This window comes from Vulpes lagopus, chromosome 4 (genome assembly GCF_018345385.1).
Source record: "Vulpes lagopus strain Blue_001 chromosome 4, ASM1834538v1, whole genome shotgun sequence".
Classification (NCBI taxonomy): Eukaryota; Metazoa; Chordata; class Mammalia; order Carnivora; family Canidae; genus Vulpes; species Vulpes lagopus.
Window position 1 is genome coordinate 28,801,499 of NC_054827.1, and position 288,358 is coordinate 29,089,856.

At 37.2% G+C, this 288,358-nt stretch overlaps 1 non-coding gene across 1 annotated transcript; it reads left to right on the top strand.

Moving 5' to 3' along the window:
- The first annotated feature begins 252,905 nt into the window (after positions 1-252,905).
- On the top strand, positions 252,906-253,012 carry LOC121490324. The gene has a single exon (XR_005987629.1). It is a non-coding gene; the product is annotated as a U6 spliceosomal RNA (small nuclear RNA).
- Positions 253,013-288,358: the final 35,346 nt, after the last annotated feature.

A 288,358-nucleotide genomic window follows, 5' to 3' on the forward strand; every position in this document is an offset into this window, starting at 1 on the left:
TGTGGAAACACAAAAGGTCTGAAGCAGACTAGAGCAGTAGTCTCTGCAGCAGTTGCTCCTGCTCATCGGCCTGCATACATGAATATATGAAGATTCTCCTTATAGTTAATTTTTAATTCGATTAAAATATATAAATATGAAAATATATACATATTGGTGGTATATACTCAAAAAAGGTAGTATGTCCCGGGATTTTATACAAATAATTTTCTCTCTCTCGGTCTCTCTCTCTTTTTTAAATATTTTATTTATTTATTCATAAGAGAGAGGGGGAGAGAGAGAACGAGAGAGGCAGAGGCACAGGCAGAGGGAGAAGCAGGCTCCATGCAGGGAGCCCAATGTGGGACTCGATTCCGGGTCTCCAGGATCACACCCTGGGCTGAAGGTGACGCTAAACTACTGAGCCACCCGGGCTGCCCTCTCTCTTTCTTTTAAAGATTTATTTGCTTTTTTTTAGAGAGAGCGCACAAGTGGGAAGAGCAGTGGGAGAGGTTGAGAAAATTCTCAAGAAGACTCCATGCTGAGTGTGGAGCCTGACGCTGGACTCAGTCTCACGACCCTGAGATCATGAACATAGCCAAAACCGAGAGTCAGAGGCTTAACTGTGCCACCTGGGTGCCTCCAAATCATTTTCTCTTAGGGTAGAAAAGGATTTCTAGTGATGTTCATCTTGTGCAATGCTGTCTAGCCCAGTTCTGGTTGGGTAGTTATGGTGGTGTTTCAAAACTCCCCAATACTCAGTGACTTAAAACAGTAAGTGTTTGCTGTTGTATGTGAATCTATGGGTCCGTTAGTTCTTCTGATCAAGGTAGAGCTCTGCTGATTTCAGTGAGTCTTTTTATACCCTGTGTTCAGCTGGCTGGCTGAGGATGACCTCACTGGCAAGTCTTAAGGTTGGATGACAATGAGCTGGTATGATGGGGGATGATTATCACTCATCATCCACCAGGATCATCCAAGTTTTTACTCATGATAGCTGGTGAGGGTGGTAAGAGAACAGGCTTCTTGAAGAATAGGCTCAGAACTGACACAGGTTACATCAACCATATCCTATTGGCCAAAGTAAGTCACAAAATCAGTCCAGATTCAAGGAGGCGGGAAGGGGGAAGACCACTTTTTGATGGGAATACATGTGAAGTTGTAGGGCAAAAGGCAAGACAAGGGGAATAGTTGAGACTATCTTTGTAATTAGCATAAAATAGATGTTGCTTCTGAATACATTTTTGCCAGATGAATTGGTGACCTTAAAGGACACCTAATTGTCCCCACTGTGCATTTCAGTGCTCTTTACTATGTCTTCACCAAATGGTTACCCACCCTTGACTTAAACACCAGCTGTGATAGGAAACTCTACCTTCAATTGTAGCTCTCTTCTTCTGAAGTCAGTAAACTGAATTAAACTGAATGAAAACTCAGGGCAGTTTGGGTGGTTCAGTTGGTTAAGCATCTGCCTTCAGTTTGGGCCCTGATCCCAGGGTCCTGGGATGGAGCCCTGCATCTTGTGCCCTGCTCAACAGGGAGTCTTCTTCTCCCTCTCCCTCCACCCCCTCCCTTGCTCATGCTCTCTCTCTTGTGTGTGTTTTCTATCTCTCTTACATAAACAAATAAAATCTTAACAAAAAATAAACTGAAAAAAATTTACCTGTTTGGAGCTCTGTTTCTCTGTGAAATATTGGGAAGATCTTCAAAATCCCTAATAGATTTAACAATGTAATTTTTTTTAGGACATTCTGTGTGGCTTGTGAAATAGGACCCCCTTTCCTCATCTCTCCACCTCTCCCTTCCATTTAGTATAAAGGAATCATGTATTTTTGAGGATAGGTACCCTATGAAAACATCTACTCAGTTTTTGTCAAAGACCCAGAGGTCAGAAATTGATGAGCTTCAGACAGTGTACTTTCTATATCACTTTCATGATGGTATCTGCTATAGAACACTTCTTGCTGCATAAAAAGAGGAAGTTCCAAAGAAGTCATTTGGCATTTCCAAAGGGCTTTGCAGACATTCTGAGTTTTCCCTGTGGCAATTCTGTGAGGTCAGTGAAGGGTTTTCATTCTTCTTAACTTATAGATAAAGGTTTAGATGCAGGTGGTATGGCCTAGTTCACAGGATATGTCAATGGTTGAACTTAGATAAAAGCTTGTGGCCTGGGGCTCTGTCAGGAAGCTGACCCGTATTTATATTGGTGGGTGAAAGCAGATTGAGTCCTTGGGCTTGAATTCAACCCTGCAGTTCTCACATAGCTGAGAGTCAGAGCCTTGGCCTGTATAGCAAAAAGGGATTTCAGAGGTCTTCTGCTCTAGGGCTAGGTTCTGATCTGGTTGTGAAATCAATTTAGTGGATTGTAGGTTAAAATTCTAAAAAGTGATATAAAAGATAATAAAAGAATAAAATAGAAAATAGATTGAATTCATATAGTAAATGTTAATAGAAATGTTTTTATTCTGTATAAATAAATATGTATCTGTGCGTATGCATCTATATGTATAGATATACAGAGTGTTGCCATTTAACGTATTATTTCTTGCTATGGTTCATGTTAAAAAAATTTAAAGCCATTGGTGTAGTCTAGCTTCCCTTAGTTTAGAACCCAGGCAACTGGAGCTCTCAGGAACCTGAAACCTGAAGTGACTTGACCCAGGTCACCCAGAAGGTTGGTGGCCAAAGATAGGTTTAAAATTTGGGTTTCTTTCTTTCTTTTTTTTTTTTTTAAAGATTTTATTTATTTATTTATTTATTTATTTATTTATTTAAGAGAGAGAGAGAGAGAGAGAGAGAAAGAGGGAAGGAGCAGAGGTGTGGAGGCCGAGAAAATTAAGGCCATTCCACTTTTAGTTCAGCATTAGCACAAGTACAGCCATCCCAGGCCCCTGGGAATAAGAGCTGAAGTTTACATTACTTCAGTTACAGAAAAAAAAGTTTACAGCTTAATGTCCTAGAAAGCCCCATATTAGAATAAAAACAGAGCCCAAGCCAAGGGCAGGAAGCCCCTATTAGAATGAGAACAGAGCCCAAGCCAGGGGCAGGAAGCCCCATATTAGAATAAGAACAGAGCTCAATGCCCTTGAAGGTCCCATATCCAAATGTAAACAGAACTTGAGGAATTGCTCCACCCCTTCTGGAGGTCCCCTAGACCAGCCCTTAAAACTAAGCTAAAACCCACCTGGGGTCCAAGTCCCTGCTCCGCTGTGTCTGGTATACTTGGACCCAAGCTGGAGCTTGTAAATAAACCCTCCTGTGTTTGCATCGGTGTTGGCTCCTCGGTGATTTCTCGGATTCTCGATCTTGGGCACAACAGAGGGAGAGGGAGAGAGAGAATCCCAATGAAGATCATGGCCTGAGCTGAAACCATGAGTCAGATGCTTAATCAACTGAGCCACCCAGGCATGCCTAGAATTTATATTCCCTCATTCCCTTTGGAGGCAGCATAACATAGTGGAAAGGGCAGCGGATTTTGGTTCAAATAGAAGTTGGTTCAAACCTTTGCCCCATTATATACTGATTGTATAACAATAGACAAATAGCTTATCTTTATTTTACAAATGAGAAATCTGAGACTGAGAGAGGTTAATACTTACACTTTAGGATTTAAGGTGGGGTTAAATTCAGTAGGTGGGGGTTAAATTTGATAAGATGATATGGATAAAATAATTAAGACCTGGGTCACTTGGTAAATAATTTTTCCTTCCAGGCATCCCAAAGACCATTATTACCCCACTTCTAAATGTAATTCATATATATATATGTAAATATATATATATATATATAAAAATGATTTTAATACTTATGCTAAGGTTTAATGATTTTTATATATAATTTTATATGTAAAATATAGATGATTATATATAAACACCTTGGCATAATTAGTGATATAAGCAAACACCTGAATAATTCTAAATTGAGTTTTATGCAACAAATATGTGCTAGGACTTCTTTTTGTTTGTTTTTAAAGATTTATTTATTTATTCATGAGAGACACAGACTGAGAGAGAGAGAGGCAGAGACATAGGCAGAAGGAGAAGCAAGCTCCTCGCAGGGAGCCTGATGCAGGACTTGATCCTGGATCCTGGGATCACGCCCGAGCTGAAGGCAGGCGCCCAACCGCTGAGCCACCCAGGGGTCTCTGTGCTAAGACTTCTAAAGATTTTAAGGAAATGTAGAGTTCATCTAGTAGACAAAAATGAATCATATACATATGAAAAGTTACTTTGCAAAACAAAACAGAACTTGATAATTATTATAATAGTATTCTATGAATGGCCCCTCAAATAAATGTTGTATCTCTGACGAGGGAGAAATCATTGTGAAGTAAAGGAATCAAGGAGGGCTGCCTGGAGGGTTTGCAGGATTGGTAGAATTTAGAAAGTCATGGGCAGAAGATAACATCATGGGAAAGAGGGAGGGTACAAATAAAAGGTACAGAAGTGGGAAATATAATGATGTAAGACAAATTCAGTCTGGGCAAATGAAGGGTACAGTTAAAGGAGCAGGAGTGAGGGAGCCTGAGATCAAATTCTAGAGGGCCTGGTTTGCCAGGCTCAGGACTTGACATCTTGTTCTGCAGGAAATGGGATCCTATAAGAGGTTTATCTGAGTAGTGGTATGAGAATAGAGTATTTAAACACAGTTAATTCCCAGTTTATTAGGAGGGCATAGTTTCTTGGAGATGAAATGTCTTGTTCAATTTTAATCATGGGAGGTTAAAAGATCACAGGTCACTGTAACCACACAGAACTTAAAAAAACAAAGAAAAGAAAAAAAAGACAAAGGTAATTGATTCAATTTGAATAATTTAAGTTTGAAGCCAGGCTGACTAACACCATACCTCATAGATCTTGGGTAAAGCAGGTTTGGAGAAATTTTTTGAAAGCATTAACAAGAAGTGGATAAGATGCTAAGTTCTGGAGATCAGTCAAGGAAGGAGGAGCAATCCAAGTCCTGACTAGGGGCAAGAAAAATGGCTGGGATGAAGGGATGCCCAGTACTCAAATTTCATGCAAATACTAAAGGAGGTTTGTAGAAATGGTCCCATCAGAAATGACTGATGTCACTTAGAAACCTAAGAAAATGATGATTTGGAGCCCAGCATGGGCATTGCAGTTGACAGTCCAGGAAGTAGATGACCTGAGGTTCTCACACTGAACCCAAGAACATAGATGTCACTTCCTGTGAACTCAGCGTGAAGCCAGTAATTTTTGTTTTCTTATTCTTGAGGTGATGGTCTTTTTGCTGTTCCCATATTCCAGACCAATCCTTTCTCCTTTGATATCCAAGTTTCAGCTCTTCTGCTCAAACTAGGAGTGTTGTAAAAACAAAACAAAACAAAAATATATATACAGGATATAAATATTCTTTGTACCCCTCATACACAATCTGTGTGCAAAACAATCATATTATTTAATTATTGTTGCTGCTATTCTTATTATTCGTGTTTTTCTTTTTATTACTTTACAATTTTTATCTTCTTTCTGGAAATATCAATATATGTTGTCAGAGGTAACTGATAGAAAGCAATAGTAAAAATTTTATTAGCATCTCTGAATGAGAAACACACTTTGTTGATAGTATTTGTACTTCTTCCAGCTCTATTCAGGAATAATTGGCAAATAAAAATTGTGTAAATTTAAGGTACACAATGTGATGTTTTGATAGATATATACGTGTGTGTACATATGTGTGTATGTGTATACATATATATCATATATATATGATGGCCATATTCAACCATCACCTCAAAGTGGAACTCATAAAAGCAGGGAGTAGAATGGTTGGTGGCTGCCAGGGGATGAAAGGTGGGAAATGGAGAGATGCTGGTCAAAGGATACAAAGTTTCAATTTTGATCCTATTTGTACTTAATTAGCCAGTCTTCAAATTCATATTTCCAGACTTCTCAGTTGGATTTCAAATGACCTTGCAATATAACAGTTAATAGAGAATTTAGGGATCACTAACTCCCCCTCCCTCCCCTTCCTCCTTCTTGGCACATAATCACAAGTTTCCCAGATTCTTCCTCGTTATGTTTATCTTTATCTTTTTATATTCTTGTCTGATGTTCCTTGTTCCCTTTATATTTAGGACAATAAGAACTGAATACAGTGCTTCATCTATGGTTTGACTTTAATGAGTCACAGAAGGATGATCATGGAATTTGTCCAGGACAAGAATTTCTACTGGTATGGATAAATATATTAGATTTGTGACATCAGGGGATTCCTGGGTGGCTCAGTGGTTTAGCGCCACCTTCAGCCCAGGGCGTGATCCTGGAGTCCCAGGATCGAGTCCTGCATCGGGCTCCCAGCATGGAGCTGGCTCCCTCTGCCTGTGTCTCTGTCCCCCCCCCCCCCCCCGCCCCGCTCTCTCTCTGTGTCTCTCATGAATAAATAAATACAATCTTAAAAAAAAAAGATTTGTGACATCAAGATAGCAGTACAAGTGGCATCATACCCGAGTTACACATCTTTCCAATTTCACTTGGCCCACTTGCTCCTTGGTTCCTCTGCCACTTGCTCTCTTGAGTCCTAATGTAACTGACTCCTCTCATGACATTTCTAGCTATCTCTGCTTCCCCAGTGTAGGCTGGTATCCAGCATTGCCTCTGTTGTTCCCATTATGGCAGAAGTCTCAGCCCAGTATTATCAGACTCAACCCATCTGGAGCAACAGAGACTTGGATGCAGTTCAGCTCACCTCTTCAGGACTCAGATGAAGTGCCATGGGCAAGAGATCTGGCTTCTCCAGTGGCTGCTTAGAGGGCCAGGAGGGACAGAGAGATAAATGAAGGTATTAGTGCCCCCCTAGACAAAGTTTGATCAATGATAAATGGGAGATAGAAGGGAGCCAGTAGATTTTTTTCCCCTTTCTCCTAATGCATCGTTCTTAGGTGTAATCAGTAAAAAATGCATAGTGACACTTGGGGTGAATAAAAAACCAGCTAAGTTTCCTTGTGAAGTTATGGACATCGTGATATGCACAAGCTTTCATTTGCTTTCTCCCTTCTTGCTGGCCTAGCATTGCTGTGAAAGGAACAGCACATATACCATGTCTGTAGCTCTGTCTTCTAGAAAACTTGAACTAAGCCACATGCTGATTCTGTAATCATTTGTTCTACAAACATTTACTAATGCTTTCCATGAATTCCAGATAATGTGCTGAAAGCTGTCTCCCTCGCTTGGAAGGTTGCTCACAGTGTAGTAGAGGGAGTCAATTATTTATGTGTTACTTATAAATCTTTGTCGAATCACAATTTTTCTCAATGTTATTGGTACAGTTGATGTTTGGTAGAGATTAATGTGAAATTTGGCCTAGGATTTAAATAACATTTTATCACAGCATTTTCTCATGTCATTTAACATATTTCGAAGCACTGGGTTTGGGGTCATAAAGTTCCACTAAACGTATGTCTAATAATTAATTAACCATTTTCCTAAATTTGAATGTTTGTTTTCTTCTTTCACATCATTCTCTCTCCCATCTCTCTCCCTGACCATGCTCTTCCTTTCTTCACTGTCTTCAGTCCCAGCTCCCTCCCCTTCCACACTGACCCCTTCTGTCTCCTCCTCCTCCTCCTTCTCTTGACTTACACATTTAATACTAGGATGAACACCTTAGCATGCAAATCTTAGCCATTATGAAAGATAAAGAACCTAGACATGTTATCTCACTTACCCCCTTTTCAGAAATACTATGATGTGTATTAATGAACAAGTAAAGCATGAAAGCAGAGGGCGCCTATGCTCTTTTCCAGGAATTATCATCCCTTTACATTATCCTTAGGAATGTTGATATCTTTAGGAAAGATTTCTAGAAGTGGATAATGTGTCAAAGGGTAAGAGTAGAGTGCCTCAAGGCAATGGAGGAGATAGCTAAATTTCTTTATGTTAAGTTTATCCCTAAAGTTAGACACCAAAATTCCTTTGAGATTTGTTATTTTAATTGATGGATATAGTATGTTATGGTTTTCAGATTTTGTTGGTGTGGTTGAACATATTTCTTTAAGAAGTTTAGCAACCTTGTTTTCTTTCCTTTTTTTTTTTTTATTTAAGATTTAAAAAAACTTATTCATAAGAGACAGAGAGAAAGAGGCAGAGACACAGGACAGAGGGAGAAGCAGGCTTCCTGCGAGAGATTGATGTGGGACTCGATCCCAGGTCCACAGGATCACGACCTGAGCCAAAGGCAGTTGCTCAACTGCTGAGCCACCCAGGGGCCCTCCCATTTTAAATAATTTTATTTATTTCAGAGAGAGAGTATGAGCAGGGGGAGGGGCAGAGAGGGAAGGAGAAGTAGACTTCCTGGTGAGCAGGGACCTCAATGCTGGGCATGATCCCAGGACCCCAGACCACGACCTGCGCCAAGGCAGATACTCAATGACTGAGCCACCCAGGTCCACAACCTTGTTTTCTTTTGTGGATTGCATGTTTACATCTATTGGAGTTGTAGGGTTTTTTGGTTTTTGGGTTGGGTTTTTTTGTTTTGTTTTGTTTTGTTTTTTTTGTGAGTAGCCTTTACAGATTAGGAATATCCTCTAGTGTCCTGTGGTATTTCTCATAAATATTTTTCTTAATAATGATTTTTTAATTCATGATTTTACTTTACAAACAGGGCAGACTTTTCAAATCTTGTTTTTCCATATTTTTTATTAGTTTGATTTTCAACCTTGTCTCATCTGCAAATCAGATGAAACAAACCGTTTTCAAAGTGATTGATTTTTTTAAAAAAATAGCATGAAAAACAAAAAACATTGAGCCCAATAAGACAAAGGTCAGAAGCAGGCCATATGGGCTGACATTTGTCTGCTAATAATTTTAACTTAGTGATTCATCATTCAGAGATGCCTTTCTCTCTTCTCCATGAAGTCACTGTGAGAGGCTCTGTCCTCTTAACCCCAGCATGGTGTTTGTGCCCGTGTGCAGCATCTTTACCACTACTTTTCAAGAGCTCCAGTACCACCATGCAAAAGGGAAGGCCAGACGTGGATGGTTGTGTTTATGAAACAGGTAATAATTCCTGGAAAATTGCAAAGCTCCCTCTGTTCTCAGACTTCACTTGCTCATTAATACAAACCATAGTATTTCTGGAATTGGGTTGGTAAATAACATCTCTAGGTTCTTAATTTTTCCTGCTGAGAACTGGGGCAAAACTTACGTGAGTAATCATGCAACATGGGACTATACAAAACTCATCATCGACAGTCAACCCACAGCATTTCTGTGACCCCATCTAAATCCTGGGAGCTTCCCCTGGACATACCAACTTACATCATGTTAGGAGGCATCATTCTAGCTTGGGGTATAATTCCTTCTCAGTTTTGTTTTCCTTCCACACCCTCTCTAGTTTTTAAACAATTAACCTTGATAGAGATGGTAGAAACCAATTAAGAGTAGTTCTGTCTTTTCTCTGTTGACATGCAATGGTGTGTTGAATCCCTGGTAATTATGGTTTCTGTTGCTCTTGTTACTCTGGTTTCTTTTTCATTTTTTTTTTAAAAAAGATTTGTTTATTTGAGAGAGAGGGAGTACATGAGCAAGGGATTGGTGGTAGGTAGAGAGAGAGAGAGAGAGAGGGAGGGGGGAACAGACTCCCTGCTGAGCACAGAGCCAGAGGTGGGGAGATTATGACTTGAGTCTAAACTAAGAGATGGATGCTTAAACTACCGAGTCACCCAGGAGCCCAAGTTTCTTCTTCATTCTTGTTCCCTCTTTAGACCTGTAAAAACAAAGCCAACTAGTGTGAAATCAGAATGCACTACATGTGGGGGTGACTACAGGGTGGAGCTGTCTGAGGCTTCCGACCACTGTCAGAGCTGAGCACACGCACATAACTCTACTGGCTTGGCTCCCTCCTGACCCTGCCCAAGGTCATCCTGTCAGGCACCTAGCGTTTTGAGCTGTGGGCCAACATTCCTATTCTGCAGGGGCAATCTGTGAACTCCAAACCCATATTTGTTTATGCAGCAGCGTAGATCTAGTTGTGTCTGATGTCTCCCAACTGATAAGTATTACCTTGCTTCTCAGTTTCTTCTTACAGAAAGAGAAGGAGACAATGAAAGTTGTAAGATCATGCTTCTATCTAGGGATCCCTTTCTTCTTTCTTCCTCCCCAGAGAACACCCTGGAAAGATACCTTCACCTTGCTTTGCACATGGTTTCCCTGGATGTCATCAGAAGTCTGAGTAAAGGAGACAGAAGAGTCCAGTTTGGACAAGAATGTCTCCGGTGCTATTTAACTTTCTGGACAATGAATGTTCCTGGAGCCCAGCTGCAGGGATGGATAACACATACGTTCAGCTTGAACTGCAAGCTGTTGAGGACAAAGAGCATAGGAAATTCAATTCCAAGCTCTAGTTGTTCCTGATCAGACTTGACGTGTGTGCCTGGACAATAAGATTTGTGACCTCAGCAGAATAAATGTAAACCTAATCCCAATTAGCATGTATAAATAGTCTTGTTCCAAGTACTCGGTCTCTACTTCAGACGCTCCAAATACAGGAGAGGGATGGGGTGCGGGCTGTGGAGCCTAGTAGATCTGGGTTTGAGTAGATCAGATTTTCTCCCATCTCCTGGCAGGTCCCTGTGGGCACATTACCTCCCCTTTGCAAAACTTCAGTTTCTCTATCTTAAAAATAAGGACAAAAATAGTACCTGTCTTGTAACCTTGTTGTGACTATTATAAAAGCGAGGCAGTCACTGAGTTGGGTACAGTTTTATTTTTGTGAGTTTTTTGAAATTTTTTAGTTTTTAATTCTTTAGATTTTAATGATAAAACTATAATAATTTTATGACTACAAGTAAATATTATATGGTAATACATTCTATCTCTACCCCTGGGCCTTTCATAATAAGAATATTAATAATAAATATTTTTATCATTATCATCAGTATCAAGAGCCAAGAAAAGAGATGTAATGCATCATTACCCATTTCCAAGGACCTAAAAGCAATGGACAGACATGAAATCCTTCTGACTCTATGTGATATTTTTCCTTTGTCTTTTCTCAGGACAAAGGCATACAGTGTATATCCTATCTTGTTTGTATGATAACATGAAATTTATTCTCCTTTTCACCCACATATGCCCCTAAACTAGATTATAAGCCACTCCAGCCCAGAGAGTGCCTAATGTATGGTTATATATGAAGTAGATATGGGAAAGGCACAAGCTAGGTTGAGCTCATTTTCAGAAATCAGAGTGAGTGTTCTTGTTGCTATTTTGAAAAGGAGTTCAGAGATTTCCTAGGGGAGGCAACTCTCTGAAAAATGACTCAAATTGTTTTTAGACTCAGAAATAAAACCTTAGGATTCCATTTAAAATCTTTATTCTTAGTCCTCTCATTCAACACACACACACACACACACACACACACACATACACACACACACACACAATTAAAAACAAAACAAAAAACAAAAAACCAGAAAATCATTTATTCTAATGGAAGGAAGGAGCTATGGATTTTCCCATAGGTAGGGACCTGCATGTGTTAGGGGTTAATCAGAGATCACAGAGCTTTCAGGTTAGTTCTAATTTGATATCAAACCTATAGCCACTTGTAAATAATCAATAACAGAAGTAGTAATTAGTGACAGTAGTAATACTAGTAAGGGAAACATAACTAGTGATAATATATAATTTCTTAAGGATTTGACATGCTAGATACTATACAAAACACTCATTCTTTATCATACTTAGGCTTTATAAGGAACTTATTATGTAGACAATTTTCATATTATTATTCTCATTTTATGTATGTAAAAAACAAAATTCAGAGATTAAGTAAATATTCAAGGTCATTTTAATTCTCAGAAGAATACTTGTGGAGTCCTAAATACTGCCCTGGGAATTGGGAATATCGCAGTGAACATAGTAGTCAAAAATTTCTGTTTCTTAGAGCTTCTGTTCCAGTAGGAGAGGCTACAGATAAACAAAATAAATAAAATGCATAGCATGATAGAGGTAATAAGTGTTGAGGAGAGAAATGATGCAGAGACAAGCATTAACAAGTGTCGGAGGGGGCAGCCTTGGTGGCTCAGCACTTTAGCGCTGCCTTCAGCCCAGGGCCTGATCCTGGAGACCCTGGATTAAGTCCCATGTCAGGCTCCCTGCATGGAGCCTGCTTCTCCCTCTGCCTGTGTCTCTGGCCCTCTCTCTCTCTCTCTCTCTCTCTCTCTCTCTGTGTGTGTGTCTTTCATGAATAAATAAATAAAATCTTTATTGAAAAAAGGAAGTGTCGGAGGGAGATATAAATTTTGGAGGGAGATGGTCAGGGGAAGCCCTAACAAAATGATATTGGAAAAGGGACCTAAAGAAATGGTGGGAACCAACCACACATCTGGAGAAAGGGCACCTCAGGAAGTGGAAAAAATAAATGCATAGACCCTAGATGAGGAGCATGTCATGTTGGAGGAATAATTAGGGGAGAGTGTGATGAGAATGAACTCCTGAGGTCGGAGAGGTGATCATGGGCCAGGTCATGCAGTCAGGAAGGTAAGAAGCCTTTCAGGAGTTTTGAGTAGAGGAATGAAATGATCTGACTGACTTCTCTCTCTCTTTTTTTCTTTTTTTTTTTTTTTGCTGGTTAATATATTTTTAAAATTTTGGAATTATTTTAAACTTAGAGAAAGATGGCAAAGATAGTGCACAGTGTTGTCATGTATCATTTACTTCATTTCCACTAATAGTAATATCTCAGCTAATGATGGTACATGTGTCTTAATTAATACATTAACATTGGTACATCACTGCTCCCTGAATTAAGAGGCTTTAGCCAGATTTCACCAGTTTGCCCACTAATGTTCTTTTTTTTCTGTTCCAGGATCCCAGGTTGCATTTAGTCATCCTGTTTCAGTCTTTCCCCAACTCTGACAATTTCTCAGTCTTGTCTTATACCTCCTGACTTTGAGACTTTGAAGAGTCCTGGGCATGTATTTTGTAGAATATCGCTCTACTTGGGGTTGTCCAGTGTTTTCTCAGTTTGACTAGGCTTATGGTTTTGGTGAAGAACGCCACAGAGATAAAGTGTTTTTCTCATCACAGTATATCAGAGGGTGGGTGACATCCACATGACTTATCATGGTGATGGGAGCATGGATACTTGGTTAAGGTGGCATTTACCTGGTTTCTCCACTTTGAAGTGATGGTTTGTCCCTTTCTCTTCCTTAATCTTTGGAAGTGAGTCATTCAGGCCAGCTCACACTCAGAAGGGGGTGAATGAATTTACAGCTCCCCGATCTTGATTTTAATGGTTTACTAGGTCTCTCTGGGAGAGAGATCGATTTGGAAACCACTGCACAAATCTAGCAAGAGATGCTGGTGGCTTGACCTAGGGTAACAGCTGTGGAGGTGGTGGGAGATAGTTGGGTTGGGTTCCGGGTATATTTTGTAGGTCAAATTCAATAGGATATACTAGCAGATTGGTCATGGGATGTAAAGAGAGGAGTCAAGGAGGGAAGAATAAGGTGCCGTTTGCTGAGATGAGGAAGAAGGCCAATCCAGAAGGTCATAATGCTAGCAAGTGTAGGGCAGGGAGGGTGTAAACTATTTCTATAGTTTGGTCTCCAAAGCCCAAACTCTTAACTATTGAGCTACTCAGATTCTATATATCACCTGCGTCATCTAGGAAATATCTACTGGCAGGAATTATAATAAAGGTTCAAAGTATTCTTATTACGAGTTTACTCCTATCTCTTTATAGCTGATCCTTTCTCTAGGTGTCCAGCAGAGGTGTGTTTCTTCTTGCTGAGCAGTTCCATGGCAGCCTGCCAACAGCAATACTCAGAATTGGAAGCACTTGGGGACAGCCATCTCCTGTTATGGTCATCAAGGACTTTTATTGGATTCCTTTATTATCTCCCTGCAAATGTTGGCTTCTTCCCTGCTAATTAAACAGCAACTTTTTAAAAATTATCATTGACAAAATTATCCAATAACATACCCCAAAGCCATCCAAATTGCTCTAGGTTAGGGGAATGCTCTATGATACTCAACACTGGAAAATGATGTTGTTTTAGGAACCTTTGGCCATGTTGGATGAGCCGATTGAATAGGGTAATTGGAAAATGATGCAGAAGCAGATGTTCATTCATCCCTCTCACCACCTCCCCCTTCTTTAAGCCTCTTGTTGATTTCAGCAGGAGTTCTGTGGCAGAGAAGAAGGCAGAACTATATGATGGGGGCTCCCCTGAGCCTGGCTATGCACACACGTATCTGAGTGTGTGCACACACATATCTTTTTTTTCTGTTCCAGGATCCCAGGTTGCATTTAGTGTGCAACTAATGGTGGGTGTGTGCTGGTGATTATGTACCTGCTAAAATATTTTCTCATTATTTTTAGAATATCATTCAAACTCCTTAGAATGGCAAACAAGCTCCTGCCTACCTCTCCATTGTCATGTTGTCCTGGTGAGAGAATCCTTCCTGCCTGGACACCCGAAGTCTTTTTAGTTCAGTCCATTTGTCCTTTGCATTTGTACCATTTGTCTAAAGTCTTCTTCCCCGGACCTTTGCATGGCTTATTAGTTTATATTTTCTATATCTTAGTTAAAAAGTTACCTTTCCAAGAGGTGCCTTCTTTTACTGCCAGATCTAAAATGGAAGCACTCTGTTATTCTCTCTTAAAGCAAATACTTCTTGTCAGTTGCTTTCTAGCATAGGACCCTGCTTACTTCAGTTCTGGCACTTCGAATAATTTGAAATTATTACTCTTGTCCTTGAGTATTTTCTAACTCCCTCTGCTAGAACACAAGCTCTTCACTAGTAAGGGTATTACTTGCTTTTTTTTCAAGGAACAACTGGACTAATGCCTCAATTATTAGTGATCTGCAAGTATTTGTTAAGTGAATGAGTTAAGTATCCTGAGGGTTTCCTGAAGACAGATTGCAAACAGTTCACTCCATCACTTTAAATGGGAACATGTGGGAAAAATGCAGTCTCAGAGAAGTAAACTTTTAGAAAACGTTTTGATTTGAGAATTCAAAATGCATATTTTGAACTGTGCTAGAATAAGCAGCTAGAATGGAGTACAGAAGAACATGGATGAGGGGAATCCAGCAGAAGAAGGTCAGAAGCGGGCTTTCGAGCAGAGCTAGTTAAATTCCTACCACCCTGAAGCAGCCCAGTAGCGGGACACCTCAATTCCTAAGAGATTCGTTTCCATGGACTGGCGCTCTGCCACACATCATCCACCCAAAGAATCCCAAGTTGTTTCACCATGCAATTCCCACAGGGGTTGTCAAAATATAGAAAAGGAGGAACAGGAGGGCATTTTGGAAGCCAATTATCTTTAAAAGTTCATTTATTAATTTCCATCCCAGTCTCTTGGGGACAATGGTAGAACTCTCTAATGGGTACTTGATGCTTAAAGATGGAAACTGGATGGAAATCCGGGCATCTCGAATTAGGTTTCGGAAGAATCTGTTGCAAGATGACTGTGTTCATCGTACAAAACAAGAAACTAAAACCGATATAATCTCGCCCACCTGCAGGCTGTGCCGTTTGCTATTAGAGGCTCTGGACAGTGTACTTTTCTAAGTGGCCCTCAGCCTGCCTTCGGTATATCAGATATATATGGGTGCCTGGGTCCCACTCAGTTTTTCTCAAATGCAAAGTGGTTTTAAGATTTGAGCATAAGCCAAAATACAGCATGATTTTTAGCAAGAAAACTGTTATCAAGGAGCAGAAGCAATTAAAAGGGGATCCTACACTAGATCATTTATCAGAAACCATTGCAGCTTTATTTTATCTACATTGGTTTGGCTTTTTTGTTTGTTTCATTCTCTTTAATGTTTTTCTTTCTTTCTTTCTTTCTTTCTTTCTTTCTTTCTTTCTTTCTTTCTTTCTTTTCCTTCCTTCCTTCCTTCCTTCCTTCCTTCCTTCCTTCCTTCCTTCCTTTCTTTCAATTCTGTTTGCCATTCAATCTTTTCTTAAGAAGATGTCTTATTTTCTTTATTTAAAATTTATTTCATAGGGGGCACCTGGGGAGCACAGTTGGCTAAGTGTCCAACTCTTTGTTTGGGCTCAAGTAGTGATCTCAACGTCCTGAGATCGAGCCCCGTATCAAGCTCTGTGCACAGTGAACTATCTGCTTAAGAATCTTTCTCCTCTGCCTCTCTTCCCCAAAATAAATAAATGTCTTAAAAATATTATATGTGACCAACTCCCCCACCCCTTCCCCACGGCAGAGCCTGACACAAGGTGAATGACCACAAAACTGGTCCTCTCTCTTCCTCTCCACTTTCCTTGGTACAAAGTGTCCCCTCCATTCCACATTCTGTTTTCCTTCCAATACCAAAAATATTTTTATGGCATCTCATACTAAGGTGTTAAGGACTACCAAAATATAATTATTCTTGCTGAATAAGGTAATAGTAATGGAGAGTGTGGAGGGACTTTTGGGATGCTCCTATGGACTAAGTATATTTACTTGCAAAACCCTTAAGCCAGTGGAATCTATGATGGTGGAATCAGGAGTCAGAGAAAACCAATGTAACATTCAGTTGAAGTCCTAATGTGCCCTGTCTAGCACATTCTGCCTCCCAAAGATACCCCACTGCCTTCCTCCTTGTGTTTGTTCCCTTCAAGGACATACAGGACTTATTATGAACGATATGGAAAGAGCTGACAAGCTCGCAGAGAGGGTCTGACCTGACTGAGAAATTGGCCTCCCCAGTCTGGGAGCCAATGCAATTCCCCCGTTCTGCTGAAGGCAGGAGGTTAGCTGTGGCCTGCTGCAGACTGTGTCAAGGGTTGGAACACATGGAGAAAATGAAATCTAATCTTCAGCTACAGTTGTTCTTTCTTCAATCTACCATATCTACCAGGGAAATCAGAAATGGCAGCTCAAGTGCCTGACACTGGTGCAACACCTTCTTTTGGCCTCTTTGTAAATTAGACTGTCAGAGAGTTGCAGAGGAATAAGGGGGCGGGGGGTGGGGGGGTGGGAAGAAGTTAAAAATAGAAGAGGAGAAAAGTCAAGGGGTGGTCTGGGACAAGGCACCAGATCGAATCTGAGCTTCCATCCCCTGCCCCAGCCTTGACTTTCTGTATAGTTCAGATATATGAACAATATTGTATCAACTGCTGAACTGGACTTGGAGTCTCCTTCAGAGGAGACCTGAATTTTTACAGCCTGCCTCCTCCCTTCTGAAATGAGGGAATTAACACAATTAGAGATGTGACTGTGCATGTATTATCAGATCCCCTTCTCTTAGCGGGGGGTTAGGGGCATAAGGGGTTGTTGAGTTTGTTAACATGTGCAGGTTTTGAAATAAGGTGTGCTTTCAAGTGATACTTTCAGTTCTCAATTTGCTGTCTCTGTGTGGGTAGAAGAGAAGGGCAGCGCTGGGGCAGGTTAATTTCTGTCACAGAAAGTGGACAGAGAATCGGACCACCACCCCCAGCTGAGGCTGGGACAAGGAACGAGCAGGAGGGAGCCCTGTGTCTGGCTGCACGTGGTCTGGGTTTAAACCCCCGTGGTCCTCAAGAGAGAGACCCATTGCTCTCAAAGGAAGACCTCCCATTACAACTTGGAGGGATGTCCCTGTTACCCTTGAGTCTGGAAGGTGATTATATTAATCAGGATTCTGCAGAGAAACGGAAGCAATCGGACATAAATAAATAAGTAAATAAATGAATAAATAACTGTATATATGAATAAATACACATATAATTTATATATAAAATCATATATAAGATAATATAAATTACACACACACATACACACACATATATATGATGATTTATTATGAGGAATGGGCTCACACAATTACGGAGGCTGAGAAGTTCGACGGTCTGCTGTCTACAAGCAGGACACCCAGGAGAACGGATGGTGTAAATCCAATCCAGTCCACGTGCCAAAGCCTGAGAACCAGGGAAGCCAATGCTGTAAATCCCAGTGTAAGGGCAGGAGAGGCCTGATGTCCCAGCTCCAGCAGGCAGGTGAAGATTTTTGTTCTATTCAGGCCCTCAACTGGGTGATGCCCATCCCCCTCAACCCTCCTCCACCCAGTACCCTCAACCTTCCCCAGGACAGCCTGCTTCACTGAGTATGCCTATTCAAATACTGATCTCACCCAGAAACACCCTCACAGGCAAACCCTGAAATAGTGCTTAACCTGGGAACCCTGTAGTGCTGTCAAGTTGACACACAAAATTAACCATCACAGTGACTGTGATGCCTGGGCAGGCAGGTACATGTGCCTGCCTTTGGTTACCCGTTTTCTCCTCTGAGGATGGGGATCCTAAGTCCGGACTGTGATGGAGTGGGGCAAGTGAGGCGTTCACAGGGGCTGCCAAAAAAATCCAGTCACTGAGACAAATACTGTTTTAACGCAATGGTTAAAAAAACAAAGTTAATGCAAAAAAGAAATCCACAGTGAACCAATTATCAAAATCTTCAATAACGACAGGCTCCGTGTAACTGTTTTTTCTTTTGCCTCCAGCCTCACTGTTGCACAGCTCAGCAATGACCTTGGCAGCAACAGTTCTGAGGACAGAGTCCCTTCTCCCCCAGTGTCTCTTCCTCACTAAGGAAGGAGAGGACTTAATAAAGTAGCAGCTGGGTCAAGGCTGGAGGCAAGAGCTTATGCCCCAAAAGATCGATTGCACTAGCAAAGCCTGTTGTTGACGCAATCTCTTAATTAATTGAGCATTCCCTACTCTAACTCACACCTGTGCGTGGTTCGTTGCTGGATGTAAAAGGACTGGCCGATCCACAAGGTTCTGATTCTATCAGGTGTAAGGTCATCATTTGAGGAGCTGTGTTGGGTGGCAATGCCATCTTCTCCATCAGGCTTCAAGAGAGGCCTTGAATAAGATCCTCTGTGTACTGTGGGTCTTTGCTATTCAGATCATCCTCTGGGACAGGAGTTTTGGGGTCTGATGAAGCCCTTTCACGGTGCCTGATAGAAACTTCCTTCTCATTGACACCTTAGGTGGGGCTCTGGTCCTTAATGCCCAATAGCACTTGTGTTAGTAGCCCTTCCTTCTGGTACAGTATCTGAAACCCTCTCAAGTGAAAGGATAAATGATTAATAATCTGTAAGCACCCCTGAGCAACAGCATTAGCTTAAAGCTCTGACCTTTGCTAATAGGAATAGTGAAACTTCAGGTATCAGGCAAAGAGGAAGGAAGGCAAATAATTATATTTTCCACTGGTATGAAAATAGCCATTCTGTTTAGTTGATTTTTCTTTTCTTTTCTTTTTTTTTAAAGTAGGTTATGGTGTCATTTGGGAGTTTGTTGACTTTCCTCAATGCTCTAAATCAAGAAATATCTTTGGCAGGGACTATATAGGAGATTTTCTGAAATGTTGTTAAGAACAATAAAGGAGTAGAAAGCACTTTGCAAATTATGAATTATTTCCCAAGTTCATCTCAGTCTTTGAAATAACTCTGTGAGGTTGGAAATGTCATTTCTATTCCATGGACAAGAAAGCTGATGTTCAGAAAGGATAAGTTATTTGCCCAAGGTCATACAGTTAACATCCAAGTGGTAGTAGAATCGAGACCCAAACTGAGGTCAGCCAACTTCACATTTCTGGTTCTTGTAAAAACTCTGGCTTCTTTAAAATCACTCTGATATATTCTGAGTTCGCTTATCCCACAATGCCCCAGCTCAATCCAGAAAGCTATTAGACATGACTCCTTCTCTAAATTGTGGCCCATTGAGACGGGAATGGTGAAAGAATACCTTGCATCAAATGAAGTTTGCTCCTGGGAGCCTTCAGCTTTCTTGAGCATATTGGAAATATTTGCATAGATTTCTTTTTTCTCGCAGTCCTGGAGAGTAGTATTTCTGCAGGGAAGATGGCATGTCAGACTCCGGAGAATGAGTCTGACGAGAATCTGCCCCTGGAGGTACTTTTCTGTATTCAACTTCCAAGTGTGGTGAGGCTGACCCTTGGGACCCTTATAAATTCCCACAAAGCTGGAATCATACTACTTTCCTGCCTGGACAGCAGCAGATGCATTGTATGTACTCAGCAAAAGACAGGGCTAAAAGAAACAGTCTTAGGGACTCTGGTTAGTGTATAAATTAGCAATCATATTTTGGGAGATGTGACTTGCCCTGCAGCATTTGTCTGACTATATGCCTTGAGAAGTTGGGTCATCCTGGGACTACACTACAGTAATTAGTGAGTCCAGCTCATGGTTGACCAAATATACTTTCTCCAAGACCTTATTTGCCAGGCTTGGTTTTCTTGTGATCTAAAGGGAACACATCTTTTATTATCTCCCCTTTGAGGAAATTATATGCTAAACCCAGGATCAGGCACCAGATCAAGGATTCTTCGTCCTCACCAGATTCTGATATTTGCCAGAGTCGTAGAACTGGGATCAAATTATGAGTTTCTGAAAAGTAAAATCAGAATTCAAAGAGAAGACCATTGAAATAAACAGAGTGCCTAGAAATGAACAGGCTGGTGGTGGTGCGTGAGCAGGGGGGGCAGGGAAACTAACCTCATCCTGGCTTCATTGATGATGTCTGTCCACAAATGAAAGAAAAGCCTGTGGCTTCCTGGCACCTTAAACAAGCATATTTTCCTCTGAAGCATGAGCTTGTAGAGCAGGAAAATTAAGATCAGAGAAAAAAAAAAACGCAAACAACGAGGCATGGAGGGTTTGAATCCTCCTGCTCTACAGTAGGTGGAGACACTGTACCTCTAACATACTTGATAATTTCTTCATTTTTTGTTATTATCTTTTGCATTTCTCCCTCATAACATAGTCCGTTTCTGTAGTTATGGATTTTGCCATCATTCTCAGCATGTATATGGGGTTAGTTATTGATGAATTATTTTTTTTATACGTTTCAAAAGAAAAAGCCTATTTGAAAAGGCACAGGGACATTCTTAGATCTACATTTCAGAATAATTAATAATAATAGCCGACTGTGCTTCTGCTACCTTTTCCCCATATTTAGTAGTTGTGCTAAGTTCTACTTAAATCCTAACAACACAGGAACTACTTGGGATGTTTTCTCTATTCATCATTTAAGGAAATGGAGAGTCTTCTCTTTCTATTATCCACAAGAAAAGAATATGAGGGCAGCCCTGGTGGCTCAGCGGTTTAGTGCCACCTTCAGCCCAGGGCATGATCCTGGAGTTCAGGGATGGAGTCCCACGTGGGGCTCCCTGCATGGAGCCTGCTTCTCCCTCTGCCTGGGTCTCTGCCTCTCTCTGTGTCTCTCATGAATAAATAAGTAAAATATTAAAAAAAAAAGAATATGAATTGTTCACTCTCAGCTGATGACTTGAATTACATTTTGAGTGTCTGTGTCCAGGTGTGCATGTGGGTGTAGGGTCCCAGGACAGGTCACCCAGAATATGCTGCAATGACAGAGCGATTATTATTATTCTTTTTTAGAGTGATTATTTTGAATTGAAACTACTTGGAAAACAGCTGGGGCAAGGACACTCAGACCCTCCTGTGTCCCCCTGGGAGCAGAAAACAAATCCCCCTTATGAAAAATATCTGCCTCTGCACTGGGAAGTAAAAAGCAAAAAGTAAAAAGATATTCTTATCACTTGGACTTTAAAGCCAAGAAAGCTGTCGAAACAAACCTTATTTTTTTTCTCATCTACCTCAGCCTAAATTCTTTTTTTTTCTTTAAAGATTTTATTTATTTATTCATGAGAGACACAGGAGAGAGGCAGAGACATAGGCAGAGGGAGGAGCAAGCTCTCTGCGGGGAGCCTGGTGCAGAACTGGATCCCAGGACCCTGGGATCATGACCTGAGCCAAAGGCAGAGGCTCACACTAAGCCACCCAGGTGTGTCTATTTCAGCCTAAATTCTATTTATAATTCTTTCCTAATTAAAGTTCCCAAACACGTGTATTCTTTCTCCTGTCAATTCCTCACAAATTTATTGTCTCTTTGTCTAAAATGTATAAAAAACTGCCCACCAAGTCGTTTCTCTGGTTATCCATTTTAATATTGGACCTCTGTGTGCATATAATAAAACTTGGGTTTTTTTTTTTCTGCTGTTAACCTGACTCATGCCAATGATATTCCTAAACCAGCTACAAGAACCCTTCACCGAGGAGTGGGGGAAAGGGGAATGTCTCCTACTCCTACCTTGGCATGTACACACACTACATTATAAGCAGTCATCTTGACCTAGTTCTAGAACACAATTTGTCTCCCATATCTTGCTCTTTCCTGTTCTTACCTATGTTTCAGATGTGTCTAGACCTTCAAACTTGACTCTACACATTTTCTGCTAATAATAAAAGGGAGTGCTCTGACTGAGCTTTAGAATCTTCTCCATCTTCCTTCCAGCTGCCTTGATGAGCAACCCTGCCAGGTTAATTTACTTTGAGATTTTTCTGTCCCCATCAACTAATGGGTGACATTTTTTCAAGACTTGAGAAAGTGGAATGTAAGAAAAATAAGTAAATTGACATTAACACTCAACACATACTCTTTGTCAAACACTTGCTTACAACATTTGTCATAGCTTTTGTCTTTTGTCTTAAATGCATATTCTATTACTTAAAAAAAATAAAATAAAATATTATCTTTGCCTGCCCAAGGAAAGACTTTCTCTGTTGGTATTAACAGTAAAAGAATGAAAGGAATCTCTTAAGTTGACTGAAGATCTATATCCCGTCTTTGGATCTTTGTTAATGCTTATTTCCTCCAGACAGAAAGGTGTTGCTTGGTTAAGATACAATTTTACTCTGAAGAATTTTCCTGGAAACCTGATTCCAATAATAGATTCCTTCCATTTAATAAACTTGATCAGATTTTAGTCTCAGGAACAAAACTAGATGAATCTCTCTCTCTCAGTCTCTCTTTCTGTCTCCAATCTTTTCTCCTCCTTTCTCCACTTCTTAGGTATTCTTTCTCATCACCAATTGTTTCTCTGATCTATTGTCTTCCTCCTTTTAATCTGCTAACCAATGTCTTCAATCCACCTGCCTGACAGAAGGAACTCCTGAAACCATTCTAGACATAACTGACACACATCAGTCACATGGATTTTAGGACACTCTTTGACCAGCCAGATGACCAGCTCATTTCCCTCCATTTCCCTCCTCATGGGGAGTCCAAAGGCATGGGATACATCAGTGAAAGGAATGTGGGCCACCATGATTGATTCTCCCCCCTAGACTCTTTTGTTGTAATTAATGCCATCACTATCACACTCTCTAGTCATGTCTGGAGCTCTTAGACTTCCTGCCATTACCTCTGACAAGATGGCAGGCATCAAGACTGAGCCACGGGGACAATGCAATTAACACCCAAATAATATCAGTTTCTGCAACATCCAGAGTTACTGATAAGGTTATTTGGGACTGCTAAATTGGAAAGATAGAAATAATAGCTTTAAATATGGTTTCCTTAAGATTTAAATAAAAATGTAGCATGAAAATTCTCAAAAGAGCCTTCTCTTTTAGCAGATGCAACCAGTGATTTGCTAGAGTTGGTCCATACAAGCTAGGAAAGGCTGGTTGTTACATTTCCAGGAGTTTTGAGAACAGGTTGCAAAATGTAGACATTGTTAAAAATTAAATTACTATAGAAAGTTAACTCAAAATGGGTTCCATGGAAACAGTGGTAATGAAAACTCAAGCTCATTACTTCCTAATTATTTTACTATATTTTACTATTATCTATGCTTTTCAGGCTATTTAAATCTATTATGTATGGTAGAAATATTATAAACTGTTGTTCTATGGTGCATCTCTTCCCAACTTTGTGTTTAATAGAGTTCTGTTGGTAGCTTGAAATTGGTCTTTTTGTGGTCTATTTACGACAAAAATGGCCAAATGTTACAAATCAGGGCTTCCTCCCCCCCCACACCTCCCCGAGAGTTGATTGTTAGACATCGAGGAGCACACCATTATATATATTATTCCTATTTTATAGAGGAGGAAGTGGAGGCTCACAAGGTGCAATATCTTGCAGAGGGTTCAAGGTTCTGCCAAACGGGTCACAGAATGCTAAAGCAGGGTGAACATTTGGTTTAGTTTGTTAACTGTTAAGCATTACTCAGGAATAAGAATCCCTTTAGTTACTTCCCAAACTCTCCTTTCTCCTCATCTATACCTCTTAAAATGCCGTCTCTATTTTCTCCTACCTTCCTTCCAGTTCATTCTGCAGCCAATGCAGTGTGTTTTGGGATCTTCAGCTTACAAATTCCACACTCTGCCAGAAACACCACAATATCTCAAGTTACATCACACCTAGAAGTTCACAAATTAACTTCCACTCAAGTGTGTGATCCCAGATGGAAAAGCCTCAGAACATGATGGAAAACCTGGGTATATTGGAGCTTATATGGGTATAGAATGGGGGAGAAAAAGGTGAAAAAGGGAAATAGAGCAGAACAGGAAGTGTGTTTGTTAAACCTGGGAACCTGCAAGTGCATGTGTGTTGAGGTGGTGTTTATAATGACAAATTTTACCCCTTTATTCCTGTTCAGAGTGGGTCCTGGCTTTGATATTTTTATTTAGTAACAATAACATCTACATACATTTTTCCAAAAGACATTTAGGGAGCTTGCTGAGATTCCTATGGAAGATTAACCAATAATTCCCAAATTATATCATTATTGTCATCAATTTTCACAACCATGGTCATAATCACCATTATCCTCTCTTCCATTTGTAGTGTACCTTATATTTTTTTTAAAAAAGCTTTCACAGAGATTAAAGAGGAGAGAAAATGAGTGGGAAATATCAGAGAGGGTGAGAGAACATGAGAGACTCCTAACTCTGGGAAACAAACAAGGGGTAGTGGAAGGGGAGTTGGGCAGGGGGACGGGGTGACTGGGTGATGGGCACTGAGGGGGGTACTTGATGGGATGAGCACTGGGTGTTATTCTATATGTTGGCAGATTGAACTGCAATACAAAATATACAAAAAAGTCCCAAAACAAAAAAAAAAAAAACAGTGTTTCTGGACTCCAGTGCCACATATTCAAGCACAAAGCTTACTGTAAATAAAGCATAGGCAGTCATTAAAAAAAAAAAAAAAGCTTTCACATAACTTTACATTGGAATTATATAATGGCTTTTAAAATCTTGTTTTGTTATTGGATACACTAAGGCATTGGATAATTTATCCAGGTGGCTAGATTGATGTGAAACTTGGTTGGTTTTAAATGTAAGCTCCAATGAGAAGTGAACAGTTGTTCTATGTGAGGTGAAACTAGATGCTTTTGCGTACTTCATCTTCTCTGGGTCCCTCAAGATAAGTATTATTGCTCATATTTTATAAATGAGGAAATGGGGCGTCAATAATTAGACAATTTGTCCAAAATCTTATAGTCTGTGAACGTTAGAGCCAGTGGTAGAACCCAGTGCTGTGGGATCTCAGAACAGGTGCTCTGTACCATCTTCTTCAAACTACTAGGTGCAAATCTAGATGACACATCCTCTTCTAAAGTTACATCCATTAGTGGGAAAATGCACAAAATCATAGCCTGCCTTGAAGGGTGTTTAATTAATATGTATCTGTCATTCTGGTGAAGTGCTTTCAGAAATTTGTTCCCTGGGATCCCTGGGTGGCGCAGCAGTTTAGCGCCTGCCTTTGGCCCAGGGCGCGATCCTGGAGACCCAGAATTGAATCCCACGTCGGGCTCCCGGTGCATGGAGCCTGCTTCTCCCTCTGCCTATGTCTCTGCCTCTCTCTCTCTCTCTCTCTCTGTGTGACTATTATAAATAAATAAAAATTAAAAAAAAGAAATTTGTTCCCTAGTGAAGGATTTGCGAATTTAGCACCATAAGAGAAGGCAGCAGTGAGAATATTGAATGACCTCTGTTCTTTTTCCTCAAGCTCTGACATTTACTCACCAATAGGAAATGGTAAAGCAATCTAAAAATATAAAGTCTCAAAACTTCCTTCAATTGGGTGAAGTTTAAAAAACATCAGTGTGTTTCTGCATGACATTTTGTTTCCTTTTCTACTCCATAGATCCTTGTATCCTGAGGAACTCTTTAGGGATGTTTCTTTGGAAATATAAGCCAATACTTGGAGGGTGTGAATTATAAAATTCTTTGCTGCGCTTCCACATGCATCTGTGGGCAACTGTGCTGACTTTGGTGTCTCCAGGACCTCAGTTTGGGCAGACCTGGCTCTGGTACCTGTGGATCACAGTTTTCCACAGGCTACCCTCAGCCTGTCCCTTCAGCGGAACAAAGGGCTGAGGGTATGGAAGCACAGACTCTTGAGTGACGTGCAAAATTGGTACATTATCACTTCTACTAGCCAAAGCAAGTGGTAAGGCCGGGTCAGATTCCAAGGATGGGGAAACAGAGTCCACCCATTCATGGAAGTTTTTGTGCTGTCACTCTAGAAGGAGCATCGGGATAGGAAGAGAGATCATTTCCGGCATTTAAAAAATAATCTATTATAATCACTGATCTCTTCAAGTGGCATTTACTTTGCATCAGAAAGTGTTCTACGTATTTTAGACATATGGTTCATTTGATATTCAAGACAACCCAAATGTAGTTACTATCATCATCCATATTTTGTAAATGAGAAAAGTAAATGTTTTAAAAGTAAAACATCAGTGATGTGCCCAAAGTCACACAGCTAGGATATGATTAAAATAACATTCACACCCGGGCAGTCTGTTTCCAGAGGTAGTAACGTAACTCTTACACTGTTCTGTTAAGAAAATTTCTTTTTATGGGGATGACATTGTGACAGCTAATCATGGAGGGCATATTTTCATATAGGAACAGAAGCATCAAATACTTATCAACATATTACTTTTTGCCTAGTGCTGGCTGTCTGGACCATAGAGCATGACCTTTTAAATTATTTTGTCACAGAAATGACATTCAAGTGAATTCAGCTTGTATCATTAAAGTGACAAGGAGATTTTATTACATGCTTGAAGAAGGTAACATAGAAGAGTGGTATAATCTAGGAGTTTGAAAATAGAGTTGAGTCTTGCTTTCTTCGTTTTCCTTCCTCATTTTTCAGGAAAAGGAGTTGAACTGAATAATCCCTGGATCCTCAACAATCCTGAACATAAGTCCCATTAGCATCATAGTTACATGTTGATCTGGATCTATTTAAGAGTTATCTACAGTGAGGATTACAAATGTCCTACTAATTGATGGCATTTCTAGGTTTTGACTTTTTGTATGTTCTTGACGTATGTCTTCAGCCACTGCCTTTTTTAGTACCTTGGTAAGACATATCCTGCTACTAACTGGAAATTTACCATTTTCTGACAAAATGCAGTGTTTGGGAAACAATGCATTCATAGGGCTTGTTAATGAATATTTAGATAGGCATTTCGATGATTGCTTTAGTAAAATAATAAGGATGATGATGATGATAATGATGATGGTGGTGGTGGTGGTGGAACCTGTGAAATGAAGAAGAAGGTGCAAAGGAAAAGAAGAGAAAGAGGAAAGGGTATGGTAGAAAATGAGAAAAAATAGAAATGGTTCAAAATTACATCTGTCTGGCTATATAAAAGCTTGGTGAAGCTGACTTGTAGAAACTTTCATTGGCATGGGGGCTGTTAGACAATTGTTAATGTCCTCTGGGGAAATGCAGAAAGATATTTGTCTTTTAGAAGCGATTTCTCGGGGGTGCCTGGGTGGCTCAGTTGGGTAGACAGCTGGCTTTTGATTTTGGCTCAGGTCATGATGTCAGGGTCCTGGGAATGAGCACTGTGTTGGGCTCTGTGCTCAGTGGGGGGGGTCTAAGGATCCTCTCCCACTGCCCCTCCCCTTACTTTCACACTCTCTTCCTCTCTCTCTCTCTCTAAAACAAATAAATCTTAAAAAAATGATTTACAGAAGTGGCTTCTCTGATTGCTCCAGCCGAGGTATCTCAAGGGAGCTACCAGGGCCTAGACAGCTCCTAATGATGCTTCCATTACCCTGCCACTTGGAAGAAAGAGGCTTAGCATCTTCAACCTTTTATTGGGACTTGTTTTAGAAGAAAAGTGGAGAAATAATCTTTTACATAAACAAGTACAGGCAGGACCACAGGAGAAACATTAGAAAGAGCAGTGGAGAAATAGAAAGTAAGGGAAAGCCCTTGTACAGACTCTTGCCATTTGATCTCTGAGCCTTCTTTTTCTCATCTTTGTAAGGGAGAGGGAGAGGGTGGAAGGATATTGCCCTGGATGAAAAGTAAAATAATTTTCGAAGTAGTTTCTGACTTGGTTAAATCAATGACAAAATCCTTTTTTCTTTTTAAAGATTTTATTATTTATTAGAGAAAGAGCACATGAATGGGGGGAGAGACAGAGAAGCAGACTTTCACCTGAGCAGGGAGCCCTACACGGGGCTCTGTCCCAGGACACTGAGATCATGACCTGAGCTGAAGGCAAAGGCTTAACTGACTGAACCACCCAGGTGCTTTTATCAATGACAAAATTCTGATCTTGGCATCATGGCTTTCTGAATTAACAGAAAACATCTAACATAAATATTTAGAAATGCATATTTTAACCAGCATGTTTATAATGATCAGTTTACAAATTGCTGAAAATGTAACCATTAACCCTTGCCAGCCTGCATGAGCTGGCATCAGCACACATTAACACAATCCCAGGGTGTGAGAAATAATTTATAGCTAGACAAATAAGAGATGTCAAACCGAACCAAAGATATACAAACAGATAGAAGACATAGTGGCTAGGTGCTAGGGTTTTAATGTCCATACAGGACAAGAGATGTGACCAAAGGCCCATGTGAGGTGAAAGCAGACACCAACACAAAGCTGAGAACCCTTTTGAGCTGCCCAGTTTGTCAGATAAGTGAGAAAACATCATAAGTCCCAGGAAATGACATAGAAGCCTACCTCCTTCATGTTTGGAGTAGGGGAAAAATGCCTAAATTAAGAACTGATATTCAGATACCACACCATGCCTAAGTATGGAATACTAATTCATTCTCCATGTATAGAAATGAATTTTAAACTGACATATTAAAAATGTAAATACTCATCCTGGACAAGTGAATTCTCAGAGGTGCCCAATAGCAGTGAAACAAAATTGCTTTTTTTTTGTTTGTTAATATTTTATTTATTCATTTGACACAGAGAAAGAGCACAAGCAGGGAAGGCACAGAGGGAGAGGGAGCAGACTTCTCACAAAGCAGGGAGCCTGATGTGGGGCTTAATCCCAGGACTCTGGGATCATGACCCAAGCTGAAGGCAGCTGCTTAACCGACTGAGCCACCCATGTGCCTCACAACATTGCTCTCTAGGGATTCTATAATATAAGAGGAAAGGGATTCACTCAGGAAAGAAAATAGTCAGGCTGAAGATAAACACTCATTCAAAACTTACAGACCACAGGAGGAAATGAACCAGAATGAAGGGAATTTGTAGATACAATGAATTGTAGGATTAGTATTCTAAGCACTTGAGTGAGAAAAATAATCTGAAAAGGTAAAAATGTAAAAGTAATCAAAAAGTTAAAATAGATAAAAATTCAAGTATGGTCATTAACAATGAAGGAAAGTCAGTAAGATGTTAAAAGTGAAAATGGTAACCGAAATTGAAATCTCAAGGGAGGCTTCCACTTCTGGGAACATGGAGTAAATATACTTTCCCTATTCTTCTCAATATAGCTACGAACCATAGAATGAAAATAAATACATGTCATATAAAATATAATACTGTATTATATCTTATTATAATATATGCCATAAAAATATATCAAGGTAACTCAGAAAGATGGAAAGTAGGCAGATGGGTTAGAATCCTTGGGCCCAAGAAATGACATGTTGATGAATTTCCTAGGGTCTCCTCACTTTTTGCCTTCTGTATCTTAGACTTGGGGTCGAAGGAATTAGAAACCTTGAAATGTCAATGACTGTAGACAAAAAAAGTTTCAACAAAAGCCTCCTGTCTGTAGTCAAAGGACCAAGAAAAGGGCCGGCTACAAGATAGAAAACTTTTAGACAGTAAAACTCTACCTCAGTCAAATACCACACACCCCCACCTACCTGCAAACCACCACCAGGAACTCTAATCATTCATCAGTGTGGTGTCAGAGAAGATTGAGTTGAGACTTTCATCCTCACTGGGTGATAATGAGTCCTCCATTTCCCTATGATATCAGGAGAGACCATATGAGGAATCTGGATTTGCCCTACTTCCAGCAATAATGAGATGTCCCTCCTCATCCTAGCTAGTAGTCTGTCAGAGGATACCTAGTGGAGAATCAAACCTCTTATCACTATCTAGTGGAAGCAGGGCCACCTTTCTCCTCCTCACAGATGGAGGCCATCTGGAGATCCAGAACTCTTTTCAAACAGTAATGAGTCCCCAGCTCAGACATCATTGAGAACTGAGTGGGGAACCAAGACTTCTACAAGTACTTGCTCGCCACTTTCCTTGTTTGAATTATGTCAAAGGAAGCCAGATAAAATCGATGGTAAATGAGATCCAGAGTGTCATAACAATACTCTAAGTCTCCAGGTTTCAATTAAAAAAAAAAAAAAAAAACCAAACTTGTCATGGCAAGAACCAGAAAAATTTCAAGTTACATGAAAACATCACCACCACTACCATCACAACCAAAGGATGCCAAGATAATGTTCATATTCTCTGACAAAGCTTTTAAAGTTCACCAGCATAAAAAATGCATCAGTGGGCAGTTATGGATGGATATATTTGAAACAAGTGAAAAATAGTATCAGCAAAGAAATAGAACACATGCATACATACATACGTACACACACAACACATGGAATATTTAGAATGGAAAAATATAATAATTGAAAAAAACAAAAAGGGGGATCCCTGGGTGGCGCAGCGGTTTGGCGCCTGCCTTTGGCCCAGGGCGCGATCCTGGAGACCCGGGATCGAATCCCACGTCGGGCTCCCGGTGCATGGAGCCTGCTTCTCCCTCTGCCTGTGTCTCTGCCTCTCTCTCTCTCTCTGTATGACTATCATAAATAAATAAAAAAAAATTAAAAAAAAAAGAAAAAAACAAAAAGCAAAACCTTCAATGGATGTGCTCAACAGCAGACTGCAGGTGACAGTGTAAAAAATCAAGGAACTATAAAATGCAAAAATCAAAATCATCTCATCTAGACAACAAACAGAAAACAGACTGAAAAAAAATAAACCAGCTTCAGATAGTTAGGAGAGTATAACAAGAGATATAACATTTATTTCATCAGAATGTTGGAGTTGAAAAAAGTGCTCAGAGAAATAATGCCTAAAGATGCAAATTTGGCAAAATGCATAAACCTACAGATTGAAAAAACTGGGCAAATCTTGAAAAAGGCATTGCCTAATTTCTTCTCTAAAGAAATCCCCAGCAAGACACAGGATAGACAAACTTCAGGAAAACAAAATAATAAAATGAAGTATTTAGGAAGGTCAGAAGACAGAACGAACAATGGGAGGAATAAATATACATACCTTTCCCTTGTCCTCTATGATTTTCTCAATTATGATTGGTAGTTGAAGTGAATGCCCCCTGATATGGGTTGGAAACTATGTGGAGGAAATATTTAAGACAAGTATTATTATAAATGTGGAGAATTAAGGGCCATAATTAGAATAAGCTCTCTGCATTTCATTCAAAATGGTAAAATGATGGCACTAGCGAGCTGTATTAGGTGATGTGTATATAACGTGACACCTAGAGCAACCAGTAGAAAGCTACAGAAAGAGATTCTCTCAAACGCTATTTTGGATTACAATATATACTTTCACCATCATGTTATTTCAGGAACTATTTAAAGGACATTGTGTTAAGAGCTGTCTTTTTTTTCCTTTGAAGTGTTCCTTTTTTTAATACCCTCTGCTTTGTAAATGAAGTATTTGATTTTTGAGAAGATTAATAACTGTTTTTGTGTATTTTTTAAAGATCTACTTTCTTAGAAACTTGCAAATATACAACACAGTATTTCTTTTTAAAGATTTATTTATTTATTTATTTATTTATTTATTTATTTATTTATTTATATTTTTATTTATGATAGACACACACACAGAGAGAGAGAGAGAGAGAGGCAGAGACACAGGAGGAGGGAGAAGCAGGCTCCATGCCAGGAGCCCAACGTAGGACTCAATCCTGGGATCCAGGATCACAACCTGAGCCAAAGTCTTAAAAAAGTTTTTTCTAATATTGGCATTCTATTTTCCTCAAGTTTTTTAAATTTGTGTTAATTTTTTCATGTTTTAGAATTAGTATCTGATGATCCTTGATTGTCTATTAGTATTTAGGAATGAGGCCCTAAAAATTATATTTGAAGTAGTATGTTCGCTGGCAGAGCTTATCAAAACTGTTAATAAGGAAGAATAAAAAGGTACAAATACAAGTTTCAGAAATGAAAAGGAACATAAGAAAAGGTAGATTATGATTTTTTTTTAAGCATTATTTGAGGGGAGGTGGGTGGGGAAACGGTGATGGGCATTAAGGAAGGCACTTGATGTTATATGCAACTGATGAATCACTAAATTCTACCACAAAAACTAATAATATACTCTATGTTAACTAAATTGAGTTTAAATAAAAATTTTAAAAAAGCATTATTGTTTCCAATGATTCTTCTCTTCTAATGATCATGTATCTTCCCAATTACATTTGACTTGCCTGTTTACTTGTGTTCATCTGCCTCTGCCTTAGTGGCTTTGAGCATGATCATTTGACACATTTTGGCAAATGGGATGTGAGATTTGTCACATCTGAGCTGAAGATTTAATTGTACTTGTGTGAGTTTACTATGTCTCTTTTACTGGTACTCTCTACCAAGAGAAAAGCCTTTTCGGGTTGTAGGTTCTCCTTCATTCTGAGTCCTGGGGTGAAAAGATTGATGGGGCCCAGTCAAACCCAGCCTAGCTCAGTAATGACCAGCAGAGCTGAGGTCAACCAAGCCCTAATTATAAGGTGAATGAGCAAGAAATAAGTGCCTTTTTATGTAAGTTACTGATATTAGGGTTATTTGTTATAATAAGAAAAGCTGACTGGTAAACCAATAATTTAATCTTAGGGTGTTTTTCTTCTCATTTTACACACTGACCTTGAACAATATTATCCGTACTCTTACCACTAAAACATTAAGGACAGTAAATGTCTATTTCAACCTTTTGTGTTTCTTCTGATTTTCAGATCCACACTCTCATCTGCCAACTTTGGCTCAAAGGTCATTCTATCTAAGGGAACTTTCCTAAATCCTTCCTCTCTGCACTTATTCAGCCAAAGTTATGTGTTCCCATTCTGCTTCAGCATCGCTTTTTCCATGCCCTTATTTAAAATATTTACCTCATTGCTATGCAATCGCTAATTTCTGTATCCTTTTTACCACTAGACCAGATCTCCTTGAGAGTAAGGACTTATCATTTCTAGCCTGTGATACAACATGGGCTACATAGTCATGTTCTTTAAATATTTGCTGAAATGATGTGATGGTAAAACTAATATTGGATTTAAACATAAATATTATCATAGTTCTAGAAAAATCTACATTTCCACACACTGGAAATCTCTATAAAACAACAAGTGTGGCTAAAAATAAGGGAAATAATTATAATTTTAAGGTATAATGGTTTTCTACTTAGACAAGCAGATTATTTTCAATTATAGGAGGTACAGCCCCAAATATTCAACACAAATCTATGAAATTCTATTGATTTTATACTTATTGTTTTAAAATCTACTTATTGTTTTAAAATCACCAATTTTATGTTAACTCTACAGAGTCTGTCCTGTGGGTTTTTTTTTTTTTAAAGATTTTATTTATTTATTTGAGAGAGAGAGACGTGAGGGGCGGGGCATAAGGCAGAAGGAGAAGCAGACTCCCGCCTTGCAGGGAGCCTCATGCAGGCTCCATCCTGGGACCTAGGGTGATGACCTGAGCTGAAGGCAGCTGCTTTACTGATGGAGCCCCCCAGGTACCCTACAGAATCTGTTTTGAAGAAGGGATGGAAAGAGGAAGGAAACCTTTTATTGATAATCTATATACTAGACTGTATGTTGGTATTTTTTTAATCATCTTATTACATTCCCTTTGAAATCCTTCTTGATATGTATCTGTAGACAGACCAGTTTTTAGAGAAGTTAAATAACTTGCCCCAGACCACTCATCTATAGCAAGTAGAGCCAGGATTTGACCCTTTATCTCCTGATTTCATATTTAGCAGCCTTTTGGTGATTTACTCTGACATCTCTTTTAAAGTTCTTGCTCCTGTGTATACCAAGAGGTCATCATCCTCGCTTACACATTCATCTGAGAGGAAGGAAGACAGAATGTTGTGCTATATAAAGCTAACCATCAGCATTCCAGAGAGGTCAATCCAGACCCACTGAAGATAACATGGATCTTTCTTCCTCAATGAATTTTTTCTTGATATGATGTTTCTTCATGTTTTCAGTGATTAGTCTGTGATTTATTATCCTGACATGAATATAGGTTTAAGTGTTTGAAGCAGGAGGAGAGTTGCCCCATATAGACCAAGTGAACTAATTTTCAGCCATTAATAACCTGTCATTTTCTATTTCCTTTCTGGCATATAAAGGACAATATGATAGGATCACAGTCCTGCTACATTTAATTTGAAAAAACAACAACAGCGGTTCTACTTTTGAAATTGTGAAGACCAAAAAGCATTGTTAGAAACAATAGAACTCTTATTTTCACCCTTGGAATGAAAAATAGTGGCTATGATTTGAAATGCTTTACAAAAAGAACACATTATTTGTGTAGAATTATTATTAGAAGAGAACTATTTTTGGGTTTTTGAAAGTATGTGTTGTTTGTATATATACTTTTTTGGAGCAGTGACCTGAAGTGCTTGACTATTTTAAAAACACATTTTATAATCTAATTACTGAATCCTGTTTCTCACTAACTTCTTTTGGTTATGAGCTGTCCAAAAGGAAGAGCTGAAGAAAGTGACAAAGGAAGTGAGCCGCTTGGCAAAGTGATGCAGTGGCCACTTCAGCTCTAAGCACAAGGCTCTGTGCTATTTAAAGGAGCCTCCCCCCTCCTTTTCAAAGACATTACTGCCCTGTGCCTACCCATTTCATATCTTGGAAATATCTGCTTGTCTAAACAAAATATTAAAACTATTTGTTACTGATGCATTGATTTCATATTAATGAGTACCCACCGTGTGCCTGATAATGGGGTCTGCGTGTGTATGTGTGCATGTGTGCGCTTGTGTGCCCGGGCACATCAAGTGCTATTAGGGACATGACACATGGAAATTGAAATAGAGATTAGAGACCTGAAGAAGAGGGCTGTTTCGGACAGGGTAATAAAAGAAAGCTCAAATCAAATTTGAGTTGAGTCCTGAATTCTGAGAGAAAGTTATGGGAAGTCGAAGTACCAAGTGCTTGGGGCCAGTAAGTGCTCTTCAAATATTTAAGCAAAAGAAAGAAAACCAGTGTGCCAGAGTATGGAAAATAAGGGAAGAGTTCAAGATGATGCAGACCATTTGTTCTATATCGATGATGAGGATTTTGCATTTTATTCTAATTGCGATCAGTGAGTTTTAACGAGAGGAGTCATATAATCTGATAAAAATAAAAAGTTAGAGTCTACCAAATGAAGATTTAAACTTTGCATGTATTGTTGTTTTTAAAGGACCAGCAATAATTAAGAAGGTGGCCCAACAATTGGTGTGTCTTTTCTCACACTTCCCTTTTTCCCTCCAGAAATTGCGTGATTTGGCTTCTGCTGCTGTTATGGCAAGAATCAAGCCTGTGTTAAACCCCTCTAGATGGGTGGTTTCCTTGCATATGTCAGTTGAGTCTGATGCCAGGTGGCGATTGAAATAAATACAGTGTGTAAGTTCGATCATTGCAGCCTTTTCTGACTGGGGATGGTAGATATCAAGTGAATTTGATGAGTTGTAGAGTTATTCACTTACTGGCAGCTGTGACTAGAATGGAAACCCAGGCATAGACTGAAAGGTGACAGCCCTTGGAGCAAGAGTCCCTGGAATAACAGCTCATGAGCTTCCCCTGCAGCCTCTATTCCTTGGCAGTAACATGTGTTCTCAGCCGTGCTGGCAGGGACCATGTGGCCATCTGTCCTAGAGCATCGGGTTTCGGTGGTGTCCTGTCATTCCGTTAAAACTGCTCACAGATCAGGCAAAAGGATGACACGGTGCAGTATGTCCCAGCTCTTCATCTACAGAAAGAATGAGATCTGGGTGACCTGAGGACAGAATAGAAGGTACCATCCTTCTGAGATTGCCTGGAAGCAGCAGTCTAGAAAATTAATGCAGATTTCAAGCTCTGAACATCTGATTTGTAGTTGCCACATTTCCACGGTTATTCTGTAACCCATTAGGCTACTGATAACGTCTATTTGAGGATATTTGCATATTCATCTTATCTGAAATGTGATTCTTTTAGTCACTAGGAGACTGAGAAATATTACTACTCCTTCTATATGTGTGAGATATTAAAAGTCTGCATCTAAAGGACCAGGCTTTCTTTTTTAACCTCTATGTATTATTATGGAATTTCTTACAGTTGCCTTCATATTGCAAGGCTATAAATAAATATTTTAGCCAGTATTCTTCCTTGTAAGATAGGTAGGAGGCAGATACAATTACCCAATCCTTTTCTGCAAGTATAGGACCTGATGCTTAAGAAGTTCGCTAAAAGAGTTGCATAGAAAGGCATTAGATGAATAGATAAGAGAACTAACTTTAGTTCAAAAATCTATTTTCTAATACCTATCATATATTCAAATGTGATAGATGAGATTTTTGGCCCTTCCCCTCACAGAGCATGTATTCTTCTTGGAGAGATATGGTATATAATTACATTTGCTAAAATTTAAACTGAAAATGCAATATCAGAGAAGTAATCTAACAAGTAGCCGGAAAATTTTTCAAGAAGAATATTATATTAAAAATTGAGACTTTATTCTATAATGTGTTGTGGAACTATTGGCAGTGTTTAAGCAGGAAAATAATTGTATTATTTTATTTGTCTTTTAGAAAAATCAGTCTTGCAGCATATATGTATAAATATATGAAAAGGGTGATACTGAAAGCAGAAATAAAACAACCTGATTAATCAATGAAGTCAGAGGGGTGCCTGGGTGGCTCAATTAGTTAAGCCTCTGACTCCTGGTTTTGGCTCAGGTAATGATCTCAGGGTCCTGGGATCAAGCCCTGTGTCACACTTTTTGTTTAAAGAGGAATCTGCTGAAGGTTCTCTCTCCCTTTATATCTGTTTCTGCTCCTCCTCACACTCACAGTCACTCTTTCTCCAAAATCAATAAATAAATCTTAAAAAAAAAAATCAATGAATTTAGAGATGAATCTAAGCTTAGCTACTGGGACTCAGGACTCTCAGCCAATTGCTTTCTCCACCATCCCGTATTTTTCATTTATCTCATATACACTTCCAGATTCAAACTATGTGTGTTAGTACTGAATGAGATATAATCCTTAGAATTTAGTTAATGATACTAAGTCAATTGAGTGGCCATTTGGAAAAATAAGCTGAAGTTGGATTCCAACTTCACAATTTAACACCAAAAAAGTTACACATGTATCATAGATTTAATATAAAAACTAAAATATAATTTTTAGAAGATATCATAGAATTAAATATAATTGTTACATATTCAGAATTTATATGTGAATAATATTGATCAACTCAACTAGATCATCATTATCATTATCACCATCATCATCACAACCATCTATGAACAAAGGTCAAAAGACAACAAACCAAACATATTTGAAAGGACGAATTTTTCTAAATTGATTTTCTAATGAAAAACTCTCCAATAACCCAATAGAGAAAAAGACCAAAGACAGTTCAGAGAAAAATAAATGGCTCAAATATGTGAAAAAATGCCCAGCCTCATTCAAGATATGAAAACTACAAATCAAAACTATACCGAGATACCAATTTGACATACCAGTTTGGCATATATAACAATGTTGATGAGGGATTGGGGGGCCAGACACTCTGAGATGTTTTGGATAGGAAAGCAAATTGTTATAATCTCTAGGGGGAACGGGAAATAGCTATCAAAATGACAAATGCAAAATAACAAAATGCTCTTTACACCAGCAATTCTACCTCTAAGAATTTATATCTAAAGATGTACTTTGTGTATGTGAAATGATATATCTGAGTTTATGCGGGGTAGTAATTTTTTTGAAATAGCTAAGTATTAGAAAACAACCTTAATATCCATCAATGGGGAGAAATTATGTAGTATCCCCAAAATGGAATACTATGGAACTATATAAAGGAATAAGAAGAGTTTTTAAATCCTGATATGGAAAGATCTCCACATTAACTATGAAAAAATCAAGATGCAAACAGGTGCATTGGTATCCTAATATTTATATAATATGGGGTAAAAAGATTAAATATATTTGCATGTATATTTTATATATATATATAAGTATATATATATATATAACTATATATATATATATATAAGTATATATATATATATATATATGATACCTTTGGCATAACATAAGGGAAATAATAAAAAAATTTTCGACCTAGAGAAGGAAGACTGGGTGTCTGGAGTTTAGGACCAGAGAGATAGTTTTTCCTGTGGGATCTTCCTTCTGCACCTTTCATATTTTATGCCATGTGAATGTATGACCTATGGAAAAATAATATTAAAGAGAAAAACGGAATCAACCATCGGAAGCCAAAGATAGCTCACCATGAGTGAATATAGAAGACTATAAACTACTCATTTTCCCTCCATCTAGTTTTTTCTTTTATCTGTTATCATTTCATTTTGTAGGAAAGAACATTGTAAAGATAATTAACTTGTCCAATGTCACACAGCTAAGAAGTGAAACTTGGAGATCTGGCTTTATCTGTTACTAATTTCGTCCTGTTTGCCTTTCAATTTCTGAGTCTCTGCTCATTTCAGTAAAGGTTTCTATTTGTCTGTCTGTCTTTTTTTTTTTTTTCATAACAGGCAATACTAAGATGTGCTGGTGACCAGTTCTATCCTGTACAGAGCATTACCACTGTTGTTTTTCCTGTTTAGTTTTAGGAAGTTTAGGGGTGGGGTTAGTCTGAAGAAAGCCTGAAGCACAAGGAAAAGAAACATTGTTAGTTTCTCCAAAGTTAGACTTCACTTTGCCAGTCAGCATTAGGTAACAACTGGCAACTCTACCTTATGACAACTTGAAAAATATAATAAATTATTCATCCTTGTTTGAGGGTCACTTTATTACCAGATGCATGGGGGTGGGAAGTGGCAGTGAAATACTCAGAGGGGAACCAGGAGAGTTGCTTTTGTCTGTGCACCCTATGGACATTATGTTTATTAAGTTCTTTACTTTCAAGGAGAAGATTGTGCCCTGTAATTATGTGTCTCTTACTTGTCAGTTTCTAAGAGATCCTCTGACAGATAGGGTGCCAATTATATTGACAGATCCTGTTCCTTGAATTCTACAGTGGCATGGCTTATCCTGGCCCTTGCCCACCTGCTAGGAGAAGATCATTAAAGTAGACGGAGAGACTGCACCAGGAAAGGTACACAGCCAACAAGATGGAGGGGCCGAGTTTGCTTTTAATCATAACTCTCCTTCCAACTGAGCAAGTTCCAAGGATGAGACTCATGTAAAACAAGAAGTCTCAGAAGCCCAAAGGTATAAGAACACGAGAAAGACAGAAAGAATCCATGCTGGTCTCATTGCAATGAGGTTGGCTGTGAGGCAAGACTCCAATTCATGGCTTAGTTTTTTTTTGTTGTTGTTATTTGATTAAAAAAAAATGGGTCTTTCTTAGAAGAGTTAATTAAAGTCTGGGTTGAAGTATGAAAATGCCACTTGGAAATCATTCCTGCTGTTTGGGAGCTGAAGGGTCTGATTTAGGTCTTATCCCTCATAATTAGAGGCACTTATGGTATTAATTTGGCTAAACAACTGTGCCTGAATTAAAACAGCTATGAGAGAATATTTTCTCCTTTTAGTAAGCACATGTTAAATTTAGAGTTGACATCTAGTGTTAGCAAGGAGCAAATGGGCAGTTTTATACCTCTTATAAAATTAAATCAGTGCAGTCTTTTGGAGAGCTTTAGCAATGTTTCATATATTATTACAATATTTATATATATTCAAGCAACAATTCACATCAAATTATTTTTCTTGAGGAGATATCTGGACAAATAACCAAAGATGCATGTAAAGGATGTTCATATTAGTGTTGTTTATTATATAGTTAAAAACAGCCTTTGAGGCATACAAAAAGAATTCATGAATATTCAGCCATTAAAATTATGGCAATCTATATTCATCAGTGTGAGAAAATATTCATGTGTTATGGGAGAAGAACAGTTTACAAAACTGTATTTGTAGTGTGATCTTAGTTTTTGATATACATAATAAATGTATAATGTAAGAATGTATAATAGGATGTGCCCAGCAATTCTCTTTGTGCAACAGGTGTAATAATGCCTTTCTTTTCTTGAACATTTTGTTTGTTCACATTTTCTAATTTTTTCCACTATAAATGTGGATTACTTGTAAGATGAATGGAATACTACCCAGCCTTAAAATAATGAAATTTTGCCATTTGCAATAGCATGGATGAAGCTAGAGAGTATAACACTAAGTGAAATAAGTCAGAAAATGACAAATACCATATGACTTTACGCACATGTGAAATTTAAGAAACAAAACAAAAGAGCAAAAGGAAAAGAAAGAGTGAGAGAGACAAACCAAGAAACAGACTCTGAACTATAACACACTGATGGCTACCAGAGGTGAGAGGAGGGGAAGATGGAGGATGGGTGAAATAGGTGAAGGGTATTAGGTGTACACTTATCACGATGAGCACTGAGTAATGTATAGAATTGTGGAATCACTCTATTGTACACCTGAAACTAATAAAACACTGCATATTAGCTATACTGGAATTAAAAAAATAAAAATTTTAAAAAAGATTTAAAAAACTATATGCTAAGGGATTTGCCACTCAAAACACTTTATCCGAATTTTAAACCATAATGACAATAGTAATAGATATCAAATATTGTAACTAAATAAAACTAGGGTGTTTATTGTATATTGACTGAGCATGTCACATATTAATATATACATGGCATGAAGACTGCCTAAGGTAAGACCCCACTAAACTTTAGATTATAGCCTTTTCCCCTGATTAATATGTTAGCCTTGAATTGCATTTTACTTTTTATTTACGTGAAGACTTACTTGTCTTTAGTTTGTATCCATGTGTTTTCTTAGTTCCACATTGGGAATTAATGGACAGTCATGAGTAATATTAATAGTTAATTTAAAATTAATAATTTTGGGATGCCCGGGGTGGCTCAGTGGTTGAGCGTCTGCCTTCAGCTCAGGGCGTGATCCTGGAGTCCTGGGATTGAGTCCTGCAGTAGGCTCCCTGCTTCTCTCTCTGCCTATGTCTCTGCCTCTCTGTGTGTCTCTCATGAATAAATAAATAAAATCTTTAATAAAAAATTAAATTAATAATTTTATCAAGGGAGGGATGATCACTGATATATATAAATAACATGAAGATGGTAAGAAATTTCTTTATTCTATATTCTTCACTTTTTATAGTTTCTAATACAGTATTTTTCATCAGATAAATGGAGATGACAATGATAGTGCATCCAAGTACACATATTTCATTAATTTCTTCACAGATATTCATAGAGAAAATATAAGGTAGTGAACTCGGGTGACAGGTTATAAAAAGTCACAATTTATGCTTCTGAAGATTTTATCTTTAGGTGGGTGATATGTACATGTCATCGTACTTTGTGTGATATGCAAATAGCATAAAGTAAGTGTGAACACAGGTCTGTGAGAGTTAGGAGGAAGGTGACTTTTCTGATTTCAGACACCTAATCAGGCTCATGAAATTTGGCTGTTGAAGAGCTGGAGGTATTTCTCCAAGTGGACATTGGAAGGAGATTATTTTGGGAAGAAGATCTGTCTTAAGCAATGGGGTAGAAATAGGAGACTGGAAAGCGTGTTTGGATTGCCAGTGGTGTGACTTATAAGTAAGTAATTAATGGAGAGGTGAGTTTGGGTCAATATATGGGGACCCTGAATCCTAAGAATCCTACAATCTGTTCAGTAGTCCTTCAATAAGTTAAAGACACTGTAGCATTTGAATACAGTACTGATATAATTAATTTGTGCCATAAGAGAATCAATCTAGCAATACCTCATGGGAATGAAAAAGACTTCTATTTTTATACATCTTGACTGATCATCAGAAATTTGCTAATAACAAATTACTTGTTTCATTCAGCGTTTATAATACTCCTTATTATCTTTTTAAAAAATCAAATTGGTATACATTCAGATTTCCACTGATTGGAGACATATGTTTACTTAAAGAAGGCAAAGTGAGAAAGATCATGAATGTAGACTTCAATAAGATTCTATTTTTGTCACTGTGGCTTTCTCATCATTGCAGTTGGATTAGGCCCAAAGAAATTATTTATATACTGGTTAAGCATTTATTCTGTAGAATAATAGAATCAGAATGTCTGGTTCTGAATCCTATCACTTACTAGAGGTGTGACTTGGAACAAGCTACTTATACTTTCTGTTTCTTAATTTACTTACTTTTAAATTGGAATAATTACTGAACCTGTTCCATTGGGCTGCTGTGAAGATTAAATTTAAAAATAGTAATAAAATGCTTAGGACAGTGTTTGACTCATAGTAAGCCTTCAGTGGATGTTGAAGATATTATTTTTTCTCCCTTGGTGAAAAAAACAAGACTTTATATTGTGCCTAGTTTTGAACTGGTTATAGTTTGCAATTCTGCAAGGAGAAAACCAGATCCAGACACTGGCTTCTATATGTGCCTGCTTGTTTGTTTTGACTAGCTAATGAATCCGCATAATATAAAGAGGAGAAGGTACACTAATACAAGGCTAGAGAATTTATTTGGCAGTATAAGTGAGAATATTTAATTCTCATAAAAACACATCTCATACTTTAAATGAAGAAACACAATTTCCAATTACAAAAACAGTTTACAGATTTCAGTGGGTTAATTATTTTATTTATAAATCTCACTTCTTGCTCTCAGGAAACATAGGGAAAGAAACTCATAACTGAGCTTAGAAAGTTGGTGTGGTTTCATCCCATAAAACTTGTTCCATATTTATATGGTACTGAGTACTGCTACAGACACTGAGATATAAATAGCAAATAATTATTTAATCTTTCCCCTTGAATTCATGGTTAGGAGTGCCCTTTGAATTCCATAAGTCTTATTATTAATACAATAATATGTCTTTACCTAAGGTCAAAGACATTAAAATGGGTGGTTTCTTATTTATACACCTCATTTATAAAATGACATGCGTGTCTGGTCAATATTTCCGGGTGGGTAAGAAGCTTGACAGAGTATCATACTCCTGAGGTGACATGATAAGTGTTTTGGTTTCATCTTGTGTGGGCATATAATTTCCTGATTCTGAGTAATTTTAAAGATCATTTATCCAGCGAACATCTGATGAGTACCCCCCTAATGCCAGATACTGTTCAAAGTAAAGGATTAAATAAGACAGACTTGGTGCCTGGTCTCATGGAACTTAGATTCTACTTCAGAAGACAGAAGGTACATGAGATAAGTTAACAGGACTACTTAGGTTGTGCTAAGTTCTAAGAAGAGAATAAAATGAAGAACTGTGGCAACGAGTAACATGGAGATTATGTTAGATCAAATCATTAGGGAAATTCCGAGATGACATTTGGGCTGTACTTGACCCCAGAGGGCCCCCTCCCCCTACCTGCCATCACCCCCATTTGATCCTTTTTGTCAAAAGGCCCAAGATATTCAACACTGATTTTGGAGAATTTTGTTTATTTTTTTAATAAACTTTGTATTTTAGAATAGTTTCAGGTTTGCAGAAAAAAACATGAAAATAGTAGAGAGTTCCCACATGCTTCACACCAATCTTCCATATTGTTTGTATCTTATGTTAATATGGGGTATTTGTCACAATTAATGAATGAATATTGACACATTAACTAAAGTCCATACTCTATTTCTTAGTTTTAACCTAATCTTCTTTCTTTTATTCCAAGATCCCATCCAAGATACCAAATTACATTTTGATGCCATGGCTCTTTGGGGCTACGAGGCTATGACAATTTCTAAGATTTCCTTGTTTTTGGTGATCTTAAGAATATTGTAGAGTATCAATCATGTATTTTGAGAATGGCCCCCAAATCAGTATTTGCCTGATGATTTTTATAACAAATAAACTGGACTTTTTTTTGGGAGGAGACCACAGAAGTAAAGTGTAATTCTCATTAGATCTTATGAACAACACACAAGCCACGGGGTTATCACTGTTGATGTAGCCTTGATCACCTGACTGAATTGGTATCCATCAGGTTTCCCCATGATAAAATTGCTCTTTTCCCTGCCCTCTTTTCTTGCACTGTTATTTGGAAGACAGCCCACAGTTCAAGAGTACGGAGGTAGGCTTTGCCAACTTGAGGGTGGAGTATGTACATAATTTATTTGGAAATATGCATGGGAGATTGTTCTCTTTATTTATTTTACTTAATCATTTATATAAGCATGAAGTCAAGAATACTTAGTTGATATTTCAATTATAATACATTATTACTTTATTTATTTTGTTACTTAAATTTTTTCAGCTTTGGCCAGTGGGAGATGTTACAGTTAGCTTTTTGAGTTCCCTTTGACATCATTGTGGTTTTTTCTTTTCTTCCGAGAATTTCTTTACTTTTGGCACTCTAAGGTGTTCCACACTCATCTTGTAAACTTTCTGCTATAGTCTTAAAATTAGCCATTTCTTTTTTTTTTTATTATTTTTTTTTTTTTATTTTTTATTTTTTATTTTTTTTTTTTAAATTTTATTTATTTATGATAGGCACACAGTGAGAGAGAGAGAAGCAGAGACACAGGCAGAGGGAGAAGCAGGCTCCATGCACCGGGAGCCCGACGTGGGACTCGATCCCGGGTCTCCAGGATCGCGCCCTGGGCCAAAGGCAGGCGCCAAACCGCTGCGCCACCCAGGGATCCCTAGCCATTTCTTTTAGAAGACCTGATTCTCTTATTAGAGATAGTATTAGAAACTAATACTTAATCTCTTAATAGGGATAGTATTAGAAACTAAGATCTGGGTGCTAGGTGTACTCATTGCTACTGGAGGGTCATTGTTTCTAATCCCTCTGGTTGACAGAGCAAGGAAATATATGTGTGTGCATGCTAATGCATATAAATATATATCCACATCTATAAATATCCCTATGTGTAACCATCTGTATGTATATTAAGTTATATGTGAGTTCATGCTGATGTCTCCAACTCTAGTTATCAATTATCTAATTATTCATTATCATATAAAGGGTTCAAGCTTCATGTCCTTGCTTATCTGAAAGCTTAACTTCAACATTGAAAAACCTGGATCCTCCATCCTCCATCCATTGCTTAAATTGATTAATTACAGTATATGCATATAGTGATTCTAGAATTCTTAACCTATGTTCCCATGGGAAACAAGTTTATAAACTAGAGTACAGAAGTTGTATATAGTAGTTTGTGTCTTACTACTATGAGTTTGTTTTATAAAAGCAGTTTAATTTCTGCTTTTTGATTCCTGGTAATAATTTTATTTTGTGTGTGTGTGTGTGCAAGTTTCAGAGGGGGAATTCTATTTATAGGTTTATGCTGCTTAGATAGCAAGCAAAATAAAGAGAGTTCTTTGTCATCTAGTTTTTTTAACAGGTGTATGGATGGAAAATAGAATAGTATGTTGTGGGTACAAGATAGAATGTGAAAAAGTATTGAAAATAAACTGTTCTTTGTATGATAGGAATAATGGGAGAAGGTGGAAGAGTCTAGAGGCAAGATCCTCAAAAGTTCATTTAATAAGAACGGTGGGGGGACGCCTGGGTGGCTAAGCAGTTGAGTGTCTGCCTTTGGCTCAGGGTGTATCCCAGAGTCCTGGGATTGAGTCCTACATCAGGCTCCCTGCATGGAGCCTGCTTCTTCCTCTGCCTGTGTCTCTGCCTCTCTCTCTCTGTGTCTCTCATGAATAAATAAATAAAATCTTAAAAAAAAAAAACAAACGGTGGAGGTAGAAGATGACCCATTTGCCGCCTTCCAAAAGATGGAGAATTTTAGAGGAAAGGGAGATGGGATAGTTTCCTTCCTTAGCCTGAGCATATAAAACATTCTAATGCCTTCTTCTAAAAATTCTGTATTTCATAATGAAGGCACCATATTATATGTTTATGGTATGATAATATATTTTTTTAATGTAAATAGCCAAGTATCTCAGTACGTTTTGTTGAATAGTCTTTCCCTTCCTTACTGATCCATATTGTTGCCTCTTCCTTATATATTTCCTTATTTGTATGGATCTGGATTTGAGTTCTCTATTCCTCTCAATTAGTCTATTTTTATATCACTATGCTAACTCTACATTGTCTTAATGTCATCTAAATCAGACATGAGCAAGACTCAAGAGTCTATTCATCCTGAGGCAAATTGCTCTCTAGCTATATATCTGTGAAATCAAACAAGGTATGTGCTTCCAAAATACAATGGTGGAGCATATGTATTTCCATTCCAAAAAGGAGAAATAGGAAAGAAAAAAGGTCCTGAAGCAAGTCCAAAACCCAGCATGGCAAACACCACTAAACCCTAGGCCTCCTTAGTAATCGTCTTTGGCTTAATGCTCTGTCCTCCAGGACAACTAGGGAAGGGGCTGCCTTCAGATATCTTAGGCTTGTCTTGCTTTCCAGACATGCTGGGGCAATGGTCACACCTCCTGGACCCATGGGAGCAGCTGTCCAGTCCCTTCAGCTTTGCTAGGCAGTGGTTAGGTTCCTGAGGGCTTTAGGCAGCCCTCTTTTCCTACTTCGGGTCTTTGTGACCCCACAAGCTTTGAATAGCCAGACCTTGTGAGTGCTTTTTGCCGGGACCCACCCCAATGGCTGTTGGTCCTGTTCTTTAAAATCTAGGTAGAGGCAGCTGTGCCCTAAGAACCTGGGCACCCTGTGTTCTTCCACTGCATGGAAGCCTACAAAATTTGCTGCCCGTGTCCTCCAGAGGGGTGCCACCATGGCCTGTGCTTCATTGAGGCCTGCCAGATCTATAGCTGGGGCAGCCAAGAAACAAGGCAACAGAGTGTAATGTGGTAGTCACAGCCTTGTAGTGAGATGGTGCTGGATGGTGGGCTCCAGGGTCCTACAGGCAGGAGTTTCCCATCCTTTGAAACTACTCTGCCCCCAGGCCTTGCACTCTGGAACTGTGATGCGTGTCAGTGCTATCATCTCTGAATTGCCTTCAGAGTCATTCTTCCATTGTTTTGGAGAATAGCTCTTGCTTTCTGTTGAGGTGGCTCATCCATACTAATGTTCTTATCATTTGGTCCCTTGGCCCCACCCTTAATATTCTTACCAGGTAGACAGGCTGAGAATCTTCTAAATCTTTGATATTCTGCTTCCCTTTTCATTAACAATTCTGTTTTTAAATCATTTCTCTCTTCTCACATTTTACTGTAAGCAGTCAGGAGAAGCCAAGCCATACATACCTTCAACACTTTGCTTAGAAATAGCTTCAGCTAAATATATCATTTCATTACTTACAACTTCTACTTCCCACAAAACACTAGAACATGAACACAATCCAGCCATGTTCTTTACTACATTATAATAAAGACAGCCTTTCCTCCATTGTCCAATAACATGTGCCTCATTTCCATCTGAAACTTCATCAGAATGGTCTTGGCCATCCGCATTTCTGTTCAACATTACTTAGGTACTTCCTCCAAAAGCTCTTTTTTCTTTCTGAGCTCTCACCAGAATCACTCTTAACAGGCTGTCAGGCAATGAAGACTTTTTTAGCAAGAATCTCAAAACTCTTTCATCTGTTACTCGTGATCACAGCTTCCACATTTTTAGGTATTTGTTATAGTAGTACCTCTCTCCTGGTGCCAACTTCTGTCTTAGTCCATTTGGGCTGCTATAACAAAATTACTATAGATTTATAAACAATGGAAAATTTTTTTCATGCTTCTGAAGGCTGGGAAGCCCAAGATCAGGTATCCAATATGTTCAGTATCTGGTGAGAAGCCGTTTCCTGGTTCACAGACACCAGTCTTGATGGAAGAGGGTAAAATATTTCTGAGGTCTCTTACAAGGACATCAATTGTCTTCATGAGGGCTTCAACCTTATGATTTAATCATCTCCCCCAAAACCTTCCATTCCAAGTATTGTCACCTTGGGGTTTAGGTTTTAATATATACATTTCGGGAGGACCCAAGCATTTAGTTTAAAGCAGTTATAGTTATGATAGTTACAATTCCTTGTATTTATTTATCCATTTACCAGCAAGAATATAGGAGTTTGTAGCTAAGGTAGGGTAGAAGGAAAAGATTATTAAAGAACAGGAAGCCAAGGAATAATATTGCTGTACTGGCATTGTATTGGGAAAATAATCTGTATTCTATTTGTAGTTACAAGAATTATGACTAGAGAAGTGTTGAAAGTTGAAGAGAGTGAAAGTGAGCCAGTAGCTAAAATCTTAAGGAATTATGGGAAAAACCCAGGGATGTGTGTGTGACTTGAAGAAGGAATGAGTGCATGGGTTCCTAATGATGTGGGATTCAATGGTAAGAGGCTTTAGAGGAGGAGGGATAGAGAATGGTATAGAGGAAGTAACGAGGATCATTTAAGCTCTACACTCATATAAGGGCAGACTTCTGGTTTTAGATACTGGAGAGAACGTTTATTCTGTTTTCTTTTTTAAAACCAGTGACTGGACCAAGATAGGAAATCTTATTTATAATTTCCTGTGCTGGTGAGCATATGTGTGTGTGTGTGTGTGTGTGTGTGTGTTTGTAGTGCACATTTTCATTGAGAATATAACTTTTCAATCCTGGCTTTAAAAGGAGGAGAGTTTCATTCCCACTTTGCCTTGCCCAAATTCAAGAAGTTTTCCCTTGACACTGTTGGCCACTAAAACTCAAGACCTCTTGTTTTTGAACCTGCTATTCCCCTGTTCCCCTAGCAGAATTATCAGGCTCTGTTAAGGGCCTGAATTTCAGTATATTATCTATTTGGCTTCTGAGATATCTTTTATTTCCTTTATGTCCTTATTTATCAAATGTGTATATAAAAAGATGTTATCACATATTTTATGGCCTTTTACTTTGCTTTTTACTAGTTGGCCTAGTGCTAAAAATGGGAGTTATTTACACTTGTTCTCTTTCCTTAAAAATGGACAGAGAAGTTTATATGAAGATCAACACTTACCATGTAGTGTTATAAAACAAATTTGAAACTGTAGCAACACCAATAATCACTGCAACATTTTTGAACTTCTATAAAAATAGCCCATTTTCCAACAACACTTTACTATCAACGTATGTTCCAACATTCGATATGGTTTAGCCATTTCATTTCTACTTTGTGAAACACATATTGCAAATAGTCTAATCATACACAGTCATTTATGTAAGTCATTATTTTCTTAAATAGAACAGTATATAGGTGTGTACAAAAGCACAGCTGTTTAAATATTTGAACAACACTCAGAGAATGTCTTTTAAATCAAATAAAAGTGATTTTTCCTCTCTCACTATTGTATGAGAAATATCAATATTTGTAAAATTCTCTTTTGTGTGTCATACATTTGAATTACATCATTTTAATAAGTTAGTCCAAAGGCGTGCTGCTGTTGGGTGTGGGCAGGGGGCCTCATGCCAGTTTGCGCAAAGGGCCTCCCTGGCCTCACTCCCTCCTCTTTGGAGCACTAACTGAAATTTTCTAAGTGCCACCAATGATGAGCTTCCAATTATCAGGGCAGCTGTACCTCTCAAGCAGGGTGCCAAGAGCCCAAACTCCTGGGTGGGTTGTTCTTCAGTCTTCTACCTACCTATGGGGTGTACCAGATACCTGGAGGAGCCCTGGGACTCATGCAACCCCATCCACATCACTTTCTGGAGGGTAGCCTAGAGAGCCCATCAATCTCATTGCAATAGCCTAATTCCTTTCTTAGCAGAGCGTATTAGATTGGACCATCACAAAGGTGCTGATTTAGCATTTTGGGGTGACTCAAAATGTTTATATAGACGGAGGCCCCACAAAAAATATTTGTCCATATTCCTTAGAAGGGACTTTGCCCCAAAGATGTGTTATAAAAAATATCCTTCCTCCATTCCATTTCTGTGATCTGTTACTTTGAGAGTATATATGAGTGAGCAGCTTTATCCTTATCACTTATTTTTTAAAGAAAAGTGATTCTAGCCAGTTTCCTAAGTGTTGAAAATCTTAGAAAAGGCACAATAACCCTCTTGTTCATGTCTTCTCCTTAGGAAGTCAAGTTTACAGTTATTTCCAGAGGAGCCAAATGGGAAATGAGTTAATGGCAACATCTTCCAGGTCCACCATTGTTATGAAAATGCTGGGAGGTAAGGCCCAGCTTCTGTAGCTCACTGATGCTTCACTAGCACTAAGCCAAGCCTCAGAAGTCTCATGTAATAATCAGGTCCTAGGGCCTATTGTGGCTTGATGGAAAATGGTGGTAAAGCTCCATATAAATCTATATGCCGTTTGTTCTTTCTTGTAGTCCAAATGCCAAAATATGGCAAGACAGAGGCCATTTCCACTGATTTCTGGCCCATTCAGAAATGCTGGAAATTTCCTGAGAAGCAGTTATAGAGAAATTTACAGTTTGGTTTTGCTGACCCAGTAGGTTTAGATGAGAATCAAAATGTATTATTGGTTTGTGAAGTTTTTCTCCTGGCGGGGCAGTGGATGGATTATGAAGTAGACTCTGAAAACCCATCAAATTCTATTCATAATGGAGTATCAGTGTCCTGGAAGCAAAGACATTGGGGGAAAATCTGCTCTCATTTTAAACTTTTTATTCGTTCTTCCTGGACTACTCCTGTCTGAGACTGAAAAGCAAATAGAAAAACATAGCGATTTAAGCACAATAGCAGTAGATACAAATCAATTCTTATCCAGTTTTTCTTTATTATGAGTGGGATCTTTGGAGATATTAATTCACTATTCACAACCCCGGATAAATAGAGAATAATGGTAGAAACATGCATTTAATTATCTATTTTCTATCTGGAGAATAGAGAAGTGTCTGAAATGGTATTATTACAGGATTACCCATCCGGTCTCTGAGGAAATGACAGAACGGAATGCGAGTGACCTGGGGGCTTGTTATTTTATACTCTATGATAAACAGGAAGAGGTCTGGAGGAGAATGCAAGGGATGCAGGAGGCCGGTCCTCCATATTCTGAAAGAGAATCAGATGCCTAGCCTCATGGAGCCCTCTGTTCACCGTGTTTTGTATTCCACACACGAGGCCTGGAAGAGAGTGGCAGCAAGTCTGAGGAACTGAACAGCTGCCTCAGAGACACTGGGGCTAATTTCTCCCTATGCAAATGGCCAGCATCTTGTTGATGCAGGAAGAAATTTGAAGGGTAAACTGCAAAAGAGAAAGACAGTGGGGGAGGAGTGATAAAGAGGGAAAGGAAGGTAGGTTGAGAAGGATCTATTCATTTTCTAATTGGCAGTTAATTCAAATTTTTTGGGTTCAAGTCCATGGGTACAACACTCGCTATCAATGGACACAATGCTCTCACCACAATGTAACATGCTGAACCTAAAGCAGCTAGGACAACAGCAAAATAGGTACACTGCTGAGGAAACATCCCTCCCTTTCACTTGAAGCTCACCCAATTCATGAAGTTGGTCTCTTCAAGCTACGTTTCTCATTTTGAGCATTTGCAGCTCTCTCTCATGTTTGAATAAAAGCAAACACCCTTGCGAGTAATATATAGATGCATTTTATTAGCTTTCTAGGGCTGCATTAAGCAGAGGGCTACAGACTGAGAGGCTTAAGCACCAAAAAGGATGGTCTTACAGTTCTGAAGGCTGGAAGTCAGAGATCAAGGTGGGAGAGGATCCATCCCAGGCCTCTCCCCTAGCTTCTGGTGCCAAAGATTGCCAACTTGTAGATACATCATCCCATCTCTGTCTTTATCTTCACTGGACATTCTCCCTCCCATGTCTGTTTCTATGTCCAAATTTCCTTTTCCATAAGGACATGGTGGTAGATTAGGACCCACCACCCTGATGACTTTATTTTATTTTCAGCAAAGTCCCTATTTCCAAATAAGGCCATATTCACAGGTACTCCTGTATGAATTATTTGGGGGATACAGCTTAATGCATGACAGGCATAAATATAATAAATGATTTAAATACAGCCTATTTAATGAAAAAGCCAATGAACAAAACTAAGTAAAAAAAATATGTATTTAAATTTAGGAAACTAAATTCTAATGTGGCTTCTGTGTTATAATTGTAAAGGGCCATGGTCGTATTGCAATTGCCCATTTTATCTGCAATGTTTGGGCTATAATATGTAACTAGTTTTGAGGGTGATACTTATAAAAGAGTGCCCCAGGCGAAAAGTGTTAACAGATAGTATGGGACATAATTTTGCAAGTGAAACAAATCCTTGCATAGAAAGCATCATGATATATCTTTCGCTAAGAATAAATGATGAATTTTTATATTAAATCATTTGTGTGTGTGTGGTTGTGTTTTTTTTTTTTTTTTTTTTTTTATGAATACTTTTATGAAGTCAAGTTTGATTCTGCACCTTCCCTTTGCACCACTCTTTCCTGATCTGGTCTTTAACAGCTTCATACCTGAGGTGTTGTCTGAGCCACAAATGGGCAGATTCCCTATAAAAGGTTTTTGTCAGGAACAAGAAATAAACATTTCCCATTGACATAATTTGGTTAGGAAACAGGTGAGTGTACTTTCAACCTGATGCAAAATTACAAACAACTCTCTGATCTTGAAAATTATCCCTTGATTTCACCCATATTTATCACACATTGAATATCTTAGGAAATGAATCACCATCACATGATTAAAATAATCTCTATATTTTAATTCTCAGAGTTCCCATGGGAATAAAACCCAATTGCTCTGTATGTAAAAAGGAATGGTAGAAGGGGTTTACAAGTTTTACAGAAAGAGGAATTAAAAAAATGTTTTAAGGGGCAGGCTCAGCAGTTTAGTGCTGCCTTCAGCCTGGGGTGTGATCCTGAAGGCCCAGGATCGAGTCCTATGTTGGGCTCCCTGCATGGAGCCAGCTTCTCCCTCTGCCTGTATCTCTGTGTCTTTCTCTCTGTGTGTCTCTCATGAATAAATAAATAAAATCTTAAAAAAAATAAAAATAAAAATGTTTTAAGAACCCTAAAACACTAGCAATATTCAATATTCTAAAAGAGGCTTGGTTAAAAATTATTTCTGGGTGGTTGGCAAATGCTAGGAATTTAATCCAAGAAAACACACACACACCCACACACACACACACTCATTCTGTTTTTGTTTTTGTTTTTTTTTTTTTTTAATTTTTTATTTATTCATTTATGATAGTCACAGAGAGAGAGAGAGAGAGAGGCAGAGACACAGGCGGAGGGAGAAGCAGGCTCCATGCACCGGGAGCCCGATGTGGGATTCGATCCGGGGTCTCCAGGATCGCGCCCTGGGCCAAAGGCAGGCGCCAAACCGCTGCGCCACCCAGGGATCCCACACACACTCATTCTGATGTTGTCCCAACATTGGAATTCTAAGGTTAGGAAATGTAAATTTGCCCCATGATGTGTTATTTAGAAGGAATTGGCCGAGCACTGAAAGGCTCTAAGGTATGGACAGTTAAAGAATCTTGCTGCTGAGTGGAGCGTAGACCATCATTATGCCATCAGGTTTCATTCATGTCGACAACACAGGTTCATAGAAAGTTAGAAATTGTAGAGATCACAGGTCCTCCTCTTCCTGGCTAAGGACACAGGTGAAGTGACCTGCCCAAGGTCATGTGTACTTCCTGGAAGATCGTGGTCCAGAATCCAGGTCATTGGAGTTCTGTGCACTGATGTTCTTTTCAGTACATCACTGCATCACAGTTGACTCAGTAATTTTTAGGTCTGTTTTTGGGAAAATTCCTTCATGTCAGTCCAGGTGCTTCTTTTTATTTATGTTGAGTTAGGTCTAATGTCTCAAGGATGAGAGGATAGTCTCCTATTTGAATAGTATGTGTGTATATCTAGGGGCTAGGGACAGAGACACAGAGAGAGACAGAGAGATCTCAGTGATGAAGTGCATTTTCAGTCATTTAGCTAAGAGAAGGAATAAGAATCTTCAGAGAGATCATCTGTTTATAATATGTGCTTATATGATCTGACAGTCTCACTTTCCAAAATTGAATTAATAAATCATTCACAGTACTGGCTGGAATAGTTAATATACTTTTTGTGCCCCAGCAGAGAGGAAAATGGCCCTGCATTCCTTAGCTTTATGACACATTAAGCCTAAATAGAATTAATGATTGAGCTTTTGAATCATATTTACTGTGGAGAGCTCTACTTGGAGGCTGGTGAGCTACAGAAATACACAGGAGATTTCTCATATTATTAAAAAATACCTTTTCGTTGGCTCAGAGAACTTTTTCTAGTTGTTGAGGTAGCATTACTTGATGACATAAATTGTGTGTGTGTCTGTGTGCATGAATTTTCCAAGTTTTTATGTATCTCAAAACTATCAGAAAAGCATACACATTTTATTACTAGTGTTTTGTATTATCATACTCTGTCTTGAATCTTCTAAAGCCCTGCATATTCTGTAGGGGAAAGAGAGATGGAGGGATGGAGAGAGAAACATGGTGGGAAGGTGGAAAGGAGAGAGAGATAGAGAGACAGACAGACTCACAGAGAATGACTAGAAATACAATTCTTGCTGGCCTTCAATGGGCATTTGAAAGGAAGGAAGGGAAAATCTTTATCTTGAGACTCAGCTCTTAAATAATTGGTGATGTTTGCCAGTACCTGGGACATTTTGGAGTGGCTATAGATGATGGCAAGAATAGTTAGCTATTTAAAACAGTGGAAACAAACAAACAAATCAGATTTTCTCTCCTATTGCGATAGCAGTTAATTATTGAAATGTTAAGTGTATTATACCTAATGAATAATTACATCATAATTTTAATGAAATACCTATTAGGATTTTAAGGTTGGAGCAAAACATGTAAATTTTACAGCAACATCAGAACTTGTCTTTCTTCTCATGGGCAGGTATCCTACTCCAAAAAATGCCATTTCTGTGGTCAGAATGTATTTTCTTTTGTCTTACAATTCTAGAACAAGAAGGGTAGTTTAAAAGGTTATTTCATCCATTGCTCTGGCTTTAGAATAAACCGCATTTAAATCATCCTAAGTAGATTTTTAAAGTACCCCCACCCACATCTATTTGTTTTATGTTTCCTTTCACAATGCGTATTATTTGCAAAGATATTATGGATCTGCAAAGAGAGAATGCATATGAGGTTTTTTTTTTAAGTGAGAGTGATACCTTTTCAGTAAAAATAAATGAACCTTTGTCTAAAACAAGTCTCCATGCTAATGTGTGCACAAGCAGAAATGGACATGCCACTAAATTATTGGACTTTTCAGAAACGCGAAGGATTTATTTTATTCTTATATTTGGATATCCTTGAGTTTGTCAAAATAAAAATATTATTGAAGGAGGAAATAGGTAGGGGAGTAAAATATTTACCATTTATCAAATGATGAGTAATAAAAGAAACTTAAAAAAATAGCACACATAAATAGAGAAATAGGAACGAAGAGAGAGCGTCTGTAGACACCAAATTTACATTCCTCTCCCTAGACATATGGGTGATACCATATTATTTACCTTTTTTATATGAAAAACTTCTTCTACTCTCCTCTGAATGTTAATTTCCCAAATCCAGACATTCAGAGGAACAGGGCATGAAATATGGGGAAACATTTAAAGCTCCTGAGATAAGTTACTTGAGTAAATAGTCATACAGCCTTGTCCAAGATAGAAGGCTGGCTAACTTAGGAAAATATTGTAATCCCCAGAAACCAGAAACTAGAAGTCCAAAGCATATGTGTTTATTAAAAGTTTTGGCAGTTTAGCAAATGTGACTAGAATCACTGAATATCATTTTAAGGCACCAAGCTTAACATGAACACTAGCCTATTCCTTGTAAGCATTTTTTAGATATTAACCTCCTTTCAATGGAAGAAGGAAGAGGGACTGTAATTTTGGTTACAAAATCCAAATGAACAAACAAAACACTTTTGTCTTCTTTTGATGACCTAAATATTCATTTAATATACTAGATTAATTGCGTTTTTTAGCCAGTGGCACATAAGGAATGAACTCAACCTTCAGTCCATCATTGAACTGTTAGCCAGTGCTGTAAATGTCTTTGCTGAGTTAATTAATCCCTTAGAGATTTCACTCCAAATCAGGTTTTTGTCCCTTGTTTCTGAGAAGCTGAATTGCTGGTGACGTGCAAAGCTCTTACAATCCTCTGTTTATAACTTGAGAGCCATTATGGATAGCAAATTAATCAAGTTAGGAAAAATCAAGTAGGACTCTGAGAAGGAAAAAAAAGACACAAATTGTGATATTTGGTTTTGAAATTTGTTCTACCACCTGGATCTTGAGATAGCAATCAAGTTTGTTTTCCCATCAAAGAAGCCCAACATACTTGGATCACAAACCCTTGCCTAGTGTTTACTAGGGTGAATGAGATGGGTGACATTAATTTATGGTCTGGTTTGGAGAGTGGCAGGACAAGTTCAGTGGGGGTTTGATGAAGAGAAGTGTGGGGAGAGAGAAAAGAGGAAAGATGTTTTGTCTTCTCAAGGGTAAAGAACCTACTCGACACATGACTGAATGTATTCCCAGACTCCATGTATCTAGAGTAGGTGACTGATCACATACATGACATCTATTTACGCTAAAATAAATAACACCAATATGCAAAAGAGAAGTTAAGCTGGCAAAATGCTAATGATATGTTTCTAATGATAGAGGAAGGGATATAGGGTGTGCAGTAGTCAGGGGTCCCCAGAGAAACATAATAAATAGAAGAGAGAGAGAGTGATTGATTTTAAGGAACTGGCTCACATGAGTGTAAGTGCTGGCAAGTTGGAAATCCTCAGGGCAGGCCAGCATGTCAGAGACACGTGTTGAAGCTTGAATCCAGAGGCAGTCAGTCTGGAAGCAAAATCCTTCCTTCCCTAGGGAACCTCTGTGTTTCTCTTGAGGCTTTCAATGATTTGGATGGTCTCCAACTGACACTATGGAGGGTAATTTGTTTGACTCAAAATGACTGATTTAAATGCTAATCACCATCTAAAAAAATACCTTCACACTAGACTGGTGTCTAGTTGGTATTTGACCAAAAATTAGGTATCATGAATCTAGCCAAGTTGACACATAAAATTAACTATCACAAGGTAATAATATCAAGCTATTATGAACTTGGATAAAGAGCATGCTGTAAACTGCTAATCACAGATCTCGGAGCAAAAAGTTCTGAGTTTGGAAGCAAGAGATCTGGGTCTTTGTCCTGGATCACCAGGCAAGCAGCTGAAGATATTAGAGATGTTTCTTCCATCGGGAAATCAGTTGGATCTTGGTAACAGAAGATGTTAGAAAACCGAGGGAAGAGAAACTATTTTCTGTGTTGACAATGAAGTTTCTATAGGATGTGGAGGTGGAGAAGTCCTGTGAGCCGGGGAATCCATCCACCCATCTAAAGTTTATGAAGCAACTATCAATAGAAAATTAGTTTTGAGAGTAATTAACAGAGATGGCAACCAAGGTCATGTAAATGACCAGAAGGGGGCCCAGAATGATAAGAGAAGTGAGTGACAAAAGAAGGGAACAAGAGGAAGTAGAGGAAGAAGAATCAGCAAAGCATGCCAAGAAGGAACGGTTATGGGAAGAGAAGGACAGTAATAGAAAGAGAATGAGAACCAGAATAAGGTATTGTTATTGGAGATCAAGACAGTAGAGGATTTTAAGATGAAAGGACTGTTCAATAATGTCAAACATCACAAGAAAGTTATAACAAAGACTAGATCTGAAAATATCCCAATGAATTTGGCACTCAGGTGGTCACTAGTGTCTTTGCTAGCACAGTTTAGGGGATGATTTAAATAATGACTTAGCACTTGTACTCTGATCTTATACAATGTTTGGGCCGTGCTTGGTATCTATTGTTTCTTTTAAAACTTCTTATAACCTGTGAAGCAGGTATTATTATCACTGTCCCTACTTTATAGATATATAAGCTCAAGTTTAGAGAAGTTAAGTATCTTTCCCAAGGGCACACAGCTAAAGATTGAAACATGGGTCTGTAATTCATTTCTATTTGAATCCAAAGTCTGTTCTCTTCATTCTACTATGTTTTCTGTTCATTGGAGTAAAGGAGGCCGAGCCAGTTCATAGGGTCTATAGAATGAATGAGAACTGGGAAAAAGGGAGAAAAGATTATAGAGCATTATTTTCAGGGATAGTAGCTAGAAGGGAGATGCTTGTTTGAGAGCTATCTTAATATGAGAAACTCATGCATGTTTGTGCACTGTAAGGAAGGAATCAAGAGGGCAGAGAAGAGAGATACAGAAGATAAAAAGCAGACAGAGGGATAAAGCTTCCGGTGAGTCACAGGGGTGTGATTCCAAGTGGATCTTCTAGGGTGACAAAGTGGGAAGTGACAAGGGATACCTCTTCCCCTTTGACGGGAGAGATAGACATGTGGGTAGAAATAGTAAGCCCTAAATGTGGAGTGTGGACTAGGGGATTGGCTAGAATGAGTTGAGACAAATGAATACCTTAGATTGTTCTGCAGGAAGTCAAAGAGAGGCTGTAGTATGGCCATCAGGAATATGGGCTCAAGGCACATCTTCTCTGAGTTCCAGTTCTACCTCCACCCTTCCCCAACTCACCCTATGGTGATAGAGCTGTCCTCCAGGACTAGAAAAGCCTTTCCTGACCATGTTCTCTAAAGAAGGACTTCCTTTTATTTTTTATCTCATGACATCACAATTTGTCAATATTTTATTTGTCTCTTTTTTGCATTGGTCCTTCTCCCCTCATTACAAAATCTCTATGAGGGTACCTCTATATCTTTCTCACTGCTATATTCCATATACCTATAATAGTGCTTCTTGACACATAATAGATCTTGAGCAAATATGTGTTGATGAAAAAACTCAATGGTGCTCTATTATTCAGTAGCTGTGTGAGCCTAGGCAGAAGCACGATGTGTCAATTAAATATTAGCTATTATTTTGTTGGATGTGGGAGGGCTAAAGCTTAGGGACCGTTGTTCTAAAAAGAAGAAAAAAAAGATGTTTAGAAGCAGCTCTTCAAAAATCATTATAGAATCCAAACTGAGATCTTCCTCTTTCTTGAACTGATGGATTGGTACCCCCCTTAGAATGTTGTTTGACAGTGCAGACAAAGAAGGGTACACACAACATGGAAGTAGATCTTAAGGATATAAACATTTGGTTCTAAGGAAAGAAACTAGAAAGGAATTCAAACCAGTGTATTTCCTTTAAGACAAGCGCTCTCCTCTGAACTGGTCAGCTGAAGTAGAAAAGTCGCCGTCAATAGTCAATATCGTATCTCATTACATCCTGGCTTGACGCAGCTTAATGTGAAGCAATATGCCCCATTAATCAAATTTAAGGCAATAAGACTAGAATTTGGGAGTTGTAACCTGAGTCACTGTTCCCCAGGGACATAGGAATGTGTTTTCTATAAATTGCTTTGAGGTGTTCTGAGATTTCTTTAATCTAATCACAAGAAATGATGGCCCATAGCTTCCTCTATGGGGCCACTTCAGGCACGTTTTTTCTCTTCTTCCTTTGCATTTCCCCCCAGATAATAAGGCTCTGCAGGCTCTGGATTGAAACAAACAAACATATTACTGCTATCACAACAGGAGGAGGTGAAGAAAAGTTCGCTACCTGTTTGCTTTCCATGGCTCAGCAAGTACTAACAGTTTCTCTGTTGGCTGAACAGAAGGTTAGAGGAGAAACATTCCACTGGGATTCAGAATCTGGTAGATTCTGGGAGACTGGACATCTCAAGGGTCTTGAATTATTTAGGAACAAATCTGTATGGTACTAGCCACTAAGCCGAAAAGAGTGCTCAGACCCCCTGAAATACACCCAGAATTGTTTACTAACATGTAAACCAGACTCCGTTTAGATCTAGAGAGAGTGCTAACACCTTGCATAATGTAATTATCTCAATTTATGCATTTCTTTGTATATAGAAGATATCTATTCTTCATTCATCCTTGACTAGCACAGAAACATCAAAGCTGTCATCATTCTATTTGTCAAGATTAGTTATTTTTTATTCCTCTTTAGTTATTAATAATGCATAAGCACAGAGAGATCTTTGGGCTCCTTCTAGATGGTTTATTTCTTTATTCTTTTTGTTTCCCCAGCATGAAAACTTATCAAAGCTACCTCTCTAATCTATTGTTCTTTGCCTTGAATGCTCTTTGTCAGATGATTATCTCTGAGGTTCTGAGCCTTTAAAAACACCCTTAATCTCCCTTTATCACATTGCACTGTATCTGGCTACAGGCTCTCCTACTATCAACCTCTCCTTTTTGTTTGCAGCCAGATCTGAGTGCACAGATGAAAGGTGGATGTGACCCAGTGAACATTTCCCCAGAAGCCCCGGTGAAACATGCACTGGACATCCATCAGCTTCTCAAAGACAGTTTTAGAGGAATGATCTTCCATTTCTAACCTCACAGTGGCAAAATCTGATTTTCAGTGCCCACAATGATCCCACACCCCACCCTATGTTTTATAACCAGGAAAGGCATATCTAATTTCCACTGGACTCAGCTGATATCCACCACACCCCTCAGTGGCTGGCATCCAAGTCTGGTACAAGGAGAGGGGCACCCTGTGCTCCATCACACCATTGTGTTCCCTCCAAGGTACCTGTCAAGCAGCCAAGACTGGTACCAAAACTAAACCAAAACTTTGCACCTGTATTTTTGTGTTACATGCTAATTTGCTAATTACTGTTCAGTTGTTTTCATATTCACCATTTTAAAGTTTATACCCAGATCCTAGCCGTTTCAATGTGTTCCATCCTTTCTATCTTAAATTTACTCACATACACTTGAACACACCCCAACCAGTGCTTCTTAAAATTGGCACACCACGGAATCACTTAGGGAACTTAACAAATTTTGCACTGCCTGGTTCCCCATCCCAGACCAATTAAAGTAGAATCTCTGCATGAGGCTCAGACATCAGTATTTTCTATAAAATCTCCCCAGATGATTATAATATGCAGCCAAGGTTTGAAAACCATCATTAACCCACTGTTACTGTGCATTTCTGCCTGGCTCGTCATCAAGGTGGTGTTTGTAAAAGCCCGTCAGCTTTCTCCAAAGTTCAGCTCGGGCCTCTGAGACACTTTTGCTAAAGGTTGGTGATGACAGTCTGATTACCTGAGTTAATGCACCCTCACAGCCAGTCCTCCCAGGGATCACATCATGCGGTCACAATCCTGTAGTATTCACTTGCAGAAACTCAGGGATTGGGCCAAGTCATTTAATAACTTCCTTCTAATTTTATTAAGGAAGGCAAATTGCTAGTGAGGTACAGGAAATAGAAGAACAGAGAGGCATTTCACCTACCTAAGGATAGGAATGTGGAAAGGTAATATCCCCTTGAGATCATCCATCAAGTCACCAAGTGGCCCTACTTCTGCACGTTCAGGATAAAACCTTTCTTTTCGTTAATAATTGTGCCTGAACCGCACAGGCGGTGTTGGGTACAACGTCTGCCTGTCGCAACCGGACTGTGCTTGTCTAGAGGATGCTTACCTGCAGCTACTGTCATGTTGTGGAACCAGATGGCTTAGGGATGCAGCCCTCCCTACACAAATGATATTCACCTAGAGCCTTGCTTGGAATATAAATTAAAGCATCACTCCACGATAAACTATACATGTTTGGTGATCAATACAGAACTCTAATTTTCTCAAGTTAATGTCTTTTAATGACAGGTTCCCAATGCTAGCTGTAGACAGTTACATGCAAGATTATAAATCATGGTGATGCCTTAGCTCTGAATTATTAATCTTTGCTCCCCCCTGCATTACATAATTGATAATGACTATATTGACAGTTCCAAGAGGGCTCTGGAGATGGATCTGTTCGGTGGAAGGAAAAGCATTACCACTGTGGAGTGCAGCAGGCAGTGCCAAGATGACATGCTGTGTATTCTAATGAGTGGATTCTGTAACCTTTCCTCGTATCCTTGAGTTTTCCAGGCTTTTCCTTCTCCTCACAAGCTTCGTTGTGATAAGAAAGTGACTGTATGAATATGTTATCTTCTTATCATGGATGTTTGTTCCCCGTGTACCTTTTGGTAATTTTTGATGACTTTCACTGACGGAAAAGTGCATTTTGTCTCCCATTAGGGTCTGCAGATCCCATAAAGCTACGAGAGACAGAAAGAGAGAGGGAGAATTGGAGGGTGTTCTTCCCCATAGATCTGCACTCGTTGTGGAATCACCCTGTTGGGTAGCATATGAAAGGCAGAAGAAAGGATAAATAAGACAATTTAGGGCAGAGGAGATACCCAAAGGCCCACCACATTGACTAAATTTTAAAAATGCATGTCTCCCTTGGAATGGGGATTTTATTCATTTACAAAGGAACTTTTTTCCCCTATGAGTTTGGCTGGCTTCTTCTGACAAAGAGGATAAATGCAAATTATTTTACAGTTTTACTTAGGACAAAAGTCCAGTCTAGAGGGAGCAATCCACTTGCATGTGCCTATTCTGCGAAGTATATCCACAATACACTTCGCTCTGTACTGTTGGACTGGTCCCTAAGTGTAACTGGCTTTTCATATTTTCTCTACAAATACAAGCAAGTTGCTACCACCTCAATTGAGCATTTCTGTTTACAGCTTTTCCTTTCATTTTATGCCCAGAGGTGGGGGACTCTGTGCCCACTCCACACAGAGGAGGACACCTAGTGTAGGAAAACGCATGCCATTTAATCCGGGTCACTGTCACTAAGCCAGAAAGGAAAGTCCCTCATAATAACGGACCTTGTGGTCTTTTCCCCTCCTCCCTTTCCTGTAACTCAGAGGAACAAGTGATGGATAATTTCTTCAAAGTGATTTTTTAAGCGTTACCCTAGGAGTCCATCTGACACTTGGATGCTGTAAAATCATTTCTATTGCCTTCCTCCTTTGTCATTTGCCAACATGCCCTCTTCATTAGGCCACACATCTTGATTTAGTAGTGTCATGGCCACGGGCAGAAACTTGGAGGCCTTACATTTTGCTTTTGGGTGGTGTTTGGAAAGTCACATGATGTTACTGAGTTTCGTTCCTGCCTCTGGGCAGTAGTGATGATAGCGCACGCCCTGACTTTTCGGTCATATGAAAGTTCTTCGGTAGGTGTAAAACGTAGCGTAAATCTATTGGTGTCATTACTGCTGTGGAGGGCTACATGGGCCCAGAGAAACCTACAGAAGTTGGTGGGCAGGATGTATCCTTGGGTTTTCTTAGCAATGGTCATTAAACCTCGAACAGTAAACCTTCTGTTCCTTTGCCTCCCCATTATCTAGTTCATTTGGAATGATTTCTATTTACTACAGTGAGTAACTTGTTGGGCGCTTTCTTCTTCTCTAACTGTACTTTCCGTACTAGTCATCATCTGTTGTCTTACCCTTAAAATGTTTCATGAGTGTTTGAATTATTTTCTCAACCACAGGCAACTGCCTATATTGCCTAGAAAAGTCTGTCCTTGACAGGTAACGATAGAACTAACAGTCCCAAGTATTCCCTTCACTTGGTGCAGGGGTGGAAGTAGCATGTACTTTTCTGCCTAAGCCTCAGAGACAGAATAGATGTGCTGATGTATAAGAATTAACCATATCCCAGATGAGAGTGGTTTAGATAAATCTCATCGGTACAATTAGTATCTGCTAAAAAATGCACATTTTGTAATTTCTGACAAAATAAGTTGTGTTTTAGTTTGAATTCCTTGTCTGATATTTACAGAAAGGAGGTCAGTCGCATTTTTAGATATAAGTTCCTATTTCAATTAATCTACATTTGTGCCACCAAGGTTTCTTTTTTCCTATTTAAATGAATATTAAGGAATTAATATTCCTCATTTTAATGAATATTTCAATCTTCTAAATGTTCAGGCACATCATATATTGGAATAGGTTAAAGCTATGGTGAGATCACATGCTAAATCATTTCCAGTTGCATAATCAATTTATGGAAAGAAGACTGACTTGAGGTTACTTGGAGGGAAAGATTTCTTCAATTTATACTTGAAATGGAACACTTAGGCTGACCACATAATGGCACAAACTAATTTGCCTCCAACTCTTAGGAAAGGACTTAGTTCCATATGTAAATGCCCTTGTTTTAGATATATGGAATACTTAGCTTTTCTCTAATATGTTGTTTTTCTCTCTAAATATATTTTGACTACTAATACATGTACCTCAATTTGATGGATACTATGTTTTTCCCACTTTTCCACATTTCTCTTAAAATGGAGAGCTCTTTGGGATTTTCCTTCAAAATAAAACTGAATTCAGATGCTAGTTTAAAAAAAAAAAAACAGATTGAAAGATTGCCATCTAACTTTGTGGTGATAACTCCTGCTTTTTACTACTAAAAAAGGTCTTGCTCCACTGCTAGAGCCTGCTCTTAACTGATCTTTGGGAAAACTCTTTGTACTCATTACCAGGCCATCCCCATGCCACTAGTCTAACGGACCTGTACTTCATTTTGAATTATTAGATATTTCCTTCATTGCTAAGATTTCTCTCATTCTTCTTCCTTTCTACCTCCTGTTCTCTCTCCTTCCTTCCATCCCTTCTCCCCCACCTTCACTCCTTCTTTCCAGCATTAAGGTAAGTATCTCCTCTTTTTCTATTTATCCAGTTACCTTTATTCTGCAGCCACAGAGTAGGCATCTTCAGCTCATGAATACTTGCTAAGTTTATCTTCACCTCCACTGTCCTCTTCATGATGAGCAGCCTATTGGACTTTTTGATTCACTAAGGGAGCAATCTGAATAGCACTAGCTATTCTCAAATTGACCTGGGTACAATTGTTTTGGTTTCTCTGACAGGGAAGTGATTAAAGAGCAACCAGAAATGTATCTATCTCTTTTATATCCAGTTGAAAATTGATTAAAAATATTCTCAGTACCATTTTGGAATTGTTTGCCAAAAAGACTTCTGATTTTCTAGAGAAAAGTGATCTGGAAAAAGGGCCAATAAAACAGCAAAGGATAGAGAATTGATTTAGTTTGGTAAAGATTGAATTGTTGTTATGTGTCTTAGTCCATTTGGGCTGTGATAACAAAATGCCATAGCCTGGGTGACTTGTAAATGACAAACATTTATTTTCCATAGTTCTGCAGGCCGACAAGTCCAAGGTTAAGATGCAAGCAGATTTGGTGTCTGATCACAGTCTACTTCTGAGTTCGCTGATGACCATCTTTTTGCTACATCTTCAATGTTGAAAGGGGCAAGCGGGCTCTCCGAGTCTCCTCTATAAGGGCACTAATCCCATTCATGGATGTTCCACTCTCATAACAGAATCACCTCCCAAAGGCCTCACCTCCAGATATCATCGCAGTGGGTATTGGCTTTCAATATACGAATTCTGGAGGGACAAATCATTCAGTCTGTATCATCAGGTTACTTGTATAAATTTGCTGATTTATCTTTCTTTTCTCTCCTTCTTTCCTTACTCCCTAATCTTTCATTCACTGCATTATTTTCTATGTTCTATCTTTATTTTTTTAAAAAGATTTTATTTATCTATTTGATAGAAAGAGAGAGAGCACAAGTAGGCAGAGGGGTGGGCAGAGGGAGGAGCAGACTCCCCACTGAGCAGGGAGCCCAATGTGGGGCTTGATCCCAAGACCCCAGGATCATGACCTGAGCCAAATGAGTGAGCCACACAAGCGTTCCTCTGTTCTATCTTTAAAGCTGCAACAATTATTACTACAGGGTTATTAGTTATTATTATTAGTATCTGCTACGGCTCTCTTTCTGATTTAGTCTGTTTCCTTAGCCAATATTTACTGAAAAACTACACTCAATTTTAAAAATTATCTCTTAATTGGGCAACAATTGGGTGCTTAAGATTTATGAGAAATAAATAATTATACTCTTTACTTGAGTAGTAGTATACTTTAGTCATGGGTTTTTTATGTAGCATATAAAAAATACAAGTGAGGTCCAATAAATAAGGCATGGAAACTGCACTCAAGGATATGACAATCAAATAGCAAAGCTAAAGTGTTTAAACAAAAAATTATTGCCTCTCCTTTATGACACTGATCCCTTAAAATATTACAATATATTGAATTGTAAGTCGTTGAATTTTTGTCAATGAAATATATTTGCAGAATTTAATAATCAAAGAGTACTATAAGACTAATTATAGAATAACAATATTCTTCTGACACACCTTTCTTCACTTGTGATACTCTTATACAAACTCTTTTCTTTGACAGTTCTCCTCATTTGCCTTCCTGTTATGGCTACATGACAATGTTGGTTAATTTGTATTAATTTTCTTTTTTTTTTTTTAAAGTAAACTCTACATCGGATGACATGGGGCTTTAACTCATGACCCGGAGATCAAGAGTCATATATGCTCTGCTGCCTGAGCCCACAATGTATCCCAAATGATATTCAAACTTTAGTTTAGTGCAACTGGCTGATATATTTTTCCTTGATTACATTTCCTTTTCATATTTCCCCATGGAATCATAATTCTTTGATTATGGGATGAGTTGTATCCCTCTAAAATTTGTATGTTAAAATCTCAAACCCTAGCACCTCAGAATATAACCATATTTGGAGATAAGGTTTTTAATGAGGTGATTGAGTTAATATGAGGCCATTAGAATGGGTCCCTAATCCAATAGGACCAGTGTCTTTATCAGATGAGAGAGAGACATTGGGGTACACGTGCACAAAGGGAAAACCATATGGAGAAAAAGCAAGAAGGTGGCTGTCTACCAACCACGGACAGAGGCCGTATGAGGAACTAACCCCACCAACAGCTTGATTTTGGACTTCTAGTTTCCAAAACTATGAGAAAATAGTTCCTGTTGTCCAAACCACCCAATCTTTAGTGAAATAAATAGTAGCCCAAATAAACCAATATTAACCTCTTTGTACACTAAAACATTTCAGATATTCTGACAGTTCTACCATTGTCCAGGAAACCTCTCTCAGAAAACTGTCTCCCCTACTCCCTGTTGGACTTATGCTAGGGCCTGATTCATAATCCTTGTCTGGGACTTCACTTCACCTCTGGTTTTTGTTGGGTCCCCGATTTACTGAAATCAGGGTCTTCCTTTTGCTTCTTTTATTCTCTTGTTTTGCAACACACCTCTACCCAGCGCTTCCTGGAAAAAAGTCGGAAGGGAGATAATCTTTTTCAAACTCGTATATATGAAAATGTTTTATTTTGCTGTCATGTTTAATTGACAGTTTGTCAGCATTTCTATTTATAACTGGAAAACCATTGACATTCAGAATTTTGAAGAAATTGTTCTATCATCTTCCACATTTGAGTGTTTTTGCTGAGGAGTCCAATGCCTTTATGTTTCTTGATCCTTCTTGTTATCTAATTTATTTCTTTCCTGGAAGTTTATTTCTCCTTGCTTTCTGGATTTGCATGTTGACATGCCTCGAGTAATTTATCATTCAGTATCCAGGGATCTTAGCAAGCCTTTTTGACCTGAAAATAATATTGTCATCTTTTAGAAAATTGTCTTGAATCATCGTATCCCAGATTTAGGTTTTAAGAACCAGTGGGCTTCACAAGAGGAATGGTGGGGACCTAGCTGTTTGCTTAAGGGACCACCAAAGGTCAGTATGTATATGTCTTATTTGGGTGCTGCTGAGTTTTTCCATGGAAGACTACTCTTAACTCCTGCCTCAGAATATTAGCCAGAAAGAGGACACTCAGGCAGTGAATGGAGTGTAGTTCAGAAGGTTTGAGGATGTCATCAAGCAGTGTCTTCTCAAAGTTGTGCCTCTTCCTCACCTTTTTTCTTTGCCAAATGTGGGTATCTCTGATCCAATTTTTCCACAAAATGAACCACCAGTTTCTGGGAAGGGACCAAGTATTTAAACACTTCCCATGATGATTTTCAGACAGACTTTCAATTGTTAGTCCCATGCCTCATGTAGGCCTTCCTTGATAGCTAGAATGTCAGTATCTGAGTCTTTCAGAGTTCCTGCTCCATGATGCATTTGTTGCCATTTCTCTATCCCAAAGTAGCTCCCTCCTTTTCTCTTTGTGCTGTGGATTTACCTTTACTCTCATTTGAATGGGATTACTGGAAGGAACAGACAAATCTCTCGCTATTCAATCCTCCATGTTTAACCAGAAATTCTCACTTTCTATTTGAAATGTAAAATCCTAAAGAGGTCAGAAGAAGAAGAGATTATTTTTGGCTGAGAGGCATGGCTAGCTAGGTCAAGAGGCTTTATACAATAATAAAGATACTTCTTTACAGAGTATCTACAAGACAGGACACATAGCTTTTTATTATCAATACAGTCTGTCTAATCTGTTATAGTACCAAAAATGTTGGATTTCTTCTGGCAAGATTGATTATTGATTTTTTTTTTTTTTTGGTACTCTCTGGAAAAGGCTATCCTTTTTGCTGTTGATTTTTTCTCATTGACTTGAAAAAAAAAGAAAAGAAAAGAAAAGAAAATATGTAGTGGCCAGGGTTCAATTAGGCTTTCTTTTCATCACCATTTTCTCTATCTCAAACTGAATGAAAGTATTAAGGGGGAAAGGAGCTTAACAAATACTAGTTGTTTTTGCCATTGATGCCATCATTAATCTAATAGGGCGGCTCAAAGTTCTGTGGCTGTTCCATTTAGTCATGTCAAAATAACCTTGTTAAAGAAAAATGCTTCACTTGACCTTCAAAATGCTTGTCCTTTTCTTTTTTCTATATTATTAAATTTGTCTTTTAAGAGGATGTAAATAAAAATTATCTTTAAAAAACTCTATTGTGTTTACTTATTCTTTTTTTTTTTTTATTTTAGAAACTCTTCAAGGGAGCAATTCCACTGGCATGAAGTGTCAGGACATATGATTGCTTTATATCTTTAATTACACATTATTATATGAATTTAGGAGTTTTATTTTGGTGACATTGTTTTATTTGGGAGGAGATGACACTTTAACTGTCTGATTCCCTTCTAAATGGCTTTGGTTGTGGGTTTTGTTTTTTGTTTTTTGTTTTCTAATGGAATCTGGCAATTTAATGATTATCAGTATGGCCCAGTTGTTTATTTTCAGTATTTTTAGAGAGCACTAACATTACAACTTTTTACCTACTGATAGACTTTTTTTGAAATCTCAAGAGAATGAAAGATGAAGAGACCAAAGACATACCTCAGCTTCCATCCCCAGTGTTCTACTGATTTTACCCTTCAGAGATCAAAGGAGATCTCCTCATTGACAAATCTAAAGGTAGTTTCTTAGCTTTCATTCTTCATGGAATCTATATTGCTAAATGATGCAGAGAGCTTTTCTTGAATTTGCATTCTCATTGTCTTAGTTTATCCTGGCTTCCTTTTGACCAACTAACTATGCCTACGTGTATGCATGTATGCTGCTGGTTCCCTTTTCATCCTATCCCCTCTAGGAGACATGCAGGAACTATGTTTTATTCATCTTAGTCTGGTATCTAGTGTTGGTTCAACTGGTGTTTGTTAAATTCAACTGAACTCAATCATTTTCAATAATCATGATAATGGGGATCCCTGGGTGGCTCAGTGGTTTAGCGCCTGACTTTGGCCCAGGGCATGGTCCTCGAGTCCTGGGATCAAGTCCCACATTGGGCTCCTGCATGGAACCTGCTTCTCCCTCTGCCTGTGTCTCTGCCTCTCTCTCTCTCTCTCTCTATCTCTCTGTGTCTCTAATGAATAAATAAACAAAATCTTAAAAAAAATCATGATAATGGATACGGAATGAAAGGAATGAAGAGAGATGAAGAATCACTCCTTTGATGAAACAAAACTATGCATTTTGGCTCTACTGCCCATTTCAGCTCTGTATTTCTGCTGTTTGTTAGAGGCAGTTTTTTCTTTTTCTGACCATCACAGAGTTTCCATCACAGCATACATCACAAAATGTGTGCACATTTTAGATGTCTGTACATACAAAATGGAACTCCTTGTCTTTTCTCCTTCAAAAGAAGTTCCCCTTGGTGTTGTCCTGTTATTGTATATTTGCCATTCAGGCCTAACAACTCACTCATCTTTAACATAGGACTGTGGATTTCTCTCTCCTGTTTTCTCAACTTCAACTTTTTATACTATTATTTTCACTACTATTTTCCATCATCCTTTCCTTCCCTAAAAATTTATTAAGCATTTAGTCTTCCAGGTGTTATGCAATAAATAAACTAACCAACTAACTAGCCCATCAGTCACTTAGTCAGTGAATATTTACCCAGTGTACCAACTCCTATCCCCCATGAGGTGGTCATTGGAATGAGGACTAATTTAAACATATTAAAATAATTTATTTCTTCATCTCATAAACAAATCAATAGCTCCATTTTTTATACAGGGAAATCTATGACATTTTAGGAAGAACCTGAGGCTGAATGCCCTCTAATCTGGTTCGGTTTATCTCTTCACCCCATCTCCTACTTTTCCATACATACTGTCAATTACAGATACACAAGTATGTTAAGACTCATTCAGCATACCTTGTGCCTTGAGTTTCCCATCTGTGAGACTCTGCAGTTGTTGCAACTCCTTTGCCTGTACTTAATCTAAATATTATGCTAAAGCCCACTTCCTCCATGAAGTCTCATTGGATCATGCCAGCAGGGCTCAATGGATTTCCTTTTGAATTATTTACCTTATCTAGGGATCACATGGCTGGCTTTGGGAGTCATTTGGGTTTCAGTCCATAAAATTTCTCCTTGAGAGGCCTCACCTGACTGAGGACCTAAGGCAAGTCCTCTCCCAACCTATTTGCTATCATATCCTGCTTTTACATAGCACTCACCACTCTGACAGTCCCTTGATCATATATATTTACGGAGTCTGTCTCTTTCCTCTAGAATATAAGTTCCACGAAGAGAGGGGAACTTGTCTTAGTCACTTCTGCATATCCAGCACAAATTAGTACTCAGCACCTGTTTGCTGAATAAATAAAAGAATAACATTTTATGGGTATATATCTGTGGGTATCATTCTCGTTATTTTATATATATTTTTACTAATTTAATAGAAAACCCCTGTGATGTATATAGTCCACTAACACCATTGATAGCTATAGTAACTAAGGCACAAGGCCATGATCACCTAGACATTAAATAATAGAGGAGGGAGTCTGGCTCCAGAGCATGAAAGCTGCATTTATTTTTAGTCATTTTTTTAAAATGCCAAAGCCCCCAAGTAAGTGGTAGAATAATGAACATGTTTTGTCTTCAACTCTAGAGTAAGTTACTGGAAGATAGGCAATTGAGGCTCATAATTCTTTTTGTCTCCTATAGTGTCTGGAATTATCTTGTTTGGAGTGAACAAGATTTAGCAATAAGTGTGATGTCACAAATTAAACCTAGCAACACCCTCCAGAGTTGTCCAAATGGGATATAACTGCATTAAGAAAGGAGGTTGGGGAGGGGGGGATCCCCTTTCATTTCACAGAACAGATAACTGGGAGAGAAATGGAACCAAACACAGCCTTTTCTCCTAATGCGCTTGTCCCCTCTCTCCAAACTACATACATATCACTAGGAATTACAAGAAAAGAAACGATAATGTTTTACATCTTTTCATAGAACTGGAACCTATTTATATATCACTAACCTGGAAGTACTTAGGCCCTGGCTCGGGGAGAATGAATGATGGTTTACGCTAGTGTTATGACATCTTTTCCAGAGATATCCGAAGATCAGCTTTCTTAAACTATTTAGATGTTTCCGTTTACATCCTTAACCAGGAAGCGCTGTAACTCTGATGAACGACTTTCTTTACCAGACCAGACACCTCATTTCCTGCCTTGAAAAATTTGGATTAGCATCCACACTGTCCCTAGAGGCAAAAAAAAAAAAAAAAAAGAAAAAAAAATATTTGGTAATGCAACAAATCAGGGCTATTCTGAACTGTGATTGTAACATGTGAGAAAAATATCCCCCATTGATTTATGCAGTTTGACCTGATAGCACTGTATAAAGTTTCCCCATTTTAAAACAATCAAGTCAACACTTCAAGATCCATGAACTTGAGGCTTAAAATAAATTAACCAATTCAACTGAAAATCGGTCTGTGCACTCAAAAATAACATCAATGAATTTTGACAGTAATTTTGGAATTGATTTTTTTTTGCTTAATATTATTATGATCTTATTATAAGCAGCATGAATCTAAGTGCAGCATTTGTTTCTGTGAATTTCACCTGTGCAACTAGATGGATTTCATCTCACTTTAATCCGTTATTATCATTTCATCTCTGTGAAGTCACCCTAGCGTTAAACATCTATTGATGAGTCAAATGGGAAGGAAACGAGAAGTCCAAGGCATGGTGGGTGTGTGAGAGCTATTCAGTTGCTAAAAATGAAGTGGAGATCTGAAGCTCCAAGGCATGGTGATTGCCCCAGGATCCTTCCCCACTGCAGGAGCATCTCCAGTTGCCCTCTCCTACGACCTTATTGGCAGCCCACTTTGTTCTATCAAAGCCCTAATTTATGCTGCAAACACCTTCTGCTGGGGTATCTGTTCTTCTTCTTTTCCTATCTATGCTCAGGAAGCCCATATCCATAAGATGTTGTTAGATAGTTGTCATTTCTGTCCTACAACAGATCTCACTGTAGCAGAGCGTCCTGTGGCTGCAGATGCGATTAATGTTTACTCTGCTCTGTCAATTGATTTCAAGGCTGGCCTCCCTTTCAAGCCAGGCACTCTTTCAAAAGGCATGCGAACCAGACTGAAGGAAAGGATCATAAAAGTGTCTGACAATCTCACATCATCTTCACACAACCTGTCATTCTCGGATAAATTCTTCCCCTGTGGATCTTTTTGCAACTGTTTCCCCAACTCTCCAGTTAGCTTTCCTCTTTCCCATGATGTGAAGGCTTTTAACTGACCTGAGGAAACCATCTCGATATCTTGTGGCCACTAGGGATGTCACGGTTCATTTTCAAAATAAAATGAAATGACAAAGGAGGTGTTATCTCTCTTTTAACTCTTAAGATTGATCATCACTGATTTTAAGACTAGATCCCATTGAAACTTTTAAATTTTAATTTAGGGAAGGCTGCCCATGACTTTCATCACCGATTGGCAATTCTCCAGGTGCTTGACTCCATATCCCTCTCCCATCATTCAAGCCCCAACTCTGTTCTATCTCCTGTATGGAAGTAACACTTGTCCGCTGCTCCAGCTCACACACAGTGGCTGTGTTACAGTGATTACAGAGAAGCTGTAAGAATGGATGACCTTATGGAAAGATAGTGAGCTGAACGAGAAGAAATTAAAAATAATATTAGCCTATAAGTGGTGAGCCTAATGTGTACTTATTCTTCCCTTCCAGAATACTCTGATTCTCCAAAATGGGATCATTTCGTTTTCTTATACCTGATACTTGCTCACTTTCTGCGACCCCCCTCTTTCACCCTGCCAGCCAGTTTTCTGACACTGAACCTTTTTCGTCAGCTTAGTCCCAGGGTTTGTGTGACACTCAAGGAAGTGGGGAACAAGTCTACCTGTTCTTCCAACCAGATTGCAGGTGTTCCCATTCAAGGCTCGTGCTTACTGGGGGCTCTCCCAGGACACACAAAACTCCTTTACCTCCAAAGATCTTCTTGTGTCCTTTGGATAATGTAAAAGTTATGCTGCATGGACCATGAAAAGCTTTGAGACCCAACCACAGCATGTCTTGGGACGCTTCCTCTCTACTCCTTCTTGTCCATCTATTCCTGCAATGTTTGATTTGGCTGTTTTTTTTTTTTCCCCTGGACACATTCTGTCTTTTCATACCCTGAATTGGAATTCACACTGTTCCATTGCATTGAGTAACATCCATTATTATATCCATATTATGATAAGCTAGTCTTCCTTTGTACCCCAAATCTTCCAGTGCACTTAATTGATCATACACTGCATTGACTTTTGCATATTTCTCCTTTGCTATCCTATGGGGTCTTCCAAATTCAGGACAATCTTTGTATCCATAATGCAAAGACATCATGCTTCGCAGTATACATGTCAGGTACAAAGACTAGCAAGCCAAAAATTCAAGAAAGAAAAGAAAATAGTTCTCCTTTGAAGTATCTCATAGAAGGAATCTCCCTTTCTATCTCCTCATGTTTATTATTCTTAGCATGTTGACAAAAAGCAGATTTTAGAGTTTCCTTATGTATATAAATATAGCTTTCCTTTAATGAGAAAGAACAGAATACGCAGGAAACTAACAGTGAAAGCCACAATCTAGGGATAGAGCTGATGTGTAGAAATCAACAAGGAATATTGATCCTTATTTTTTTAAAAGATTTATTTATTTTTTTTAACAGAGTGTGAGAGAGCAGGGGAAGGGGCAAAGAGAGAGGGAGATAAGCAGACTCCCCACTCAGTGGGGAGTCCAACATGGGCCTTGATCCCAGAACCCTGAGATCATGATTGAGCTGAATCCAAGAGTTGGACGCTTATCCAACAGAGTCACTCAGGTGCCCTGGAACCACATTCACCCTTTAAAACCAAAGCAAATTCATCATGAAGGTTTAGTTCTGGTGTATGTAGCAGGTGGCCAATGTTACTTCTCCCCTGGGGTGAAATGTACCACATTCACTGTTCCAATCAACATTTCTACTTTTACCCCAAGCTTTTCATACAAACAATAATGGAAAATCATCTCTCTTGGCAAACACCAATGGTGAAATGCTTTAGAGGAAAATGAAATTTTGCAAATGGTATTGTCGTCACCGTCCACTGTATTTCTCAGTGTTGGTTCCTCTTGTGTCCTGAATAGAGCTGGGCACAGTGTAGAAGGGGTGGTGGGAAGGCGATGTGTGGGGAGGGGTAAACTCCAGAGATTTCTCCTGCACAGAGTCCATGAGTAAGAGGGAGGGGGGAGGCAGCACATGGGGATGGCAGTGATAAGCAGAAACGTCTCCATCACATCACATCACTTCTCTCCTCGTGGTGATCCGGCTGTTCCCCAAGCAGCTCTACAGCAGCAGCTTGTGGAGCTATCAAGTGAGAAAGACAACACAGGCCAGAAGGAAAAATGGCGTGCCATGAGTCTAATAATGAAATGGGGCATCTATGATACTTTGTTCACTGGGGTTGTGAGGAACCTCAAAACAAGAAGAGCACTGTCTCATTGGCAGTCAGCTGAAATACCCAAGCTCACTGGGCCCACTGGAGCAAAATGAATAAGCTCTGATGAAGGGCATGGGGAGACACAGGGATTAGAATAAAACCGCAGATGTGCCAACAGGTGGAAAATACAGCTCTCTTATCTCTTTCTCTCTTCTTTTATGTACTTGTGAGATAACAGCACATGTACTCATTCAAACTAAACTATTGACTATGACTTAATGCAGCCACTCTGCCTTTTTACTAATTCTAGTGGGACTCGTAATGTTATCTCCTTGCGGCTCGACCCTTCTGAACCTGTCAAATAAGTTCTCTCACAATGCATATTAATCTGAGACATGTGGTTGAAAGAAAGAGCTGATAAGTCCATCTTCAAGATGTGATAAGTATAAAGCATTTCTAATGAACAGGTATTGTGTTAAACATTTGCAGTATCACCAGGACCCAGGGATATTTAATTAAACACACACAAACACACACACACATACAGACACATGGTAATGAGAGGGGGCAGGAGATTCTGCCTGTTTGTGGCTTTCTTGCTTCCAGAAGTCAGCCATCTTTGGCTGTATCGCTGCTAACTAAATATTGCCTCAAAAGTCATGCACCAATCTTGAAATATATGTGTAATTAAACAACTTCTTTAATTTATATATGACTTCAGTGTGTGTAATAAACAAATAGTGTAGGCACTTTTGGCAGTTGTAAATACAGTATTAGAGGTGGTTCAGTTCCTCAGAAAGTGATGTTGTCCTCCGGAGACAAATTTGTTTTAAGAATATGGAAAATAAAAAGCTTTCCTGAACACTGCTGTGAGGCTAAACTGAGGAGCCTAAGTAATCATTCCCAAACAAAGGGAACTGCGTGGCCAGAAGCCTGCCGGGAGCGGAGCACTCCTTTCAGGGGAATTCTGCAAGGCTCATTCTGCCAAGGAAAGTTCCGGTAAAAAATGACAAGTTTCCCTTCCCTCTTTGTAGGCTATAATTTACACTTTGAGAACTGTTTTCCTTCCTAACCTCTGCTGCAGATTCACTCTCTCTGGTTATCCAAAAAGCTCAGTGATTTGGCCAGTGGAAGAGAGGGGGCTGCACTTTGAGAAATTGTAGTATCCCTGGGCTCCGTGGAGGCTGTCAAGCCTTTCATCTCCTCCCTGTTAGCTCCAACTAAAAACTCCTTTTGCCCTTTTCAAAGGTCAGGGTCCATAGATATTTTTGTAAGGGGCACACTTGGACTAAAGAGATGAGCGAGTGTGTTGACAGCAAGAAGCTTCTGAAAAAGCAAGAAAGGAAAGGTCAACGGCCTAGAATCCTTCCTCAGGGTGGAGGTTCAGGGCAGAGGGGCAAGGATCCAGAATGAGGATGAGACAACAGAATAGGGCAATTTGACACCGGCTCTCTTCACTTACCTGAGTGGTAGAAAGGCTATTGTCAAAGGACAAGGGATGGGCAAAAGCCAGGGCAAAAGAACCCTTCTCCCTCCTTTCTGGGGGTGGCTCACTTTTTGTTGGTTTGTTCTTAGAGCATCTGAGGGCTTCACTCATGCACAAGGATGATGTCAAATGTGGGCATTGGAAGAAAAGCAACAATGTCCCCAAATACATTCAAGATATATAAAAATATTAAAATGATGCAGAAAAAGTTCTGATGTTTTCTGTGGCATTTATGACTACCTTTTCAATCTCACACCTATTAAATAGCAGCCTTTATTTTTCTCCTGTTTATTTTAGGTGAAATAAAGCTACAGTGGAACCATACGTAGTGTTAAGTAAATCAAAGAAGAACATTCGCTTTTCTACTTTCATTTATGTATTTTATTTTTTAATTTTTATTTGTTTTTAAATTAAAAAAAGAAGATCACAGAGATATCTCATATTTGGGAAGAGTGTGTAAAGCAAGATTAAAAAGGAATATTTTCAAAAATGGCATCAAAATATATCGACTGTTTCTACTGTTTTACTAGGTATAATTCGAACAAGATTTCAAGGAATATGTTTACCTCAGCCTATAGGTATCTCGATGTTGAAATTTCTTGAATCATTTTTTTCAGTGTCCTTCTTGATCATCATTTTCTGTCTTGTTTTGAGTCTTATCCATGCACTTCAAGATTGTCCACTTCTTTTTCCATGGTTCGAAATCGGTTGTTTTCCTCCGTGAGAGGCTTTTCTCTTACTTAACCTTAACCTGAACAGGACAGGCCTAACATATGCTAAAGTAGAAAGAAACCCTCTGACTTTTCATATTTTTTGTTCATTAACATCTTGTATACTCCATTGAAGAAATTGAAGGAAAATAAAGTCTGCCGGGGAAAATTGTGATTGGACTCTTAGGAGTCTTTGATTTAGATTGTTTCATTCATTTTTTTTCTCCCTAAAGTACTTTTAAACTTCTTTTTCCCCTGAAGATGCTTGTTCTGCATTTGTACATAATTTATCTTTGTACTAAAAGCTGAATTTACCTCCAAAAATTTATGGCCTGGAACCAATTGCTTAGTCTATAACAGAATTCCATCGTTTTGAACTTAACATTAATTCTAGGTCTCTTAAAAAGTAAGTTGTTTCTGTTTTTGGGAATATGTCAGTTTACCAAAATAGAAATATACAGTAGTTTCTTCAAAAAGCCTAACAGTAAATCCTAGAAAAAATAAATAGAATAGAGTGAAATTAAAATAATAACTGAGAAATCTGTATATCTTAAAAATTATTGATGAAACCAAGAGAGTTTAGCTGAAGGGCAGCTATTAATTGACAATAAATTAATGCAGATTTATATGAACTTGCTAATTTTTAAGAATCAGGTTGTTCCTTTGTAGAAAGATTGGCAAAAGGGTGGTTAGAGTTCATGCATTTACAGATTAATTTAGTCACTGCTTCTCTGTTACATAGTAGTAGTGATTTCATTTTTGTGTCTGGTAAACAAATGATTGACAAGAAACTCTTGTCTCTTTATCTCTCTTCCTCTCATTGATATTTCCCTTGATGAGTTTTTATCCTTATAAATTACCTTCTCTTGCCCTGTAAACAAAATTGTGCCCCAAGCTTGTGAAAGAAAAAGAAAGAAAGAAAGAAAGGAAGAAAGAAAGAAAGAAAGAAAGAAAGAAAGAAAGAAAGAAAGAAAGAATACGCAAAACAACCACACCAAAAAAACCCCTCCCAAAACAAAAAAAACTGAACAAAACCCAAATATGCTCTTTATTTTCTACTTTTCTAAGTCTATGACCACAGTCTGTAGAAGATATTAATAAGAATTAGTCTCTAAACAGAAAGTTCATTTTTATAGTGCTCAATCCAATCCTAAGGTACATTTTTTTTCTCTACTCTTTTTTTAACAAGAAAATTTGTTAATCAGACATTTGGCCACTGTTGAATATTGGGAAGTATTTGGTTGACATAGAGAAAGTCTATAGTTGGAAGTTTGCAATTCCTTGGTTTGCATTTTAAGTGGTTCTCATGAACATTTACTTATATTTGCTATAAATCCTTTCTTATTAACTACATCATGTTAGCCATACAGGGGTAATTAATTTCTATCCCTCTAAGCCCTGAATCCAGATCCCCGAATTACCATTTTACTCCTTCAGCACTGATGAAGTTCACTTGTTTCCATGTCATTTAAGCATCAAAATGATAAAGTCTATTTATGAGCATTGAATCTAAGAATGAATATTATGTAAGTGCACAGAATCATTATTTTATTCCAAACTAAGGAGCATCCCAGATCAATGCTATGATATATTGTTGAATATATTGTTCTAGTCCTAATGACACACACATTATATTGTCAATTTCAAGTTACTGGGTAACTTGTTCCAAAATGCTTCCATTCATCATATTGACGGTGATGTTAATCAAATTGACTATCCTTAACAAAAAGCCCTGCTTCATTTGTGTTATATTGCTTTTCTGCCTACGGGGAACATTTACACAATTAAAAAAGCAGATCGAATGCTAATAAAGAAAACAAATGAAGATTTATTCATAATCCTCAAAAGAATTGTAATAATTTAATTAAGGTGTATGGTACTTTTGGAAGGAAAGTGATGAAATGGGAAAAAAATCCTTTGTGAGGTAAAGGGAGGGGCAAAGGAGCTTGTTAAAGAATTCTTTTGCTTTTGTAATATTCATTGATTTAATCTCAAAGAACAATAGACAGGAATCCATTGAAGATGGAAGTTAGCACTTGAGGAGGAGAAAAAAAGGGAGGATCAATCAAAATCTGAAGCTTGCCAAATACTTGAAAGATATAGAGACAGCCAGGAGGGAGAACAACAGTCTGGGGTGGTCCAAGGGAATGAAAAAAATACGTAATGGGATGAAACTAAGGAGCAAAGGAAATTCAAACTGATAATCAAGTAATGTTTTCTGGCAGCCACAGATTATTCATTCCTAAGCAATGCTAGACTTCCCGTAGAGATGTTTTTCTTTAAAGTTTTATTCTCAGCCATTAAGAGAGAAACAAAGCTTCCTCAACTGTGATGTGAATGAAACATCAATGTTTGTGAAGACTGTTGGCTCAGCTAAATGTAGCAAGGTCTTTTGGGGGCAAGAATACTAATGAAGTAATAACATTCAAACCCGGAATAGACTTTGAGGTGCATCCACCTAATTAATAAACCAGGTACAATTTGTATTTCAGAGTAATTTGGGAAGTCACAGCTTCTCTTTAAAGTAATAAAAAAAATACTAATCCAGTCCCTCAAATTCATATATAATTGAGAGTTATGCCAAACATGGCACTAGAAGAAGCTGTGTGGCATGGACTGATCCCCTATATGGCAGATGTTAACATACAGCCTAGTTAGGAGCCACAGCATTGATCTGTACAATATGAGTGCATCATGTAGAGCTAACACATATAGGATCGAGTCTACAGGTAAACCAATCAAGCCTGGATTCTTCAGGGAAGTCTTTGTGCAATTGGGTGAGGAAAAACTGACAAATTTGAATACGTGAAAGAAGTGTGAAAGTATATAGGAAAGGGAAATCTATAAGTCACTAAGGTCACAATACATACTGTTATTTCACAATACTGTGAAATTTATGAAATCTGTGTGAACCTAAAACAGATGGCTAGCTTTGTAAGACATTTCTATACAAAAAGACCCTAGAACATTATATTGCTTATAAAAATAAAACAAACAAAAAGAAACTATGGTGTATCCACAGAGATGTCTACCTATAAAAGGAGTAGTAAGTGCAATAGAATAAGTACTGTGCTAAAATGTTTAAGACACAGATGTCAAACTCATTTCTGCTATTAAATAGCATCAGACTTTTGGTAAGGAACCTCACCTCTCTGGACCAACTGTAACAAAGAGTGAATTGAATAAAATAAGTAAATAAAAAAGAAAAGTTCCTAACTGCTTCAATGCTCCTTTCCTGCTCTACATTTCTAAAATTCTCTTTGAACTGACTAGAAAAAAAAAAAGTAGAACTCTAGATGTTATAATAATTCTGAATGTACAAAAGTTCATTGCAGTCTGAATTTGATTTGGGAGCCCATGAAAGATACTCAGTTGAAAGGAATAGTGAGAGGAACTACCTGGGAACTAAGAGATTGCTTTTGTTTTTTTAAGCATAACTTTATTTATTTTGCAGGGTTATATCAGTTTTGGCTATATGATATAGTGATTTAACCATTCCATACATCACCTGGTGCTCATTGTAACAAATTCATTCCTTAATCCCCATCACCTACTTAACCCAACCCCCCACTGACTTCCCATCTGGAAACCATCAGCTTGTTCTCTACAGTTATGAGTCCTCTTGGTTTGTCTCTTTCAGTCTCTTTTTCCCTTTGCTCATTTGTTTTGTTACTTAAATTCTACATATGAGTGAAATCATATGGTATTTGTCTTTCTCTGACTGACTTATTTCATTTAGCATTATACTCTCTAGCTCCATTCATGTTGTTGATAATGGCAAGATTTCATTCTTTTTATGGCTGAATAATATTCCATTGTATATTGAATAATATCCCATTGTATACTGTATAAACATATATACCACATCTTCTTTATACATTCACCAATTGTTGGGCACTAGGTCTGCTTCCATATCTTGGATGTTGTAAATAATGCTGCTTATAAACATAGGGGCACATGTATTCCTTTGAATTAGTGTTTTTGTATTCTTTGGGTAAATATTCAGTAGTGTGATTGCTGGATCATAGGGTAATTCTATTTTTAACTTCTTGAGGAACCTCCACACTGTTTTCCACTGTGGCTGCATCAGTTGCATTCTCACCAATAGTTATGAGTGATCCTTCTCCTCCACATCCTTACTAGTGTTGTGCCCAAGATTGCGAATCCGAGAAACCACCAAGGAGCCAACACCGATGCAAACACATGAGGGTTTATTTACAGGCTCGAGCTTGGGTCCAAGTATACCCGACACAGTGGAGCAGAGACTTGGACCCCAAGGTGGGTTTCAGTTTAGTTTTATGGGCTGGTCTAGGGGACCTCCAGAAGGGGTGGAGGAATTTCTCGAGTTCTGTTTACATTCTGATATGGGGCTTTCATGGGACTTTCTGCCACTGGCATTGAGCTCTGTTCTCATTCTAACATGGGGCTTCCTGCCACTGGCTTGGGCTCTGTTCTTATTCTAATATGGGGCTTTCTAGGACATTAAGCTGTAGCTGTTTTTTTCCCTGTAACTGAAGTAGTGTAAATTTCAGCCCTTATTCACAGGGGCCTGGGATGGCTGTACTTGTGCTAACGCTGAACTTAAAGGGGAATGGCCTTAATTTTCTCGGTCTCCACACTAGTACCTGTTGTTTCTGGTGTTGTTGATTTTAGCCATTCTGATAGGTATGAGGTGACATCTCATTATAGTTTTGATTTGTATTTCCCTGATGGTAAGTGGTGATGAACATCTTATCCTGTATCCATTGACATATGGATATCTTCTCCGGAGAAATGTCTGTCCAAGGAATCAAGAAATTGGTATTCATCTCTTGTTACTTCTTCCCCTTCTCTGTCTTCTTCCATTGGCATGGCAAGTTGCATCAGCTTCAAATCCCATGAAGAGATACCAAACTAACATCAGACAGATGAGGGAACATTTGGTTCTACTCTAACTGGTTATAAGAAAGAAAATGATGAAGAAATTTGGTGTCAGGTTTGAAAAGAGAAGGTCATACAGTCAGTTTGATCCCTGAGCTAGATGGCATTTCTTTCTGTTTGCAATATCATCATTTCAGTAGGATATAATGTAAATATCTCAGACTACAAGTATGTTTCCTTTCAAACACACCCAGAGGGATGCAATCCCAGAAAGATAAATTGGAATTGGAGAATCTTAGTTGATAAGGAAGATGTAGAAAATGGGTGGAATGAGGGGATGGTTTAAGTCAAACACAAAAATTTCCTGCTTTTCATATACACTTTGTATAGTACTTATTGTTGTTAATCTAAGTTCTGCTTTGATGTAAAGAAAGAAAATACATGCTTACACTTAGCTATGTCCTCATTACTTTTTTGTTTGGAAATAAGAAAGACTATTGTGTTGCTCAGTACTTGTGTTTATAAGTGTTAGGAAGCAAGGTGGGGTTACAGATGGCATGAAATGATATTCCTTATATTTTAAACAATTTATTGTTTCATTTTGAAAAAATAAATTATTTTTTTAAAGATTTTATTTATTTATTCATGAGACACACAGAGAGAGAGAGGCAGAGACACCCGCAGAAGGAGAAGCAGGCTCCATGCAGGGAGCCTGATGTAGGACTCAATCCCTGACCTCCAGGATCATGCCCTGGGCTGAAGGTGGCGCTAAATCACTGAGCCCCCAGGCTGCCCTGTTTTGAAAACATAAATTAAACATAAGCTGTTAGAAAGGTCAGGACTTAACTACAAACCCATGTCAAATAAGACTTAAGATATAAAGCCCTAGGTATTGGCATGTTTGAGTTGTTTTACATAATGCTTCTGAATATCCAAGTTCATTTCTCTAGCCTGTGGCACTGATTAATGATTATACAGATGGAGATATCTTGTAAAAGTTGTTTAGATAATGAAATGAAGTCTAGACAGATTTTATGTCAAAACAGGAAATCTGACTAGTAAACATAAGTGACTAGTTGGATGAAACCCCATCAGCCTGAATAGCTCTTATAACCCAAAGATGGCAGATTCAGTCTAGAACTAACATTCTAAACATTTAGTTTGTTTTGATAAGGGAATTAATAACAGTGGAAAAGGCACTAGAACAGGTAAAAGGAGTGCTGAGCCTTCTCAACTTGATTCTACCATTTATGATCCATGTGGTCTTGGGTAAAATATCTGGGCATATCATACACAAATAACTCTCCTATTTAAAAAATGGAGATGATAGGATGCCTGGGTGGCTCAATCAGTTGAGCTCTGACCCTTGATTTCAGCTCAGGGTCATGATATCGAGCCCCCCACCAAACTCCATGCTCAAGCAGAGGTTCTCTCTCCTTCTGCCTCTGCCCCTTCCCCTGCGCACATGCACACTCACTTTCTTTCTCTCAAGTAAACAAATCTTTTTAAAAAATGGAGATGATAATACACACTCTTCCTTACTCATACAGAGTTGTGAGAATTGATTGAAATGATATTTATGACATAGCAATAATTACATAATAATTCAGTAACTGAATCTCGAGTTCTTAGCTTTTTCTTAAACACCATAATTGAATCATCTTTAATTTTTACCAATGATTTAAGAAATAGGTAGTAATTTTTCCATCTGAAAGATGAGAAAAACTGCTTCTTAGAATGGTAAAGGATGTATCTAAACCCACACGAAAAGTAAGATTCAGAATTAAGCTTTAGAACAGTTCTTTCTAGTCCTAAAGCCTATACTTTCCTCATTATACCATAGTAATTTTAGAAAATAGTAGAGTGAGGGTTGTCTGGGTGGCTCAATCAGGTAAGTGTCTGCCTTTAGTTTGGATCTGAAATCTAGCCCCAAGTCAGGCTCCCTGCTCAACGAAGAGTCTGCTTCTCCTCCCTCTTTCCTCTTCCACCCTGCTCATGCTGTCTCTCAAATAAGTAAAATCTTTTTTTTAAAGAGAAAATCAAAAAATAGAGTGTTTAACAAGTGGCTCTCTATCTAAAAAACTTCTCAGTTTATGATGATGTTTTATTGCTATAAGCAGAATTACATAGTAAGAGTCCCTGTTGCAGCTTTGCTTATTTCTATTTTGATTTTGCAAGCAAGTTCAGAAAACCTACCAAGGTCTACTCATGGCTTAGGATCCATTTCAAATGCCACTCAGTTCACAAAGCCTTCAATTAAACTCTCAGTCGGTGCTAATTGTGTCTTGCTTACATCAATATGACTCTTGTCATTTTTAATATAGTCTTCATATTTTCCTATGCCTAGTTTTTCCTTTAGACCAGCGCTACTCAGTACAGTAATTACTGGCACAGTTATTTATTTATTTATCTATTTATGATTTATTTATTTGAGAGACAGAGAATGTACATGAGTGGGAGGGGCAGAGGGAGAAGGAGAGAGAGAAACTCAAGCAGACTCTATGCCCAGCACAGAGCCCAATGTGAGGCTCGATCTCATGACCCTGAGATCACAACCTAAGTGAAAACAGAGTCAGACACTCAATCAACTGTACCACTGAGGCCACCCACTATTAGTGTCAGGTGATTATTTAAATTAAAATTAAATAAAACTTAAAGTGTAGTTCTTTAGTAAACTAGTCACATTTCATTAGTTCAATAGCTACATGTGGCTATTGGCCTTTATACTCAACAATGCAAATGTAGAACATTTCCATTATCATAGGAAGTTCTCCCGGATAATGATGCTCTGGATCAGGTATGAAACTACAGCATATGGATGAAATCTGCACGGCTGCCTGGTTTTGTAGATGAACTTCTGTCAGAAGACAGTAACACTCATTCACTTAATATTGTCTTTGGCTACTTCTGTGCTTAAATGGCAGAGTTGAGTAGTTCCAACAGAGATCAAGTGGACCACTAAGTCTAATATATTTATTATCTGATCCTTTGTAGAACAAGTTTGTTGATCCTGAATTAGGCTATAAGCTGCCCGAGGCTAAAAGCTCCAAGTATGTGTCTTATATTTTGGGTCCTAGTATATTAGATTATCTAGAAGAACCAATGTTTGCTGAATTGAGTTGATTGAGTTGACATCAAGTTAAGAAATTAACCTGTGGTACCACATCTAGGAAATGATGGGCTCAAAATTTAAAGCAATGAATCTAATACAAAACCAAGTGCTCATTTCATGCTACTGTGTTACCTCTTGATCTTCTGGGGTCATTAATGCACCAGTCAGAATGATGATGACCATAAGGCAGGATTATCAATAAGACATCCTCCCAGGAGGGTTTGTTCTCAAACATGCCTCTACCTATGGGTTATTCACAAAAAATTCAATTACAAGGAATAATAAAGGAGAACAACAGACTCATTTGGACTCCTAGTCCTTCTCTTATATGTCTCTATTATCCCCTATCTCTCTTCAGCTCTAGTGATCTCCTTTCCTCAGGTACCTGCAAAGCATGCTCCCACCCACCCAGCACTTTGCAGTTGCCACTGTCTCTGCCTGGTAGCAAAACTGGGTAACGTTTAGGTTGTGCACTGCAACATGAGGCTGACCATGGCAACCATGTTGCCTACAATTCTCTCCCTGTAAACATCCAATGGCTTCCTCTTGTATTTTTCAAGACTGCTCACAGTGATTTTCTTTTGAAGCACCTCTTGACACTACCCATCCCCTTTACTTGGCTCTATTTTCCTTAACATTTAGATTCTAACATTGTATAATATTTAACTTATTTTGTTTATTGTTTATTTTCTGTCTTATCTCACTAGGAAACAAACTCTATGAGGGCAGCTCTTTTGGTTGCTTAGTGGCATTCTCAGAGCTGACTAAAAGGATTTGCATCTGAGTCCTCCAATCTCTCCCTCTGAGTTTCTGTGCTGGCTGGCAGTCTGGAGTAATGGCTGTCATATTTTAAAGGGACAAGAATGAAGTATACAACTAAAATAACAATAGTAGTGATAAGCACTTTTACCTGCGTCTCTGGATGAGTCCTCCTTTCTTCTTTAATCATAAATGTCTTACCTCTTTATCTTTATATATATTGAAGTAGTTCAGGGAGTGAGGGTTGTGGCTAAATATGAAGAATAAGGAATTGTTTGTGTGAGTGTGTGTGTATGAAGGAGAAAAGGAGAGTGGTTGAGAATGGTAGTGTTGATTGGAAAGAATGTGAGAGGTTGGATTTGGTCAAAGGCTAATAAGATGTAAAATATATTTATTGGGCACAACTATATACGTGGTAGCAAACATGATGTGTGCAACTGCATGTCCAATGCATTTAACCAAATGGCATTCTCAAGATTGGTGTTGTACTATTTTGAAGAATTTCTTGGAAGCTGAAGCAGATTCTGTTTGTTCTTTCCCATAAAAGGTTTTTTTTTTTCCCCCACCAGGAAAGCTTAGAGATTGTCTATAAATCAAATAGAAAGGCAGTAAGAAGAATTCAGGCTTCTGTTATCCCTCTGGATACTCCCTACATTTTTACTCTATAAATATAGTGAAAGATCAGTTCTATTCCCTTGAATCATTCTTCTTAACTGAAGGAAACAATATCTCACTGCTATTTCAAAGAATTGATTAATTTTGCATAATCTGGACAGATAAGAAAATCAGGTTCAGTGCTGAGGATCATAAAAAGAGTTTAGTGCAGAGTGTCCTTGCTGTATAATTTAGTGTTGATGCCAATCTTTTAACTGCCTTTGAAGTGGGACTGAAGAGCCTTATAATAAAGATAATAAGGCTATGAAATTTAGACCTCGTATTGGCTGAAATTGGATAATTAGTTTAGAACTTCTTAAGTTACATATTTGGGGCAGAAAAAAAGTGAGAACTTGATTCCCAGCAATGCAGGCTAATAATTTAATCCATACAAATTGATGAATATTCACTGGATGCTCACGAAACACTAGCGGCTTTTGTGTAGGGACTGATAGGGTCTCAGTAAGGAGAGAGAGAGAGAGAGGCTCTAAAGCAGGGAAGCTTTGCTGGCCTAAAACAATCTAATCTCCAGAAGATAGAAGGACAATAAAAGTCAGAAAAAAAGCCCATATAATATCTTATTCTCATTTACCATTTGTAACCTGTTTTAAGTGCATTCATCCATTTGCTTATTTTATCCTTCCAATAACCTTGCATTTATGCTTAAAGGGGACTTGTCAGATTAAAAACAAAAACAAACAAAAGACCTTCCTCAGGATCTTCCTTTTTGGTTCTTTTCCTTTGCCCTCGGTGCTTCTGTCCAATTATCTTAGTAACTTATTATTAATGTTGACCACTTGAAGTTGTCATCGTTGGTGAAGAAATGATAAGTGCCTCTTCTGGTTCCTTGGCCCCCAATCCCTACAATCTCACCATCATCGTTATCTCTTCCTTTATTCACCTCAGCTTTACTGTCTTTCTTAGGTATATTACACATGTAGGCATCCTACCACAGTAGAGTCTTTCATTTTTTTAATTGCTAGTTTTAAAGGGTGCAGAAAGCATCCTGGCACTCCAAACAAATCACCCTGGATCTTTTTTTTAAAAAAGATTTTATTTTATTTTTATTTGAGAGAAAGAGAGGGCACAAGCAGGAGAGGGGTAGAGGGAGAGGGAGAAGCAGACTCCCCACTGAGCAGGGACACCACCCCCCCACCAACACGGGTCTCAATCCCAGGACCTCTGATCATGACCTGGGCCAAAGACAGATACTTAACCGACTGAGGCACCCAGGTGCTCCACCCCAGATCTTTTTTTAAATATAGAAAAATCAAATACAATTATGTTGCATTTTCCCCCATAATAAACCAGTGTTTTTTTTTTAAAGATTTATTTATTTACTTATTCATGAGAGAGAGACACAGAGAGAGGCAGAGACACAGGCAAAGGGAGAAAGTAGGCTCCATGCAGGGAGCCCGATGTGGGACTCGATCCTGGGACTCTAGAATCATGCTCTGGGCTGAAGGCAGATGCTTAACTGCTGAGACACTCAGGAGTCCCATAAACTAGGTTTGTTTTTAAAGCCCCAGATGAAAGGTCCTCATCTCCTCTGGATAGCACAGGCTTCATGATGATGAGCTGAGGTCAGTGGTCCTTTACTTGGCCGGCAACACTGTATATGGAGCCAGGTGTGTGAAATAAGTCTTCATATCTCCAAGGTGAAACAGGGTATCAGGTACAATGAAAAGGATGTACAAACTGTAGATTATTAGCTGGAGAGGCAAAATTATCTGATTTTTGAGAAAACACAACATCATTGGAATAATTGTATATTAAACATTTCCAAATTATTTAGATTCCCTTTATAAAATTACCAAAATATTAGCATCTAAATGCATATATATTATCATTTTGTCTCTGAACTTCTCTTCTGGAATTGTTCTAAGAGCACTGAGTACATTTTCCTTTTGATCACTTCAGCCTAATCATAGCAACCTTCAGCTTCTGAGCAAGGGAGTTGATTTTCAGAAATGGCCAAAACCAATTTCACCAAGAGTAAATAATAGGATAGGGGGTCAGGGTAGTTAATACTATTTTTTCATCAGAAATAATTGGTGGTGGCTCAGCTGTTTAGTGCTGCCTTCGGCCCAGGGCCTGATCCTGGAGTTCAGGGATGGAGTCCCACGTCGGGCTCCCTGCATGGAGCCTGCTTCTCCCTCTGTCTGTGTCTCTGCCTCTCTCTCTCTCTCTCTCTCTCTGTCTGTGTCTCTCATAAATAAATAATGTGTGTGTGTCTCTCATAAATAAATGAAATCTTTAAAAAAAAAGAAATAATTGGTGAATGTTTAGTATTGAATTGGATTTATTAAAAGTAGTATAGATGCTGCATACAAAGGTATTTCTAGACTTTCAATTATGATTGGATCAAAGAATATTTGTCCACATACATCATAGATCTACTCTATCCTCTCTTCTTTGAAAATCTTTGGTTAATAAGAAGGAAGGAAGATTATAGAATGAAGAGAAGAAAGTGTTTTGGAGTCCACTTTCCTTGTTACACTGCTTCCGTGAGTCACCTCGAGGAGTTTACATGATACTTGGGTAGTTGAGCACATGTTTATAGAATAGCTATGAAAATTCATGTTTTTTTCCTTTGAGCTTTCATTATATTTGAAATGAGTGAGGTTCTTCTCAGTAAAAAGAATTACTGTATTTTAGATCTTTAAATCAGGTACAAAGAGAAACAATAAATGATTACGAAAACAAATGTTGCTTTTTGTCACTAGAAAGGCCTCTCTCTTGCAGAAACCCAGATTACAGCTCTGAGTTAATTCCTCTCCTACAAGGAGAAAAGGAAGGGATTGTCTTCATAGATAATAACTACTGATTTTAATATTAATTTATGAGAGTGAATCAAGTTATCTTTTTCTTTAAAATGATACCTTCTTATATAGATTTGGTCGGAAGTTAATACAACATTATTAGTCATAAATTTGGTTCTGGTCATGATTTTTTGAGTGGGAAGAAGGATTTTTATTTAGCACATTAAACTAGTTGTGTGTGTGGAGAGAGAGAGAGAGAGAGAGAGAGAGAGAAAGAAAGAGAAATATCAGAAAAAATTTAACCTCTCATTTTGGAGGTTACACAAAATCCAATTGACCTTTTTAAAAACATCTAATTGTCATGCACCCAGGTACTTTCCGGGCTTGAACTGGCAGTCAAATATCACAAGAAAGGTTATTCTTGTTATTCCAAAACCTGTTTGAACCAAGAAGTATTGAGTGTCTTTGGGGAGATTCCAATTAAGCTAATCATGGTCTTCTCTTTAATTAATTAATTACTTAATGTTTGTCAAGTGTTTTGAAAATGCTAAATGGAATGTATGTGCTAATTAGTATTATTTGTAAAAAAGCAAATACGATATTAATGGTTTCTATTTCCTCACAAGTATATCACTTTAGCTGGCTAACTTATGAACCCAAATAGTTTCATTTCTATGCTTTTATAAAATGCACAATACAAAGAAAATGTTTAAATTCGGAGACACAACTGATAAGAACTGGCTAATATTTTTACTTTATCTCTCTATCTAGCGTATGTACTCTGGTTTTACAGTGATAAGTTGTCTCTGTAGAGTAAAATAAAAGTGGTGTGTAAATGTCTTGTGGTGTTTTACAGTACTCTTTGCATTATTTAAGTAAACTTTAGAATTGTATGAGAATCTTGAATTTCTGCATTAATTTAAATAGAGGGTTTAAGGTAGATAGGAATAGGAGATTGTTTTCCCGTGATAATCTTCACTGAAAATTCTTAATAGCTGTTTCACTGTATCTTCTGTTTTATCACAAATAAAAGGTAAGTTCATTCTAGCTGAGCTCAATTAAATTTTGACCTCACTGTTACAGTGCTCATGAATATTTAACTACAGGAAAATACTGGTTGAGACTTGAAACACACACACGATGGTGTGGAAAAATGAAAGGTGACCAGGACAGCTAACAACTTGGGTTCTCCCCAGACCACGTCTCCCATTTGTCACTAGATGTTTTGATGTCAAGAGGAACCCAACTCCAGAAGAACAGCTCAAGTAGCAATTTTTGAGAGTTGGAAACATGTAATCTTTGTTATTGAACCTAGTGTAGCTGCAAATCATGTTTTTAAATATAAAATTGCGGAAGGTTTTGCAACCTTTAAATCTTTTCTTGTCATTTTATGATTCTGGTGTTAAATTTTGCTGTGTTAATGTCATCTTCACTTGGTAATATTTACAGCACCTAAATCAATGTTGAGGACACACAGAATATTGAAGGATCAACTCTACTTATTCCAAATACACTTTAATATTTTGACTGCTAGACCAGAGTTCGAGAAATAACTGCGGTAGAATGATAATGAGAAGTTTAACAGTTTTATGATGGTTGAAGCTGACTTTATGAAAGTTGATAAATTTCATCTTGTAGGTTTCAATTTCTCATTCCCTACCGAGAGATGGGGAGAATACATTGATACTGCATTTCAAATTGGCTAGATCAGAAGGAACAGCAGCTAAAATCCATTACAACCCAATTACATCCATCAGCTGAAGCTGTGTGCATTCACTCGTGAACATCAGCATTTAATCCATAAAGAGGAACTAATGAGAAATTTGAAAATGGAATCCACGCATCAGTAAGTTTGGAGAGATTTTTCTGGGATTAATGATCTGCCAGAGTGTCTTCAACATGCTGGAAAGCTATTCTCTCTGGGTTTGTTTACTGACCAAAAGAAAAAAAAAAGGGGGGGGGGATTTCCTTCTGTCTACTCATCAAGTATTTGAAAGACTTGACTCATCTTAGTCCTTGAAAGTGGGACGTCGTGTGCTTTGGAAATAAGGTATGTATTGATGGATGCTGCTTTCTTTGAATTAGAAAAATCAAACTATTAAATGGGGAGTTCCCACCTAGATATTATTAGTGAATATCCTCTGCAAACTCTTCCACTTCTCTAGCTACTCAGAAAATGATGCCCCCTTTACTTGAGTGTTGGGAGCATGTTTAGAGTTGCACAAAACAGCAACAATTCTGAGCTGTAGAAATTTTAAAAATAGTTTTCTTTTGTTGTTGGTGATGGCATAGATAGAAAATTAATACTCTACTTGTTGGATTGCAATAACTTAAAGAACAAGGCAGTTTATAGATTGTGTGACATAAACTTATTCATGATCGCATACCTTTGTATGTATAATTTCTGACGTAACTATATAGTTTGGAAAAACTAAACACTGGGTGAAGCTTGAGAATTTGGGGGGATTTATTCTCATCTGGTAAAATTGGTTTCTGATAGCCTACAATTCAAGGATGTTACTGCATTGAGGTCTTGGTAGTATAGTCATTCAGATGAAAGAAACATGTATGTAGAGTGTAGAGGATCTGATCCCTAATGATGTTTGGAAGAGGATTTAGTTTATATGTTTTGAATCACACAGCATTGTTTGATTTGTTCCTCTATTTTTGGAACAAAAATAGAGAATCCAAGTAGCTGTGAATATAGCACTCCATTATGTCAGTGGTCTTAACAGAGGTTGAGATGGCATGAAATTCAGTGTCTATAATTTTTCTGAGTCCTTATTTTTTCTAAACTCTAGGGAGAAGTTTAGAAAACCAAGTTGCAAAAGCTATATAAAGATAAAATTCTAAAAAAATTTAGAAAGATAAATGGCAAAAGGTATATAAGAGTTTGGACTTTACATTTAGCAAAGGAAGCCTTGGAGGATTTTTGTGAAGGGATAATGTAGATATTTCAGAGGGTTACTGAGACCGTGAACGGAGGGTGTAGAGATCACAATGGATCTGTATTTTTAAGTAAGAGAGTACTGACAGTGGAAACAGTATTGGGTGAAGAAAAATTGATATATCAGAAATAGAATTAACAAAAATTAGTGATTGAGAAAACCAGGATTTTGTCTAGGGCTACTAGGTTGTCGTGGTGTCAATTATTGAAAGAGGGGCAAAGGAAAGAGGAGGTTAGTTGATCTTGTCAATCCTCTTAATCTTTTTGAGAATCTTTTTAGAATACATCCACTATGAGGAGGTGCCTGGAGTAAGCAGTTATGTAGTTACACTTCAAAGGGGCTGGCTACCTCTCTGCATAGGCTGACCAGAATTGATACCCTAGTCTCATCTTTCTTATGCATGGAAAAAAAGAAATCAAGTGAGAGACTTTTAAATAAGAAATTAGTTTCTCTGTGCATATCAAAACATGTCCTCAGGCAATTTTAATAAAATTTGAGATTTTCTTGAAAGTATTTCTGTTCATATGTGTCCAAGAGACCAACTCCAGCTAAGAAAGAACTTGGGGAATTCAGGCCATTTCAAAGCTGGATGAAGTCATCCTGAGATTGAGAAAAATTCTTGATAGATAATTTTCTCTCCTCTGGGGGTTTTGGTGGTTTCAATAATAGTGTGTAGAAATATTTATTTTTTTAACCTTTTGGTTACAGTGAGTCTTGACCCCATTGACCCAAGGACTTAGAAGCTGAAGGCCATTTTTATGTGATGGGGAAGGCAGAGCGAGAGGAAAATAATATAAAAATTCAGTAACATGGGTAAAAATGCAGAAAGCAGGTCTGAACTGTTCGGATGGATCAATTAACTGTGTTTTCTTAATGTAGTTACAGTTTCCAATGAAATAGAAGTCAATAATATAAAGTGCCAGGATTTATGATATTTCAAAGGGATAATAGAATTTTTAGATGCCATTTGAGACTGTAGTGTTATACATTCCTGAAGATTCATGAAATTTGTAACTCAATAAAACTAATGTAATAGTAAAATATGAATGGTATACTAATACTTACGTTGTCCTTCTAGCATTAAGATGTAGCTATATTTTCTGCTTTTTTACATTATTTCCTCATTTCTAAGTCTTCTCTTCCTCTTTTGCTCCATTTTATTTATTTAGCAAATTATAAAGAAAAGAGCCAAGAGACATTTCATTTAGCCACAAATATTGGAGTATCTTCATTAGTATTAAACAGAGAGAATTTTTCTATTCAAATTAGGAATGTGTGTGTATAGTTTGATCCTTTTTATCACATGTGCTGATTTTTCTAACCACATCACAACCAGGAAACAGAAGTAGTCTATCACCATAAATATTGTGTGGTGCCATCATTTTGCCAGTTTGAGTGAAGTATAGAAGTCTTGCCATTTTTTAAGTTTCTTTGCCCTCTCCTATGTATAATTGTCTTAAATGTTTACAGATACTGAGATCCACATCAGACAACATTATGTTCTCTGCTTTTACTATCAACATAATTCAGAAGATGGAAGATGAGAAGGAAAGTCTGTTGGATTTACTCTTAATTTTGCCCTTTACATTGTTCTTCCTTCTTGATGTTCTAAGGATCCTTTTATCATTTTTTTTTCCTATTTCAAGAATTTCCTGTTGCCATTGTTTTAGGGTAGGTCTACTGAAAACAAATTATCATAATGTTTCTTCATTTGATAATATCTTGATTTCTCCTACATGCCTACAGGATATTTTCACTGGTCATAGGATTCTGGATTGACCATTCTTGTTTTTCAGCACTTGAAAAATATTGTGCCCCTTTCTTCTGGCCTCTGTGGTTTCCTATGAGGAATCCACCATTATGCAAATTGTTTTTTCACTACAGGTAAGGTATAATTTCTCTCCTTCTACTTTTAAGATTTTTTCCCTTCTCTTTAGTTTTCTGAAGTTTATGATGTGTTCATCTTCTTTCTTTCTTTCTTTCTTTCTTTCTTTCTTTCTTTCTTTCTTTCTTTCTCTGTTGCTCAAACTTGGCTATTTCTATTGATCTGTCTTTAAGTTTACTGATTCTTTCCTCATTCTCTCCATTCTGCTCGAGGCCCTCCATTGACTTTTTAAAATTTCAGTTGTATTTTTCTTTTTTCTTTTTAAGATTTTTTATTTGTTTATTTAGAGAGCACAAGCTGGGGGAGGGGCAGAAGGAGAGAAGAGATAAAATCCCAAGCAAACTCCACACTGAGCACAGAGCCCAACAGGGGGCTTCATCTCAGATGTTGAGATCACTACCTGAGACAAAATCAAAAGTCAGACATTTAACCAACTGAGCCACCCAGGGGACCCCACAGATCTTGTATTATTCAGTTCTTTTTTGGATTTCATAACACTGAGGAATCCTGATAGGTTCTACTTTAAAAATAAAGTGAAAAAAGGCCTGCCTAACACCATATGTTAGACATGAATTCCATTATTCTATTTAAGATTAGGAAAAAAAATTATTGAGATGTAATTGACATATAACATTGTATTAATTTCAAGTATACAACATAATTCAATATTTATATATGGTGAAATGATCACCACAGTAAGTCTAGTTAACATTCATTGCTATGCATAGTTTTAAAATTTTTCTTTTTAAAAAATTTTGGTAATATATAAGCATGACTAGTATTTTATTGGAAAATGAAACATATAAATTCAGTATAAAATAGATGAACAAGCATGGAAAGTACACATGCAAAAATAATCTGAATTCATTTGCATAAATCCAAATTATAGCATAAAACCATTGCTGAAAAATTAATTTATTAAATATACTTTTCTAAGTAAAGAGTAGTTCTATAATTATTTGTATATAAACTTTTCTCAATAAATATACTCATATATATGATCATATATAACCTAAGTTGCCGTGGAAGAGAACGATAGGGGAAGGAAGAGAGAGAGAGAAAAAAAATTAGTGATCAAACAAGAATTTTTCCCCCCACTGTCTAGGGGAAGGTGAATATTCCAGGATGGGTGGATGGATAAACTCCATGAAATTTTCAGGTATATAGGCTCTTTCTTTTTCATTCCATCACCAGTTCCGAAGGGGTTTCCCCTGTTCTTCAAGGTCAAGGTTAGCTTACTGGCACCAAGTGTTAACAACATCTAAAAAGGGGAAAAGAGAAAGTGGTACACATATGCCCTTCAAGGAACCCATATGGAGTTGCGAACATAATTTCCATATATATATATATAATCCATTTGGTAAAAACTCTTTTCTCATACCCTTGCTGACTACCTCCCCAAGGATACTACCCCAAAATCTCATTTAGCTACAGTATACAAGTTGAAATCCAGGATCTCTGTGTGATGTGCAGTCTTTTCCATATTGTCCAGATGGGGCTTCTGGCATCTGATGGCCCATGCAATAGAAAACTTATCTTCCCCAATTCTCCACAAATACTCAGCATTCAAAAGGATTGTTGCATTAAAATCCCACATTGAGTGAAGGGAAGGACCACAGGCACACTGCTCTCATAGTTCTATAGCAATGAAGAAATATCACTGGCAAGGAAGGGTAGAGAATCTCTGTCTTGGCAGGAGTTTAAATTTCTTGGTCAAAGTCCGATTCTGATTTCTGGGAGGAATGGTTTTGTCCAATAACCTGCATTGCTTCTGGCTTTGCCCTCTGAGAAATTCTTAGTTGTCCATTATTACCTTTGCATAAATCTGAAGTAGATACAGAAAAACAAAAACAAAAATCCTCTTCAGGATTGCACAGCCATAACAGCCCAATACCTGTGGGCACCATTTTGGAGATCCTCAGGTTGCTTTATCAGTGGAACAATCACAGGTTTTTCTAGGCCAGGCTTGCAGTTCTGTTGACAAAGTAATTTCCTCAAAATTTAGTAGGATTCTGGGTTATTTACGTCCAGAAACTTTCATGTGAAAGTTGAAATAGCAATTAGCTTGTCAGGTCATGGTTCTTTTGTCAGTGTCTTTATTAGCTATAGTCTGTGCTGAACTCATCATTTTGTCTTCCTAATGTAATGGTGGTTATTGTGAGGCAATCTGAAATGGTAGACTTAGGAAGTCTATCAGTCTATAAATGACAGCAATCACAAAATATCAGTGCTACCCAACAACATGTATTCATTTCACTTGTGTCTATCATTGGTTGAGGTTCAGTTGACATAGGGTTTTAACTGGTAACTCTAAGCAATAGGTTGATTCCAGATTTCTGTCATTCTTTTTGGATGAGCATGTCAGCTGGTAATTGCAGAGGTAAAAGAGGGCCTTGGCAATCATGGAAATTTACTATGCCTCTCAAGGCCCATGTTCAGAAGTGACTACTGTCACTTTGCCCAGTTTTCTTTGGCTAATGCTGGCCACATAGCCATGCCCAAAGGCAAGGGGTGGGGAATGTACCGTTAGCATGGATGCCACATTACATGACAAAAGGTATGGACATAGGGAGGGTAAAACATTAGGGTAAACAGATCAATCTACCATGGGAATTATCACCATTTATCTGAATTTTTCCTCTGGCAGAGAACACTCAATGGGAGGCTCTCTTAAACCTGGTTTGGCTCTTCCAGACTTCTAAATCCAGAAATCTCTAGCCTCTGAGTCAACTTAGATTGTAGATTGCAAGAAAAGAGTTTCCTTTAGGTGGCTGTATTTCTTCCATTACTGCTTATGCTGTTACACTTTCCTGACATTATCTTTCTCTCATATATTTTGCTAAAAGCAACAAAGAGAAGCTAATACACACCAACATGTTAATCACTTATTAAGCCAGTCTTACCTGTTTTATATTTTATTTCCACTCCACCCTACTCCTGCCACTTCTAACACCAAACATTCTAGATGTTAATATTCAGTGACAGAAAACTCCTTGTAGATGCTTTACAAAAAATATTTAATATAGGAAATTTGATGCTTACAAAAGACATGGAAGAATGGGATTTGGGGCTACTACAGTAGGAGAGTCCAAGTACAACCGTCCCAACTATAATCCAGAAGCCAAGAAGCTGCGGTTGCAGCTACTTCTGCTGCCTGTGTGATTGCCTTTCAATACCGCAGGCAGAGCTGGTTACCTGACACACACGCTGAGTATGCCACGAGGAAAGACACACATTACCTTGACCTTGCTTGCTCACAGGAAAAAACAACAGGAAACTGCTCTTGTCTTTATTGCCCTATACAGGGTCCAGACCAGCATATTAGCTAAGACCCATACATATCTCAAATCTCAACTGCAAGGACAGCCCCGGGTGGCTTGGTGGTTTAGTGCTGCCTTCAGCCCAGGGCCTAATCCTGGGGACCCAGGACTGAGTCCCACGTCAGGCTCCCTGCTTCTCCCTCTGCCTGTGTCTCTGCCTCTCTCTCTCTCATGCATAAATAAAATCTTAAAAAAAAAAATCCCAGCTGCAGGTGAGTCTTTGAAATGTACTTTTCTCTGGAGTCAAGAAGAAGCAGAGATGAGGGTAGGAATGGTGGTCATATGCCAACTAACAATGTCTGGCACATATACCAAAGGAGCAACCTTATTCATCACATCTGAAAAATGTCTGTTTTGAGGGGTGCCTGGGTGGCTTAGTTTGTTGGGCATCTGACTTTTGATTTCAGCTCAGGTCATGATCTCAGGGTTGTGGAATCCACACTCATTGTGTTGGGGTCCACACTCATTATGGAGTCAGCTTAAGATTTTTTTCCCCTCCACTCACACACATGCGCACTCTCTACAAAAAAAAAAAAAAAAGTCTGTTCTTGAGAAAATAAGTTTGAAAAAGGATAAAAGATGGTTAATTTTATGCACAAAGAATGAGCAAATAAAAATCTTAATGAAGTCATAAAATAGCTTTTACTGTATCAGAAATTAACCACACTATTTTCAGGAATTAAACAAATACCACTCTGGAAAATACTTAGGAATAGGATATATTTTGGTGAATATTATCATGTGTAAATCACAGGAGAGAATACTAAAATCTATAAATGTACTGGGAATTATAATTTCATCAAATTTATAAATAATGAAAATTAATATAAATTCAAAATTACATTTTTTCAAAATTTATTTTCTTTAACCAGTTTTATCTAAAATGTCAATGTACCATTATAACAAAGAATATATTAACTATAAGGAGGAATATTATTTTTTTTAAATATGGACAACAAGCTTGCCCTTATAGGAGCTAGCACTGATTTGAATTATGATTAGATAGGTTAACTCTAATTTTTTTAAGTATAAAAATGCAGAAAGATACAGGGCTTGTCACTACCACTATTTAAGAGAACATTGCTGTTAAATTGACAGTTAATCCTACCATTTATTTTTCTATGCATGTTTGACATATACGATATCATACATAGCTTGCTTCTTTTAATTTCAGTTCATCATTTACATCTTGATTCATACTTACCTTTTTATAATTTTATAAGCAATACTGAGCAATACTGTACTGAATATCCACATACACCTCCTTAAACTACATAGCTAGACCAGAAATACTGTACAAATGGTGCATACCATTTAAGTTTTCCTCATTCCACCAAATAGCCCTTAAGAAAACTAACAATGTGTATTTAAAAGAAAGAGGAAAACACTTTCTTTTCTACATAGTATTAATTCCCAAACTCTTGGAGGAGGTCATAGAGAGGATATGACTTCTGGTTGACCCACTAGTGGGATGAGGGCAATCAGAGGCGTCTCCTCCTTTCCCTGCCCTTGGAATATACATTCTGCTCACCATCCCCACCGCCAGAGCCATTATCAAGGAGGCAGCCTTGAGAGAGTAATGTGTTATTGAGTTCATCTGAGTGGTATTGAGTCAATGAGCCTAGTTAAGGCTTTTATATAGACTCTAAAGAGTCTGGCCAGCAGGTTTTGAGATTTGCTCATTTTGCGGCTGCTCAAGACAAGCTTCATAGGTAAGTTCCCTCCCTTACACCTGCTGTATACCTTTCTGAAGTGGTCTGCCTTTTTCTTGAACTACACCCTGCCTTTTTGTGTGGTTGGGCGGGGGCAGGGATGTGGGGTTTGGGGGGTTGCAGAGGATGGGGGGATGGTGTCACACAGTTTCAGATTTCACCCACTCCTGAAGCTCCCAAGATTGCGAACCAACACAAGCTTTGCCAATCCCATAAGAAATAAAATTACCATTGATTTAAATTTGTATTACCCTCATTACCAGTGAGACTGAGCATATTTTCATATTTTTATCACTGTTTCATTTCTTTTTCTGAAAATTTGCCTGTTTATTACAATTTGCCATTAAATTTCAAAATTTTAACTTTTTAAATTTCTTAGAAAAGTTTCTTGTCACATTTTCCTTTTTTACTTTATTTTGCTATGCAGAGATGTAAAATACTCCTGTACTCTAACTTTTCCAATATATTTGGCATTTATGATTATGTTATACTTAAAAACACAATTCTGCACCATAATTATAAATAACTTTTTAAAGTATTTGAGCGATATATATCTTTTATTTTGAAATGTCCTAAGTTTTGTTAAGTTCTTAATTTTAATTACGATGTAGTTAACACACACACAGTGTTAAATTAGTTTCAGGTGTACAATATAGTGATTCAATAATTCTATACATTGCTCAGGTCTCATCATAAGTGTATTCTTTAATCCCCATGTATTTTTTAATTTATTCTTTAGGTATAACTTGCATAAACTAAAACATATTTAAAATGTATAGTTCAATGAGTTTTGACACATATATGCTTATTTAATGAACTTCCTAATCAAAATAGAGATTATTTGCATCATCACAAATGCCTTTTGGCTATCTTCCACATTCTCTGCTCCAGGTGACCCCTGAATAGATTTCTCTAGGATAGATTAGAATTCTAGAATTCTATTCTAGAATTTCATATAAATAAAATTATATATTGTGTACTATTTTATGTCCTACTTCATTCCCTGAACATTTGGATTTTCAGATTTATCTGTCCATGTTACTATAGATATCAGTAGTTCATTTCTTTTTATTTCTGGTACTGTTCTATCATACAAATGTAGCAATTTATCTTTTCACCTGTTAATGGGCATTTTAGATGCTTTAAAGTTTTGACTATTATGAGTAAAGCTGCTATGAACAGTTATGTACAAGTGTTTCTCTGAACATACATTTTCCTTTTCTGTAGGTACATACCTAGGAGTGGCACTGCCAAGTTTTTTGGTAAGTATATTTCAATTTCATACAAAATTGACAAATTTTGCTAAAGCAGTTGTCCTATTTAACACTTCCATCAGCAATAAAAGAATACTAGTTTCTTCATATCCTTGTCAGCACTTGGTATTATTGTGTTTTGCTTTCTGTCATTCTAATGGATGTGAAATCATTTTAATTTGCACTTCCTTTGTGACCAATAGAACTGAGCATATTTTCACGAGCTAATTGGCAGTTCACATTCCTACTCTTATGAAGTGTTTGTTGAGTTCTTTGACTATTTTTTTTGAAACTGCACCATTTAATATCCCCATCCACAATGTATGAGGATTCTAATTTCTCCACATCTTTGCCAATACTTATTAGTTTTTTAAATATTTTTTTAGTAATAGTCATCCTAGTAGGTATCTCATTATAATTTTGATTTGCAGTTCCCCAATGACTAATGATGTGAGGAACTTTTCAGGTGCTTATTGGTCATTAGTATATTTTCAGTGTAGCAATTTCTCTTCAAGTCTTTTGGCCATTTTAAGGTAGTTTGTTGTTATTGTATTTTAGGAGGTTTTTATGTATTCTAGATAGTAAACCCTTATTAGATATGATGCGCAAATATTTTTTTTTTCATTCTGTGGGATGTCTTTTCACTTTCTCGATAATGTATTAATATGACTAAATGTTTTATTTTAATGAAGTCTAAATTAATTCCTTTTTCTTTGTTGTTTGTGCCTTTTCTGTTATATCTAGAAGTCTATTGGCAAATCTAATGTTATAAAGATTTGCCACTATGTTCCCTTTCATGAGTTTTATGGTTTAGGTCTTATATTTAGGCAATTGATTCATTTTGAGTTAATTTATGCAGGTGATATGAAGTAGAAATCCCACCTTTGTTTTTTGTTTTGTTTTGTTTTTTGCATGTCGAAATCCAGTTGTTCCAGCACTATTTCTTGAAAAAACTATTCTTTCACCATTGAATGAACTTGACGCTCTTGTAAAAAATCAACTAGACACAGATGTATGTGTTTTACAGTGTCTTTAGAAGAGCAGAATATTTTATTATTTTAATATTGTCAGTTCCAATATATTAGTGCTATTTTTTCAAAGTCTAAAAAATCTTTCCTTACATAAAGGTTGCAAAGATTTTTTTCTTTGTTCGAATGAATATATATGTATGATGTGAAGTTGAGTCAAGGTTCATATTCTTCCATATGACTATCCCTTCTTCCCAACATCATTTATTGAAAAGATTACTTAAAAATTATTGAGAAGATTATTCAATTCTGGTGATGCCTTTGTGAAATCAATCACTGTGTAGTGTAAATATATTCTGGATCACCTTTTTTACCACTGATTTAGAAGTGTATCTTTACACCAATACTATACTGTTTGACTATAAAAGTTTTATTGTCAGCCTTAAAATCAAGTAACAATTAAAAACTCTTGGGTTCCTAGGTAGCAGCATCTGCCTTCAGCTCAGGTCATGATCCCAGAGTCCTGAATTGAACACGGCTTCTCTCACACATCAAGCTCCCTGCTCACTAGGGACTTCTGTTTCACCCTCTCCCTCCATCCCCTCCCCCCCAACTTGTGCTCACTCTCTCTCAAGTAAATAAATAAAATCTTTAAAAATAAAAATTAAAAAAAACAAAAACCCTGTAAATTCCTTTTCAAATTGTTATTCTATAATCTTACTGGTTTGTCAATATTTAACAAAATTTTTTTCTGAGATTTGAATTATTATGGTTAATCTATAAATCAGTTTTGAGAAAATGATCATTTTAACAATATTGTTTTACAATTCATGAAAATGGTATTTTCTTCAATTTGTTTAGATATTCTTTAATTTCTTAGTGATAGTTTGTAGTTTTTGGTATAGGGATATGTACTGTGTAGGGATACTTTTATCAGATGTAGTCATAGGCATTTTTTTTCTTTTTTTGCTTTTTGAGTATTCTTATAAATTCCATTTAAAAATTATGTTCCTGGGGGTGCCTGGATGACTCACTTGATTCTCTGACTCTTGATTTCAGCTCAGGTCATAATCCCAGAGTCGAGAGATCAAGCCCCATGATGAGCTCCCCATTGGGTGTGAAACCTGCTGAAGTTTCTCTCTCCCTCTCCCCCCCTCCCCACCCTTCCCCTGTCATGCTCACTCTTGCAAAAAAAAAAAGTTTCTTGTTATTATTAATATAGAAATATATTTGTGTGTGTGTATGTGTGTCTGTGTGTGTATTGGTAACATTGCTAAATTCACGTATAACTTTCAATCGACTTTTTGTATTAGATTTTCCACATAAGTAATCATGGGAAGTATGAGTAAAAACTCTTTTGTCCTTATTTTTTCTCTTTCTTTCCCTTTCTCCCTTCAAACTTTGTGATTTTATTTGTTTTGCTTGCCTTATTGCACTGAATAGTAACTTTAATACATTATTGGATAAAAGTCATGAGAATAAGTAGCCTTATCTTGCTCCTAATCTTAGGAATTCATCTGTTTTTGACATTAAGTATGAAGTTAGCTGTAGATTCTTTTTGTATATGCTATTGATCGTGTTCAGGAGATTTCCTTCTCTTCCCAGTTGATGTGTGTGTTTGTTTTAAAGAAATGTTGAAATTTGCCAAATATTTTATAGCTAATTTATTTCTTGTTTTTTAAGAATTAAAAAAGATATTAAGCTCTTCTAATTCAATTATATTGCCATTAACCATCCCGTATATTGATGACATTTTGACATATGTTTAAATAATGTGCTGTATGACACACAGATATGTCTAAAATTTATATCTTTATTGTGGAATATATTTTTCTCAAATAAGACCTCTTAAATTCTGTCATTTTTTAAAACTTAATTCTAACATGTTTGGTATTAATATTAAATATTCTACTTGCTCTCATTCTGTCTCGTATATCTTTCCCATTTCCTTTTAATTCAACATTTCTTGTAAACAATATGGATTTTTTTTTAAAGTTTTTATTTAATGTAGGAGAGGTTTTATCTTTTAACAGATGCTTTTAAAGATTTAATACGGAGGAGGGGCAAGATGGTGGAAGAGTAGGGTCCCCAAATCACCTGTCCCCACCAAATTACCTAGATAACCTTCAAATCATCCAGAAAATCTATGAATTTGGCCTGAGATGTAAAGAGAGACCAGCTGGAACGCTACAGTGAGAAGAGTTCTCGCTTCTATAAGGTAGGAAGATGGGAAAAAAGAAATAAAGAAACAAAAGGCCTCCAAGGGGGAGGGGCCCCGCGAGGAGCCGGGCTGAGGCCGGGGCGAGTGTCCCCAGGACAGGAGAGCCCCGTCCCGGAGGAGCAGGAGCTGCACCGACCTTCCCGGGGGGAAAGGGCTCCCGGGGAATTGGAGCAGGATCCCCAGAAAGGCGGGGATGCCCTCGGGCTCCCTGGGACAGTAACAGGCACCTGCACCCAGGAGAGTGCGCTGAGCTCCCTAAGGGCTGCAGCGTGCATGGCAGGACCCGGAGCAGCTTGGAGGGGCTCGGGCAGAGGAAGAGGCTCCGCGGAGGGGGCTGCGCGGCGGGAGCGAGAATCCAACAGCGCAGGTCCCGGAGCACAGGGCGCCAGGACACAGCCCAGGATCCGGCCTCCCCGGGACAGGCAGAGGCCGGGAGGGCCCAGGACAGCAAGGACGCTCCTGCCCCGAGCTGAGCAGATCAGCGGCCCCGCCCCGGAGCCTCCAGGCCCTGCAGACGGAGAGCCCCGGAGTTACTGCAGGGGCTGAATCCAGGTTTCCAGAGCTGCCGCCCCGCTGTGGCCGTTCCTCCTGGGGCCTCACAGGGTAAACAACCCCCACTGAGCCCTGCACCAGGCAGGGGGCAGAGCAGCTCCCCCAAGTGCTAACACCTGAGAATCAGCACAGCAGGCCCCTCCCCCAGAAGACCAGCTAGACGGACCAGTTCCAGAGGAAATCAAGGGACTTAAACTATACAGAATCAGAAGATACTCCCCCATGGTTTTTGTTTTTTTGTTTTTTTTTTTTCTTTTTGATTTCTGATTGCTTCCCCCACCCCTTTTTTCCACCTTTCTTTCTTTTTCTTTCTATTTTTCTTCTCTTTTTTCTTTTTTTTCTTCCTTTTTTCATTTTTCTTTTTCTCTTTTCTTTCCTTCTCTCTCTCTTTTTTCTCCTTTTCCCAATACAACTTGTTTTTGGCCACTCTACACTGAGCAAAATGACTAGAAGGAAAACCTCACCTCAAAAGAAAGAATCAGAAACAGTCCTCTCTCCCACAGAGTTACAAAATCTGGATTACAAATCAATGTCAGAAAGCCAATTCAGAAGCACTATTCAGCTACTGGTGGCTCTAGAAAAAAGCATAAAGGACTCAAGAGACTTCATGAATGCAGAATTTAGATCCAATCAGGCAGAAATTAAAAATCAATTGAATGAGATGCAATCCAAACTAGAAGTCCTAATGACGAGGGTTAACGAGTGGAAGAACGAGTGAGTGACATAGAAGACAAGTTGATGGCAAAGAGGGAAACTGAGGAAAAAAGAGACAGGCAATTAAAAGACCATGAAGACAGATTAAGGGAAATAAATGACAGCCTGAGGAAGAAAAACCTATGTTTAATTGGGGTTCCCGAGGGCACCGAAAGGGCCAGAGGGCCAGAATATGTATTTGAAAAAATCCTAGCTGAAAACTTCCCTAATCTGGAAAGGGAAACAGGCATTCAGATCCAGGAAATAGAGAGATCCCCCCTAAAATCAATAAAAACTGTTCAACACCTCGACATTTAATAGTGAAGCTTGCAAATTCCAAAGATAAAGAGAAGATCCTTAAAGCAGCAAGAGACAAGAAATCCCTGACTTTTATGGGGAGGAGTATTAAGGTAACAGCAGACCTCTCCACAGAGACCTGGCAGGCCAGAAAGGGCTGGCAGGATATATTCAAGGTTCTAAATGAGAAGAACATGCAACCAAGAATACTTTATCCAGCAAGGCTCTCATTCAAAATGGAAGGAGAGAAAGAGCTTCCAAGACAGGAAGGAAGTGAAAGAATATGTGACCTCCAAACCAGCTATGCAAGAAATTTTAAGGGGGACTATTAAAATTCCCCTTTAAGAAGAAGTTCAGTGGAACAATCCCCAAAAACAAGGACTGAATAGATATGATGACACTAAACTCATATCTTTCAATAGTAACTCTGAACGTGAATGGGCTTAATGACCCCATCAAAAGGCGCAGGGTTTCAGATTGGAGAAAAAAGCAGGACCCATCTATTTGCTGTCTACAAGAGACTCATTTTAGACAGAAGGACACCTACAACCTGAAAATTAAAGGTTGGAGAACCATTTACCATTCAAATGGTCCTCAAAAGAAAGCAGGGGTAGCCATCCTTATATCAGATAAACTAAAATTTACCCCGAAGACTGTAGTGAGAGATGAAGAGGGACACTATATCATACTTAAAGGATCTATCCAACAAGAGGACTTAACAATCCTCAATATATATGCCCCGAATGTGGGAGCTGCCAAATATTTAAACCAATTAATAACCAAACTCAAGAAATACTTTGATAATAATACACTTATACTTGGTGACTTTAATGTAGCGCTTTCTATCCTCGATAGGTCTTCTAAGCACAACATCTCCAAAGAAACGAGAGCTTTAAATGATACACTGGACCAGATGGATTTCACAGATATCTACAGAACTTTACATCCAAACTCAACTGAATACACATTCTTCTCAAGTGCACATGGAACTTTCTCCAGAATAGACCACATACTGGGTCACAAATCAGGTCTGAACCAATACGAAAAGATTGGGATTGTCGCCTGCATATTCTCAGACCATAATGCCTTGAAATTAGAACTAAATCACAACAAGAAGTTTGGAAGGACCTCAAACACGTGGAGGTTAAGGACCATCCTGCTAAAAGATGAAAGGGTCAACCAGGAAATTAAGGAAGAATTGAGAAGATTCATGGAAACTAATGAGAATGAAGATACAACCGTTCAAAATCTTTGGATACAGCAAAAGCAGTCCTGAGGGGGAAATACATCGCAATACAAGCATCCATTCAAAAAATGGAAAGAACTCAAATACAAAAGCTAACCTTACACATAAAGGAGCTAGAGAAAAAACAGCAGATGTACCCCACATCCAGCAGAAGAAGAGAGTTAATTAAAATTCGAGTAGAACTCAACGAAATCAAGACCAGAAGAAATGTGGAACAGATCAACAGAACCAGGAGTTGGCTCTTTGAAAGAATTAATAGGATAGATAAACCATTAGCCAACCTTATTAAAAAGAAGAGAGAGAAGACTCAAAATAATAAAATCATGAATGAGAAAGGAGAGATCACTACCAACACCAAGGAAATACAAACGATTTTAAAAACATATTATGAACAGCTCTACGCCAATAAATTAGGCAATCTAGAAGAAATGGATGCATTCCTGGAAAGCCACAAACTACCAAAACTGGAACAGGAAGAAATAGAAAACCTGAACAGGCCAATAACCAAGGAGGAATTTGAAGCAGTCATCAAAAACCTCCCAAGACACAAGAGTCCAGGGCCAGATGGCTTCCCAGGGGAATTCTATCAAACATTTAAAGAAGAAATCATACCTATTCTACTAAAGCTGTTTGGAAAGATAGAAAGAGATGGAGTACTTCTAAATTCGTTCTATGAGGCCAGCATCACCTTTATTCCAAAACCAAAGACCCCACCAGAAAGGAGAATTACAGACCAATATCCCTGGTGAACATGGATGCAAAAATTCTCAACAAGATACTAGCCAATAGGATCCAACAACACATTAAGAAAATTATTCACCATGACCAAGTAGGATTTATCCCCGGGACACAAGGCTGGTTCAACACTTGTAAAACCATCAGTGTGATTCATCATATCAGCAAGAGAAAAACCAAGAACCATATGATCCTCTCATTAGATGCAGAGAAAGCATTTGACAAAATACAGCATCCATTCCTGATCAAAACTCTTCAGAGTGGAGGGATAGAGGGAACTTTCCTCGACATCTTAAAAGCCATCTACGAAAAGCCCACAGCAAATATCATTCTCAATGGGGAAGCACTGGGAGCCTTTCCCCTAAGATCAGGAACAAGACAAGGATGTCCACTCTCACCACTGCTATTCAACATATACTGGAAGTCCTCGCCTCAGCAATCAGACAACAAAAAGACATTAAAGGCATTCAAATTGGCAAAGAAGAAGTCAAACTCTCCCTCTTCGCCGATGACATGATACTCTACATAGAAAACCCAAAAGCCTCCACCCCAAGATTGCTAGAACTCATACAGCAATTTGGTAGTGTGGCAGGTTACAAAATCAATGCCCAGAAATCAGTGGCATTTCTATACACTAACAATGAGACTGAAGAAAGAGAAATTAAGGAGTCAATCCCATTTACAATTGCACCCAAAAGCATAAGATACCTAGGAATCAACCTAACCAAAGAGGTAAAGGATCTATACCCTAAAAACTATAGAGCACTTCTGAAAGAAATTAAGAAAGACACAAAGAGATGGAAAAATATTCCATGCTCATGGATTGGCAGAATTAATATTGTGAAAATGTCAATGTTACCCAGGGCAATTTACACGTTTAATGCAATCCCTATCAAAATACCATGGACTTTCTTCAGAGAGTTGGAACAAATTATTTTAAGATTTTCTGTGGAATCAGAAAAGACCCCGAATAGCCAGGGGAATTTTATTTTATTTTATTTTATTTTATTTTATTTTATTTTATTTTATTTTATTTTATTTTTTTATTTTTTTATTTTTATATTTTTTAGCCAGGGGAATTTTAAAAAAGAAAACCATAGCTGGGGGCATCACAATGCCAGATTTCAGGTTGTACTACAAAGCTGTGGTCATCAAGACAGTGTGGTACTGGCACAAAAACAGACACATAGATCAATAGAACAGAATAGAGAACCCAGAAGTGGACCCTCAACTTTATGGTCAACTAATATTCGATAAAGGAGGAAAGACTATCCACTGGAAGAAAGACAGTCTCTTCAATAAATGGTGTTGGGAAAATTGGACATCCACATGCAGAAGAATGAAATTGGACCACTCTCTTTCATCATACACAAAGATAAACTCAAAATGGATGAGAGATCTAAATGTGAGACAAGATTCCATCAAAATCCTAGAGGAGAACACAGGCAACACCCTTTTTGAACTTGGCCACAGTAACTTCTTGCAAGATACATCCACGAAGGCAAAAGAAACAAAAGCAAAAATGAACTATTGGGACTTTATCAAGATAAGAAGCTTTTGCACAGCAAAAGATACAGTCAACAAAACTAAAAGACAACCTACAGAATGGGAGAAGATATTTGTAAATGACATATCAGATAAAGGGCTAGTTTCCAAAATCTATAAAGAACTTATTAAACTCAATACCAAAGAAACAAACAATCCAATCATGAAATGGGCAAAAGACATGAAGAGAAATCTCACAGAGGAAGACATGGACATGGCCAACATGCACATGAGAAAATGCTCTGCATCACTTGCCATCAGGGAAATACAAATCAAAACCACAATGAGATCCCACCTCACACCAGTGAGAATGGGGAAAATTAACAAGGCAGGAAACAACAAATGTTGGAGAGGATGCGGAGAAAAGGGAACCCTCTTACACTGTTGCTGGGAATGTGAACTGGTGCAGCCACTCTGGAAAACTGTGTGGAGGTGCCTCAGAGAGTTAAAAATAGACCTGCCCTACGACCCAGCAATTGCACTGTTGGGGATTTACCCCAAAGATTCAGATGCAATGAAACGCTGGGACACCTGCACCCCGATGTTTCTAGCAGCAATGTCCACAATAGCTAAACTGTGGAAGGAGCCTCGGTGTCCATTGAAAGATGAATGGATAAAGAAGATGTGGTTTATGTATAAAATGGAATATTAGCCATTAGAAACAACAAATACCCACCATTTGCTTCGATGTGGATGGAATTGGAGGGTATTATGCTGAGTGAAGTAACTCAATCGGAGAAGGACAAACAGTGTATGTTCTCATTCATTTGGGGAATATAAATAATAGTGAAAGGGAATATAAGGGAAGGGAGAAGAAATGTGTGGGAAATATCAGAAAGGGAGACAGAACATAAAGACTCCTAACTCTGGGAAATGAACTAGGGGTGGTGGAAGGGGAGGAGGGTGGGGGGTGGGGGTGAATGGGTGACGGGCACTGAGGGGGACACTTGATGGGATGAGCACTGGGTGTTTTTCTGTATGTTGGTAAATTGAACACAAGTAAAAAATTAGTTTATTAAAAAAAAGTAAAAAAAAAAATAAAGGTTTAACACAGGAATTTATATACAAATTAGTATGTATGATATAATAGATACAATAAAAGAAAAGACCTTGACATTGAAGAAAAAGAGAACACAAACTTTTTTGAAAACAAATCAGATATATAAAAATAGGTCAAGAATTAATGCCTTAACAGAAATTCCAAATAATTCCTAAGGCAGAAATAATGCAGTCCATATTCCCCAAATATAATTCAATAAAAGCAGAAGCCTAACATTTCTACACAGGTAGAACTTCAAAATTGTTCCTTTAAAAGAATTGTGAAATAAACACATAGTCTAAACAGAAATCGCAAACTATTTTGATGCTAAAAAACATTAAGGGCAGCATATATCAAAAGGTGTGGTATCTGTCCAAAGTCATAGTGAGCTGAAAAATCAAAGCATGAAGATGCATGTATTTTAAAATAAAAATTTAAAACAAATTATGCATACAAAACTAAGAAACTGGGGGCAGGGAGCAAAGCTACGAGAAAGTAAAGAAATAATAGAGATAAAACTAGAAATTAAAGAAAGACAAAAATACAAAGTAGAGGCAATCTATAAAACCAAAAACTAACACTTTAAAATTATCAATAAAATGCATGAACTTGGGTGACTTTCACATATACACACACAATACAAAAAATAACAGTAGGAATGACAAAATAAGTGATATTCTAAATTTAGTGCCAATTTAAATATTATGTTAAAAGTTGAGCACTTCAGTAAAAATCATTTTTTATTGATCTAAATTACTAAAGCACACTTATGGAATGGTACAAAATGTTGATAGTACATAGGGAAAATATTAGAAGTTTATCTGCCATGACAAAGCAAGGCACAAACAGGGTCAAGTATTTTATGGGTGAGGCTAACTGTACCTCAAAGGAAAAAGTAATTTCCTCATAACATGTTTTTATTTTTGTATTGGTAGAAAGGAATGGAATCTTTCTCAAAGCATTCTATGGATGTAATATAACTTTAATATCAAAAATGAACAAAAAATAGTACATAAAATTCATGAACACAGATATGAAAATCATAAATAAACTATTACCAAATTAATTTCAGGAATGCATTAGCAGACTACTAATTATGCTCAGAAAGTGTAGGCTGGGAATGCCAATGTATTTCAGACTGTGAAATATATGCATTAATATAATTAGTGCATTAACAAATTAAAGGAGAAGAGTGAATAAACATCTCAATATGGATGAATACAACATATGATTTATTACAATACTACAATATTACCAACTCAGAAAAAGGAAGCTCTTAGTAAGCTAGTTATAGAAATACACTTTTAAAATTTGGCTTTAATAATTGACAAAAATCCTTAAGAAAATCCCATAAATCATAGTGAAATATCTTAAGTGCGGTAGGTTGAATAATATAACTCCTTCCAAAAAAATAATAAATCCTGCATCTTGTGCATGTATTACCTTACATGGTAAAAGTGACTTTGCAGATGTCATCACATTAAGGATCTCCAGATGGGGAGATGATCCTGGATTATGTAGGTGATGGGAGGTTAGACGGAGGCGGGGAGTACAGTGATGTGGTGATGTAAGGAGCCTGTACAAAGAATGTTGGAGGGCTTGCAGAGGCAAGGAACTGGTTCTCACTTGGTGCCTCCAGAAGAAACCAACCCTGCCAGTACTGTGATGATAGTCCTGCTTGCAAGACTCATTTAGAATCTAACCTCCAGAACTGTGCAATAATACATTTATGTTTCAAGTCACAAAGTTTGTGGTAATTTATTACAGTAGTAGCAAGAAAGCTAATACAGAAAGAATTATAGCAACCAGAAGAAGGTTCCCAGTTACTATGTTAATACTAATATTTATTAAAGAGATTGGACCATGCAATAAAATGAAAGTAAAAGAATATGTCTCTGTGTACACACACACACACACACACACACACACACACACGATATATGATATATAAGACAAAGACAAACTGTCTGCAAAAAAAAAAAAAGGAAAGAAAAAAATCAACGAGAATCAATGGAAAAACTATCAGAACTAGTAGGAGTACAGGAAAGTAGCCAGATAAAAAATCAATATTGAAAAATCAATAGCTTTCTTATACACTAGCAATGGCCAATTTAAAATGTAATAGAAAAACGAGTCCCATTTAGAATAGCCACAAAGGTCATTAAATACTTATGATTAGGTGTGACAAGAAACTTGTAAAACCTATTAAAAAAACTATACAAGTTTACTGAAGGTCATAAAGCAAGCCCTGATAAAAGGGGAAAGTTGAATTATATTCCTGGTTAAAAATGGCTTAGTGTTTGAAAGAGGTAAAGTCTTTCCCAAATTATTCTTCATATTAACATTAAACTGAAAATTAAAATATATGATGATTTTAAATATATTGTGGAGAAATAGGCATGAAAAATGAATATTTGAAAGAAACCAACTAAAAGTTAGTCCTACCAAATATGAAAACATATTATAGAATTATAGCAATTTAAACAGGTTGGTTATTGCAGGAAATAAAATTGGTACGGAATATAAAGTCAGAAATGTTCAGATTTTTATAAGAATTCAACTTATCAAAAATTGGACATATAAAATAGGGCGTCAAAAGATGGAATATATTACATTGGTACTTTCACAATTGGTTATCCATTTGGAAAATTTTATTTAGCTTTCTCCATAACCTCATTAAAACCTAACTTCCTGCAGATGGGGTCAAGGGCAAAATGAAAAACAGGCCCCTAAGGCTTTTAGAAGAAAGTACAGGAAGACATTAAAAATATTGGAATTGCAATGGCTTTCTCATTATAATACAAACCTAGAAGTGACAAGGGAGATAATCTGTATATTTGACTGCACATGAATTATACATTATATATTGTTAAACAGATGAAAGAAAACAAATGTACCACCTATGAAAAACAAAGCATTAATCATTAAATACATTAGAATTCCTACAAATCAGCAAGAAAAGACAATTCAGTAGAAAAATGAGCAAAGGACTTGAAGAAGCAATTGACACATCCACACATACTCATATACACAAATGTAGATGTCAACATCATTAGTATTCACATTTGGCAAACAACTAAATGAATGATAATCAGAGGCCAGCAAGGAGCTACAGTTAGAGCCTACTGCATAACAGACTACCCTAAAACTTAGCAATTTAAAACAACATTTATTACTTTATACTTTGTGTGGTTAGAAAACTGGGAAGTGCTTGACTGTGTGTTTCCAAATTGAAGTCTCTCATGAGGTTGTAGTCAAACCACTGGCTGGGGCTGAATGATCCACTTCTATGTTCACTTGTGGTGAATGTAGGTCCTTTGGTTCCTTGCAAGTTGTTGGACTGAGGGTCTCTTCCCCTTGCCATGACACATGGGTCTTTCCAAAGGGCAACATGGCGTCTTGATTCCCCCAGACTGAAAGGGAAGGAGAGACTAATATGAAAGTCACAGTTTTTTTTATAATGTCCCATCACTAAGATACTTTGTTAAAAGTGAATCAGAAAGTCCAGTCTGGAAATAAGGGGAAAGAATCATATCTGTGTGTGAATACCAGGATATAGGTTCTCATAATCTTAGTTGGAAAATAGGGCTAGTGGAATTATTTCAGAGAGCAGTGTGGTGTTATCTACTGAAGCTCCAAAGGCAAAAACACTGAACCCCAAATCCTGAAATCCCTCTTTAAAAATCTATTCTTTTTACCTTTTTATATTTATTTATTTTTATTTTAATATTATATTTTTTTGCTTCAAGTTTTTATTTCAACTCTACTTAGTTAATATATAGTGTAATATTGGTTTCCAAAGTATAATTTAGGGATTCATCACTTACATACAACATCCGGTGCTCATCCCAACAAGTCTGCTCCTGAATATCACCCATTTAACCCTTCCTCCACCCACCTCCCCTCTAGCAATCCTTGGTTCTCTCTAGTTAATAGTCTCTTACACTTTGCCTCCCTTTTTGCCCCTCTTCTCCTATGTTCATATGATTTGTTTCTTAAATTCCACATATGAGTGAAATCCTAAGGTATTTATCTTTCTCAGACTTATTTCACTTAGCAAAATACATTTTAGCCACATCTACATTGTTGCACATGGCAAGAGTTCATTCTTTTTGATGACTAATATTCAATTGTGCATATATCTATCATGTCTTCTGTATACAGCCATCAGTCAATGTGTATTTGGGCTCTTTCCATAATTTGGACTATTGTTGATAATGCTACTATAAATATCAGAATGCATTTGTCCCTTTGAATCAGTATATTTTTATCCTTTGGGGAACTACCTAGCAGTGCAATTATTGGATCATAGAGTAGTTCTATTTTTAATATAAATCTATTCTATAGATCTATTTACAAATGTTTGAAAATAACATGCATAAGAATGTTCATTGAATAAAATACATTAGTGAAAATGAGAAACAGCCTAAATTTTCAATTATGCATAAACAAATTATGGTATCTGTGGAGTTTGGTGCAAATTAGAATGAGGTAGAGTTATGTACTGGCAAGGAAAGTCTTTAAGCCATATTGTAAAGTGATAAAAAATAGGTTACAGAACCATGTGTTGACTCCCGTGGAATCTCATTATGTAAATTATAAATAAAGGCAAAATTAAAAATAAATTTAAAAATAAAAATGAGTTTTTGCATGCGCGTATTCAGAAATGGAATATTTTGCTTTATAAGCTCATAAGTTTGAAATTTTTTTAAAGACAAAATGTATCAGTTAAATAACTTTTAAAAATTACCTACTCCTGTAAGTACTCTTTTATTTTAAAAACAATGATATAACTGATAACACTTTTAGTTTAATTGGATCCTAAAAACTTGGCATGCCTTTGCATCAAATAAACATTATGCAAGCCATAGATATTTTTCTTTTATTGACTAGATATCAGTTACAAATCATAGAATCTGAGATTATGTCTCATATCTACTGTAAGCTTAAATTCAAGTACTGGAAAAAATATGTTGCAGACAGTTGTAGATATTATCAGGTCAAGTCATGTTTTTATGACAATCTCTGTAGGAAGATAAGCTGATGGAAGATTAAACATGGAAGAGCAGCTCAATGGATTTTTCTTCTGATTAAAAAACAACAAAAACAAAACATAAAGAAGGAAGCCAGCCAAGTTGAAGTTTTTAGTATGGCAGCAGTTATATACTCCCTCTTCTCTTGACTATTACATTTACTATTTGGATTTCTGTTTTGTGATAATATAAATATTCCAAATTAAATAATTTTATTCAAATATAAACCCAAATCCCACAAATTGTAGGTATATAGTATGATGCAGTTTCACAAAAGTGAACACATACTGTGACTTTGAATCAAAAGAGATTGAACATTACCAGTATTGAAGAGAGCCCGTCATGCACCCTGTCAGTCACTACTAACCACATCATTCCACTGGAAAGTACATTCCTGATTTCTAACATACTACAGAGTAAGATTTATATGGATGGAGCCATTCTAAATACATTGCATTGCCTGTATTCTTTTTCTCATTATTTTGTTTGTAAGATTCACTCCTGTTGTATATAGCAACAGTTTACCCATGCTATTACAGTGAATGGACAAGTTAGTTTTTTTTTTTTTTCAATTTGTTGGCATTCACAATGATGCCATGATCATTTTTGATCTTGTCTTTTGGTCTTGTATATATATACATTTTTGTTGAGTACATAGGTAAATAGAGTATGCATATGTTGTAATAGTAGATATTTCCAAATAATTTCTAAAGTGATTCAGTAAATTACACTCACATCACTGCTGAGGTTCCAAATGCTTCACATCCTCTCAACACTTTTTACCGGAAGTTTGTTTTTATTTCTTTTTAAGCTTTTCTATGGAGTACTAAATGTATTTTAATTGGTTTTTATTTACATTTCCTGGATCATCAATGGAATTGAACATCTTTTAACAGTTATTGACTTTTAACAGTTCTTTTAGTGTTTTGAAGGGCTTGATCAGGTCTTTTGACTTTTTTTTTCCTATTTTTGTGATATATATCCCTCATATTGATTTGTAGGAGTTCTTTATGTATACTGACCATGAATTCTTTGTCAGACTAATATTACAAACATCTTCTTCCACTATGTTAGGAGGCCAAGGTTAGAAGGTGATTATTTGCTATTTTCAAGGATAATCCTAAACTCAAGTATATGTTCTGCTTGTATGTCTTCATCCTCTTGTAATAAATGTTAAATAAGCCCAACCCATGTGTACTCATTAAAGTAAATTTATTTTTGTTTCCCCACTATATATTTAAATCCACTAATTAAGGCTGCTTTTATTCCTAGCCTCAGTCTCTGAAGCAAGATAGATCAAGTCCCTGTGACTTTTTTGATTCCTCTTGGTTAAAATCTTAAAAACACATTCAAAAACAGCTATTATTATTAGCTAATTAATTTTTCCAATCTTAAAGTCAACTTAGACTCTGAACTTCATCTTATATTCTATCTTCCCTCTTTATCTGGGTCCTTCCTGTAGGTAGCTGTGAGTATGTTGTGTGTTTTTACCCACCTTTTCCATATAATGTTGCTCCTTCTTCACCCTGAGACTGTAGTATAGGACTCTATCAGGGTCAGAGTTCAGGAAAGAAGAGAGGTAAATAGGATAAGAATTTTTTTTCATGCCGTGCAATATGGTTGGGGGCTTTAGTTCTCTGGGTCAGGAATGTAGCATTGACTCTCCCCTGGATCCTTCCATAGGTTTTCAGATGCTCTTATTAGACCAAATTCATTATCCTTAGACTTGGCACTGCACTTTTCCCACCTGGATGCTTACTATCTCAGCCCTGTTTGTTTTTTGATAATTCCTTCTGTGCAGATACTCTTAGAGTACCATGCTTTAGATAAATAGCTACAATCTCTTATCTTTACTAATGTTCACTGTAACCTACTCCCAAACCTAGAGGATGCATGGCAGCTTCTGTGAAGCTTCTGTGAGTAGTCTTGGTGAAGTTGTTCTCTCTTGACTTCAGATGAAAATAGAAGCACTATTCCTTCCTCCTACCTTCCCCATTGGATTGAGGCGGCTTCATTGTCAACACAGTTTTGCCCAAATCCTTCTTATGAATTCTTGACATTTCTAGCACCTTTTGTTTTTTAAATTTTTAAAAAGATTTTATTTATTTATTAGAGAGATAGAGGGAGAGAGCAAGCATGAGCAGGGGTAAGGGTAGAGGGAGAAGCAGACTCCCTGCTGAGCAGGGAGACCAATGCAGGGCCCCATCCCCAAACCCTGGGATCATGACCTGAGCTGAGGGCAGAAGTTCAACCAACTGAGCCACTCAGGCACCCCACTAAAATCTTTTTATTCACTAGATGTTCATGAGTTGCCATATTGATTTTGGGAATCCACTTTGAGATTTTTGCTTTATAGATTCTTTCACAGTATGCTTAAGTATCAATCATCATTTATATCATGGCTCCTAAGTTGAAACTAGCAAATAATATCTTATTCATTCACTCATTTATTTATTCACTTATTCATTCATTTATGTATGCATACGTTCAACAAATATTATTTACTATGTGCTAAGCTCTACTTTTGACACTGTGGCTAGAGTAAAGAAAAAAGAAATATCAGAATTCTTGCCTTTCTTCTAGAGTGAGGAGACACACAATAAGATTACATATAAGTTAAGGGCACTTGGGTGGCTCAGTGGTTGAGGCATCTGCTTTTGGCTCAGGTCATGATCCCAGGGTCTTAGGATTGAGTCCCAGATCAGGCTCCCCGCAGGGACCCTGCTTCTCCCTCTGCCTATGTCTCTGCATCTCTCATGAATATATAGATAAAATATTTAAAAAAATAATTACATGTAAGCTATATTATACATTTGAACATGGCAAGTAAATGCAGAGAACTAAAGCAGAGAAGAAAAATAAAAGGGGGGTGGGGATATAGAGATAAGTATAAATGCAGTGGTCAAGGAAGGTCTCACTGAAGCAAATAATCTGAGGGAAGATTTCTATGCAGAGAGTGTTCCAGACAGATGAACAGAGGTGGAAGCATGCTTGGCTTGTGTGAGGGACATATGGTAGCCAGTGGATGGAATAGCATGTCAGAAAGCATAGAATCACTGGAGGTCTAAAGTGCAAGAGAGTTGACTGCTGTACTTACCCTCCATCCCACTGCCCTTGAGGAACAAAGGAAGGCTTTTGAAGGATTAGAAGAGAGGAGTGACTATTGACTCAAAGTTTCTAAATGATCATTCTTCCTTTATATAGACCTAGAATGTGAGGATGAATATAGAAGCAAAGAGACTAGTTAGAAAGCTATTGCAATATTCTAGGCAAGAGGTGATGGTGGATTGGGTTAGGGAATAGCAGCTGAAGTAGTAAAATAGGTCAGGTTAAAGATACATTTTGAAAGTTGGTATGAGAGAATTTGCTGACAGATTTTATGTGGGATATGAAAGAAAGAGAGAAGTTAAAGGTAATGTTAAGATTTTTTGGAAAAAAAAAGAAATATTTTTGATACAAGCAACTGGAAGAGTTAATTATAATTAATGGATGTAAGGGGAGGAATAGATTGGCAGAGGCTGGGAGAAGCTAGTGAACAAGGCCAACGGTTCATTTTCATTTCTTCACATGTTTAAATTAACCTACATAGATATCTTATTGAAGGTGTTGAGCAGGCTGTTAGATACATGAATCTGGAGTTCAGAAGTTTAGTGGAGAGGTCTATACTCAAGATATTAATTAGAGAGTCATCAGAGTATTCATGACAGAATTGGATCATCCAGGAAGGGAATATAAATAGAGAAGAGAAGAGATTTATTTAGAGACTGAGTCAAAGTTACACAGAAGACTAGAACCATGAGAAGGAGCCAGCAAACTGACTATGTAGGAGTGACTAACAAATAAGAGGAAAACAAGAAGAATTTAGTCCAGGAAGCCAACAGAATGTGTTTAAGGATGAGGCGATGAGCACTTGGGTCAAATGTGCTGGTTGGTGTAATAAGATCAGAACTGAATTTTGATCATTGAATTTAACAGCATAGAGGTCACTGATGACTTTGAAGAGGGGACTTTTAGTGAAGTGATGAAAAGCCTGTTTGGATTAAATAAAAGAGAAAATGGGGCAAATTAAAAATTTCAGTTATAGACAATTCAACACAAGTTTTGCTATAAATTAAAAAATATAGGATAATAGAGAAAGGGAACTGGAGTCAAGAGTGGATTTTTAGAAAGCCTGAGTTTGTATCTTGATCCAATCATCTAATAAAGAGAAATGCTGATCCAGGCAAGTTGTGCTGGAGCCATGTCTTTGTGAGGAAGAGGTAGGATGTAAGTCAATGTTTAATAGACAAATTTGCTAGAACCACCATGGGAAAAGAGCAGTTCAAGAAACTGAGCCTAGGTTATGGGAAGATGCATCTACATGGATATTGAAATGTGCTGGATATGATATAGGCGCAGTGTTGGAGTGTGTTCCCTCAGCCTGACCTAAAACGATGAGGGTGGATGAGGTGAATCATGGGTTGGCAGATGGCTAAAGCAAGGAAAGAATATGAGTAGTATGGGTAAAGGATTGGAGCTCAGGTTTCACTAATTCAGAGGCCTTTGAGCAGGATTTTAGAGCAAGAATATGAAAGGGAAATGTAGAGAAGAATTTGGGTGTGCAGTTTCTCCTCTTGAGGAATCATGAATTCTAGAGGGCACAGTTGAACAGGGTTCCAGAGTGGAGGAGAGATTGGTGAACAGGAAAGAGTATAGGATGTCATAGGATAAGAGCATAGAGATGACTGGGGGGCACCTAGGATTCCTAGGCCTCTGATGGTCCCTGGCCTAAAACACAATAAGGAGCATAATGAGATCAGCCATAGTGACTCAAGGCTGATGGGTAAGCTGTGACTTTGAGTGTTGGGTGGGAATGTGGGGATTCCTCCCTCTTCTTAAAGTAGGCTTAAGGGCTCATGCATAAGTCTCACTCTGAGCTCAAAACTTCTTTATGACCCTTACTAATAGAGTGTAGGAGTCTATTTCTAGTTCTAATTCTCATGCAGATTTTTAAAAACATTATATTGACTTGCAATTAGCTGTTTGTAGAGTGTATGTGCTAAAAACAAAACAGATCATTTTGGCTTTGGTTCAATGTCATTGTTTTGGTGATTTGATCAGTTTAATAATATGACCATATAATCTCTCTTTGCCTTGTAACTCTGTTAAATGGAGAGGAATAATGAGATGAAGTTTAACATAAGACATAGACTTAGCTCATTTTTAGGGGTGCTGTGAAATATGGAGGAAGAATTTTTCAAAAACAATTGTGTCATTTATTCTGATTACTATAGGGATCAATAAAGGAAAATGTATAGTTTTGGCCTGAGGCAAGGGGAGCTCCAAAGGAGGGGTGTAAAGAAGAGGTGATATAGAGATTATTTAGTTCCAGAAGCTCTTCTGACAATATTTCTTAAGATCTTTATCAATTGGAGCCCAATTTTTTATTTTAAAAATAAGTCCTCTTCTATAGCATTGGCTTAGATTTGAGGCTGGGGAAACTCAGCCTTATCCTGTGCATTCTGTTAGCATTGTCCTGTAGCATTTGCTTTCAGACTTCAGAACTGATGCCCAAATGGACAGTTCTGACAGGTGGCTCCTCAGAGAGTCCTCTTCCCTGTGCTTCTCATTCAGTAGAAGTGATAGCTTGAGATGGGATAGAAGAACCTGGCAAACAAGAGATAGATTAAACTCACTAGGTGTCAATAATAGATTATGTCAGAGTCACGAAGAGAGTTGGGGGAAATAATTTGAGAAGATATACCAGGGATGAACGTGAGCAATCAGTTTTGTTGGTCCGTTTCTTCAGTGTGAAATTTCCCATCAGGCATCAGAGAACCGATATTCTTAGACTTATTAGTAATTCTCAGTTATTAAGGAATTAAATTCTGATAAGGTAATAAGGTCTGATTGGCATTTGCCTCCTCTGATTTCTTCCTCAGCCTGTTCAGATCATACACAAGTGCACACACACACCCCTACCTTTCTTATTTTTTATTTCCTGGATTTCAATCACTGCCAACAGCAGTACAGTCTGATTTATATGTGCTGTAACTGCCTACTTCTTATTAATTTATTCAAGAAATATTTATGGAGTATCTTTTATGCCCAGGTACTATTCTAGGCACTGGTGATTTAGCAGTTAAACAGGATGGTTAAAGTCCCTGATCTTATAGAGGCATCTATTCTAGTGAGTGTGTTGACGGGAGGGGAGTAGAAACAATAAATATATAAGTAAATAATATGCAGACTTGGCATATTAATAACAGGAAATCCAAATTTTAATATTTCTGCCTATGAATCACATAGAATCATGCACCTGTGCTTGAAATATATGGGATCACACAACGAGGAAGAACCGTAAAGACATGCGACATAAAATATTGCTCTCACTTCATTAGAAGGAAATTTGAGACGGAGGTGGTGATCATAAATTGTATAAAGTCAAACTGAAATAGGGAACTTAGCAATTACTATTAAGCCAAATCAATATTTAATTTCAATTTAAAGAGTATTTTACTCCCCACTAACAACTGAAAACTTGGCCAAACCCTTCCAATTACCCAACTACCTAAACCATGTGAAAACTCAAATCCTACGGACCAACATTGTTTCCTTTTAGCCTAATTTTTGGTTATTCTGTGATGACCATATTCCTGCCTTCATGCTTTTAAAGACCTCACTCTCTTTGTTCCACTTTTTAATTCTACTGGTTGGACACAGGTCAAATCTAAATTCCATGCCTGCTGTCTTTTACGGCCAAAAAATGTACAGAAATCTAAAGGTTTCTCAGATTAGGAATAGGTTTGGGGTACACTGACTTCTAGTCAGAGCCCATTGTAATGTGGAAGGATGTTTTAGGATCAGACCATGGAGTCTAAACCAAGAGCCACGTGTACTGTACCTTTTCTTTCAGCAGTTACCTCTAAACTACTCACATATGAGATTATAGAGGACAGCTAATTTCAAGAAATCACTGCTCCTGCAACTAATTCTGTCCTCACCCTAACCCACTGCAGGGGAATGAAATGTGTTTGTCTATTTCTGCCCCGGACAGGCTTCCTCTCAAGTCCTCTCAGCACTTTCAGCTTCTTTATTCAAATATTTGCCAGACAAAAGAATTTTCCTCTTAGAATTTTATCATTTCTCTGGTCAAAGCATCAAGGCAAAATTAGAACTATCACCCATTCTCCACAGCACTGACTCTCCACTTATTTCCAGAATTACAGTTTCCCGAATCAGTTTGTTTGTTTGTTTAAAGTGACTGGAAGTTCAGTCATAATAGCTAAGCTTTCCTTGGGGTATCTTATTTGCATATTCAGATGGATTGACATTAAAAAAGGAGAAGGTCAAGTTCAGAGAACTTGTATTATATTCATGTGGAGCCATGTACCAATATTTCCAGAAAGTTTTATATTTCCTCTAACATTTTTAGGATCACAGCACCTAAATACATCTAGAAAAAACAGAACATACAAACACACCCCCACTGGTGTGGCTAAAATCTCAGAAGAGCATCACTAGTATCCTCTATTATTTTTATACACTGCTTGAAAAATAAATCATAAGAAAAACTGGAGTAAGTATTATTGAATGAATGCTAGATGAAGATTTCCCATATATTCCTAAAAAGACTAAAAAACATTTTTGTTTTCAGATGAAGTCTCAAATCTCCTTCGTTTCCTTAAGAAAAAATATGCCATTTGCCAAATACCAATGTACACACTCTTAGGCAGACTTATTTCCTTTTTAGTTCTACCAAACACATAAGATTTCATATAAGGAATACTGAAATTAAAAAGGTGTAACGGAAAGTAGAAGATGAAGAAGGGAAACATACTAACAAATCAAGGGAATGAAGTAGAGGTAGGGATTAAGCTCATCGTGAATTATCCTCCAGAGTCCTCCCACCATGGGGGAAACACAACTTCGGCTACATGCTTTCTTACAGTCCTGCACAGAGAGAACCCGATTCGCTTATAATACGGTTTTACAATGGGTAACTAAAAGCAGAGGAGGAGAATGACAGTTACTAATACTTACGGGAGAAATCTTTTTTTTGAGAGTCATTGTACGTCAGATGATGTGTAATTTTGCAAAAGACCGCCCTCTTAGCATCGTTAGAGTAGATGCAGAAATGGACCAGCCAGATAGATGGTTCTTTTAAAGGTTAGCAATGCAGATCAAGGCTATCACTTCCCTGTGCTGCTCTGTAGGGGCCCAGAGTTGGGGTTCCAGGAAGGACTGTCCTCAAATGTTGATGAGCATTAGAAATAACCAAGTAACTCATCATGTGCACCTACCAAGGCTCTACCAGCCTAGGAGATTCTTACTTAAGGAATTCTTACTTAACATTCTTACTTAACAGCCTAGGAGATTCTGGAACAGAACCCTGGAATATTCATTTTAACAAGAGTTCCAGGTGATTCTGGTTCAGCCTGTATTTGTTTTTAAGAGTCCTTAAGTGACAGTTTTAATTTTTTTTTTTTTTGATACTTGACAGAGGACACTTCCTGGACTGATAGATACACTGCTAAAGACATATGTAAGAAATCCCCAGGCTTTCTCTCCACTTGAAAGAACACTTCAGAATGCAAATAAGCCAGAACGATGTGGGAGGAATAGCCCTGCATCTGCTCTAATTATTTGTTCTAAATAAATCATTTGTAAATTTTACTCTTTTATCTCTCATTACTAATAAATAGCTTCCAGTATGTTCCACAATTGACAGCAACACACCACTGTGTCACAGACATACAAATTACCTGGAGGAATGTGTGGACTCCATATACTTCTGACAATGCTTGACAAGTATAATTTCTTTAAAGCAGTTTAAAAATAGATAATGAGTGAAGACTGAACTCTCTGACAGATACCTAGAATGTAGCTGTTCTACATTGACAATTAAATCTAAACAACATGTTTTAAGAGCAGCAAAGTGTAAGATTTTTATGTTGTGAGAACTGAGGGACCTGATGAGGATGTGTGCCAGGAGAGAGGGCTTTCTACTTTCTCTTACTATGTCCAGTGTTCTGCTTAGAATGTGTTTTCAATTTTCATACATAAAATAGGCGTAACCAAAGTTACACCTCAACCAAAAAAATTGCAGTATCTGCAAGTCATCCCAAGAACGCTTAGATTTGAGGAATGTTGTTCACTGATATCCCTTATAAGGCAAATTATAGTACCAGTCATGCCTGATGTAGGTTGCTCTAGAATATTGCTTCTCAAGGTATAATCTCCAGATTAAAAGCATCAATATCTGTTGGGAACTTGTTACAAATACAAATTCTCCAGCCCTGTTCTAAGAGCTACTGAATCAGAAGCTCTGGGGGTAGAGTTGAGCAGTCTCTGTTTTAATAGGCTCTCTGGGTGATTCTGATGCATGCTAAGGTTTGGATACCACTGCTCTCCAGCATACTAAAAATTAGGGGACTGGGAACATGCACCTAAAATAATAACTTTAGTTTTGGAAAATTGGTTTATTGTTTATGTTACTGGCAACAGAGAGGCCTCATTTGATTATACATGCATTAACTCTAATTACACTAAATGTTGTTTCAAATTGTGCTCATTTTTATATGTTTGTTCTTTTTTAAAAGTTGCAAATTGGTGACTTTCAGGAAGACCTATATTTTGAGGGGTCAGTGTAGCACTTTAAAAAACAGATTTCAACACTTAAATTTGAAAACGCCCTCTCCAATTCCTTACAGGTTTTTGCACCCTGTTTTGTTTTGTTTTGTTTCTGCCTTATTTGGAGATATGTGTCCCTATATGGCCCCCAATACCTTCTGTTCTAGTGCTTCAAGTCCAAAGGAGATTAATTTGAATGTTACTATGTGTTCAGCCTCACCTCCTGCTGTGCTTTGGTATACTCCCTTATTCCAGTGATTGTTCTTTTACTTTACCAAATGCATCTTGTGCTCCCCTACACCTTTTTGGTCTTTGCTTATTATTTCTCCTCTTCTAGAATATACGTCTCCTTCCTCTTCCACATTCTTCAGGGGACAGCTGAAATCCCATTTCTACCTTGAAGTCTTTTCTTACAAACCAAGCTCAACATAATCTCTATGGCCTTTTTTTTTTTTTTTTGTACTATCTATTGCCAGGAAATGCCATCTGTGTAATTATATCTATCCAGGGAGAGTTTTAAGCTCCCTCAAATGCAGAGGTTATATCTTCCATTTGAATACGCAGAGTTCAATTAAGTGTCTTGTACACAACTGGTACCTCATAAGTTTTTTGATTAATTTTCTTATTGACACAATCTATTGAATAGATTTAAAGCTTGAGTGCATATCAGGTACCAATTGCCTTTTAAAGAAGCTTCATTCTTCCACATTTTTCTACCCAGTAGAATCAGTTCTGTTCTTGTTCAGAAGTGAGCTTGGCTGAAGGAGTAGAGTCCGCGACAACTGGGTTATATAACAGAAGAGATGGGGGGATTTCTTGAGCAGAAATGTAAATATATATGTCCTGGCGGGGAAGGACAGAGCCACCTATGAGGGGACTGGCCAGAACGTTGGCACAGAATGGGAACTATGCTTACGGTAGTCCCAAGCTAATCCAACCAAAGGAAGGATGAACTCAGTGTGGGTTACCATCTGGAGCACCCATGAGCTGGCTTATTGAAGTCTGCTGTGCCTTCTAAGATTTAAAAAGTGAAGTTTTAATCTGACCTATGGGATGATGTTGGTCTGTTTGTCTTTATTTTACTCTTATAATTAACACACATATATTCAGACCTAACCATGTGTAAGAATGTTCCCAAGCTAGTGGGGTAGATAGTGCACAAAATATTCCTGTCCTATGAAACTTGTAGTCTAGTTTATTTGTGTATTCATACAAATATCAACCCCATAAGCATTTCTTCTCTTTGTAATAATGAATCATCTGACCAACTGGACTGCTACTATGCTACACACACCTCTTACTAGAAAGATTTCCAGTAGTGGCTACTATTCTCATTTTCTGGTGAGTAATGATATATGCGTTTGGGTAGGCAATGACATGCATCTTTACCTGGGTGGCCAACATGAAATACTCTCTTTCTGTCTATAACTGATCCAATTGTAATAAAACATGTGATTTCATTACTCAATACTTCAATGGATTGTTTAGCTGCTCGTAATACATATACTGACTATAGGGGAATATGTATGGCTCTGTATACATGAAAATATCTTCTATTTGTACAATGCTTTGTCTTTGATATAGTGCTTTCTTTTATGTATATATGCGTATATAATACAGGGTACATGCTATTATTTCCACTACACAGTTAAGAAAATACTCAGAAACTGAGTGCCTTGCTGTCCTGTGATCCTCAAGGCCATTCTCTTTCAGTTTCACATATTGCCTCTGACCCTACTTAGCTAAACTGGTTGTCCTGAGCTCACCATCAGAGGGTGCTAGCAAGCATGCCAAACTTTGGTTCCTAAAGCTCAAACACCATTTTATGAAATTAAAGAGTTTGTTCTTTGATTCCCTGGAATGATTGATTGAAAAGTCATAAATCAGACCCATTATTCTATTTGACAGAAACATTACAATAAAACTTAGGAAATGTGTGAACTTTGTCAGTAACTATCCTACAGAAAGTCAATGGAAATCCCAAGACATCTTTAATTTTTTCACTGTAGAAAAGGTCATCTGATTAAAATGAGCCTTTGATGATAACTTAGTTGTTGTGGGGAAGGCAGAAAAGCAGTGATTTATAGAGTTCACAAAGAATGCTCTGGGAAGTGTTAAGCATCCCAACATGCAGAAATCAGCCACCCTGGAACCTCCAGCACAAGGGATTATGAAACTCATTTTCACAGGTTTGTAACCTAATTAGGTCTTCAGAGATTGTCTCCTGAGGCCAAAGACTAACAATATGCCAACCCCCAGTGCTGCTTTATTCACATTTTAAAAAAGGGCTTTCAGTCCTTCAGGAATCATAGTTTCATTAAAGCAAGCAAATTCCAAGGAAAACCAATCAGAGTGTAAAGAATTTACATCCTTCCTTTTATAAATGATTCTCTCAGCTCTCTCTTTTTTAATCTTCCTAAAAGTTGGTTCGTTTTTTAATCTTCTTTAAACTGTCACTTCTCTTCCTTTCTCCCATTTTGCCCAAGCACAGTCATTTTGATGTATTTGCAGCAGCCAGGAACCCATTGCTGAAGACGTATGTTCTAAATATTTTCATCGGATTCCATGTAGCTACATAACGTGTAGAGACATTTTTCAGTGGTGCTGGGTACCGTATCAGGGATTCAAAAGTACCCCTTGAGGCACAAAATCCTCTGTGTTAAACCTAAAATAGTAATGTTCATTTCAATCATCTAGATTATAGCTGTAGAAATGTCCTACGGGTTAGATTTTTATCACCAATGACACTTCCATATCCACACTTCCTTGAGGTTTAAGCCGCCTTAATGTGTGTTTCTTTAGCAAGCACCCAGTCTAACTCACCTGCTGTTTCATGAAATAGAGCAAAAATGCAGCTTGATGAAACTTAATAGCTGATCCTTGTTTAGATATAATCTTCTCAATCAAGTTATTCTAGCCTGCACACCTGGTTTATGCTGTAACTGCTTCTCTGGAGTAGAAGGCAGCATATGAATTACATGGCAGCACCAGGGACAGCTGAAGAGGCCATGGCCTGGAGTGGGCTGGTTCCTGATGGATATGAAGTGCCATGTGATGGAGAAAGGTGAAGGCTAAACCCCTTGCCATAGTACCCCAGCCTCAAAATGGCTCAAGTTGGCTGATTGCCCTAAGGACTCCTCAGAAATAAGACAAAACAGAGCTCCAGCCAACTAGATTTGAAAGTGAAAATGTGCGGTAGTTGTAAATAATTACCACCAGAATCAAACACTGTGCAAATTATATATTTGTATGTATGTTTCCCCTTTAATGGCACTGGTTCATTGTCAAGTGAAATCTGTCCAAGTGTGAGAATCCTGTAGGACTGAGCTTTTTTAAATGACTGAATAATTCTTATGATCATTGTAGTGAACTCTAACTCTAAACCTTTTCTTTTTCTTGTGCCTTCATATATTAAATAGAGTTTTATGAGACTTTTTTATCTTTAATATATCAATTATTTTACAGTCACACTTAATAAAAACCTGGTACTTTCTACAAGGCATGGCTGGAGGCTGATAAATTGATACCTTTGTAAAATATAAATGAAGGGTCACCTGTGGTTCAGATGACATATAAAATAGGGGACACAAAAAGTTTATTCTGTTAGAGTGGACCTCAGGGCTACCTCTATATCATTCTGGTATTTCTCTTTGACCGTTGATTCTCACAGATGTTTTAGGCATGAATAGCATCCACTGGTCAAAAGCAACTTGTTTATCAAAACACCCATGTAGTTGAGTTTCATGAAATGTGTACTGTTTTCTCATCAAAACCATGGTCTTGTCATGAAAACCTTCATAAATCATACTCCAAGAACAGCTCCTTAACTGCCTACTGTTTTCTTTTCAAATACCTGTAGTTAATCTTCCTGACAGTTCTGACAGTCGTGTGCCTGCAGCTTTGAATTCCACATGTTGTAAGTAGCTTAAAACTTCAAGCCAAAGGAAAAAGAATATATATCCATGCTAGGGACTCTAGATTCTCCTGTGCTGTGTTGTCATAGGCAGGCAGAGCTCAAAGAGGAGGTTCTTCTAAGGGCTTAGAATTTTTTCTTTATCCAGGGAGGATATAGCACTAATAATTTTCTTTACTGATGATAATAGCATCTGCTGTATTTTTAGGATCAGACATTTTTACATGCATCTATTGTGACACTTAAAATAGTTATATAAGGTGAATATTATTATCTAAGGAATAACAGATGATGGTCCTGATATCCAAGATGTACACCCTTGAGATATAGCTCGGGAGGGGAAGAGCTGGGAGTCAATCCTAGTAGTTATTAAAAGTCTGTTTTACTTCCATTTTGCCACACTGAACTTCATTCAGTTTATCCTTTCTAACTTAGAAGGAAGTATAGCTCTATATTTCCTCTCATTATTTGAAGGAGTCTCTCAGCATTGCAGTGCCTGTCAGGAACTTTCCAGAAACATTCTGCTACAGGCCACAGTTGACAATGGGCTTCCTCACAAAGTTAACTGTGACCTGTGTCTATAATTTCTGTTCTGACTCTTCCTCCAAGCATATTGTTGAAAGCGTTCTGAGCTCTATGTGGTAGGTGGAATTTGTTCTTCAAATCCAGGGCTTGGGATGAGCCCATCAGCTTCTTTCTGTGTCCTCACTGACCTGTGATCAGATAGATACATAAAAGGAGGAAAGAGAGAGAGTCTGAGCCTCCACTTTCAGCCACAGTGGGCAGACCCTTGAGGGGCACCAAAGGCTGGGTTCACTACCTGAGTTCCTCCTAGCTGTGCCAATGCAGAGGAAGTTATACTTGAACTCACTTACATCTGTGATATAGGGTATTAGAGTTTGAAGGAAATATGGCACTCTCCTATTCTTTGCTTGACTGGGAAGCCCCCTTCCCCATGAAACATCCAAGCTTTCCAAGAAGGTTGGTAAAACAGGGCTGTCATGGGGTGAAGCTTGACATGCCAAGAGGCTTTCATGTAGGGCATGTGGGATATTAGAACTAGAAGGGACCTCATGAATTTATAACTTGCTCATTTGATAAGGGAATTGAACCCCAGAAAAACTGACAAAATATTCAGCTAAAGTCCTCCAAGGCCCTGTTGAGCCTGGACCAACCTTGCTCCTACTCTCCCTCACTGACTCTGCTTCGAGCTCACTGTATTTCCTGAATATACCTCCTATGTTCCTGGCTGCCCCTAACATGTCTCTCCCCCATCCCCCCAGGACTTGCTGGTCCTAGGTCATGAATCAAATGCTCTTCCTTTGAGATTCCATCTTAGGCCAACTTCTAAAATAGCATCCTCATCCTTCTATGGGCCTGAACAATAAGAGCAATAGAAACAACTTTTGTTATAATATTTAGTCTCTGTGTCCTCTGTTCCTGAAATCATTTCAGTCATAAAGGTGAAATGGGTGTCTTGTTATAACAAGCTATCCTTTAGAAATCCCTTAAAGAGGAATAGGACTGGTTGCTGGGGGAACCAACCACAATTAAGAGGGTTATGACTTTCAGTCCCAACCCCTGATTCCCAGGAAGAGGAGGGGGCTGGAGGTTGAATCAATCACCAGTGGCTAATGGTTTAATCAATCATTTCTATGTAATGAAGCCTCCATAAAAACCCAAAAGGATGGGGTTCAGAGAGCTTCCAGGCTGGCAAACCAGAATGCATCTATGTGCCATAGAGTTAAGCACCAATCTCCACAGGGACAGAAGGCCTTTTCTGGGGACCTTGTCCTGTGTATTTTTTTGGCTGGCTGTTGATTTGTATCCTTTAATATTATTCCTAATAAACCTATAATCTAGGGAGTAAATTAGTTTTCTGAGTTCTGTGAGCTTCTCTAGGAAATTAATCACACCCTGGGAGAGGGTTGTAGGAACCTCTGATTTATAGCCAGGGGGACAAAGCGCAGGTTACAAACTGGACTTAAAGCTGGCATCCAGAGTAGAGGACAGTCTTGTGGGACTGAGCCCTCATCCTGTGGAATCTGATTCTATCTCTGGGTAGAAATTGAGCAGGATGGTAGGACACATAGTTAGTGTCCCAGAATTGCCTGCTGCATAGAGGGAAACTCTCTCCATGTTGGAACTGGTGTCAGAACTGTAGTCTCCTTATCATGGTTTCATCTTCTTTAGAGTACTTGGTCCACTTCTCACTTTATACAGGTTTTTGCTTCTCTGTGTGTCTTTTCCATGGCCATTGTTTACTTTAATACTGTGTCTCTAGCAACTATGCTAGCCAATGAATAATTATGAAAGAGTAGTGAACAAGTGAATGCCTATGTTTCACATTTCTCTCTGTTTTGCTCATTTTGTTCTACCTAAAGTAAACTCAGAGAACTATACTTTTCCTATACTTCTCCCCCTCCAGAAGTCAGTGTCCCTGACCCTGTGTTTCCACATCACCCCCTGTCTTAGCAGTTAGCAAAATATATTGGTTACTCCTAGCATACATCTTGACTTGGGTTTCCTTGAGAGCAATCCTTGAGACAAAAGTGTTTCCAGGGATCAGGAATAGGGAGTTAGGGAGAGCAGAGAGGGAAGAAGGAAAAATCAAATATAAGAATGTGATTTGAAGGTTGCTGCTGTGGATAGTGGGGGGCCTGATTCCTTAGGGACTTCTTAAGAAGTCTATTGAATGTCTCCTAGAATTGTTCCCTATTTATGCACCAGCTTCTGTCCTCTGACTATTGATAGGTGTCTTCCTGGTTGGTAACTGACACACTTTTCAATGTCACATGAACAAGGAAGTGCCAGCTCCTGATGGCACTCACTTTCGGAACAGGACACATGCTTGAGGGGAGAAGCTGTCAGTGTGAAGTGAATCAGGAATTGGCACCCCCCCTAGAACTCTTCACCAGACATGGCTAAATCAGAAGTGAGGCCATGAGCAGGTAAACAGGGTTCCCATAGATGTTTGGTTTGCCACACCTTATTCATCTTCTTGTCTAGAACCCAGCCGCAGAGCAAACAGTGGAACTTCAATTAATAGCTATGGAATTGACTTATCTGAAAGCGGAAAATGAGATAAATATGGGCTCTAGACACAGGCTTGGCTTTAAATCTAGGGTCTGTCCCCAAACATTGCAAAAATTCTATATGTACTTAGGCCTTAGTTCTCATCTCTGAAAAATGGCGTAATATTAGTTATTACCTTAAATGAGAAAATCAGTGGAGCATTTACAGTGCTTGGCAAATAGGATGAGCTAAATAAATGTTAACTACATTAAAGATCGTAGTAATAACCATGTTGGCTCATTCTACTTGACAAGCAGGGTGAATGCTGTGGTTATCCACATGGCAATGGGTGTGGCCTTGGCTCCCCAACACCCGGTGCAATACTTTTTCTACCGCTCCATGTTTCCTCTAACACAACTAATGCAATGTTGCCTTGGTTCTTTGAGTGTTAAAGTGAGCTCATCTCTTCCCAAGTTCTTTTGCATAGAAAAGGAAGGAAAAATAAAATAAGACCAAATCAGAGAGGGAGACAAACCATAAGAGACTCTTAACTCTAGGTAAAAAACCTGAGGGTTGCTGGAGGAGAGGACGGTGGGGAGATGGGGTAACTGGGTGATGGGCATTCAGGAGGGCATGTGATGGAATGAGCACTGAATGTTATATACAACTGATGAATCACTAAATTCTATTCCTGAAACTAACAATACTCTATATGTTAACTAAATTGAACTTAAATAAAAAATTTTTTAAAAAAGGAAAGAGAGTAGTGAACAAATGACCTCTTCCCATGAAGAGGTCAGGACATTCCTGGTAGAGGTGGTGAACTGACCATAATGCTTATTTCCTGTCTTTCCTCAGAGCCCCTCAAAATTGTATTGGTCTCTGAAATGGTATAAATCCATAGTAACAAAGAAAATGAGCAGAAGCTCATCAATAGAAAAGAGGTTGCAACACATTTGCAATTATAGGTCAAAGAGTCATGAGTTTTTAAACACTTCTTAATGTATGTTTCAAGAGAAATGCTGGCACACAATAAACAGGTATTTGTACAATGAATGCTTGAATGAATGAAAAGAGCAATCTCAACATATTATTTAGATACATTCAGGTAAGCACCAGGAACTGGAGAAAAAGCAGAAACATAAAAATGGTTCTCTCTGGGGAGCAGGACTCTGAATGGGGAAAAGTAGTGGCAGTGGATTATTGATTTTCATTAGGTTAACTTTCATTATTATTTTACTTTTCAAACAGTATTTATATGCTGCTTTGAACAAAAACACAAAAATAATGGTAAAAAAATTCAAAAGTTTGAGCAGTGACAAAACTGTGAGTTCCTTCCATTTTTTTACAGGGGGAATCTTATTATATTTACTGACTGCAGTGGCAAGTCCTGAGACCGACAGATAATGATTATTAGATGGAATCTCAATATATCTGGTGACCATCAATGTAGGAGCAGAGAGGAAATTCCCTGTGAATAAAACTGCAGAAGATCAAAGAGCTATATATAGATCTGTTTGATTTGTTTGGGGAAATGGACTATTCTCAAGCAGCTGTGAGTAATTACAACTAACTTAGGGGGTGAAAAAAAGGATTGTTCACCTGAGTAGTGCTGTACATTTAATAAATATTTGTGGAGTTAAGGAATCAATGAACCCAACCAGCTTTTATAAACATTTTCCTTTTGTTAAGTCAGAAAAATCTCACTTTATCTATGTCAAAGAATTTTCTAAAAGTGCCCATATGTCTTTTTGATCAAATTGGATCAACAGATCAACTGGTATAATGGGAGCTTTATTTTCTCAAATCAATATAGAGTAATTATTATATCCACTTCATGTTTGAGAGCTAGCTGAAGTTTATTGACTAGTAAAACCCTATTCTTTGACTAAGTGGTAGGAGGTGGAAAAAGAGGGTCTAACAACCCAGCCATCAGGTGTCCAAGCTGTGGTCAGGGGCAAAGTGATGTGGAGGCCAGTGAGGGCACAGAGTGTTCAGGAATAGCATCAGAGAACCCTGCTGTATTCCCCAGCCAGAAACCCAGCCTGGTCATTCCCTACCTAGAATTTGTAAATACACACTCTCTCCCTAACCCACTTGCTTCTGAGGGTGGGGGAGGGTCAAAACATGCATATTCAAAAATTTTTCATTTTTATTGCCTCTTCTCTAATTTATATCTCTCAGAAACCTATTATTATCATCATTTGCTTACAAAATGCAAATATACTCCATCTCTAACCACCCCCCACAAACATTTTGGGGTAAACACAACCAAACTGCCAGAAGGCTTTATTCTCAAAGCACTCCTTGCATGGAAAATCTGGCTCCCTCCCAGCTCCATTTGTTAAGGGCTCCTTCAGTTTCTAAGCTATAATCTGCCTTCGCCAGGAGCAGACACCTGACCAGCCTCATGGGTTCAACAACTGGAATAGCTTCTCCTCATTGTTACATCCTTGTCTCAGGTCATGGAATGCCTGTGGGCATAAGCTGGCAGTCAAATAATAAAAATTCAGTAGCCCATTTGTTATTGTACAGATGCAGTATTGGCATTTTGCACATTAATATCTGATACTACTTCTTAATTTGTTCTAAATTGCCAGCTTATTTGCATCATGTCTCTGTGGTCTCCCACCTGTGCAGCAGTGTGGAGGGAAACCTGACAATTTATTTACCTACTAAAACTTGACTGAATATTAGAACCTGATCTGAGGACAGCTCTTTTCTTTTCTTTTCTTTTCTTTTCTTTTCTTTTCTTTTCTTTTCTTTTCTTCTTTTCTTTTCTTTCTTTTCTTTTCTTTTCTTTTCTTTTCTTTTCTTTTCTTTTTTTGAAGATTTTATTTATTCATTTGAGAGAGAGAGAGTGAGAGTGAGCGAGAGAGAGTGCATGAATATGGGGCAGAGCAAAGGGGGAGAGAGAGAGAGACAAGCAGACTCTGAGCTGAACTCCAGCCTGACTTGAGGATCAATTTCATGACCCAGAGATCACAAGCAGAAATCAAGAGTCTGACGTCCAGCCCACTGAGCCACCCAGGTGCCCCAGCTCTTACTTCTAAATATTCTTAGACCTTGAACTTTGTTCTTAATACTTCTATTTAGAGTTCTGTTTGTTGTAAAGCTTTGAAATGCTCATCCTCATGGACAGGGCAAATGGTTTGATGGTGCCCCTGCTGCGTCTATACTCTCTCAGTGCACAGTCCTCTCCACTATTTGTGGTAAGTCAGTTGCTTGAGTAGCAAGAGGAAAGGACAAAGCTCTAAGTGTGGGACTTATCTTAGTCAGGAAAGAGGAAAAGGAAATAGGGATATCATAAGTTCAGAGACTGCAAAACAAGTGCATTTCAACCGTCTTGACAACTAAGGGAAACCTCTGCTATTAAAAACAATCAAAACAACAAAAACTCAAAACTGTTATTAGTGCTCATAATCTAAGAACTCATAACTAGGAAGGAAAATCATGTCTGACTTCATCTTCTGCATTATAAAATAAACATCTTGAAGAATTGAGCTTTGCCTTATTCACCCTTAAATTAATAGAGTCTAGTGTGCAGAATCTGGCATAGAAACATCCTGATTCTAAGTTGAATTGAATTCAGATACAATAGCCTCTTCTTTAAGACATATGTACCTATCATATACAACCTAATTATTTATTATATTTGTTATTTATTATCTTCACTTCCCAATAAAGAAGATAAGCTCTGTGACAATGGGTATTTTTAATATGATATTTTGGTAAATGATGGATCTCAAATGTCTAGAACAGTGCCTGGCACATATTGGATACTCATAAATATTTGTTGGATAAATGTATGAATGGAAATCTCTGCTCCCTTTATAAGTCTGAGTCACCAGAGAAATCTTCCTGCAAAGTGGCTTCTAGTCTTTGAAATTTCACAGACCAAATGCATTGAAAGAAAAAAGAAAAAAGAAAAAAGAAAGGAGTGTGAGAATTTAGTGCTGCATTTTGTAATGATTCAATGTGGACTTTTGAAAAATAACAAGAAATACCTTCATATAATATAAAAAAAAATTTAAGTCCATTAAAGCATGGACTTATCATCTAGAATAATGATTGGCCTTCTCAGAAAGGACTGATGCTAACTTAAGTCATGGACTAGCATCCATCTGCTGGCAAACTTTTGATAGCTCTGAGCTTTGAGAATTATAGCTGTAAGCTCCACCGAGTTGACACAGCTTCTACAAAGATGGGCCAGGCCTAAAGACATGCTAGATTCCAGACTAGACAGTGTCAGTTACTAGTGGAGCAGAGCCTTACAGGGAATTTGAGAGATTGTCTGGTCCAGGAACCACAGGCAATCCTAAATCATGCAGTTTTGTTGGGAGGCTTCCAGTTGGTTTGGTCCCTCTTGAGTGCCCCGATGTTTTCAGCCTTAGAGGAAGCACTCAGCAGCCAGCTGGCCTTGTGGAAACTTCCCATCTCCATTCCATTTCCTTACAGAAGCCTGACAGGAGAACACAAATCCAAAAACAGCGCCTTCTCTTTTTCATTGTTGACTTCTTTTCAGCAAACATTTGTTTCTTAACTTATGTACATAATAATGGATATAATCCAGCAGTAATTTTTGAGTCAGTCAAATGAGAATGATTTGCATCTGCATCTATAAATTATCTATCTTTCGGTATGTCTGTCAATCTAATCTGCATGCTAACGTTTCAGGTTGCACCAGGGACCCTCTCCAACCATAAGGGTTCCTAGCCTCCATTCCCCTCTTCCTCCTCATAGCTGGGGTTTCTGGTTCTCTACCAGCAGAGATTAGTTCTTAACTCTCCAGTTGCCAAGACCGTCCTGCTCATGATAGCATCTGAACTTAAGCTTGTTCAGAAATTATGGCTCCTGCCTTGTTCTTGTTCTTGAGCTCATTTCCCTCCCTGCTGGCTTTATCCCTTACCACATGCTTCAGAAATAGGTAACAAGCATCAGATCAGTTTGAAGAACTGAGTTTCTCTTCTGGCAACTTGGCCATTTTCCCAGTATTCTTCAAGTTCTCAATTTGTGGGTTCCTTTTGTGAATGTTCACACTGGGGACTGGTTGGTGGCTAATAAAGGCTGTGATAGGAAAGTCTCAGATTTTCTTCCAAGATGATGATGATGATTGATAATGATGATGATGATGATGATGATGATGATGATGATGATGATGATGATGATGATGATTTTGCATTTTTATCTATAAATGTGTTCAAATCATGTCTCAGCATAAGGCACTTTTTAGGGCTGACTTCCTTTTCTGGATTCTGCTCTGTAAGAGCAGGCAGTGACAGAACAATGAGATGCTAGAGTAAAGAGTATTTTTTTAGCATGGGAAAGGAATGTTGTAAGTGGTAGGTTGTTAAACTTTCTAGAATAAGAATGTAAGTTTTAAAGATTTTGTTTCTTGGGGGACCTGGGTGGCTCCATTAGGTAAATGTCTGACTCTTGGTTTTGGCTCAGGTCATAATGATCTCTCCTTCCCTCTTGTGTTTGTGCTCCCTCTCTTTCTCTCTCAAATAAACAAATCTGAAAAAAAATGGAAAAAGAGATAATCACTTACAAAGATTTTGTTTCTTGGGCCTGTAGATTTTTCTGTAATGACTTCACAAAAGAAAAAAAAAAGTGTTTATCATGTAATTCATCTTTTTATTTCCCCTTCTGAGTAAAAGCTGTTTTGAAGAAAGTTTTTGGTGAATGTTTTCAGAATATTTTTTTCCCTAATAAAGGATATAAAGAACAAAGAGGCCAGGTTCCTGGTAAGCATATGTGGAAAGAACTCTCAGCTTTGCCTGGAAGACTTCTGTTGTCAGTACAGAACATAACCAAGTTCAATCTCTTAGCACGGCTTGTTATAAAGAATTATTTCCTGTAGCTAGATCACCAAACATTTTCTTTATTAATGTAGGTGAATATGAAGGAATGGAAATAGCTTCATTTGAAAGATATATGACAGTTATAATTCCGGCATGGACGCTGTTATTGTATGAATTTTTATTTCTATTTAAATCTTATTGTTTTTTTAATAAGTCTATGAAGTGGCTTGAAGTATATAAAGACAGTTGCTTTAAAATATATTTATAATAGTATTACTTTTCATCTGGCTTCACTGTTGATATCCAGATGGCAGATGTGAAGGAGAAAGATCACTTATTCATTGGATAACCTCAAAACTGGAGCAAAAAGAATTCAAGGCCACAGCATATTTGCCCGCCTGATCTTACATGAAATGTAAAATCATTCAAACATTCTTACGGATTAATGCAGCTTACTGCTGCCTGCTGTTTGAGATTTCTTTGAAGAAAGTGATAGAAAGTGGACTTTATCAGCATCTTATAATGAAGGCACACCTAGACTGTTAACTCCCTTTCTGCCTCTACCTTCTTTTTTTTTCCCCCTCTCACGCAGTATTCAAACACCATGTAAACCACCACTGAGTTCTAAAAACAAAACGTCTAAACATATTTTTTTTGCTTTCCCACAATTATTTAATTGTCTTCCTAATTAATTCTACAGTCTGAAATAAATTATTGACTTACCAGACTCGCCTGTTTTCTGTGACAGCTTCAGCAGTAAACAGGCCATTAACAATTCATAATGAGCAGGACATGTTTGTTTTTTCTATGTGCTAATTTGGTACCCCATTAGAGACTTCCTCTGACTTTTCTCTTTCCTGTCGACGCATTCTGGAAAAGGGTGACATACTGCTATATGTTTGAATAAAGAGACATTTGAAAGTAAAAATAAACTCTGTTTTGCCAAACCCAACTACTTATGTGGAGATGATGCATGGGACTTTTGTCCTTTTCTTGCCCACTTATCTTTTTACCACACAGAGGAACGGCAGTGTTCCATATATGGACCAAAAGTTCTTGACCTGGGCTATTCATCAATACTCCGTGAGGGCTTCCAGACAAGGTTCAAACTGATGTTCTATGAAAGAAGGCTAACCTACACCACAAAAATTAGATCAGAATACCCCTTGTAAAATATGCCTTGAAAGATGGGTAGGAATTTGCTAGAGGACATCCTTATGGGAGCAAGAATATGGGAAAAGAGAAATTAAAAAAAAAAACCATAATATAGGACACCTGGGTGACACAGTCAGTTAAGCATTCAACTCTTGGTTGTGGCTCAGGTCATGATCTCAGGGTTGTAAGATTGAGTCTTGCATCAGTCTCTGTGCTCAGTGTGGAATCTGCTTGGGATTCTCTCTCCCTTTCCCTCTACCCCTCCACACCCCATGCTCACATGTGTGCACACACTGTATCACTCCCTATCCCTTTCCCTATAATAAATAAATAAATCTTAAAGAAAAAGAAAAACCCTGATAGAATGGTGGGTTGATATGGAATCAAAATCCTAATGGATTTTGTTTAGTTTGGAGCATAAGGATAGGAGAGATTGGTAGATAAGATACCTTGTTTTGTGAGGGAATCAAAACACCTTGTAGAAAATCGAGAGTAAATAACCGCTGGTTGTCCCATGGGGTGTTGACCTGAGAGGTAGATCTGGGCAGTCAGAGGCTCCTTTTCCTCTCCCCATCCTTGGAATGTCCATTCTGCCTACTATTCCCATACTAGAAGCTGTTTCAATGATGTAGGCTTGAGAGGTGGTGTTGAGACCATCTGGACTGAATACATTATTGAACCCAGTTAAAAGCCTCTCTATAAATTCAAAGATTCCAGTGGATGGATATGGAGATCTCTTCATCTTGTGGATGCCCAAGACAAGCCTTGTATGTAAGTTCCTTCCTTGATTAAAACTGTCACCTACCAACCTCGAGGGCTCCACCTCTTTCTCTCTCTCTCTCTCTCTCTCTCTCTCTCTCTCTCTTTGCCCTGCATGTAGGGGGTCAGTGTCAGCTTTCATCCTGGAAATTCCTGAAGTCTCTAATAAGTTCTTGTTAAATTTGGAACAGAGCCATGGCAGATAGGGAACCACTCTTGGATAAATGCAGGAGACTAATCATCAGAAAAAGCTCTTGTGTCATATCAGTCTGGAAGTTATCATGCAGGTTGGCTTCGAAGAGGAAAAGGCAAGGCAAAAATGAAGAAAAACAGGATGATGTTGTCTAGACTTTAATGTGAGGAACTTCAGGGGAATCAAGGGTAGAAACAAAGCACATTGACTAGAGAGGGTGTTTTGGTCCAAACGTGGGGAACCTAGTGGTGCCCAGCCTAAATCACTGACCCACAGAAGTCTGATATAAGTAACTGCTTATCATTTTAAACCTCTAAGTTTTGGAGAGGTTTGTACAATAGATAACTCATACTTTTCCAAAGGAGCATAAGTATGAGATGGATGAGTACAGCACTAAAGAGAAAAATGTAAAGATAAGTATTTTTTCATTGTGAGACTAATGATCTTGAACTAATTAAAAATAAACACTGGAAGCTCAGGGTTAGTTCCAGGTTTATACCTCATTCCCCAGCTTTATTCTCCTCTCATCACTATGATCCTGCCACCTACCCTATTTAGAATCAACTTAACTAGAAAAGCTTCAGCAAATAACCAGAATGCATATGATGATGTGCCAGAGAAGAAAGAATGGAGAAACTGGGGAACAGCACAAAATCATGGAAAAAGCAATGGTGTTAGATTAATATATTCTCATATTTAGATCCCATTTCTGGCCTTATGAGATGTGCAATTAAAGTAAAAGTAAAAAAAATTACTTCTGTTCTTGTATATATATTAATATATTATATATTATGTAATATGTAATTACATATATAATATATATATTTAAATTTTTTTGAAGAATAAAAAATATAGGAAGAACAATTGGAATAGAATAGTAGGAATTCCGTTAAGTGAAGGGTGCCTTTGCTCCATGGCCACACTACATTGTCTGCTTTGAATACTTCTTGTCTTAACCTTGATCATAGATCATGTCTTCTTTACAAATGCCTTTATGAGGAAGAGCTCAGTGTCTTTTATCTCTCTATCCCCAAGATTGAGCATAGAACCCAGTAAAATAAAGTCTACTAAGTGAATAAATGAATTAATGAAACAAATATTAATTATAAGCAGTAAAATAGATGTTAGCCATTGATATGATGCCTTCTGGGTTTCCATTACCATTTTGAAAATAAACTTGGAGGGATGGAGTGGGGGTAGTCTGGGTGGCTCAGTCTGCTGAGCAACCAACTCTTGGTTTCAGCTCATGCCATAACTTCAGGGTTGTGGAATTGAGCTTCCAGTGGCACTTCCTGCTCAGCAGAGTCAGTTTGGGATTCTTTCTACTTCCTGCTATGCTTCTTCCCTTACTCACACATGCTCTCTCTCTCTCATAAATAAATAAATAAATAAATAAATAAATAAATAAGTAAATAAATAAAATCTTTTAAAAAGCCTGAAAAAGGCTTTCTTACTTAGAATTCAACAGTATTAGTTATCACATGTATTAGTCATGACATTTCTTGTCTGTTACACAGGTTTACACAAGAAATGTTGATAATATGGAGAACCCAGAGGCAAAACTGAGGAGGCAAGGAAAGACTGAGTCTGTTCCTACCCATGTCTTATGCCCACTCTGAGGTGAGGAATCTCAGTGAAAGACTTAGCTGTGGCAAGAGAATGATAAAGTATTTAACACCACAGGGTATCTCAGTATAGATCCATTGGAAATATGAGCTCCGAGAAGATGAAAAGTTTTAATTGTAAGGGCTCATGTTATTAGCGCAGTCAAGTGGAGGAGCAGTAAGGGGCTGCTTAAAATAAGTGGGATATCATGTAAATTGATCTGAAAATTACTGGTAGTTACACTATCTCCAATGAAATGATTCATGCTAATTCAAGGAAATGTTTCTTTCCTCTGTTATCGCCTTACTGCTTTGAGTGGCAGGAAGGTTGTGGAAGCTAAAGAAGCAGGCTTTGCTCATCATCTACTCCTAGGAAGGGCAAGCCTGCTACACAGCTCTTGCAAAGCTTTACTTCGCCAGAGGGAAATGAATTCTGCAGAGCTAGGGCCAGGTCTTCTGTCTTCACCCTCCTCTGGTTGGCATCTAGCGTGGCATATATGTCAGCAACGTCGCACTCATGTCCCAGAGATAAATGCATGGCTTTACATCCATTTATTTTCTTAAATGAAGTCAGGAGCTAGTTGGAAGGCTGTATTTATTGGCTGATAAATCTTAATGATCCTGCTTTTGTTTTAATGAGTTCTGGTGTGAGCATGTGCTTGTTTGTGTGTATAAGTATGTGTATGCATGTATAGTGATAATGCAATCAAGAATATATTCTTTATTTCTCTTGCAGTAGTTATTATTTACTCAGTATATTCCATTCCTTCTGAAACTGGCTCGGTATAGGCTATTGCAGAACCCAATGAACAACTGTCATTTCTTTTAAAAAACCTGCCTCAGATTCATCACAAAAGACTGAATGGCAATGTTTCCCCTCACTTCATTACTCATCTTGAACAAATCACCTCTCTAGGGACCTTAGTTTTGCCACCCAGATATGAGGAATCACATTTACAGATGCTTGGGATTGGACAGAGCTCTGCAAATAGAAAGCATCTGTATAAAAACATCAAGCAGAGTTCGCAAACTTATTTTTATTCTTATCGCTGTATTTGATTTATTCTAGGAATTTTGATCATCATACTCAAACCATTTCTAAAACTTTCAGTAATTTGCATCGTGGTTGGGCCAGGAGATCGCAAAATTGAATATTCATACAAGTGCAAATCATTTCATTTCTGCTTCTCTATAGACTTGGAGCAAATGAACTTTAGTTTAAAATTTCATCAGTACAGATACTAGGTAGATGCCCTTGCTCATTTGCAGAAAAGCCACCTACTACACTGCATTCCAATTTACAGTCTGAAGCATTTTTAACACCTATTATAAACTATTTCCTAATGTTCTCCTAAAGAACCCTTTATATGATTTATGGTAATTTGCCTAGAAGATCATATAGTTAATGTGCATTTATTAAGTTCCTGTTCAGTCCCCAGTACTGGGTTTGGTGATTGAGACACTAGTTAAAGAAACAGAAGTGAATCTCTGTTGACCAAGAACTGAAAATTCATGTGGGTTAGTGTGGGTTAGTTTTGCTATCCCAATCAGACTGCATCTTATTGTACTTATACCAATTGATCTCTTGTAGGAAAAGAATAATATACAGAGAGGTAGTTGGAGAAAACCTGATGAAAGTGATAGGCTAAGTGGGTAAGGGATAACAGAGAAATACCCAGAGGAATCATGCAGGTACTGCATAAGATTGAGCAGGCTGTTTGTGCCTAACTTTGGGGAGTATTCACTGAGATTACAAAGAAAATAGTGCTCCCTAAAGTTGTGCAGTGTACAACCTGCCCAATGATACACAGTGGCTCTGATAAAGAGCATAACTCAGTGAGAGTGGAAGGCAGTTAAGGCAGTGGTAAAGAGTCTGAGCTGTGGGTTCATATGAACCCATCTGTATATCACTTAAAAACTATGGGAACTTGTGAAATTTAATAATCTTCTCTAAATCTCTGTTTTTTTAATCAGATTTAATAGTTCATCACTCATAATTGATGTGAGATTTGAAGAAGATAAGGGCAATACACTACCAGTCATAGTAGTAAAATTTAGTTTTTAGTTTTACTTTTTGTTGTGACGAAGAGCTTGGGAGAGCCTTTATTGACTCTCTTAGTCATTTAGTTCATCAAGTTGTTCAGAAGGCTTTGAATGGGAGGCGTGTGTGCATTATGTGTGTGTGTGCATCTGTGTTAAGGATTAGAATGGGAGAGTGGGAATATGAAGATATAGACAGAGTATTTTGTGGCTTTGTTATGGGCATCATTGACCCTTATTCCAGCTTCCTGTTGGCTTTAAAGCAACTAAACATGTTAAGGAATTCACCTTATTGGTTTATAAATGCTTTTAATAAAAATGTACAGGCATACCCTAAAGATTTGAAAAATAGGATTATGGTATTTTCTGTCTTCCTTTTCCTCTTATCACATTATTTCATTTCCTCTTGGCCTATTTCCCATGCATTGTTTTTTTTTTCTTTTTTTTTTTTTTTGCAGTGCTTTAACCATGGTGTATATACTAAGTTGTCTTTTCTTTTCTCACTAATGACATAAATATTTTTCATTGCTAAGTTTTTTTCATTACCACTCATTTTAATCTCTAGATAGCACTGTTCGACCAAATATAGACATTTTACAAAATTATCATTTTACTATCGGAGAGTCTCATGGTTTTCAGGGGTTTTTGTTATTATAAGCCTCAAGGTCATCTTACATTTTGTTTTCTCCTCTAAGGGAATTAACAGAACAGAATTACTGGTTAAAGGGTTTGAATATGTATATGGTTAAATATATTATGTGGGGGCTTATTTCTTTGGAAGACAGATATTTAGCTTTTACCAGTATATCCTTCTAAATTTTCATTTTTCAGTCTCCAGGTTCTATCACCAGTCATCCTTCCAAAAGATAGAGAACATTGCCACTGGTGGAAAAGTTGACAGATCCTGTGACCAGCATCGTTGCTATAATCCCTATCGCCAATATGATTCCAATAGAGGTCTGAATCATTCTACTTCTTAAATAGAGGCAAAGCCTAAGTTATAGGTAAAGCCAAATGTATACCGAACTTAATTTCCCTTGTTGCCAGATGTAGAGAGTAAAAAATTTACCTTCTGGATGAGACTGAGAGTGGCTCAGTAGCTCAGCATGGACTTGGTGTCAGGAAAGGGGTGGGAATTACAAGCAGCTCACCTATTTCTAGAAGAGTGCATAAGAGGCCCTGAAAATGAACCAAAGGGATGCATGAAAAATGACTTAAATATTGAATAGTTACCACCTGTCACTCTGGCCTGAGTGGGTGAAATAAATTCATAAATAAAAATTAAATGAAAGAAAAGAGCTAAAAATAAAATCATATGAAATGAATGAAGCTGAAACTTTGAATACAAATACAATTATATGTCTTTGGGTAAAATCCATAACCAGTTTTCGGTAATACCCACCTGACTTGCTCATTGAATTGCAAAATGAGAGAATATAAATCAGAGTTGACGACGAAGTCTTATTTTCCTCTTTAGAGATTTTAACTGAATAATAAATCATACAGATCCAGCATCATGGACCTCTTAGGATTCAGTTCGGCTCTCTTTGTTGTTGCCTAAAAACAATAATTCCTACTATGTGATACATGTAGAGAGCAAAGCTCCTGTCTTTTTGCTGGCATCTCCCATCCTCATTAAGCAGCTCAGTAAGGGTAGAGATTTGCTACTCTGGCCAGCAAGAACAGAATTGGCTACTCATCTGAGAAATATCCAGGTTTTAGTTCTCTCTGCCTGTCACTATCAAGTTATTTTTTTTAATTGAATTTTCTTCAATATTACATATAATACATAAGCATTGGCCTCTTAAAAATTCAAGCACTCTGATATATATAGAACAATAAATTATAATTTTAAGTCATCTCCCCCCCAGTCACCCCAATTGTCCCAGAATTAACTTCACTAATATAATTAACCATATAAACAGCCAATGTCACTCTCTGCATACTTTTCCTATACATTTACATTCTTTTTATAAGTATATATGTTATATACAATTACATATATAGTTTGGGTTTTTTAAATAAATAATGTATTATATACATATACACATTGTTTTATAATTTCTTTTAATATGCTTTAGAATATTTCTGTCATACATAATATGTCTAATATATAATACATATATTTATAATAGGGCATATATATATATATATATATATGGCTACCTCATTCTATTTAAATGTATTCAACTTGCAGCAATAGAGTAAGTATAATAATTTACTTCATACTTTATTATTATTGATGGATGCTTAAATGGTTTCCAGATCTTAACTTTGAGATGCAGTGCTGCAGTAAAGTGTGTGTGTGTGTGTGTGTGTGTGTGTGTGTGTAAATGCATCAGGATAGTCTTCAAGAAGTAAAATAGCTGTGTTGGTTAAGACTTAGAGATTTAAAAAAATTTAAAAAAAGACGTAGAGATTTAAAATTTTGATAAACCTTGACAAACTTTTTCACAGTATAGAAGAATACCATTTTCTCCACATACTTGCCAATACTGGATATTATATTTGCTAAATTATAGCTGAAAAATGTTGTCTCTTATCATTTATGCTATATCCCTAATTACTAGTGAGATTGAATATCTTTTTTGAGTGCTTCTTGCCCCAAATCTGTTTCTTTTACAAAGAAGTTTCTATGCATATCCTTCTTGGGATTTTTTGTTTTTTTGTTTTTGTTTTTGTTTTGTTTTGATCTTGGTTGTTCGTCTTTTTAATTTATATGAGTGTTTGCGTGTTTGTGTGTGTATAGTTTTGTTTTTCTTTGGCTATGAGTTTTTACCTAAAATTGTTGTTGACTGTGATATCCTAGGAAGAAGGTGGAAGGAATGGGGTTGAGGAGAAAAACATAATTTATATTGTTCTCTTATTATCAGTGTTGGTTTATAGAGATAGCCTACCTTATACTTTAGACAAATAGATAGATTTTGTAAGATTGGAGAAATGTTATCAAATATAGGTTTGGAGGATGAAATTAACATGTATGCAAAATGGCTGACATCTGGCATGTTCTCCACTTACTTCTGTGTTTCAGTTTTTATTTTCATCCAGCATCTAAATCAAGTTTTTAACTAAGTCCAGTGGATATTTTTTATGCTAGACAATTGATAGGTATACGTTTTAAAGTTTAGTTTGTAGTGTCATTACTTATCACATTTCTTTTGCATAAAGGACAGATCACTATTCTTCATCAAGAATAGATAAGTATCAATAGTAAAACCTACAATTTCCTAAATTTAAGCAACTGTTATAACCTATGTCCAGTTTCAGAATAAATCTTACTGATTCAATTTTTAATATCCAGATGTTTGAAGTAAAATCAAGTATTCTCCTCACCTGTGCTTTTCTTTCACTTTGTTTCCCCTGAATGTGAAATGTATTATTTCACAATGCAAATGCTTATATTACTCAAATTTCTCTTTCATCATGGTTCTTTAGGTCACTTTGCTGCTACCTAGAGAATGCTACTCCCTTATGATCATAAACTAACACAGACAAAGTTGAAGATGACCCTTAATTAATCCTACCTCTTGGTAGCCATGTCTTTGTATAATCCAGTCTCCTCTTGTGGTGGGGGCAGATCCCAGGACTTGTTTCCAGTAATAGAATACAGCGGAGGTAATGGGATGTCACTTCTGTGGTTATGTTCCATAACATTGTAACTTCCATCTTGTTAGCAGACTCTCTTTTGACTCCTTCCTTGCTGACTTTGATGAAGTAAGCTATTGTATGGAGGAGCCTATACTGCAGGGGATTGAGGGCAGCCTCTGGCTCACAGCTGCCAAGGAATTGAGCCCTACAGTCCAATAACCTGCAAGGGCCTATAAATTCCTCCCAAAACCCATGTGACCTAGGAACCAGATACTTCCTCATCTGAACCCCAGATGCAGTCCTAGCCATGACTGATCCCTTCACTGCATATGACCCAGTTGAGCTGTTTATGGATTCCTAACCCATAGAACTTGTGAGGTAAGCAATATGTCTTATTTTAAGCTCTTAAGTTTGTGGTAACTTGTCATGTAGCAATAGAAACCATAGGAATTTTGACAAAAAAAAAAAAAAAAAAGCTAACACCATTGCTTCTCCAACTGAATCTTGTAGGGAAACAAAAATCTGCAACTCAGATGCCCAAATGTGTTTGGATTACTTTGTCAGAGAAGTCTGGTGTGGGCTTTACAAGAAAAGGCCCCTGAAGATTTGGGGGTGGGGGGGAGAGCTGAGGAGAAAACCAACACAATAAGCAAACTGTGAGATTTTTGGACTTCAAAACATGGTGTATGGATTCTCCATCTCTCCCTTTCACCTGGAGGGTATAATCAATTTCGGCGGAACCTTCTTTGGGTCCCCAGTGTTGCACTACTTTCACTTCAATGTCTGTTTTAAAGTTTTTCTAAGGATCTTGAGCTCTGACTCTTCATTTTTATTTGATCCCCTTGTAGTCCTCTTGACTCTTACATGACCAAGAATCAAGGATTCTTGATATACATCCCTTTAACCCTCTTCTCTTCGTCAAAGTCTTTCACTATCTTCATTTAATCTCTCTTGTTTTTCTTCCATCTTCTCTCTTTAAAGGTTCTACACCTTTGCTTCATGCATCTGATTTCATTCCCTGCAGCTTGCTATCCTGCTGGTCTTAATGCACCATTCTTTGATACTGAGCAGATCTTCTTCAAAGATCTTCCCTTCCCACCAACAAATATCACTTCCTCCTATTGTTCAAAGAACAAAGAAACAAGTCTCCTTCAAACAACAAAACAAATGAGAAAGCAAACAATGCAAGACCAAGATGCTATTCTTTAATTTGTTACCCATTTGAACTGTCCAGAGAAAAATCTAGGGTCGATCTACCAGAGTTATTCACCAGGGATCCAGAATTTGGAAGGCACAAAAATTGACGACTAGATTTCAAAATAAAATACACATATAAAGTATTCCTTCTCTGACAAAATTCCCCCACTACTTCTCTTGCCATTTCTAACTCCCATCTGACTGTAGGCTTAGACCTTTGCCAGTGGACTTGGGTAGAATAAGGACCCAGTCATAGACAGGTGGCCTCCTAGCTTTGTATCTTTCCTTCACTAATATCCAGTATGCGAGCAAGTCTTGGCTTTTTGCTTTTTGTTTGTTTGCTTTTCCTTTTCTCCCTGCATATCTTGAAGGAGATACTCAGTATGCAGAGTTTGGGGCTATTATTCAGCTAGTCTTTTATTTCACTAAAGAGCAGTGGCTTTTTCACTCATCACTGCTCTTTAATCCCTTGCAATCCTGCACCTGTGGTTCTGATGAAGCTGCTTCCGAAAGGTAGGTCATTTATGGTCCTGCATTCACTAAATTGAGTTGCTTTTTCCTTAAGTCTTATATTTCTGACTTCTCCATAATATTTTAAAAAGTTGATCATCCCTTGCTTGAAAATCACCTGCTTTCTCTTAGATAACATTGAATTTCCGTGGTTCTCATTTCTATCCCTGGTATCTATTCTTTTCTTGGTTTCTGTCCCTAACTTATTCTCTGCAAGATCTCCCTTGATGATATCATTCCATTTTTATAGCTTTAACTGTGATACTCAAATAGTATCTCAGCTTTAACTCCTCTCCTAAACTTGACATCATCATTTTCAAATGTCCAATGGAAATCCCTGCGAGAAATTCTTCCTCAACAATATCCACAAACAAACAAGCTCAACGATATCCAGAAACAAACTCCATCCCTCCTGCCATATCTTCTTTGTCCCGTGATTCTGTTTCCCCTTAGCCTATCTAGTTTTTCCCTCTGTCTCCATACTCCCAGATGATTCCAAATACTTTAGGTTTCCCTTAAACACTGTCAGCTCTCTCTCTTCTTTCAATTCCTATTTCTGTCATAACTTTCCCTAGGTGCTCCTTATCCTGGGCTATAATATCAATTAAAACCTTCCTATGGGGAGCCCAATGCAGGACTCGATCCCAGGACCCTAGGATCATGACCAAAGCCAAAGACAGATGCTCAACCACTGAGCTACCCAGGTGCCCCTGGTGTACTTATTTTAAGAACTTTAGTCTTAAGTCTTGTTTTTGTTGGAAAGAAATATATATATTTGAGCTCCTGAAAATTTTGAAATTGGAGAGAATTTCTTTTATTTCTTTTTTAAAAGATTTTATGAGAGAGAGAGAGAGAGAAAGCATGTGCATGAGGAAGAGGTAGGGACAGAAGGACAGGGACAAGAGGATTCCTTGCTGAGTGTGGAGCCTCAGGGGAGAGAACCCTGAGATCATGACCTGAGCTGAAGTCAGAAATTTAGCCAATGAGACACCGAGGTGCCCTTGAATTGGAGAGAATTTCTATTGATTGACATAAAGGATAGGGACCATTTTCCTCAGGAATCATATGACTGTTACCTCCTGGATGTCATTCTGCAGGATGGCATGTCCAAGTTTCTCACTCTTTTGCTGAGTCACTTCCAGAATCAGGTCATTTGTCTCCCTACCAGTCATCTGCATAAAACAGTAACTTGCATAGCTCAGATAACTGGAAAGTTAGCTATGGCTCTTGCCTTATTTAGGTCTCCTTGAGGTTCTCCCAAGGCCTCATGTTACCTTTTGAATTTACCTCTGAAACGAATAACCCTACCACCAAGTAATATATAGTCATATGTATATCATTGTGAAAGATGTGAATTCAAAGTTGTGCAATTAAAATATGAATCAAGTCTGACTTTCATGAACATAATATGAAATTATGCAGATGCCCTGAATTGAAAATTTTTTTCAAGAATCACAGAATTCTAGAGTTGGCAGGCTGAATGAGCTGTGTTGACATTGTGACTGCCACATGGCAGTGCCACTTTAGCTGGTAAACAGAGATATCTGCCATCATTTGACAGGATTAGTTTTACAAATGCATATTTCAAGCTAAGTGAAGTTTTTAGGATTCCATCTCTCAAATAAAATGCAACCATTTTGCATGCAGATGATAAAAAATTGCTACACGAGAAGTTCTGCATAATCGGTAATCTGTAATAAGCAAGAAGTTTATATGAATGGATAAGAAGAAACAGCAGAAGAAAAGTCAGGATCTAGGAGTAAATGGTGGTGGGAGGAAGGTGAGAACTGGGAATGAGGCATTTGGAACAGAATGAACACAGGATAGATCATGGAAAGCTTGGCATTGATGAGGGCAGTTGGAGGGACATGGAAGCATGAGGTGTGGTGGAAGCTCTGGGGGCCCCAAGAGGGACTAAGACTCAGAGCAATACCGGCCCTCAAACCATTTCCGTTTGGTTCACTTGGTTCCCAAAGGAAGCCATGGAGACCAAAAAGGGCAGGAACAGAGACTCTGCTCTGAGCTTCAGTTCAGCTACTGCCCTCTCTCCACCCATCAGACCAGGATATTCATCTGGTTCCTGTACATACTTGAGTCTTTCCCTTGTATTAACTGAGACTCTTCTTAGCTCTGGTCTTGGCTTCTATCCTTCCTTTGTTATTCCCTGGATCTCTTTCATTTCTTCTTGGATAGACTTGTGGGTTTATTCATTCTACAGAGTAACTGTAGCTACTGCTTCATGAGTACTTTATAACAGGCCCCAGGCCATGCCTCATGGACCTTATCCAACAATACAAAAATCCTATCTCCTCCCTGAAAAGAGTACTGTCCTTAATATGTTTTACTTTTTATAGAGCATGAAACATGTATACCTAGCTTTGCTATGTGAACATATTTTGGGGAGAAGTAGCACCTATTAATTAAGAGCTCTTAATTAGACAGTGCCTTCAGTTCTGCTCTGCATTTGTTCTAAATACTTGTTTGATGTGTAGATTGCTATTTGTTGTGTTTTTGTAAGCCAAGGTCTTGCATGGAAATTTAGTGTTTAATATAACAATATACTGAGATTTTTATGCAAATATAGCTTCTCAGCACTTTATGTAACTCCTTTTACCCATTAATTTATATAATCTTTGAGCAACTGTGATATGGCAAGTGTTATTGGTGCACTTGTCCCAAATTTCTGAATGGCTAAAGAGTTTCATACATTTTATTAATGCAATAATAGATTTTTATAGTAACTGAAATATGTAATTATAAGTGCATACTATCAATATTACCAGCTTGATACTTGGGCTTAGATTTGCATTGATTGAAACACTGCAGCTTTAAAATTAATTATGAAGGGAGTTATCGTTCATTTAAGTTTTCCCAGATGAGGGCAAGAATTGGGATAAAATAAAGTATGCCTGAGTAGTGAGTGATAATATAGAATATGATAAATGCTTTAGAGTTGTGGTGGGGACAAGATTTATTACCAGGACAGGGATCCCTTGAAGAATTCTTGTATGGGGTAGAAATAAAAACAAACACCAGAAAATCTGCAAGGTAAAGTATGAGTAAAGATAGAATGTGGTGGACAAAGAGAGTAAGAGTCACATGGCCTGGGAACTAGTTTTGTTTTGTTTTGTTTTGTTTTGATTAGAGAACTGAATGAGTGGCCTGCTCCAGCTCTGGGGAATGGGAGACTGAGGTTGTTCAGGATGGAGGCTTTGGAGAATTGTGGGTTGTTAATTGGTCTCTTTCCTGTTTTTCACAAGTCACAAATAAAAAAGAAAGAAAGAAAGAAAGAAAAGAAAGAAAGAAAGAGAGAAAGAGAGAAAGAAAGAGAAAGAAAGAAAGAAAGAAAGAAAAGAAAGAAAGAGAAATGGAATTTATTTTTAACTACTTTCAGGGATCCCTGGGTGGCACAGCGGTTTGGTGCCTGCCTTTGGCCCAGGGCGCGATCCTGGAGACCCGGGATCAAATCCCACGTCGGGCTCCCGGTGCATGGAGCCTGCTTCTCCCTCTGCCTGTGTCTCTGCCTCTCTCTCTCTCTCTCTCTCTGTGACTATCAAAAATAAAAATAAAAAATAAAATAAAAAAAAATAATTACTTTCAGTTGCTGCCTTTTTTTTTTTTTTTAATACTCTGTAGAGAGATTGAATAATGTGGAGTCCTGGGAAATGTTCAAGTTACATACACAGAGTCATGGAGGGGTATTTATTGAAGGCACCAAGATCATATTAAAGTGGAGGAGGGACAGAGATTCTGGAGTGAGAGGGAAACACTTAAAAGAAGGAACTGCTGAACTGAATCCTGAAGAATGAGCAGGATGTTGCCTCTGTGGTTTCTCTGGCCTCCTTCTACCTGAAAGACCATGTACTACAGATTTAAGAACAAGGCCTCAGGCCCTGGCAGCTTTGGTTCTCATCCTGGCTTTACTACCAGCTAGTCATGTGGCCTTTGGTAATTTGTTTAATTTCTCTGGGTTTAATTTCCTTCTCTGCAAAATAGGAGTAAATGGAATTACCTATATTATAGTGTTGTGTCATATAAAAATGAATGTATTAACAGGTGCCTGGCACATGAAGTGTAATATAAATGTCAGTTATCATTATTACAACATATGGCAAAACAAGAGAACATAATATATGCGAGGAAATGGTTGGAAGTTTCATGTGGAATTTGGAGTGTCAGTAGGAGATGATAAAGAACGACATACTGTGAAATGCCTGGTATTCAGGCTAAGGAGATTGGATTTTATCCTAAATGCAGAGGGAGCCATTGAGGGGTTTGACCAGAATGGAGGAAAGGAGGCATATTGAATTACACCTGGCAAAAACAAAAGACATGTTGAAGTTGTACCTCCCAGTGACTCCGAATGTGACCTTATTTAGAAATATGGTCAGAACAGTTATAATTCTTTATGTTTTTGTTTTTTTTTTTACATATTATTTATTTATTTATTAATGAGAGACACAGAGAGAAAGGCAGAGACACAGGCAGAGGGAGGGAGAAGCAGGCTCTATGCAGGGAGCCAGACATGGGACTCGATCCCGGGTCTCCAGGATCATGTCCTGGGCTGTAGGTGGCACTAAACCACTGAGCCACCCGGCTGCCCTATAATTCTTTATGTTGAGGTCATACTGGAGGTCAGTCTTTACTCCCATATGACTAAGTGTCTTTACCAGAAGACAGTCATGTAGAGACAACTCCAGGTGAACATGGAGGCAGAGATTAGAGTGACGTGTCTACAAGCCAGTGAATGCCACAGATTGTTGGCAGTCACCAGAAGCTGGCATAGAGGTAGGGAACAGCCCCTCTCGGACCTCAGAAGTAACCAACCCTGCTGACATCTTGATTTCAGACTTCTAGTCCCCAGAACAGTGAAAGAATACATTTCTGTTGTTTTTTGAGCTATTTTAAGCCAGTCTGTGGTACTACATTATGGCAGTCCTAGGAAACTAATTTAGGTGTAAGGGGAATCCTGCTTTAGCTTTAAAAAAAAATTACCAAATGAAGTAATTAGAGAATAATCTTTATGTATCTGGAAATTTTCCAGAGAAAGAATTTTAAATTTATAAATGAAGAGAAAATATAGTACAAAAAAGCAAGCAGCAAGCTCTGGTTTTCATGTGGGAAATGGAGTCAAGGGAAATAAGATTGAAAATAGGGAGGCCAGTTAGGAGCAAATGAGAGCTCATTTATTGCCCTGCTCCTACCCTTGCTTCTAGGGGTTTCTCACAATGGACCTCAGTTCTAGCTTCCAGATCCTCAGGGAATTTATCAGTATGAATCAGTATGGCTCTCCTTGGGCAGTTTCTCCACTGCTTTTCCTAGTTCCCAGAGGTCATGCTGCCATGTTTGGCCACAAAATGCTGCTGGATTTAACTCTCTGGAAGCCAGTACTTCCTTAGTATATGAAAATTATAACAAACTTGAACCTCATGACTAGGAAACATACTTAAAAAAACAAAAGGAACTCTGATGTTTTAGGATCTATTAGACTTGAAGAAGCAAATAGCTCAAGCTGGCCTATGTAAATAATTGAAGTGAATTTTAAAAATTAAGGTAGAAGAAAGAATTGCTTTTCTGCAAGGCTGTTTTCCAGGAACTGCAGAGACAAGCACTAATAATAGTCTGGCCTTGTTCCACCTAACATTTTCCTTAGTGCTGTATACCTATAGCGTCCCACCTGTGTGACCAGGTGAACAATCACTGGGTAAATATCTGTAAGAACTGACTTATGCATATTTCCAATGAAGGTGGTATCAATGGGCAAGAAAAAATGTGAAAGGAAGCTAATTCTGCTGGGGAACCAGGCTACTGGGGCCTGCAGTCACTAATCTCCAGCTGGGAATGGAGTTGCATATTTGATTAAAAGAGGCAGGCAACTAGTATTTAGAGTAATCAAGATCTGGGCTCTTTGGTTGCCTTTTTTTGTAGACAATCAATATGATTCCCCAGCAAGAAAGTAAACAAAATTGTGCCCCAAACTACAACTTAAATCAGAACTATCCAAACTGCTTTGTGGAACAATGGAGTCCTTTGTGAAGGTAATGGCTTTGGGATGCGGTATGTGGGTTTTCTTTTAAATTTCACTGTGTTGTACACTATTAACTTTCGAGGGTAGCATTCTCAATGAAATAACACAATTTCCTAAAAGCTAATTGATCCTAGAGAGTGTCTGTCAGTATGTCCCGGGATACCAATATTTGATTGAGTATAGCTTGGGATATATGGTATTGAAGCCTAGTCATAGAAGGTATTTCTAGTTCATTCCTCTGTCTCTTGAATGAGTATATTTTTACAATTTTAGAATTATGGAGAGGTTCAGTTATCTAAATTGTCTTTAGAGGAGAAAATTCCTTACCAACCTTTTTATTATCTTGGCTTCTTTACTGTTAAAATGTCTTATGTCTCATGGACTCCTTCATGCAAAAGCAGTTGCTTCCCTGTCCCATGTAGTTAACAAGCCATATGGCCATCTACATTAGAATATCTTTTTCATTTTAGAATATCTTTTTCAAATCCAGGGCTCCCCCACTCCATGGGGCCTGGACTTCCTAACATTCATTTATATTTGTCTTGAGGGATCCTTTCTAGAAGGCTCAGTTAAAATGGAGGCAAAACTTGCAAAGAACAGCCATAAGTTCCAGGGATTAGATTTGTCAGAGACACTTAGAATTTAGATGGTTGAGAAGGAATTCTAAGAAAAATGACATAAAGATATGGAACATGGCACACTTCCCAGGAGAGCAGAGTTAGTGAAGTTCTGAAGCATGTTCCTAACATTTCCAGAAGGCTTCGTTCAGGCAGTGGGTCTTTGTGGGAGATTGAGTGGGGTCTTCCAAAATGTAAACGTGATAGCAGATGGAGAAGAGAATGAAGGGAGCCCCTAAATAATTTTCTCTGTGACCAATCCTGCCCCTAACAAAATCTATCAAGATTTTTTGAATCCCTGAGGATTACAATAATCTAAAATAGGACCATTGCTATACTGAATCCACTCACCAGACACTCTTGGGTGGGGAAAAGGTGACTGAACAAAAGATTTCATTGTGGATTGTATCTTTCTTGATCCCTCACCAATTTTGCAGCTTTATATAATTTACACACATGACTTCACGAAGCTTGAGATTTAACATCTTTCCATACTACAGTGTTTCTGTCTTTCTCCTTCACATTTCCCTTTGTATTTTCAGCTCCAACAGATGCAGATTTGCCAAAATGAATGTTAATTGCCTATTTACTGTCTCCCTGCCTGTTCAATTTACTCACACATCATTTCCTATTCAGAGCCCTGCAGCAGTTTGTTTCCCATTTACTCCCCTAATCGGTTCAGGTTCTAAGAAAACCACATTTAAAAAAATCTAGCCTTCCCAAACCTCACCTTCATCCACAAAAGGCCTCGCCCACGTTTGGAGCAGAACTGGTCCTGCTGGAAGGCAGACAGCAAGAAGCCAAAGAAAGAAAAAGATCCCTGAGCTGAATTTCTTTTAGAGCAAGTCATTATGAAACAGGGAAGCTTCGTCTCTGCAGATACATCTTTCAATAAGCTTAATTTGACTTCCTTAATTTCTTATCCATTCAAGGGTTTTCCTAAAGTTCATCCCTTCTACTTAGCCACTCAGTAGTCCATTTTAGTTTCATCTCACTGATTTCATCACCCCAGATCTTTTATTCCATTTGTTCTGATGATTAGCAAGGAAGAAAGACAAGTGGAAAGCAGTTACTGCGGCTCATCATGAGAAAGGGCTTAAAAGGTCTCATCAGCTGGAGCGGTGATATGAGGAAAAATACTGTCTTGGGAGTCTAGGTGTACTTAGAATATTTGTTTACTGGTCACCAGACTATTTGTTTACAGTTGATAATTTAGAACCTGATTTAAGGCTTCAATTCCCTTTTCAGATATAAATATGTATATACATATATATTTTTTTCTCATTAGCTATATTGAATAATAAAGGTTAGAGCCCAAGTAGTTTGTCAACATCTGCAGTACTAGTAAACATATGCCCAACCTAGGAAACGGAATATAGTCCTGAGAATTTTTATTTTCAAACATAAAAGCTCTATGCACAGAGTTGATGACGCCTGGATTTTTGGCATCACAATACCTATTTATGTCCAGCACAGTCATTATGCTCTTTGCACATGCAAGCCTCATCAGGGGAACAGTGGGTCAGATTAGATCGAGGGCATTATGATGGAATTTGGTTTGATTAGAACAATATATCTGGAATGACTTTGATTTAGACCAGGGAAAACCACAGTTTAAGTAATAAACACAAAGGCACCGCTTATAGTTGTGTTGTCCAAACCTGTGGCTATTTAAGCTTAATTTTCAACTGATTGAATTTAAATAAAATTAAAAATTCAGTTCCTGGTTCACAATAGCCTCATTTAAAGTGTTCAATGGCTGTAAGTGGCTTGTGGCTACTATTGGACAGTACAGGTACAGACTAATCCCTTCCTTGCAGAAAATCTATTAAATAGCACTGACGGAGTGTTACTGTTTTATGGACATTCAGAGCACTCAAGGTAGCTCTGCTCCCAGATAGAGTATTCTAGTCTTTATGTCCTTGAAGCAGCCATATTAAAAGAAATAACTGACTTCATCTAAATGGGAACTTCCCTTTCCACCATCTAAAAGCAAATCATCTTTATAGTGAATTGTGGCTTTTGTGGGTGGGAGGGGGGAGGTAGCATAACTTTATTCCCAAGTATGGAAGGACGAGGTCATAAAGGAATTTTCCAGTGTAAGTATGGATCTTCTCATTGTCAGAGGCTTTATTTTTTACCAGGGGAGTCTAAAACCGGTGCATTCTGATGGCCTATTATCTAGTTATAAGAGATCACCATTCTGTAGTTTAGTGAGACAATCCCCTCCCATAGTGGATTTTGCACTTGGATTTGCAGAGGAAAGTTAGATCACATTCCTTATCTTCACCTTATTTCTTAACAAGGTCAGATTAGCCGAGGCAGCACTAGAAACACTACCATTTATTCTACTGCCTCTCTTTCCAAGAGTTGTTTTCAGGAACACTTCCTAAAATTTCTCATTTTCTCCACTGGCTATTTGTTTTAAATAGTTTTACCTACATGTGTGTCAGGTCTAGAAAACAAAACAAAATACAAAAAAAATTAAACATTAAAATAGGCTATCTCCGTTCTCATAAACGAGATATGTTTATGTCCTTCATCTCTTCTGAGAGCTTTGATTTGTTTTGCTCATTTTCTTTGGGTGCTACAGATCACTTAGGTTAGGTGCAGTGCCTTCATCATAAATTGTAAAAAAATAACTTTAAAGTGAAAATGTGGGGGAAAGTAGGGTAAAAACAAAAGTACGGTGTAATGATCTCAATAATATTAAAAAAAGGGCATAGAAAAATTTGAAAAGAATACGCCCCAATATTAACCACAGTTATCTCTGGGTGGAAGAAATATGGATTATGTAAATTTTCTTCTTTATACCATTTTGCATTAAAAAAACACAGTTCCTTATAAAAACATTTGAAACAGCATCTATAAGACTCTAGTTGTGCTATAAGAATAATTTTCATTTCTTTCTTCCCTTCTAACCCATATCAACATATATAATTTTACATAATTATAAATATATATATTTTGAATACTTTATTTATTTATTCATGAGAGACACAGAGAGAGGGAGAGAAGCAGAGACACAGGCAGAGGGAGAAGCAGACTCCATGCAAGGAGCCCAAAGTGGGACTCGATCCCGGGATTCCAAGATCACGCCATGAGCTGAAGGCAGACATTCAACCACTGAGCCACCCAGGCGTCCCTGGATAAATACATTTTAGATAAGAAAACATGAATTGCGCTTTGAAAAAGAAAAGACATAAATCTAGCTCTGGAGACCTTGAATTCTAGAGAAGGAAACAGTAAACAGGCTGCATCTTGATAAATATTAGAATAGAGGGACAAAATCCTATAAAAACAGAAGGTAGAATAAAACTGGACAAAATAGAAAAGACTTAACCAAAAAAATGGCATTTAGATTGGCTCAGGATTCTATATCATTACACTTATTAATTTTTAACAGCTTCATTATATTCTACTTGATTGATATGTCAGATTTTACTTAACCTCTTTGTCTAGTTATAACAATGTCAATGTCTTAGTTACTTCCAAGTTTTCACTACCTTCAGAAGCACTACTATGATCAACACTAATTAAAAAATTCTACCCATATGAATTTAGCTAAAAGAAATTGTTTAACTGAAGAAAAAAACTGTAATATATATACTGGTTATAAATATTACATGACTGTTGATATATGTTACCCAATTATCATTATTATTATTGCCTTTATTATTATTATATACATTTGTAATTTCTATTTTCACTTTGATCTTTGTTCTATCTTTTAATATTTTTGTCATTTGGTCTCTTTTGTCTATGATCTTATCTTCTTTCTCATTTTTCTGATCCATCATATATATCTGTCCTGAACATTCTCAGTGGGTGCCACACCTCAGAACCCTATATTGAATTGGCTGTTCTCACCCTGACTTCTAAGTGAGCCATTCATTCTGAATAGTCCATGATCTCTGTAGTGACTAGACATGAATTATATTTCAATTCAAAAAACCTACTTTATATATACTCACTACTTCTGTTTGGTGAGAACTATCATAAAGAATCAATGAATCATCAAAAATATAGACAGATAAAACAGTAATGTCCACAATGTAAAAGTACTCTAGAAAATTTGAATGCAAATGATGAGTAATTGTAGATGAAAATGGACAATGGCCAAGTAAACATTTTATAGAAGAAGAAATACAATTGAATAATGACTGTATGAAAGAACTGTGTATGAAATCAGAAAAATACAGTTAGATACCATTTTTTTCCTCATGAGAAAGACAAAAGTTGGAAGTGACTGCAGTTATGTATGATGAGCAAGAGTGTGGAAAAAAGATACTTTAAACACTGTTGGTGTACATGCATAGCTCTTTAGAAAGTGATTTGGTAGTAAATATGAACATTTTTAATACACATACTGCATCAAACTGTTTAGTCTAAGTTATACTCTCATGTCCCAAAACCCCCGAAGAGCAATAATTTACAACCACAAATACTTATTGTTTTTGTTTCCCTACATGTTCATCATGAATCCTCTGGCACCCAGTATGATAAAACAGTCTCTGTATGGGCATCTTATGGAAGGATGAAAGAGAACATACACATCCTAACTTCTAAATGTCCACATACAGTGGTGCCTGGCTGGCTCAGTTGGTGGAACACATGACTCTCAATCTTAGGGTTGTAAGTTCGAGCCCAATGTTGGGTGTAGAGATTACTTAAAACTAAAATCTTTAAAATAAAGAGATTAAGTGCCCATTTATAGGGCCTGCCATCCCTCTGTTGGCATTTGATTGGTCAGAGCAAATCATACAACCAAGCCTGTTGTCTATACAACAGGGAAGCATATTTCTCCTGAATGAGACACTGCAGAAAGGAGGGCACATGTTTTGAATAACAATATAGTTACCATATATACTTTTGCTTTTTCACTAAATAGCTCTTCTCTGAAGTCATCTGTTCACAAACCATCTGAACAAATGACCAAAGGTATAAGTCCAAGGATGTGCATTAATACTTTATTTGTCATCATATAAAAAGGGGACAGGCAATCACTATAAACTGCATGTATATCCTAAGTTTAAAAAAAAGTGCCTTATAGAAGAGTATACTAGTTTCCTATGGCTGCTGTAACAAATAACCTAAAACTTAGTGATTTAAAACAACATATGTCTATTCTCTTGCATTTCTGGAGGTTAGAAGTCTAAAATTGAAGTGTCAGTAGACTGTTTCTTCTGTAGGCATTGGGGAAGAATCAATTTCCATTCCTTCTTGTATTTCTGGGGGCTGCCTGCATTCATTGGTTTGTGGCCTTCCTTGAATCATTCCAGCCTCTGGCTTCATCTATCATGGCATTTCCTAGTACTGACTGACCCTCTTGGGGATTCCTGGGTGGCTCAGCGGTTTAGCGCCTGCCTTTGACCCTCTTACCTCCCTCTTCTGTGAACTCTCATGATTACAGTAGGCTCACCCTGATAATCCAGGATAATCTCCCCATTCCCAAATCCTTAACTTAATCACACCTGCAAAGACCTTTTTGCCACTTAATATATTCACAGATTCCAGTGATTGGTTCTCTTTGGATCATTATTTGTCCTACCATGAGTAGCATAATGGCAGTCTATCTATATATATATACACACACACAAACGCAAATACAACATAGATGTGGGTGAATGAAAAATATTATTGACATAATTATCCTTTAGGAGTGGGAATAGAAAGAGAAGGAGCTAGGATGGAACTGTACTTTTTAGTTTGTACATTTCTGTGCAATTTTGTACTATTAAATACCTTAAAGGAAATTAAACATAGTTAACATGTAATTAAATATGTAAAAAAATGTTACTAGTTTTGATTTCAGTAGAACAATTAAGCACTTCTATGAATTCCATATTTTATATCTTTTTACTGAATACCTTGCTTATACTTTAGTATTCAAAATACTTGATTATAGTTATATGAGCTAATGCAGTAACTCAGTCACCTCTGTCTTTTGAACAATAGTTTGAGCATTTTAAATGCAAAGTAAGTTTTAAGAAAGTTAAAGATATATTCCATTTATTTATTTATTTATTTATTTATTTATTTATTTATTTATTATTTTGTGAGACATAGTCTTCTTTCTAAATCCAGTGGTTTCATGGGAATCCTCTCCCCAGAAAAATTTGCTTCAAACTTAATGTACTTATTCTATAATTTGAGATGTTTAGGGAGCCCACTGATTCCAATTTAAGAATCCCCTGCTCTATGTTTGCAGAAAAAATATGCTGTCTTTCTTTAAGCTTATTGCTGAGAAAATAATATAATGAGACTGCCATATTGTTAAATTCTATTCTGGAGCTGTGTAACACCATACAATAGCTATAAACTACATGTGTCTATTTGAATTTGAATTTGAATTACTTAAAACTAAGCAACTAAAAATTCAATGCATAGGTCACACTGACCACGTTTCACGTGTTCGATAACCACATGCAGCTACTGCCTGCCATGTTGGATAGTGCAAATACAGAATATTTCCATCACTGCAGAAAGTTCCATTGGGCAGTACTGCCCCCAGATCAGGTGTTCCAGGCTTCAAAGTGAATAAAGATAAAATTTAGATGAAATCATTGTAAATAATAGATTATTCAGAACAAAGTAATATTTCTTTACCTGTAGGCACTGTCATATAGGTTATCTTATTTATTCCTTGTAATAATTATGTGAGAGATGTGAGATAATTATCTTCATTGTACTGAATTCAGATGACACACTTTGTTATAACCTGTGCTTTCAAACCCAGATCTTGACTATGCTTACCTAGTGAACACTCTTAACTATCCTAAGCTGCTTTTCCTATTCTAATGCTTTAAGTTCACGCTCTCCTTGAAAATGTAATATTAAAGCTCTTCACTATCAAAGGTTTCTTATTCACTGTTATGCAGAGAGTAACAATTTTCTGACTATTTTCTCATATGTTTGTACCCACAATAATGGAACATCTTGCCTAAAGGCTTACCTGAAGGTAGCCAATGCTCAGCAATTGTAAAGCTTATTCCTATAAAGCATAGTCAGCAGCATGAAATGTATTTCTCTTGTTCTGCCTGCCAAGGGTGCCTCGTTGCTTCAGCATTGGGACCAAGCCATTGTTTAGAATTGTTTGAAATGATACTACTGAGGATATTTCAGGGGAAAAAATTGATAAACAAGAAAGTCCTTATTATAATCACATGACATGAAAACGGCTTTAAAATATTGCCTATGTGAGATTTTAAACAGGACCTAGAATGCACTTGAACTCATATTTTGTTTCCAAAATACATCTTGATAAATGAGAGTTGGGGCTAAAGGTAATCTATGAATAGGGCTTTCAACTCAGGCTCATGTGCTGAGTTTGCTAAACTAAGGCCCCCACCGCAGGGCCAGGTGAAGGCTGAAACCTAGCCATTGCTCAGCCCACTGAGTCATGCAGAACCCAAGTCTGGGTTACTCAGAGTAAGGACTAGCTTTTTCTAATCTACATAAAGATGCCATTGGCTTACCACATCATGTTGTCATGGGAAATTTTCCATTTAAATGAAAGCCACACAGAAGGGAAAGCATTTCTGATTTGCTTGAAAATATCATGCATAGATATATAGCAAAAATTGTTTGAATGACACTGTATTACAATTATTGACTTAAGGAACATAAAGTAGGAGGGGTTGAAACTAGGATTTACATGACACTCTGTGCACGTATTAAAGAGAGAAGATTCTTTTGAATGCTGGTGCCCAAAGCATTGACAAAAAGTGAGATAAATTCTAGAGAAGAGAACTCTGGATAGAGATCAATTTATCTGTTTATTCAATAATTCATTTTGAAGAAAGGTAGCTGCATGGTGGTTGTGATCTACAGAGCTCTTTAGGGGTTATGTAGGTGGAAGCAAGGTTGGGAGAAAGTAGAACCAGTCAGGCTTTGGATGCCTACCCTGCTTCAAACAGAGCAGCTAAGAATTAATACATTTTACATAAGGGATTTATAACATTTGAAGAAACTCTCATGGCTAAAATATATGTGAAAACAGCTGCCCTAGCAAGTTCATTATAGCTATATTCATTAAGTATTCACTGCATAACAGATAGCCACAGGTATTACCAATTTAATCTTCACAAAAACCTTCTGTAGTCTTATTATCCTCTCTATGTGAAACAGAAAGGATAAGTAACTTGTTAATATCACTTAGCTAGTAAATGGCAAAGCTGAAATTTCAACAAGATCTAACTTTCTTCAAAAGCATTGCTATCAAGTAATTCTAAATACTGTGTTAGCTTGATTGCAGTATTTAAAAAAATCCAAACAAAATGTCTCTTTTTGGAAAAATAAAATTCATATTAAAATGCAATAATTAAGATACAGTTTGAGATAAACACAATACCAATTAGTTTTCCTAGAGGAGCTTTATTTAGAGTGTTATGTGGTGATTATTGATTCACATCATTTGTTTGACCATGTCTTTTCCCATGTAGCTTATAAATCTGACCCTCTGATCCCATAGAAAAGCTCAATAATCTAGAAATAATCATTTCTTTCACAGTGTGCATTTTTAAAGTCCTCCCTCTTTTTATAATAATTTCTTATCTCTAGAATTTTTACTCATCTTTGAGGATCTAACTTTCCTCTCATTCCTGGTATTCTTACCCAGTTTTATTCAATTTCCTCTGAGCTTCTGTAGCATTTTGAATAAAAAATTTCATCATATGGTTACATATAAAAACATATAATGTGCTGAAATTATCTCTTTATATGTATTATAGAGCAAGGATTCTGTATGATTCACCTCTAATGTGTATAGATCTGCAATAAAAGTTAATTGAATGAGTAAATGCATAAATGAATGATGACCACCGAAAATTTCCACAACTTGAAAGTGTGAACCAGTTAAAGTGGTTTCAAAACAGTCTCTCTACCTGACCCATTCTTCTGTCCCCAGACCCCAAAGGACAATTTACCAACAAGTAAAAGAGGTGATTGAAGACCAGCTCCAGTGCTCTAATCTGGTCCATTATGCATCACATTTATCTCTCCACCCTTTAGACCTCAGCATTGGGAATATTTTATTCCTCAAAGCTGGGAATAGCTTTTATTTGTAGAATAACATTTGCTACCACCTCTCCCCACAATAGCTCTAATTGGAAATGAGTACAATGGAAGTTTTGGAAGTCACTAGAGAGATTCTGTATTTCTTTCCTTCTCTGATGCTATTCATTCCCTTGCATTATTTTTATTTGCATGGTTTTTGGTTTAATCTATGATGTAGATTTTTTAAAAAAAGATTTTATTTATTTATTCATGAGAGACAGAGAGAGAGAAAGAGAGAGAGAGAAGTAGAGACACAGGCAGAGGGAGAAGCAGGCTCCATGCAGGGAGCCTGATGTGGGACTCAAACCCAGGACTCCAAGATCACGCCCTGGGCCAAAGGCAGGCGCTAAACTGCTAAGCCACCCAGGATCCCTGTAATGAGCCTTTTTTGGGGTGAGGACAAATATTAGGACTTACTCCTTATTTTTTTATGTCACCTTTCTTCGCCACCACTTTCATGCAGGACTCAGCATAGCATTCTTTATTCCTAAATTATGAAATACAATGACTGTTTCTGGTCAGTCTCTATACAAAATGCATTATAGCATAGCAGGGCATTGCAGGCATGCTAGTGTGTCACATTCTTGGTGGTACATCACACACATTATTGCTATATCAGCAGTAATTTTTAGTCATCATTCTTAAAAAGTTTGTATGTAAGTTGGTAAGAGGTTTTTTGTTTTGTTTTGTTTTTTTACCAGGCACCTGATTACATGAAGTGCTTCACACAATCTCATTTGAGATGAATCATCAGGTCAGTTCCCTGCACCTCAGGGTTTTGTGTGTCATGAGCTTCTGTTAATCTACTCAGTTTATCTGGCTGAGGAGTCTAGGACATACCAAAAGGCTGAATCAGTTATCTGTGCCGGGAGATGGCATGAGAATCTTGAGCAGTAGTATTCCTCCTTACTGGATGGAACTATTGGCTTCAACCAAATATTCCTTTTTATGGAATTTTGGGTACAAGAGACACGGAAGCTGCAGAAGTGTTGAGGAAGTCATAGTAACACTATGAGAGGTGGAGAGAAAATTAGATCAAATAGAACAAGAGATAAGGAGACACTGAGTCCTATGTAAGGAAGGTCCTCTTGAGTAAGGAAAATGGAAGCCAGTATTTGATGGGACAAGATACTCAAGCAGGTCTCCTAGGTCATTAGTGTTACTGTTGCATCTGGAGAGTAATAACCCCAGCTCTTCAGGAGCAGTTCACTTTCACTCTGTTTTTCCTCCCCCCTCTTTTTGTAGTTCCTAAGGTTACCTAATGCCCCAGGCTCTTTCAGGTTTCTTTGTGAAATGTTTTCCTGTCAATACACTTTGAGTTAAAGAAAAGATTAAAGGTTAATAACTTTCAGGTCAATTAGGAGCTCAACCTTCTAGTTCAAGATTTTGCATATGGACTGATTTTGATTTTAAGCAGTCAATATATGTATTTGGTTAGTGTTTATAAATCAATACAACTAAACTAAGAAGTGTGTAGAGCTCCCCATTCAATTTCTCCTCTTTCTGTATCTGATTTGTTGCCATTTCTCTTACATAGACATAATCGAATTTGCCTTTAGAGACCAAAGAATGTCCAAAAGGAGTGAACTTAATCATAATGTTAATGTTAAGAAATGGTTAAGGCAGTTGAGAAAGTTTTGTGTTGATAAATGAGGTGTGAAATATTTTTTCAGTTTCCCCCAAAGGAGTGGATATATTCCTATACATATGTATGTGTGTTTGCTTTAGCTTTTCAACTTATAGAAATATTTGATGACCAAATGATTATCAAAAGTCTGAAACAGTCTATTTAAGGTATTATGGAAACTACATGCCTTGTGAGTTTTTAGATAGGAATTACAACCATATGTCTTTGATGATTTGGATATTTAACTGTTTAAGGCAGCTGACTGTATAAAACTACTTTCTGGAAATCTTCAAAAGTATTTTGTGTTCATTTACACATTTGGTATAGCAGATTTTAAAATGGGTAATTGTGGCTTGAACAATAAAGATCAGAAACACTTTATCAATGGCTTTGTAGATTTGTGTTTTAATAGCTTGATAACTTGTAGTAAACACTCTGGAGTATTTGAGTACAAATAATTCGGTATCATTTGGAGTTCCAGTCATCATAGATGTGATTAAGGAAACCCCATGTTATGGTTAATAATGATGATCTTAATAAATTGTTATTGCTATAAATGTTCCATTCTGTTCAGTTATCCTACTGTTTTCATTGCCTCTGAAGCTGGTTCAAATCCTCTAACACAAGAAGCAGGACAAAGGTGATTTGAATGAAGGGCACTACAAGTACAAACCCTTCACAGAAAAACCCAGAATCACACTGCCTCATCGTGGTGTTTCCCATGGGTACGAATTATTCTCCCAAATCTAGTCGGGTGTCTACATGCTTTGAAAAAGCCATTAGCAATGCAAACACTTTATTACCTCTGAGTTTTGGGGGAACAGAACAAGTTCCCAAGGAGGTTATGTTTTTGTTTTTATTTCCTTCCTCAGTTTTCTCTTATAAGGCACAAGGGACACATAGATAAATGGTCAAATTGGCCTGATGGCGTTTGGACCAATAAGTTAAGGTCCGTTGGGGATGTGGACTCATTCTGACTTACATCCCTTCTCAGCTGGGAGAGGGATCTCTCTCCACAAATGAGTTGCTGCTGACCACAAGTGTAGTCTCCCCTCATTGTTCATTTGATGGTTCACTCCTTCTATGGATCCAGATTAATAATGTATCAGGACACCACACCAGGCAGGCAGTGGGCAACACAGAGCCAGAGGGACAATCTTAAAAGAAGTATAGATGACTTCTGTTAGATAAACATCAAGAATTATCTTTGAAAATAACCATTCAAAGCTAAAAAGATATTAGACACATTTTTAAACATTTCAAAAACAAATGTCCTAGTGGTAAAGAGCTGAAAGGAATTTTTCAAAAGAAATTTCCTTTGGAAATCTGTAGACCAACAGAATGTGTTCATCGATAAAGGACAAATGATATTCTGAGAAAATACAGCCTGGGACTCCATAATCAGAAAACTGAAGGCCAACATAATCTGGATTCTGATAAGGGCACACACTTTTCTAGGTTTCCATAGCATACTGACCGTGTTTAAGTTTAGAATGAGGTTTTCAGAGGTTTTCTCCTCCCTTATTCCTCTGCACTGTGATCCCATGAGATAAATATATATTATTAATAGCACATCTTTGCTACTGACCAGATTCATATTATGGATCACTGGTGCCCACACCACTAAAATCCACTTCTTCTACATTTGTACTCAGTTAATAGTTCCCTAGTTTGTAGTTGTAATTCTATGCCACAGGCTCTAACCACCATCTCTGAATCAGGAGCTGACAGATATGAAAAAGGTAGAACAAAACCTAAAACCTCATCTAAAGGAAAAACAGGCTTCCCAGAGTCATTATAACAAAGTAATAGTCCTTACCAACAATAAATAACATTTATTAAAAACAAAATCTATACAAGGCTCTTTGTTGGACATTTTTCATATATTATTTCACTGAGTGCTTTCTCTTACCCTACAAGGTAGAAATTATTTCTCCTGTTTTATAGATAAGGAAACAGGCTCAAACTGGGTAATTTGTTTTTAGCCACACAGCTAGTAATTGGATTCAAATGAAGTTTTGTCTGGCCCCAAATCTCTATTCTTACTGACTCACCTAATATTACATATCTGCTGGTGGCCAAGCCCTGAGCCAAGTGCTCTGGGGTTATACTTTAGAGGACAGGGAACACAAAATGGTAGAATAAAGCACAAGCTCTGGATTCCTATGAAATTAATTCAAGTCCCATCCATAGCACTTACCAGCCATAAGTAAATCAGAGTCTGAGCCACGGTTTCTTTATTTGTAAACCGAGGCCCATGATTGTATATATCATCTAGGAGTCTTACCCATTTTATTTGAGGTAATGCATGTTGTATAAGTTCCCTATTGGTGCTGTAACAGATTACCACAAATTTTCTTAGCGGCTTAAGAGAACATGAATTGATCATCTGAACATTTCTGTAGTTCTGAAGGCTGAAATGGGTCCTGCTGGCTAAAATCAAGGTATCAATAGGGCTATGTTTCTTCTAGAACCCATACTGGAGAATCTGTTTCTTTCCCTTTTCCACTTCTGGAAGACATCCACATTGCCCTGCTCACGGCTTCTTCCACCATTTTCGAAGCCAGCCGTGGCTAGTTGATTCTTTTGTCATATTGGATCAGTTTTCAATCTGTCATTGACCCTTCTGTCTCCTGTGTCTTCTTTTAAGGACCCTCATGATTATGTTGGGCCCAGCGAGATAATCTGTGCAAATCTACTGATTTTTAAAGTCAGCTGATTAGCAACCTAATTCCTCTTTGCCAAATAACATAGCAGATTCACAGATTTCAGTAATTAGGTTATGGCTATCCTGGAAGAAGGGTGTTATTTTGCCTGCCACAAATATAATAAAATGTGCCTTTTAAAGAATTTACTATATAATTTCTGATGCAATTGTTAGGGTTATTTTAATAGGAAGATAATATATGAATTTCTTCTCTTTATAAAAAACAACTCCCCCACACACCTACATTTATTTATTTACCAATGTGTGTGTGTGTGTGTGTGTGTGTGTGTGTGTGTGTCTGTGTGTCCCTAAATTCCACTCTCCCCAGAGGTAACTAATCTGCTTAAGAGTTTAGCATAAGTCTTAGTAGAGTTTTTAAAATTCATTCTGGGGAGCTTGAGTGGCTCAGTCAGTTAAGCATCTGACTCTTGATTTCAGCTCAGGTTCTGATCTGAGGGTCATGAGATTAAGCCCTGTATTAGGCTCCACACTCAGTGGGAAGTCTGCTCTAGATTCTCTTCCTCTATCTCCCACACCCTTCTGGTACATATGCACTCTCTCTCTCACTCTCAAATAAATAAATCTAAAAAAAATTCATTTTCAAACATATAAATGTGTATTTGTACATTATACACATATATTTAGCATAAAATGGAATTATGACATATCATTTTATAAGTTAGACATTTCAAATAGTAATTCTCCTTGATTAAGTGTATCTCTACCTTATTCCTTATTCTGTGCTGTTTTATAATAGGAGTATACTATAATTTATAAGTCACATTCCTTCACAGTCAATTTTAAGGTTTATATAAATTTTGTTGTTATAAACAATGCCACAATGGGCATCTTTGGGTACCCTTGTAAATGTATCTCTGGAAGAGATTTCTCAGAATATAAGTCAACGTAGTAGTTTTAAAACATTATTCAAATTATTTAAAATAGTCATACATATGTTTCCCATAAATGCATAAATACAATCAAATCATATGTTCCCTGTCCTCTCTCTTCTGCCCATAGCTACACTCCAATCTCTAAGGTAACTTTCCAGTATTAATACTGGTAACCGATCCCACCTCCAGTCTGCTGCCAGGCTTATAGGTATATTGTATAATATAATTCACTGTTACTTTAACTTATGTTTCCTTGATCATCAGAGCAATGACTTTCCTTATGATTATTGATCATTTAAATTTGCTTTTTCATAAATTATTCATATTGCTTCTATCGGATTGGTTATCTTTTCATTATCAGTGTGTAAGTGTTCTTTATTATAGAGACTAATCCTGTGTCATCTGTGTTACTAATATATTTTCCCAACCTATCAATTTTTTATTGATCTAGTTTCTAATGTGTCCCGCAGTATTTTTTTTTCACTTTTATGTAGTTAGGATGCCTATTCTTATAGAGCTCCTGAGTTTCTAGTTTCATAAAGGAGGTGTCTTATGACTTAGGTTGCTCATGTGGATTTCTAATGCTCATAAAATTTTAGATTATTATTTCATAATCCTTTCTGGAGGTTATTTTTATATATGATATAAAATAAAGTTATTAATATATTTTCTATGATTGTGTACAACTAGCTGTATTGCCATTTATTAAATAATATACCCTTAAACTTCTAAATTAAACTATAACATTTGTCATATATTAAATTAAAAAATATGGCAGGATCCACTTTTGGATTTTCTATTGTCTTCTACTGATATATTTGTCTATGGCTTTATTAACACTACAGTTATATTATTTTAATGCTTTATGCTATGTTCTGATTTCTGATGACTTCCATTTGCTCTCCTTGCTAATCTTGGGCATGCATCTTTCCTTAAAATCATTAAGATCATTTTTTAAATTCAATTCAAAACAAATAATAAGAATAAAAGCAAATGAATAATATACCAACATCCTGTTGGGAGTCCAAGGTAATTGTATTTGTACTAAACATAATTATGTTAAATGTAATTGCATTAAGTGTACTGTATTAAATTAATATATTTTAGGAAAGATATTTCTTTTCTTCCTCTCTTTTAACAACCTTCAAATTGTAGCTAGGTACATGGCTATCTGGAATAAAGCCTGTAATAATCTTTGCAAAACGGTAAACTGTGTGCTTAAATTCTGGTAATATTCCCATTACCCTCTGCTAGTCGCACTGCCAGGAAACTTGCAATAGAAACAGTAGCATACCCAGCATCTTGCCTGGACAGGGTAAAATGGGTGGTGGAAAAAAAGTAGCTGTGATAATCAATTTAGACCTTGAGACTGGCTCTAGAAATAGGGACTTTTGTGGCTATGTTCTTACGTTCATTGTTTCTTTATCCCCTTTTTTTCCTACTAATTTATTTAAGAACACAGTAGTAAGATTGCATCCAAGTTTATATCACTATGTGATGACACAGAAACTATTAGGATTTAGTCTAGCCCCCAAATAAGGGACACGAATTTGTCACTTGGGCAAGGGGCAGAGATGCTAAGGAGCATGTGGTGTGGACTTTACTTTGCTGGACATGTTCTATCTAACCGTCTATATCCCATTCCACCTTATTCCCCCCCCACCCCAAAGGCTGACATGTATGTAATATACCGATAAGCATCTTCACATCCAGCTTCCTCTTTGGTTCACTCTGTGGCAGACACTATCAGGAGATTAGGGGAGAGAGGAGAATGAGTACTGAGCTTATGTTCTCCAGGTTCTTTCCATGCTCACTTATCTTGAATTGGCTGCATGCCTCCACTGAAGATCACAACTCCCACCAGATAGCTCTTTCTATAAGGCTTCTCCTGAAGTTTTAGTATCTACTCCTTCCCTTTGGTGCTCGGTGTGGTCATGGCCTCCTGCCATTGCAAGTGCCATCATTTGTCCACTTCTCTGATGGTCACACATTTTATGAAAATCTCCTTAATTACCTAGTTTGAGTATGCTACTGATTCTATTGCAAGTTCCTGGCAATGCACTAAATCTGCCATATAGTGTGCTCAACCTAAGTGGACCTTGATGTCTCCAAAAACAGAATCCTTGTGAGTATCTTTTTTAAAAATATTTTATTTATTTATTCATGAGAGACAGAGAGAGAGAGAGAGAGAGAGAGAGAGAGAGAGAGGCAGAGACATAGGCAGAGGGAGAAGCAGGCTCCATGCGGGGAGCCCGACATGGGACTCAATCCCGGGTCTCCAGGATCAGCCCTGGGCTGAAGGCAGCACTAAACCACTGAGCCACCCAGGCTGCCCTCCTTATCCTGTCCTGAAAGTCTTGCTTTGGTTGGTATTGCTGAATAACAAATTAACACAATCTTAGGAGCTTACAGTGGTAGGCTGAATCCTATAATGGCCTTCCAGATTCTTATTGCCTCAGATATACATCCTGTAGAAACCCCTGCTCTTGAGTTTCTACAAGGTGTATCTGAAGGAATAGGAATCTTAAGTTTTGGAAAAATTTGTGGATGTAATGGGATATCTGTCCCTTGGTTAGGTCACTTTATTTGCAAAGGTAATGGCATAGTTACTCATGTAATTACATTATATTATTTTGGACTCTGTGATAGCCCACTGGAGAGAGATCTCTGCTGGCTTTGAGGAAGTAGCTGTCATGTTATGAGAGGGCCATGTGGGTGGTACCTGAGGCTCCACATTCACAGGAGTTTAAAAGTCACCCATTTGTTATCTCATATTTCTCTAGGTCAGAAATCTGAGCTCAACATAACTGGGTCCTCTGCTCAAAGGCTCATCAAGTTGAAATCAAGGCGCCAGCTGACTGATTTATCATCTGGAGGTTAGAATACTCTCCCAAGTTCATTTAGGTTATTGGCAGAATTTAATTCCTCGTGGCCAAAGGCCCAAGCTCTTTTCTTGCTGGCTATTGGCTGGGTGGTGGTCACTCTCAGCTCCTAGAGACTGTCTTCAGGTACCACCTGAAACTCAAAAGCAGGGGTTTCTACAGGATGTATATCTGAGGCAATAAGAATCTGGAAGGCCCTTACAGAATTCAGCCTACCACTGTTGTGGAGGATTTAGGGTGTCTGAGTAATTCAAATACTCTTGTTAACTTCCTTCATTACTGTACCCTCACTATCTGAGACATCCATGCCTCAATTTTACAACCTTATGGGGATTCTTTTATATAAAATGGCTTGCCAATAGGCTTTCCCAACTGTTGGCATCCATTCGGTTATCTTGGGTCTGATAAGATTTAGTGATTTAGTTTCTCAGTATGAATTCTCTAATCTCCTGCCTGGAGCAGGGTGGGAGGAGGGGAAGTTTAAACCAGAAGTGGCTATTCTGAAGCTTGTTGGGGAAAAAAATCTGAAGACCTTTACCATCAAATATATAGACTATCTCTTAATTGTTCTGTCTCCAGGTTAGCACCTTACCTGTATTATTTTCTGCCTGTAACTCCAATTCCAGGGTCTCTTGGTCTTTTTTTTTTTTTTTTTTTTTTTTGGAGAAAGACCCTCTTGTCTCCTATTAATAGAGTGCTGGAGTGGTTGCCTCTCTGCTTCAGTGATATTGGGAATCTGGGCTTTCAACTGCTTTCCCATAGTCTACACCAGACTCATCTTGTTAATGCCCCACTTGCCTATTCCCCTTCAATCCTCGTAGTGTCTCTAGCTTCTCTCAGCTTTGGAAGGATTTTATGAGGAAAACCTACCTGTTTATCTTCACCATTATATGTTTAATAATTGTCTTCCCTGATAACTCATTTGCCATTCCTTACAAACAACTTTCGATTGTCATCATCATGCTTCAGAGTTACAGATATCTCCTTTTCACTGAATAGAAAACTTTTGTTTCCCTGTCTTTCATGATTGTTGTTTGAGGGTGAGTGATTCTCAAGAAGAAAGGGGGATACATGTCTTTATTGTACCATGGAAACCAAAGGTCAGTGTTCTCATAATTATGATTATGGTCATTATTTTACAATAAAGTTTACAGGTCATGGTATCCGCTTGGGGAGTTTGGATTCTTTTTATGGAGAGAAGGTTTCAGCCCATTGTCCCTGAAGGGATAAAAGAGCTAACAGTGTGGCCCACAAGCACAAGTGAAACTGAGAATGTGCCTGAATTACCTGTGTTGGCTTAGTAGTAGACCTGCCCTCTGTGTTGAAGAAAATCACCTTCTTAAGTCGGTGTAGTCCATTGAAGTTGAGGGAGTAAAGATGAGATGGTTTCTGCCTCCAGATAATTCATGTCAGCAACAGACCTACTGGCAACCTTTGTGTGCTTCAAATATCTTTCATTTTTTTTTAATGCAAGTAGTAAACACAATGGAAAGCATAAACAACATTTGAAGAATTCCTATTAAAGAATTCCAATGGGGCTAGTCATTTTTGTCCAATATAAAACTATTAGTTCATTTGGCCTATTGATAGAATGATGAAACATTTAGATCTATTGGAAAGATTGTGCAAGCTTCTAAGACATCCATCATAGGAGATATTTGGATGAAAAGGACACAGGAGACTTCAAGGAACTCACAGATGGTAATATTAACCAAGACACATCTTGTCTCTTAGTTTTAGTGGAGAGATAGATGAAAGAGTAGTAAGGGCTGGAATGAAACATAGTGGATCTTCTATTTGGCTGCATATTTTTTTAAAATATGAAGATTCCGTATACACACATATGTATGTGCACCTGTACAAACACACACACTGATACCTCACATCACCCCGCAGTGATGCAGACCTCTGGGTGTAGAGCTTGGGCTCTAGAACTTGAAAATGCTTCTTAGATAATTTTAAAGTTGAGATTCATTAAACTAAGATTATAGATAACTTTGGCAGAAGATGAAGTTGGGAGGAGAAGTAGTTACTTTTTTTTTCTTTTTGTATTGATAGCTCATTTTATCATTTCCAAGAAAACCATTGAAAAACCTTGAAACATTCCCACCTCCCTGTAGCCTTCCTTTCTGGACAGCAGAGGCCGGCGATTGGTTCTCTGTCACTGAATTTCTGTCTCTTCACATAGAGGAAAAAAAAAAAGAGTCAAAAGCCTCCGCTTTTGAGCCAAGGCTGGGTCAATTAGCATTAGAAAATTTTTCTCTGTTTTTAAAGGTAGAGTTTCCCCTGCTTCCCCTGCAAGCCCATCCTCCCATTTTAATCAAACCACCGATTGCCATGTCATCAATTTAATCACAGGTTTCCTTTTGAAAGGTTTGCTGCTGAGGAATTAGTTTCCAGGGTCACTGAACTCCTGTGAGCAGCCTCACCTCTGAAGCCAAAGAGAGAACTCATTTGGAATTCAGAGGCTTACCTGCTCAGATCTCCGCTGTAAACCCTAGGATGTAGTCCTGCTATGAAAACATTGCTCAGAAATAAAGTTATGAGGCTTGACTGGCCCCTGTGAAGGTATTGAGTTCAGTTCTTATTTTTAATCATGTTTTAAGAGAGGATCTCTTTTCATTCCTTGTAATAAAACCTGTCTTTCATTTTGAAAGACAAACCAAGACAAGAACAAAACAGAGTGTCATCAGTTCTTTGGGTGGTTTATGTCTCACATGGACATATTTCAGAATCATGGATATGAAAATGAGCATTTTTCTATAGTGCAAATTAATTCCAAGGAAAATTTCCCCCTTCCATTGTCAAGGAGAAGAAAGTCAAAATGATTCCATCTCGCTCAAGTATCTTCTGTCTGCATATCACTGCTTTCTGGTCATTCTGTTTGCTTTTAACTTGCATAGACAGATAATAATATGTTTATTATAGCCTCTGAAAAGCCAGGCATAAGCTGATCTGGATTCCATTCTATATCACAAATAAATACAACAATGGTCCTCCTGAAAAATTGTCTCAAACCCTTCACTACAAATAACAATGAAGGAAACTAGAAGAACACAGATGGAATTCTGAATCCCAAGTGGATTTTTCAGCATCAGTGTAGACAGGTGTCAAAAAAAATCAATTATGTTTGATTTATAATTTTAAGATAAATATGGAATGCTTCAATGCCAGTTTAACCAGCCCCTTTTGTCTGAAATAATATTGCAGATGTATTTCACTTCTTTCCTCCTTGACTCTCAAACATTCTATAAGTTATAGGTAGATATGTTTCCCAGAGAAACAGTGAAAGAGACCAGAAGGGGGGCAACGAATGTTACTAATTCTTTAGCGATATTGGAAACTATTTGAATTTAGGATAGTGACACATATATCCCTTCAACATACTATTAGGCAATTTTCCAGGTTTTAAGTGAAATATTTGGCATTGGAATAGTGAGCTATCATATGATAATGCCTCTGTTTCAAATTTCTTTATAAAAAAGGGAGAGAAACTGAACCTTGAAAGGCATATATTTATATTATCTCAGAAAAGGAAACAATTTCTATAAAACTGACTACTCACAAAATTTTCTAATTTGAAAAAGGATTTCAAAACACTTTGGTGCACTTTAATATTTTTACAAAGTTGAGGAAGACATCCTTCAGGGATGGAATACATGCATTTTAGATTCTCACCCAAGAAAAAGAGTTAGTGCTTTCCTTTGTTTTCTTATTCTTTAAGGAGAATCTAAGGTAGCAACACATCTTTTTTTCTTAGAATCTTGACTGATCCTAATTCACAAACATTCAGTCTATGGAATCTGCGACTGTGTTTGTGCTTTGCTTTACCTGGATTGCAGTGAGCTTTTCTAAAATAAATTAGATATTTGTCTCCCTTCTTTCCTGGACCTGGAGGCATTTCTATGGGTTCTTGGATCATTCTTGTATCCTGTTAGTCTGAGATGCTCTACATATAACTTTGGTGACTCCATCAACTATAGTACTCTGTGACAGCATGGAGTTAATTTAGTTTTGATATTGTCTCACTAATGATTTATTCACTTTTGAAATTTGAAGACATAGTAATAAGAAAGACACTGCCTGACCTCAGTACGTTTACACACTAGCAGGCAACAATTTAATAAATGATTTTAACAAAGTTATTTAAAGGAAAATCTGTAAATAGCAAGATAGCACAAGGATCAAAGGGAAATCATTCTGATCAAGAGAATTAGAAATGAACATTTCAACTAGACATCATTTGATGGCAGCTCTCATCTTAGATGTGATAAGAAAGGCATTTCTGGAAATACGTGGCTCTGAAGAGCTTGTTTCATGGTGAGGATGAGATTATTGGAGATTATGGAGTTACCATGTTTATATTTCCTTCCCTAAATTCATGAGAGAGTACAACAAAGAGACTGCTACACAGAGCATCCCATTTTTTTTTTCATTTTGAACTTTAATAATCACAAATCAGGCAATAATCAAGTATGAAGAGATAAACAAATGAAAAACCTGTAGAACGGAACCAGGCTACTATACAACACAACTCTGAATGAGCAAGATGACCTTGGATATACCTTTGCTCTGTTCACTCCAAGACTCCATTCTGAGCTGTGAGGCAGGACAGACCAAGTACTGCAACATCTGTCTCTTCACCCGTGCTAATCCACAACTGAAACGATGCTTACACCAGAGTTCTCCCAGAGTTTGGGACAACCTAGCATAAATATTTCAAGACAGCTTTGATTCCTTTGTAAATGTAGGTAGAATACATTTTTTTCCTTGTAGGATGTGCTTTATGAAACATGAACCTTTCTATGCCAGATTCCCATCTTCCCACCAACTCTCTTCTGCCTAAAATTAGATACCTAAAGAAATAACTCTTTAATTTAGAGAAATTCATTACATGTTGATGTACATATGTCTCAAAACATAGATTCTACTAAGTTTCACCAGTCATTTACATATCAGTGTGAATTGGTTTAATCAGATATTTTACTCAGAGTAATATTTATTTAATTATGTTTTTTAAAGATTTATTTATTTTTTTTTTGAGAGAGAGAAAAAGAGCATGTGAATGAGTTGGGGGAGGGGCAGAGGAAAGAGACTGTCAAGCAGACTCTCCACTGAGTACAGAGCTGGACACAGGGCTTGATCCCATGATCCTAGGATCATGACCTAAGACAAAAATCAAGAGTCAGACACTTAACTGACTGAGCCACCCAGCTGTCCCTACTCAGAGTATTACTTAATGAGAAGGAAAAGGAAGAAGTCATATTTGTTAGGATTAAGCATGTAAATACATTATTTCAAGGACTCTAGTAACCTAATGAAAGATATCAATATCATTATTGAGAAGGACTCTAGAGTTCAAACAAGTTATTCTAAGTAGTAAAAGAAATGATATATATCCAGTTCTGTGTGAATACAAATTAAATACACTTGTAGGAGAGAAGAGTGGAAGAGAAAGAGAAGGGCAAAGAGAAGAGGAAAAGGAAGGAACAGTGATTGGTGTTGCCATATTTTCCTTCATAGTCTGTATGTATACAAAAAACCTTGTTGTTTAGAGCAGCCTTGGACAGAAGATGTAGTTGAAATTTACTTCTGTGCAATAGAACTGAAAAGAAACAGTGACAGCTGCTGTGTTGATTATATATGATGTGATCTGGATATTTTTTAAGGGGATAAACTTGAATGATGAAGGCAAAACAAAACAAAATAGCAAACAGCAACAAAACTTGTTTTACCTTACTATTCACAATCTCTTCTCTCCAACAATGTATGAAGCAAAAGGAACAGTCACAGGTTAGCATTTGGGGGACTGCAAAAATGTGAATGGTAGTTGAATTATATTACGCAGAGGCACAATAGGTAGGCAGTGGCTTGAGTTACCATGCATGTACACTTAAACAATAAGAAACTGTTTTGAATGAAGCTGTAATGGTTCTTAAAAATAAAATTTGAGGAATATATTTACATTGTTTTATCAAATTATGGTCATGTAGTGGAAAGACCTCCAAAATACTATATTAATATCATTGCAACCACTGAACTGGCTTTTCTCAGCAATATCATTGCAACCACTGAACTGGCTTTTCTCTTGTATATGTGTGCATCTAGTGGTATGGGAGATGATTTGGTTTTGGTGGTTATATATTAATATATATTAATTAAGAAGGGTATATTATTTCATTAAATAATACAAGATGTCTTTGATTTAAAGGGAATATTACATAGGTGAGGCAAGTTCATTTATGTATTGAATGTGTGAGCTCAAAAAATATTATTAGTAATATTATTAGTATGTATTGAATGTGTGAGATCAAAAAATATTATCGGTACTTGTATAGGTAGTATCCAGATGTAACAAAAATCATGAGAGTGATACATTAATGAAATTTAGAAAAAACACACACACACATGCACATACCAGGTAATAAATTATAGGAGGTCAAATTAGGGAACTTAGAAGCCTTTGTCTTGTCCATACTTCCAGCCCCTTATGAAAAATGTAGAACAAAGTAGGTGTTCAAAAAATATCAAATAAATCAATACTAAATGAAATTTTAAAAACCACATTTACCTATATTGTGTGTTTGAGGAATTATTTATTCCTCCTGAGCTGCCAAGGATAAAAATATATAAAATTTATAAAAAGAAATTATAGTAATTACTGTCCTCTAATCCCACAGGGCTATTTATTGTCATAGATTGATAATATAGATGAATAGATTACCATTGTCCTTAGTGTTGGGAACTATGCTCGTATCATTAAAAAGTTTAGTGTTCCTAGGACACGTTGAACATTTTTTTTGTAAGTGCTACAAGAAATAGAAATATGTGACACAATTTTGTTTCCCATACTCTGATTTGGTGACCAGTGTTTTACCAAACCCTTCAGTAGTTGGACAGTTTCAGAAGAGAACTTTAACTTTAGTACCTATACACATATGTATATGTGTATGTACAAAAATGAAATACATGATTAGCTATGAACATTAGAAGTCCTCCAGTCCTCATAATTCTCATAATGTCATCATGAAAACTTTCCATGTGCCACTAGAATTGTCTTGATCAGTCAGCCTTGGTGTGGTCTTGATCAGTCAGCCTTGGTGTGATACATGAGTAAGGGCCACAAGTGTATTTTGCCACTCTTCTCATTGAGAATTAGATTCTAATTCCATTTCCCTTGAAATAGAAATGATAGTAGTGAATACTTTTGACCAACAGAATATGAGGGAAGTGACAGCCAGTTTCTGAATCCAGGCTTTGGAGACCTGTTTCCACATCCTGTTTCTAAGAGAACTTTCTCTGGAAGCGCTGAACCACCAGGTAAGAACTCTGATTCCCCTGGGACTGTCATTCTGAAGAGACTACTTGTAAATGCTCTGATAGAGAATCCAGCTAAGCCAAGCCTTCCAGCCATCCATGACAAGGCTCCAGACTTAAGAGTGAAGTTGCCTTAGCCCATCTAGATCACACTATCTGTCAGTTGAATATTGAGGTCTTTCTATGTGTTGTTAACACATAGAAATGACAGTTGTCCAACTCCTGACCCATGAAACTATGAAATGTAATCCAGAGGCTATTTTATGAAGTAGTGAGTGTAGTTTGTTATATCCTAATAGATAACCAGAATACCCGGCTTATACTCAGGAGATCTCATTCATCTCTACTGTAATAATTCAATATAATTTGTCTGTTATGTGTATTTGCTGAAATTTTCTTTTTCATGTTTCTTAAATCCCTAATTCATACAAATAAAACAATGGACAATTGAAAAATAAAAGTAGTAAATAGCTATTTTAGTGGAAATATTACAACTTCAAACATACCAATATGAATACTGATGAAAATTTCAGTACAAACATGGGATGTATTTTTTTTAAGTACTGAGACAAATGAGGCTGTGTGTTTTTTAAGCAACTACAAAAAAAGAATAAAATTGAGAAAGTATAAATTTAAATATTTTAAAATTCAGACCAGTCTATTTGCTGTTAAGAAATTTAGTCAAATGGTAGTGCAAAATTTATGGAGTCTTTTATGTCATTTTCAAACAAAACAAAGTAACCTCTTCAGCAATCCAAATGACTTGTTTTAACAAGTGCAGAACAGTTTTCAAGTAAAAATTGATGTCAACAAGGCACCATTCAAAGTTGTTCTTTCCTAACAAAACTGAAGTATAACTCACAATAAAACAAAGAAGCTTATAAAATCAACTGACAAGTTACTAACAAACATGGACACATCTGGATTTAAACAGTGTGGTTGCTCCCAGAAAGAGATTAAGAAGCAATGGCTAAAATATTCTGTTGTTATACAGATGTCTTTACATTAAAGTTGCCTAATATTTCTCCCTGGAATTACATTTTATCTAGCGTTCACTATTTCAATGTATTTACCTCTTTAGACAAAAACCAGGAAATTAAATAATTAAAGTCTCAATATTCTTTTTTTTTTTTTTAAGATTTATTTATTTATTTATTTATTTATTTATTTATTTATTTATTTGAGGGGGCGAGAGCACTCAGGAGGCAGGGCAGAGAGAGAGAAGGAGAGGGAGGATCTCAGGCAGATTTTGTGCTGAGCATGGAGTCCGTCGCAGGGCTTGATCCCACAACCGTGAGATCATGCCCTGAGCTGAAATCAAGAGTTGGATGCTTAACTGACTGAGCCACCCAGGTGTCCCACAGTCCCAATATTCTTTTCATAAAACAATATTTACTTAGAAAGTGCTTCCAGTACTAAAGCAATTGGTCAGACCTTTGAATTACTTCCCTCACAGCTGAATTTGAAGCATATCTTGCAAGCAGCACAACAATAGCTAGGGAATGGACCTGTGGAGAGAATAGGGAATTAAGAATCATAAGGCCTGGATGCTATACCCAGTTCTGTCATTAATGGGATGAATTTGGATGACAATGATTGTGATAATGAGCATAAGGCTGATAATTTTCTTTGTCCCAAATTTAAGAAGGTTGAGATCGGGCTTGAAGATATTGAATCTAAAGACCATGGACTCTGCTCAAGTTCAGTACACAAGGATTATTAAGCATCAAATAAAGACATGGGTTCTGGAAATGGCTGGTGGTGATAGTTACACAACAGTGTAAATGTACTTAATGCCACTGAGTTGTCCACTCAAAAATGGTAAATTTTATGTTAGGTATATTTTGCCACAATAAAATTTAAAAAGGGCATGAGCAAAGAATACACCTAAACATGTCTGTCTCTCAAGCATTATGGGAATTCCTATTCTTATGAGAATATAGTCAGGGTGGACCCTCAGCTGTATTTAGCAACCTGTCTGGCATGAGAAATCTGCCATGCCTGAAAAACCCTCCAAAACAGCATCATGATTTTTATCCTCCCTTCTGCAGAAGAGACATATCAATGCCCAGGCAGCACTTCTACCAGGTAAGACAATAGATTTGCCACCACATCAGTCATCAGGTCCCCAAGGCCTAATGTCCTAATAATGAGGCCTAAAATGTCTTGCTGTGCCAATGTTATGAAGCTCTTTTTCCATATCTCTGCTGTACATTAAGAAACCTCATTTTGCTATGTCTATGTTGTAGAACCTGGGAAGTTTCCCTTTTTTTTTCTTTTTAATGTCAGGTTTGTCCATAGTTAAGCATGGTTATCTACAATAAAATAAAACCACCACAACATAATTTAGTTTGTTCCATTTCCTGGTATTCTCCAGTGTGAAGGGAGCTTCATATTAGGACACTTGAGGTCCTCATTGTCTCTTTACTCCTTTCTGAGAGAAATAACTTAATCAGATTATTGTATTTGGAAAGAAAAATAAATAATGCATAGCCTCTGCATAGGAATGCATAGGAATGCAACCAGCCTCTTCCTGGTTCTTTCTTAGAAACAGCTTTGCTCACACAGATTATGTCTTCTCTTCCTCCATATTGTACATTTTATAGGGATCTGCCTCAATGTGGGGAGATGCCTGAGATTGGGTGAATCTGTCTGGTTTCAGGTTTAATATGAAGAAGCACATTTGCCTATATATATGACCAATATTCTCCAATTTCAGCTTTTTTAGTAAATCAAGGTGAGATTTTTGTCCTTGGCCCAACTACCTTTCCTCATTATATTTATTTCACTTCCCAGCTAGTTTAGAACTTAGTTGGGCAAGGGGGATACTTTATTGAACTTATCAACACATCCTGGTATCTGCTGCATGGACTGGCGAGTTTGAAAAAGAGGCAATGAGTAAAATGTGGGAGACCATAACATATGGGGTGTAATTGAGGCTTTTTGCAAACCTGGAGCAAGTAGGTTGGGCTTTGGAAATGCTTTTTTGAAATACATTGGGTATTCAGTAGATGATGTGTAGAACTTTCCCTTCTTGGACAAAGGCACACAGACATTAGCAAAAACACAGGCCTCCATAAGAGTGATGGCATTACTGAAGGTGTTGGTCATTTGAACAGCGAGCCTTAGCAAAGAATTGAGCATCAGCAAAGATTGAGGAGCGTAGATCTCAGCCCAAATCTAAGCAATAGGCCTTGGGAGAATGATCCAAACCAGCTGGCCCTGGCTGTATCAGCAAAGACCCAGCCATGTGCATGTTGTGGGCAGTCTGGGTACCATCTGCAGTAGCTTGGACTCACAGTTTCTGCAGGAAACGGGATCCCTACTTGTCCACCAAAGAGGTCTCATTAGGCAGGCTCAGACACACACATTTCCAATCACACAGCACAGAGATTTTAGTGGTCTTTTTCACTTTGGAGGATGGATAATTTTTGTTGCATTTAAACTTTAAAACAATTGATTTCTACAGAACTCTAGTGAGGTTCCAGCTTTAAATGGTTAATGCTAAATAAAGTGTCAATGAGTGAAATGACAAGGTGCTTTATTTTTCTTCTTTTTCAAATAGGCAACAATAGCAGCAGAGCAGAAATGAGTGGGTGGGGAATTGATGAAAATGGGGTGAAAGAAATGTTGATAGTTGTTGAAGCAAGGAGATTGATGGATTGGAAAGAATAATTATATGCCTCTCTCAACTTTTGTGCATTTATAAAGTCAGGCCTAAGTAGGTAGGCACTAGGTCTTATGTCTCATTTAGGGCCAAAGAGAATTTTGTAGCCAGTACCCCTGAATTCAAAGAGCTTGTCTACATGGTCTCAAGTTTGGTGCCCATAGGTTAAATTCATGAGACTTCAGTAAGGAAATGGCTATTACTAATAATATTTAAATATGTCACTATACAAAGTCCACCCTCAATATGTCACTCAGTTGACAAAACCATGGTGCTCAAAGAAGGAATTAAAATTTGAATATGCCGTGGCACCTGAGTGGCTCAGTGGCTGAGCATCTGCCTTTGGCTCAGAGCATGATCCGGGCATCCTGGGATCAAGTCCTACACTGGGCTCCCCATAGGGAGCCTGCTTCTCCCTCTGCCTATGTCTCTGCTTCTCTCTGTGTATCTCTCATTAACAAATAAATAAAATCTTTAAAAAAATTTAATATACTGAATGTTTTGAAAAAGAAAGACACCTTAAATAATTGTCTCATTTCTGATAAGCCTTATTGGTCAATGCAATTGAATGTAATTGGGAATATTAAAATGAGAATTAAGATTTCAGGTTGAGAATTGTGTTAATCTAATAGATGTATTTTTGTGGCCTATGTTGGAGTCTTTGGGGGAAAAAAAATCTATCCTGTATAACAGTGGCCTCAGGAAAATGCCCAAAGGATCTATACTTGCTTTGTGCTGGGATCAGGGGTGGAGGGCAGCTTCATAAATCTAATAGTGATCTGTCCTAACAGACAGACCATCTCTTTTCCCAGAGAGGAATAGCCACATCTTAGTTGACCATGAACTTCTTGGTTGAAATGAATACATTAAAAGAACAAGTAGTAATTATTTAGAGAGAGTGGGAGAATGCCACTTCTTTCCTAGGTTTGGAGACTGCTTTCATATGGAAGGTCTTTCATTAGCACAGCATTCCACACCCCTGTCCATTCCTTCCTTCCTTCCTTCCTTCCTTCCTTCCTTCCTTCCTTCCTTCCTTCCTTCCTTCCGAGGAGATAGAATCCCTTAGCTAGTTAGAAGAAGAACCTGGGCATGAGTAGCTATGAAGTCATTAGGGCTGTTCTAACCTGTCAGATACATGATAGAGACACAACTCTCTTTGCAGTGAGCTTAGGCTATTAACTCTCTTCCTGCCACAAAGACCTAATTGGGCTTGTGCCAGCAGGCAGGAGGCTGGTGCAGGAGCCCCCCAACAACTCTTGATGGTCATGTTGCACAAATCTCTGTAACTTGGAAAGATATGCCGTCATACTACAATGTAGCTTAACTGAAGCAGAAATTAGTTCCTAGAAATGTTCACATCAAGAAACTAAACTATGTAGCATTACCTTAAAACCCACATAATGAAGAGTGGGACAGCTAATATTGAAGTTTGGAAATATTGTGAACCATGTTATTCAGCGACAGAATATTTGGTAAAAAGTATCACCTGTAATAACTCAAAAGGCATAATATATCCAATGAGCTCATAGGTCTTAATGAGGAGGTTAGAAAAAAACATTAGTACCACATGTTGTTTAATGTTATTGCATTTGAAACTGTGCTACAATCTCGGAAAAGATAGACTCATTTGCAAGAAATACAGAAAGGCCATGTGGGATTAGAAGGGGCCATTACTTCTTTCTCCAATAGACAAACTAGAAGTCATAGGAACTCCTTGGGCAGCAAAGCTGAATGACTGATAGAACTTAGCCCTGCTGATAAGGAAAAAAATCAAGGATTTTAGACATCACAAACGTTGTTAAAACTTGAAAAAAACATAGATTAATGTAGCATCCAGTAAATCCTTTCAGTTATACAACGTGGCTCAGGGAATTGGGGCTAAAGATGTGGTTCTCACCACAGAGCTTGATAAGCTCCAAGTACTTACTGGTAAGTCCAGACAGAGAGACATGCGTTTGAAAAAAAAAATGCAATCTTGGCTATTGGGATGTGGATTTGACTAGAATAAAATAGGGGAAAAAAGATGTCTTTTTTTGAGAATTGTACTATTTGGTAAACTATGAAACCATACTAAGATAATTTCAGACTCTTTGAGAGTTAAAAAAAAATCACCCCTGAAATCATAGTTTTCCATGAGCAGGGAGCAAACTGAAAAAGGGTCTCCACATTCCAAGAGGGTATGTTCTTCAATGTCCTCTTCAAATGTGGTCAGGGAGAATAATGAACATAGAAGATCTTTCCAAAAGACAGAGCCAATTGCCATAGAAATTGCGGGACTATGAAGCATTTTCCAGGAATCAGAACTGAAGTATAATCAAGGAATATTACCTCTGCAGAGAAAGGCACACATCTAGCATCTGCTGAGCAGGATTTAGAATCTCTGTGAGAGGGATCCCTGGGTGGCGCAGCGGTTTGGCACCTGCCTTTGGCCCAGGGCGCGATCCTGGAGACCCGGGATCGAATCCCACATCAGGCTCCCGGTGCATGGAGCCTGCTTCTCCCTCCGCCTGTGTCTCTGCCTCTCTCTCTCTCTCTGTGACTATCATAAATAAATAAAAAATTAAAAAAAAATAAATAAAAAAAATAAAAAAATAAGTAAAAAAAACATTTAAAAAAGAATCTCTGTGAGATTCTCTGTGAGAATCTCTGTGCTACAGAATGTCTTATATCCTTGGGTGTACCCCATTCTGAATGGGAATGCTAGGTTGTCCTGTTTGTGTTTCATGGTGCGTGGTGTCTATACAGGGGGAGAAAGTGAGGATGTGGGGAGAAAACTTATCTTTATACTTCATAGGTATCTGAAGCAAGAAGCTCATAGCTGGACCAATACAAACGTTTCTCACATCATCTTTTGATGTAAGGATTACCATATCATCCAGATTCTAGACTTTGATGGATTCTTTGACTTTGGGTTGCCTTCCCAGGGAAAGAGGTGAGTCTATGTGTAGAAAGGGTAGTGTGTCAAACATTTGGTGGCAAGAAGGGAGAACTATGAGTTTTATAGGGCTGTTCACAAATATGCTGCTTCTCTTTCATTCCCTGAACATAGCATGATGGAACTTCCTTACCTACTTAAACTTCATTTGACCACATGGGTTGTTTTTCTCAATATAATGTGGGATGAACCAATTTTCATTACTTCCAGTAACAAGCTGACCAGCGAGTGCACTTCACCAAGCCCTCCTCACCATTATCACAGCTATCCCCAGCAGTCCAGATACTGGCTACTCCATTAGCTTGAGTCCAGGAGTGAGTTGCATGTGAAGCACATCCCAAAGGCTGACTGTACTAGAAATGTGTGTAGGCCAGAAATAAATTTAGCCCAGCCTGGCTGATATAATAGCCCTGGCCATTTATCTTTCTGACTTCATGGGAGCAAACCTGTCCATGGAGGGTATGTGTTCTGTTCCTGCATACCGCAAGTCTTAAAGATTCAGTGATGCCTGGGGGAGGTGTATCAGAAAGCTCACTGTTTACAGATGTAAATTAAATCTTCCAACTTTGCCTTTATAAGTGATAAAAATGATTTGGTCCTAATCAGTGAATTCTTTGTCTGTCTCCATTGTTTCAAAACTCAAGTATAAAAGAAGAGGGTTGATCTCGACACATCAAGTGCAATGTTTCTTTTTTTTTCCTTTTAAGATTTTATTTATTAATTTGAGATAGAAAGCAAGAAAGCAGCAGAGGGAGAGGGAAAAGCAGGCTCCCCACTGAGCAGGGATCCCAACGTGGGGATGGATCCCAAGACACTGGGATCATGACCTGAGCCTAAGGCAGACACTTAACCGACTGAGCCACCCAGGCATCCCCAAATGCAATGTTTCTTAAGAAACATTTGCCAGGCACTATTCTAAGTGATTTATATATAGCATCTTACTTAAGCTTCACAACTACCTTATGAAGGAGGCTGTATTACTCCCATACCCTTATGACCCTAACAGATATTTTTAATATTAACAGTCTTTACAGAGGAGGGAATGGAGACACAGAGAAGTTAATTACCTTGTCCAACAAGTTTATTTCACTTCTTTTATCTTTATGATTACCTATTTTATTAAGTAAGAGGGGACACCATCAAAAGTGGAAGACACATTATTCTTTTTATTTGTACAACTCTCTGGGACTTTTTGTTTGATTTTTAAAATTCTGCATTATGGGACACCTGGGTGGCTCAGTGATTGAGCATCTGACTTCAGCTCAGGGCATGATCCCTGGGTCCTGGGATCAAGTCCCACATCTGGCTCCTGACATGGGGAGTCTGTTTCTTCCTCTGCCTATGTCTTTGCCTCTCTCTATGCAGGTCTCATGAATAAATAAATAAAATCTTTAAAATTCTGCATTATGCTTTCAGTAGAAAAGGATTTAGGATCTTTAGGAATAACTTAGCATTGTTCTCCAAATAAATAATTCACTAAAAAGAATTCCAAGCAAGGAAAGGAATCTGAGACTTTATTTTAAAAATTGTACTCATTAAGAGGCCATCAGAACAGAAAAATGAGAAACTCTATATTGTCTATTATAGTCAGTATACAGTCAAATTTGATTTCACATTGTATATGAGATTTTGAGTCATTAGACAGATTATACTTTAAAAAAATCTTTGAATTCCCTTGATATAGACATAGATACTGGTTGCATAATTAAATACTATTTAGATGTCTTTGGAGCTGAACTTTCAAGCAGCATGGACATCTATTATGACTTCCCAAGGTGTCCATACTATCCTGGTTGCCCTTGCACTCTCAAAGGTGTCTTGGTATGAGCAATAGATTAGTGAGCCCCTCAACTATATACCATTTCTTGATTTGCATGCAAAAAGTCGTATCTTGTATTTGAAAAAATGTACTATGGAAAAATAAGAGATAATTATTAGGTGAGAAAGAATTAATTTTCTATCAAGGTAAAATTTCTATCAAGATAAAATTTAACTGTGCAATATAGGCATGGTTCTTGTAGCAAAAATATAGAAAGCATTAGAACTGACTCGTGTAGTTTTCTTCGCGGATACTATAATGTACTTGATTAACTAGAGGAATGTTGATAGAAGAGTACTGTTTTTGTGGGATGAGGCAAGGAGTTCTATATCCTTTATCACCTATGTATTTTTAGTAAGGAAAAAAGGAAGCTTATTTACCTTTTTTCCCAATGGAATCACCAATCTAATTCGGATACACAGTTGATTAAGAATTTAAGGGCACTCAAGCCCTCAAAACAATCATGTATTATCACATTTTCATATATAAGTGTTTTAGCCACCAGTCTGTTCTCTGATTGTTTATTTACAACCTTATTTGTAACCTTCTTTCCAGTATAAATTTACCTTGAATTGGTCTGGAGCCAGAATTTCTGACAGGTGGAGTCAAGCAACTAATGAAGTTAGTGTTTCAGCTGCATTTGCTGCTCAGGATATAACCCCATTAAGGTATGTTAGATGGAGGAAGAGTCTTCAGCATAAAAGGGTTATGAAAAGAAATGCAATTAAGTAGGTGGGTGGAAGCTCAATATATTGTAAGTTCTTAATGTTGGAAATTTCCATTGTTTATACAATTTTGTCCTAGAACTTTCTAAATAATAGATCTCTAAGTTCCTTTTGAAATTGTTAATCAGAATAATCTTCCTTGATCCTGATCCCTTTTCAGTCAATATCTGCTTAATCAATCAGATGTGAAGATAGACCAAATAGTTTTATAATAGACCATTATATACTTAATATATTCTCATTAGCATTCATATGAATCTTTTAAAGGTCAAGAGGTCTCATATGTATTTTAGCTCTAAAGTGTTATATGGTATATATCAGTCATTTAATCTTCCAAGAATGTAGGTATAAATATTGAGGGATCCCACCATTAAATAGCATATTCAAAGAAAAGTTGTTTTTTTCTTTTCTGATAATTCAGAAATAACTCACCTAGGCTGTTTGTAATTCTATTTAAGGTCCCATAGATTAGTGATCTAAGGTTAGGTAAAGAAACATTCCTGCTGAAGCCATTGGTAATCTCTCATATTTGAAAGGTGTCTCCATTTTTCCAATTATTTTACATTCATATTAATTCATTTGATATAATAAGCTGAGTTAGGTGTTGCTATTTTCACTTTTATTTATTTATTTTTTTTATTTTTTCACTTTTAATATGAGAATATTCAGGCCCCAAATTATAGTCCAAATCACATAGGGCTGAAATTGAAAATCAAGTCTTCTTCCAAGTCCAGTGTTTTCCTTTTCAGAAGAGCACTGTTCTGTGTTAGTTGTAATAGGTGTTTAGAAAACTCAGTGTGTAGGGGTGCCTGGGTGACTTAGTCAGTTAAGTGTCTGATTCTTGATTTCAGGTCAGGTCATGGTCTCAGGGTTGAGATATCAAGCCCTAAGTCTGTCTCCAAGCTAGGTGTAGAGTCTGCTTAAGATTCTCTCTCTCACCTTCTGCCCCCCACCCCACTCTAACAACAACAACAACAACAACAAATCCCATGTTTGTTTGATTTTAACTAGAGGCCTATGTAGTCTCTATATTCATAGAGAAGATACAAATAACCACCACATATTAATTTAAAAGTACAAATTTTAACTATGTATACCTCACATGGATTGATTGCTAGGATACATTGAAACCAATGTACTTTTGCCACACAACACAAAAGAGTCCATGCTAAGATTAAAAGAGGGTCAAACATTGTTCTAATTTATTCATCCAAGTGAATGCCTTCATTATTCATGACTGGTCACAGAATGGGCATCGTTGTATTCAAACACCAATAGTACAAGTGCCCGATATAGTTCTCCACTCTTGAGCTTCATGGTTGGTGTTCTAAACTCTTTGCCTTGACCTATACCAAAATCAGTAGCTTTTTACCTTATACAAATACAGCGATATTGGCCACAGTGACCTGTTTTAATCCTCACTTCAAAGTGAGATCAGATTTCAGGAGCCCAGCTCAGATGAAATACAATGTTCATCTCTGGCCCGTTGACAGAGCCGTAGTTCTACAGCTGTTAGATTCCATTTTGAACTGGCTGTCTTGCAGCAGTGGGTGGATTCACACTTTCTGTACATATATCACTTTAAGATGGAGATGAAAATGCTCTGTGTAAATGTAAGTTATTATCAACCATTTACAGGATTAAGGACTTCCCCAATACAGGCTGATGCCAGATATGTTATTAGTTCTGAAAAAGCCATTACAGTTTATGGTGTCAGTGATCTGATGAGAGAATATAATAGGGACATCATCTCTGTGACCCAGCAAAATATCATTTAGACCTTCGATGAGATGGAAAAAAGACATTAAACTTATGGAATATCTTAAGGTACAAAGAATGGTAGGAGAATGTTGGGTGACCTTGTGTATCAAGTCTGTCATTGTTTCCAGGGATAGTAATAAAGGCTAAAACAGCAGATGTATCCACTTAAAAAATGAAGCCTTTCTAAAATACCTGGGAAATTGCATAGTTAATTAAAATAAAATAATCATAAACCACTGTGTGGTAGAAACCAAGCACAGCATTAATAACCACACAAACAGAACTTCTTCAAACTTCAAGCTAACTATCCAACCATAATTTGTTTTTATTTTGAGTTATACCACAAAATACAGTCCTTTACTTCTCCAGTTCCCAGTTGCAGAAGATTAGATACACAAACAGCCATTTTGCATAATGTAAATTTGAAGTTTATTTGTATAGGAATTCCATGTAAGTTTATTAAACCCCCTCAGTTACTTATATCCCCATGCATCTATTTATTCGCCAAACAGAATGACTGATAGGGGACGAGTTCACTGTGTCTTGGCCTAAAATGTGTTTATTTTCTGTCCTTTCCTCCCACCTTTTTCTTTTTACTGCTATGAATGTTTTGCTGATTTCACTTTTGAGAATCATTTTTGCATTTCCTTTGATCTGCTTGAGCTATATCTCAGTAGACACCAGAGGGGAGTCAGAATCAGTATACCTAAGTAGCAACACTGATAGGGAAATTAGTTGTTAGTGTAAGTGAGAAACAATCTGGAAGAAATTTAGGAGGAAAAATCCCCCTCCATAACTACATGTCTCCTACTTCATTTATATTTATTTCAAAAGGAATAGGAACTATAGCATGAAATACTCTGCCAGAGAAAATATGCTGTCTAAATGGGCAGGTTCAGATGCATTCTAAGTTGTAAGCAGGGACAAGAACCTAATATCAGTCAAATGTTGATGATGATGCTCTGCCCAATCATGTGGTTGTTATTGTCAACATACTTGCACCCCTGGCTACCAAAACTTTACATTTTTGTAGAAGAGTACAAACATTTTCTTGTGAATAAACTCAGAATTGCAAAATAGCTGTGTAAAGTAGACAGACGCTATTGTCTGTATCTTACAAATAAAAGTATGTAGGACATAAGATATGTAATTCACCCATCGTCACATAGTTGGTGAGTGGCGGAGAAGAGATTTACAACCTCATTTTTTCTGGAGCTCAGACTTGTCACTACTTTCTTAAATTGCCTCCAGAAGCAGTGCATACTTAGGACCTGGTTAAAGAGTCAAGTGCTATTTGAAAATACTGTCTCTCATCTAGGTAATCTGAATAAGCCATTCTGGCCTGTATTTAAGATTTCTGAGTGCTACAGAAGCTACCGGCTTAATCAATAAGAATATTCTGGAAATAGAAAATTCTGATTATTTTGTGGAGATGGTGCAAGTTATAGGAGCTAGGATGTTGTGAATGACCAGAGGGTAAGACCAGAGGGTAGTCCATTGAAAAAAGTTTGGATGCTCATTATACAATCACATCCTACTATTACTATGCTCTCATAAGTTTATGTCAATCTATATAGCATCCATGGCTGCTAAAAGGTGGGGAAAGCTCTTGAGCTTCATGGTTGGTGTTCTAAACCTTGACCTATACCAAAATTAGTAGCTTTTCTTTCCTCCATTAATACATATGCTGTACGAAATTTGTGCGTATGCACATATATACACATGCATGTAGGTGGTCGGATAGAGTTCCTCTAGACTCCCCTCCATACCCTTTTAGTAACTCTACTTGAAAATTCAGTACTGCTTCCATGTAGGGGACAGAGTTGACTAATGACAATTATCTTAATTGGTTAGACAGGAGGCCAGGAAGTGCTGAAAGTAGAAGCTTCTAAGAGCAAAAAGAGATCCTGCCGATTGATGGATATCAAACCAAATTCTAAATTTAGATGCCTCTTAAGTCCCATTTTATTCATAATCTCTTAATCACCATGGCAAAGGAGTTCTTACCCACATCTCCTGTAGTTAGTATCAGGGCAAGAAGTGGGGTCTCTATTCTCTCTGTGTCTGTGTCTCTCTGTCTCTCTCTCTCAGTGTTTAAAACATTTTTAATTTTAGAATAGGTTTAGATCTACAGAAAATATATAAACATAGTGCTGAGGGTTCTAATTATACTTGTCACCTAGTTTCCCCTACTGCTAACTTACTATGATAAATTTGTCACAAGTAAGCAATAAACATTGGTATGCTACAATTAACTGAATTTCCTACTGAATTCTGATGCCAGTAGTTATTCCCTAATGTCACTTTTCTGCTCTAGGATCCCATCCAGGATATGACATTGTATTTAGACGTCATGTCTTCTTGGTTTTGTCTGGCCTATGACAATTTCTCAGACCTTCCTCGATTTTGATGACATTGACAGTTTTGAAGAGTAATGGACTATTTTGTAGAATGTTTATTAATTTGGTTGTGTTGGATGTTTTCTCATAGTTAGGCTGGGGTTATGGGTTTTTGGAGGGAAGACCATAGAGGTTAAGTGCCATTGGCATCACATCATAATAGGTCTACATGCTAATAATAGGTCTATATGCATCACTGTGCATAATTAGGTCTACATGCATCAGTATGATGTCTCACCAATGATATTAACCTTTGACACCTGGCCAGAGTGGTGGTTGCCAGATTTTTCTCTGTAAAGGTACTTCTCCACCCTTTTACTCTTTGAAGGAAAGTCACTTGGCATAGCCTCTACTCAAACTTGGAAGAGAATTGTGTGGCTTTACTTCCTGGGTATTAGACTATCTACATAGGTTATTTGGAATTTCTTCCATTTGAAGAGGTTCTTTTACATTTAAACTTTCTTATACCACAACTATGCTAGTGACAAATTGTCTCAGTTTTTGTTAATTGCAAAATGTCTTTGTTTTGTCTTCATTTTTGAAGGATGTCTTTGATGAATATAATATTCTAGGTTGACAAATTTTTATTTGCTTTCACTATTTTATTTTTTCTTTCTATTTTTTTTTTCTGGCTTGCATTGTTTCTGATGAGAAGTTAGCAGTTGTTATTATACCCCTGTAGGTGGTGACTGATTTCCAGAGTTTCTCTTTAAAGTTGGATTTTAGCAACTTGTTTATGATGCTCGTAGGTGTGTTTTTCTTTGTATTTATCTAGATTGGTTTGTCTTGAATTTATTGGATTTATGCATTGATAATCGTTATCAGGTTTGGGAATTTTTTTGGCTATTATTTCTTCAAATGCTTAAAAAAGCAACAACTTATTTTCTCTCTTCTCTCCTGAAATTTGAATTACATCATTGGACCATTCGTTACTATTGCATTGGTGAGGAGGACTTTGTTTTTGTGTATGTGTTTGTATGTTTGTTCTATCTCTATGTATTTCCATTTAAATAGCTTCATTTGAACTATCTTTAAGTTTACTGATATTTTCTATGTCAGTAAACAGCAATGTCTAATTTGCTGTTAAGCTAATTTCACTCTAGGTATTGAACTTTCACCTTTAGGGTTTCCATTTTTTTAAATAGTTTCCATTTAACTTTTGTGATGATTTATTTGTTAACTCACTATGTCCATCTTTTCCTTTAAGGCATTGGAGTTATTTATGATGGCTCTTTTAAAGCCTTGATATGATCATTTCAACATTTGTGTAATCTCTGTGTAATTGTATAAACTTTCTTTCCCCCTGATTAAGAGTCACATTATCTTTTTCCTTCTTATATCTAATAGATTTTTACTTGGGGGTGGACGTTGAGAATGTTACATTTTTGATAAGCTCATTGTCAATCTCAGCTTGTTCTGGTCAGAGTTTGGTTTTAGGTTTTGCTGGAATAGGTCTAGAGTAGCCTAGCTCTTCAAGTGAGGCTTTTCTGTAGAGTCCAGGATCTCACTCAAGGGCAAGTGTGTTCAATGAAGCCTTTCCACTCTGTCTAGTCAGAACGCCAATGTCTGCCACTAGAGTTCATCACCTCCCAGGATCTCCATTTGGCTCATGGGTCCCCACTAGTGGTTTCCTAGAGATCTCACACAGCATTCTTATATTTGTACAACTTCATATTTGGCCAAAAGCAAGAGGAGTTCTTTCTAGATTTATGGGACTCCTTATTTATGCAGCTCACTCCTCACTGGTCCCCGGAGCCACACATAACAATCTTCTCAGAAATGCTGGACTTTCATGTTTTTCTCCTGACTGACAAGACTGCTGCTCTCTCTTGTACTCCAATTCCTTATACTGCAATCTGGATATTGGCTCCAGGCGGAAAGTCTGGTGCATTTGGAGCTGACATTGTATATTTTCCTTATCTCAAGAATTACATTCCTGCACTATTTTCCATCATCTGAAAGGAATTGTTTCACATATTGTGTCCAAATTTAGGGTTCCTTGTGGTAAAATGATGAAGTAGAATATTGGTTTTTGCCTAATAACTAAAACTGGAAGACTTATTTTGATAATTAGTTAGTCATTCTACCAATTCAGCCAGTGTTTCTAAGTATTCCAGAGTTACTGTTTTCTCAGATATTACTCTAAATCTGTTATTGTTTCCAAGGCATAGCATCCACCAGTAAATATATAAGGTAATGCAGATTCTGTATTACAAAAAGTGGGGAATCTAGAACATCATCAGAATATTTTAAATGAGTGACTATTGGAAATAGTACAGGTTATTCTACATCATAAAAACCTAATCAAGGAACAGAGAAAGACCACCCTGTAAATGTAGAGATATTCAAAGATAGTCAGCTTTTTCAAGGACAATGTCAGATCCCTAAGGCACAGAGGAACTAACAGATAAAACAATTAGAAACCTTTTGTTTTGGGTCACAATTCACTCATTTTGTTGAAATTTCAGATTTTCATGTGATTGGTATCAGGCCTCCAAAACTCGAGCTTTAAAGAATATATGAATATAATGCTTTAACTTTACACTTTGTCTACAATTAGCTCTTAAGAATGAATTGACTGGTATTTTTAAAAATTCTCTTATTATCATGACCTGGATATCCAGCATCTTTTTGGAAGAAAGGCAGGAATATTGGTGATAACCACGTGGTACCAGGATGAAACAGCACCAAAAAAGAACTCTTTTTAGAACAAAAATAAAATAAATAAAATAAACCACAATAAACTAATTAGAATAATTAGTTATAAGAACATGAGGAAGTCATTGTCTTCTGAAACCTCACTTTTTCTAGTAATAAGTATATATGAAGAAAGAACTCACTTGTTTACGTAGCACATATATATATGAAAGTACTTTTAAATAGTAAAATGCTACATATTATAAAATTATAGCTAAATTGAGTGTTTTGCGGTATGTTTTAAGGGACATCAGAAGACATCAACACATATCCTTTGTTAGCTATTAATGCCTAAAAGCCCCATGATTTGATTATTTCTCTTTAAGACTTTGACTTCAGAGGGCCCCACCTGGAATGAATGAGGAATTAGTTTCTGTGCTAGTTTTGTTCACTGAACATCGAACTGAAGAAAATGGAAAGTAGAAACCTAAACTTTTTTAAAAGAAAGGGTTGGGAAGTCCTGGAGTTTGGTGTACCACTGGCATGAGCAGGCCTAGAACAGTGAAGTGGCCTGAGAAGAAGGGAATAGCATAAAGCAAAATGGGGCACAGACAGAAGGGAGCAATCTTGATACAGGAGCTGACCTCTGCACTCTGGTTTAAACCCCACCTTAAATGGAAATTTTTGCAGCACTCAACACGCAATCTTTGTAACAACCCCCACCAATACACATAATGTAAGGGGCAGCAGTTGCACAAAAGGCAAGCTATTAGAGATAATTTAATTTTAGTTTGAAGATTAATATACTAAATTTTCTCTTAATTCTGTGGCCAAAGCATGTAAAGTGACTTGCTCTTAACAGAGAGCTTGTTGGTATTAGATTTGGGACTGAGGTGAAGGCCCCTGGCTTTTGGCCCTTGGTTCTTTCCACCTGTCTAGGACACTTTTTATGTCTCTGGTTATGGGCACTGTAAGTGAGGACATAATGTGCCTGCAGTCCTAGCACAAACCAGAGGCATGATTAAATCTCTGCCATGGTTTCTAAATGTATGTTCATACTCCCAGGTGTTTCCAGACCTCTTTAAGCATGCTCTAGTAAAGTTTTGGACAGAAATATAGATGTGTGTTTCTCTCTACAGACAGTGATCTATCCTTATAGTATATATCATTGTTTTTTGTAATCCTGTGCTGGCATTGTTACTACCCAAGAGGTTAAAAAGATTGATGTATAACCTGGAGTGCTTTCCATTCCAAGAAGAAATACATGTTGCAAAACTGTCTTCTGGTTTTACTCATTGCCAAAATGTTATTCCTGAGGTTGTGTAGCCACATTGAAAGGCACCCTTAGTAGGTCTTGCACTCAAAATTCTGTAGAATGAGTAATTTTATGTGTTAATAAGTAACCTAAGACATGGAGTAGAGTACCAACAGGATAGATTTCATCTTCTCCATGTCTAAAAAAAGACTATCCAAGAACTATTCCCAGTTCATTATAGCTCAGTTCAAAAAGAGAATAATGAGATTCTAAAAGCCTAACTCCTTCTTTTTAACCAATAAAAAAGCATAGATGATACCCAAGGATAAATCCCCACACAGTTTGTAGCAAAGCTATGATGGAATCCAGCCCCAGGGACTCAGTCCAGTGGTCAGGGCCCCTGTGAGGATTCATGCTATCCCAATGGAAAAAAACCTAAATCAGGAAAATATCTTGAATAACTGACTTTTTCACATTAAAAAAAAAAAAGAAGAAGAAGAAATAATAGAGGAGCACCTGGGTGATGGAGTTGGTTAAGTGTCTGACTCTTGGTTTTGGCTCAGGTCTGATCTCATGGTAATGAGATAGAGTCCCACATCAGGCTCCACATTCAACACAAAGTCTGTTTGGGTTTCTCTCTCCTTCTCCCTCTGCTCTTCCCCCAACTCTCTCTCTCTCTCTAAAATAAATAAAATTGTTTTTAAAAGTGAAACAATAGAGTATTTCAGGATAGACTGTCAAAACATATGTCTGTTATTGGGTCTGACACAATCGGATATACAAACACAGACACATACACACACTCAGAAAGCTATTCTAGATAAAAATTGGGTGAAATTCCCCAAGTTGCTGCTTTGTCAGCCACTGGCATCATCAAATATTTTTAATCTCTTTTCTGAGCACAACTCAGATATTCAACAGCTGGGAATAAATAAGCAATATAAATCTCTATTTCTTGAAAAGAGAAATGAAGTCTATACCTTTCAGATAACTTAATAACCTTAGCATCAGAAATAAATATCCACCTCTCTGTGTAAATTACACTGGGTCTTGGAATATTGTACTCAGCCCTGAGTTATTTGTTTCATATATCGTATCTTTATGTATACAAATTAGAAAGAAATGCTTTGAAACATGATTAAATTGTGATTACAGAGAGGCACAGGATGATATTATAATTCAGAAGCATTCCTTTCTATGGGTTCCCTGGTTCTTTGGTATAATTGCGTTTAATTAAATAACTGCTCTAGAATTGCATGTCAGGGCAAGCATTCTCAGTGTCAAGGGAAGTCACTTAGTCACTCTCATGTCAAAATAGTATATAATCTTGCCCAAGCAGGTGAAGGTTCATCATCTGATGATCACAAGCTTTCCAAACTGTTCCTTCCAAGCCTTACAAGCTGTTACAGCTTTTGTAGAGGGCTGGGGAGTCAAAAACAAGCTTGGCAAAGTTTTAACAGTTTTATGGTTCAAGTTGAGTTGTGGTTCTTTGTTTGACCAGTGACCAGGCCTGTTGCATAGCCAGTCTGATCTTTGTACTTGCTATCAAGGCTTCATACCGACCTGCACAATCATGCTGATTCAGCATGGGTCTTCATCTAGGTCCATTCCTCCATGGTTAACCAGGTGCATTGAGCAGTAGGTAACTATGGAGGTAAAGGTGGTAGTGTGCCTTCTCAGAAAGGCTTTGAAAAATTGAAATTGATCTTTACTATGATGGCAATAAGTTTAGGCACTGGATAGACAGAGGCCTATGTTTTAAGAGAAACCACTGAAGATTTTTGGGTAGCTCATTCACTGTCAGCTTAACACTTCATTTTAATCAGAATGCATTCTGCAAGGAGCTCATATCTGATATGCAGAACAATGAATTTGTATCTGCTTGCATTTAGACCCATGCATAAAAGGAAAACACCCCAGCACAAGATGTATCATACCCTATCTCTCCAAATCATAGTCTCCCAGAGTCACAGATTTCATTATGTAAAAATTTTATTATAAATTTTTTTTGGATCACTGAGTTCTGATCTTTTTTGCTGTTGTTTAACAAAACAGTATTAAATTCAACATATTAATGTTTTATACAATAAATAAACTGTACTTGAGAGGAAAGAAGTCTGTGTTTTATGTATATATATATATTCATATATGTTGAATATGTTTGTTTTGTGTTTTTTCTTAGATTTTTATAAGGTTCATAATTTAGAAGGTTGTAAATCAAATGTTAGAATTTTTAATTTTGTAGATAATTAGCAAAACAGATGTATACCTTTGTTTGGTGCCCTGTATATGTTCATCTTTAAGGTTTCAAGATGACAGTAACAGAATCAAGTCTGATAATCAGCACTGTCTGGCTTGTTGGACACACTGAAGGAGCAGGCCCGGCAGAAGCTCATTTGCATGAGGCTCCCAAAGCCTCTTGGATAAATTTATCTGCAGGAAGAAAGAAATCATCCATTGCTTGCTCAGTGCCCTGGGTGCATCATGGTATTAGAGATAGACATAGGTGAAGGCAGGAATTAAATGACTTTTTTTCTAACCTTTGCATCACATTGGGGCACAACTGTGCTATCCTGAGACCCCTCTAACATGGCAGAAGAGGACACTCCTTTTTCCCAGTGTATTTATAGATCACCTGTCAGCTCTGAAGCCTTCCAGCTTTAAGGGACAAGCTGGGGTGTCCAGTGGCAGATGTCATAACATCATTTCACTAGATCACATTTCCTTTCTTAAGAGAGGAATATTGGGGTAACACAGCAGATTAGGAACAAAGGATACCCAATTGTGTTCCAGTTTGGCTACCAATTTCCCCAGCTACTAACCACTTGGAGCTTGGATTATACATTTATTTTAATTCATATTACCAATGAGAAAACTAAGATTCCTTTTTTCTTTTATCCTAAAGTTTTCATATCTCTTGCTAGTGTGACTGATTCAAATAGTTAGCATGTATGCAATAGACTGATTAGTAATATCACTGCGACAGCTTATAATGATCTCCCTATATTGCCTTTTGATTCCCACAGCTATGGCAAACAGCCTATATTTGTTAAATATTATATAATATTAATGGTTAATAATGTACTCTTTGGAGCCAGACAGCCCTGGATTATAATTAAACTTTTAAACTTATTAGCTGTATGATCTTAGGCAAGTAAAGTAACCCCTCTATAACTCAGTTTCATTAACTGTAAAATGTTTATAAAAAAATAGTTCCATAGTTAGATTGCTGTAGGGTTGAATGATTAATACTTGTAAAGCAATTAAAATAGTACTTGACATACAAAATTATTGGAATAAATATTAACTCTTAATACCATTATATTGTTACAAAAAGATAAAACATGAACAGAGGATCCTCACCATTATGGTAGTCTAGAAAATTTTATTGATTCCATGTAGGTTCTGAATAGACCTTTACGTGGTCCTTGTTTCTAAGGTCACACAACCAACTTCAGTTCTTTAATTATAATATGAACTTGGTGAATATCAATGCATGTATTTGTCACTTTTGCAATCTGTTAGTATGATTATAAGACTTAGTACTTAGAGGAAAAGAGTGAGAATCCCTTGAGTTAAAGAACTGGCTATGACCTGAATAGTTTTTTTTTTTTTTTAATTGTGTTAAATATTTCTTAGAATCCCTCAAGACCCATTGAACATGAAGGCATTTCATCCCAAGCTGCCAAATACTGGGAACGATACAGTAAACACTACAGAAGTTTTCATATCTTTATCAGTTCTAAAGCATTAAACATTAAATGAATTATAAATTAAAAGTGGATTAATTCATTTATGAAGTTCAAATTGAGGAATGGGGTATATTACTCAATTAAGCTATTTATTCTGAAATTGTTGTAGGTTCAGAGGCAGAGACCATGCAGAGAGACATTATGTACTCTTTAAGAAATTTCCCTAAAACGAACTAGGGGTAGTGGAAGGAGAGGAGGGCGGGGGGTGGAGGGGAATGGGTGACGGGCACTGAGGCGGACACTTGACGGGATGAGCACTGGGTGTTTCTCTGTATGTTGGTAAATTGAACACCAATAAAAATTAATTAAAAAAAAAAGAAATTTCCCTAATGAGAAATGACTCACAAAACTGTAGTAAAATAACACGATCAGGATTGATACATTCAAGATTCAGAACATTTTGATCATCACAGAGATCCTTCTTGTTGCTTTTTATTTTTTTTTAAAGATTTTAATTATTTTTAGAAAGAAAGAGAGAGCAGGGGGAGGGGCAGAGTGAGAAGGAGACTCCCCACTGAGTGCAGAGCCCAATATGGGGCTCAATCCCAGGACATGAAGATCATGACCTGAGACAAAATCAAGAGTCTGATGCCTAACTGACTGAGCCACCCAGGCAACTTTCTTGTTGCCTTTTAAACCCATATCCACTTTCTTCCCATCTCACCACCTTCATAACTCTTAGCAACCATTAATCTGTTCTCTGTTTCTTAAAATTATGTACATTGGGGAATGTTATATAATGGAGTCATACAGTATGTAAACTTTGGGGACTTTTGTTTTTTTATTCAATATAATCCTTTGGAGTTTCATCCGGATGTGCATACTGGTAGCTTTTTTTTTTTTTTTTTTTTTTTTTAGCTTTTTCTTTTTATTACTGAGTAATATTTTGTGGCCTAATTAATGTAATACAGCCTCATTAAACATTTATCCTTTAAAGTATATCTGGGATGTTTTCGGGTTTGGGGGAATTACAAATAAAGCTGCTATGAACATTCATATACAGATTTTTCTGTGAACATTAGCTTTTACCTGGGAAAAATGCTCAGGGGTACAATTGTTGGATCAAATTATGGTTGCATATTTAGTTATTGAAGAAAAATCCAAACTGTTTTCTAGACTGGCTATACCATATTACATTCCCATTAACCATGTAGCAGAGATTGTGATCTAGTTTCTCCAAATTCTCACTGGCATGTGGTATTGTTATCATTTTTTATTTCTTTTGGTAGGTGATACCTTGTTTGGTTTTAATTTCTATTTACCTCTTGGAGAGTAATGATGAGCATCTTTTCATGTGCTTATTAGCCAAGAACTTCTGTATATCCTCTTTAGTGAAATGTCTCTTCATCTTCCCACATAGTCTAGTTGGATTGTGTGTTCTTTACTGTTGAGTTTTGACAGTTCTTTGTTTTTTTCTAGATGCTGATTTTCTTTCTTTCTTTCTTTCTTTTTTTTAGATGATGATTTTCATTGGAAATGTAGTTGGCAAATACTTTCCTTCAGAGTGTACCTTGCCTTTTCACTCTTAAACCGTCTTTGGCTAAGGGAAACTTTTTTAATTTTTATGAAATCCAACATCATCTTTTGTGAATTGTGCTTTAGTGTCCACTCTAAGAACTCTTTACCTTGTCACCAATCCAAATATTTTCTGTTATGTTTTTTTCCATGAAAGTTTTATAGTATAACATTTTACATTTGATTCCATGATCCATTTTGAGTTTTATCTTTGAATAAGATATGCAACTTTGGTCAAATGTCCAAACACTCTAATATCATTTTTTGGAAAGGCTACCTTTTATCATTGAATTTCTTGCATCATTGTTAAAAATCAATGGGATATACTTGTGCAGGTCTATTTCTGTGCTCTGTTCTATTCTGTTCTAATCTGTGTGTCTGTGTCTTCACCAATAACACATAGTTTTGATTACTATCTGTACATAACAAGTCTTGAAATAGGATTGACTGATTCCTCCAACTTGATTCTTCTTTTTCAAAGCTATTCTAGTTCTTTTGCTTTTTCATATAAATTTTAAAATAATCTATATTTATGCAAAAATCTTTCCGAGATTTTGATAAGAATTTCATAAAATGGGGATCCCTGGTGGCTCAGCGGTTTAGCGCTTGCCTTTGGCCCAGGACGTGATCCTGGAGTCCCAGGATCGAGTCCCCTGTCCGGCTCCCGGCATGGAGCCTGCTTCTCCCTCCTCCTGTGTCTCTGCCTCTCTCTCTCTCTCTCTCTCAATGTCTATCATAAATAAATAAATAATTAAATAAATAAATAAATAAATAAATACATCTTAAAAAAAAAGAATTTCATAAAATTTACCTACTAATTTGGGGAAAGTCGACACTTTTTTTTTTATGTTGAGCTTTCCAATCCATGAATGCATCATATATTGAAATATTCTTTGATTTCTCTCATCAGCATTTCATAATTTTAGTATAGAAGTGGTATGCAAAAAAAAAAGAAGTGGTATGCACATATTACAAGATTTATAGTTAAGTATTTTTTGACTGATTATAATGATATATTTTTAATTTCAGTTTACAAGTACACAAGATAGTATAAAAAATACAATTGATTTTTGCAAGCCTATCTTGGGTCTTGCAATAGCTAATGGTATCCTACAGTAGTTTACTAAAATGAATTAGGAAGGTTTCCCTCCTACTTTTTGGAAGAGAGTGTTTAGAATTGGTACAGCTCTTCTTTAATCATTTGGCAGAATTTTCACTGAAAACATTTGGGCCTGGAGATTATAATTTGGTAATTTTTTGAAATTATGAATTCAACTTCCTTACTAGTTATATAGGACTGCTTGAATTATCTGTTTCATGTTGAGAGGATTGTGGCAGATTTTGAGGAATTGACCTACCTCATCCTAGTTGTCAAATTCATATGGGTGAAGTTATTCCTTATTATCTTTTGGATGCCTGCAATGCCTAGAGTGATATCCCCTGATGTCTACATGTCTGTAGTAATATCTTCTGTGTCATCTCTGATATTGGTAATTTGTATCTTTTTTTTTAGTCTTGCTAGCAGTTTGCCGATTTTATTGATTTTTCAAAAAATTAGCTCTCCACTTCATTGATTTTCTCCATTGTTTTCCTGTTCAATTTCATTGAATTCTGCTCTTATCTATATTATTTCCTTCCTTCTGCTTGCTTTAGTTTATTTGGCTTTTATTTTTCTAAGTTCTTTGGATGAGAACTTAGATTTTTTGATTTGAGCTTTCCTCTTTTCTAATATTTGCACATTAACTGCTACAAATTTTCCTCTTGTACAGTTTTAACTGTGTTCTATAAATTATTTTCATTTTCATTCATTCAATGTAGTTTTTATGCCTCTTGAGGCATTTTCTTTGACACATGGATTATTTAGAAGTGTACTGTTTAGTTTCCAAATGATTGGAGATTTTCCTGTTATATTTCGGTTCTTGATATATAGTTTGTTGCTATTGTTTTCAGACAAAAAACATCCGTATGGTTTACATTCTTTAAAAATTTTAAGGCTTGTTTTATGCCTGGAATGTTGTCTGTTTTGGCATCTGTCCTGGGTACTGGAAGGAATGTGTATTTGGCTGTTAAAGGAATGTTCCATAAATGTTGATTAAATTCTGTCGGTTGATAGTACAGTTGAATTCTTCCAAATCCTTGCTGACTTTCAGTCAAATTGTTCTATAGCTTCTTGAAAAAGGGTGTTGATTTTATCTCTTTGCATAGCTTTTTTAATGCTTTCTGTAGGTATGACTATACACATATAAATATGTATATAGCTAAAAAACTGGAAAGATATATGTATATATCACATCAGAGTTTACTAGTGTCACCATTTCACTAGTTTAAGTGAAGTACAGAAAACTACCCTCCCTCATTTGTAATATCATTGTCTTAACTATTTTCTCTACACGCATTTATAATCACATAATACTAATGTTTGCTTCAATTTTCAAACATAATTTAGAAAATTCCAGAAGAGAAATCTGTTTGCTTACCATGTTTTTCCTTCCTTCTTGGTGTTCCAAAATTCCTTTGTTTTTTCTTTTTTTCCAGTTTTTTAGCCATTCTTTTTGAAACATCTTCTAGTAAAATATTCTCTTAGTTTCCCTTCATCTGAAAATGTGTTGATTTTCCTTTCGTGTGTTTTGTTTTGTTTTGCATTCTTCTATTTTTATTTTATTCTTTTTAAAAAATTTTAAGTGTTTAACATACAGTGCGATATTGGTTTCTGGAGTAGAATTCAGTGATTCATCACTTACATACAACACCCAGTGCTCATCGTAACAAGTGCTCTCCTTAATACCCATCACCCATCCAGCCCATCCACACCATCCACCGACATCCCTCCATCAATCATGTTTGTTCTCTAACATTAGAAGTCTTTTCTGGTTTGTTTTCCTCTCTCCTTGTTTTCTTTTCCCCATTCCCATATGCTCATCTGTTTGTTTGTTTTTTTAATTCCACCTCTGAGTGAGATCATTTGGTATTTGTCTTTCTCTGACTGACTTATTTCACTTACTATAATACACTCTAGTTCCATCCATGTCATAGCAAATGGCAAGATTTCATTCTTTTTGATGGCTGAGTAATATTCCAGTGTGTGTGTGTGTGTGTGTGTGTGTGTGTGTGTATCACAATTTACTTATCCATTTATCAGTTGATGGACATTTGTGTTCTCTTCATAGTTTGGCTACTGTTGATAATGCTGCTATGAACATTAGGGTGCATGTATTCCTTCAAATCTGTGTTTTTGTATTGTTGGGTAAATATCTAGTAGTACAATTGCTGGATCCTATCATAGTTCTATTTTTAGCTTTTTGAGGAACCTCTATACTGTTCTCTAGAGTGGCTGCATGAGTTTGCATTCCCACCAACAGTGCAAGAGTGTTCTCCTTTACCTTAATCCTCCCCAATACCTGTTGTTTCCTGTGTTGTTAATTTTAGCCATTTGACAAGTGTGAAATGCTATCTCATCATGGTTTTGATTTGTATTTCCCTGACGATAAGTAATGTTGAGCATCTTTTCATGTGTCTGTTAGCCATCTGGATGTGTTCTTTGGAAAGTGTCTACTCAGGTCTTCTGTCCATTTCTTAACTGGGTGGTTTTTTGGGTATTGAGTTTGAAAATTTTGAATACTAACCCTTTATCACACATGTTGTTTGTAAATATCTTCTCCTATTCCGTAGGCTGTCTTTCAGTTTTGTTGATTGTTTTCTTTGCTGTGCAGAAAATTTCTATCTTGATGAAATCTCAAAAGTTCATGTTTGCTTTTGTTTCCCTTGCCTGTGGTGACATATCTAGTAGGAAGTTGCTATGGCTGAGTTTAAAGAGGATTATGCCTTGTTCTTCTCTAGAATTTTGATGATTTCCTGTCTCACATGTAGGTCTTCCATTCATTTTTGATTTTTTTTTTGTATGGTATAAGAAAGTGGTCTAGTTTCATTCTTCTGCACATGGCTGTCCAGTTTTCTCAACACCATCTGTTGAAGACACTGGCTTTTTTCGATCAGATATTCTTTTTGTGCTTTGTCAAAATCTAGTTGATTAAAGAGTTGTGGGTCAATTTCTGGGTTCTCTATTTTATTCCATTAATCTGTGTGTCTGTTTTTGTGCCAGTACCATACTGTCTTGATGACTATGGCTTTGTAATGTAACTTGAAATTTGGAATTGTGATGCCTGCAGTTTTTTTCTTTTTCAGAATTTCTTTGGCTATTCAGGGTCTTTTGTGATTCCATACAGATTTTAGGATTGTTTGTTCTAGCTCTGTGAAAAACACTGGTGGTATTTTGATGGGGATTGCATTAAATGTGTAGATTAATTTGGGTAGCATTTCCTTTCATTTCTGAAGGATATCCTCACTGGATATAGGATTCAGAGTTGTTAGTTCTTTTCTTCCAGTACTTATAAAAGGTTGTGCCTCCTCCTATTGGTCTCCATGATTTTACCTAAGAAATTCATTGTCATTTTTTTTCTCTTATGTTGTTCCAAGATTTTAAATTTATTTTTAGTTCTTAGAGATTGGACTTGACATGTCTTGGTATAGATTTTTTTGTGTTATTTCTGTTTGGGTTTTACTCACTTTCTCTGTAGCATTCTATCTTTTGCCATATTTGGAATGCTGTTAGCCATTTTCTTTGAAGCTTTCTTTTTGAATCACATTCTTTTTTTTTTTTTTTTTTTTTATATCTCTCCTTCTTGGACATTGATGACACGAATGATAATCTTTGTCATAGTCTCACAGTTCCCCTAGGCTTTGTTGTTTTCTTTGTTATTGTTTTTAATACTCATTGTTGTTCAGATGGCGGTTTCTATTGTTCCATCTGTTAGTTCAGTGATTCTTGCCACTGCCTACTCTATTCTGCCGTGAATCCCATCCATTGAATCTTTAATTTCAGTCATTATATTTTTCAGTTCTAAAATTTCCATTTGGTTTTTCCTCGTTATCTTCCATGTCTTTGCTGAGATTTTCAATTTTTTTTCTGTTTCAAGTGAGTTTGTAATTGTTTAGTGAAGCATTTTTATGGTAGCTGCTTTAAAATCTTTGTCAAATGACTCTAATGTCCTTGTCATGTCAGAATTGGCATCTATTCTGGGCTAAATTGTTTTCTCCCCCTTCCTCAAAATTCATGGGTGAAAGCCCTTATCCCCAGTACCTCAAATTGTGACTCTGTTTGAAGAAAGGAAATGTAAAGAGGTGGTTAAGATAAAATGAGATCATACAGATGGGGTTTGATCCACAATGTGTTCTAACTAGAAGGGAGGGCATGGACATGCATAGCAGGTAATCATGTGAAGACACTGTAAGAAGATGCCATGGACAAGCCAAGGGGAGAGGTCTCAGAATGAAGCCAACCCTACCTTTATGCTGGCCTCTAGGACTGTGAGGAAATAAATCTCTGTTGAGCCACCCAGTCTGTGGTATTTATTATGGCAGCCCTAGCAAATTAAAATAGCTCTATTGATTATCTTTTTAAATTCAGTTTGATATCCTCTTGGTTCTTGTGATGAGGTATTTTCAATTGAAAATTAGAGATTTTTTTTGGATTATTATTATGTTACAAGACTTTGGATCTTATTTTTTATTTTTCTAAAAGATTTCATTTATTTATTTATTTATTTATTTATTTATTTATTTATTTATTTATTTATGAGAGACACAGAAAGAGAGAGAGAGAGAGGCAGAGACACAGGCAGAAGGAAAAGCAGGCTCCATGCAGAGTGCCAGACTTGGGACTTGATCCTGGGTCTCTGGGATCACGCCCTGGGCTGAAGGTGGCGCTAAACCACTGAGCCACCTGGGCTGCCCTGGATCTTCTTTAAAGCTTTTATTTTAATTGGCTTCCACTGGCAGTATTCTAGCAGGGGATGGAGGATGAGAGGAATACATCTTCAGTGTCAAGTGGAAGTAGAAGTCAATCTTTCCTAGTTGGCCTCTGTGACACCTGAGGGAGTACTTTTCGTTATTGTTATTTGGGGTGGGAGTGCTAGCTCCCCATTAGCCTTCCACTGGTATTTGTTCGAGGGTAAGAGTGCCTCATTACTGCTTCCTATGTGGCCTCCACTGAGATCATGGGAAGGTGTGACCTTGCTACCACTGGGTACTAGGGATGTCCCTGTTCCTCTGACAATACCTGAGCAAAAAGGTGAAGGTCATCTTGTTACTGTTCTGTGAGGGTGGATGTCTTGGCTCCCCATGCGGTTTCCACCGACATAGCACTGGTGGAGCCCTTGTTACTGTCTAGTGGGGATCAAATTTCTATCTACATGTTTTGTTTTTTTGATAGCATTTGGGGGAGTATTTGGGGTGCCTCATTACAGTTTAGTGAGGATTATTTCCTGGTGTGGGTGGGAGTAGGGTTACAGCTTTATTTCCTGTGGTATTTGGCTACAGGGGAGCAGTTATTATATCAAAGTTTTTTTGTCTTGCTTCACTGCCCATTTCTTGGTCCTTTGATCAGAGAGATTAGCCCTTATTTTGTCTTTTTTGGTCTGTGCCTATTGACATTTCCAGTTGCTGGCTTCTTTAGGTGGGATATATGAGGTAAAAAGAAAGTCCAGAAGTTCACCACTATATCATTCTTCAGGTCCTGACTCCCCTTCTTGGTATTTCTTCTCTTCTTTACCTTTCAGAGACTTCTCTGTTTGTTTTACATATGAACAAGGATTTTAGTTGTACTTACTTGAAGGAATTAGGAAAAGTCCATCTGTTTCATTTTCCTAGAAGTGGAAGTTGGGTTAGTTCTTGAGTGTTTTAACTATTTTAATTGTTGTTGCATGTAACCAGGAAATGTCAAACTCAGTTTTGGTGGCTTGGATAGTAAAATTCTCATTGTCTTTTTCATTTAACAAAAAATTCTGATTTGTGTGTGTTGAAGTAAGAAAAAATGTTATGTCTTGATTTTTTTTTAAAGTAACTTGATTGTTTTATTACATTAAGAATTAATTCAGGGGATCCCTGGGTGGCGCAGCGGTTTGGCGCCTGCCTTTGGCCCAGGGCGCGATCCTGGAGACCCGGGCTCCCGGTGCATGGAGCCTGCTTCTCCCTCTGCCTGTGTCTCTGCCTCTCTCTCTCTCTCTGTATGACTATCATAAATAAATAAAATTTAAAAAAAAAATTAAAAAAAAAAAGAATTAATTCATATGAAATTGCCATAAGTGTAATCAAATCCTTGATTCATTGAACTCTAACAAGTCACCAGTTCTCTAAGACCACCATTTGTCATCAAAAGTAAACACAAAGGATCTTTAGTCTGGAAGTATCAGTTAGAAGCTAGAGATTGGCTTAGAGTCATAACTGATAGCTGAACTTCCATGGAATACTTTACAGGAGACAGAGCATGATCTGTTAATGCAAATAGAATTAGGCACTAGAGGACCTCAGAAACTAGCTGATGGTGATAGAGGAGAAACAGAACTAATTCAAGAATGTGAAGAACCAGACTTGAGTCCCAGCTTGACTTCTCATCAATTATGGAATCTTGCTCAAGATGGTTAAACTTTCTAAATTATAGCCACTGTGGGTGTTTAGAAAGTGGAACTAGTTTATTCACTATACAAATGAAAACTGATATTATTTACTATTATTATCATTAGGATGTATCTGGATACATATCTTAATCTGTATAATAATTATTATTTTGGAGCTTTGTGTTTGCTTAGTTTGAAATGCTACAAGTCATAGATTTGCAAATTAAAAAAGAACATTTAAGGTTATCTAGATAAGTATCTATAGATCATTGGTTCTCAACTTTGGCTGCACATTAGAATTACCCAGGGAGCTTTTTAAAAGCTTCAGTGCTTTGGCGCATCTCCCAGCGATTTTGATTTAACTGATCTGGGGTGAGGCCTGATCATTAGTACTTTTGAAAAGCTCCCCAGGTGACTCTAATGTGTACAGGGTTGAGACTTACCAATCTAGGTAAACATCTCCAGTCCTGACTCAAGATGTCAGACAGTCTGAGTAATTCCAAATTGCCATTGGTCTAGTAATTTCCAAACCAGGATTGGAAAAGGTTAGTCTGTCTTCTAACTCCAGCAGCCTTCTCCCTATCCATCAAGATGAAGTCTTAACATGGATTTTGAAAATGTCCCCTAGTGATTCTCATATTGTGTTCTTTTGTACTCTCCACCCCACTTTCATTGTTCTGATTTCCTGTCCTTCCAGTTGGGAGTTGACCTGGTACAACAATAACTTCTAAGATTAAGTGCCCTCTGCTACATTAATGCCACAACTTCTGTTTGAACACCTCTATGACAGGAAGCTCATTAGCTTCTGGACATCTAATTTTATCTTTGGCGAGTCCTCAAGAAGGTAAGATGTAAAGATGATAAGGAGACAGATTTCATCTCAACATAAAGAAGATTGTGTGTGGTCATATAAAAATAAATCATGACAAGATACAATGTCTTTTGAAAATAGCTGTTTTCTTTTTAATACTATATTTCATTTGTTAAGCCTTTATTCAAGACAATCCTGTGGAGATGTTCTGATCATCTTAACTTTTTACATAAAAAAGCAATTTTCCTAATTTTTGCATATAAGAAAGCAGAGGCACGTGGAAGATAAATAAATTGCCAGAGCCAGGAAGTGGTCAAGTGGGATTTGAACTATAGCAATTTCTCTAATAGCTACATTTGGACATAAGATTTCCATCCATGGCCAGATTCATTTGTTTTTGTCTGTTTGTCCTTTTATCTTTTGAATATGAAGAGGTACTCTTTCAATAATATATCCAAAATATATTTTCATGACTGGCACATATCTATGAAGAAGGGTCTGATAGAGGTGAAGGGAGGCTGTTGCAATCAATATTCAAGAACAGACCAGGGACAGGTCCAGGAATCAAACTGGGAGTAGTTTTGTGGAAGACAACATTGGGGAAGGCAAGGGGAACTAACCCAGTCAGCTCTTCCCTTGGCTGCTGTTTCTGGCAAAGTGTGAACTCAGGTCACTCCTTGCATTTAAAGGCAAAACCTGTCATTCCCAAAAGGAGCTCTCTGTACTGGCCGGTTCACTAATTCACTGCTGACTGGGCTTGTCTGGTAAGGGAACACATTAAATATTTAAACCTTGTTCTTCCTCAGATGCAGAGCAGCAAAGATGATTTTCCACGGAATTTAGCATTAAACTCAGGCAATTTGTACAGCTGTGCATATAAATGGCTTTTCACATAATCTCTAGAGGCCAGGGTCAATGTTCCTCGTACATTTTAATACTGTAGATGACATAGCGACATCCTTCCAATTTATGTTCCCTCATAATTGAAAGGGGCTTAATAAAAGTGAGGAAGAAGCAGTATGTACACAGCAACATCGATTTCTGCTGACAGTTGAGCGGAAGTTAATTGTAATTTTAATGTAATTTGTTCCATGGGTGATGTTGAGCCCTGGAACATAGCTAAATCCATTTTAAAAGAAATGTGTGTGTGTGTGTGTGTGCATGTGTTTGTGTTATAATATTAGAATGACCCAATTACACAGCTGTCATGAAGACACCAAATATAACTTCCTAGGATGAATACTTTATTTTCCCCACAGATATATTTGTTTTAATAAATGAAGACATGGCCTTTATTATCAACACAGAATTTTATCCAATCAGATATTGGGGTGACACTCATGTTACATTGCTTGAAATAAATGTACACATTATTTATGAAAGTACAAGTCTAACACAGTCTTGATTGCTAAAGTTAAGCTTATCTGCCTGAACTGTAGTTAATATTTATTCTGGGTGAAGCAGTTTTTTATTAAGTTATTTTTTCATTTGGTAGAGCAAGAGCATGCTAATAGTTTTGTTGGTAATTCAAACATTTCCTGCTGTGGATAAAAACAAATGTAAAACTGAAGAATGATGGTGTTCTCTGGCTCTGAAATTTGCTAATTGCAGAGCTATTCAATTATAGGTAATATCCTTTTATTGCTAATAAGATTACCGTGTGTCAACACAACTGCAATTCTGAAATGGAATTTGCCCAATTTGCCTTGTATGGAATTTGAAACTGTTTTGTGTAAAAGACTTTAGAAAATTAGCATTGAAATATGAATGGCAAGGAGAAAAAATCAGTAAAACGCCTAATCTAAATTCTCTTCTGATCCAGATGCTTTGCTTTTGAGACAGTTTCAAAATGGATTTTGCCACCAGAAAACAACAACAACAACAACAACAACAACAACAACAACACAGGTATATGATTGACTCTGTTGTCTCCTAGGTTAAAAATTTCTTTAGTTTATACTCTGCTTTATAAAATTAGGTATTATCTAAACCCCCTCCATCTACCAGTGTCTAGTATCATATTAGGCAGAGAATAAGCAGAGAATGAATGTAAGATTATAGTTTCGATCAGACAATCAAGAAAGTGTCAGAATTAACTAGTTGGGAGAAAGGGACATGTAAAATATGTATTCTTGGATGTACTAATCAAGGTTCTCTAGAGGAACAGAACCAATAGGATAGATGATCAATGGGTACACAAACACACACACACACACACACACACACACACACACACACATGATTTATTTACTATGAGGAATTGCTTCATGTTATTGTAGCTGATAGTCCCATTATCTGCCATCCTAGAGACCCAGGAGATCTCATGGTATAAATTTCAGCCTGAGTCTAAAGAACACAGAACTGTGAGTGCTGATGATGTAAGCCCAGTCCAAGAGCAGAAGATTGGTGTCTCAGCTCACACAGCCAGCAGAGAGTGTATTCAACCTCCCTCTGCATTTTTGTTCTATTCAATCTCTCAGTGGATTGTATGACATGCATCCACACTGGGGAAGACAATCTAAGTAGTTTACTGATTCAAATCCTAATCTTACTCAGAAATATTCTCACAGACACAGGTAGCACCCCTCAGTCAAGTTGGCACAAAAAGTGAACCATACATGGGCCTTACCTTGGACCAATTAAATCAGGCTCAGAATGTTGACCACAGGACTCCACATGCTATATTTGATCCCCCACAGTGCTCATTATACACGTTATAGTTTGAGAATTACTGGCCCAAAGGGATCATTCAGATACCTGATTAATGGCTTTTGTGCTTATCTGATATTCTTCAACCTTGGCCTTTTGCTACAAAGACCATAGTATGGCTTCCTATCTTTTCCTAAGGAGAAGGCTGCATTTATCCACTTACTGCCAACCACAATTGGAACAGAGGCTTCCCTCATGTTGACGATCTTCAAATCAAATGTTACCATGAGGCCAGCAAATACAGGTGTCTAGGCTCCTCTGGACATAGTAGGACCCATTCTGAGAGAAAAGGATAGATTGCTTAGAAAGTCTGATCTTTATTTCTAAAATGTTATTTCTAAAAACATAATTTATAGATCATGTATATCAGAATAACTTGGGATTCTGAATCCATTCAGTCAAAATCACAGAACAGATCCAGAAATCTGTGTCCTAACATGCTATATCATAGCCTCTATCCCTGCCCTCCTCCTCTATAATACCCCTAGTTGAACCACTGGTGTTTGATGAGCTTCGGAAAGAACTTCCTTTTCCCTAGATTTTGGACGAACCAGGGTGAGCAGTCGTCTCAATTTGCCTGGGACTTCAATTTGCTATGTCCTGGGAAATTCCTGAGTCCTGAGCAAATTGGAACAGTTGGTCCTCCTAACTAAGACCTAATTTCAAATCTTGTTCTACTATATATTAGCTATAGGGCTTTAAACATGACACTAAACCGTTTTAAGATACAATTTCCTCATCTGTAAAATGGCTGTACTATCCCATTTCACAGAGATATTGTGTAGATTAAATGAAATTAAATGTGATTACATATATGAAACACCTACCAAGCAGACATTCTGTAAATGTTATTTCCTTTCTCTACCATTGGCAAAATTGTATTCTCAGGCCCAAGGGGAGGATCTTGTTAGACACAACAAGAAGGTAGATGTCATTTCATTTGTTTCACCTGCCAAAAAAAGAGAGTTACTTCTTTGTCAGTAAATAACAGGTTGTCATAAACTGTTTTCAGGCAGATTTGGTTTTTTTTTTCAATTTGTAAATATGCAAATTGAGAGTCATGATTCACTTCATTTCCATGTAAAATTAATTAACTATAAAATTCCAGATATAAACAGAAAAAAAGAGGAAAGAATGAGTTACTAGCTTTAGAATTTATACAAGACCGAGTCCTATAAACCAAAGCAGGTACCATTTCTACAATTAGAGAAGATATGTGGACAAAGCTCTAAGACTAGCTTGTATTTGTAACGTTGGCATTAGTAAGCTTTATAAGGCTAGATAGATCTCAATTTTTCTAGATCTTAGATTCAATGCTTATAAAAGGATAAGGTTGAAATAATATATTAAACTGATCTCCAAAGTTCTTTCAAGCTTTATGATTCTATTCTTGATAAATTTTTGTTTTGCTTCTATTTGAATTCTCTTAGTGAAAGGGGGCTGGCTACTTTAAGACAGTTGATACTATAGTAGAGAGATTAATTTTAGATTGCTCTCCTTTATTTTGAATCAAATCTCCTTTCTATAGCTTATTCCTACTAGTCTTAAATCTGTCCTTCGAAAATCTCAGAATAACTTTTTTTTTTTTATTCATGAGTGAGTTCTTTAAGCTATTTGAAATGAATAACCACATTAAGCCTTGGAAAATTTTATTTATACTTTTGCTAGAAGTGGTTGTGACATGACCTTGTTTAACCATGGTAGGTTTGATTGAAGCCCTGAGGATTTCTCAGACCAGGTGAGACTGTCCTAAGCAATTTGTGACTCAACAGCTAAAATCTAGTCTAATGATTAGGATAAGCATGCACTGGCATCAAGTTTGGATAATCAAATGGAAGGGCTGACCCTTTCTTAGAATAAGAGGGTCAGAATTAAGATGAGAGTGAATTAAGGAAAGGTAACATAGACAGGAGCTTAGTCATAGAGACTCCTTTCTAGAATAGGTAGATTTAGCTAAAGAGAAGTTTCTGTAGAGACTGAGCAACAGAGGTATTTAATCAATAGTAATATCCCAAGTTGGAATTGAGAATACAGAGGGCCTAAATCTAGATTAGAGAGAGTCTTTATTTCTTCAGTCATTAACTCACCAAATGTTTCTTATGTACCCACTCTGTGCCAGGCACTGTTTAGGCACTAGTATACATGAGTGAATCAAGATAAGCCTACCTTTCATTTAATATAGCATAGTATACCAAAAACTATTACCTGAGAAACATCCAATAGCACATTAATGATCTTATTAATTCTTCCTGTGATTGAATTGGGGGAGAGGTTATGATATATAGCATATTAACTCATATAGATTCCTGGATTTATTCTCAGTAGTTTTGGTTGAATGGGTCTGGCATGAGACTCAAGAACATATGCAAACTTGCTAGAGTATTCTGAAACACAAGGCCCTGTAGATTTATTTCTAGAAAGATCATTTTAGGACAGATCAGATTTCCCAAGCAATCTGCCCTTTCTATGCTTAAAGGGTCCTTTTATGTATAGAAGCCTAGATCCTTTTATCTGCTGAAGTAGCACTTTTGGTTAATTAATCCATAGCTTGTTCAATACCTGGCAATCTCTTTATTATTCAATATGGTTATGATCATCTTTGTGTTTTCAACCACATCTTAGGGATGTGGAGATAGACTTGCACCTTCCAATGGTATTCTTTAAGGTTGAAACCTAGAGTTAGCCACAGTGCTTTCAATACATTCTACTACCAATGGGTGTATTCACTTTTTCAGGGTGGTGAATTTTTATTAATGCAGTCAAAGAATATATCTTTTTTTTCCCTCTTTAGTGAAGTCATGTTTTCAGCTTTTATTGATCTGGTAGTCAGTTATAACCTCCATATCTTTCACATATTTCTTAAATGAAATTGTATCATCTAAGTCACCTCTGTGAATGGGGTAAGTCAGCTCCTTTACTCAAGGGAACAGCCAAGCAGAATTCTCAATCTCCAGCTATTTCATGTTTTAATGAGTTGACTCCCCTCTTTCCAGCCCCCAAAGGCCATAAACACTGTTACCAAGTCTTCAGCCTTTTTTCTGATTTCCAGAGTTAATCTACTGTACCTACCTATATCTTTGGATGTCAACAGAAATCCAATTTTCAGTGCCATACATCAAAATACAAATGATTTTCCCCTTACAGTTGTTTACATTCACGGATCTGATCCTAACTTACAACCCCCCACTTGCTCTAATCCTTCAGTATCATTGGAATCTCTATCACAAACATATCCCATTCTGTTCTCACCCACTTCTTTGAATGGACACTCTATCTTCTTGCTTCACTAAAACATGGCCACACTGAAGATACTACATCTCTCTCTGTAACTTCTTGAATATAGGTGATTTTTATTTCTACACTCCATGTAACTCAAGTGTCTCTCCTATTCCCTTTTGTTATTTGAAAATAATTTCTTCTCCCTCCTCCTTAAACACTAGTTGTTCTTTTTTTTTTTTTCCAAATTCAACTCATGAAATTTTATTAGCTTTCACTTCCATGCTATCAACTACTGATATCTTTGGTTTTGTTATTCATGGAGCATCTAGCTCTTGTCTCTCTCTATAGCTATGATATTTTGCAATTTCCTCATACAAATAGGTAATACATTTAACCCCTACATTCCTAGAACCTTCATCTACTTGCTTCCCACGTATCTTTGAATCCCTCTTGGCCACATGATCATGTATTCATTACCTATACCTACACTACTCCCAAAATGTTAGTTTTAAATATTTCAATAATCCCTGATTATCAACTTCTCTTCTTCCAGCTTGCTCTATTATTTTTATTCCAATAATTCCTCAAACAAAAACCTGCAGTTGTTTATTTTAGCACTTTTGCACTATCTATCAATCACTTCGGGTCCTCACTTTCCTAAGAAATCTAGACTCTTTATTTCAGCCTTGTGTTCTCTTTGAAAACTTGTAAGTTGTCTATCCTTTTTCCCCTGACATCCTACTCATCTGAAATATCCCAACCCGATCAGCTCAGCCACCCTCTTATTTTGTACTTATGAATGAGAAGTTCAACAATCAGAGAAAATTAATTAACTGGACTTACTTAAATTTATGTCCGCCATATCAAAATGAATCTCAACACTGACAGAGAAGCCTCCTAAATTTTCCTATTAAATTTACCTATATACTTTTTGAAGTGGCAGTTTCATGCCTTCTGAAATCTTCAATACCCACTCCCTGCATGCTCTTTTAGCTGAAAACCTTGTACACAATAGATGGAATTTGTTGAAAATTAATTCATCTTGACCAACAATTCTGCCACCCTACTGTGTTGTTGCCCTTATTATAGTTTCCTTTTCCCTACGGTGGTTTCCCTTATTATAGAAAAAATGATATCTTTACACAAGACCAAGCTAATTTGTGCCAGAAATTCCATCCACTATTACCATCTTAAGGATTTAATTTCTGCAATTAAACTCTTTCTTTCCTGAATCATCAGGCTTCCACTCTTAATGGATTCCTTCAAAATATTCTTTATAATCTTATTCCAATCTGTCTGGGGGGCTCAGCAGTTTAGTGTCTGCCTTCAGCCCAGGGCGTGATCCTGGAGTCCTGGGATCAAGTCCCACATCATGCTCCCTGCATGGAACCTGCTTCTCTCTTTGCCTAGGCATCTGCCTCTCATTCTGTGTCTCTCATGAATAAATAAATAAAATCTTTAAGATAAATAGATAGATAGGTAAATAAATAAATAAATAAATAAATAAATAAATAAATAAATTCTTGTCCCTTTCCCTCATATAACCTTGAATTTAAGGGTACTATTGCTCTGCTTCCATTTATAGGATAAAAATCATGAGTCCCTTATATTTGTCTTCTTCATGTACTCACCTCACAGTTTGTTTCTCACTCATACTCATTTCATTTAGACTTCGTCATTCTTTGTGAACAGTTCTGTACAAGGTCACCATTAATCTACATCCTCCTATGACTAATGGTTAGTTTTCCATCATATTGCTATTGCACTCTACAGTATTTAACATGATCTATGATTCCATTTATCCTGAAACATGTTTTCTTTTGTTTCCAGGACACCATACATTCTAGCTTTCCTCTTACCTCATTAACTGCAATTTTCAGTCTTCTTTCATCGGTCCATGATATCTACAAAATCTCCAGTTGTTAGAATTTCCCTAGGACTCTGGCCTCAGTTTTCAGTTGCCTGATCCCTATTATCTATACTCTCTTACGAGGTAATCACCACTGATCCCATTGTTTCAAATACTATTTGTATTCTGCTGAACTCTCAATATTCCCATTCAAATACCTCTCAAGTGCTCAAATCTAAGATAGCCAACTCATATAGCTGAGTAATCAGTACCAGACTATTTAATAGGTATCTCAAATTGAACATAGCCAAAGCAGAACTATCAACTTTAGTCCTCTACCTCAGTCCATACCATCCTATCACCTCGTGGAAGGGCACTACCACCGCACCTACGTAATCAGGTTATAAGTCTAGGAGTCAGTGATGTTTGATTCTACTCTCTTTCATATTCTAGACCTGGTATATTAATTAAGCTAGCTTTTCTGCCAAAACATAACTGAACTTCAACTAGTTCTCACTATCTCTACTACTATATGTGGTCCCAGAAACTACCATCTTATGGAACTAAGGCAGGAGCCTGCTTAGATAATCTCCCTGCTTCCTCTCTCATCTCCCCATAGGCTATTCTCCACACAGCAGCCACAGTGATATTTTCAAAAGTAAATCAGTGCATGTCCTTAGTATAAAATCCTACAATGGCTTTTCATTATGCCTAGGATAAAATCTTACTGTAACCTACAAGGCCCTATGTTATCTAGCTTCTATATGTCTCTAAAGACATCTATAGTCATTATCTCAGTTGTTTATGAAACAACATCAATACTGGCATACTTTCTGTCCCTTGAACATAACCATGTCTTCTCCATCTTTGAGCCTTTGCACTCAGCATTTCTTTTACTTGCACTTACTTTTGCATAGCTTCCTGCTACTTATTTAGGACTCAGTGCAAATACTACCTCCTCATCAAAAGACTTCCCTGATTGCTCTAGCTATAGGGGCCCTTGTAGTCACTTGTTACCATGCTACCCCACTTTTTCATTTTTGTCAGATGTTGAAATTGGCTTATTTGACTTTTGTTTTATGTGTTTATCACATTTTTCATCCCTATACTCCCCACTGAAACATAAGTTCCTATAAATATTAGGTGCTGTATTCCCAGAGCCTATAAAAGCACTTGACAAATAATAAACACTCAATACTTTCTGGCCAACAAATAGACATGCTAGCATTTCTTATCCTCTATTTGTCCATCTTCTGTGCAACCACCTAAATGCAGCCTCCTTACGATGGGTCAGCATTTCATTCTGTTGATTGTGGTCATTGTTCTGGCCCATTGAGCTGTCTTTATATATGATTCTCCCTTTATCTATTACCTTCCCTGTTAGCTCTACTTCTTAGCTTTGTACATAAATGCAATCTCTTTTCTACTATTTATTGTTTCAAATGCCTTTTAGAAGCATTTATGCATTTTCAAAAGTAGAGCTTTAAGGTGACAACTACTTGAGAAGGTGCTAAGGGATATATATTTTAGATTTTTTTTTAAAAAGGCTAAATGTGAGCCCTATTTTTGTTTTTGCAAGAAGTAACAGGCTTTTAATGTGTGAGTCAGTTTCCTCATAAATCAATTGGAGATTGCAATATTTAGTTTGAAAAGTTGTTTTGAGGTTTAGTAAAATATGATTTATATAGAGCACTCAGCGCAAAGTTTTATGGTGAAGTTACACAAAAGAGAGAATGAGTTACTTCCTGGTTTACATGGGCTTAGATAAAGAGGAATCTAGTTTAGGCAAGACAAAGAAAGGCATTATATCTTCAAACATATTACTTTATACATTTTAATTTTATAATTTCATCTGAATTACTAAGTTAACTTTTAGCATATTAATTTCCCTTCTTCTAAGATAAGAGACTTGATCAGATGGTCTAAATTCTTACTCTAGAATCTCTGGTCAGATTCAAGTTCTTCACATGGGAGGCCCAAAGAAGTAAAATGTTTTGCCTTGTTCTGCAGAGAGTCCAGTTTTCTAGCTCTAGTTCCATTAAACATTCAGAGATTTTTACATCCTATATTTCAACCTTGGATTATTGGCTTTCTGTCCATCTGAAGACACTGACCATAGTTGCTGGATGGATGGGTATTGGGGAAAGAGGAAACTGGGCAAGAGAGAATAATATTGAGTATGGACCCTTCAGAAAGAAGGCGGGATAGTTACGGTAGGAGATTTCAAAGAGCCAGAGGGGTCAAGAAATCTGTGTAAGCAATGAGGTTACTAGTAAGTATCAGAGAGACTCGGTGAATTATAAAGTGTTATTTCTTACTTTTCAGTGTTATTCAGAAACATTACCTTGACTAGCAGCCACATGGCCAGCAGTTTGGGAAACAATAGAGAATTTGGTTTAGTGGTAGTAAAAAAATAAATTAATTAAATAAAAATAGAGCCAGATTATATGAGGTTAAGAACTAGCTCGGCCCCCCTTTTTAATGTCCCTATGTGTCTGTTTTCTCATTTGTAATAATTCAGATGATTTTTAGCTTCTAACTTTTGCTTCAGATAGTTATTCAGGTAAATTTTAAATAAAATGAAACAATCAACATTTCTCTATCATTCCTGATAATAAGAATTACCTAAGGTTTCTGTCAAACATAAGTTATAAAGATTCACTCTGAGAAAGTCTGATTTGGTAGATTCTGTTTGGTGATCATAATTTATATTCTTAACAAATAACCAGGATTTAATTTTAATTCAGGCAAATTTGGAAGACACTAATGTAATGGTGCTATGTAATTGTAATATTAAATTAGGCAATATTGTGAGGCCCAAGGAGTCCTGGTTTAAATAAGCCAGTCCAGGGAAACATGCTGCAAGATATTCTCTCTTTCTTTTTGATTTTCTTTCTTTATTGTTTTTAAAGATTTTATTTATTTATTCATTCATAAGAGATACACAGAGAGAGGCAGAGACACAGGCAGAGGGAGAAGCAGAATCCCTATGGGGAGCCTAATGTGAAACTTGATCCTAGGACCCCAGGATCATGCTCTGAGGCAAACGCAGATGCTCAACCACTGAACCACTCAGGCATCCCTCCTTTCAGTTTTCATTTGTGTGAGGAGATAGTAGTGTTTTGTTGTCCAAAGGTACTCCACTGTGAGGTAAAGATGGAGATATTTGTTTTATTTTTGTCTATCTACATATGTCCTACCTATTTACTGTGGTTTGGGAGCTAATACAAAATAGATCTTGAATCATGATTCTCCTAGTCATAGACTGGTCCATTATTATTTTATTTGAATATAATAAAGCTCAATAGAGTAAAGAAAGAGAGAGAAACAAGGAAATACAAATGGAAAAAAAAGGAAATACAAATGGAGAGAGAAAGAGAAAAGAGAGAAAGTATATTATAGTATTATGATGTTATAATGGCAACTGTATTAATATCATAATTATTTAAATGGAAGGTAGTATTTTTTTAAGATTTTATTTATTCATGAAAGACACAGAGATAGAGAGGCAGAGACACAGGCAGACAGAGAAGCAGGCTCCATGCAGGAAGCCCGATGTGGGACTCTATCCCAGGACTCCAGGATCACACCCTGGGCTGAAGGCAGGCGCCAAACTACTGAGCCACCAGGGATCCCATGGAAGGTATTATTTTCTATAACTGTGTTTAAAACATAAAACTGCAAAGATACCAATTAATATTGGCATATAAGGCACATATTTAAACCTTTGGGGCTGGGATCCCTGGGTGGCGCAGCGGTTTGGCGCCTGCCTTTGGCCCAGGGCGCGATCCTGGAGACCCGGGATCGAATCCCACGTCCCACGTCAGGCTCCCGGTGTATGGAGCCTGCTTCTCGTGTCTCTGCCTCTCTCTCTCTCTGTATGACTATCATAAAAAAAAAAAAAAAAACACCTTTGGGGCTATTATTTTATTGGCTTTTGTTTAGTTGAAATTGAATTGATAAAATTGAGATGCTATTCTCCTTACAAGTTACCAGCAAGTTAGCAGACAAATTGCTTTGAATCTCTAAAGTTCCAAGAGCCATCCAAGCTAATTTCAGTTGGCTTCAGTTACAAAGTAATTCATATACCTGGTATATGGTATTCATTACCATATGCCATATAATTCATTACCAGCAAGAGACGTGGTGGAATTTAGCAAACTGCACTGAAGTATTGAGAACTTTTACTGTTTCCTTCTTGCACTGAACTTGCATTTAATAAGTACCTGAAAGGGACTAAAAAGAATTTCCAAGAGCATTTTCCAATTTTATGATACATGTATGATCCTCAAGTTTACTTCCTTTGGTTGCATTTCTTAACTTAGTTGTAGTTTTCTGTGTATGAGTTTAGTTCCTATACAACCATCTGTGAATGAATTATTATCATGAAATATTAATAGTTACCTTCATATTATTAGATCTAGTACTTTGCACACCTTGCATATAAAAATGCATAAATAAATATATGAGTAACTAATAGATTATTTTATTCAACCATAATTGAATAAGACCCAACTTTTCATTTGAAGGAGGTTAAGGTCTATTAGGGATAATAAAACACAGACATCATATGCAATAGATATTTGTAAGTAATAAGTATTATGTAAGGGTTTCAGATAAAGTATCATTGATTTTTGAGGCTGGTGTGACCACTTCTTGGTGTGTGTATGTAGGCACATACATTTGTACATATGTATGCAAATTTGTAAAAAAAATGTCAAATTCTCTTCCAATCACCCCTATCTGTAAGGTACCAATGGCTTTTAAAACTGTTTTCCTCCTTCTCTACTTCTCTCTCTGAGTATCCAATTTTCAGAATCCAGTTCCTATCGTGAAGAGTGCAGCATTAGTAAACAAATGATAAAAATGCTAATGAAATAAATCCTTTCATGCTTTCAGAAGTATTTATGTTTTTAAAAAGTACCGTAGAAAGAGGAGGCCAAAATTCGTGAACAGAAGTAAGATTCAGACTCCATTGCATCAGAGTAGAGAATATTTCAAAGTGGGAGGTGAGCAGCTTTTCTGACTTCTCATAAAACATGACAGAAGACATTGATAACTGTTCCTTAGTGAATGTAATCATGATCATTTGAAAGAGACCAATGAGGATATAAGAGGGACATTGAACCTGACAGATTGTTTATAGAATTATTGGTGGAACTGCCCTGGTGCCCTTCTCTACTTGTATTGACTTTGGCCACTCCTTTTCTAACCCTTAGTTCATTCCTCTCTGCTAGGTCAGTATAATCTTGGAAAACTCTATAGGGCACAAAGCTCTTTTGTTTTCATTTCTTGGCACAGTTTCTAAACATTTTCTCTACCTAGTGGTTACTTGGTAATGATTTCCCTTTGGTATGACCCCAGGATAACTCAAAATTTAGTGCTTACTTTTAGACATTTATATTTTGGCAAAATCCAATCAGTGGTTCATATCCTCTTCTTCACCTAGTTTCAGAGTAAAGATTTCATAAGACATTTTAAAATCCTCAGTTGTTTGGCATTTGGCTTTTATGCACCCTGAAATTTGTCTTTCTTGATAAATAATTTTTAAGAGGTTTTAAAGTTTCAGAGGTAGAGAATACCAATTATGTGCCAAGTGTAGAATGTGGCCAGAACTATCATCTCTGCTCATGAAGTCTCTGCTAGATATACTGTCTCTCTCACTGTTCAATCCAAAACTGTTCAGGACCTCAGGTTTCCACTCCACCATGTAATGGGCTTAGAGGGCATCACTCCAATCCTTATAACAATGAAAAGGGCTCAAACAAACTGAAAATAACCAACTCTTCTTTGAACCATCAGATAACTGAGATTATAGGATAAACTGCTGTCCTATGATTGAACAGACTAATAGGTAGAAATAGAGAGTCACAGTTGATTGGAGGAAAAAAAAAAACCCACTAGAACAATAGTACTGGGGAAGGGAATCTTAACTGTAATTGATGGAGTGTTTGAGGCTCACTGTGGACAGACTCGAGTTAAAAACAATCCACAGAGGTCCTATCTTAGCAGGACCCCCAGACTTGCATGAGTTTGACTTCTAAGAGCTCTTCCAGGTTCTGACAGGGAGTACTGGAGAAAAATCCCTTTTGTGCTTCTGGCACAGGGAGGGAAATATAACCATTTTGAAATATGCCTTAAACATTTTATTTCTTAATGAAGACTGCCTTTGAAAGAAAGTATGTTGCCAGAGCCTAATGACCCAATGGGGTTTACCAGAGTTTACCAACTTGGAGGATGAGAAACATCTAACTGTAGCTCACTCTAGTCTCCATGTGAGAGAAAGTAAATTCCCAACTGTAGAACCTCCCTAGACTTCCTGTCTCAACTAATAGGAGAAAAAAAGACCAAGAAATACTCATGAACTTTGCATCCAGTACTTGTGCCCAGAGGCACAAAAAGCTCACAAATGAATCAGGACCTAATAATAGGAAAATAGAATGTTTCCTTTCCTTGTATAGCTTATCACCACATCAGTAGGACGCCTGTATAATAATAGATGAGTAGAACTGAAAAAACTGCTCATCTCAGATCCTATTTAAGAAGAAACCTCTAGGGAAACTGAAAGACAACAAGGGAGACAAAAATAAGAACACCAGAGAGAATTTTAGTTTTCCTGACACAGAGAGCTACAGCCAACAGTAAGCACAGCCTAACTCATAGAAAAACAAACAGAAAACCTCAAACCCAAGGCTTATTTATCTCAGTCCCTTTTGCCCAATATATTATGTTCAGCTTTACATAAAAAATAGAGGGAATACTGAAAGACAAAACATAGTTTGTTGACACAGAAGTAATATTAGAAATAGACTTATATGGCAGACATTTTGCAATTGTCAAACCAAGTATTTAAAATAACTGTGACTAATATTCTAGGAGCTATATTTGAAAAAGCAGAAAACATGAAAGAACAAATGGGTAATGTGAGTAGAGGGATGGAAACTCTAAGAAAGAATTTTTAAAAATACAAAAGATGAAAATGACTGTAATATAAATGAAGACTGTATTTGATGAGATCATCAACATACTGAACATGGACAATGAAAGACTAGGTGAACTTGAAGAAATATCAATAGAAATTTCCAAAATTGGAAAGCAAAGAGAATAAAATAATTTAAAATTATAGAACATCTAAGAACTATGGGATAATTATAAAAAGTGTAACATGTGTAATGAAAATACTAGAAGAAGAAAGGAGAGAGAGAAAAGAAGAAATATTTGAGATGGTAATAATTGAGAATTTTTCAAAAAATTTTTTTAATAAATTTATTTTTTATTGGTGTTCAATTTGTCAACATACAAAATAACACCCAGAGCTCATGCTGTCAAGTGCCCACCTCAGTGCCCACCACCCAGTCACCCCCAACCCACGCCCACCTCCCCTTCCACTACCCCTAGTTCGTTTCCCAGAGTTAGGAGTCTTTCATGTTCTGTCTCCCTTTCTGATATTTCCCACTTATTTTTTCTCCTTTCCACTTTATTCCCTTTCACTATTTTTTATATCTCCGAAATGAATGAGACCATATAATGTTTGTCCTTCTCTGATTGACTTATTTCACTTAGCATAATACCCTCCAGTTCCATCCACATCGAAGCAAATGGTGGATATTTGTCGTTTCTAATGGCTGAGTAATATTCCATTATATACATAAACCACATCTTCTTTATCCATTCATCTTTCGATGTACACCGAGGCTCCTTCCACAGTTTGGCTATTGTGGACATTGCTGCTAGAAACATCGGGGTGCAGGTGTCCTGCCGTTTCATTGCATCTGTATCTTTGGGGTAAATCCCCAGCAGTGCAATTGCTGGGTTATAGGGCAGATCTATTTTTAACTCTTTGAGGAACCTCCACACAGTTTTCCATAGTGGCTGCACCAGTTCACATTCCCACCAACAGTGCAAGAGGGTTCCCTTTTCTCCGCATCCTCTCCAACATTTGTGATTTCCTGCCTTGTTAATTTTCCCCATTCTCACTGGTGTGACGTGGTATCTCCTTGTGGTTTTGATTTGTATTTCCCTGATGGCAAGTGATGCAGAGCATTTTCTCATGTGTGTGTTGGCCATGTCTATGTCTTCCTCTGTGAGATTTCTCTTCATGTCTTTTGCCCATTTCATGATTGGATTGTTTGTTTCTTTGCTGTTGAGTTTAATAAGTTCTTTATAAATCTTGGAAACTAGCCTGTTATCTGATATGTCATTTGCAAATATCTTCTCCCATTCTGTAGGTTGTCTTTTAGTTTTGTTGACTGTATCTTTTGCTGTGCAAAAGCTTCTTATCTTGATGAAGTCCCAATAGTTCATTTTTGCTTTTGTTTCTTTTGCCTTAGTGGATGTATCTTGCAAGAAGTTACTGTGGCCAAGTTCAAAAAGGGTGTTTCTCCTCTAGGATTTTGATGGAATCTTGTCTCACATTTAGATCTCTCATCCATTTTGAGTTTATCTTTGTGTATGGTGCAAGAGAGTGGTCTAGTTTCATTCTTCTGCATGTGGATATCCAATTTTCCCAGCACCATTTATTGAAGAGAGTGTCTTATTTCCAGTGGATAGTCTTTCCTACTTTGTCGAATATTAGTTCGCCCTAAGTTGAGGGTCCACACCTGGATTCTCTATTCTGTTCCATTGATCTATGTGTCTGTTTTTGTGCCAGTACCACACTGTCTTGATGACTACAGCTTTGTAGTACAACCTGAAATCTGGCATTGTGATGCCCCCAGCTATGGTTTCTTTTTTAAAATTCCCCTGGCTATTTGAGGTCTTTTCTGATTCCACACAAATCTTAAAATAATTTGTTCCAACTCTCTGAAGAAAGTCCATGGTATTTTGATAGGGATTGCATTAAACGTGTAAATTGCCCTGGGTAACACTGACATTTTCACAATATTAATTCTGCCAATCCATGAGCATGGAATATTTTTCCATCTCTTTGTGTCTTCCTCAATTTCTTTCAGAAGTATTCTATAGTTTTTAGGGTATAGGTCCTTTACCTCTTTGGTTAGGTTGATTCCTAGGTATGTTATGCTTTTGGGTGCAATTGTAAATGGGATTGACTCCTTAATTTCTCTTTCTTCAGTCTCATTGTTAGTGTATAGAAATGCCACTGACTTCTGGGCATTGATTTTTTATCCTGCCATGCTACCAAATTGCTGTATGAGGTCTAGCAATCTTGGGGAGGATTTTCTATGTAGAGTATCATGTCATCAATGAAGAGGGAGAGTTTGACTTCTTCTTTGCCAATTTGAATGCCTTTAATGTCTTTTTGTTGTCTGATTGCTGAGGCTAGGACTTCCAGTAGTATGTTGAATAGCAGTGGTGAGAGTGGACATCCCTGTCTTGTTCCTGATCTTAGGGGAAAGGCTCCCATTGCTTCCCCATTGAGAATGATATTTGCTGTGGGCTTTTCATAGATGGCTTTTAAGATGTTGAGGAAAGTTCCCTCTATCCCTACACTCTGAAGAGTTTTGATCAGGAATGGATGCTGTATTTTGTCAAATGCTTTCTCTGCATCTATTGAAAGGATCATACGGCTCTTGTTTTTTCTGTTGCTGATATGATGAATCACACTGATTGTTTTACGAGTGTTGAACCAGCCTTGTGTCCCGGGGATAAATCATACTTGGTCATAGTGAATAATCTTCTTAATGTATTGTTGGATCCTATTGGCTAGTATCTTGTTGAGAATTTTTGCATCCATGTTCATCAGGGATATTGGTCTGTAATTCTCCTTTTTGGTGGGGTCTTTGTCTGGTTTGGAATTAAGGTGATGCTGGCCTCATAGAATGAGTTGGGAAGTACTCCATCTCTTTCTATGTTTCCAAACAGGTTTAGTAGAATAGGTATGATTTCTTCTTTAAACGTTTGATAGAATTCCCCTGGGAAGCCATCTGGCCCTGGACTTTTGTGTCTTGGGAAGTTTCTGATGACTGTTTCAATTTCTTCCCTGGTTATTGGCCTGTTCAGGTTCTCTATTTCTTCCAGTTTCAGTTTTCGTAGTTTGTGGTTTTCCAGAAATGCGTCCACTTCTTCTAGATTCCCTAATTGACGTATAGCTGTTCATAATATGTTTTTAAAATCATTTGTGTTTCCTTGGTGTTGGTAGTGATCTCTCCTTTCTCTTTCATGATTTTATTAATTTGAGTCTTCTCTCTTATTTTTAATAAGGCTGGCTAATGGTTTATCTATCTTATTAATTCTTTCAAAGAACCAACTCCTGGTTTTGTTGATCTGTTCCACAGTTCTTCTGGTCTCTATATCATTGAGTTCTGCTTGAATCTTTATTAACTCTCTTCTTCTGCTGGGTGTAGGATCTATTTGCTATTTGTTTTCTGGTTCCTTTAGGTGTAAGGTTAGCTTTTGTATTTGTTTTTTTTCCAGTTTTTGGATGGATGCTTGTATTGTGATGTATTTCCCCCTCAGGACTGCTTTTGCTGTATCCAAAGATTTTGAATGGTTGCATCTTCATTCTCATTAGTTTCCATGAATCTTTTTAATTCTTCCTTAATTTCCTGGTTGACCCTTTCATCTTTTAGCAGAATGGTCCTTAACCTCCACGTGTTTGAGGTCCTTCCAAACTTCTAATTGTGATTTAGTTCTAATTTCAAGGCATTATGGTCTGAGAATACGCAGGGGACAATCCCAATCTTTTGGTATCAGTTAAGACCTGGTTTGTGACCCAGTATGTGGTCTATTCTGGAGAACGTTCCATGTGCACTTGAGAAGAATGGGTATTCAGTTGCGTTTGGACGTAAAGTTCTGTAGATATCTGTGAAATCCATCTGGTCCAGTGTATCATTTAAAGCTCTTGTTTCTTTGGAGATGTTGTGCTTAGAAAACCTATTGATTGTAGAAAGCGCTACACTGAAGTCACCAAGTATAAGTGTATTATTATCTAAGTATGTCTTAACTTTGGTTATTAATTGATTGATATATTTGGCAGCTCCCACAATTGGGGCATACATATTGATGATTATTAAGTCCTCTTGTTGGATAGATCCTTTAAGTATGATATAGTGTCCCTCTTCATCTCTCACTACAGTCTTCGGGATAAATTTTAGTTTATCTGATATAAGGATGGTTACCCTTGCTTTCTTTTGAGGACCATTTGAATGGTAAATGGTTCTCCAACCTTTTATTTTCAGGCTGTAGGTGTCCTTATGTCTAAAATGAGTCTCTTGTAGACAGCAAATAGATGGGTCCTGCTTTTTTATCCAGTCTGAAACCCTGCGCCTTTCGATGGGGTCATGAAGCCCATTCACGTTCAGAGTTACTATTGAAAGATATGAGTTTAGTGTCATCATGATACCGATTCAGTCCCTATTTTTGTGGATTGTTCCATGTGGACTTCTTTTTAAAGGGGAATTTTAAGAGTCCCCCTTCAATTTTCTTGCAGAGCTGGTTTGGTGGTCACATATTCTTTCAGTTCCTGCCTGTTTTGGAAGCTCTTTATCTCTCCTTCAATTCTGAATGAGAGACTTGCTGGATAATTGAATTGTAATCCAAATTTTGTAACTCTGTGGGAGAGAGGACTGTTTCTGATTCTTTCTTTTGAGGTGAGGTTTTCTTTCTATTCATTTTGCTCAGTGCAGAGTAGCCAACAAGTTGTATTGAGAAAAGGAGAAAAAGAGAGAAGAGAAAGAAGGAATGAAAAAAAAAAGAAAAAAGAAGAAGGAAAAAGAGAAGAAAAGAAAGAAAAAAAGGGGGGGAGCAAACAGAAATCAAAAAACAAACAAAAAACAAGGGGGAGTATCCTCTGATTCTGTATACTGTAAATCCTTCGACTCCCCTGGAACTTTCTGGTGCTGCTTGGTCAATAATTTGTTTTCCCCCTGTCAGTCTAGCTGGTCTTCTGAGGGAGGTGCCTGCTGTGCTGATTCTCAGGTATGAGCATCTGGGGGAGCTGCTCAGCCCCCTGCCTGGTGCAAGGCTCAGTGAAAGTTGTTTAACCTGTTTATCCTGTGAAGCCACTGTGAGGCTCATTGGGGGTTGTTTATCCTGTGAGGCCCCAGGAGGAACAACAACAGCGGTGGTGGCCAGCTCTCCAGCCCTGGAGTCAGCTCCTGCAGTAACTACGGAGCTCTCAGTCTGCAGGGGCCTGGATGCTCCAGGGGCAGGGCTGCTGATCTGCTCAGCTCGGGGCAGGAGCGTCCTTGCTGTCCTGGGCCCTCCTGGCATCTGCATGTCCCCGGGGAGCGCCGGATCTTGGGCTGTGTCCCTGGCGCCCTGTGCTCCGGGACCTGCGCTGTTGGAATCGCGCTTGGCTGCCCCACCCCCTCCACTTGGAGCTGCCGCCAGAGCCGCCTCTGAGCCTCTGAGGTGTTCCCGGGCCGCCCTTCGCTGTGCTGCAGTCCTTTAGGGAGCTCGGCTGCGGTGTGTGGCTGCACTCTCCCTGGAGCATAGGTGCTCTGTTAGTGTCCCTGGGAGCCTGAGGGCATCCCCGCCCCTCCTGGGATCCTGCTCTAACTCCCTGCAAGGGCCTTTGTGTCCGGGAAGATTGGTGAAGCTCCTGCTTCTCCAGGCGGGGTTTTCCTGTCCTGGGGACACTTGCCCCAGCCTTAGCCCGGCTCCTCGCGGGGCCCCTCCCACTTGGATGTCTTTTGTTTCTTTATTTCTTTTTTCCACGTCTTCCTACCTTGATAGAAGCATGAACTCTTCTCACTGTAGCATTCCAGCTGTTCTCTCTTTAAATCTCAGGCCGAATTCGTAGATTTTCAGGATTATTTGAAGGTTATCTAGGTAATTTGGTGGGGACAGGTGACGTGGGGACCCTACTCTCCTGCCATCTTCGGTTCTACTCAGAATTTTTCAAAATTAATGAGAAATGAAAAACCATAAATCCAGGAAGCTCAGATATCACCAAGCTTGATAAATACAAACGAAAAAAAAAGCTATACAAATAGGTATCATACTCAAATACAGATTATCTTGAAAGAAGACAGAAGGTATAGAAGGGAGAGAAGAGTGAACATCTTAACTATGGAAGAGCATGAATAAGAATTATATCAAACTTCTCATACATGACATTCACGAAAAGACAGTAGTATGAAATACTGAAAATTTTGAAAAGAAAAGCAAAACAGCATCACCAATCTATAACTCTGCAATGAGCACAATTATACTCCAAAAGTGCAGGAAGTAGAATAAACCGTAGAGATGATAGGTTACAGTATAGAGAATCAGTCAGTAGTATTGTAATAGTGTTGTATGGTGACAGATGGTGGCTACATTTGTTATGAGTATAGTACAAGGTATAGTTGCTGAATCATGGTGTTGTACCCCTAAAACTAATGTAACACTGTGTGTCAACCATACTTCAATTTTTAAAAAGTGGGATATTCTAGGAAGTTCACAGATAGGAGGATCCTAAGTTCACCTTGTCCCATGACACACCTAGGTCATAGATACATCAGTGAATCCAACCCTGAAAACGACCCAGAGACTGGCAGAACAGACTTCCCACAGTTAATTATAGAGTAGAGAAAACATCGAAAAAAAGTAGGAGAGGCAGAGATGCCATCAGTAACAAAACTCCAGGCAAGACTAACCACAAATGTGAGGGACATTACAGCACAGGGGAGGAGGGAATCAGATCCATAATGGGTACCCCAGACATGAGGAAGATGTCTGGGTACTGGGAAGATGAAGCCCCATAACATTTGGCTGTGAAAACCAGTGGGGTGTAATTCTGTAAGTTTTTACAACCAGCAAGGCTTAACTGGGTACTTAAAAAATCAGTAGGCATGGCTCTGGGAAAGCTAGAGAACAATAGGAAACTGAGTCCCCATCCTTAAAGTGCCAGTGTACACAACCCTGCTGAGATACCTCATAGAAGCTATAGTTTGAAGAGTGCCTGGGGTATATTTGAAGGAGATTTATTTATTAATCTCAGAGCATGTGCTGGAGGGGCAGAGATCTTTAGAAGACTTTCCCAAGAATAAAAGAGCAGGCAGGCACCATTTCTCTCCCTGCCCAACCCTAGATAGCCAGACACCTGCAAGAAACAGCAGAAACACTCTCCATTTACCTTGATAACACCACCCACCTCTCCCCTGTATTTTCCTATGGATCTTCCTCATCCATTCTACTCCACATAACAGGAGTCCCTCCAAACAGCCCATGTCCTGTTTCATTCTGTGAGCAGACCCAGCAGGGACCTGCACCACCCCAAAGTGACTCCTGCCTTATGGACAGGGAAATACAAACACACACACAAGTTTTACTGCAGTACCAGTAAATGAACTTTGTAACTAGCAATGCAGAGAGTGACCTGCTGATCAACAGGTATCTGGCCTGACTGCTGGCCCCACCCACCAACAAAATCTCAGGGGATAAGGCAGAGAGAGTGCCCTGAAGTTTGGTGCAACTGCAGCCCTTGCATATGGGCTAAGGGCAAGCATCTGGTTTGACCTGACACTGTCTAACTCTAAGCCCACAGCAGCCTCAGACTGGCCTCTTAACAGCACAGGGACTAAACCTGGCTCACAACAGGCAAAGTAAGCCACTGCAGTCAACTGGACTGAAGGTAAGCATAACTCAGACACAACAGTACAGTGCATGACACCCATATTGGAAACACCCCTGAAGCACCTGGTTCTGGTGAACAGTGTCATTGTGCGAGAGGGCACCACAGGACCTTTTCTTCATGAGCCAGTACTTTCAAGATTAGTTGATAAAACCAACTTTTCTAACACATAGAAACAAACACAGAGAGACAAAATGAGGAGAGAGGAATATGTCCCGAATGAAAAAAAATTGGACAAAACGACAGCAAATGAGCTAAATGAAACAGAGATAAACGGTACACCTGATAAATAATTCAAAGTAATGTTCATAATGACACTCATTGGATTTGAGAAAAGTGTGGAAGATCTTAGTGAAACTTTCCACAGAGACAGAAAATATAAAAAAGAACCAGTCAGAAGTGAAGAACTCAATAACTGAAATTAAAATACACTAGGGGTAATTAATAGTAGATTTTAGGGGGTTAAGGAATGGATCAGTGAGGTAGCAGACATAATAATGGAAAGCAACCATGCTGAATAAGAAAAAGAAAAAAGAATAATAAAAAACGAGATTAGATTAAGAAAATTTAATGACATCATCAAGCATTATAATATTTGCATTTAGAGATCCTAGAAGGCAAAGAGAGAGAAATGGGGGCAAAAAAGGTGTATTTGAAAAAATAGTAGCAGGACACTTGGGTGACTCGGTGGTTGAGCATCTGCCTTTGGCTCAGGTCGTGATCCCAGGGCCCAGAGATCGAGTCCCACATGGGCCTCCCTGCAAAGAGCGTGGTTCTCCCTCTGTCTATGCCTATGTCTCTGCCTCTCTCTGTGTATCTCTCATGAATAAATAAAATCTTTTTAAAAAATGAAAAAATAACAGCTAAAAATCTCCCTAATCTGGGGAAGGATAGAGATACTCAAATCCATGAGGCACACAATGATCCCAAGAAAACCAACCCAAAGAGGTCCAAACCAAGACATATAATAATTAAAATGGCAAAAGTAGTTATACAAATAGAATTGTAAAAGCAGCAAGAGAAAAGAAAACAGTTACATACAAGGGAAACACCATAATGCTATCAGCTGATTTTTTAGTAGAAACTTTGCAGGCCAGAAGAGAGTAGCATGATATAGTCAAGGTCCTGGAATGATAAAAGCAAGCAAACAAACAAATGAAACCCCTGTAACCAATAATACTCAGCAGGACTATCATTGAAAATAGAAGAAATAAATAATTTCCCAAACAAAAGTTAAAGGAGTTCATCATCACCAAACCAGACTTACAAGACATATTAAAGGAAATTCTTTGAGTGAAAAGAAAAGGCCATAGTCAAGAGTAATAAAATTATGAGAAGAAAAAAAATCACAGGATAATACAAGCATAATAAAAGTAGCATATGAGTCACTTATAAAACTAGTATGGAGTTTGAAGCACAAAAGCAATAAGACTGATTTTCTCTATAGAAATCAATCCAGGACTTCACAAAATTGAAGGATGCAAAGTAGGGCATTATAAATATTAAATGTAGGCTGTAGGGGGGAACTTAGTTCTTTTAGAATGGGTTCAAACTTAAGCAACCCATTAATATAGACTGTTCTATGCAGTCTGTAAGATGTTGTAGATGAGCCTAATGGTAACAACAAATAAAAAAAAAACTTGTAACAGATATACAAAACATAAAGAGAAAGGAATACAAGCATATTAATAAAGGAAGTCATCAAACCACAAGAGAAGAGAACATGAGAACAAAGTAACAGACAAGAACTAAAAAACAACCCTTACACAAGTAATAAAATGGCAATAAGGACATATCTATCAATAATTACTTTGAATGGACTAAGTCGAAAATGAACTAAGTGCTCCTATTAGAAGACATACAGTGACAGAATGGATAAAAAAAAACATAAGACCCATCTATACGCTATCTTTAAGAGATTCATTTCAGACCTAAAGACACATGTAAATTGAAAGTGAGGGGATAGAAAAACATTTACATGGAAATCAAAGTGAAAAGAAAGCCTGAGGAGCAATACTTAAATTGAGTGAAATAGATTTTAAAACAAAGACTAATGAAAGAGACAAACAAAAACACTACATGATGATAAAAGGAACAATCAAACAAGAGAATATAACAATGATAAGTATTACTGCACACAGCATGGAGGCACCTAAATACATAAAGCAACTCTTAACAAACATAAAGGGAGAAGTTGACAGTGATACAACAGTAGGGGGATTTAACACTCTATTTCCATCTGTGGATAGATCATCCAGACATAAAATCAACAAGGAAGCAGTGGTTTTGAATGACACATTGGACCAGAGGAACCTAACATACATTCAGAAAATTCCATCCCAAACTAACAGAATGCACATTTTTTTCAAAGGCATGTGGAACATTTTCCAGAATAGGTCACATGTTAGCCCACAAAACAAGTCTCAATAAATTCACAAAGATTGACATCATATTATGCATCTTTTCTGACCATAACTGTATGAAACTGGAAATCAATCAGAAGAAAAATCTAGAATGAACATAAGTACATGAATGCTAAATAATGACTACTAAATCATGAATTGTTCAACCATGAATTCAAAGAAGTAAAAAAATACATGGAGACAAATGAAAATGAAAACACAACTTGTCCAAAATCTTTGAGATACAGCAAAAGCTGTTTTAAGAGAGGTTATAGTAATCCAGCACTACCTCAAAAAGCAAGTAAATTTTCAAATAAATGACTTAAACTTGCATCTAAAGGATCTAGAAAAAGAAGAAAATCCCAAAGCTAGTAGAAGAAAAAAAAATTAGAGCAGGAATAAATGAAATAGAGACTAGAAAAAAGAATAGAATAGATCAATGAAACCAGGAGCTGTGTCTTTGAAAATTAAACACAATTAAACCTTCAATCAGAGTCATCAAGAAAAAAAGAGGACTCAAATAAACAAAATTGGAAATGAAGGAGGAGAGATAACAACTGACAGAAATACAAAGGATTACAGGAGAATACTATGAAAAATTATATGCTGACCAATTGGACAACCTAGAAGAAATGCATAAATTACTACAAACAAATAATCTTCCAAAACTGAATCAGGAAGAAATACAAAACCTGAACATTATGAATAATGAAGTTAAGTCAGTAACAAAAAAAATCCCAATAAACAAAAGTCCAGGAATAGGTGGTTTCACAGGTGAATTCTACAAAATATTTAAAGAAGAGTTAAGGGATCCCTGGGTGGCGTAGCGGTTTGGCGCCTGCCTTTGGACCAGGGCGCGATCCTGGAAACCCGGGATCGAATCCCACGTCGGGCTCCCGGTGCATGGAGCCTGCTTCTCCCTCTGCCTGTGTCTCTGCCTCTCTCTCTATCTCTCTGAGACTATCATAAATAAATAAATAAATAAATAAAATCTTAAAAAAAAAATAAAATAAAGAAGAGTTAATACGTATTCTTCTCAAACTATTTCAAAAATCAGAATAGGAAGTAAAGCTTCTAAATTCAATCAATGAAGCCAGAATTATCCTGATATGAAAACCAGATAAGAAACTTCAGAAAAAAGATTATAGTCCAATTTTCTAATAAACATAGATGCAAAAATCCTCAATGAAATATTAGCAAAATGAATTCAATGATATATTAAAAAACATTCACCACAATGGGATTTATTCTTGGGTTGTAAACGTGGTTCAATATTCAAAAATGAATCAGCATGATACATCACATTAACAAGAAAAAGGATAAAAAAAGAGAAAGGATAAAAAACACATTATTATTTCAATAAATACAGTAAAAACATTTAACAAAGACAAATTCATTCATAGTAAAAACTCTTCAAAAGGTAGGCTTAGAGGAAAGATTCCTCAATATAATATAGGACATGTATGAAAAACCCACAGTTTACATCATACTCAATGATGAAAAACTGAGAGCTTTTCCTTTAAGGTCAGGAACAATACAGATGTCCACTCTCACCATTTCTGTAATATTGGACGTTCTAGCCACAGAGATCAGACAAAAAGAGTAATAAAGTCTCCAAATAGGTAAGGAAGAAGTAAAATGTTCACTATTTGCATATGATATGGTATTACTATATATAGAAAAATCTGAAGACTCCACCAAAAAATCATTGGAGCTGATAAATGAATTTATGAAAGTTGCAGGATCAAAATTAATATACAAAAATCTGTTGCATTTCTATACACTGATAATGAAATAGAAGAGAAATTAAGAAAACAATCCCATTTACATTGCACAAGAAAATAATAAAACACCTAGAAATAAACTTGGCTAAGGAGGTGAAATGCCTATACTCTGAAAATGATAAAGCATTTCAAATGATAAAGCAAAGAAAATGAAACTGACACAACAAATGAAAAGATCAAGTGTTTATTAATTGATTAATGGATTAAGAAGATATGGTATATGAATACAATGGAATATTACTCAGCCATAAAAGAGAATAAAATCTCACCATTTGCAACAATATGAAATGACCTAGAGCATATAATGGTAAGTGAAATAAATCAGTCAGAGAAAGATAAATACATATGATTTTGCCCATTTGTAGAATTTAAGAAACAAAACAAATGAACATGCACTGACCTTGATGAGCACTGAGAAATGTATGGAAATTTTGAATCACTATATTGTACATCTGAAACTAATATAACACTGTACATTAATTATACTTGAAAAAAAAGCACAAAAAAAGTGAAGGAGAAACAAAACTTTCTCAACTAAGTAAAAAATGAGGAAATTTTTCAGAAGGAAATCTACCTTGCAAGAAATGGTAAAAGTAGTTCTGCAGAAATAAGGAAAATTTATATAGGTCAGGTACTTAGATCTACATAAAGAAATAACATTCAAGAGGAATAAGTGAAAGTAAAATAAAGTTTATTTTTCTTATTCTTAGTTGGTCTAAGAGATAAATTTCTTGAAATTAACAGTAGCAACAATATAGTCAGTGACTATACCTTATAAAAAGTGGAATGAATGTATTAATGTCATATATTATAAGAGGTGCAAGGGAGGAATCACAAATAGTCTGTTATAGGGATATTTTGCTACTGCTGAAGAGGTACAGTGCTATTTGAAGTGAACTTGGATTAGTTGTAAGTGCATATTGCAACCATAGGGCAACTAAAGGTAGTAAAAATGAAGTAAATTTTGATATGATGAAAGGAGAGGGAATGAAATCCTACAAAATGCTCAATTTAAACCAGAGAAGGGAGAAAGGGTAAAGACAAAAAAAATTACAAAGAACAGTGACAATATATAGGAAACAATAATAAATATGATAGCTATTAATCTAACTATATCATTAGCTATTTTAAATGTAAATACATCAATTAAAGAGATTGTCAGTGCTGCTTAAAAAGAACCCCAAATATGTTGTCAAGAAATCCGCTTTACATACAAAGACAAGGAGATTAAAAGTAAAAAGATGAAGAGAGATAAACCATGCAAATATTAATCAAAGGAAGCCAGAATACTATATTAATTTCAGAGTAGGTTAACTTCAAAGAAAGGAAAATAACAAGAAATGAAGAGGGCCATTAGTAATGATAAAAGGGGTAAAGTCTTCAAGAGGACAACAATCCTTAATGTGTATGCATTGAATCACAGAGCATCATTATATGTTAGGTAGAAACTGATAGAGCAGCAAGAAGAAATAGATGAGTTAGTTCATTGTTACATACTTGGAGATTTCCACAAACTTCTGTTGTACCTATTGACTGATCCAGCAGGCAGATATCAATTAGGACAGAGTTGAACTGAACAGCACCACAAATCAGGTGGAGCTAATTAAAATTTATATACTACTTCACCTAACAACAGCAGAATATACATTCTTCTTAAATTCACATGGAACTTTTTTCAAGATATACAACCAATTCTAGGCCATAAGATACATCCTAACAAATTTCAAATAATAGAAATTAAGCAAGATTCACTCATTGGTCACAGGATATTAAGCTAAACATCAGTAGCAAAAAGAGCTGGAGAAGCTCAAAATATTTGCAGATTAAATAATACACTTTTAAATAACATATGGGTCAATGACAAATTCCTAAGAAATTTAAAAGTATTTTGAAGTAAATTGAAATGAAGGCACTACCTACCAAAGTTTATGGACTGCAGGAAAGAACAGTTTTTGAGGGAAATTTTTGGTAATTTGGTGGGAACAGGTGATTTGGGGACCCTACTCTTCTGCTATCTTGCCCCGCCTCTTTGAGGGAAATTTTCAGTGTTGAATACATGTATTAGAAAAGAAGATGTATTTAAAACTAATAATATAAGTATCCACCTCAGGAAACTAGAAAAAGAAGAGAATTTAAATCTAAAGTAAGCAGAAACAAAAGATGCAATAAAATTTGAGCAGTAATCAATGAAAGTGGAAATAGAAAAATCAAGAGAAAATCAATATAACCAATCTGTTTCTTTGAAAAAAAAAACCAGTAAAATGGATAAAACTCTCACCAAATTAACTAAGAAACAAAGAAGACACAAATTACTGATATCAAAAATGAAAAAAAAATAAGAAAAAGAAGCTATTACTACTGATCCTATGGCCATTGAAATTATAATAAATATTATGAACAACTTTATCTCACATATTTGATAAACATGATGAAATGGACCAATTTATTTGACAGATACAATTTACCAAAACTCACCCAAACAAAATAGATAATCTGAATAGATGTGTATATATTAAGTAAATTGAATTAATAATGAATAACCTTCCAAAATAAAAACGACTCTACCTGGATGGCTAATTCAACAAAACATCTAAAGAGTAAATCGATTCCAATCTTTATAATATCTTCTAGAAACTAGAAGAGGAACTACTTCATAACTCAATCTATGAGGCCAGAACTACCCAAATACCAAATCTTGACAAATACATTTAAGAAAGGAAAACTATGAACGAGTATCTCTCATGAATATAGATGCAAAAGTCCTAAACATAATTTTAACAAATTAAATTAAAGATGCATAAAAAGAACAAAAATATGATTATATCATAGACACAGAAACAGCATTTGACAAAATCCAACACTCATTCATGATAAAAACTGCCAGTGAGGGACGCCTGGGTGGCTCAGGGGTTGAACATCTGCCTTCAGCTCAGGGCATGGTCCTGGTCCTGGGATCAAGTCCCACATCAGGCTCCCTGTGAGGAGCCTGCTTTTCCCTCTGCCTATGTCTCCTCTGTCTCTGTCTCTGTCTCTCATGAATAAATAAATAAAATCTTAAAAAAAACTGCCAGTGAACAAGGAAGAAAGGGAGATAGGGAAACTTTCTCAACTTATAAAGAATATGTTTAAAAATTTATAGCTAACATCATACTTCATTGTGAGGAACTCAAGGCTTCCCTGCTAGGATCAGAAACAAGGCAAAGATTTCCCCTCACCCTCCATTTCAACATTGTAATGGAATGTTCTAAGTAATGCACCAAACAAGAAAAAGAAATAAAGAGTATACAAGTGAGGAACAAATAAGTAAAAATGTTTTTGTTCACAAATGACATGATCATCTATGTAGAAAATCTGAAAGAACTGACCCCAAGACTCCTAAACTAAGTAATTAAACCAAGGTTGTAGGATACGAAGTTAATGTACAAAAGTTAATTGCTTTCTTCTATAACGCTGATGACAAATGGAATTTGAAATTAAAAATATTGGCATTCCTGCCTCCCTGAGGAAGGAAATACTTAGGTAAAAATTCTAACAGAATATGTACACAATCTATTTTAGCAAAACTATGAAACTCTGATGAAAGAAATCAAGTAAAGAAAGAGATATTGTATGTTCATAGATAAGAAGATTCAATATTGTCAAGATGTCAGTTCTTCCCAACTTGATCAATAGATTCCATTCAATCCTAATAAAAATTCCAGCATATTATTTTGTAGATATTGACAAACTGATTATAAACTTGATATGAAGAGGCAAAAGAACCAAATAGGTAAAATGACATTAAAGGAGAACAAGTTGGAGAACTAACACTATCTGACTTCAAGACTTACTATGAGATTATTATAGCATTCAAAATAGTGAGATATTGGCAAAAGAAGAGACATGCTGATGAATGGGACAGAAAAGAGAGCCCAGAAATAGACCCATATAAAGATATTCAACTGACATCTGACAAAGGAGCAAAGGAGATACAATGGAGCAAAGATAGTTTCTTCAATCAATTGTATTGGAACAACTAGATACCCACATACAAAAAAAAATTTTTTTGAATTAAACACAGTTCTTACACCCTCCACAAAATTAACTCAAAATGGATCATAGGCCTCAACACAAAATACATAACTATAAATGTCTTAGGAGATAACATATGAAAATGTAGATGATCCTGAGTATGATGATGATTTTTAGATACAACACCAAAGGCATAATCTATGAAAGAAATAACTGATAAACTGGACTTCATTAAGATGAAAAATTTTTGCTGTGCAATAGCTAATGTCAATAGAATGAAATGCAAGCCACACACTGGGGGAAAATGTTTGCAAAGAGCACACCTAATAAGGGACTATTATTGGAAATATACAAAGAACTCTTAAAATTCAATAAGAAATCAAACAACCCAATTAAAAGATGAGGCAAAGACCTTACCAAACACTTCACCAAAGAAGATATACAGATGGTAAATAAGCATATGAAAGGATGATCAACATCTGTCATTAGGGAAATGCAAATTAAAACAGTGAGATACCACTATACACCTATTAGAATGGCCAAAATAAGGAACCGTGATACACAAATGCTGTACCACTCTGGTGGGGAATGCTAGTAATGAGAGATGCTATGCATGTGTGGGGGCAGGAGATACATAGGAAATCTCTGTGTCTTCTCCTCTGTTTTGCTGTGAACCTAAAACTACCCCTAAAATGAAGTCTTCAAAAAAGAAAATTTCTTCAGGATAATACTTTGCAACTGACTAGTACCTGAGGCACTTGAATCCATATGACTCTTCAGATTTCTTGGCTTGTGGGTCAAGAAAGAGGCTCTGCAAAGGATGCACAGAATGCCTTCATTTAGTGTCAGTAGTAGTGGGTTGACCCCGCTGTGTCTGGAGGTCAGACAGTTTCAGAACCACTGAACATATATCCCAAAGGCAGTGATAGGTGATGAGGACTTGGCACACCACAGGCACATGTAAATCCTGGAATATTCTTTGCCAAAAACTATCTCACCAAATCTTCTTAAATAGATGATTTTGAATGCCTAGCTGACATACATTATCATAGGATCTAATATGAAGAAGTCTTATCTTTAGAATTTCTACTTATCAGTGGTTTCCCAGATTCTTTTCTTTTTTTAAAATATTTTTTATTTATTCATGAGAGACAGAGAGGCAGAGACATAGGCAGAGGGAAAAGCAGGCTCCACGCTGGGAGCTTGAAGTGGGATTCAATCCCAAGACCCCGGGATCACGACCAGAGCCAAAGGCAGATCCTCAACCACTGATCCACCCAGGTGCCCCGCAGATTCTGTTCTATGTTACCTTTACAGCTTCAATTGCTTTCAACCTACCTGCTCTCCTAGTTCTCAATCCTCCTACTTCCTATCATCTTTTTAAACTAGGTGGTTTATTCCTGAAAGGGAATATTGCCATGCATTAATAACAAATCCATTTAATGAAATTAGGACTCAATCAAAGTGAAAACATCTTGATACCTAGTTTTGATCATGTTGTAACAAGATCACATGGATCTTACTCATTTCCAGTCTAGCAGAAGATAAGAGGTACATTCGTTATTTATTCATGCTTAACAAATTACTTTAATATAGTGATTTAAAATAGCAAGCAATTATTACCTTGTGATTTCTGTGAGTCCTGAATTCAGGAGTGGCTTAGCTATGTGATTCTGGCCCAGAGTCTTTCCTGAAATGGTACTCAAGAATTTGTCCTAGGATGCAGTCATTTGAACGTTTGACAGGGGCTGAAGGATTAATTTCCAAGATGGCTTACTTACATGGTTGTTGACAGGAGGCCTCAGTTCCTTGCCCTATGGGTCTCTTTATAGGATGGCTTGAGTGTCCTCACAGTATGGTACTTGGTTTTCCTCAGAGCGCTCCACGAGAGACTAAGGCAGAAGCCAAGATGTCTTTCATTATCTAGCCTTGGAAGTCATACACTCTCAACTACAACAGTATCCTAGTGTTAAAGAGGTTGGCCTTATTCATTGTAGAAGTAGTTATACAGGCCTTGAATGCCAGGGAGTAGGGATTATTGGGATTATTTCGGAGTCTGGCTGCCCCAGTGAGGCACTCATAAATGTTTGACAGAGTGATAAAATACCAACTGACACCTACCTGCCTCCCCACCATCCCCAAAAAGAAACAACATGTGTTATAAAATATCCTTTCTTATATTTACTAAGTGAATCTTCACAAGCACTTCTTTGGTAGATAATCCATATTACAGATGACAAAGCTGAGATTTAAAAAAGCTTCAGTAATTTATTCAATATTATACTACTAGTAAACTACAAGACCAAATTTTATTTTTTTGTTTTATTTTTTAAGATGTTATTTATTTTTTTGGGAGAGAAAGAGTGAAAGAGAGCTAGAGAGAGCACCTGAGCGTTGGGGAGGGGCAGAGGGAGAGGGAGGAGCAGGCTTTTCACTCAGCAGGGAGCCCAATGTGGGGCTCAATCCCAGGACTCTGGGATCATGACCTGAGCCAAAGGCAGATGCTTCACTGACTGAGCTACCCATGTACCCCCAAAAGACTAGATTTTAAATACAATCAGGGCAATGTTGATCCTCTCTGAATATCTATAGAATAATATATGACATTCTTTTCACCTTGACTTTCCTGATGGGACAATGTTTATGAGGACATGCATCCTCATTAAAATGGGCATTCATTTTGACTTCTGTACTGAAACAGGCAGCAAATTATGTTCAATATTTTGTTATCTCTGTGGATCACCCTCTGCTCTCACAGTTTCTTTTCCACTGATCCTTTAGCAGATAAGGTGACTCTGGTTGAGCATCATTACTATGGAATATTTAGTTTTCAAAGGAAAAATATCTCCAATTTGCCATCAGTAAAACATAGACTTTAATATCATCGTCACCAATGCATACAGTGCTATAGTTATTTTGATTAGCTTACTTCTTGGAAATCTTTACTGTGAACATCAGCTTTTGTCCTCTAGATGGAAAAGAATGTTTTATCTTCTCATGGGTCTTGGTGGCAGCTTCTGCTCTTCCCAATTCATGTTCCCTTTAGGAATAAATGTGTATAATACCTGCAATTTCCATTCTCACTGCACATCTCAGGGCACAGAACCCTGAAGATATGTTCTGTCTTTGCCTTGATTCATGACCGCTTTTTATGCCTATAGTTAGCATTTGGTGCACGAGGTTTCAGCTCCCAGTAAAAACACTGAAACTGCTGCCAGAGAGGAAGAACAGCAGAGCGAACTGCTCAGGCAACAGAGGCTGTGAAACTCATTTTGACCAAAAATCTAAGATTCATATTGCGGTTTATTTAAGCAGCTGACTCATAAAACTTATAATTCCATGTGCAGGAGTCCTTTGCACAGATGTTAAATGTTGTAGCTTTCTTTCCACTTTATGGGCTTGATCACAACATATGTCTTCATCCCTGTTTCATTTCTTAGTCTCCTAAACTCCAGTTATGGTTCTGAGTTCTGGTGATTTCTTTCCCCAAAATAAAATGATGGTTCTCCTGGAAAACCTAGGATGACAAAGAGAGAGGGGTTCAGGGGCCCTAGCTAGGCTACACTAAAGTATTATTGAGCTTGAAGAGCAATAAGATGATCTCACTAACCAGGATCATTCCCCAGAAGGAGCACTCCTTGAAGATAGGAGCACAGCTTTGAGAGGCTGGAGTTGGCCTCAGAGTTGGAGTAGAACTCCAAAATGTATGTTTGGGTAATAAATGATTTATGTGTAAGCCACCACCAAGGGAAGCTGCACCCTGTCAGATGACCATTTAAAATCTATTTTTAACAGGTTTTATTTATTTGTTTGAGAGAGAGAGAGTGAGAAAGAGAGCAGGGGGAGGGGCAGAGTGAGAGGGAGAGAATTCTCCAGCAGATTCCCTGCTGAATACGGAGCCCAACTCAGGGCTTGATCCCAGGACCCCAGGATCATGACCTGAGTTGAAGGCAGATGCTTAACTGACTGAACCCTCTAGGCACCCCAAAATATTTTTAAGCATCTTAAGTATAATAAAGATTTGTGTTAACACAGGAGAATTTCCTTATTTTATGAAGATGATGTTAAAACAAAGAGGGCAGAAGTGCCTCCTGTCTGCAATTTACTTCAAAATACAGCAGCACAATAAAATAGATTATGCAGAAATGGCAACCTGTTTACAATCATTAAATGTAAATAATAGATATCTGGCCATTTCATTCACACCACTTTTCTATAATAGAAAGCGAAGGTTGCTTAATAAGATACAAAAATTGATGGGCCAGTGAGAGTCAGGATAACAGAAGAAAAAGGTGAGCTCCTTTCTTTGTGCTTCCTTATGGCATCATTCAGCCTGATGTCTAAATAAATACTGAACAAATATTTAGGGAACATATCTTAGAGATTTTGAATGATGTACCTACCTGGGAGTTTGGGTTATACAGGAATTCTTCACATATCCCTACATCAGAGACTCAACCGCTGGCAGGAGACCAAGAGTTAAGAAGTAAAAAAGATGAGAGGACATCTACCTTTTGGTGAAAGAGAACCTCCTCTATAGCGCGTGTAGACAGAAGATAGTATCTCTGTATATCTCAAGTGTGAGAGCATCAAAATATAGCAGTCTGCTTAAAACGTTTCAAAAAGTGTCATTTGCTTCACCACAGGGCATGTTCACAGTGACCACTTGACATTTCCAAAGGGAAGTCATTATTCACAGAATCATTTGCTTAAAGGATAGGTAACCAGAGTGTAGTTTTCTAAGGATTTCGTGCCAAGTGATTGATTTTTCTTAAAGTGTGGTAATCAAGGAGTATTTGTCAGTTATCTGAAAAATATCTATTATCCTATTTCATCAGAGTACAAAGTAAATTATATAAAGTGACACCATAAACCAAGAGGATCCTATTTTTAGGGCATTGTGGAGGAGCTGGCCAGCTATTTTAAACTTCTATATTCCCTTTCAGTGATGTGAAGTGTGGGCCTATCTTTGAGAATTTCACATCCTTTTTCTTCTCCTCCCCTTCCCCCTTCTTCTCCCTCTTCCCTGTCTCCCTCTTCCTCCTCCCTTCTCCTGCACTTCCCCCATCACTCTCTCTCCTCTCCTCCTCCTCCTTCTTACTTTTTTCCCTGTGGTCACTGTCTTTCCACTAGTAGGATATTTAGCATATACATTCCCCAAACAGGCTAACTTGGAAACATAGGGTGTTTCTGTGCAGATTACTCTGTATGTGCTAAGGAAAGTAACAAAACTGAAAGATAATTTTTCTTCTACCTTTGTCTTTGCACAATTAGCGAGGGAGCCAGTGGTCAGCAGCAAGAATGGCAGTAGAAAATCATCTTGTTGACTATTTAAGCAAGAGTCAAAAAATGAGACAGAGAAGTTGGGATTGTACCCAACTAGTAGTTTGATATTGTCATTGGTGGCCACAGATGCTTGCGATTTATCAAAATAGGCTTAAATGAGATCAAGGAAAAAGTCCATGATCTTGACTATATCAATTATATGAATAACCTAAAGATGATTATTTTTCTTCTTATTCAGGCACATAGCATGAATATAATTTATCTATTTTTGCCATAATATTGGTTCAGACTAGTAGGTTCAAAGTTGATGGAATTTTAAAAATTAAAAGTTGAAACTAGGCACAATCCTTTAATTATAGATTATTTAAAACAGAATATTGAACTTGAGTCTTGGTAAGACAAGCTTAGTAAGTATTTTTCCTTTCTTAATTATAATTTTGATCTCTTTCCCCAGTTCTCCCTTGTTGTTTCAAATGGAATTTAATTTGCAAATATTTGACTCTATAAGAAACAAATAAAACAAGTGTATTTCCTCTCATATATATGTATGCATGTGTACATATGTATACATATGTGTGTGTGTGTGTGTGTGTGTGTGTGTGTGTGTGTGTGTGTAGTGTTGGGAATAAAACACATAAAAAGACCTAGCTAGCAGACTTTTCTGATTCAATATAACTTTCAATATGGATTCGGTAGCAATTTTTGTTCTGAATTAATTTTATAACATCTAGTTAAAAGATAATTTTTCCTTAAACCATTGTACAATTGGCTCAACACTTGATATTTTTTGCTTGAAATGCTCCTAGATAAAAACATGCTGAAATTCAGATTTCTCACAATATTAGGAGAAGAAAAAAATGAAAGCAACATCCTTGAGCTAGTATTCTAATCTTAGGGTATTGTACAGAGTATCACTAGGAAAATGAAGTTAAAAAAGATTTTTTTATCACATGTAAAAAGCAAAGGAAATAAATAAGAAAGCCAGTGGTGTTATCTGTCTTTCTATCTACCTATCTCTGTATATCTGTCTTCAGATACACAGATAAACACACTTCTTTTTTTCTAAGAGTGAGATGAAATTAGAAAAATATGGGAAACTCTAAGAAATAATGTACCATATGGCAGGAGCTAAAGAGGAGACAAGTTCTCTCACCTTCAATGGTGAGATTATATGTGTCAACAAACCCCCAACACATATGCTTTTTAAAAATGTAACACCATATACAGACTTTTGAATATAAGAAATAAAATTTCACTGTAACTAAGATGAGAAATAGTCATTATCCATTTGGATTCATTCCAGTTTTCACAAGGGCAAATTCCTAAACTGCCATTTTCTTTTCCCATTATAGATTCTGGCACCAGGGCAGGATATTAGGATTTTAATGCCATAATATATTCTATGAAATATACTAGTGTACTTTACTATTTTGACCTTTTGGCACATCATATTTTGATTCGGATAGCCATTTCACTGTCTGCTCTCAAGCTCAGGGAGGCTATAAAAGAGTGAAATGAATGGATTGACTATAGCTAGTCACAATACAGAATACTGAAAAGGTCATTGTATCTCATCGACTATGCTATTATTCATGGAATATACAGGACCTTAAATATTTGATACCATAGTCTTGTGACACAGAAATCAAGGAAAGAAAGGAACCAAGAATCACTTCTCATGGCAAAATTGCACCATAATTCAAGAAGAAGAAATAGCAGAAGCCTAATACAAGGGGAAACAATAATTTGCACTTCTGTTCATCTCTCCCTTTTTGGTAAACTATATCCATGAGCACAAATTCTCAAAAGGAAAAGAAGTCATAGAGGCCATCTCAAAATGTTAAGGAAACAGCTTGAAACTAAGAGAACTCAGAAACTGAGATTTCTGGTAGTATTTTCCAAGAGTTTCTAGGTCATGTTTGCTTGTTTTTTGGAGAAGACACTAGAGGGGCTACACTCCAGTAGAAACAGAAAGAAATGTACTCGATTTAAGGTATTAGAATAGAAAGCCCTATAGAATATTTTTTTCTAGTAGAAACTTCAAAACATGTTCTTTTTTCACCCATATATGATGGTCAGTAGCCAGAGGAGCCCTAAGTCCCTCATTTACAGGTAGAAAGTAAGTTCCTAGGTGGTGCATTAACCAGCATGGCTTACAGAGCTATACTTATTGCTGCCAATATCTTGTTAGTTTATTTAAATAAAATCAACCATAAAAAAAAGACAAAAGTGGGTCAAATTGAAGAGACATGAAGAGGCAATTCATCAAAGAAGAAATACAAATCAACAATGAAAAATTTTGACAAAAAATTCAATTTCACTAGTAATTCTTTAAATGTAACTTAAATGATAATCGTTTCCATTTTCAACTGTCAGTCATTCAAGAGTAAAGGAAGATAATCTCTGTGTTTGTGGGAATGAGAAAAATGGTATTCAGATTTTTCTTAGGAATATATATTGATAGATCTTATTCCAAATACATTTTTGTTCAAATACATTTAAAATGTGCATAGCTTTAATCAGCAATGGTTTTCATCCTGAGGAATAAATTGGATGTGTGTAATGACTTATCTCTAAAAATGTTAATCTCAATATTAATAACAGTGGAAAATCTGAAGACAACATGAGATCAAATAAATTACATTCTATTTACATCATTTAACTCAAGGACCCTAGTAAGGACTTTGAAACATGTTCATGATACAGCATAAGTGGAAAAAAGTAAGTAACAACTGAGTATCTTGAGTATGTCCCCAATTTTCTAAAGTGGGTGTGTATGCATGTAAGACTTATCAAAAATCTATTTATAATTTCCACAGTGGTTAAGTTTAAGTGATTACATGATGGTATAATGGGTGATTTTGTGTGCACGTGTGCATGTGTGCATATGCAGGGAAAAAGTCTGGTACACTAAGCACTAATGTTAGCAGTGGTTAATTCTGAAAGATAAAATTGCAAAAATTTTTGCATGTATATATGCCTGTGCCTGCTTTTCTGAATTTCCTCAGTCCTTGATAATCAATACATATTGCTTCTTTGAAAATTGAAAAACATCTTTTTTTCTCTTTAAAGAAAACATCCAGGAGAGATTTATTCAAATGGTGACAAGAAATCACAGAGGAAGATCAGAATTACAGTGATTCTTCAGAGAAGCTTCCAAAGATTTCCTGAGTGAATGTCCTGGTTCTTCTCCCGAATGCCATGTCTCCATCCTAGACTACTTTCCCAGGGTATGTAAGAACAGGATGGGGAGCTATAGATAGAAGCATTTTTTTTTAAAGATAAAAGGAAAAATTTGCAGGTTATTGTAAAACTAAGATTATTAAAAATAGTCATCCCTTTACAATCTTCTGAAGAGGAAGGACTAGGAAAGATGAAGTGGCTTGAATGTGAAGGTTTAGTGTTTAGCAAATCAAGTGATTTATGTCTAATGGCATGTATCTCCCTTTCACACAACTGCACAAACATCACACAGAGCAGACCTTTCTTCCAAAAATAATCCTTCTGTACCTTGCCAAGACTTTCTTGAAATTATCGGAAAATAAGCTTGCATCCCAGAAGTATGGTTTATGTTTTATCATTGTCAGGAGAAAGTTTGCTAAGCATTCTTTGAGATTCTTTAGTTTGTAGTGCCTTAAAGGACATTTGGGTTTGGATAGTTAAAATCAGTTGTGGGGCTTCTATCAGTACAACATTTTCATCTATTACAAAGCCATGAACTGATAGGGGAAACATTCTAGTTCATAGATTCTTCCTCAGATTATGAAAACAACAGTCCTTTGGAACATGTGGCCCTATCTTGGTTTTATTTTGTGGAATACCATTTCTTACTCCAAACACTGAAAAGAACTCATTCCTACTAATTTTGTTTTAAAAAATATAACTGCATTCACTTATATTTTTCTCTCTGTATCTTTTCCTTCTGTCATTTTTCCACAAGTGAGCCCTTACTGAAGCTGATCATAGTTAACCTGATTCATATTTGAAGTTATATAAGGTACTCCAGAAAGAGGTATGTATCTTAAAAGGCAGCAAGAAAGAGGAGAGATTTTGGGACCCCTGGGTGGCTCAGTGGTTGAGTGTCTGCCTTTGGCTCAGGGTGTGATCCTGGAGTCCTGGGATGGAGTCCCACATCAGATCTCCTGTATGGAGCCTGCTTCTCCCTCTGCCTATGTCTCTGCCTCTCTCTGTGTGTCTTTCATGAGTAAATAAATAAAATCTTTAAAGAAAAAAAAGAGGGGAGATTTCTTTAAAATTTCATATGGTAGAGGATTACATATTCCTAGTTCAAAAGAAACATACAACAACCTATGTTCTGGCAATTCACTTCTACTTGAGGCACTGGGTTCCCAGTCCTGGCAAATATTTTTTTTTTCTGCTCTAGTAGACACAGAAACCACAGAATCCTCAAACTTGAGAGAAATAATATGGACTTAAAGCTTTTTAGAATACTGAGTTGGCCCAGTATCTCTTGAATATTTTGCCCATCTCTGGGGGAAGGAGACAGGTGTGCAGAGGAGTGAGATTACTGAATCTCTTGCCAGCCTCACAGAATGGAAATTTGGAGTCAAATATGATTTGCTTTAAAGAAAAACAAAATATGATAGTTCTTATAAATCCAAATTTGTGGTTGCAAATACACACTGGCTATGGAAGTCTGGGTAATATCCACCATCCTCCTTTGCAAAATTTTGAGTGGAAATAATTGCTGTTGTTTTGTTTTGTTTTGTTGTTTTTGTTTGCCTTACTACATGCTATTTTCCATACCTCCAAATAAGATGCTTTTCCATATCTAAATTTCTTTGTATCTGATGTATCCTTTGGCTTTCTCTCGCTCTCTGACGAACTCACTCTTAAGAGCCATGCAAAATGTATATTTCCTTTGGACAATTTCTTGGCCATCTTGAGTGTCAACAAATGGTCACAGGGCTGAAGTATTTCCCTATTAATCTGTATATGTTCATGTCAGGGCAGAGATCATCTTATAACCATCTTGTTTCATGAGCATCTACTATATACCAGGCCTAGGAACACAGACAAATAAAGATACTCAATCCAGTTTAAAATGTTACAAAATAAGTTATGTTTTCGGAATAAGATACATCTGAAATGTCATCTAGATAAATACCCTCATTTTGTAGATAAGAAAACTGAGTCACAGAAAACTTTATCATTTAAAGCAGTAGTTCTCACTGTACTTTATGTAGAGCACAGATTGTTAAACACCAATTGTGAGACCTTGCCCTGAGAGTTTCTGCTACAGCAGGTCCAGGGCCTGAGAGTTTGCATTTGTAACACATTCCCAGTTGAGTTGATGCTGCTCACTGAGGACCACATGATGGGAAACACTAGCCTCATGTCACACTGATATTCACTCAATGGCTGAACAAGACTAGGATTGCAGGCTCCTGATGACACCACCCTCAGGTTGTTTTTCCATGGTTATTCATGCCAGCTTGAGTCATCACGACAAGGCCCTGAACATATACAAATATTAAAAAGATTGTGAAAATTAACTGCTGGCTTTTAAAATTGCTTTGAAGAAATGAAGAATCTAAGGCAAAATGAAGGTAAAGAAGGTGTCCTCCCTTCTTTTAATGATATCCATTGGATCAGGGGAAGCTGACCAGTTTGCTTGTGTGGGGATTATAGACAGACCTTGTCCACTTCTCTCTGGACATGTCCTGCTGATATTAATTCAGCATCTTTCCCCTTAGATTTTCCCAAAGCTTTTGCAAAGTCCCCAAGTCTCTGTCTCCTGACCTGCTGGAGAGCGAAGCTTAGGTTTCTGACAGCCTTTTGTCCATTTTCCTTCTGTGCACAGGATTTAGGAAAGCTCTCTGTTTACTTCCTCCTAGCTGGTGTTCTGCGAAGAAACAGCCACCAAAAGGGAACACGTTTCTAACATTTAAAGACAACCAATACTGGTTTCATTTTCCGTGTACACCAGTGCTGAATGTTAACATATGATTACTCCCTTCCAGGCCATACACACAAGTTGGTATTTGATAGATCAAGGGAGTCAAAAAGCAATAATGTTTTAACACTTACATAAAACCACCTTTTGTTTAATAGGAATAAATAATGTTCCGATCATAATAATGCCAATTCTCTGCACACAGAGCTGCAGCATCTAATGAGATGGGACCTCTGGACGTGAGGTGGGTACAATAGTATGAAGAATGCAACAGAGCAGCAGGAAAAAATAGTTCTAATCCCATGTACTGAGAAAGGAAATTGCTGAAGAAAACACCATATAATTAAACTAATTTCTTGTGTGTGATTCTTAAAGAAACAGATTGATCGTGTGCTGAAATTAGAGACAGGTGAATATGGATTTTCAAAATAGACTTTCAATAGAGTCATTCAGGGTGCCTGAAACTAAAGCAAAATAAAATAACAACAAAACACTCAGAGAAAAGAAAAAAGAAAAGGAAAGAAATACATAATCTCCTGTCTCCATGTTTCTACATTTTCTCCATATGCTGGACATGCCCATGTATGTCTTAGATTATGCGGTCAAATGTGATCATTTATACCTCACAATGGTCTTCTTTACAATTGCTTCCCTAGCACTGAGCACTCTGGTAGATGGCATATTGTCGATAAATATTAGAATTTATATATTAAACATTGGTTATTTGGCTGAAATTATCTTCCTGGCTTCATAACTAAGTACTTTCTGTGGTCTTCCTTTCCATTCAGGCTGCTGGATGGATCACCACATGAGCTGGGCAAGCCATTTACTCACCTTCATCCATCAGTGAGAAAACCACAATTCAGGCTGGCTCAAACAGTCTCTGTATTCCTTAGAGATTTGGAATAAGAAAGATCGAGATAATAACATATAAGCACTTTAAAACAGTTTAAGTGGTATGGTCATTGATCACTGTATCAAGTAGATGATTGCCTCTCTTTCCATGAAAGGCAAAGAGTGCTCGCTTCGGCAGCACATATACTAAAATTGGAACGATACAGAGAAGATTAGCATGGCCCCTGCGCAAGGATGACACGCAAATTCGTGAAGCGTTCCATATTTTTATGAATTCATTATACCTCGGGGGTCGTTACTGGTTAACTGCCCGCGCCAAGGCCTGGCTGGGCCGCTCTCCTGGCCTCAGCCCCCGAGGTGGCCTGGGTGCTGCCACTGCCACCACCACCCGGCAGGGAAGGAGCCTGGAGCCTTCCTCTGGCGGCGGGGGGAGTGCTGGCCACACCCCCATGTCGGGAAGGCCCTGGGGCGAAGAGAAAATCTGCTGGAATAGATTTGTTGGCTGAGGAGAGCTCAATAAAATGTTGTTTCCAAAAAAAAAAAAAAAAAAAAAAAAAAAAAAAAAAAAAAAAAAAAAAAAAAAAAAAAAAAAAAAAAAAAAAAAAAAAAAAGAAAGGCAAAGAAAGGATTCAGTGTTGCTTTCTAAATCATTGATCAATTGTTTTATATGGCGCAGGATATCATCATAATAAGCTGACCAGAGTTCACTAATTGCTTAATGTGTAAAGATTTTAAAAATGCTTGAATGTCAACCGTTTCCCAAATTACTTTGGTCCAGCTAGTAACAGCAGGAATATGCTACTTATACTAGTATGGATGCAAACAGTGTTACTATAAAGATCATTTTTATTCTTCATGTGACAAATGGCCATCAGGAGTTTGGAACTTCCTCAAAGGAGTTTGGGTGTATGTTCCAGGGAGGGTTTTCTTTACCTTACAGATTGAGTTTGGCCCAAGTGTTGTTTAAGCTTCTTGAGGGGATCGTGCTTGCATCTGAGGATTGCACACATCGATATATTCACCAAAGACCATCTGACTCCTGTTCCCTGAGCTTAGCTACCTGAGGAAATATTCAGACTGCTCTTTTCTGAGCACATTCCACTTGCCATTTCTCATCTACCTAACAGATCTCACAGTAATTTTTCTCCTCTAAAAATCACAGCCTGTTATTGTCTCATTGTCTTAAACCGAAAATAAACACAGCCGCTTGTGAGGCTGTCTATACAATATGCTCTCCCATTGCAAGCCTCCCACAGAGCAGATGAATGTTTATATGGGAGAGTTCACTTTTCCACAGGGTGGTATGAATAACATTATCACCACTCTTGGATCTCTTCAGTTTGATCACTAATTCCTTTTTTTTCCCCTTCATGCTTCTTTATTCTTATGTACTAAGACGTAATTTTCATACAATAAAATATAGCAATAGTAGATATTCATCTTGATGATTTTGACACTCAAATCATGATGGTGTATGTCCATAGAATGACTATACCAACCAAGATAGAATACTGCCATCAGGATACTGATGGAAAAAGGAAAGGCCCTTTGTACCCTCTTTCAGTTAATTTGCCTAATATTTGTTCCATCTGCCCCACCCCACCCTTAGCCCAGAGGCGACCATTGTCTGATTTCACTGTAGATTAGTTTTCTCTGCTCTTGGCTCTTATATAAACAGCTTCCTCAATTGAGTTTGGGTTTGTTGCTCAACATAACATTTTCAGATTCCTCCATGTTTTGTGTAGAACTGATTGTGTTCCATTTTACCGCTTTATAGTATCTCATTCTGTGATTATATAGTAACTTGTCAGTTCATGCATGACTTTGTCAGTGGGCATTTGGGTTATTTACACTTGAGGACTATTATGAATAGTTCTTATACAAGATGTTCATATACAAAATGCATGTTTTCATTTCTCTATATTTTCCTAAAAGGTGAATTTCTGGCTCATATGGTAGCTGCTTATAAGAAACTGCTGAGCAATTTTCAAGTTGATTCAATGATTTTGCATTCCACTAGCAATGGGAGTTGAGATTTTCTGCTTTTTTTTCTTAATCATTGGAAGAGGTCATTCAGAGGACATGACCTCTGGGTGACCTGCAACAGAACCAGGCACTCAGAGGCTCCTCCCCCTTGCAGGCCCCTGCAGGCCCCTGCAATGTACCTTCCACCTACAGGTGGACAGCTGTAGGACAGCTCAATCTATTTTTAAGGATAGCCCCAGAGAGAGTAAAGAGTCATTGAGATCAACTGGGCATAGTACTTGACACTGCCCAGTTAAGGCCTCTATAAAAAAAAAAAACAACCCTTAAGGTTCTGGCAGGTTGGTGTTAGTATCTATTCTGCTTGTGGCTGTCTAGAACAATCTCTCATTTATTATACCTGCTACCCTAGTGGTCTGGAGTGGACTGCCTCATTCTTGGGTCTCCTTTTGTGTAGTTTGTCTCTCCCTCCATGTGCTATCTCTCCTTGGCCTCCATGTGTGGTGGTGGTTTGCAAACCAACACTCATGTTTTAGCCAAAGTTTGGTACAGTCATTCTTTTCTTTTTTTTATAGCCATTTAAACTGTCTAGAATTATATTTTATTGTGGTTTTAGTTTGCATTTCGTGGGTGACTAAGGAAATTGAGCTCTTCATGTGTTGACTGGTCATTCCTATTATCTCTGTGAAGTGTCTGCTTAAGATTGCTGCCCATCTTTAATTGGGTTGTATTTTTTTTGTTGCTGATTTGTGAGATTCTTTATGTATTCTGGATAGAAGTTCTTCGTCAGATACATGCATTGTCGATATTTTCTCCCATTCTATAGATTGCTTATTCATTTTCTTTTTTTAAAAATTTTATTTATTCGTGAGAGACAGAGAGAGGCAGAGACATAGGCAGAGGGAGAAGCAGGCTCCATGCAGGAAGCCCGATGTAGGACTTGATCCTGGAACTCCAGGACCATGCCCTGGGCTGAATGCGGCACTAAACTGCTGAGCCCCCCAGGCTGCCCAACTTATTTATTTTCTTAACAATATTTTTTCATGAGGTACCTGGGTGGCTCACCTGTTGAGTGCCTGCCTTTGGCCTAGGGTGTGATCCTGGAATCCTGGGATCCAGTCCCATGTCAGACTCCCTGCGGGGAGTTTGCTTCTCTCTCTGCCTGTGTCTCTGTCTCTGAAAAATAAACAAACAAACAAACAAACAAAAAACAATACTTTTTTGATAAACAGAAGTTTTTAATTTTTGAGATGTCCAAATTAGCATTTCTTTTTTTCTTTTTTTTTTTTTAAGATTTTATTTATTTATTCATGACAGAGAGAGAGAGGCAGAGACACAGGCAGAGGAAGAAGCAGGCTCCATGCAGGGAAACTGATGTGGGACTCGATCCAGGGTCTCCAGGATCATACCCTGGGATGAAGGCAGTGCCAAACCGCTGGACCATCGGGGCTGCCCACACTCCTTTTCTTTTGTGGTTAATATATATATATATATAATATATAATATATATTAATATATATTAAATTATATATATTAATATATATATTAAAGATTTTATTTATTATTTGAGATAGAGAAAGCAAGCATGAGAAGAGGAGCAATAAGGGGGAGGGAGAGAGAGAATCTCTAGCAGACTCTGTGTTGAGCTTGGTGTCTGATGTGTGAGGCTTGATCTCACGATCCTGAGATCCTGAACTAAACCTCCAACAGTTGGAGGCTTAACTGAGCCACCCAGGCACTCCATCTTTTGTGGTTAGTATTTTGTGACTTACCTACAGATGATTTTCCCAGCAGAAGGTCACAAGTTCCTTTGTCGTCTTCTGGAAGGTTTGTTGTTTTAGTTTTTATGGTTTAGGTCTATGATCTATAAAAAATTACATCTACTTTGTGAACTAAAATTACATTTCAGTCATATCCATATGACTATTTCATTGTTCTAGAACTTGTTTGTTGAAAAGATTATCCTGTCCACATTGAACTCACTTGGTACTTTGGTTGGAATTATTATTAATATTTGACCTATCTGAACTATTATCTTTGATTCCATTGTCTGTCTTATTGTCTGTTGTCTATTGGTTAGTCTAATTAATGCTGATATAATACCAATTTGAATACTGTAGCTCAATCATAAGTCATGAAATTGGGTATTGAAAGTCCTCCAAATCCGTTCTTTTGCAACGTTGGGTTGGCTAAATGCAGAATTTTGATTGGAATTGCATTGAATCTAAAGACTATTTTGAAAGGAATGAACATTCTGATACTGAATCTTCTAATATATGAAGTAATATATCTATGCAAGACTTTATTTTCTTGTAGCAATATTTTATAGTTTTCAGTGTAGAGGTCATAAACATTTTTATTTATTCCAAGGTATTTCATGTTCTTTGATTAAATTACAAACTTCTGGTTGTATGTAGCCAATAAATAGAAATATAATTCTATTAAATATTACCTTTTTGTCCTTTTTATTGGCTATGTTTTTGATTAGTGCCAGGAGATGTTTTTTAATTAAATGTCATAATATTTTGCATGTATGCAACAATTTCATCTAAGCAAAAAGACAATTTCACTTCTTTTTGATCTTTATGAATTTCTGATTGCCCTAAGGTCTGCAGTACAAGGTCAAAAAGAAGTAGAATATTCTTGGTTTGTTCTCAATCATAAAGAAAAATTGTTGGCTGTTTCATCATTAGCTATGGTATTACCTGTAAGTATCTCCTAAGTATACCTTATAAGGTTAAAGAAATTCTCCTCTATCTTTTGATGACTACAAGTATTTATCATGAATGGTGATTGAATTTGGCCAAATATCTTTCTTTTTCCTTCACTTCTGAAGAGCACATTCTCTTTTATTTTTTGATAGTGATTCTAACATTCATTTTATTTAAATTGTCAAATTTATTGGGAAATTTATTGTTTATCTACATATATAATATCTGAAGTATTTTGTATGATAGATCATCTTCTTGATACTTTCTTTTTTACTGATCAGTTTTGTTAGGGGGTTTTCAGTGTTAATCTGTTCAAAAGCCAATTTTTACTCTGTTGATTCTCTATTGCTTATATATTTATTTCAGTTCTACTCGTTTTTTCCTTTTCTAGTATGATTTTAATTTGCTCTTTATTTCCACTTTTCCTTTCTTTTCTTCTTTTCTAATATATGCTTTTAAAGGTAAAAATGTTCTTCTGGGAGCTGCTTTAGCTACCATATACAAACTTTGATATTTCAGTCCAAAATATATTTTAATTTTTGTGGGTATTTTGTATAATTTGTGGATTATTCTGAAGTGTTTTTGGCCAGTATCCAATATTTGGGAATTTTTCAGGTAATTTTATTATTCATTTCAAATCCTTCATATATTAGAGATGTCGTTTGTTTCTTATACCCCTACTACTTCTCAAAAGGAGTCAGCAATCATTCATATTTTTGTTCTCTGGGTATAGTTTTCCTTTTATCTTTTCACAAATTTCCTTTTATAATTGAACACCAATAAAAAATAAATAAATAAATAAAAATGTCCTTTTATCATTTTTTTAATAATTTGATTATAATGTGCCTAACTGTCTCTTCCTTATCTGTCTTGTTTCACTCACTAATAAATCTTACTTTGTGGACTGATGATGCCCAACAATTTTGAAAAATTCCCAGCCATTAGCTCTCACATATTGCTAGTGTCCATTTCTCTTTTACCTTTTTCTGACACAAGAAATATACATATATTAGGCACTTTGATATTGTCCCACTGTTTTTTTGATGTGCTCATTGTCCTTCTTATTTGTTTGATTAATTTCTATTGACCTTTCCTTGAATTAATTCAGTCTCCTACTGTGTCTAATGTGCTTTAACACCTTGAAGGAGTGGTGTCTGGTTGGCTCAGTTGGTAAAATATATGGCTCTTAATCTTGAGGTGGTAAGTTCAAGCTTTATGTTGCGTATAGAGCTTACTTAAGGTTAAAAAAAAAGTAAAGGGGTGCCAAGGTGGCTCAGTCGGTTAAGCATCTGACCCCTGATTTCAGCTCAGGTCATGATCTCAGGTTGTGAGATTAAGCGCCGAGTTGGGCTCTGCCCTGCTGAGTGTGGGTCCTGCTTGGGATTCTCTTTCTCCCTGTCCCTCTGCCTTTTTGTGTCCATGCTCTCTCTCTCACACTCTCTCAAATAAACAAAAAATAATAAAAAGTTAAACACTGAAGGAATTTTAAATTGTGGATGTGTTCCATATTTACAGCATTTTAATTACCCACCCCCCAGCTTTACTGAGGTAATTTACATAACATTGTGTAAGTTTAAGGTGTAAAATATAATGCTTTGATACACATGCATATTGTGAACTGTTTATTACAATAAGGTTAGTTAACACTTTCGTCACCTCACTGAATTATAGCTGTATGTTGAGAATTTTAATATCTATTCTCTTAACAACTTTCAAGTATATAATACAGTATTGTTAACTATAGTCACTATGCTTTATATATTATAGCTCTAAAACTTAATAATCATTAAACTGGAAGTTTATACTCTTCAATCAACCTCTCCCCACTTCCCCAACCACCTAGCCCTTGAAAACTGCTATTCTACTCTTCGATTCTAAAGGTTTGGAATTTTCAGATTCTGCATAAAATATCATACAGTATTATTTTACTGTTTGATTTATTTCACTTAGCATAATACCTTCAAGGTCCATCTGCATTGTCATAAATGTCAGGATTTTCTTTTTCTCATGGCTGCATAGTATTCCATTGCATACATATGTACCCTATTTTCTTCATCCATTGATAGACACTTAAGTTGTTTTCATGTTTTGGCTATTTTGAATAATGCTACAATGAACATGGAGTTAGAGTTAGCTCTTCAAGATGTTGATTTCATTTCCTTTGTTTTGTGTGTGTGTGTGTGTATATATATGTATATATATATCTCCAGAAATAGAGTATATGGATCTATGTTTAATTTTTTGAGGAACTTCTATGGTGCCTGCACTAATTTACATTCTCACCAACTGTGCACATGCATTCCCTTTTATCCACATCCTTGTCAACACTGGCTCTCTTGCCTTTTTTGGTAATAGCCATTCTAACAGATGTGGAGTGATATCTCATTGTGATTTTGATTTGCCTTTCCCTCATCAGTGATGTTGAGCATCTTTTCATGTACCTGTTGGCCATTTGTATGTCTTCTTTGGAAAAACATCTACTCAAGTCCTTTGCCCATTTTTAAAATGAGATTTTTGTGTGTGTGTGGTTGAGTTGTATGAGTTCCTTATGTAATTTGGATATTAATCCCCTGATATATGGTTTGCAAATATTTATTTATAGCATTTTTATTTGGTTTCTTTTAATAGTTTCCACTTTTGTGACCTTTCCCATTTACATGTTGTTCACCTTTTCCAAAGCTCCTTTAAAGACTAATTGCTGTTATAAAATTCTCACCTCTCTCCAATATCTGGGTCGATTTTGAGTCTCCTTCTAGTAATGATATTCTCTTTTGATCATGGGCAGTGCTTTCTTGCTTTTTTTGTTTTTATTATTCATTTTCTGTAAAATAGAGCTGGGACTGAACTAAACAATATATCCAGAAAAGTTCAAATATTTTCTTCCATCAGACCACTAGTGTTAATAAAACATAGCAGTGCTGGGTTTGGGCTTGTGGCAGCTTTAGATTCTGTCAAGGCTTCAAATACATTATGGGTGGGACTAGAATTTTCCACTTAGCAAGACTATGGATATGAGTGTGAATAAGGGAGATCGCTTGTTGTTTTAGAGCATTGTTGGGAGGTTTTCAGTTTCTGGGGAATTGACTGCTCCCAAGTCCTGTCCTTTGGTTTTGCACCCTGCAGATATCCTACCTCATTGCTCTGCCTCCACACTTTGCCTGACTTCTGCAATATTTTGCATGAGGACCTGGCTTACACAAAGAGCTTCTTAGGACTCCCTTGCTCCCCAGAATTTCACCCCTGTGCACTCAATGAGAGCCTCAACCAAACTGATGGATGCATAGGACTCACTTTGTGGCTGGAGTTCTTAAGATTCTAATTGGCCACATTAACCAATCACAGCTGTTTTACATTGCTTCCCTTAGGATGGTTTCATCCTCCTATTGGTTTTTCCTCGAGTTATAAAAGCTATGGGTAGTCTCTTTTCCTGGGAAAGGTCTGACACTTTCTGGAATTTAATTCATTTAAGTGTCCTCCTCTCCTCATTTTTCTAATGGGCTCAGAAATCTGTGGGTTTTGTGTTTATGTAGCTTGTCATATCTTTTATGATTTTTGTTTCATCCACTAGGTAAACAGAAGTCTGATGGTTGGTTCTGATTTAGGACATACTAAGCCAGTTGTTTCTCACTTAACTGACTTTAGTTAGATATGCTTATTTATCCAAGTAAATATATCCCATAAAGATATTTTACAAAACTGGGAATGTATTTTATGACCCCCAACTATACATATACTGCTTAATAAACAGCCAAGACAATATATAAACATGTAAATGAAAAATATTTGTTAATGTCTTTAAAAATCAAGAGGTTTTGCATGTCTGTGGACTAGGTGTCTGTTTTAGTGTCACAGGCTAAATTTTATTTTATTTATTTATTTTTTTACAGGCTAAATTTTAAATACCAGCCAGAATTCTGTGATGTAAGGCAAACCTTAAATTCGAATGGCACTGATAACACATGGTCAAAGTATCCGTCTCCAGATTGCGCTGGAGCTTCCCATGAAGTCCTTTCAAATCCCTTCTTCAATTTCCTAATTCCTATGAGTTTAGAAGCAGGAGGGCATTATCATTCTTTGCTGCTGAGAAGGAAGAGGAAGTCACAGCAGTGCCTGCCAGGTGTTTATATCCAAGATGGCATAGTAGTCAATCAAACCAGGCAGAAGGAAGAAGTCACCAGAGGGCAACTAGCTTGTCCTTGTCCTGTCCTGGTCAGTCAACACCTAATTTGTACAAGACAAAATTGTCTATCCAATTTCTTAAAGGTCTCTTGAGACAGTGATGACCTGCTATGGTATTTAATAACCTTTAGATCAAAGACAGTAGTTATGTTTCACTAAATGCTGACAGTCTTCCTATGACCTCAAGACCAAGTATAGAGAACAGACTTAAACTGAAGTACATTGTCAGGTGCCTGGGTGGCTCAGTTGGTTAAATGTCTGCCTTCAGCTCAGGTCATGGTCCCAAGGTCCTGGGATAGAGTTCCTTGTTGGGCTCTCTGCTCAGGGACAAGCCCGCTTATCCCCTCCCTCTGTTGATCACCCTGCTTGTACATTCTCTCTCTGTCAAATAAATAAAATCTTTAGATAAACAAAAAACGTTCCTGAAGCACATTGTCAGCTTCATAGTTACTTTAGTACCTAGAAACAGTAATGATGCACCTAAGCAATCCTTTCTCTTATGTTAAAATTTCTGTAAATTTGGAATTGATTAAAGTTTATATGAAATATTCCTTGTACAAACTGCACATTTGCAGTTTGTATATAGTACTTATTTGTATATAATACTTAAAAGAGTATTACCTAACATTAATAATTTTGCTAGTGTTTAAATATCTCTTAATTTTTACAAAAACCATATATACATATGAAAATAAATAAATGAAATGGTTTCTCATATATATATGAAAACCATATAGATGTAAAAATTAAATCCGATAGATGTGTATATCTATATTCTGTAAGACAGAAGCAGAGCTATAGCTGGTCTTGTCCCCACACCTTGTGTGTGGAAGACCTAGTGTATGTATCCATATTTATTTGATTCGATTGCCTTTGCTATTTACTGTCTGCAATCACTTTATACACCTTGTGCAGTAACTCATCAAACCAAATGTGGGAATAATTCTAAGACAAAGGAATTTATTATGGGCTTGGGCTTCGTTTAAATCACAGGCATCTCTGATGTACTTACAACTTGATTTGATGATCTATTTGATCTACATGCTCTTTTAGGGAGAAACCTACATTACGTAATGTGCAACCATGCTATTTTTTTTCTCAAGATTTATTTATTTTAGAGAGCATGATCAGGAGGGGCAGAGGGAGAAAGAACCTGAAGCAGACTCCATGCAGGGCACAGATCTCTTGATAGGGCTCTATCTCATGACCAGGAGATTAGGACCTGAGCCGAATGAAACTAGGAGTCAACACTTAACCGACTGAGCCACCCAGATGCCAGTGTACAGCTATACTTAAGATTAAAACAAGAGTGACTTATCTTAAATAAGAGAAATAAACTTGGAGCAGAGAGCAGGGTTTTATTTCCACATGGGTTAAAGAAAAATATAAATAGATGTCCTATTTTCAAACTGAGATTTCATACAAAAACAGGAATCTCTAGTTCCTGTTCTTGAGAAATCATAGAAATGGACAAAACTTGGCTCACATTCTGTGGCACAGAGCAACACAAGCTGTCAGAAAGGATTGGATTTGCCAGTGCTCCATAGTCCTCACTGTTCCCTACTTCTCTCTTTTCTTTCACAAGGACACTTGAATACACTGAGTTTTCAATCCTTTTAATGCAAGGACACATTACTTAACCAAAGAATGGAAGTGCTACCTGTGAACTAGCAAATAGGCCAAGTGGAGCCCTCACTGACAAAGTGGGCATGACCCTCTTTTTTAAAGGGTTTTACCAACCAGCAGCCACGGAATCTTCACATGTTTTGCAGGAGGCATTTTGTTGTTCATAGAATTTAGGCTATTTGATTGCTCCAGGATGCAGCTTTCTAAGTCAGTCTAGAAAAGTGGGGATTTTGTAGTTGATCTGGTTTTTGTTGAAGTCTTATTTCAGCTTTCTGAATTTTAATAGGACACCTCAGGCTTCAAAAAAATTATATATATGTATATAAAATTGTTTATGAACATTATTAACCCTATTATATCAGGTAAGGACAAAAGCAGTGACTGTCCAAAAGCATAGTAAGAGAAAACATTAGGATGCACATGTATGAGGATAATTTTTTTAAAGTCTACCATATACATAAATATATATATATAAAACATTGGATATTATATATTTAACATGTTATATTCCACACTTGTCAAAATCTTAAAAATCAAAAAATTTGCATTACATAATTTAAGTGTTGGAGATCTATTGAACTTGTAGAATTTCAATGTATATTTAGAAAGAAATATATTTGGAGACTATGAAATCCTGGCCTATTAATACAGGTATCCCTTTAGTTATCATAAACAAGACTGGGAGAAGACACTTGGTAGAATGGCAGCACAAAACTACACCAGGCAAAGATCTATATGTGAAGCATTTTTATCTTATCCTTCAGGTGGTAAGGAGCTGTTTATAAGCACTGTTTATCAGCAGGGAATTAATCTGATAAAAAAGTATATGTATTTGAAAATTAGATTGACAATTCATTGGGGGAAAAAAACTCTACATGAAAGACAAATAAAAGGGGAGACAAACTGGAGGTGATTGTACATAATGTAGAACTCACTGAAGGCTTTGTAGATAAAAAGGGCATTAGATTCAAAACATAATTTGGAGGTGTGATCAACTAGACTGTGTGCTACAATTGAAGAAAGGGCTGAGGGAGAGGGAGAAATTGTGGTGAATCCCAATCTGGACATCTGGATGGAGTTTGAGTATTTACTTTTAAGATTTATTTTTATTTTAGAGAGTGATTGCATGTGTGGGGAGTGAGGGGCAGAGGGAGAAGGAGAGAGAGAATCCTCAAGCAGATTCCCTGCTGAGCATGGAGCCTGACATGGGGCTTGATCCCAGGACCCCGAGATCATGATCTGAGGTGAAATCAAGAGTCTGACGCTTAACCTATTGAGCCACTCAGGTGCCCCAGGAGTATTCATATTTAAATGAGAAGGTGAATCCAGGAGGAAGCAGAATGTGTTTCACCTATCTGGATAACTAAGAAACTATTTAAAAATCAAAAGTGAGGCATTTTTTGAATCAGGAAAATCCAGATTATTTAGAGGGAAAAATATTTTGAAAAATATGCCTTTTCTTTGGTGTGTGCATTTCTTTTCCCTCAGCCACAGAGTGGTCACTCACACTTTTGTTAATCAAGTTCTTCCCTTCATTCTTCAGCTGCCAGTACTGAGATTAATCCTCATTATGAAAAGAATGATCAATATTCTGTAGTACCTCTCACCAGAGACTATCAAATGTAATAGCAATCAAATATTTTTGTTCTTAAAATTGTAAATCAATCAATATTACTCACTTTCCCCATTGCCATTTATCCATGGTTCATCAAATGTTTATGCACACAATTTAATTGCAGCAAGGAACATTTCAATGCCATTGACCTTCTCCTCTTGGGTGCATGTACTTCTAGCAGGAAAAATTGACAAGTATGATAGATGAAGTTTATAACAAAATTCAGCCCCTTCCCCAGATCTTTACTAAATAATTATATTATTTTAAAATATCTAAGCTAGAAAATACTAGCTTAAAGATAATCTCATAGATTTAATTTTCTATAATACCTAGGACATTTGTACCTATCTGTGTGGGAAAGCTGAAGATAAGCAATCACAGCTGCTAAGTGGCCTGCCTAAATGTAATTGCTAGTTAGCAGTTAAGTTGAAATTAGAAATCTTAAAAAAAAAAAAAATCCAGATCTTCTGACTTATTCTGACATTTTACTATTTCCCCTATGTACACAATTGATGCTGTAGCCCTATCATGAAGTTGGCCACCCACTTGGAGGGCTCCAGGCCCAGTGATAACTGTCACATCTTCAAGGATTGTATTTAGTGCTGGAGTCCTCATTCATGTTCTCTGGACTTTAGCAAGTTGGGCTTGTGAGCTCTTCTAATTGTCTTAAATATTCTAATGTCATGACAAACTTCACAGGCCAAGTGAATCTCTGATTTCTCATTGTGATGGAAGAAACAGCAATTCCAAGTGATAAGGCTGATCTTTTCATTTAGATTCCTTTGACAGTTTTATATCTCTAATACCTAAAATATGGCCAATGTATTTAACGAACCCAGTTTGCTTTGTATAGTAAAATCTTTTAAAAAAAAAATCTTTTATAATTTGAGAGTCAATGCTCCAGGTTGGGTAGGATCTAAATGCCCAGATCGATATTTTCATCTGATACCAAGATAGTTCACCTTGCTCAATTTGAGTTTCTATATATCAGGAAGAAAAGAAATCATTTAATATTTATTCGATAATATTTATTGGATTCCTTCTATGTGCCAGAGACTTCACGAGCCCTGAAAAATGAGTAAGGAGAGCTTTTTCATGTGGATATTGTGATTTCAAAAATAATGTGTGTCGAGTCTATGCCCTGTAGCATCACTGGCTGGCTGACTAGAGGAGGTGTCACGTATGCACTTCCATAAGAGCCCTCTCTAGACCACTTGGCTTGACGGCTGTGGCCTCCACAGAGCCTGGGACATTGTGGAGATCATCTGCAGTGCTGGTACCTATTAGTACCTCATCAGAAGGAGTGGGGCAAGCCGATTAGAACCTAGACCACTTCTATTTACAGAGAAATAGACTGTTAATCAGTGAGGACAGAGAAGAGAAACAAATGCCAGTTACAATAGACTTAGAAGTTCTTTAAGTACATTTGGTAGAGCTTGCCAGAGTGTGGCAGTGGTTCTTTAATTATACAGGAAGAAATCTTTAGAAATGAAATAGCCTCAGGCTGAGTTAACAGAAATAATTTTGTAACAGGTTGTCAGGAAGTCTCTGAAAGTAAACCTTATCTTTCATTGCTTCTGAAAAAGATAGCTTTTAAGCAGGTCTATATTTTTTCACCTGTGTGTATGTATGTGTGTGAGTATAGGTCAGAGAGGTCCTTTTTGATTAACTACAAAGAAAAGCTCTTTATTTAATAGATTAATTATAGGCTCAGGCTCAGGTATGTTCGCTAGTGCCATTTTATGAAGCGGTTTCTTTTAACATGCTTTCACATCATGAATGCCACTTAAGACCCTGGCATTTATAAGGTATACTCACTATTTGTGAATTTTGTGGAACCTTTTTCTTGCCATTTGAACCTTTCTCTTGCCATTTGATCATAGAGACTCCCCCAAGGAAATGGACTCTAAAACATTTTCTCTTTTATAGACTAGCTTTAGTAATATTTTATGATAGAACTACAGGATTCTACACTTGGGAAACTGTGTATCTGCTAAGTGGAGGGGTAGGATAGAACATCTGTTTATTTTTCAGTGTCAAGGGGTATGTGGGTGATTGAAGAGTTAACAGAAATCCCACGAAGGCTAAGGCAGGTTTTTCTTCCACCCACACATTATTTTTTGCTAGGTTCCCAAGATTGGATTCCTAGCTTTGGTCTTGTCTGTTTCTTCATCTGTTTGGGGCCCATGTACTTTCTTTTTACTGTCAACCTTCACTTCTCAGACTCCATCAACCAGCCAACGGGACCTGGTGAACTTCTGCCTTGCCCAAGCTGTCTAGATCACTGTCCTGGTAATTCTTAGACCAAATTGTGCAGACAGTTTATCAGACATCCCTGAACGTTGGATTTCCAACTCAATGTTTCATGCTTTGAATAAATCTTCATCCAGGAGGCCATCCCTGCTTTGGTTAAGTGTTCTCTAACAACAGATTATAGCACTAACCATCACAAGTCAATTTCTTCATATGTCTTTATGATGGCATATGACTCAACTCTGTCAAAAGAGTAAGACTAATTGTAGATACTTTAAGAATCCTGTAAAAGAATGCTATGGGAAGCCTGTGGATGGTGTCCTTGCAACCACATTGCATAGGAGGATACCTTTTCTCTTGACTCATAGGCTACTCTTATGGCCTTGTCTTTATCCTAGAAACTTAAAACCATATTCTCATCCCTTGTTGTTGTTGTTTTTTTTTTTTAAAGATTTTATTTATTTATTTATGAGAGGCAGAGAGAGAGACAGAGACACAGGCAGAGGGAGAAGCAGGCTCCATGCGGGGAGCCTGACATGGGTCTCAATCTCAGGACTCCAGGATCACGCCCTGGGCAGAAGGCAGGCGCTAAACCACTGAGCCACCCAGGGATCCCTCATCCCTTGTTTTAAGCAGACCATCTGTATTCATGAAATTGATAAGCAAATTAACAATAAAACCCATGTTTCTAAGTAGCTACAGCTCTGATGAGGATGTTAAAAAAATCTGTTGCCTTCCTAATGACAAAGTGCTGTCATAGATTCATTTGAGACTCAACTGACAGCAAATTTGTAGGATTACAGGTCATGCATCAGGATTCCCATTTTTCAGATGCAAAAAAGTCCACCAATATGAAGCCACTTTGTGGGGGGCTATACAATTCTGAACTGACAGAGCTGTTATTTCAAGTGTGTGGGCTCTAAAATATCTGAGGTTTTCATGCACATATTGCTTCTTCTGAAGCATGAAAACTCCTCTCTAAGGGATGCTCTCATCATGATCTCAAATCATGAAATCTCAAATCAAAGAGTCTTTTTCTTCCAAATATTTATTTTTCTTTAATGTTTTTCTCCTGATCTACTTTGGTCTTTTTGCCGTGGTGCCAATAACCTGCTAATATCTTTTTTATGATATTAATCCTGTGTGTTCTATTACATACCTTCCTTCACCCTCCTCAAGGACATGGCAATGTTTTGTTGTTTTACTTTGGTCATGGAGTTGGGGTCAAGTGCCTACAAGGGTTGGTAAACAGTAACTTGCAGTTGGTTTTTGCCTGGCCTCACTAAACAAAGAATTATTTTTACATTTCTGAAAGAGGTTTTTTGTTTGTTTGTTTGTTTTTTGTTTTGTTTTGTTTTAAACAGAGACTACAGAATATGTGACAAACACCATGTGTGGCTCACAAAGCCTAAAATTTTTCTATCTCCTTGCAGAAAAAGTCTACCTCTTGGCCTAGAAATTTGCCCAAATACTTGGTAGAAGCTCCATGTATTTGTTGAATGAATGTGCACATGTATGCACGTGTGTTGAAGTGGGTCTTTCTTCTTCCATGAAGCTAATTTCTGGCAATAAGACCCATCCAAATGAGAAAACCTGAACTCCTGGTACCCCCGCTGCGCGCTATTGGCATCTGGCAAATATGATGGTGTTTTTGGTCCGTTGTTATTTCCATCTCCATAGCGCAGATGTAGGTTAGGCATCTCAAAATCAGGAGCTATTCATCAGCTAGTGGAGAATATTCATTGTTATTTGGGCTGTCGGTGTAATTAGCTCATCTTTGAGAAGCCTTTGCACCAAGGCTGGTTTGTTACTGGAGACTTTGCCTCATCACCACCATTCACATGCATATTAGTGTTTCAAAGAGCATGTTGCTATTTTGATTTTTTCTTTTTTTCCTTAGAAGTTAAGGTAAAATATTCAATATCTTTTCCCCCCTCCTGTCACTGCCTTGAAGACAAAGCCTGTTGGTCTGCATGTAGCTAATGGCCACTATTCCACGGAGTCTTTGATAATGGTCCAGATGAGAGTGAAGAGCAGCCAAGCACAAAGTACACTGTAATAAGGTCACTAAAGCTGTAAATTACTGGTTTTCATCCTTAGATATGTCTTGCGGTGGCCTGAGAGAGTTTCGCTTCATTAAATGTGAGAAGTCGCAACTCAAGCTAAATCTCGGGAGATATTAAATGCTGAACATATGCAATTACACCAAATGATGCTCCCAACCAGAACAGCCCAAGCTGATTTTTAAAACTGTTAACTCAATTTCTTACCCATGTTTCCTCTGTCTTCCTGTCCCCTTCCCCTAGCCCACCAGGCCCTCCCTTACAAATAGCATTCGAAATACCAGCCAGGGCTCTGGCACAGGACTGCTGGCTGTTCTTCACATCTCACTGACGATTCCCACAGGTTTTTAGAATCAAACTCTGCCTCTGTCGTTCAAAGCAGCCTTTCCTGGCTACATTTTAATTAATTCCGTATGGTACAACGATGATAATTTGGCCCCAAATAAAAGTGAGCCTGAGTTAATGCTGTTATCATTAGAAAGATTTAATATAGAGAGGCAATTAGGAAGTTCTTCTGGAAGTATTGTGGAGTGTGAAGGGAAAAAGAAGGAACTAGTGCCAAAAACTCATTTATCAAATTAACAAATGTGAGAACATAAGGTCCTAGGTGAGTTCTCACCTGGGTCCCTTTCTTGATTGCCTCTGCTCGTGAATTCTACTGAAATTCCGCACAACCTATGTTTTCATTATTATATGGTTGGTGTTGAGACCTGACAAAGAGTCCAGAAGGGGTAGAGATGGGAGTGCTTTTCCAGACCACCATGGTAATCTGCCTTGAATGAACTGAAGGCCTTTTCTCAGTCATGCCTTCTTCCTCTGCAATATATTTTCTTTATAGTTTTTCTTCAAAGTAGGATAATCAAAGGCTCAAGTTGGGGTGCTGTCTAAACTTAGAAGTATTCTGGCTATTTTTTAATGGTTCTGCCCCAGCAGCTAGGCTATCACATCTGGGTGTGCTTGTTCTCATTTTACTTTCCTTCATTACAAAGCATCTTCCTGACTCTGGGTAGCTTCTTTTATTAAACCTTAGGTGTTATGTGTTTTAATTAGTTGTTACTAGCTAGTTGCCTTGGAAAATGGTTCAAATATGACCTTATGATTGATAGCAACTGACCTATTGCCCTGCCCAGTGATATTCACGCCTACCATTGAATAACAGTGGCAAGTCAGATCCTTTTATGTCAGAGTATGTCTTGGTTTGAGGCAGACCATTCTGGAATTCCTGGCATCTTCCAACTGATTTTTGATACATATTGCCATACTGCTTTTAGAAATATTTAATTTGGCTATACTAACCAAATAGATTTCCATCTCCTATGTCCATTGATGGCAGACATTTTAATGGGAAAAAGTACATTTAAAAAAATCAATTTCTTTGAATCCTCCTAAGATTTTAAATAACCTTGGTTTTTTCCCCCTATATTATATATATATATATATATATATATATATATATATATATATACATATATACATATATACATATATACATATATATGTATATATATATATTAATTCTGTACACTTCTTTTGAAAGTGTTTTAAGACAAATCAAATATAGGGATCCCTGGGTGGTGCAGTGGTTTAGCGCCTGCCTTTGGCCCAGGGCGCGATCCTGGAGACCCGGGATCGAGCCCCACGTCGGGCTCCCGGTGCATGGAGCCTGCTTCTCCCTCTGCCTATGTCTCTGCCTCTCTCTCTCTCTCTCTCTGTGACTTTCATAAATAAAAATTAAAAAAAATAGACAAATCAAATATATAATGATGACACAGTTCATTAAATTAGATACAGAACATCCAAATTTAAATTTCAGATAAACAATTTTTTAGTATAAATATTATACTAAAATACTAAAGTATAACTTTAGTATACTAAAAGTATTTAGTATTTTTCATGAGGCACTTCTAAGAAAACAGTCTGAAATTCAAAGTTAACTGGACATCCTGTTTTGTTTTTAATTGTTAAGTTTGAAAATTATTCATAAGTCTTTATCTTTAGTCCTATCTAATACTACTCTTGGCTTCCAACTTAAATATCTAGTTGCCTCCTCAACATTTCTACATGGAAGTCTATTAAGTATATAAAAAATTGACATGTCCATAAAAGATCTTGATTTCACTGGCCTTTCTCAAGTCTGCTGTTGGGTTTCTTTTCTCATCTTAGTTAACTGTATTAGCCTGTTCCTAAGGTTAAATGTTCCGAGTGTTGTACTTTTTCATATATATTCTCTTCAAATATCCATGCACTCCATCAGCATGTCCTCCGATATTTGCCTGAGATCCTACCACTTGTCGACATTTCCACTGTTCTAACCCTGGTCCTAACTAGCTTCTGTTTTTTACCCAGCAGCTTCCTAACTGGATTTCTTGCAACCCATTTTGCACTGCGCCACTTACTGTAAACAGCAATGAATGTGATTGGTGCTTACAACCAGTCCCCCAAGAGCTTCCCTTTGCAATGAGGAAACATCCAAACTCTCTGACCAAGGCTGATCAAGCTTCTCAGGCTTCCTCTCACTGAACTCAATCACTCTAGCCTTTTCCTTACCCCCCAAACAACCTACTCATTTCCGACTTAAAGTATTTGACTTTCCCCCCCTTTGTTTTGGATGCTATTTCCTCAGAAGGTGCCTGCTTCTATTTGTTTATGTTTGAAAGTAAATGTCACTTTCCAGAAAACACCACACATTAAGTGCTCTAATGCTTTCCGTTGTTCATAGCACTTCTTACTATCTGAACTGAGAGGTCCCTGGCTATTTTGTATACTTTCAGTTTAGCCCCTCTCTCTAGAATGTAAAGTACATAAAGGCAGAGGTATTTTTTCTTATTCATGTTGCATTTCCAGTGCTTAAGATTTGCCTAGTGGATAGATGGCTAAATGAATAAAGAACAAATGTTACAGAAAGCCCTAAGCACCTATTACCTACCTGTCTTGTAGTGTAATACACAGACCTTACATGGGATCAGCATGATGCCAGACAACTAGATACATGTCCTAGCCCATTTACATTTCTACTTTTTCAGGCGACCATTGGCCCCTTCTTTTCTTTTTCCAAAACTCATAACACCTCCTCTGTATTCCTCCTTATCAACTAATTACCTTGTTTACTCACTGAAAAATTGACGTAAACAGAAGAGATGTCCCATAGACTACCACATGCACATACCTTGTGCATCTGCATTTCTATGCCCTGCCTCCCTAACTTTACCAGTGATGAGAGATTTGTACTTTTAACTGGAGTCAATGTCAACACTTGGACATTCTTTCCCATTCCTTTCACTGATATGAGGACATCACTGCAGCCATTTTCCCTACTTTTATGTACATTATCAAATTTTTCTATCCTACCAATTACATAAAAAATAAACTTCCATCTTTATTTTTATTTTTTTTTTAACTTCCATCTTTAAAAAAAGGAAGGGAAGGAAGGAAAAACCATTGATTGATTGATTGATTGATTGCATGTGTGTGTGTGTGTGCCAACTTTCATACTATTCATTTGCTACCTTTGTAGTAAAACTCCTTGGATGAGCTACTATCTCCAATTTTTTTTACCTCTCGTCCTCTCTCTCTCATTGATCAATAATTCATAAACTAAAATTTGTCCACATTCTCTCTTAAACCCACTCGAATTAGGCTTTTGCCACCACCATGTCAACTCAGTGATTCACATGTTGCCAAATCTAATAGACAGAGACCATTTTTACTCTAATTTTGCTTATCAAAAGCATCCAAACCACTTGCATTTAACACAATTATTTTCTTTTAAAGATTTTATTTATTTATTTGAGAGAGACACAGAATGAGGAGTAGAAGGAAAGGGAGAAGCAGACTCCATGCTGAGCACAGAGCCAGGGCTTGATCTCATGACCCTGAGATCATGACCTGAGCTGAAATTAAGAGTCTAATGTTTAACGGACTGAGCCCCTCAGGCAACCCTTATCTTCCTTCTTTTTGATGAACTTTCTTCACTTGGCCTCTAGGACATACACTTGGTTTTTATGACTTGGCTGGCTGTTGCTTTTCAGGCTTCTTTGCTGGGTCTGTCTCCTTCTAAAATGTCTCAATGTTGCAGCCCTCCCAGGTGCAGTCCTTGGTCCTTTCTCTGTTCATACAAGCATCCTTCTTAATCTCATCAAATCTCATGGTTTTATGTCTCTAGGACAGGCTCTTCTACTAAGCTCTTCAATCATGTATCCAACTGCTGATATCACAGCTCCTTTTGGATGATTAAAAGCTCATATTCTCCATATTCTTTCTTGAACTACATGAACTGACATGAACCCTGGCCTTTTTTTTATCAAACATGTTTCTTTCGCAGCTTCCCCACTCCAAGTTTAGGTTGCTCAGGTCCAAATCAGGTAGAAAATTTAACATCTTTGGCTATTCCACTTCTCTCACATTTCACATTTAATCCATTTTAAGGTTGGATCTATTTTTCTATGTATAGAGTATGACCGTATTTCCCTACCTCTCCTACTACTACTACCTTGGTAGCACCACACAATCTTTTCTGGATTATAGCAAGAGCTCCAGGCAGGTCTTCTCTTATGCTTCTGTTCCCCCTCCCCTATACCATTCTCAACATATCAACTGGAGCAAAAAATATAAGGTAGATTGTTGTCATTCCTGTTCAAAATACTGCAGTGGCTCTCCATTTTAGAGTAAAAGTCAAAATACATGTAAAATCTCATAAATAAAGAATGGGTTCCTTTTGTGGTTCCATCTCCTGCCACTGTCTTCCTTGCTCAGTTCATTATGGCTGTGTTCATCCTTGGCTCCTGCCTTAGGAGTGGACCCTGCTGTAGGTCTTTTGCTCTAGTCCTCTTTGCCTGGAACACCCTCCATGATGCCTGCTTTGCTAACTTCCTCATTTCTTTCAAGTCTTTGCTTATACATCACCTTCCAATCAGGCTTATTCCATGCCTTCTCATTCTGATTCTTTTCTCTTTTTCCATAGTATGTAATGACTTCGAGCATACATATAACCTATTTATTGTTTGTATTTGTATTTTCCTCTTTCCACTGCCTAGAATGTAACCTCCTTGAGGTCCTAAGTCTTTCTTTTGTCCTTTGATATATCCCAAGATCTTAGTAACCCCTTAGTTAAATATCAATGGTCGGTATGCAGTTGTTGGGTATCTGGGTTCTGGAGTCAAACAGCCCAGATTCATATTCCACCACTGCTTTTCATAGCAGAGTGTCCTGTGCAAGTTAGTTGGCATTTTGTGGTCTCTTATTACTTACTTGGAAAACTAAAATAGTTAATGGGGTTATCTACCTCATAGGGCCATTGTTAGAATGGAGAAAACATATGCAAATTCCTTCAACTTGCACTGTCCATAGAGCAAGTTTGCCAAAAGTTTTAGTTATTACTTATTCCCTGCAGCAATCTTATGGGGTAAGAATTATTGCTATCTACATTTTACAAGTGAGAGAAATTGAAACTTAGAAAGCTAAACAATTTGATGGGAGACACATAGTAAGTGGCAGAAGTGGGATACAAATTCAGTTCCATTTGACAACACATTTAATGTCCAATCTCTCCTTACTGTCTATGAAGCTTTTACAAATGGAATATTATTTCCCAATTACATTTTCTAACTGTAGATATAGAAGAAACCATTGATTTTTTTAAGTACTGTGTAGCCTATCACATAAGCTTTGTCCTATTATTTATTTCAAATCTTGTTTCAAATATTTTTAATCTCCTGTCACAGCTTATCATATGGAGGAGAAATTTCAGAAAATATTTAATAGTGGGGCACCTGGGTGGCTCAGTTGGTTAAGCATCTACCTTGGTCTCTGTTCGTGATCCCAGGGTCCTGGAATTGAGCCCCGCATTGGGCTCCCTGCTCAGTGGGAGTCTGCTTCTCCCTTTTCCTCTGACCCTCCCCCCAGTTTGTGCACTCTCTCTCTCAAATAAGATCTTAAAAAAATTAATAGTAGAGACAGCAAAGCAAGTAGTTTACACCATTTATAGGAAAACTTTTAATGGTCATTCTTTATTGTTCACTGAACTTAAATTATATGTTCTTTATAGTGTTGAAAAGTATTGTTATTCTTATAGTTCTGTGGGGTACTTTTGAATTACTGGAGCTTATCAATTATCTACACATACTATTTTATCTTTATAGACAACTTTTTTTTAAAGATTTATTTATTTTGAGAGAGAGAGAGAGTATGAGTGGGAGGTGCAGAGAAAACGAATCCTCAAGCAGACTCCCTGGTGAGCATGGAGCCCAACTCAGGGTTTGATCCCAGGACCTTGAAATCATGCCCTATGCCAAAATCAATAGTCAGACACTCAACCAACTGGTCACCTAGGAGCCCCTCACCACATGCTAGTTTAAATTACCTTGGAAGAATAAGTGAGAAGGTAGTTGCAAATACCTATTCGATATTATGAAGAAAAGCAGTTTGTGAATTATAGATACCATACAAACAATATTGATTTGAGGCATGCTCATTGATATAATGTCTAGGATGCTTTGACAAAAACTCTATTTTAAGCTCATGTGCTATGTATGAGGCAGTTTACTGCCTTTATCCATCCTGTCTCCACTAGAAAGCAAAGCTTCAGGCGCCTGATGAAAACGGCCGTTGCTCCAGTGACTCATAGGATCACTTCTGTTCTGTTTTCACCTCTCTATTGCAAACGTTCTTTCTACTCTTGCATCTTTCCTTCCCGTTCTGGGAATATTGACAGTTGTTTCCAAGTATCTGTTGCCTTACCTGATAGCATTTCTTTGCTTATCATCTCAGCACTGATAGCACGTGCGCTGATGGGACTTACACTGGTTAGTAAAGTGTGACCAGAATAACGCACATCCTGTGTAAGCAAAGCCATACTCCAGTTCTATTCTTACTCTTTGCTTTTATCATAAGAGCAGAATGTACCATATAGGGCCTTCTCCATCAGCCTTCATGTCTGAATAAAGAAGACAGAGAGCAGAGCTATCTCCAATGGGTGGTAGATGAGGTTTGCCTTGGGAAGGAGGTAAGTGGAAGGGAGTGACCAAGCCAGAAGAGTTAGAAAGTTTTGTTTTTCTCATGGGATTTGCTATTGAAATATTGACTCACTTGGTCAATAAGATGTCAGCAAATGAGGTTGTGTGGTACATAGGAGAAAGCTTTGTTTTCTCTCTGCCACCACCAAAGCAGTATGCCCCACATAGGGACTATTTCAGTTGTTTCTAGAATAGATAAATAACAGAAGAGCTACAGCTAGAGAACAATGAATTAAAACATCCATAAGGTAAACCTTTGTTGTTCTAAGCCAGTGATATTTGGGAGTTGTTTGTTAACATTGCAAAAGCTAATGGATACATGTTTTCCTTGAAATCTGGATTCTAGTTCTCTAGCAACTGGAGTAACCAACTTTTTAGAAAGATGACCCAGGATATAGCCATACCAAACAAACAAATAGCATAACATGTAATAATTATACACATACATGTTATAACTTAATCATAAACTTATAAAATAGAGATTTATTTGAAATATTTTTCGGTTGCATAACTACTTTTATTTAAGCAACATAGGATTAGTAATTAATAGGATTAATCAGTGCATATAAAATATCTTATAATTTTTTTATCCTTTGCAGTGATTTATTTTTAATGTTTTAAGAAACTTTTTTATTGGGCATACAAATTTGTAGGCTATATTATTTTATTTAAGATACATGAATTTATATCCTTTTAAATTATATTACATTTATAAGAGTAATTACACAGATGTTAGTATATTTAATTTTATAAAGTTACATATTTCTTTGCCATGTTACAGGTTATTTTTATTTTCCTTATGTCTTTTCCTAATAATACTACTTTGACTTACTTGCAGATCTTAGAACATTTTTCTTTTCTTTTATGTAGTGATAAAGCTTAGTACAGTCAACTGTACAATTCACTCTGACTTACAGCTTTGGTTTTTTCAAGTCCAGCTTACATGGAATCCTGGTGTCAGTCAGTCCCAAGTGAGGACATAAAGCCAAGTAGCTTCTCCACAAAAATGTCTGAGCATAGAATATCTGGGATTTTACTTATTGGCAACACCAGGTTTTTAAACTTGTAGAAATCAGTTTCCACCTCTCCAAAAATGTGTACTTTCTTGTATCTATGGGCTGGTTTGGTAAATTAGCTATTTATCAATCAAGTCCTTTGCACCTGTAAATTTACTGTCTATATCTTATATGCCATCCTTTTAAACTGCTGGGTGTCCTCTTAAGTTATACTTTTCTTAAGGAAAATGGTTTTAAAGCACAGAGGTAATTTCAGCTTGTGAAATCAAAGCTGGATTCCAGAAGTATTACAGTTTTAGTAAAGAGATTGAGAAAGTACTGCTTAGCCTCACTGCCCTTTTCTGAGGACATTTTTTGAGTTCTGAAATAATCTTATTTCCAACAACAGAGAGTCAGTTTATGCAGTATGTTTTGGTCTCAGTCTACACTTCATATTGAAGAACTCGAGTACAATCAGTCTATCTTTTTCTAGGCTCTTTATGCCTCTTCAAGGATTGCCAAGTAGTTTTAAAAAAAGTATAAATTTTCTGTCTTACTGTAATTTGCTTCATTTTCATCCTGTCAATGCATTTTCAAATTAGAGAAGGTCATTTTTCTTGTCCCACACTTCAAGGAGATGATTTTCTTGAGGACTGACATCTTAGCATCTTTCCTGTGGCTGGCAACAATGACAGCCATCTTGTCGGCACATGTCTAAGGAGGTTATATCCTTAGACACATTAAGTGCTTTTTGGTAAATGTTTCTGCATATTTTGAGAAACTGGATAAGTAACCAAAAAGTTCAGGACAGAGGCACCATATCAGATGTAAAACAATCACTCCTCCCCCGCCCCTTGTAGCAGTGTTGAGTGCGGGATATTTAGCAGTTAAGATCTTTTCTGTTCTTGGGTAAGACAAACTGAATTGAATTTGCTAAAATTTATATTTGCCAAATTTGGCAAAATTACATATGTCTGCCCAATATCCAGATAAAGAAACATAATCTAGTTTATATTGGACAAGATATCAACAATCTTACTTTGTTTTCTGAGACCACTAAAATCTTCATAGAAATCAAGGAGTAGGGATGCCTGGGTGGCTCAGAGGTTGAGCATCTGCCTTTGACTCAGGGTGTGATCCTGGAGTCCCAGGATCCAGTCCTGCATCAGGTTTCCTACATGGAGCCTCTTCTCCCTTTGCCTGTATCTCTGTTTCTCTCAGTGTCTCTCACGAATAAAGAAAATCTTAAAAAAAAAATAAAAAAAAAAGAAATCAAAGTGTATTTGAAACCCCATTTTTCAAACCAAATTATTCCAGAGCTAGAGAGAACATTTTAGATTGTGCCATGACTCAGGTGTTCATTGATACACTGTATTAAACACAATGGTTGGTAAATTCTGACAGAACCATCTCCATGCTGTAGGGCGCTAACACAACTGCTATCAGAATTCCCTGTTTTTCCATGTTTTAGTTGCAATATCTGCATCAGAAATTGTAACTTTACATTTCATTGAGAAGCCAAGGGAATGATAAGATGGTGCATGTGTGTTCCTGTGATATGCCCAAGCTAATCCTGTGACTATTGTTCTCAAATGAGCATTGGTTTTACTTGGGAAGTTGAGAAAAAGTTATTGATTTAAGACCTACTGGCCTATCTCATACCTAACTTAGGAGATTCATATTTGCTTTCACTTGCCTTTTACCATCATATTCAACCTAAAGTTCTTTTTTGACATATTGGCAGGATGTTCTGTTTTGTTATTATTTCTCTTCTGAGTCCTTTCACTGGTCATTAAATTAATACACCTCGATAGCTCTCTTTTTGGTGAAGTCAGGGTCATGCTAACATTAATGTTGACATCATTCTCTTTTTCATTCTCTGACCTCTTGGAAAGCCTGGTCACAATATTTACAATGTTAAAAGTTAAACTGGTACCATGTGGATAAAGAGCAGAACAGTTTGTTCTCAGGCAGAGTCAAAGATGGGACAGTTAATTTCTATGATTATGACCTCCTTAAGCTGCTCACTTAAGTCACATCACTCAACTGACACAACAATGAGCGATATATTATGGCAGTCTACAAATCATTATGGCCAACATTAGCAGTCAGGAAAATCGGTGACAGCAATGCAGAAGCTGAGCAATCTGTGCCATGTTCATTTGACACTAAAAGTGGTGTTGCTTTCAGCCTCTATTTCTTGTAGTATCCAATGAGCTTTTTTGTTTTCTCCCCAAACTTTTTACACCCATCTCTGAATACTAGGATGTGCTGGACTTTTGGTGCTGAACCTGAGACAGACTCGATCAAGTTGGGAAGTTGGGCTACCCTACTAAAGCTCTCAAATGGTAGCTTTATTGAACTGTTGAAGGCATTGCTAGGACAGTGCCTTTTCTGTCATGTTTGGCTTCATTTTTTGGAGCTCTGTGGTCAGTTGTCAGGACCTCAGAGTACCAGTGCCCCATGGGTTCCCCCTTCTAGAAAGGTCCACATGAAGTATTGCCACCCTTATCCCAGTGCACCCAAGGATGTTGCTTATTCCAGAGCATGTCATCCTAAAATATTTCATTTCCTCAACTTTTTGGAGCACCTTCTAATTCATCATGTTTTAGAAGGATTATATTACTGGATCCATTTAACAAATGTGAAAAGAAATTTGTCAATGATATTTAATTTCAGTGCTTTGGTTCTGTTTTGGAATTTCTAGAACTCATTCCTATCTTGGGATACCTGCCATGATTTATGATTCTGTTTCTTTGATTCTTTTGATTATGGTGGTTTCTCCAGGGGGAAAGGCAGGTGGTAATGGTGAGGGTCAGGGTGGGTGTTGAGACCTATCTATAAATGTTGTGAAAAATCAAGAGGGTGCAATCTCCAGAGTCTGGCAGTTTATCTCTTAAATAGAAATTTTCATCCCCCTCTCCAGAGAAGGAAACACTAGCACTTGTGTGCTTGTCAAGTTTGGAATGAAATCCTTAACTCTGTTTAATTTTATAGAAAGTTAAAAGAAAGCAGTTTCTTCATGGAACTCTAATAGGATTTTTCAGGATCTTGACCTTCAATGGAGTTATGACATTGTATATTAGTTATGACATTTGTATATTAGTATCAGATATTGGGGTCCATAGACCACCCCCTCCCCAACATAAAACCCAAAATGGAAAACATGGGAAAATGTAGATAACTCAGGGAAACTTCCACATAGCAACCAATGGAATTAATTAAATGGAATTATAAAAGGAGATTTAAAAAATTTTATATTCTAATTTTATTAGCTATTTTACAATATTTGATTAGCAATTTTAGCTGCAATTACAGTGTATCTTTGAAATAGTTAGGCATTTTTTAAAACTATGTATAGGTAAATGTGTTAATAATGAATTATTTTATTTCACTATTTTGACCTTTTACTACATTAAATTTTTTTTTTTTTACTTATTTCCAAAGACCCTGATTTCTTATTATTAAAGCCATACTGGCACCCTGTGTTCCTTTGGATAGATATTCTGTTAAGGAGGGAAGAATAGGATAAATGAACTGCTAGCAGTAGGAGCAACTTGCATTCAGATTTCAACACCTGCTTGTTGGAGAGTCTGGATGCCTGATTCCTCATACCCTTGAGGGGAGCTTGCGGGGTTCTGGGATGAGAGGCTCCTTTGTTTTTCTTTTGTTCTACAGCCACCTTCTTTCCTTCTGTTCCTGGCTTCTGAGAAGTATCTTTCCTGCAATTCTCCAGCCTCTTCTTCTTGCTCTTTTATTTTCCTTCTTTTACTCCTCTCCTTTTCTTCCTAGCTCCTTTTTTTCCCCAAACTCCGTCATATTTTTCTTTTATGCTCAAGAAAAGTTCCCACAGATTTTCTTGCCTCTGAATGTATTGTGGAAGCTGGAATAGGGTATAATAGAATATGGAAAAAGAGGAGAGAATTATAAAAGAATATACCCTAAGTTAAGAGAGCCAAGGCTGAGGGAAATTGTTCTAGGCAACTATAATTGAATCGAATGAGAGCTATCTTCTCTTTCTTCTGTTCTTTAAAGCTGTTCACATTGATGGATTACTCTCTGAGACCCTTGGAAAAAAAAAAAAAAAAAAAGAAAAACCGGAAAGGGCAGATTCCATATAAATGGACAATGGTGTTGCAACTATGTAGCAATTTTTAGTTCATTCTAAACTAATGTATTTTTAGAAATACTCTAGTGAGTAATTCTTACTGTATTTGTTTCAAAGGAACTGGGTATAGAAAATAAAGGTTCTATTTTATACAAATTAACTTATCCCCATTTAAAACAGTGAGCATGTATTATCTTAATTGCATTCTAACTAACCATGACTGCTGGAGATACGGTGTTACCATGATGTTAGAGCTGGCCAAGATCCTCTGTATCTCTTTTTGGAGCTTCTTGGAAAATTCTGTTTAATATCTTGTAGCGAAATTTTTCCTGCCTCTTGATACAGATTTCCTTGACAAACGTTGAATACTACTTTGCATTCCCCCACCCCCAGCATTTTTAGTGTTGCTTTACCCTTTTGAACTCAACTGTCTTTGTCAGATCATTTCTTTTTCCATTCACAGAGATTCAAAAAAGAGAAAAGAATGAAACAAAAATGAGCACAAGCACCTGAGAAGTTAAAAATTGTGTCTAAGCTCAATGAGTATTAAAAAAAAAAAGGCAGAGGTAAACAGTGAAAATCACATGGATGGAGTCATGTTGATTTCAGTAAAAGTTACTCAAAGAATATGTATTTCAGAATGAGAACAAAGCTGGATAACTTAATCTTTAAAAATAACCATTAATAAGTAATATAAAAATAAGCATAGAATATAAAAGATGTTGAGAAAACATACAGAAAACATTTCATTTAAAAGAAAATATTAATTAAAATATTAGAAAATAATACTGGTAAATATTGGTAATAACGGTCTTAATAGTAGACACTTCATATGAAATTTGTGCTTTCAGGTGCATACTTTGTAGTTCTGAATTTTTGCTGATTCTTTTTCATGTAAAGTCATTTAAACACTGCTAATGTTTGAGTGCCTATTGTGGTTACTTGCATCTGTGATACATGTGAAGATGAAAAAAGAAAACGTTAACTATTGTTTTTTTGTTTCTGTTTTCCATCATTCAAAGTCCATTTGGGGGGAAAAAATAGCCAAATACAAAAGCAATATGTAATTATTAAAGAGCAAGGGGTAGTTACAGTAAATAGTGCCAAAATTCAGGTAAAAGTGAGATCTTTAAGTTGGAATGATTTTGAAGAGAAATTACAGCCAGATTCAGAAAGATGGGTGTAATTGTATTAAACATTAAGGAGAAAAAAAAAATCCAGTTATGTGGAGGATAAGCATACAAATAAGTAAAAATGAGTAAATAAAATGAGTAAAACTTAATACTACTGTGAAAAACAAGAATGAGATTCAGGTAACCATTTGTGATTCTGTGCCCTAAAGGAATCTTGTTCACAATAACAGGAATGTTGATTAAACAACCCACGAGATTGGTGCGCTGAAAGGAAACCCTTCTTTCATTCCTCCAAATACAAGGAGGAAAAGTACTTTAAGGGAGAAATTTGTATGAAAAGAAGGGTAGATGTCAAGGGGAAAATGAAAGATAAAGAAAAATAGTGGCTGAGGAAATAGATGGTTTTAATGAGAATAACATTTTTTGACCCATAAATTTTCTTTTGAATAAAGTTTTATGTTCCTAAGGAAAAAGGATTAAAATTTGAATTTCATGGGGTACCTCTGTGGTTCAGTTGGTTAAGTGTCTGACTCTTGATTTTTGGCTCAGGTCAAGATCTCAGGGATGTTGAATGGAGCTGTGAGCTGGGCTCCACACTGAGCATGAAGCCTCATTAGAATTCTCTCCCCCTCCCTCCCTCTGCCCCTTCCCCTTGCCTCCAGTTGCAAGCATGCTTTTTCTCTCTAAAAAATAAATCAATCAATCAATCAATCAATCAATAAATAAATAATAAAAATTTAAATTTTACTGCTCCTTATATTTGAATCTTAAAACACACTAATTTGTAGAAACTTCTACCAGCTTCACATCTTACAGTGGTAGATATCCCGTTGGTTTAGAATTGTTCAGATTGGGAAAACTTCATCATTGATCATACTTCTAGGGAGCTAGAGCTGGATATTTCCACTGAAACTTCATTCTAAATAAGTAACTTATCTTGCTGTGATGTCACTACAGTGTACCACTTTGAATGTATTTAAAAGAAGACCTGCTGATGATATGGAGAGGATACATTTTGAGGTTATTCTTTCTGTCCTGGGGATTACTTTGCTCATCAATGTTTTTGCCTTTCTTCAATTTGTCATTATGACCAAGATATTGGTGAGATAACTAAATCAGGTTAAATGGCATAACTATGAAATTGCAATGAGAATTGGAGAAAAGCTAATTGGTAAAAGTAAAGCTCAAACTGAAAAATGTGGCCTTTTACAATGTGCTCTAAGGGACTAAATTTGAGACAAATTGACTGTTGCATTGACTGGAAATTGAGCCTGGGTCAGCTGTTTGATGGTCTCTCAGTTCAACTGTAAGGCACAACTGATTTTGACATATTAAACTTGATTTACTTTTATTCTAACATATATTAAATGTTGAATGTGTTGTCATGTACTATGCTAGGTGATGAAAATATTAAATTTAATAAGATGGTTACATTTAAGGAAGAATTTTCAGTTAAGGATAAACAATAAGAATGCCAGATTCTAAGTTCAAAAATAGAGTATTTTTGAGGTGTGCAGAGATTATTAATTCTGTTAATAGCAGGAAAAGAGAGGCTTACAGAAGGTGAATATATATGATGAACATTGAAGCTTTCCAAATGAAGGAAACCTCATTATAGCTGGCTTTAATAACATGAGGAAAGGCCTGGGGTGTCAATGAGATTCGGCATGAGTAGACAGAAGAGGCTGAGAATAAGACAAAATGGGGAAGGAGAAACCTGTGAAAGTACCTGAAAAACACCAAGGCTAAAAATTTAAGTTACCTTTTCAAAATATAGAAGCCAATGAAGGGTTGTGGATGAGAAGATAATCTGTGTATTAAAAATTCTGGAAATAGTGCTAAAGAATTAAAAAAAAAAAAAACAGCCTCTCAGACCAATATAGTAGAAATAAAGGGAACATGGCAAGATGAAGGCATAACTAAATTTGGAGTTAAAAAAGTTTGGTGCCATAGATGGGAAACTGGTACATTTGGTATAAATTGATGGATATTAATCTTGGTTGTGATAACCTACACTATTTGGGTGGAAATCATCCTTTCATATCTGGGTAAAGATATGGGGAGATTGAGACTAGAGATTTACTTATTATTATTTTAAAAAATATTTTATTTATTTATTCATGAGAGACATAGAGAGGCAGAAACATGGACAGAGAGAGAAGCAGGCTCTATGCAGGGAGCCTGATGTGGGACTTGATCCTGGGACTCCAGGATTATGCACTGGGCTGAAGGCAGGCTCTCAACCACTGAGCCACCCAGGCGTGCTGGGACTAGAGATTTAAATTTAGGAATTATAATAATATAGTATATTATTGAAATTTTGCTAATGATGTCACCCAAAATTGTCAGTGAAGCAACAAGAAAGCCGAGCATGGACAAAATCCTCAAAAGTAACTTGTTTTTGTTGTTTCGTTTTGATTTAATTTTTGCCTGGCAAAATTTTGCCCAAGTCTTAAGTGTGAGAGGTTGAGAATTTAAACAAATCTGGGGGCGCCTGTTTGGCTCAATCAGAGGAGCATGGGTCTCTTAGTCTTGGGATTGTGAGTTTGAGCCCCAGCTTGGGTGTAGAGATTATTTAAAACTTAAAAAAAAAAAAATTAAATGGAACTCTGTTTACAAGCAAGGAGACAACAACCAGGGAGGGTCTCTGTTAGGAACTCCTTAAAAGGCAGAAGCCTAGGAGTGTGAGTGGTTCAGATAAAAATGAAGTGAATATTTTAAACCAGAAAACCAGCTTCAAATCAGCACAGGCCCAGGTGGAATTTAGGTGATATACCCTCCACTGTAACTGCCTAGGAGCAGATAAGGTATCTGGGAGAAGATACCATCACCTCCAGTCTTGGCAAATATTCTTAGTAAATACCTGGAATTGAGTGAAAAATCACTAGGTTTATCATTTAAAAAAAATAGATTAAGATTTGTAAATGTCCCAGTTTTTGGAGTTGTCAGACACTGACTTTAAAATAACATTCTGAGTCCTTTATTTTTAATCAATTAACAACAACAAGTGGCAAGATTGTGACTTTAACCACAGATATAGAATCTGTAAGAATGTTACTGATACTCCAGATCTAATAAAAATAATAGCCGAAATTATAAATTAAGTACATGAATTTAAAAAGAAAATTGGACAGAGTAAAAGAAATTAATAAAACAGTATGTTGAGAATATCCAGGATGAAACAGAAAGCCCACTCCTTATGCCTCTTCAAAAAAAAAAAAATTCAAAGGAGATCTATAGATATATAATACACACACATATATGTATATATAAAATGTGCATATGCATATGTATATATAATGTATTTAGCAAAGACGCATATTAGACACGGAGTCATCCAATATATGTGACATTGAAGTTCCAAAAGGAACAAAGAGTGAGGATAAGACAAACGATACTTGAAGAGCTAGTAGCCTTGACTTCTTTTCTGAAACTGATGAAAAACTTGGAAATAGACTGTGAAAGCATTAATATCCCAAAACTAGATATATACAACAGAAACTACATGAAGCACATCAGAGCAAAATGGATTAAGAGCAATGAAAAAGAAAAAAATTAAATGGTCCAAAAAAAAATCTCTTTGGAGGGTAATTAAAAGATGGACAACCTCCTTCTTAGCAAAATATGGAAGGCAGAACACAATAGAGTGAGATCTTTAAGGTCCTGACATAAACTAACCACTGACCGCACATATATATCCATGCCCAATGGAAATATCTTGCATAATTCAAATAAAAATAAGACATTAAATTAAAATTAAAATACTAACAATTTGTATAGGCAGTAAGGGAACTACCTGAGCTGGAACTAGAAAAACAGAAGGAACAGAGAGCAATGGAAATATGAGAATAAATGTAAATAATTCCAGATAAAGTCATTTGTTAATAATGGTACAAAACGGTAATGATCTGTCTTGTGGCGTTTGAAATGCACATACAATTAAAATATAGTATTATAAAATTAATACAAAAAGATAGAAAATTATAAATGGAATTGAAATATTCCAAGATCCTGGGATTGTTGAGGAAGTGATAGAATCTTAATTTATATTAACTTGCAAGAAATCAGATGTGCAGCTTTTAAACTCTCAAAGATAAAAGATATATAATTAACAAGCTGGTACAGAGGAAAAATGAGTAATTGAAAAGATGATTAACTCGAAAGAAGGCAGGAAAGGAGAGCAAAGGGAAACAGAACACAAAAGGGAAGATTGTAGATACATGTCCATATATATCACTAATTGCAGTACATGCAAATGAACTAAACACTATAATTCTCGATGACAAAAATGTCTTGCTGAAAAAGAACACCCCAACTAGAATGTAAATTGGTACAATAACTTTGGAATGACATAGGCTTAACATAGGCAAAACTGTCATTCAGTGATTCTACTCCTAAGTCTATACCTTCAGAAATGTACGCCTATGCACGAAAAGATTGTGCCATAATGTACACAACCATATTGTTTGTAATTACCCTCAAACTGACAAAAACCTAAATCTTCATTGTCAGTAGAATAGTCACATAATACTATTGTATGATCATGCAATGGAGTACTATACAGCAGTGAGAATGAATGAACTACTTACTACATATGTCAACATGAATGAATCTCACAAGTATGAAATAGAAAAAAATGTTGCAGACACAAAAGCATCTACAATATGGATCAACTCATACAAAATTTAAGAACAGGCAAAACAAATCCCTGATTGAAGTTAAGATATTAAGTGATTGGGAAAAGAGAATGGACTTTTGAATCTTTGTTCTGAATACATCACTGGGTTTACTTTGTGAAAATTGATTGAATTATACACTGCTGATTTAGGGGGTCATATTCCAATAAGTTATTTTCTTAACAAGTTTCAAGCCTTGCTTAATAAATTCTAACAATCCTATTAATTTCTGAGTGGAGTTAGAGCTTCGGAAAGGTGGATCTGGCATCAAGGCAGTATTAATTTTTGAGAGGTTATCTTAATTCTAGCAGGCCTGCTGGAAATATCAGATTTCTAGAGACATTAAGTATATTGTTTGGAATTTATGTGACTTCAGGATATTGATAGCTATCTGCTAATTTAGACACTGAGTTGGATATTCTAAGTAGATCCTCTTAGTTTATTTGCAAGCAATCCTTGATATTCTTTGTAAAGTACTGTGAGAAGAAAGTGAGAGCCCTATATATAATAATATTATATAGTAATATTCTATAATAATCGGACAATGGGATAGCATGGACACTGCTTCCTGGTTTGCATCTAATTAAACTGATAGAGCTATGGAAGTTACTCCAATCCATTGCCACTTGTCAGTTGGGTCTTCAACAAGAGATCTTCAGTCTAAGTGCTGAGATCTGAGAGAGTACACACTCCATGCTTCCAGGAAGTCCTTGGGATAAAGTGCACTCCTTGCCTTTTTAAAATATATATTAAATTATATATATATATTTAATATATTACTATATATATATATGTCCAATTAATACTTCCTAAATACTGATTCTGACTCCTCTTAGTCCTCTTAGCTTAGAGAAGTCTACTCTAGTCATCATGGATCACAAAATACTGTGGTATCTTTAAAAGTCTGAGTAAATAATTTAATTCTGGCCAATAAATGTAATAAGTTCCTTCAGCCCAACCCTGCCCTTACTTGTGGGACAGATTAATAAAGGTGAAAAGTGAGTCACATAAGTGGTTCATTGATTCTTTTAGAAGCCATTGAAATACTCGGACCCCTAGGGAAATCACAGAGACAAAATTTGGCTGCAGTGTACGGCCCATCAGGGAAAGACTCATGAAGCCAGTGCAGGAGGTTGATAACTCCTATCTTCTCCCAATTTCAGTTAAATGCCTCCATTAGAAAAAAAATGTTTTTATGGGATTATTTTTCATATTTGACCTTAAAGGGGTTTTTGTGGTTGAGCAGGGTGGTCGGGCCATGGA